Genomic DNA, 288,358 nt, shown 5'->3' on the forward strand with positions numbered 1-288,358 from the left:
CAAGCCAAATTTAACCATGGCCTGTGCACTTCTGGGGCCATCTGGTTAAGAGTCACCAAGCAATCTACAAATGGCTGCCATCCATGCTGGGCTTATAGGTGCCATGAGAGGTCAAGCCAGGAACTGAGGCCAGCTGTCACTAGTGCGGGGTTTAGGGCTGCTCAGCAAGAAGTTCAGTGCACTCTGAGGCCAGATATTGCTTCTTTGGGTTTTGTGAGACTGAGAGATTTTAGGAAAGTCCACTACAGGAGCCAAGATAAGCTACTTATATGGAATAAATCACTGGAGGCAGTTTGGGAGGGCTGGGAAAAGCAGAGTCTCAGGGAATCACCTGGGCAGAGTGACCTGTGTTACCTAGGCTGATGGAAACTCAGATATGGTGACCACCTGAGTCTTCACACTGGGAGAAGGGAGGGCTTAATCAAGGAACAATTGATACTGCCAGCATTTCTGTCCGGGAAAAAGCAGCCCCTCCATCCCTCACCCTGAAGTCTAACAACTCAATGTCTCCCCATATGCTCCTGGCACTCCTCGAGCAGCTGCCATAGCTGGAGCTCACAGTGAATGTGTCCATTAGCAAATAAATCCAGGTATGGACCCTTTAACAAAAGCATCTGCAACTCCCACAGCCCTCTGTTTCACTCAGCCACAATATTTGCTGGTTTTTCACAGCCAGAGGTTGTGGGGACTTCTATTCCAGGCACTGGAACCCTGGAATGAAAAGTCCGGTATGGGGCCGGACCCCTCGCTCCTCAGGAAGGAGAGGGGGCTCTGCACCCAAAATAACCCTCCCGATTTTTGACTGCCACATGCAATTATGGGACCTGCCTGTTTCACATCTATACTCATCCTATCAGTCTCAAAGTGACCTCTTATGTATGTCCTCAATGTATGACTTCTGTTCAGCCAGACCTCAGGTGGCTCAGTGATGTTTGCTCTGTAGTTTCGTTATAATTTTGGTGTACTCACGAGAGATGGTGTGCACAGCATCTACTTTCTACACCAGCAGTCCACAATCATTTTGGCACCAGAGACCATTGCTCCTTCGAGAATCCAGTGCCTGAGAGTATGAGGTAGAGCTGAGGCAGTGATGCTAGTGCTGGGGAGCAGCTGCAAATACGGATGAAGCTTCACTTGCCCACTGCTCACCTCCTGCTGTGTGGCCCAGTTCCTAACAGGCTATGAACTGGTACCAGTCCATGGTTTGGGAACTCCTGTTCTATGCCATTTTAGCCAGTCACTACCTAATTCAACTCTTGAAAAATATCAATTGATGATAAATGTATGGATTTATTTCTGGACTCTCAATTTATTCTATTGATCTATATGTCTATTATTATACCATATAATCTTGACTACTGTAGCTTTGTATTAATTTTCTAAGTCAGGAAGTATGAATTCTCTTTGTACTTCTTTCTTGAGATTATTTTTTCTATTCTGGGTCTCTTGCATTTCTATATGAATTATAGGATTAGTTGTTAATCTGCAAAATAAGCAGGTAAGATTTTTATGAGGATTGCATTGAAACTATCATTTTGGAAAGAATTGCCATTTAAAAAAATTTTAAGACTTCCAATCCATAAAGTTGGGAGATCATTCCATTACTTAGGCCTTCTTTAATTTATTACGATGTTTTATAGTTTTCAGTGTACAGGTCTTACGCTTCCTTTACAAAATTTACTCCTATTTTATTCTTTTTGATCCTCTTTTAAATTGAATCATTTTATTAATTTATTGTTATATTGTTTATTACTAATGTGTAGAAATACAGTTGATGTTTGTATATTTATCCTGTCTCCTATAAATTTCCTGAGCTTCTTTATTAACTCTAATAATTTTTCATAGTTTCCTTTGGATTGTCTATGTACAAAATCATGCAGTCTACAACAAAGATCATTATAATTCTTCCCTCTCAATCTGGAATCCAGATTTCTTTCTTTCTTTCTTTCTTTCTTTCTTTCTTTCTTTCTTTCTTTCTTTCTTTCTTTCTTCCTTTCTTTCTTTCTTTCTTTCTTTTCTTCCTTTTTTCTTTTCTTTTTTTTTTTTTTTTTTTGCCTAATTACCCAGGCTAGAACTTCTAGGATAATGTTTAATAGAAGTAGTGAGAGCACATATCCTTGTTTTTGTTTTTATTTTATGGAAAAGCTTTCAATCTGACACTATTAAGCATACTGCTGGCTTTGTGTTTTCTGCAGATGCTCTTTATCTGGTTAGTAAATTCCCTTCTATTCCTAGTTTTCTCAGTGTTTTTATCATGATTGGGTGTTGAATTTAGTCAAATGCTTTTCATTGTGTCTATTGAGATAATTGTGTACTTTTCTCTTTACTTTATTCTATTAATATATTATATTGATTGATTTTCATATATTGAACCAACCTGGCATTCCTAGGACAAATTGCACTTGATAATGGTATATAACCCTTTTTATATGTTGCTGGATTTGGTTTGCATTTTGTTGAAAAATTTTTGTATTTATATTCATAAAATATATTACTCCATAGTTTTCTTTTTCTTGTGATGCCTTTATTTGATTTTAGTATTAGGGTAATATTGGCCTCATAGAGTGAGCAGAGAAGTGTTTCCTCCTTTTCTTTTTTTGAGGGAGAGGGGATGGCAGTGGTAGAAGTGTTTGTAAAGAATTGGTGTTAATCTTTCTTTAAACAGAAGCTGGAATTCACAAGTGAAATTATATGGGCCTAGCCTTTTCTTTGTGGGAAGTTTTTGATTACTAATTCAAACTATTTGTTATAGATATATTCAGATTTTTTATTTCTTATTGAGTTCGTTTCAGTAATTTGTGTCTCTTAGAATTTGTTCAATTTATCTAGGTTGTCTGACATATTGGCATACAATTATTCATACTGTTCTCATATAATCTTTTATTTCTGTGGTTGGTAGTAATGTCCTTTCTGTGATTACCAATTTTAATTATTTGAGTCTCCTCTGTCTTTTTCTTGTTCAAGATAAACAAAAGTTCATAAATTTTGCTGATCTTTCAAAAAATAAATTTTTGATTTTGTAATTGTCTCTATTGTTTTTCTAGTCTCTATTTCCATTATTTCCACTCTAATACTTATTATTTAATTCATTCTGCTATCTTTGGGTTTAGTTTGATCTTATTTTTCTATTTTCTTGAAAAAAAGGATATTCTAATGAGGTTATTATTTTGAGATCTTTCTTCTTTTAATATACGCATTTACAGCTGTAAATTTTACTCTAAGCACTGCTTTAGCTGCGTTTCATAAGTTTTAGTATGTTGTATCTACATTTTCATTCATTTCAAAGTATTTTGTAATTTCCTTTCTTAATTCTTCTTTCACCCATTGGATATTTAGTAATGTGTTGTTTAATTTCCTCATATATGTGTTTCACAAATGTCTTTTTGCTATTGATTTCTAATTGTATTCCATTATAGTTACAGAACATGTTTTGTGTAATTTTAATCCTTTTAAATTTATTGTGACTTGTTTTATGGCTTGATATATGATCTATCTTGGAGAATGTTCCATGTGAATTTGAGAAGAATGTGTATTCTGTTTTGTTGAATGGAGTATTGTATAAACGAATTAGATCTAGTTGGTTTATAGTGTTGTTCAAATCTTCTCTTTCTTTATTCATCCTTTTCATAGTTTTTCTATCCAATATTGAATGTAAAGTAATGAAGCCTCTAATTGTTGAGTTTCCTATTTCTCCCTTCAATCGTTAGGTTTTGCTACATGTGTTTGGGGGCTCTGTTGTTAGATGCATATATGTTTATAATTCTTATATATTCTTGATGGACTGACCTTTATATCATCTTTTGCCTCAAATAGAAATTTTTGTCTTAAAATCTATCTTGCCTAATACTAGTGTCGCCACTCCAGTTCTCTTCCGATTAGTTTTTGAATGGCATATCTCTTTCTATCTTTTTTACGTAGAACCTATTTGTATCTTTAAATCTAGTCGTGCCTCTTATAGATGCCATATAGTTGAGTCATAGTTTTTATCCATTCACCAATGTCTGCCTCTTAAAGGGAAAGTTTAATCCATTTACATTTAATGTACCTACTAAGGTAAAAATTTAGCCATTGTTTTCTACATAAAAATTTAGGTATTTTCCATCTATTCTTTCATACTGCCTTCTTTCATGCTAAATAGATATTTTTTATTGTGCTTTTTATTACTCCGCTCTTCCTTTTACTTTTTTATTTTCTTAGTGGTTGCCTTGGGGATTATAATTAATACCTTAATTTATAACAATATAGTTCAGATTAATATCAGCTTAATTTCAATAATATACAAAAACTTTCCTCCTACATAGCTCTATTTTCTCAAACCCTTACTATTGTGGTGTTATCGTCATCCAAATTACACCTTCATACATTTTACATCCATCAACACGGATTTGTAATTATTGCTTTATGTAGTTGTCTTCTAAATTCAATAGGAAAAAAAGTTATCAACAAAAACTGCATTTATATTTTTACATTTACCTAAATTGTTACCTTTAGCAGTGCCCTTTATCCCTTTTATGAATTTGAATTACTGTCTAGTGTCCTTTCATTTCAGCTTAAAGAATTCCCTTCAGTATTTCTCGTAGGGAAGATCTAATAACAAATTCCTCCATTTTTTTCTAAATCTGGGAATGTCTTAATTTCTCTTTCATTTTTGAAGAAAAGTTTTGCTAGATATAGAACTGTTTGACAGTCTTTTTTTTTTTTTCAGCACTTGAAGTATATCACCATACTGCTTTCTGGGATCAATGGTTGCTAATGAGCTATGGGTCTTATTAAAATCACTTGTTTGTAATAAGTCACTTTTTTCTTACTGTTTTCAAGGCTCTCTTTGTCTTTAGATTTGAAAGTTTATGGGCTATCTACATGTGAATTTTTTTTTATGCCACTCGAAGTTCTTTAAGTTTTTTGGATATGTAAATTAATGTTTTTCCTGAAATCTGGGATATTTGGGCCATTATTTCTTTATAAGAATAATATTCTTTCTGCCCCTTTCTCTTTTGCTTTTATGGGGCTCCCATTATGTGCATGTTGGTACTTTTGATGGTGTTTCACAATCTCTGAAGTTCTGTTCATTTTTCATCAATCTTTTTTCTTCAGACTAAATAATATCAGTTGACTTATCTCAAATTCTCTGATTCTTCATTTTATTTACTCAAATCTGCTGCTGATCTCATCTAGAGAATTTTTTATTTTACTTATTTTAATTTTCAACTCAGTTTCTATTTGGCTCTTTTTTTTATCATTTCTATCTCTTTGATATTTTTTATTTGGTCAAATGTCTATTCTCATATGTTCTTTAGTTCCTTAAATATATTTAAAATCAATTATTTAAAGTCTCTTGCTAGGAAATCCAACATATGGGGTTCCTCAGATAGTTTCTATTGACTGCTTTTTTACCTGTGTATCAGCTAGACTTTTTTGTTTCTTTGCATATCTCAAAATTTTCTGTTGAAATTGGATATTTTAAATAAGATAGCAACTCCAGAATGCAGATTTTTCCCCTTTTCTGGGATTTTTTTTTTGTTATTGCTCTTTGATGGTGATGATTTAGTGACTTTTCTGAACTAATATTGTTAAGTCTGCATTCTTTGTTGTGTGTGGCCACTGAAATCTCTGTTCAGGTAGCTATTTAGCTAATACTTAAAATTTTCCTTAAATGTCTGGAATCAGTAAATTTCCCAGTCTTTTCTGAGGAATACCATGTGTGTATTTGGGCATCCTTTCAACAGTCAGCCAGGCAGTTTACAGCTCCACCTTAGCCTTTACATTCTGATTTTGCAGAGCCTCAAAATTAGCCAAAAGTGAGAGCTTAGAGTCAAAAGTGAGAACTTAGAGGCCTTTCCAAAGTATACACACATCCTTAGAACATCCACAAACCCACACATGCATGTGACCTTTTAGCTTCCCAGGAATATGTAAGAGCTTTTCAAAGTCTCCTGTGAAAATCTTATTCCCCGGGTTTTCCTTTTAAGCCTTTTGATTATTTCATTGTTTGCCTCAACTGTTAGCCACTGCTTCAGGCAGATGAGATTTCAATATTTGCTTCTCATTTTTTTAACGTTATCCCCCAAGAATATCCCACAAGGAAAAGGTTATTGGCATTAGGTAACCTCTAAGTTAGATCAAATAAAGACATCCCTGCAAGTGGGGCCTTCTGGAGAACCACCAGATAAGTCAAATAATGACAAGTCTCTAGAATGGGGATTTGGAAGAACTTCACCCACATTCTGCCCTCTCCAGTGGCTACCAGGCTGCTGTGAATAATATTGTCAACTGAAGGCCACTGATGCCAATTCACCACCAAGAGTACGCCCCAGTTTGGGGAACAGTGAATGAGGAGATTTTATTTGATGCAAACAGCTCATTTGTAACACACTCTATAGTGTCATATAGTTCAATTATGAAACGGTATGGTTGTGTTGTGAGGTGGCCCTCAGGAGAGACCCCTGTCTGGCTAGACATCCCTGCTCCACTCTAGTCTGGCAGAGCTGTCTTCAGTATTTCAGCTCCAGCCAGGGAAACAGTCTTCAGTCTTCAGTGGAAAGGGAAAGTACATTCTCTGAGCCAGAAGGGAGCTGACTTATGTGGAAAGAAGTCCCTGCTTCTGGTCCCTGAGTGGCCTGTCCTCATTCAAATGAGGACTCCAAATCCTCACAGTTTGATTGGCCTAAAATGCACTGTCCTGAATGGTCAGAATTGAGCTGCTTTGATTGATGAGTGAAGATGCTAATGAGGATATAACCATGCAACTCTGGTTGAACAGCGAAAGTCTCAGTCCTATTGGTTAACATATGATTCCAGGAACATTTTTATTAAGGGTCGACTTAGCAGGAACACAGTGAGAACAGGCAGTTCAGCACAGGCAACAGGCAGTTTAGTGCAGGCTTCTCGAGAAGCATGGCTTGGGTGAGAGGCCCTTGTTCAGCAATGGCTACTAGGCTCTGTTTCTAAATTGGAGCCCAGTTAGCCAACAGGAGTCCTTCTCAACAGGTACATTCATTCTCAAGGTCGACAATATGAATGACATTTTTCTTATTTATTAATTCAATAAAAGTTCATTAATTATTTAAAGAAAATATAATTACAATATAATATGTAATTCATAACATAAGTCTTCTGGTCTCAGGGCTCCCCTCTGTCTGAGGACTTCTTTCAATCCAGTATGGCATGATAAGCTGATATATGTTGCCAGGTAAGATGGCAGCAGAGAACAGAAATGCCAGGCCTGCATGTGAACCCAAACTCCCCTCTTCCTCCCCAAAAACGAAATTGTCAGAAGCGAATGTACTCTCTTATTATCCACATACATCTTGTACTTCTCAAGCCTTTGCTCCTTTTCCCCTCTTCTTCTGTTGCTTGGAATAACTTCCCCTACCTGTGTTTGCCTATCTAAAAATCTGACTGACTTTCAGAATTTCATTCAATTCTTTCTTCCTTTATGAAGCTTCTCTTGATTGACACAAGAACACCTAGCTAGTTAATGGCAGTGCTAGAATTAGAACTTGGTTCTCCTGATAGTTTAGTGTTCTTTATAATGTATCCTTGTTTCTCAATGTTTTTCAGGTGGTGGGCTGCATGAAATTAATGGTATTTTGCAAAAGTCTGAAATATACATTCAAAATTGTTTAATATGCTATGCTTAATCAGGCACTCTCTTACACTACATTCTAGCACAAATCAGATATTAAAACTTAAGAAAATATTGAAATAAAAACACATAATGGAAAATTCTTTTTCTTAAAATCAAGAAAAGGCATTCATTTCTATTTTACAAAACAATTTGGTCCTGCCTAAAGAATACCAGTGTTTTGCAGAACAATTCAAGTCATTGTACCATGTCCCATCCTAAAATTTTACTTTATTCTCCGTGAAAGTTTCTGAGGAACTCTTTACTGAAGCTGAACCTCATCCTGATTTTCAAGAAGATCTGCAGAAAAGGAATTTCTCCATATTTCTCTAAAATAAAGTGGACTCTTTGTAACTGGGCAATGTTTCATTTTGGAGCAATATCTGGATTGATAGCCTAGGACATAGTTCATTCCATTATTCTAAATGTAAACTCTCTTAGTAACTCAAATAGATTCTCTAGTCTGAGGACTGTTTTTCTAAAATGTCTCTTAACACATACACTCAATGTAAACTAAGAAAATCCTGACATGGAGAAGAGAAGCCATTTCTACTTCATATGGCACTAATTAAGGAGCCTGGTGTTGGAAGTTTGGCTCTATCTAGAGCATATATGGATCTCTAGAAGTGTGTGAAATACTCCATTGCCTGTGGTGCTTGGTACCAAGGGAGGTGCCAAAATGTTTGCTGCTTATTCCTAAAAAAAAGTCTGCCTTTCTCACCAAAGGCCCGATAAATCACATATTACCCCCATTGAACTATTAGTATGGCTTAGGCTACTACCAAGCCGAGGAAAAGCAATTTCATGCTCTCCATAGAGGAGACAACGTTAGGCTCCAATTGGAAGAGCTACTGCTTCAGATTCTGGCAGTATTCAGCGGCCGGAGTACAGCTGGCCTTAATCATCAATAAGAGCAGAACAAGAGGAAATGAATCTAAACCTCATCAAGAGAAATCTAGGTTAGACAAAAGGAATAATCTGTGAAGAGTGTTATCAGGATACAATGCCCAGCACTTTGTGTTTGACCAGCACTTTTTAAATTAGTCAACTATCCTCACCAGTGGCTGTGACTAATTAAAACTCATGTCACCATATCCAGAAATGAAAACTAGCTATTGCCACCACCAATTTCAAGAATATATTACTGTGCCTCGGGAACTGATAAAAGGTCTTGTTCAACCCAGAAGTGGTTCCTGAAATATTTCTATACAAAGTAAAAATTTAGGAATTTAGTTTTAAGTAACTACTGAAATGAACTATGTGAGGCAAGCAAACTATAGGAAGATAAATAACTAGAGAGCTTTTTAAAAAGTGGGTTTATTTAAAATTGGATGAAAGCCACATAATTCACTATATATCAAGCCTAAATTTATAAAGATATCTCGACATCATATAACATTATGTGGCAACCAGTTTTTGCAAAATAGTCAAACTTACAAACAGTAATAAGGAATATTTGAATTCAAAAGTGCACATTGTTTTTTTGGTTTAAAATAGTAGAAAATCTCAATCCCTTAAATACAAAGTAATCTCCTATGATCTCTTTAATTTATTATACTTCCTGTGACCAGCGAAAATTTAACTGAATACCTACAATATGCCTATTTTGTGTAAAGCGTTTTTATAAAGAGCTAACTGAAATTTTAACTATAAGGAGAAAAAGGGGGGGGAACCTCTTAAATTTTTAAACTATTTGAAAATTGCATTATACATTTTAGACATAATAATATAATGTAACTAGTTCATATATATTTTTTCCTTCTCACACTAAGTAGGTACATTTTCTCAAACTTATGAGATCTACATAAAACTCATTTTCAAATAATTGTTAAGAGCCTAAGACTTTAAGAACACATAATAAAACTGTGACACTAGTGCACACAACTTCAGCGATATGTACATGCACATGGATATGACACAATTATTCTCCCACCCTACCCCCACTTCTCTCTCCCCGCCATGTCCCTCTTGCCCCACTCGCCCTTGGGAAAGGAAAGTGCCTCCTCCACATCCTCTCCCAGGGTCTCTCCTCAGGCCCATGTCCATGGGGAGAAATGCTGACTCATAGCCTCATGGGTTAGCAGCTCACTTCCCTGGCCCTGCTAAGTGGGACAACAAAGCGGAACAACCCGGTGGGTGTGGAGAATTTGTTGTTAACCTCTCCAGAGGGCTGTGGGAAGAAACACCCCAAAGCCTAAAGTGGCTGGCAGACTGTAGAAGCTACAAGTAAAATCTCAAGCACAGGGTTCAGAATGTTCAGCTGCCACAGGGGAATGACAGAAAAAGAAGAGAAAGAAAAGAGAGGAAATTAAAGGTCAAGAGGACAGACAAGGCAAAGGGAAAAAAATAAAAATAAAAAAAGAAGTGCTTAAGGTGAAGTGGTCAGTGGCCTGCCCACCTTCTCTTGGAGGAGGTCATTTTTCTTTTCCTTGCCCCTTCCCCCAGCTGGAGTCCTCTCTTCAGGATTTATCCCTATGCCTGGGTCTGCCAGTCAGTGAAGTGTCTCCCTACTTTCAGCTGACTAACAAATAATCTTTGGCTAGACACATGCAAACTTGTGTTTATTTGATTGCTCACTAGATTCCCTTTCAAATGCTTTTCATTTTTTCATTCCACAAAAGAAAAAATGTAATGAAAGTGACTTACCCAAGAACATACTTCAAGCTGCTTCTCACCAGCCAGACCCAGGGATAAGCGACTACTCTACCCTGAATACAATCCCACTGATAATAATCTATGATTCTATGTACTTTAGGAGTTTGAGGTCCACAGTTCATCATCCCAGAAATTTAAGCAGCGTTAACAATTAAAGAAAACCTTTTTATTCTCAAAAGCAGTTATACAATTCTACTAGGTTCTGGAATAGGTAAAATTAATCTAATAGGAAAAAAAATCAGGACAATTGTTGCCTTGGGGGTGAGGTGAGGATAGACTGGGAAGGAGAATAAAGGGAACTTTCTGGAATGATAATAATGTTATATATTTAATAGTGGTTTGAGTTACACAGCTGTATGCATTTATCAAAGCTTTTCCAGGGGTATATTAAAGATTTGTGCATTTCACCGTATGTAGATTTTACCTCAAAGGGGAGAAAAAAAGCATAGAAAATATTTAACTCTAGTTAGAGATAATGCATACCGAAGTGTCTAGGAATAAAGTATTTTGATGTCTGCAACTTACTTTGAAATGCATCCAAAAAATATGATGTGTTGATGAATGGATAGAGGGATAAGTAGATAGAGATCTATATGTGATAAAGCAAGTATAGTAAAATTTTAATTAAATCTAAATGATGAGCATATGGTTTGTTCACTATAAAAGTTTTTCAACATTTCTGGAAGTTTGAAAATTATATAATAAAATGGTTTTAAAAGGTATTGACAAGTGTTACCGGGTGTGAGATTTCATATTTTGGGATATCTTTATGGGGACAGATTATATCTGACACTCATATCTATGATATATACATATAATACACTTACTATATGTGTATAAATGCCATAGATACATACATGTAATTTGATTTTATTAAAATGGAGTAATTAAAAAGGCATGTAATTAACGAACAGTAACCAACAGTTTTTATTTTACCTCATGCACGAGCTAACTTTTAACAAGTATAATGGGCACCAACCTCATGAATAGATTTCTAGGGAGTTGTTACATAATGTTATGTGGGATATGAGGTGATAGACAAAGATCCCCTACATCTCCCGTGTATGACATTTTCTTCAACAAAAACATTGCCAACCAATGGTCGTTGACACTAGTTGAACTCCAGTAGGAATCCCCAGTTTGGGGTGTGAAGGAGACTTTATCCAGTGCAAAGAGTGAAACTGATATGGCATGGCTTCCACAGCTCACTTATGAAAAGAACAGCTACCAGGCGACCCTCGGCAGAGGCCCCTCTCCAGCTAGACAGCTCTGCTCTACTCTGGTCCAGCAAAGCTGTCTTCAGTGTATCAGCTCCAGCCAAGGAAACACAATCTTCAGTGGAAAGTGAAAATGTGCTCTCTGAGCCTGAGGTGAACTGATTTATATAGAAAGAAGTCCCCATCCCTGATCCCGGATTGGTCCATCCTCATGCAAATGAGCACTCCAAATCCTCACAGCTTGATTGGTCTAAAATGCACTGTCCTGATTGGTCAGAATGGAGATACTCTGATTCATCGATGAAGATACTAATGAGGATATTGCTGTGCAGCTCTGATTAAACAAAGACAATCTCAGTCCTATTGATTAAAATGTGATTCCAGGAACTTTTTTTACAAGGATTGGCTCAGACAGCAGGAACACAGTACAGACAGCAGGCAATGTAGTGCAGGATTCTCTCTAAAGCATGGCTTGTGTGAGAGGTCCCTGTTCAGCAATGGCTGCTCGGTTCTGTTTCTTTGTTTTATTTTGTTTTTTAATTTTAGTTCAGTTTACCACCAACTTCTAGTAAAGGGATTTTAGGTGATAGAAATATATATCACTTCCAAAAGCTGTTGAAGTAGATGAAGTAGGTAAAATAGAAGTAAATAAAATGAGGGGTTTTTTTTCGTAATTTATGCCCTGCAAATGACAAAAATACAATAATACCTTTTTCTTTAAATACTAGAATGTGAGAGGGGGAAAATAATAAATAAATAAATAAATAAATAAATAAATAAATTTCTACAAAATAAAAATAAAGTAAATTAAAATGTTTAAAAATAAACTGGCATTTAAAAAAATACTAGAATGTAAACAGATGCCCTTTCTTGGAAAACTGTACCCAATTCCCCAATCTGCTCCTCCTCCAAACCCTGGCAAATCTCCTTCACACTTGGGGATAGAGGAGTGCTCAAGCCACCTTGTTTATTCTGTTCTTTGGTATATGCATTCCAAAATCAAAGACACTCAGAAGGCTAGGTCTACAAGGGAAGAAAGACTGAAGCTAACACAGTAAAAAGCAGAAACTAGAGGTGCAGATAAATCTTTCTGATCTTTGATCTTCTTCCTGGTCCTTCCTAAATCCTGGAGTTATTCTTCCAGAGAATTCTGTGAAACATGAGACAACAGTATTATGGCTCTTTAATAAACTTCCCGTTTTTCTAGAATAATATTAAAATGCAACCAATTAATATAATTTCATAAGAAGCTTAGAAAATATATTCCAAGAATAGAAATCTCTGTTGGTTTGGCTTGATTCGAGCACAGAACTTGTAGTATCTAAAGGCAAAGATAAATTTCAAAAAATCTTTCATAAATTTCACTTTTCTCATCCAAGCTTTGATGAAGGTGATGAAGAACAGACAATTTGAGATGGCATACTCTTGCAAGGTCTGGAATGCTGGGGCTCTGAGCTGATCCATATGCTCCAAAAACCTCACAAGCAGATGGTGAGGTATTGATCTTTTTTGAAAACTGGGTGGACTCTGCTCTGGACTCATCCAGATGAGCTCAGTCAGACCCATGAGGTTAATCAAGGTCAGCAATGTAGGAAAGATCAGAACTCACCAGGTAGGATGGGCTTTAAACTGCTTTGATAGCAATAGGTAGTCCTTGAGCTTTAATAAATGTAAGCCTCTCGATCAAAAATATGGAGGTTCATTATGTCAGAATCTAAATGGGGTCATTTTTCAATAACTGTAGAACTGGGAGAAGCAAAAATTCCAGATGTTGAGTGGCCATAGAGCGCCTCCAAAGAAAATTTTCATACTGATGCATTGTTACTTTTACTATTAAAATAAAGCATCCATTTGCAAAAGATTCAAAAAATATAGAAAAATATTTTTAATAGAAGGTAATTAATAACTCAATATCTTAGGATAATCATTATTAATATTTGGCTGTATATCTTTCTAGACATTTTCTAGGCTTATGAAAATAATTGTTCCTATAAAAATGTTTTACTAACACATACTATTTTGTAAACTTAAAATATATTATAAGTACATGTCAGTGATTTTACACCATCAGTTTAATAATGACACATAAAATTCCAGTAAATGGACATACTATCATAATTTATTTAACTGGCTCCCTACTATTGGGTGTTTAAATTATTTCTGTTTTTTGGTTATTATAAAGACCACTGGAATGAACATTCTTATGTGCAACTTCATATTTACTTGTCCAATTAATGTACGGAGGAGGTTAAAAGACCTAAATGTTAAATTAAGTTACATTCAGAGACTGCAATATGCTGATCAGCCCCGCAGCCAGACCGCAAGGAAACCTGCAGAACAAAGGAAGATTTCTGCTGGGATTGCTAACAAACCATTTCCTCACACCATGAAGGGAAAACAAAAAAACAGAGTTTTTAAGTGGCACCCCACACTAAATAACTCATTCATTCCCTATGGCTAAAATCATGGGGAACCTGTGGATCAAAGGCTGAGAACTGCCAGCAGGACTTTCATGCTACATACTCTTATCCTTTCTCACTGTATGCCCATATCAAAGGAAAATAGGTAAACAAAGTTTTTAAGCTGTAATTTACAGAAACTAAGAATGATATATAAACTGGATTCCCTGATTCCGTGACACTCGGGCTTTTTTTTTTTTTTTTTTCTTGTCTTGGTTTTTTGTGTTTGCTTTCTCTTGTTTTGGTTTTTTCTCTTCTCTTCTCTTTCCTTTTGACTCTAATTTTGATGGGTATTTGAATTTTTTCTTGCTCTCAAAGAACCCTCTCTAGGTACAGGCCCACTTGGGGAATTTGCCCTGACTTACATCACAATCATCTCCTTGGGCTAAATACCCAGTACAATTCTTCAGTCAATGAAACTTAAAAAGCTCTTTAATATATGCTGTGTTCCACTTAGTAGAAAGATTTTGTTTGTGGAAATAAGTTTAAAAGATGAAGTTAGATAAATTTACAAATGGTTCTTCCATATTCTTTTCTGCAGCATGCCACCTTATTTTCTAGAATTTCTGGATTTTGTTTGGCTTCTTTTGGTTTCTTGTGGGGACTAGCCATACATTTCAAATCAGAAGTCCAGAGAACAGATGTTTATTTACTCTAACAAGATGCCTCTTCCTGAGGGCAGTCCAGATGTTCTAATAATGGGAAACCATTGGGTAAACTGAAAAACCCTTCCTTCCACCACAATTTGTTTCATGTCTGAATTTCATATGTACAATTATGTGGCAAATGTGCCCAGGAATTACAAAGTCAAATGTATAAGAAAGAAGTGGTCACTTTTGGAGCACTAGGGATGGTGTTATATTCATTCAATACAATCTACACTTGCCTGTATAATGAAGGTGTTAGTAAAGACATCTCAAAGTTTATCTTATCATCTGACACTAAGCAATATTAAATTATATTTGTAAATTAGTTAGGCAAGTAATTTTCTGCTTCAAATTTTACAACTACACCAAGGGCAATGACCCACAGAGAAACAATTTTTACAATCTTCATCAGATAAGGGATTGGCATCAGAGAATTATAGCTATTGCATATTAAAAATACATGAAGATGAAAAGGCTATCAAATGTTGGTCAAATATGCAAACAGACACCTTGAAGGGAAGGATGGAAACATATATGACATGCTGAAATCGTCTCCAATAAAGCAACAGCATCTGGAGAAAACTGGTCCTTGTAGTATGAGTGAGATGCAGAGAGACTATTTTCAAACCTCTTTTTATGGGCTGAATTGTGTCCCTGTAAAATCCATATGTTGAAGTTCTAACCATCAGCACATCAGAATATGACTTTATTTGGAAATAAAGTCATTGCAAATGCAATTAGTTAAGTTAGGATGAAGTCATACTGGAGTGGGAATGGCCCCTAATCCAGTATGACTAGAAGCCATATAAAAAAGGAGAAATTTGGACCCAGTGACAGACATGAATAGAAGAAAGACAATGTAAAGACAGATCGAACTAGCAGAAGCTGACAGAGGAATACAAATTTCTCCCTCACAGCTCTCAGAAAAAGCCAACCCTGCTGACAGTTTGACTGCAGACTTCTGGCCTCCAGTACTGCGAGACAATAAATTTCTGTTGTTCCAAACCACTCAGTTTGTGGCACTTTGTTACACCAGCCCGAGCAAATCTCTCTATGCACCTTCAACACCAGAAAGAAGAAAGATGTGAAACACTAAACAATATTAAAAATCACTTTCCAAAATCCTGCTTCTCTTTTGAGGCATAAAATGTTAAGCTACAGAAATTAAGTCACAGCATCAGCTATTTGAGTAGGGCCCAAAAGAGAAAAATCACCATCATCAGGGGATGAAACAACTTGCTTGCAGAGCTATTAGGTAAAAGAGTTGAGGTTTGCCCCAAGCCTGTTCAAAGATAGTCATTTCACCATACTTCTTTGGCAGGCTTTCACCTCTCTTCTGAGGCCTAGCCCATTTCCCTTTTACTTCTCTTTGGCCCTCAGATACACAGGTCCACATGCCGCCTCTGGACATGGCACCCATTGCAGAATCCTACACAACCCAACCCTCCTCCAGAGAACCATATTTCAAAATGCACATTCCTTTCTCTGCCTTTGCTGCACAAACAAAACTCAGCCTTCAGAATCTGATCTCTGCTAGATTTTCAAAAGAAATTAACATGAATATCTAAAGTACTTTACACAAACGTATGTGTAAGATATACAAATGCCAGAGGACTTTGAAAACCAAAAGATCTCTATTTTTCAGAATGTGTGGGGCAAACAACTTCAGTAAGGTACATTCTGGGTATTTCTTGATGAATTTAGGCAACTTCTCTCACTCCTCTCCCATCCCCTTTTCTCAAAGTCTCTGACTTCTGGCTGAGGGTTAGTAAGGTATTAACCAGGCCCCCGAATACCTTTCTTAGTTACATTCATCCTTTTATCCTTCATTAAAATGCATATGGTCCTAGGAAACACAGTTCTGAGCAATGGGCTTTCCTAATAGCCACTGAGTTGGGAGGAAGAAGGGTCCATACTCGATCAGAGGGTTGAGGACATGCCAGAGAGGAAGGGCAACAAAAGACAAACTATCTAAAAGAACTCAAAATCATCTCACCATTTTGCCAAGCAGAGAGATAAGAATTTTAGTAAGAACTTTGTCTCTCAAGTGCTTTTAGATGTCATGGTAATAGCTTTATTGAGCATTTTCAATGTCTCAGCCACTACCCTGATCAACACTTTTTAGGCATTCACTCATTCCATCTTTGCAACAACCCTAAAAATGGGTGTCATTTATCCCTCTTTTATAAATGAAAAAAACAGAGGCACCAAAGGGCTAAATAATTTGCTTAATAGAGCATGACCACAGTATCCAAAGCCAGGCAGGCTAACCCCACAAGCGCCTGCATTGTTCTATGCACTGAAACCTCATATGTGATGTGGGGTATTATTATTTCAGCAAAAACATACAGTAGTGAATTGAAGCATCTGCTGGCTCAATTGTGATATAGTAAACATTTCCACTTAGATGCCCAAAGCAGACATCAGTAACCCTGACAAGCAAGCTTTCAGAGCCACTAGCCCTGCCTGCAAATCCCAGGGACTCAAGTCCCACTAGAATGATACCTAGGATTGACTATCAGAGCCCTGCCTCTGGAACCCAGTTTAAATAACTAGGCATATCCAAAAAATGACTTTGGCTTGAGGCCTCAAGCTATTCCTTGTGAATCAGATTCCAACTGTGCTTTTTCACTGTATTTCACTGGAGGTGGCTGAGTGGAGCTCTCAACACAGTCACACTTTAATTATGGAGTCAAGAGGCCTCCTTCCCTGCCCACCTCTGGAGCATTCCACAGTGGCAATCCAAACAGCTTGTGTGAGCTATCACACTAAGGGAATTTATTTCCAAACAGAAGAGAAGAAAAAAAATCCCAAACATCTGCTCTCCTTCCAAGATTTAAAAGGCCTTATGCAAGAAATTAAAAATAACAAAACTAAATGTGTGAAATTCTAGTGAGTATAATGCCTCCAATAGTTCGTTTTACCATAAATTTTTAATCTGCCTGTGCTTTTCACTTCAGTAAGGGAAAAGTAAAGTGTATCTGTGCCTGACTATAAAGAAGCTGTGGCTGAATCTAAGAATGGCTCTACCAGACTTCCTATGATTTCAGAATGTATATCTGAGCTTGTAATGGTTTTCAGTTTTATTCCTCAACAATCAGGGCAGCTCTAAGATTTTTGTGCACACTCATGCTTCTCTTACAGAGTGACCCTAAGCAATAAAAAAAAAAAAAACAAAACACAGTACGGTGAAGTGAACACCTTTACCAGGACAGGCCCCATTTGGCATTTTAGGAAGAGACTGAGAGCTGCCCTTGGTGCTCCTCAAGGTTGTGTTCAGCCAAGCCCACCCAGGCCCAAGAGAGAAGAGACTGCTGAGTTCCCCACTTCTAGAGCCCAGCAAGCCTCCTGCATATAAGCCTAGAGTCCACCCAGGAAGGGTACTCCAACAAGCCTAACAAGCTGAAGTGTGCAAGATGCAAAAAGGGACCAGGGAGCACTTCCTAAGAGAAGAGAAGATGTAGGTCACCAAGATAGCGAGCTTGAAAGAGGGGACTGGGGAAAAAGGAAAAAGATTTCAGTGAGAGCATGAAAAGGAGGTAAGGGTGAGGTGTGCTTGCTCTAGTTAAGATGAGTAGTGTGTCTTCTCCCGAAGAAAATATATGTGGCCATGAGTAAATTGGATCAAGTCATAACCTTTGATCCTCTTCTACACCGATCAGGTAAATCAACTCCCTAAATCCATAATGCCTAGGGAATGCTTAGGGAAGACCAGCACAGAAAGAGGGCCCAAAGAAAAGAAGCAATAGTCACCATGTCATCACGTGGGGTCCTCCATCTCCACAAAGACTAACCTAAAGAATAGGTTATTCTGTGGAGACCTGGGTATCACTAGGGGGGATCTGAAGTCCTGAAGCTGCCAAGACAGTATCCCAGGAACAAGAGACAGCGAGACTGCACTTTCAGATGTTCCCTACCTACAACAGATGGACAATAAACAACCTATAGAGATAAGAAAGGTGGAGCTCCTGTGAGTTAGGTGGAGCTCCTGCATGTGAGTTATACTGCGGACTTCTACATTTGATCTGTTTGCTCTCCTCTCTGCTCCTTTGTAGTTGAAGAGCTCTGAAGTCCTTAAAATGAAAAAAAAAAAGGTATTTGCTGATTCATGGAGACAGAAAGTAGAATGGTGTTGCCAAGGGCTGGGAGAAAAGGGGATGAGGAAATGTTTAATCAACATAGTTTCAGTTTTACAAAATGAAAAGAGTTCTGGAGATGGAGGATGGTAATGATTGTACAACATTGTGAATGTACTTAGTGCCACTGAACTGTACATTTAAGCATCGTTATGATGGTAAATTTTATGTTATGTATGTGTGTGTTACCACAATGTTTTAAAAAATTTAAATGGTACTTGATAATCTTTAGGATCAATAAAGAAAAAGAAAGGGTAACCATGTGAATGTGTCCCACTCCGCAGCTAATTTTGAGGAGATCAGAAACCTAGAGGAAAAAGGGAGTGTTAAAAGGAATTGCTAAAAGAAAAAAAGGTAAACTCTATCCCATGAGTGCAGCAGAGAAGGGAAAGAATTTGAGAGGCATGAGAAGCCTCTGAATTGGCCCTGGGGTTTGGTAATAGAAAAGTCTTTGAGTGACATGGAAATAGCGAATTCCTACAGGCCCATCTCACGAAAGGGCCTCTCTGTCACCCTTCATAGTCTTTTCCAAACCACTGCTGTTCTATCTTTCCTTGAGAGCCTCTTCCTTTAAAGCATGTGCTATCCTATAATACCATCCTTTTCCGCCCTCTTCCCAGTGCACCAGAAGGCCTTGGCATCTGGCTCAAAGTCTTTCTGTCTCCTGGACTCCTGCCAGCATCTGGGGAACTTCAGTGCTCATGTCTATGACTTAGCCAATCTGATTGCCTTGGTACTCACCAAGTGCCAGGCACCATATCAGTAACTTTGCATCACCATCAATAACCCTCACAATAAACCTAAAGTTCAGCTATTGTACCATTATTTAGACAGCAGGAGCTGTGAGCCTAAACCATGCTGGTCAGACTCCCAAGTTCATGCTCTCTTCTCTTTACAACACTGCCTCAGAATGCATCTGAAATGTAAACATGAACATCTTGCTCTCTGACCATACACTGGTACCTCTCCCACTAAACCTCTTCCTCTACCTCATCGAGGGTACAACCCCTGAATCCCTGCATTTACTCCTAGTTTATCAACCCATCCTGACACTTCTTCCTTCCAGATCTATTGCCAGGAAAGAAGAAATGCCAGGAAAACCCCTCATGAGACTGCTTCTTTGGCTCAATGCCCATGTAATAAACTCCCTCCCTTTGATCACCAGACTACTGATTAAATTAGTGAAATCCTCTAGGCCTGGAATTATAAGCAATGTTATGATGGTGATGTAAGTGCTGGTTTGAACTTTTAATAAGTGTGTTAGATTGGTTGGAACCAAGTGGAGAGAAAATAGGTGATGGCAGGTGGCAACTGGTAAGAACCATAGCTACTCCCAGTCAGTCTCATAAAAATTAGACCCTCTGCTTCCTCTTGGGGGTCTTGATCTAACAGCAGTACACGTTCTCACCATGATGTCACTGCTGGCATCCACTGAAAGACATGCTGTCTCTCTCTATCCTAAAGACAGTGACTCAGCACTCCATGGGTCCCACAGGTGGCTAGAGAAATTTCTCACTTCCCTTACCTTCCATCAATATATACCCACTACAATGGGACAATAACATGCACCCTTCAATAGGGTCCTCCCTTACTCCTTTTCCAGGACCAAGGTTTGCAGGGGTAGTTGGGGAGTCAATAAAGTAGACTTTTGTAATTTAATGTGAGAGCACACTAATGTCTATGCGTTCTTTGGCTCGTAACAAAAATGTAAAAGAATGTGCAATCGATCTGTAACAAGTTCTGAACACTTGGTCTTCAATAATACAGACAATAATACCTGGTCAATCGCATCAACAACATTTTCATCGTATCTCCATTCTCTTACTCTATTGTTCTGTATTTCTGTCCCCTCTTCCTGAAAATGAGAGGGGACAGAAAATACTCATAATTGTCTCAATTATGAGTATTCTGGTATTATTGGAGACAACTACAAAACCTCATTGATTACCTAAATAATAAATTTAAGAGCTTCATCCTCAGCTCTGCTGTAAATATTCCTCTAGTATACCTCCCTATAACAGGGCTTCCAAAGCTGTTCCATGTTCTTAAAATCCCCTATCCCAACTCTAGTCTCTAACTTCAAAAATAAAAATTAAAAATTAAAAAAAAAACAGTCATCTACAACTTCCAACCCATCCATCTTTCAAGTTTTATTTCCACTCATTTCCCGTGCTTCTTTCTTCCCCCCTCCCCCCCAAAAAATGTGTCCTACTCCTTTCCAGGACCAGTCACTCCGACTGCATTTTGATCCCATCCCTGCTGTCCTCTTTTAGGATATTTCATCATTTCTCAAGCCATCTCCATCCAAACAATCAATCAACAAAACTAACCTTTCCTCAATTCCACATACTCCTCAAACCACCACCTATGGCTGCCCTTCCACTTGCCACCAAGCCTATTTGTGGTTTATGTGCTCCACTGCCTCACCTTCCAAGATTCATTCCTCAGCTTATCATAATTAGCTCCTAAACCTACTCCTATATTAAAGTTCCCCTGGTAACAAATTTCCTATTTGTCAAACCCAGTCTTCAGCTCTCAAGTTATGGCATGGTTATAAGGTGATACGATGTAGGGTTAAAAGCAGAAATACTAAACTTGATGGCCTGGGGACAGTTTGTTTTCTATCAATTACAAATTGTTTGACCTTGAGCTCAGTTGTTCAACCTATCTGCACCTCAGTTTCATTGTCCTTAAAACAGAGAATATACTAATAATAGCTTATAGCATTTAAGGCTTATTAGCTAGCTTAGTAAAGGAAGAGATGCAATCTGAGATAGTGAAAAGCCAAATTGAGAAACAAGAGAAGAGGGATTTAATCCCAGCTATAGAATCTTTGTAATAACAAGATCTCTAGGTCTCATTTTTAAATAGACTGGATGATTATGAAAGTCCTTTCTGGCCCTAAACACTTCTATAATACATTAAACAGTTTGGTACCAATTTAAGAAAATGTACAAATGACTGCTAAATGAACAACTTGTAATAGGGTTTCAGAGAAAGAAGAATACTATAAGCAGGGAACTTGAAGGACGTTGAACTTCAGAGAATCCTAAAAGACAGGGAGGATTTTAACAGATGTAAAAGAGGGGAGGAAGTTTTCTGAGTTTGGAAAGCAACATAAGAAAGGCCTAAAGTGATTTAAGTCACACTGCAAAGACCCCCCTGACAAAAATAACTCACCCATGATCTCCCCATGTTGATGAAGGATGTATACCAAAGTATTAATGGTGGTTGTCTCGAGGCAGTGGTTGTAAGTGACTTTTTTTTTGTAAGTGACTTTTATTACATTTATCCATATTTTCTAAAATGAACATAAATTGTTATTTATAACTAGAAAAAACAAAAGTATATTTAAGGTTTTAAGTGCAGTTAAGGAGGTAGTGACTTCTTAGGCCATTAACAATTACTAGTGGGAGAGATTGCTTGACAGATGGCTAGGACTCAATTTAAGACATAGAGATGCCAGGGACACTGATAGAGCTGTCGCAAGGGGGAATAAAGAGTTTTGGCTATACTCTTTGCCTAGTTCCTAACCTTTTCCCTGAAGCGTATTTTAACCTATAAAAAGCTATTTCATTCTTTTATACTCCCACTTTTACTTCCAGTGCCCTAAGAGATTCGAAGATTTTATTAATAACAAATGATCTCTTTTTAAGTACTGATATATAGTGAGTAATACAACTACTAGTCCTTTTTCAGTGCTCTTTCAGTGACAAGTATCTGTCAGTTATTCCTTACCTCATCCCTTACTCTCAGATTTGTGGCACCTTGGAGTAGTTTATGGAGTTCTGAGGAGTGAAAAGCTAGGCAAGATGACTCATACGGACAAGAATGATGGGGATAATTTATATATATATATATATATATATATATATATATATATATATATATATATATATATATATATTAAGATGTGTTTCTAATTCACTTTGTGCTGTAAATCAGGTTTTCTGCAGCTTTTCACTATTACGGTCTCAGAGAAAAGAAAAAAGTAACTCCTACCTCAGGAACAAGGAAAAAACTTAGAAATGTTTCCTATCAACCAGAGGAGAAATTAAAGAAAACTTTCCCATGACTTCAAAAAGAGACATAAGAAAGAAGATAATTATGTCATGGTTTCTTTGCTTTGGGCCTAAATCTCAAAGTAAGAGTTTGTTTGGTAAAGACTGAGAGAAAAGTCAAAGTAGAGGATTTTCCACCCCCACTTCCTGTTTGGACTCCAAGAGAAAACCTTATCCCAGAACAACTTCTTCACCAATATGGAGTAGTTTCATGAGAGGAAAATGGTATGATAGAAGAAAGAAGGTCTAAGGTAACACCTCAAAGTCTTCCTCACCTCCCATATGGCAAGGAAGGGATGCAAAAATTCCCATGTGCCATATGGAGGGATTCTCGGTGGATTTCCAAGGAGGTTGTCAGGGTAGCAGTGAAAAGACCCTATGGCCGGGGACCATAGAGCAAATCACCCAGTCTGGGAATAAGTGAGACTCCCAGCAGGCCTCAGGAACACATGTTGCACCAGCAAGAGATAAGGTGAGTCGGATCACCTAGGGGAGACCAATCATCAGGGCCCGACTGGAAGGAGAGAGACTCAAGTTCACTGGAAGCAGATACCAGCAAATGGCCAGTGACCTGCAGACATTTGACAGTGCTATGAAGCACAGAGGGCAGCACAAAGGCCTAAATCTCTGCCCAGACCTTAAGGTGATGCTACAGTAACTGTTTAACAGCAGGCTCTCCAGAGGAAAAAAAAAGTCCTAATTTGTAGCATTTAGGGATTTCCATGCGTGAAGACTGCCACCAATGCAGAGTTTGCGCTATCATTGAACCTGGAGTTAGAAAAGATGACATACATAGTAGATACATGTAGATATATAGTATTTCTACTTATAGACACAACAGACACAACTTTAATAGCACAGATAATAGTAAAATGCAGTCAAAATATCAGGAAATGATGAGTTTTGAGTATTACATTTCTTTTCACTATAATTTCGTTGCAAGTTTATAAATTTAATTGATAATAAAGATTGTGTTTAAAAATGGACTTGCATTATTTCTAAAAATTTAATAGTCAGTTCTGATAAGCCAAAGCAAGCCAGCTGGAGCATACCAGTGCTAAAGAACCCCTACCCATTTTCTCCAAACATCGTCTTGGAGCAGTATAGGGGAAATGTAAGGAGCATAAAACTACTGGATCATTTACCCAATACAAATTAATTATCATTGATTGATAAATATAAGCATCCACTACCACTTCCACCACCATCATTTCCAACTGTGAAGGCTCAGGAAAAAAATGAAATCGGTCATGAATAAAAATTAAAGAAACTATGTTTTCTGTGAACATCTGCATTTTAGTGTGTGTCAGCTAGAAATTCTGTGCCAAATAATGCATCCTCCAATGAACATAGCTTATGTGGGTGGGGTTTATTGTTCTCACATAATAAAGTACTTGTAAAGTACTGGCTTGTACTTCACAGTCACGAAATGGCTGCCCCAGCTCCAGGCAAGATGAAGGAGCAAAAAGCCCAGCAGTTTCTCTACCCTTTTGTCGGGAGTATAAAAACTTTCCCAGGAATCTGCCTTTTCTTGCCCCTCCCTACTCCCTTCCTCCCAGTAGACTTCTACTCCTTAAGTCTTACTGGTCAGAATTAGGTTACTCAGCCAGCCCTAGCTGCAAGGAAAGCTGGGAAAAAATATCCTAGTTGGCTTTGGCCAGTAACAATCTACTGCTCCAAATTAGCCACATTGCTAACAATATATGAACCAAATCAGGATTCTAGTAACAAAAAGGACATGGGTAATGGTGAATGGGCAAGTGGGAAGCAAGTCTGGCACAATGTATATAAGTCAATACTTCTAATCACAATTCATATAGCAAAGTGGGAGGACTATTTTAAATGGAGAAGGGCCAGGAGTGGCATTTGTTTGCCAGAGCATAAGATGGAAATGCAAGAAGATCCTAGAATTATCTCTCATATTTTAGGCAGATGTTATTAGGGATGCAAATAGAAGTGAAGCCTGGCAATCTTAGCTTCCTGAGCAGCAATTCCCTCAGACTCCTAGAGGAAGGCATTTCCTTTTAGCCACTTCAAGAGCAGGAACTGGGTAAAGACAATGAAGTCCAATGTTAAAGAGGTTTCCCTGTCAGGAAAAATTAGAGAATAATAGACTCTTGTTGCTTAATCTTGTAGGTTGCTCAGAGCTTTTACCAAGGGACGTGAGTCCCACTTGCTCTTTACTTAGCACACACTTCAGGTGTCATTCCTAAAGCTGGGGGAAGCAGTAGAACTGAGAAGGAAAGTAAAAAGAAAGTCCTTCCTTCCCTGCCTCTGGTGAACCTCTAGACAGGCAAAGGTTAATTAATTGAATGGCTGGGGTTTATTCCTCGGGAAAGGAGCTGAATGACTAAATATTCGTGGATGCTGAGTTGTACAACTCATCAGCAAATGAAGCCTGCCCAACTCTGACTGGGCTTGTAACTGTCATTCGGTCAATCGACTAGTTATAAGAGTCAAACTAGATCCAGGAAAAAGGTAAGTCACAGATGCTCAGGACTGGTGCCAGGGGCGTGGCAGGGGGTGGTGAAAGATTAACTACTAGATAGGAATGAAATGTTAAATTAAAAGTTCCACATCATCTTTTCTGAAATAAAATGTAGGTCCTTTAATTGAATAAGTTGAATAAATGCAAATAGTTTCAAGTAAAAAAAGACCTGACATTCATCTGTCCATGCTACAAAAGTTACACCTGTAAATTAAGTTTATTCTTCTAGTGTAACATATCCAATGCTTTTCCCCTCTCATATAGTATTAACTTGATTAAAGAACATTTACACAATAGCATTTTGAATTTTTGTTTTCTACATTTTTCAAAGTTCTCTCCTTAAAGTCCTGATTTGTCAGAAGAAAAAAAAAGTTGCTGTGTCTTTAAACAAGTGCTCAGGCTTGAAAATGTTAGCTAATTTCATTTTCTTGATAAAGTTTGTCTGTCATCAGAACTGAGTCATACCAAAAGTACTTCTACAAGATTTGACCTTTTACTTAAATCCTACATTGAGATAATATATTTAAAATGGTTATCAATAGGACCTTTGTTTTTAAAAGCACCTTTAAAATAAATCACTTTTTAAAAGCAAAATACTGTTTTCAATTAAGTTCTTTACAGGCAATCAGTTTGAAAGTTATGTTTGCTCTTCTGTTTTCTTTATATATAAATTATGCCCAAGAGTGCCATGATAATAGCACTACACAAATTACATTTTACTTTTGTATTTACTTCTTGTCAATATAAGCTCTACAGATTAATTTGTTTTTAGAGTGCTTTATGACCAATCAGCTCCAGGACTGGAAACAATGCAAGCAGCAACCATTTTTTATTGTTAATAAGAAAAGCGTAGTCCAATTATATGAGGATAATTAATTCTTAATTACTTCTGATGAAGTGGGATTTTTTTTTTGCAGTAGAAAAATTTTACCCAATTCCAAGAGTGTTTTATCATTTAGAAAAGTTTTGGAGATAGACTTTTTGCTGGAGTTCCTGAGCAAAGTGACCTAGGCTTGCCTCCTATATGTTTTAACCACACAATGCTTTTGTCATCAAACTCCTGTTTGTCCCTTAAGTTTCCAATTTTCTCACTTTGATTTGGCCCTCTACCCAACCCTTGTTTGAAGCTCTTTGTTAGTGGAAGATCTTGCATTTCCCTTAATGATTAACTATGAACATCCTAGAGGAGCAAAATTCTGATCAGAGCAAGCACAAGTCTAGAAGGAAAATAATCTAGAAATGAAATAATTTTACATATGTATATTTATTTGATATATAAATTTAACCCAAATCACTATAAAATGAGCTTGCTACTTCTTAAACTGGCTGTGGTAAGTCCAGATTTTTAAAATTGGATCTCATAGGGCATTTGTTGTACTCCTACTCCTTAACCCCTCCCACCATGGCCTGGACAGGGGGCAATGGAAAATGAGCAAGAGTGAGGCCCCAGAGCGCAAAGTGGGGTTGAAAGAGATATTTTTTCCAGATAAGAATTAGAGAAGAGTCAGAGAGTGGAAGAAGCTGAAAATTTTCATCGACTCAAAGGGGCAAGCACAGCCTGGAAAAGAAAGACAAAGGTCGGGTTTGAGATGTTGGTTAGATGGAAGCAAAGAACAGTCCAGGAAAGGGTATGGAACAACTAAGGCACACTTGCACCAGCCACAAAACACACTGAGGAATGGACATGGATGGGAGAGGCGTCAGGTGACCAAGCAGGGGCTCTGATTTGAAGGCATAAGGGACAGCAATAAGAATGACCATCGACTTTAAGTGAAGCTAGTCTTTCTCTTAAGTCTTTCTTTTGGGCCAGTTACTGGACCTAAATCTCTGAGAATGTTTACCACAGAAGGAACACCACTACAGCATATTTTGCCTGTGAGTTAATTGGATTAAGAAAGTTAGGAGTACATCTCCACCCCTCTGAAAAAGGAGCCCCACGCCCGACAGGGATTTCCCTGTGTTGTAGCTCAAAAAACTCCACCAATTGGATAAAGCTCCTGTTGACAGACTTCACGCTCAGTCAAATTTTCAGATGAAGAATGCTGACAATACCAAACCCAAAGAGCATCATATTGAGGTGAGTTAGCTCAAGCAAGCTTCTCTGAGACAACCCAAGTTAGATTCACCTAACAAAAAAAAAACATGGGATTTCTTAAACTATCTTTCAGGCAGAAATTTGGATCTTACTGTTCCTTTTGATGTGGGCAAACCATTTAATGACTTTGCAGAGTGGATATAAGCACCTTCTAGTAAGAAAAAAGGACATTATTTTCAGAGAAAGAGCTATCATATAATTTTCTGACATGAAAGACAGCATATACTCTCAGTTGTTAAATGAAATAGAGGAAAGAAGATCTATGGATTAGTACGACTCTTTGAGAAAAACACTGAAAATAATTTTATTATAACTTTCTCAAGCTTTTCCTTTCACAGAACTCTAAAAATATGATCATATCCATCAAGTAATACCCACATATTTAAATGAAAATTGAATTGTAAATTATATGTTCCGACATTCTTCATGGACACTACAATGGATAAATTTATGTGCCAGCTTGTCTGGGCCAGAGGGTGCCCAGATATTTGGTCAACCATTATCCTGAGTGCATCTGTGAGGGTGTTTCTGGATGACATTAACATTTGAATTGGTAGACTGAGTAAAGCAGGTTGCCCTTGCTACTATGGGTGGGCCCCATCCAGTCAGTTGAAAGTCAGAATAGAAAAAAAGAGCTGAGTAAGAGAGAATTCCTTCTGCTGTATTGCCTTCAAACTGGAACATAAGTTTTCTCCTCCTTCCAAACTTAAACTAAAACATTCGCTCTTACTGGGTCTCAAGCCTGTCAGCCATCAGACTGGGACTATACCATTGGTTTTCCTGAGTCTCCAGTTTGCCAACTCACTTTGAAGATCTTGGGATTTGTTAGCCTCCACAATCACATGAGACAATTTCACCTATACAAGCCTATATATATATATTGGTTCCATTTATTTGGAGAACCCTGAGTGGTGTAAAGGATAAAGATATATCAACTAATCTTAGTTTTCCTTTCCCCAAATCCCCAGCCATATGTCCTGCTCTGACATCAACTTCAAGAATGATTTGGAGTGAATGTCACACCCAGACAAAAAAGGAAGCAGCCACAGCCCCACCCCCCACCTCCACCACACCACCACATTCAGAGCTGTCACATTTAGTTGGGTCTATTTTAATGTCTAAATCCACCACCTTCATTTGGCCTTCTGGAAGCAGGTTGTTTAAAACAACATTATTTCTAAGGAAAGACCAAAAGGTAGGTGAGGAGTATACTTTGGGACCACTGTCTGGTGTATACTGTAACTGTAATTATATACCTTCCCTCATAGTGGCCCTACTGATTTAATGAAAGAGCGAAGGTAGATTGGTCTGGTTTTCAGGTTCTTAGATGACTTGATTTGATTGAACACATCATATCAATGTGAGAGCAAGCAATGTGTCTCAATCCAAGGTCAAAGAGTAAATAAGACCAAAACTTTCATACTGATAAAAAAAATGTTATTCAGCAGAATTTCAGAACAAAGGTAGCTGATGCTTATAAGAAAAACCTCCAGAGCTAGATAGTACATGTTCCAGAAAATTACATACACCAGAGAAGGTCAATGCACGATATGCAAGGGCACAGGATGGGAGAACTACCCAGAAGTTCATTCAAGGCAGAGCAAGAAAGAGATTATCACAGTTTCCCTGAGTAGGAAGCTGATGAGAAGGAAAAATGTGTAAAGGGAATTTTTAGAAAGCTATCTGTATGATTTCACTATGTGAAATTCCTACACTGAAATCCTTTAAAAATAGAAGTTAGAATAAATATTTACTTAAAAAGGTTTGAACCTATAAGGAGGCCCAGAGTTATATGAATTTCATTTTATTTAGACAAAGCCCATCTTAAATTTCAACATCTTTCCCAATTTCCAGGCAATGCAGACCTTTCCTATTTCTATAACAACTTACAATCCACAACTTACAAAAACAATAAAAGGATTGAACTTTGGTGTTTTGGTGTTTACCTTCAGAAATCTTAGCTTATCTTTGTGGCATACAGCATTCTTCAATCAACTCTAAAAAGACCAAACAAATTGGGATGTATCCAACACTTAGGCTTCAGGCATGGCTATATATTTTCTCCGTAATGTCCCAGAACAACAGAAAGGTTACATAGACCCTATGTAGCAAATGTAGAGAAGGCAGCAAATACCACTTCAAACTATATTCTCATAACATAAAAAGACTACAAAACATTAAAAATTAGAAAAGATTTTAAAAGGAATGCAGAATGTCACCAGTCTGTGAATTATCTGTCACAAAAGGCACCATAAAGAGAAGCAAGACCCAATCTTAGGCAGCAGATTGTAAAGTCAATACTTAGAGCTAAAATTACGTATTATCAAAATTACCCTTGAAAATCCCTAAGGAGTGCTCCATGTTGGGGACACAGTCTCTCAGTTCAGTCCAACACATCTAGCTTTCCCTCTGAAGGTGGAAGAGATGACTATGGCTTTTAAGACCAGAGACCTAGCTTCTGTTTAGAAACTATGTGGTAACAATATATTGTACCAATAAATATTAAAATCACATTCAGCAAAATGAAAAGTTCACACCATGAGCAGCACATGGGGACTAAGACAACCAGGGGAACAGTAGGTTCTTTATTATTTCCTGCATGCCCCAAAGCAAACATTCACTGATAGGAGCAAGGAGCAAAATTATCTAAGTATAATTGTATTTGTTGAAGTTAAACATACATTTGATAAGATTCCACTCTATGCAGAAGAAAATGTAATGGGAAAGAAGACACATAAAAGTGGTGGACTTGATACTGCAAGTGAAGACCCGGTGTCACTCACTCTAAATCTGTTTGAATGTTTAGAGTCACTAGCAAATACACTAGCTAAAAATCCAAAAGATCCCAGTTTTTTCCTGAGATTCTCAGTTATTCTAAAGGTGAAGAAAGAAGAAACTGTCTCTAGAATAGGCACTGCCTCGGAAAAGTATAATTTGAGAAAATATCTAAGAAAAGCTACAATCTGTTTTCTACTGACTTAACAGATAACTGTGGCCACATGAAAGCCAGAAATGACAATGGTAACAGACACAACCCATATTCTAAAAACCTAAGAAGCTGAAGAACACGTCCTCGTTCCATAATAAGAGCATGCAATTCATCCAAAGGATGCTAGAATAAGGGGATGTGTATGAACACAGTTAATTTTAAACCCCTGAGCTTAAAAAGCATTAAAATTCTGACTGGGACACTGAACAGTCTCTATAGAAGCCTTTTCATCACCTATGACCATCCCATCTATCCAAGCATCAGGACAGAGCAGCCCAAGATAGAAGTAGGTGTTTCCATCTGCATTTGAGAAGAGTTGTATAGGTATCTGGTTCTAAAGCATCCCCATTCTATGTCCTTTAAGTGTCATCGGCCCAGTCCTGCCTAAGAATGTGATTCCCAGACTAGGCCTTGTCTTTTCCCTGGGGTTAGAGAAGAAAAGACAGAACAACAACAGAACAGTATTGATGAGAGGGCAAGAGATGAAGAATTAATGTCTGAGAGGGTAAACAGAGACAGAGGCTGCCACCAGAGAAGCTGAACTGGGAATAGCACGACTGCCACCCTCTGCTGCATTCATTCATCTATTCATTCAGCAAATACCGACTGAGTGTCTGTTGTGTACACAGCACTTTGTTGAGCATTTCCTATGTTTGACTGTCTTAAAGGGGGATGGTTTTCAATGCCTTTTTTTGATTTAGGCTCACTGCTTCATTGGGTGAGTAAGCATCCGCTTTTCCTTACGGTGGTCATACTTCTTACCCAACCTTCATGAAGAGTCTCCCAGCCCTGGAGGCAATGAAGAAGAAGAGAATTCAGCCACAGTCATAGGCCAGGAGAATTGCCTTGATATGGTCAGCTTCCAAAATCAAAGCAGGAGCTGGGTTCACACAGTGTTCAGTGGTTAAACAGAGCTTTATTTTCACTGCAGTTCCCTGGAGGACATTTTTAGAACAGAAATTTGAGAACCCTTGGATTATTCACTAGAGCTAAAAAAGGAAACCAAGGAGGGTAATTTATTGTATTACAAGAGATTTTCAAGTTCAGAGATCGAGGCAGAGTCTATAAGATCAATTCAAGTTAACATAGAGCAAGGGCTGTATGCGGTGAAGCTGCCTGAGGATCCATTTCATCTTCTGATGGAAGAAAGATGCCTGCAGTCCAGTTTCTACTTCTCAAAAAGATCTTATTCTGCCTGTGGTTAAGCAATTGAAGAGAACGTTGTTCCAAAGCCGCGGAATTCATCTTTTCCTTGATCTAGCAAAATGTACCCATCTGTGACAATGCAGATTTAAATAGTGAGAAAATATAATCATAGACAAGGAAATCCCAGCTACTATTTTCTGAAAGCTATCCTCAAGAATGAGACTAGGTTCTTTACCCTTCTTGACACTATTTATTGCCCATCTCTCTTTTCTGCCAAAAACTATATCTATTAAAAGGGAAAAGATAACAGCAACAGGCTAACATCCTGCTGTACCTATACCTGCATGAGGCAAAGCTGAAACTAGATAATAAATAAGTACCTGGACAAGGATTACAAGCAAAGAAAAGCAAAAAGCAGAAGACGACACCCCTCTCACCTTGGTTAATGTTTTGTTCCAAAAGCACCCCTTCTCAAGCAGTCTGGTTACTTATATCATTAAATGAATGACTAAACCATGCTAAAAACAGAAAGCACAACATAAAATAACATTATTATTATTAAACTGGCTTGAGTCTGATTAGGAAGAATAACGATATGAACACTGAGAAACATGGAACTGCTGATTGCCTAGCTCTAACCTATGGTTTATTTGTCATCTGATTATAGCAGCTCTTAAATTGAATGTGACAACTAACTATTAATGACAGGGAAGAAAAATAAAAATACGCAAGGACTTTGTACTTATTATAGTACGAGTGTCTTTAAGATCTTACTCCCATTTAAGAAGCAAACTGGAAATCACAGGTGATTCATTATGAATATGGTTTATGTAATAGAAATGATATGAATAATCAATCAACCCATTGCTAAAGAAAATGCCTTGACCCTATACTAAAAGATTGGCTAATTAAATGTACACTGATATGTTTTACTTTGACAGATGTGCCTGTATCATTTTCTATGATTCCCCACCTTAACCAACTTCTCATGATTAACCAACCATTAGTTTTGATCACAATATATAAGAAAGCTACTGCTAGAAACAAATCAAAAGAACTATTAAAAGGTATTATGGTTTAAATAGAGAAAACAGATCTGAAATGTAGAAGAAAATGCTTCCCTTTGACTTTTTTTACTACAAGGAAGAGAAGACATATAAAATGTTTTCGGAAACTAATTAGCCAAATCATCAAACACCTAATCACTAATTCAATGAATGACCAATTCACTGAGAAGTCCTCTGACAAATACTTTGACAGGACAATCTATGATAGTGATTTCACTGGGCCAATGCAAGTGTACAGGTAGGGGCAGTAGCAGAAGCAACAGGGACAAGGGCAACAGTAGTTGAGACAAAAACTACTGTTAAAAAAAAAAAACTTGATCATTCTATAGAAAGTGTTTAACATTCTAGATGTGCTCAAGGTTTAGAATGTGAAATATAGACTAAGTTGATATTAAACAGCAGATGACTAATACATCTCCAGAAGAAGAACTACAATGATACCAAGGCAAAAATAAAATACTTTTTTTCAAAATTCAATTCTTCAGCAAATTTATCATTTGGTCAAATGATTACTAGAGAATTAGCTTTGGGTGAGTTGGTCATTCACGAAATGATATTTGGCAATTAATGTTGGCTGAAGTAGTTGGCTTCCAAAGTGAAAGAGGAGAGAGAGCATTCTGTCCTGAACAAAGGAATCACTTAACTCCACATCAGTTCCATGAGGTAAGTGACCAAGTCTGTTTGGTTTGCTGCTGCGCTGCAGCACTTATCTCAGGGCCCAACACACACCAGGCATTCAAAAATTATTTGTTTCATGAATAAGTGTTGAAGATTAATATGGACAATAATATTCTATACATAGTTCTAGACCCAAATAAGGGAGAGCCATGGGTGTTAGTCTATGAATGCTGCACCTGATCCCATCTGAAAGAAGGAACTCACTGAAGACTTCTGAGCAGTCAAGAAACATGACTGAAGTAGGCATAGGAAAATCATTCTGATGACAATTAGGTGAATAGATAAACAAAATGTGATATATACATGCAATGGAATGTTATTTAGCCTTAAAAAGAAATTTTGACACATGCCACAACAAGTATGAACTCCGAAGCAAACTGGTCACAAAAGGTCAAATATATAGTTCCACTTATGTGAGGTACCTAGAGTAGTCAAATTCAGAGAGAGAGTAGAATGGTGGTAGTCAGGAGCCGGGACGGGGGGAATGGAGAGTAATTATTTAATGGGTACAGAGTTTCAGTCTGGGAAGATTAGAAAGCTCTGAAGATAAACAGTGGTGATGGTGCACAACAATATAAATGTACTTAATGCCACTGAACTGTACGCTTTCTACCAAAACTTACCAAATTTTCTAGCAAAACATAAATTTCATATTAGGCATATTTAACCACAACTTTAAAAAGATTTGAAAGAGAGAGAATGGCTAGACTAGGAAACTGCATTTTTCCATATGTCTGGAATAAAGCATTTGAAGTGTGCAAGATTTGAGTTAGAATAGTGAACAGACAGCATTTCATGAGGGGCCAGAAAACACTGATAAAAGAGTTTTGACATGGTACTGATGTTTGAATAATTCTGAATAAAATATTCATAGTTATTCATAGAAAAAAAAAGAGGAGAAACTGGTAACAGGATGATTCAGGAGCCTATTTCATCCCTGCATAAAAATAATCAAAACCAAAAGCAAAAGCACCACAAATGAAGTATAAATGATTCATTGATATATTGGATGGAGGAAGAGGTTAAAAAAAAGAAAATACCAAAGGTTTTAGCCTGGAACTGGAAAAATAATGGTACCGTTAAGAGAAAAGGCATGGCCAGAAGAAGAAAGAGGTTTGCAGGTAAAAATGATGATTTCCCTTTTTGACATGTTAAGCTGGAGATGACATGGAAAAATCAAAATGGGGAATTCTAGTAAGCAGCTGAAGATGTAAGTAAGTGATGAATAAAAGGTAACTAGCTCAATCTACTAAAAGAAGGCTGAGGACATCAGCCTCGTCACATGGTAGCCAGTGAATTAATAAGAGCCTTCAAATAAAAATAATTAGTATGAGTGCAGGAAACAAACTGTCTTCATTGAAAAAGATAGATTACTACCACAGAAACAAGTTATTGAAAAAGTCATGAAATAAAAAATAGTATATACATCCTTTGGTCTAAAATTGAGCACATTCTATTTAGGTGAATTATAATGTCCTACATATTGCATGCTTAAATAATTTTTGAGAAAAGTTTCTTTGGATAGACTAATGGAATCAAAAGAGAAAACTTCAGGATATATAATATCAACTTTTCAGTCCAGTTTTCTGAATCATTCTATCTGACATTTCTTAGTCTAATATCAACATACATTCTATGATGGATTACCAATAGCCTATCCTTTGATGATGATATTATCATTCATTTAGTCATTCAACACATATGTATGGAAAGCTCACTAAAGATATAGGCACAGAATTACAGTGGCAGTAATGCAAAGAGGGATGCCACACAATACATGCTTTGGAAGAGCTCACAGTCTAGAGTGAAAAATAGGGTAGATAAAGCTCTGATTCTGAGCAGTACACTAATACTCTTATCTAGGCTCCTGTTGTAAAAGTCTCCTAAGAAAAAAATGCCCACTTGTAGTGTGTACCTTAGTTTTTAGAAAGACTTGATCATATTATCAATTGACTGCATACCAAACTATTACAATCGTTACATCCTTGATTAACCAATACATATGTAATATTATACTTGTTACTTTAGATGTTTTGGAGGATAGGTGATAGCAGTTAGCAAGAAAGGAAAGAATGAGTCTTCAAGTTACCGAAAAATTCTGAGGCTCCTCTCCACTTAAATACCTAAAAAGTGTTCTTTGATTAACCCAGAATCAATAACACTACACGGTCCCTCCAGCTGGAACTTTTGCTATCTAACATTTCAGTTTGGCATGTTAAAAAGGATCAATTCATTCAGCTACCTAATTATTTCATGAATGTGTCTTTTTCTCTCCAGATATCATGCCAGCTCTTTAAGGACAAGAATTAAGTCTTACTTTCCTTTTGAGGCTCCTAAGAGACTAGAGTGGGTCTTAGTAAATATTTGTTTAATCTAATTAAAATAAATTAATTATGTGCCTTGAAATCCAGTCGGTTACATTATATTGTAGAATCCTGCCAAATTAGTAATTAAACATGCTGTTCTCGGTGAGCACCAAATGATTTCTTTATTTTTATTGTTTTTTAATATCCAAAGTGCCACTTCTCTTTCTCATAGCTAGTTCCTACAACTTTGGAATTTACAGTATTTTCATATTTCCATAATGACACCTGCTGGTAGGAGAAGAATGGATGAACTGCAGGAATTTCATGCATCCAGCTATAGCCAGTCATAATCAAGTCTGAAACACCTAATGTTCCTGAACAGAGCAAATCTTAATGACTCCAGTTACCCAAGTACTAAACTTTGACAAAATAAGTACTATTTCAATGTTATTTTCCAAGCAGAATTAAAACTTATTTCTATAATCTCTGTCCAAAACAAAACCGATATAAATAAGGGTAGTCATTATAAGGGTCTTAAAATTATCAATTCACTTACATTAAATATTTTAATCCATTTTAGAGTCAGCATATAAAATATTATTTAAGAGACCATCATTCTTTTAAAGTCTTTCCATTCTTTTATATAATTAACAGATCATGGTGTAAGTGGCTCAGAAGACAACGAATAGGGCATTTGTCTCAGTGACAACCTACATGTCTTGCTATTTGGAAGTGCAAGGGAAGAAAAGCAGCAAGCCAAAGCACCTCTAAAAATACTGCTGGAAGCTTAGTACAAAGCCCTAGGCCTCCTGTGATTCCTATGATACCCAAATAAAAGACATGGCTGCTATGTTCATCTGTTCTACACTGTAAGCTTCAAGGGGGACAGGATTATGCCTGGCTCACACTCTCAGAGCTCAGCATGTTCCTTGGCACAAAGTAGACATCAATAAATATTTTTAAACAAATGTGTGCGTGGTGTAGGGGGTTGGGGGGAGGAGAGAGAGAGAGAGAGAGAGAGAGAGAGAGAGAGTGTGTGTGTGTGTGTGTGTGTGTGTGTGTGTGTAGTGGCCGAATAGACTAGATTCTGGGTAGATTTTGACCAGACACCAAGATGTAAACCAGATAAGGTGGGTTTACTTTGGCAACACCTGAGTGTTTATTTAACTCAGTAGTTTAGAAAGCAGGACCATTAACCAAGATGGTCTCAAACATAATATGGGTAAGCTGCAGGCACCCAGGTTTCTTAAGCAATTAGGAGGTAGATATATAACTCATTATGACATATATTACACAGACTTTCTTATTTATCTGACAATTCTTTTTCATTAGAAATCAGTTATGTGTGCCAGCAACAAGGAACAGGTAGTCTTAGAACACGTTTTCTTTCTAGGTGCCTTCAGGTGAGAGTCCACACTGGTCTCCACTCAGCTGGCAGTCTACTTGAGATTGTTTTCTCTACAAGTATCCCAGTTTCTCGGACTTCCACGGACTTGCTTCAGTTTGATTTTTTTCACATACAGAAGAAAAAGCTTATAGGCAAAGTATGTGAAGTAGACTGTTTCTGATTCCCTATTTCAAAAACATTCTTCTTCCAAAACAGCAGTGTAAGGGAGATAATTATCAAGCTTATTAATCAAAAGTTGCTTTTTACTTTCAAAACTAAGAACCCTTTGGGCACTTTAAAATTTGTTGTATTCAGCCCTGCTGTATATAAAATATAAACCAACTAGATAAATATTATAAATACCTACTATGTACTAGTCCTCATAGGCACTGAGGAAAAAAAGTATTTTTGGATTTAATTCTCAAAGAAAAGGGTTCATTGTCCAGCATCCCGGGCAGTAGCCTCATCTACTATGAGGACTAACTCACAACCTGATAGCAAGACAGTATTTAGCTTTATCAGTTCCCACCCCCACCTTGCAGAGACTCTCTGGATGCATATGGCTAAGGCAAACATATCGAGAAGATTGTGCTGTTGCAGGGTACTATGGCTTATTAGGACACCCCATTAATGTCAAACCATAGTTCCCAGATTCATACATGTCATGAGAATCCACACCTGGCTTGGCACTTTGCTCATCATCAATATTTTTTGATAGATAGATGAAGCTGTGTGCAAAAATTGCAGTGATTCAGAAAAATTTAATCCTTGGGGCATAGCAAATAAGCGTGTGTGTGTGTGTGTGTGTGTGTGTGTGTGTGTAGTGACAGACACACTGAATTGAAACTTTTGTCCCAATACTCTATACAGCTGATAAAAGCACTTCATTATTTGCTTTATACCCAGAGAAAAAACCATTGTGATTCATTTTGTCTAGGGCTTTTTAAAGACAAGAATCAAGGGGAAACCCCAACTCTCTTTTTCATACCATTATATCAAAATGCATTTTGAAAGACAAAATATTTCCTCACATGGGTCTCTGACCTAAGATAAACCTGTGAACCATTTGAGAAAGGTTGAGGATAAAAGAAAATTAATATATGTTGAGTGCTTATCACATGCCAAGCACTATGCTAAGTGCTCCTTTAAGTCTCACAAGAATCCTGTGAAGTATTATCCAAACCGTACAGTTGAAGAAACTGAAGTTCAGAGAGGCTAAGAAGCTTGCTAAAGCCACACAGCTCATAGATGGCAGAAACAAGGTTTCTCCTTCCATGATAGCATGCTATTACCCTCTACACAGGTACCCAGCTGCTACTGAACATGTCCACGTGAGAGTACAGATACGGAATGGGGCAGATTTGGCTTTATGGGGCCTGAGGCTTATGCAAATTTTATATCTCTCTAAAAGGAAAATAAAATACAAAATTTGATACAAAAATGAATACTTTTGGAGAATAAGTAAAGAAATTATACAAATTATAAATTTTTAAAAAGATGACAAATATCACAAATATTCTTTCAATTTACTCTTTTGGCTTTCAATAAGGATATATCCTTCCTGTCGTATCTGAATTTTAGTAGAAACAATAATTCTGAAAAAATAACATACAAAATTAACCTGAAATTAAGGCATATATAAAAACAATTCAAATGTTCCGACATTGCATTGAGCCACATAAGTGAATAATTGGTTCTTCTCACACTACATACTATGATTTATTGATGAATATATGTGAGAGTTTTGTCATCAGAACACAATTCTCTTGCTTTAGTAGCAATTTTGCACATTTGTTCCTCTGAAATTACCAAGCTTTGTTGGGGCAAGACACAAAGGATACAATAAGACAAGATCCAGAATGAGATGTAGGAAACATGCAATTTTTCACATGGACATGCTTGTTGTACTGCCTATAGGCTGTGCCCTATGAACATAAGAATTCTGATAGAATCTATACCGTGCTGTTCACATGAAAAAAAAAACATATAGTACATTTATAAATGTATACTTGGCATTACTGAGCATATTCCTGATAGGAGAAAATATATTTGGCTAGGAATCAATCTTTTCACAACATTACGTTTGCTGAAGGTAAGAATTTTCGATGGTTAAGCTTCACAAACATTGTTTCAAACCTTTTTTTATTCTCCACTACCCCTTACTTCCAGTGATGAGTACCTCAGGACTGGCTTCTATCCTTAAGACTTCTGGCCCTCGCCTTTGCTCACCGTCCATGCTGGATGAGTCATCCAGTGAGTGGCAGTATTCCTAGAAGCCATTCCTCAGATAGTCACAAAAGGGACTGCAAGCTACATGGGTTCCCTATTCAACTTCCTCTTCGCCAGATCCAAAATATACCCATCACTCAGATGCCAACTGACAAACAATGATGGAGAAGGAGTCAAGGTGGAAAGAAGTGGTCTTGAGTGATTGCATTTAAAACATCTTGCTTTTGCAAAATTTAGAAACACACATGATCATGTGAAACCTGGTAGCATCCCTTGCAGAACCGTCATGAGATTGCCAAGGATGGCCACTGATGTGGAATAGATCATGTTATAGGAAAAAAAGAATTGGAAGAGAAGCAATGCTAGGACCTAGAAGACATTTGATGAGCCTAACAAGGTCTATAAGTGCCCCTATCTATCAGACAACACTTGGTTCAAAGCAGACACAGAGTTAAGTACAAAAAGTAAAGATCTAGCAATCATCTGTTGTGATTATTTTAATGACCCACAGTCACCCAGTGAAACTGAGAGTCTCCCCCAAAGTCACCTCCACAAGCCACTTTAAAAAAAAAAAAAAAAAAAAAAGCTTTAGAGACCAATACAGTATAGTTCAATGACTAAGATTAGCCTTTTGATCTTTTTTTCCCTAGGGTGATAGTTTCTCATCTTCCTCACAGGCATATAATGGGCCACTTTGTAGAAAAACTAGCAGTATTATTGTTCTATATATTATTTTTAAGAGCCTGATATAGATTGGAAGGTTGTTGGGTTTTTTCCCCCTCTTATCAGCTCATCGAAGATTATATGTCAAGTTTCAGGTAAAGCACATTGGTTTTTGCCATGGATTGAAAAAGTCAATATGAGGTCTACGGCAATGCTACCCTGAGCAAGCCAGATCCTGTCTGATCTTGAAAGCCAAGCAGGGTCGAGCCTGGTTTAGTATTTGCCACCTAGGAAGACCAGGTGCTGTTTTCTATTGTAAAAAAATTTAAAAATAAGGGATTGTAAGATGACAAGTTCCTTATAATCTGTGAGGTCAACCAAGGGTTGCGTCCCCTAAAAAAAAAAAAAAAAAGAAAGAAAAAAAAAACGGAAAAAAAAAAGAAAAGAAAAAATCAATATGATTCCTCACACACACACAAGAAAAACCAGTATGAGTTTCCTTTATTCCATCGGATATTGCCTATAGAGTTGATCCTTCAAAGGGAAATAGCCATTAATTTCAACTCTAAAGGACACACAAAATTGACCCCAGGACTTGAGGACCTTATTTATACGTTTTATATAAATAACTGCATCTTTCCACTCCTATTGCTACCTGAATTGGGTGAGATGGGCCAGGGAGATTAAGAATGTCTCTCTTACCAGACACAGATTCTATAAACAAATCCCACAATCTTGCAGCCCTCTCTCATGTCCCCTAAGTCCAAACGCATAACACAGCTTTTCTGACAATTGTGAGGCTGAAAAAAAAAACAAGGCCTTGCCACACTTGCTTAGGACTCTAAAACAAAATCATATCACAGATTCTCTTGTCATAATACTGGTTCACAAAAGAAATGAAACACAAAATTTAGTTGCTGGCTATAGGGTGCCAGGAACTTTCATTCATGCTTCATACATACTCTTTTGAGGTCAATACCATTATCCATATCTTATAGATAAGGGAACTGAGGTTCACAGAGATTAAGACATTTTCCCCAAGATCTGGAAGCTGGAAAGGAACAGAAACAATATTCAAATAGAAGACATCTGATATCTTATGAAGTGGTACTTACAGCGTAAACTGGGGAGACCATGGGCTTTGGGATTAGCTCCTAGCTCTGCACATAAAAACAGTGTGCCCTAAGACAGATGATGGTGCCTCTTTCCTCATCATAAAATAGAGGTAAGAATAGTACTCAGCTCAGAGATACTACAAACATTGAATGAGTCACAGATGTCAAAAGCCAGCACTTAAAAGATACTCAGTAATTTTTATAACTTTCCCTTCCTCTCAAGCTTCTCAGAGGCAGAGCCACATCTTTTTTTCTTATCTGGCACACACTAAACCCTTAGCAAATATCTGTGGAAATTAACCCTGTAATGTTCAGTCCTTTTGGTGACAGATGACATGGTATTTTCCAAAGCAACACAGGCAGCTTTATGCCCAAAATATTAAAATCTTCATTTCAAAAGATTGATGAAACACCTTACATAATAATGCAAATAAATAGGAAATGGGTGGGAAAGTATTTTGCAAATTATTAAACCACCAGTTCCAGCATCTTTTAAAAAAAAATATTTTAAGCCAGTGAAATGCAAGGAAAACAATAATCAAGTTATCAAAGAAGCATTCTGAGCAGCATCATACATCTATGATGGGCATGTAAGGCTAGTGGGCCAGGATTATATCTGATCCAGTTAAGCCCAGCTTCTAGGATTCTGAATCAGCTACTTAGACACTAACCTACATGCATGAATACTGACTGAAGGCAGTCCCTAGCCCTAAATGAAGGCTACTAGTACAAGAAATAGGGTTTGGCCTACAAATACAATTTTGGCAAGAGCTGATTCACTTCTCTCCATTTCCACTTCCAACACCCTAGTCTAAGCCATCGTTATCTCTAGCCTGGAGTTCCTCAATAGCTTCTCCCACTGATATCTTCTTCCTGTCTCTTTCATCCATTCTCACACTACAGCCAGAGAGAACTTTTAAAAACAAAATCAGACCATGTCAGTATCCTGTCTCCCACAGTTCTTAGAATCAAAACTAAACTCCTAATGGCCTGGAAGGCCTAATGGTATCTGGCTTCTGCTTACCTAAAGAGTGAATGAGTGATCGAATAAGAGAGATATAGGAATTCATTACCTACCTAGGATGAAACCCAAAATGTCTTGCATAAGACAGGTGACTCTTATTGCTTTCACTTAACTTTTATGGAGTCTTGAGCACACTGGGAATGTGTATAGAACAACAAAGGTAATTCAACCTCTTTACTTCAAGAGCTATATTCCAGGAGGTGGTTTGTCAGCCACAGAAGCAAGGGAAAGATCTTGCTTTGTAACACTTCTTTCATTCTCTGTTTTCTTCTTCAAACTTAGACGGAGAGAATGGTGTGTACAGAGCCGTGAACAGTTGTGAAAAAAGAAACTAGAAATGCTAAGAAGAAGTAGATACACTGCCAGGAGAAAAGGAGAGAGAAAAATTGGTAAAATAATAAGGAATAAAACAGGGAGGTCAGAGAAGGGAAGACACAATGAAGAAGAAAGGGGGACTCCATATATGGCTCATCACCTCTCCCTGCCTGAAACAGCCATTTGACTGGGACTCATTTGGAAAACCATAAATCAAGGTGAGTTGCTGTGACCTTGGACAGACCTGTGACCATCAAAGAATGGACTGTATGCAATAGCTAGAAGAGTACATAAGTACTCAACTCTCTGGGTAGCTACATAGAAGACAAGAACTATAGTTGGTTAATATCACACCATTACTGATTTCACCTCCAGTTTTTAAAATGGTTTTCCCATCACTTGCCAAATAACCACAGACATTGACTGTACAAGAGCAACACTGCATGAGTAAAGAATAAGAAATGAGTAAGTCTTCCATTCTCCCTTTCCCCTTTCTCACAGGATTTTGGAGTCATCAACCACTAAAGTAAGAGAAGCAGACTATAGGTATTTCACCTCTTTAAATAATCCCAAAGTTTCTTCTTTTTCTAACTACTAGATCGTTGTAAGTATATTTGTTATATACTACCTTATCTCATTATCCAATTACTTCAAGAATGCCTTGTCTCTCTTAATAAGTTATAAGTTCCTTGAGGGTAAAAACCATGTATTCCCTCTTTCACATGTATCTCCTGCAGCCTTTAGCACAGTGTCAGAAACACAGCAAGCATTTAAGAAAACTCATTGCATTAAATATGATTCGGTTTTTTATTACCCTCAAAAATCCTGTCTCGAGGGCATGAAAATTTACAGCCTCACATTAAAAAAGAAACTGAGAAAAAAATCTCAGCTAAAATGTCAACAATAATTTCAATAAATCAATGCATTCAGCTTTTTCATCTATATAGCTGGTCTACCACAGCAAAAACCACCCTGATAACTCATAATGTGAGCGGTACTAATAATAGTTTGTCCCATTGCCATGTAAACTAAACACTGAGGAGCTAGCTCATCAATAGATGTGCTGGAAATGCTGATCTAATTCTAAAAATATCACTTCCTTTTCTCTTCAAGAGGCAATTTTTCCAGTTTAACACAAATATGCAACAAGAATACTGAGACCCATCAAGTCTTTCCAGAACTCTTGTAGATTCATTAGCTGTTTGCCCCAAGTTCTTCTCACATTTGTGAAGACTGAACTGAGTTGTCATTTCCATTGCTAATCTACTAAATTCTCAAAAATGCAGCAGAATCTGAAGTTATGGTTATCACATCTTCCCTTTGGAATCATGGCAGGAATCATGAAATGATAGATTTCTTTCTTGAGTCTGAACTTGGCCTCAGAACTTCTCTTGACCCAGCACCCAGCCCAAGCAGCCTCAATCAAGCATAGTGAAAATAGTGACACCTAAAACTTCTTTACAGGAGTTACTCCATTGTTTCAATCATCCCCACCCCCCAATAAAGCTATCTTCTAGGATGTTTAGCTAAGCCAAGCTGCCAAAGTTCCAAGCTAAGTGCCTACGCCTGGCTGTGCTTCCAGAGATGTTATTATGTTCTCAGGATTTTTCTTCCTCCAACTTCCTTCTCTGTTAACAACTGAATGTCTTTTGTCTTACTCCTCCTGGACTCATCTTCCTCAGTTCCACTGATAACTGTTTAGCTAGCCTCACAAACTCACCTTAATCAACGTGCTAATCCTCTGAAGGAACATATTTGAATGTTAATTGACTAGAAGAGAGAACTGGGAGCCTGAGAGAGAAACTGCTCCCTGTCTGTATCACCTTCCTTTTCTCCTTGAGTGCCCACTCAGCAACTCTTTTCAAATCTGTCCCTGCCCTGGGTTTTTTCTAGAGCCATTGCAGCAAGCCAATTTAATTACCATAAACGAACAGAAACCACAAAACTCCGGAAAATTCCCAAGAAAAGCTAAGGTAGTTGAAAAAGGAAGTGCCAAATTTTTGCAGGCCTTTGGGCACATGCGAACTAGAAGAATTTGCTAGGACTTTCCCTTCCCCATGACCGTCACCACCAAAATTTAAAATCCTGCCTCTGTAAGCATTAACCTGGTACCTTCCAGAAGCTGAATAAATTAACTATCTAATACTATTTAGGTTAAGTGGTTTAATGTTTTCACCAGATCTGAACAGGCCTAGACAACAAGGACTAGGTGAGAATGAGTGTGTATCTTCATTTCTTTCATGAGCCCTATTCTCTGTGGACTGGTTGTTTCTAAAAATACACACAAAAAGTTTTAACTGCATGAGTAATTTTTGTTTTGTGGTGTATTATTCACTTTCAATCATGCAACTCAAAAATGACTTACTGGATTACAAGAGTATAGTATAAAGTTTCTAATACAATTCAATGGCCCTTAAGTAAAAACATGAACACCATCAACTGCAGTCATCCTGTGCAATGGCAGAAAACTGTCAAGCCCAATTATGTGACAATGCGAGAGAACTGTTTAGACAGCTCCTTGCCAAGCCTTTCCATTGCTCATACAGTAGAGGATGCTTATGACCAAAACTCTAATGACATTAAATCAGTTTTCTGATTATTAAACATGCTTTTCAAGTTAGTTCAACATAGCATTCTCTTTCCTAGTACATATACTAGGATAAAAATTACAATAGTTATTCCTAAGATGAAGATCACAGAAGTCACTTGCCAGTCAATATTTGTGCATTCCAGGTGAAGCTAGAGAAAATTCTTAAGGCAAATTCACTACTGAAGAGTGATTTGATAATGCAAAATACATGAGACACATAACCTCCACCTCCCAGTTGTGGGTCCTGTTTTATTAAGTGTTATTTACTTCTTGGTATACTTTTTCAATTATAATCCTGAGAATATAATAGGTTTTAGAAAACTATTAGATTAACATTAGGTATATAGTAAGTGACCAAAAAAAAAGTTTGATGAATGAATAAATGAATGAATATATTCCAATTAATGTAGAAAATTTAGAACCATAACACATAAACCATATCTCACTTGCTTCAAAAATACTGCTACTAGTCTACTTGTTAATTACTCTCCTTAAGGCAATTTCTCTTTATAAAAGGTTTTAAGGTATTTATTTTCCCAGCAATGAATTAAATGCTAGTTAAGCATCTGCACATCTCTACCATTTAGATATAGCATGTTTTTCTCCCCAGTTCATAGATCTCATAAAAGGCAGAGGTTGTATAATCCTGCCACTGTTAAGTCATTGGCAAAGATAAAACTCATGAGCTTCTTGTTTTTTTATCTCACATTCTGCTTCCTAGCCCAACCAGGTTTCATAATGAATATTTACATCAGCTGGTGCCTCAAATACTTTATTTTTAAAAACAAATGATTTGACCAATATCACTATGATTCAGAAACGTTTTTCTTCCTGTTGGTCTCTGCCATGTAGTTCAATTAGATGTCTTCTCACTTTTTCACAAGTAGCCTGTTTTTGTAAAGGTTTGAAAAACTTTGAAAAAGAACTATAAAACGTTTTCACTGTCAATAGAAAAATAAATGGATTGCTTGAGCCAGACACAGCTCCCCGTAGAGCTAACCTTTTGATCCTGGAATCCTTTCATGCACTTAAGTCTTCTCTAGAGTCAATGGGAGTGTTGTGTATGCAAGGGCAGCAGGATCAAGTTCAGTCTCTTCTTTAGTACTCTGTAGCCAAGTGGGATAGCCAGCTGAATCTGGTTTAGTTTAAAAAAAAAAAAAAACTTTCCTGATGCTTTGAAGTTTTTTGGGCAGTGTAATAATATCAGGATTTGTAGGAGGTTATTTTGCATAATCCTTAATAAGATATTCTTATGGCTTCAAAAAGTTAGTGGGATAAGAGAAGCAAGAACCTCCAGTACTCATACAAAGTATTGTTTTAGAGTTCTGTGTAGAAATAACCCAAAGCACATTTCAGGAAGATGTATAATTATAGGACTATCCAGGCAGGAATGCCTGATAGGTAGATTTCTACCCTGTTTTTAAAAGAAAGAGATCTGATGTAATATCCCTCAAAAAACGTATCCACAGAAAAAGTAGAATGGTGTTTGCCAGGAGCTGGGGGAAGGGAGGAATGGGGAGTTGTTTAATGGGTACAGAGTTTCAGTTTTGCAAGATGAAAAGAGGTCTGGAGATGGATGGTGTCAGTGACTGCACAACGACATGAATGTACTTAATGCCACTGGCCTATACACTCAAAAATAGTTAAAATGATGAATTGTACATTATATATATTTAACCGTGATTTTAAATATATATAAAACTAAAAAGTTTAAAGTATCCAAATGCTTACACTAGTCTGCATAAGCAAAATTTTCACTCTGTTAACTGGACAATTTCTGCATGGTTTGCATTCATTTGTTCATTTTTTTCCCTTAAAATGAATACAAACTACTCTAAGGAACACAAAGAAGCTTCTGGAGGATTCTACTATTTGTAAATGGATTTAGTATCTCTGTGACTAATCCAACCATTTGAATTAAAACAAAGCACTCTTTACTTTAAAATCCTTATCATCCTAACCGCACAAATACTCACAATGAGGCCAGAGGACTGAGCAAGGTGACTCTGCACTGCCAAGTGGAAAAGGAGACTAGAGAAGAAGTACAGGGGCATGTCACAGAAGTCATACATCTCTCCACTGGAAGCCAGTTCACTTTATTATTACCAAGAAACTATATTTCATTTTCTGGTATTTTGACCTGTATATTAAAATTTAAACTAACACAACTTTCTGTTTATAAAAATAAGCATTTTATTATCATTTTGTGGAAGGGTATCAAAACCCCGATGATTTACTCATACTGGGAATCCAGCAGCAACTTAGGTCTAGAAAACAAAATGACTTCAATAAATAAGTGATGGTCCCAACACTGAATGTGAGGTTACGGATGACTTTCTCTCTAGTTAAATACACAAATACACACACACACACACACACACACACACACACACACACACACGAAGCATATGAAGCTAAAACAAAAGAAAGAGGAGTACTGTACTTAGCAGTTGGAAACAAAGTGTCATTTTAATATACATGAATAATTAACTAATTTTCCCCACTTTGTAGAATCCAGATGTTGGGTAACCTAATCTTTGCTTCAAACAGTGATTGCTTCTGTAACACATCTTTTAAAATTTTAGTATTGGTCCTCAAACAAAAAGACACTGAATTAAGAGGTAAAATCTCCAAATTTTCTACTTTGTTATTTCTGACAAATGAGATCTATGGCTCCACATGTTCACTTATCAGATACTCAACTGAAGGAATTATTTTGTTACCTATTCGGGGTATATTTTAGGATTACAAAATTAAATGACTTCGGCAGGATAAAACAAGTAGCCGGTGTTCAAGAGAAAACCATCAGGCAATAGGCAATGTATAATGGCCAATAAATATGCAGAGATATTTGGCTTTGTAATGTAATCAATGCAAATTAAACCAGTACGACATTTTTTTTTCTATCAGAATGGCAAATTCCAAAAAATGACAACAATGAGAATGTAGGGAAGAATCTGTGGAACAGATACCTTCATGTATTGTTGATACAAGTGTATATTGGTACAACTTGAGTATAAATTTAACAACTCGGCAACTTTATCACTGTTAAACTGTTAGATATTTGTACTTTTTGATCCAGCAATTCTACTTCTAAGAAGTTTCTTTAAACAGATCGTTGTACCAGTGAACAAAAAAAGATGCAAAAAGATATACACTGCAATGTTATTTACAATAGTGAAAAATAGTGAAAAATTACTTAACTAGAAGACTAGTTAAGTAAATCATTGTTCATTCGTTCATCAGTTATTGATTGAAGGCCTAATGAGTACCAGACAGTATTCTATACTAATATACAAAGTGCATCAATTAAAATAATGATACAGAACTATAGTTATTAGTATGGGAAAAGGTTACAAGACAGTCTGTGTAGTATTACCTCATTTATGTAAAAGTGTGTGTATTTACATATATATATGAATATATATACATTGAGAGACATCTGTAATGACAATCACCAATGTGTTATCATATTACCAGTGGTTATCTCTAGGACTCTTTTGTTGTTAATCTCTATACTTTTCTACATTGTTTAAATATTTCTTCAACAAAACCATATCACTTTTATAATAAAAAAATACTAGGGGTATATTCATTCTGAAGGGATAAAAAGAGAACCATTGGTACAATTTAATCACATTAATGTGTAGAAGAAAATACCAGACAGCCACAGAATTCCAGAAATCTAGTTGCAGTTCTAAGAAGACACAAAGTTGAGGTAAATAGGGATGAAGCACAACAGTTTCATAGAACTCGAGTGCACAATGCAGCTGAATACTTTACTAAACTAGAAATCCAGGCCAGCAAAGTCCCCAGAGACAGCAAAGCCTAAAAACTAATAACAATAAACATATTATACACAAGGCTTTTATAGAACTTGGATGTTTGTGTTGAATTGTTGGTCCTTTAACAGTTTATAATGTTGCTTTTTAACCCCGTGTCATTACTTTTTCCTTTAAAAATGATTTGCCATGAACCCGCCCATCCCTTTAATCTTACAAGAGAGTTTTTAGTCTGAGCTAATGAGAAATGTATATATTGGTTTAAAAGTTAAAATAATCTGGGCTTTATCTGTTTTATGATTATCTAAGACAAAGTAACAAGTACATATCAATAGCACAATCATCCAAATTAATTCCTTTTTCTGCCATAATGAGTAGAATCTACAGGATGTGCATCATAAAGACAAAGAGAGAAACTATAACACAGAATGATATACCAGAATTCATTCTCTCATGAATCTACTGCATCTAAATACATCATACAAATAGCTAGCCAACCTGAGTAAGAGAACAGAAATATATAACCATATCAGATCTTTTAACTGTAAGGAATGAACATTCACATATATTTTTTTGTTAAATACATGGAACAATTACTTAAAAATCTGGGTTTCCATTATGAAAAGTATAATAATTTTTGTCATGTTGTTGTTTACTCTTTCTGGGTTACTTTACGTTTTAATACCTTGTACTATGTATGCACCATAAAACATTAGCTTTTTGAAACCATTATAGAACTTCTGTTCCAGGTCCTTAAGATGAAGTCAAGACCTAGTAAGCAAACACCTTGCTTTCACGGTTTTTACAACAAAAATTGAAAAAGAAACTTGAAGACATTTGGTTCAGTCAAACAGAACAAACAAAAAAGTTTGGTAGCTTTTTTTAGGCCAACTTTGAGTTCTGAACAAGTTCTCTTGACCACACAGAAGTCTTAAGAATAAGTGTGCGGAGGAGAAAAAAAATGGTGTACATGATAGAGGCTTTGTTCAACCCTCTTGCAACCAAATCAAAGCTGTGACATAAACGCGGGGCAAACAGCAAGCAAAGTCACCTGGGACCTAGATGAATAGAAGCACTACAACTAGGGAGAGAAATAAGAAATCATTCTGCAATGGTAGATGGTATGAAGGGGGCGAAGACGCAAGTCTGCCTAGGCCCTAAAGACTGAGTGGGACAGAGGCTGTGGCAGCAACAGCGGTGGTCAGCAGCTGCAGATGCCTTTTAACTGAGACGTGTGAGGAGAGGACTTTTACAGTGATGGACTCAGTCGCTCTGAGCACTAGTGCCAGGTTTGCTGCACAGGGGAAACCAGGAACTTTCAGAGGGACACCGAGTTGTCAGAGTGAGGGCCAGAGTCTAGGATCTCTCCTGGATAGAAGTGCTGGCAGTATCCATTGTTCCTCTGTTGAGACCTTCCCCCTTCCAATGTGCAGATGCAGTGCTGCCATAGCCATGATGTCATCAAACTGTGTAACAGAGATTGCTCCACCCAGAGGATTCCCTGAAACTCCACCTCTCCCAACTTGTGGCCCCACCCAAACTATATCCAGGTGTGTCCTCGGTGAGTCCAGTACTCCTTGCTGAGCTGACTCCAAGACTCACGCTGGTGGCAGCTGACCACAGTTTCTGGCAGGGCCTCTTGAGGCAACTATAAGCAAAGCATCTGTGGATTGCTTGCCGAATCTTAACAGGTAGCCCTGGAGGAGCACAGGCTGGAGCTAACCTTGGCCTGCAACTGAACCCCTCTCAGGACTGTGCCACTGGACACCTATTATACAAAGTCATGGTAATAAGACCAAGAGACTTAGGAGCTTCACTAGTACATAGAAACAGACACAGAAAGGCAGTCAGAATGGGAAGACAAAGAAGCAGAAACAATATAAGAGAATAGAACAGAGATCCATGAATAATGCAGTCAAGAAATCTAACAGATATAGAGTTCAAAATTTGGTTATAAAGATGCTCAATGAACTTGAAGGAAGAGTAGATGAACTCAGTGACAACTTTAACAAAAAGATGAAAAACATAAAAATGGAAACTGAAATTATAAAATAGAACTAGTCAGATATGAAGAACACATCTGAGATGAAGAGTATATTAGAGGGAATCAACAGAATGGATAAAGAAGATCGAACCGCTGATATAGAGGATGGCTTAGCCAAAGACATGCAATCAGAATGGCAAAAAAAAATAAGCCAAGACTATTATAATGATTTAAGAAACCTATGGGACACAATTAAATGTAAAAATATCCATGTCATAGGGGTACCTGAAGGAAACCAAGAAGTTGAAGAGCTATTTGAAGAAATAATAATGGAAAACTTCCCTAACCTGGTCAGGGAAATAGATGGGAGGCTCAGAGAGTCTCAAGAAAGATGAACCCAAAGAGACCCTCACCAAGATGCATTATAATTAAAATGCCAAAGGTTAACTACAAAGAGAGAATGTTAAAAGCAACAAGAGAAAAGCAGTTAGTTACCTTCAAGAGAGCACCCATAATACTGTCAGCTGATTTCTCAAAAGAAACTATGCAGGACAGAAAGGCTTGGCATAAAATATTCGACATGATGAACAGCCAGGATCTATAACCAAGAACACTTTTTTTTAGCGAAGCTATCATTTAGAGTCAAAGGACCAATAAAGAGCTTCCCAGACAAAAATAAGCTAAAGGAATTTATCACCACCAAGCCAGTATTACAGGAAATGTTGGAGAGACTTCTTTAAGAAGAAAAAACATGTATCAAAAACATGAATAAAGAATGGCAACAACTACATTCCTATCAATAAGTACTTCAAATGGAAAAAAAATTAAGTGCTCCAACCAAAAAACAGAGTGGCTAAATAGATAAGAAAACAAGACTCCCTATGTATGTTGCCTACAAGAGACTCACTTCAGATTAAAAGACACACAGAGACTAAAAGGAAGGGATGAAAACAGATATTGCCTTGATGAATCTAGAGGGTATTGCACTGAATGAAATAAGTCAGATAAAGAGAAATATCACATGATTTCACATACATGTGGAATCTAAAGAACAAAATAAACAACAACAAAAATGGAAATAAACTCCTAGATACAGAGAATATTTTGAGGGCTACTAGATGGGCAGGGGTTGGGGGGGATGCGAAAATGAGCAAAGGGATTAAGAAGTACAAATGGATAGTTATAAAATAAACATGGAGATATAAATATAGCATAAGGAAAATAGTTAATGAAGTTAAAATAAATATTTAAGGGGGAAGAGGGGTACTAGATTTAATGGGGTGATCACTCTGAGTTATATAGATTTCTAATCACTATGCTGTACAACTGAAACTAATATGTTATTGTATAACAACTATAATTGAAAAAAACTCATTGAATTGTACAAAGTAAATATGAGCAACTATCTATTGTATTTCAATAAGCGGGGGGGCGGGGGGAGTAAGCTACCAGCACATATTAAGATTTTAGTGGTAGAAAAACAATGTTATACCATAAATGAATAAAAAAATGAGTTTAAAAAAAAAAGAACAAGTATGTGCATGAACATGTATAGAACTCTATCATGGACACATAAGATGCATCAAACAATCTAGCTTTGCTCCTTTCAAAATTGTTTCAAGGAATCAGGATAGCCTGTCAGTAGTTTTTTAAAAGATGAAAACATATCCTGCAACATATGACCTTTCTGATTAGCGAGAGGGTACTGCAGACCTGACCCATGCCATTGTTAGCAATGCTGAGAGATTTATTGATTTAACTGAGTTACCTGTGCCAGAAACATCAAGCTCTCTCTGGTTTCTCTCCCTTACTTCCTCATTTGTTATATTCTTTAGATGAAAAGTCCAATTTCAAGCAGTCTGTTGGCATTCCTAAGAATAGATCAGGTTTTATAGACTTAAATATATTGCAAGAACAAAGACAATTTAGGAAGCCCTAAGATTATAAGACTGACCCATTAATTTTTTGTATGTTTAACAACTTAATATGAACAGGTCCAGTTACTCCTATTGAGAAAGGAAAAAGGTAAGAGTTCAGGTTTCTGGGCTTTACATTAATAGTTCAAAGCTTGACAGCAGGGTGGGAGACTGAGTGCAAGTCCCCTCTTTGCCTGCCAAAGCACGTCCTCACTGCGGTTGCTTCTTTATGAATCTTTGTTAATGGAGCATTAAAGGAAATGACTAAAAAAGAAAGAATACACCATGTTCATAAGTTTGATGCTGCATAGTAAAATGTTACTTTCATTTTCTTTAATGACATTTTTGTAGAGTGATGTCAAAAGTAAAGTTTAAAACACAGTTTTAACCTCACAATGTCTTAAAATAGTTGAAAGAAAAATCTCTAGGCTGAAAAATACAGTAGCATAATCTTTCTTCTTAATTGTTCAGAAACAAAAGGTTTACATTTACATTAGTATGTGTGTTTCCATAATCAGTATTGAATCAGTCCCTCCTGGTGGTTCTATTACAATAATCATGTTTGAAGCAACCAGGAATATTTCCTTAGCCAACATTTAAATTTTTAGTACTTAAAATGGAGTAAATATTATCAAATCTCTTAGGTTGTATCTAAATGATAAAATAAATTTAAATAAAAATGGAAAAGTTCAATTCGGTAGCAAATATTGTACAAAGAGCTTATTTAACAAAAACAACACACTAGGTTGTTTTTAACGTGATTTTACTTAAATTCTTGTGGTAATATTTATAATGATATATTGACTATTGATGTGGCAATACAATTTTGAGATTAATAAGGCTACAAAAATTCATCTATTTTGTTCAAAATAAATGGTGCAAGATTCTATCCATGTCTACAATCCACATAGTTTATTAATAAGAACTAAATGGAACACTACGCTTCTTCAGGGACATATATTTCTGTATCTCAAAAGCTTAAAGGAAGTTTTCATGAACACATAGAATCTGTATTGTTGAGTAAAAATGTATTTGAAGCCTTAATAAAAGGAAGAAAAAAATTATGATGGCCCTTCACACTTCACAGACCTTACTCTTATTCACTCAAAATTCTTTGAAGGGGCCATGTGTATGTTTTAGCCTGTGATAAGGCTGTAATCTTTACCTCCTTCGCACCCTTGCCCCATTCATTACTTCCCACCAAATAACAATTAGATACCAAGAGCCTGTGGCAAAGCAAACACTGGCTCAGCATTTGCTAAAACAATTGAAGGCATGAACTAACCTGGCACTTCTCCATACCTTGTCAAGCTGAGGTCCAGTTGGCTTGGTGTAGATGCCAAGGACCAGCAAAGGGCTTCTACGGATCACCTGGTTGATTCTCCAGTGGCTTAGACAACGCTCCACCTTCCTAAATCATTTCTTCCACATCAGTTTCTGTCTTATTGCCAAACATCTCCAGCAAAACAGATTCCACAGTAACCATTCTGATGCTTAACAAACCTCCTCTCTAAATCCAACCTCACTCCCTCCTGCCGAAGTTAAAGACCTTTTCCTTCTGTTTTCTTCTCAGCAGCAAGGAAAACAGCTGGTCACCAGTTTCTATATAATATCCCTTCATAGTCTTAAAAAGTTTTTTTAAACCACTCACCAGTTTCTCTCTTCCAAGCTGAATAATTCTAGCTCCTTGACCTACATAAGTACTATTTTTCCAACCTTTTGATGATTTTTTTCCCCTTTCCTCTGTATTCTCTTCTCGCTCTAATGTATGTAATAGCCCTATACTACTGAAAATGAAATCTGAGATGCAGAGGCAGACTGGAGAGGGAGGTTTGAGCATTGCTACACAGGGTCTAGGGATTGCAAGGTGGGGTGACAGAAAATTGGAGAAAGATATACTGGAGCTGAATTTATAAAGCCAATATAGTCTTGGAAATGTAAGTCTTAGTCATTCTAAATTTTCCACAATTCCTTGCAGAGTCATTGTATTTTTAAGACTAGCACTGGATAACGTTACATTCAGCCGCAAGTTTTGTGAATGTCAGTCTTACCCAGCACTTGGAAAATGTGTCGTCCAAGGCACCTTCAGTACAATTTGAGACAATAAAACAGCTAGATGATATCAGTGGGCTCATAAATATGCAAATTTCCGGTAACTCATTAGCTAATAAAAGCTGAACGCAAATGTTACAATCACATACCAAGACACATAGTTTGACTCTATCCCAATTTTTCATCAAGACACAGAGTTTAATCAATGCCTGAGGTAAACATTTCTTGTCCTGAGATGGTCAGATGTGCTGTGCAATTTGATCTAAATCTCAGGTGGCAGAAGGTACTGAAAATGTCAAGGTGTTTCTTAGAACACCCTAGGATCCTATGCTTCAAAAAATGTGCCCCAGACTGCACACCAAGAGTTTTCTTTACAATTATTTTCTTCCAATTTTTATTAAATAAGAATCCAAGAATAAATGCATTCAGATGCATGAAGTTACTTTTTACTTTTGATTATGACAGGATACTTTTAAAAAGAAGAAAGAAAAATGGTTTTCTCAAAATTAAAGATGAAACCTTCTCTACTTTGTGGTCTTGATAAGGTTAAATACTGATTAGATACACTTTGGCAAGATGCCATTTCTATCATGCCAATTTTGACAAAGACAAAGCGGGGTGCTTTACAAGTTCTTATTTCTCAAGTACCACATTCTGCCTCATAACTTTTTTTTTCTTAAGGCAAAATTTTCTCCAAAAATATATGTGGTTCAGTTTTTATTTCCCAACTGGTCATATTCTAGTCTTAAGGATCAAGGGAGAGTATCTTAATAATTATATGCATGTTCCTGCATATATCTGTGCATTGTGTATGTGAAAGTATATTTGAAATGTGTCTTTAATTTACCATCCTATTGTGTGGACAAGTTGGTTTTCACTGACTGAAAAGATATTGAGCTACTTATCAAAAGCAAATTGCTGCCATCTGTAAAGTAAATGACTAAAGATATTAGTACTATAACGAAATTCAGAAATCAAGATTGATGAGGAGGGGGATACTTTTAAAATGCAAAATTTGCTTTCCCCGCCCTCACCCCACCCCCATCCAACCTTTGCATAGTGAAAGAAGGTTCAGGCAGCAATAACTTCAAAGATAGGCCCTTGCTTCCTGCTGTGAAGCCAAAGGTGAAATTCTTGACAGGCTGGGCATTTATATTGTGATGCAAAATACAGGGTGCCAAATGTAGAGTGGGCTCGTTTTAAGTGTATCTTAGAGCCTGACTCCCCTGACACCTACCACTGTAAATTTAAGTGGGTCGCACAGGACCTGGCATATCGTCATAGTCAATACATATTTGTTGAATAAACAAGTGAATAAAAAAGGTCATAGATTTTAGATCTTGCCTTATTGGTACCAACATTTTGGTATAGCAGAAGAAAGTCAGGCAAGGAGGAACAGAAGGCCTATCTGTATGACATAAACCAAATTTGGTGGTCAGGTATTCTTTTTATCCAGTTGTATTTTGACCACCTGCTTTCATGAAGAATCACAGAATGTTAGGACACTAAACTGAATCGCTCGGTTATACTGCTGTTTATTAGATGCTTGTATTGTCATGACTGACATTGCTTGCCCAGAGTAATCCTGGCAATTAATTAATTCAGGGCCAGGACTCAAATGCAAGCATCCTGGCTTAGGGTTGAACCTGCTTCCCATTACACCACAATCTCAATTTCGTTGCGACTACGTATTGCAACATTCCACTGTCATAAACTGGACTCCACAGTGGAGTGCTATATTAAAATGGTGTTGGCTATATTTCAGAACATCGCCTATTCAAGAGCTCTCATTCCTAGGAAAAAGGCTTAACAATAACTGCAGTGTATTTCCAGAGTGACAAATCTAAAGATCAGTAAAAACATTCAACTAAAATGTAACACAGGATTTTCTATCATGATTGAATAAAACCGTGCTTTGCTCTTAATTTCACAGTTGACTAAAATTAAAGTGCTAAAGTATATTATTCAATGCAGATAAAATATGATTGCCTTTATTGTTACATACTTAAGAAAAAGCTTTGAACCTTGGTTATTTTAAACTCCAATGTAATTAAATTGCCATTCATTACACTGAATCTCCATTTGGTCCCCTTTTCTTCTTCCAACAATGACCCTTCTCCTTGGATAAGGGGCCCAATCCACCAATCTTGGGCTCTCTTCCCCTCTCCCACAAATGAAGATTTTTAGACACTCGATCAAATCAGACTGTAATTACTGGAATATAAATGATAATATCATTTAAGAGATTATTATTCTCAAAGGATTTTATATTTTAATAGCAGAGGGAATCTAAGCCAGCCAGTTTCAAAATTTAAAGGAAGAAATATATAAATTATTGATTTATGAGTTAATCATACTAAATAAAAATAGAAGTATATTATAGTTAAACTTAAAATTTCCAAGAATCCTTTACAAAAACTCACTAGAGGAATAAAGATGATCAAGGTTCCAGAGTATCTGAATTACTTTTTTACCCTATACTTCTAAAGGAATGACCTGAACTAAAAATTTAGGTAAAAATTGGCGAGGCAAGGATGAAAATTGCGCCTTAAAGTTGACTGGTTAAGAGATGGAAAAGGGAAAGACCGAGCTTTTCATACGTGGTTTGAAAGACTATAAACCAGGATGAACTTTCTGTAGTAAAGCCGGTAATTCTTACCAAAAGGCACATGTATATAGCATTTGACTATATACATTTTACATCCAGGATTTATCTTAGTAAAATAATCAAAGTCGTACCCAAAGATTTGGATATGAAATATTTATGCGACATTTTTAAAAGCAAAATAAAATCATTTCATATCAACTGCAATGTCCAACAAGAAGAGATTAAATAAATGTGGGTACCCACAGATCGCATCACTGTGAAGCCACTATGGTGAGGGAAATTCTTGCTGCATACAATGACTAGAAAATACCCATCTCGTGATGTTGCCTGAAAAATCAGAAAGTATAAAGTGGCATGAGTGAATAAATCATACTTTTAAAAAAAATAGCCATAAGAATATAGACCAAGCTTAACTGGAGCTATCTCTAAATAATATGACTAAGAGTGAGTTGGCAGAATGTAGAAACAGAGAAAACTTAATTTTCTGCTTTATAAAACTAGTTATTACCTACATCGTTATACCTAGTAGGTATCTGTTTAATAGTTTAAAAACAAAAAGTAAAAAGCTTTAAAAAATGATGTTTCAGAATAAGGACATGGAAAGTAACTCACAATGTTTTCTCAAGTGAGAAAGAAAAACAAGATACAAAATAGTACAAATAATATGACCTCAACTTTGTAAAAATCACATAAGGCATAGAATATAAGAGAAATACAAAGATCCAAAAGAAATGAAAACATCAAAATATTACTGGTTAGTTCTAAGTGGTGAAATTAAAATTAAAAATTTTTTTAATTTATAAATGTCCTGCTCTGAACTTAGATTACTAGCATAACAGAGAAAAACAAATATTATTCTTAATATTTTTAAAATTTTAAACTGTTTTTCAGTAATTTAATGGTATTGCTTTTCTAATCTAATACTTAACACCTCTGCCAACATTTACATTCATTTTAAACGTTAAGCAGTGTTACTCTGAAGCTTGAGACTCAAATTTCAACAGATGAGTATCCTTTTAGCTATGATGTGCATGCTCTACTAAAGAATTAAAATGTTAAATAAAAGAAGGGAGCTAAAGTAGCTGATCAACACAGCTGACGAAACTGAGGTCTAAAAAGTTAAAATGGTTTTATAAAAGCTCAAATCTTTTCATTTCACAGAAGAACTCAGATGCGAAACAATTCTCCCAGTCCAGTATTTTTCCATGACACAATGCTGCAATGTTTTCAATGAGAATCATTGAAACTACAACAAAAATAGTACTTTAAGAAATGTACAATAAAATGGCAAATGGACAAACTTTGTATGTAGCTTCATGGAGAATTGTTAAAATACCAATTTCCACTCTCAAAATGCCATTGGCCTTTCTGATCTAGAGAAATGATTAGGTTTGACCTAAAAGAATATTTTTAAAAACTTTGTTTTTATTTTAATAATAATGCAATTCAAAGCTTAAATAAAAACATCTGGTTTCACTTTCTTTACTGATTATGATAGCTAGAGATTCTAAGACATCAAGCATGACTCTGTCACTTGTTTTGATATGCAAATATATTTCTTGGCTTGAGTGTAAATCTTATACTTTCAATTGTGCCCCTTGTAGCTAATTATTTTTTATATTCCCTCTTTGCTCCAAAAAAAAAAGATGCCTGAATTATAGTTAGTCATTAATAAATGCATCCTTCCTGCAAAATGTCTCCAGGAGCAATTACCTCCAAAAAAGTAGACCTTAATTAATTAGAATCTAGATCACTGGGATAATTGCCAATTCTGCTTTTTTCCACCCTTCCCCAAAGGTTATGACCCAAACCCAAGGATAAAAGGCCAAATAGGGGGAGGAGGGACCAGGGAAGGGGCAACCACATGGTAGAGGGATCAATTTCTACAGCAGCTATAAAGCAGATTCATTTATTATGAGCCAGGTACTGTGCTAAGTGATATTCAAAGATTACCAGAGTCAAATGTGAAAGCTGTGAGTTGTTCCCCATGGGATCAGACCCCCAGATTTATTCTCACACTGCTTGGCTCACCAAACACCGTCTACACATACACACTCAAAACAAACCAAAACATCCATAGCTCTCAGCCCTCTCATTAATCAAATAAGATTGATATAACAGAGTATTAGACACTTTCCCCCTTGCTAATGCTTTGGTTCTGTGTATCTCAAAGCCAAACAGGTAATTCTGGATCTTAAACATAAACTACTTTGGGACTTGGTGCAGCACATCCTGATACTTCAAAGGGCTTAGGTCTACCGTTTCCTCACCGGGTATCTTCTCCTCATAGGGATCTGTGCATATGTTCACTGACATTTGTAAGGTATCAGAGTGTAGCTGTATATTCACTCATGTCAGGCAACATGACATTTCAAACCATGGAGGACTGGGAGGCCTCTCGCCCTCAGTTTCTACTTCACCAAACCTAGATATAAAGTTGACAATTCCATCTGAACCAGAAAGAGACATTGAAGAGAGAATCCAGGTAACGGGGTACAAAAATAACCTTTCCACAGTCAAGTAACATAATCTAACTTTAAAATATTTCTATATTTGAGATAGAGGAGGCAAAATCCAGAATATTCTTTAATTTATTTAAGCAAGCAGAGACTAAATCAATGCAGAGAAGAAATACCCCCCAAATAGCAATTAATTACTGCTTAACGTTTTTAATAGAAATAAGTAAACTAGCCAGTTCATATAGCTAGAATTCTTGAAAATGTGTTCTAGAACATACTTTTATGAGATGAGGGCAAATGAACAGCATTCAAACTGGCAGCAGGATATTCGAATGGGCAACTGCCTGGTCACAACATTAAATTTGTATCTATTAAACCCAATCCCCACACTTTCATGTCCAGTGCTGCATATTAACGATTGTTGTTTATAACCTATTGAAGTTCACAGTAGTAACTGTAAGGTCCTAAAATACCTAAATAAATCAACTAGATTAAATTCTATTTAGTATAGTCATACTAATCACTATATCTCATATCTTTCTTCATGTTTTAATTAATTGTAAACTGGTAAGCCACACGTGATAATGCAGTCCAATTAGCCCAATCCTGAACTTTAAAACCACACCTATTTTACTTACCACAAATACAAGTAAAGCAGAAAAAGAGGCAGAACCACACTGACCATCCAGGAAGCAATAAATGCTCCATTGTCTCATCATTTGATGTTATATATTAAATTATGTAAATATGTCCAAGATTTCAAATCTCTAAATAGTCATAAAGTATTTTCCAAGTGCAGAAATCAAGTTGGTTTCTCTCACTCTAGCTTCCTGAAAATTCTGACCACTGCCCTCCACTGCACATAGATGTTCTCCATTTGGGACACTGCAGGGTGAAGGGGAGAAAGAAAGAAAGAGAAGTTGCATATCTTCTGAAATTGGAAAGAGGAATTAAGTTCTGAAAAAGAGAAAGAGAATGACATTTTTTCTTAATTCAAGTATTGAGTAAATATTGTTGTTTAATTACTTTTTGAAAGATACACTAGATCTTCTTCGCCACTTATTTCTTTATTTAACTTATAAGAAGTGAACCTATAATGTAATCATACTTGTTCCACATGTAAAAACACTTTGCTCCTCACACCTGAAAACACCCCTCCCTGCTACCTCACCACAGGAAAATCATAGCTTGAGTGATAGGGCCTTACCTCATGTCCTTAAATACCAAGTATCCTAAATGTTAAAATGAGGACCTAACACTGCTGAACTGGGAAAAACACGAAGTGGAAATTTATCCCCCTTGGAAAAATAAGTAAAATATATGTTAAGGAAATGGGTAATTCAGGGAACTAGAGTATTTAAATAAATTCCCAGATGTTTGTGCTGCAGTCTGAACTTTTTAAAAAGGAAATAGTTTTTCATTACTTCATGAATCCTTCCTCATTGTGAAGATGATTTCAAAGCCCTCAGCATTCAAAAGAGAAAGCCTGTTCTCAGACTTGTCAGATTCCCACTGTGTCTCAGGCACCATGAATGTTCTAAGAACCCATGAAAAATGCTCAGGCATGAAAAACATGTCCAATTTTGACCTCTCAACCCTTGAGGCTGTTTTTATGCAATTCATTATTAAGATAGATTTATGAAGCTCAGAAAAATCACATTTCATAATTCCCCAATCAATATTTCAAAACAACTAGCCAACAGTCATTTTAACATTAATGACACGGATAAGATGGCCATAAATCCCCACACCCTTCCTAGACATCACACACCTTTACTGGGAAGCTCTACCTGTGCCAGTGCCAGTGAATGTGATCAAAAATCAGGCAGAAAACGTCTGAATGTGCACACTCAGCTTCATGATTTTCACTCAAAAAAAAAAAATTCTCAAACAATTTTCACCCAATTTGGCTTGCCTTTCTTGCCTGTAAATTTCAATACTGCCAAGCTACAAGTTAAAGATTCTGCCAGTTTCTCAATTCTGTAAGCAAAGAAAAGAAAGTCAGTGTACTTTTCCTAAACAGGTAAAGTGTGTGTATGTATATACATTGAGTTCACCCATGGTTATAGCAGTATCCTATAACAACATATGGAACTCATTCAAAATTTCCAAAATAACACACATATACACATGCATTCTTTGTATACAGATCATCATTTTTAAAAAATGTCAAACCCAGATTGAACTGAGAGGGTCTAGGAGAGATAGTGTTTGCTATTATCCACAGTCATTATTGCTGTACTTTAGGCAGAACAAGTTACCATCTTTCTAGACCTTTATTCTAATGTGACTCATATCACAAATGTGGTCAAGTGACTAGTTTCAGCCTCCACACAAATAAATTTAACTTCTAGAAAAGTCCCCAAAGCAATTATAACCAAAGACAGACTCAGTTCAGAAGTGGTGGCGGTCATGGCAGCAGAGGTTCTTCTAGGGTAACGTCTCATTTAGACCCAAGGATGAGGCTCTGAACTCAAGAAGGAAACATGCAGAGTGCCCCGTGGGCATTAAGAGCAGCAGCCACGGAGCTAGCTAAACAACCTTCCTCAGATTTTGCTGCTTAAGACAAGTTTTTTTTTTTTTTTTTTTTTTTTTGCTTTTTGAGTCCCTCTCCTTTGGCAATCAATGGCTTGTTCTCTTTATCTGTAGAAAAATGAAATGTTGAGATATATTTTTAATTGTAAATTCTGGAAAATAGCTACAATAGCTAGGCCTTTAATACCCTCTCTTGCTTCCCAAAGCTAGGAAAGTGGTGTGCTCACTGTCAAATAACTAATGCTGACCATAAAGAGCCAGAATGTCATTGCAGATGAAAAGTGGACCTCTGTCATGGGAAACAACACCTCGAATATGTTGGCAGAAGTCTACCTCTGCACAAACATTCCAGAAAGCAATTGGCCATAAGTGTCAAAAGCCTTTAAAAATTCATATAACATAAATACTGAGACACAGATACACACACAAAGATTAAAGCATACTCAATGTCCCACTATTTATAATAGTGAAAAAATGAAAAATACCCATTTGACAATAAGAAGATCTATTTGTCAAAACATGGTACATTCCTCCATAGGTTATGATGTAGAAATTTAAAAATCATGTTAAAGAACAATATTTAATAACATAGGAAATACTCATGTACATCATTTAGTGATACAAGTTAAAAACATTAGGGTGGGATCCTAATTTGGATAAAAAATACTACTGTATAAAGATGTGACTAGAGTGATAGATACCAGTATCAGCATTATCTCAGGAAAAGTAATTTTATTTCCCTCTTTGTGATTTACTATATTTTCCAAAATTTCTATAATAAAAATATATTATTGTTGTAATCGGGTAAAAACTAAATATTTCTAAAATTAATCATGTATAATTTTTACAAAGGAATGGTTTCCTTACTTCCTTTTTACTCTATCCTACCACCTACCCCCAAAAAGCAACCTGAATTTGTCCAGTTTTCCTTATTTCTACTGGGTTCTTTTCCTGATTAAGTCAAGTAGAAATAGTCCTTGAAGAAATGGGACAATAAAAGCTTTATAACTTCACATTCAAATAAGGCAACTAAAGACCATGAGTGGCTAAGAGAATTTGGTGATGAAAATGAGTCACTAAATAAATTATTTACCTTAGTCTTTATGGCTAAAAATATTAGCAGGATTTTTGTTCCTCAATTATATTTTAAAGCAGAAATGATGGCATTTCACTCATTTATTCATTCATTGTCTTAGTTGGTATGAACTACTATAACCGAATACCACGGACTGGGTTACTGATAAACAACAGAAATTTATTTCTCACAGTTTTGGAGACTGGGAAGTTCAAGATCCTGATACCAGCAAATTCAGAATGTGGTGAAGATCCACTTCCTGATTCATGGACAGAAAGAAGTCTTTTCACTGTATCCTTATATGGCGGAAGAGGCAAAGGAGCTCTCTGGACTCTCTTTTATAAAGGCACTAATACCATTCGTGAGGGTTCCACCCTCATAATCTATCACCTCCCAAAGACCCCACCTCCAAAACACCACCGTACTGGGGATTAGGATTCAACATATGAATTTGGGGGCGTGAGGAGGTATAAACATTCAGTCCACTGCAGTCATCAAATACTGTGCACCTGTTATGTGCCTACATGGTGCCGGGCCTGGAATATAAAAAAGGCAAGCCTAGTCCCCAGCCCAAGCACCTCACAGGCTTCACGGTGGTCTTCAGTGCACCCACCTCTGCTTCATCCACCCTCTTTTCAACCACAGCAGTTCTTTTTTATATGTCAGCTTTTTATTCAAGTTTCATATGAATAAAAGATTCTTTAGCTTAAAAAAAGAAAAGAGAATGTTTGGAACTCTATGCTCAACTCTTACTTAAATAACTAAATGCTCTGGAATTGAGTGGCATCCACTTAAAGTTTTAAATGGACTCATGTATTAGCCTAAATGTTCTCCCACTCTATATAATGCAACAATTTATGTCATTTATATCTGCTTTGAAGATTTCCCGTCAGTTTTTTTCATCCCTTAGCATACCAAATTCCCTAAGTGTGCTTGGATTCTTAACTTCTGCTGGTAGAGTATATAACCACATCCCTGTCCACACCTTCAAAAGCTCTTTTTCCAAAATTCTAGTCTAGACAGGCTTCATAAGAACTATTGGGGAACTTGTTCAAAATGGAGAGTCAGGCTCCACTTCCAGAAAATCTGACTCTGAAAGAGTGAAGTGGAATTCTGTTTTTAGCAAGCCACCCAGATGTCTTTTAGCTTAACAAATACTTGTAAGAGACAAAGCTTCTGGCCTGGGAGAGGGAAACTCAGAATGTTGTTAGATCTCAAGAGACCTTGAGCATCTATTATGGTACTCTTTTATAATTTCCCTGTTTATATGTCTCCTACGCCCACTTTTGGATAAGGAATTTGCCCTAATTTCTGTATCTACGGGCTCAGTGCAATTCTACTGTGTCCGACAAATATTTGGTGTTAATTAATAAAACAAAAGACAACAATAATTTATCAAATTCTGCCTATCGAATTCATTTTCTTCCCATCAATAAATTATTAAAATAAGCCTTAGGACTAATATGCTTTTTCTCCTGTAAGATTAAATTAAGCTAAACTATTAGGAACAGCTTTTTTTTTTTAACTTTTTACACTGCTTTTGTGTTTTAAGAATGCTCCATGAGTTAAACAGGATAAGAATCGCTATACAGCTGTTTAGTTGAGGAAAGAGGCCAAGGAGATATAAAAGGACTAGCAAGTACTCACAATTTTTACTATTTGCATATTTGAGGATGCAGTGTAGCATAGTGAAAAAGCAGTCTTTACTGCTGGGTTTGAATTGGAGCTCTGCCATTTACTAGCTGTGTGATCTCGAACAAATTGTGTAAATTTTCTGAGCCTCTCTTTTTTGTGCCTGTACTATATATACAGGGACAGACAGCAGGCTTGTTTGAAGGATTAAATGAGTCTAGGAGAGTATCTGGCATATAGTAGGAGCTGAGCAAATGTTGTTTTCCTTTCTTTCTTCCTGATAAACTCTCCACAGCAAGGACTCATTGTCTTTTGATCAATGTTATATCCTCAGCACGCAGCACAGTACCTGACAGGTAGTATGTGCTCAATAGATATTTATTGAATTGAGTGATTATTGTAATCCTAGAATTTAAAAAAATATTTTCCTTTTACCTATCAAATGTTATCTGTAAAATTATATTACCATAATCCCTCCCCTAATCACAAACTCCAGGTGGCCTACATACTAATGACAAGCCATCTTTAGTCAAAACTCAGGGAAAGTGACCTAAAGCCTACAAATTAGAAGGCAAACATTGATATTTACATTTAAATGTAAGACTATACACACATATCTCTATATAGTAAAACAAAACTTGTTGAAATTATGGATAACTTTTTTCCTTTGGGTTTATTTTCTAGAACATATATAATAAACATGTAGTGGTTATTATTATTAAGAACTAACATATAAGCATCTTGTTATTTTGAAAATTTTCTAGTAACTAAAAGGTGGTAAAGAGAAATTAGTCACTTTGTGCGAATCCGATTTGTATAAAACATTCCTGATGTTCTACTTATTATGATCTCTTAATTTTTATACTGGCAACCCTAAAATATAATTTATAGGGATACTCTAAGTTTAACCAGCCCTATTTTTTTCCACAGGAACTTAAAGTCCTCAAATATGAATTATCTTAATATGATTTTCCTTTTTAGGATCATCACCCTGTGGATTGGGAAGAGATGCCATGAGAAGACTGAAGAGAACACAGACTCAGAATCAGGTAGCTCTACCACTTACCCACCAACTGACCTTGCATAAACTCATTGAGCCTCAGTTTCCTAATCTAAAAAATGGTCATAAAAACCACTTCATGGAGTTGTTATGAAGCTTTGAAAAGACAATATATGTGAAGTGCCTATGAAATATAGCAGGCACTCACTGAATTATTCCCTCCTGCCCTACTGACAATGCTACAAAGGGATTTGGTAGCTCCCATTTAAAAGTTTTAATTTTAAAAGCAGTATCACATCTAGGTATTTTCATAATTAACAACTGCGATATCAAAGTAACTTTTTAAAGCCTAGTTAGTTGCAAGGCCTTTCTTTTGTCTCTCTAGAGCTGTTATTAGCTTATAGCAGTCCTGTGTGAAGGCTGCAACATTTCCAAAGAGGATAAGGGCTGTGTCAACCACAAAGCTTTCTCTTTTTGATGAATGTTCTCTCAGATTTCCCCATGGGACTTCCCAGAGCTACACCCTGAGCTAAAGTTCTACCCCAATAACCTGGTTTTCTGAAAGTTTAAAGCCTGCCCTGTCTGCTACCCTTTCAATTCTAGGGATGTTGAACATCTTATATTTAGTTCGCTGTATCTTCCACCAGATCGTAAACTCCGTGAGGACAGGAGAGAGTGTCTTCTTCACTATCTAAGGTTTAATATCAAGTACAATTCTCCAATTACAATATTTTCACAATTTTATGCTAGATGGGTTCTCTTAAAATTAGTTTTTAGGTTGTTTTTTCCTTCGAGATCTGAATTCTTAACCATGTAGGTAGAACAGGGATAGTCTTATTTTATTTATCTATAAGTGCCTCAGTGGGTGGTGGCACAGAAATAGCAGCCTTCTAAATAAAATGAAAGTAAATCCTTCAAATCTTAACACCAGAAGGAAAACCTAGGGGACATCTCATCTACTGCAGCGCGGTAGCCCTCTCTGCTTCATTTCCTGTCCTCCCACCATGAAGGCTCCATAATGTACTGCTCACCCTTTAATCTCCCCTCCTGGGTCCAAGCTGATCACTGGAGGCTGTCTCTCTACTCCTTTGCCCTGTCCTCTCCCCTCTATGTTCCAGAGGTGTTGAACTTCTTGTAAATAACCCTAAATGCCATGCTCATGTCACCATACTTTAATTGCCAGTTTTTTGTTTTTCTCTATGAAGAAAATTGGACTGCAAGCTCTGTGAGGACAGAAACTGACTTATTCACTATCCTATTCCTGTGCCTGGCATACAGAAGGCTCTCAATAAATACCTGCTATCTGAATGACTCCCTTTTCAAAAACACTTGACTAAAGAGTAAACAGAAAACAAATAGGAAAGAACCATAAAACATAAGAAACTCTGCCAGGATAATACAGATTTCCAATCCTAGCTTGCTCTCTGGTAGCTCAGGCCTTGTCCCATCCACTTTAGATTGGGCATATCCACCCTGTCTTCTAAATAAAGGCAGTAAAACTCCCAGCCTTCTTTTTCACAGGGAGAGAGCTCTTCTAACCACCCTCAGCCACCAGCACATACTCAGGTCCTGTTTCACCGGCCTTTACATGCACTCCCTCTCAAGTCTGCCAGGTAGGCCTCTCAACTCCCTTTGAGACTAGTCCTGCAAGGAAGCCCACCTCCCCAGCAAAATGCAGGATCTCCCCCTGAAGGCCCAGGAGTGCCAGCAACGTGCAAGTCTCAAGAAAGAGGAACATACCCGAATAGGGGTTAAATCCTTCACAGGCCTGTAACACCTTTTGTTGATGTGACCAGCTCACTTAAGGGAAAGAAGACAGTTCCAAATTCACTTCTACAATCAAAAATATCGACAGGATCTTAAGAAAGCAGTCAGCCTGAGTTCACTGATTACTGATTGGGGAAACTCGTGTAATTCTTTTTGGTGGAAGAAGAAACCTGATTCTGGGCTAACCGCTTGCCAGGAGCTACTGGGGCCTGGAAATACCCTTGTGAATTCTCTGTGTCTAGGCCGGTGCCTGGGGGTTCCCTGCCATTAGGCCCTCTGCGAAGGCTCTCTCTGAGAGCTAGGTCGGCCTCAGCTGGACAACCCGTGGCCCACTGTGTCCAGCACCCTGGAGACCGACGCCGTTGCGCCGCCTTAGCTGGAAGAGCAGCCGGGGCGCTCAGGCCAGGCCCAGCTTCGCTTCTCAGGGCTATCAGCATCCTGCACCCCTCACCGCGGCTGTTTCCGCTGACTGGCGGAGACATGCACTATCCACGAGGAGAACAGAACGGAGAGCTCCTGCCCGTCCCTTCTCCCTGCCCCATCAGACTTGCCTGCGCCACGAAGCTCGAAAAGCGATTCCCCCTGCGCGCCCCTCGCTCCAGGCCAAACCTGGAAGCGTCTCTAACTTCGCTGCTGCGCCAGAGTCCGAGTGGGCTGCCCTCGGCCGCTGCTCCCTGTCCCCCTGGCTCGGCGCGCGACGCCGTCCTCGTTGCCCCAATGAAGTGTGCCCCTCGGTGCGAGGCCCGGTGGGACACCAGGGGTCTTGGGAGCCGCGGCCCGCCACGAGCCCTGGACATCCAGATGAGAGAACCCTGGAGTTATTCCCGGGCGGCGGGAATGGGGTGGAGGATGCGGGCTCACTCCAAGTCTCGCTTTGTAAAAATAATAACATGGTAAGGGCGCACTGATGCCAGGCCTCCACCAAAGGCAAGCGAGTGATTTCGCGAGCCCTTCAGGAGTGGCGTCCAATTTGCGCAAAGTAGAGCAATCCCTAACTTTTGCGCTCCGGGAAGGATTTTGAACGGGTGCGGGGCTGAGCCCCAGATAGCAATCCCGAGCCGGACTTGGATTTTGTTTTTGTCAATTTTGCCGGCGCTCCATGGCTCTGAACTTACTGTGACCCCCGCACGTCGCCTTGGGCTCTGCGCGAGCTGGAACCAGTGCAGGACTCAGAAGGATTCACACTCGCACCCGGGGCTCGCAGACCACTGGAGTGAAGGGCAGGGAAATATTTGTCTATGTTCATGTATAGTGTATTTTCCTAGAACGAGCTAAAAGACCTCAAAAGAGCAAAGTCCTGGCCCGAAGCCACGACGGCGCCCCTCGGTCTCTCCATAGGTTACCCGAAGGGCACTTATCCGTGGAGAAAATATTGGCGCCCTCAGTTTTCCTCATGCCCGGCGCGGCAACCCTGGGTGTCGCGCTCAAGACGCGCGCACTGTGCCCACGCTCGCCCGCCCACTGAGAAGGTGCCACTGCTTCCGCGCTCACCGCACAAGGCAGCCGGGCTCCAGGAGGCTGAGACCTGAGGCGGCAGCGGCCGAGGTCACCTGCCGTGACCAGCCTCGTCACTTAAGAGGAAAAGCAAAAGGGCTACGCAGAACATTTATTAAATTCTTAACAATTTGAGGCAGGAAAACCTGTAAGCAGAGGCGAACTTGCGGGAATTCTCTTATTTAAAGAACTGTGCACAGTTACCAGGAAATTCACTACTACTTGACTGTTTACACCCAGAGAATGGGTCCCAAGAAAAGGCGCCCGGACCAGGTGACCTGCGGGATCCGCAAAGCCGCTCCCGGCGCCTCTCTTCTACAGAGACTCTGCAACCAGGGCAGGAGGCGCAGGCAGGTGGGTTTTCTCCACCCGTGAGTGCTACAATCTCATTCTCTATTTTCTCATTTTATTTTTTAAAAGAAAAAACAATGAACACAGCTCTCAAAAGTGGATAGCTGAACAGTGCCCAGATAAAATTTGCGCTATGAAGAATATTAAGGTTGAGAGAGATCGGTTTGTGGGTGAAGGTTGCGCTAGCAGAAACGCGGGAAGTGAGCAGAAGCCCACAATTTTCGTTTTTACTGTAGAGATCGGTAAACGAAATCAAATGGTAATAGCTGCCTCTTACAGCCACTGAAAAGTTTGAAATAATTTAATGTGTTTCGGATTTATATGTGTGTAATCACCATACTTTTTATTTTGTCTAGCTATTTCCATTAAGTTTTAATAAGCCATTAAAGTTCCCTGGATACATTTTGTGAGATTTTTTTTTTAAGTGAGTGGAGATTACATGAACCAGAAGCAAAATTTGAGCATAATTTCCTTAGCCACTGGGAAGTCTGTATCCTCTGCCAAACTATCCAAAAATGGGAAAAAGAAATGCAGAGAGGGAGACTAAATATTCATTGAGTACCTACTATGTGTAGGCACCCTGATAGGGCTAGCTGTACACATTTTATTTCATATTAATAACTTTATCAATAAGAACTCTTTTGTAAAAGACCGAAACTTCCTTCTTCTACATCCGGATTTCAGATAGATAGCGTCCATAACTTTATTTTATTCTCAAGAATTTCGTTTTTATTACTTCCTTCTTCGAAGTGACATAATTGCTAGGGTTAATGGTGAGATCGGTTTTGGTTAGCTGATTATATTTAGTATAAATCCCGCCTGGGGGGAAAAAAAGTGAAGGTGAGCCAGCACATGCTGAATTCCTCCTCTTTAGGTCCTTATAAAAATAAAGACATCCCGAACGGCTCGAGAAGAGAAGGAACTTGTAACTTGGAAGAGAGCAACGTCACTGAACGCTATGTGAAAGAAAAGAACATTTCCATCGCTGTGGATCACAGGAACCGAAAACATGACCCGTTTTGTGAGGGCTATGCAAACACTGTGGCTTATAGTGACTATTGATAAAGACTAGAGGTAACATGTGTTACAATGCGTACGATGGAATTGAGTACCCGGAGCTTTAAAAAAAAAGAATGAGAAAGGAGTTGATAACCAGATGACGTGAGAAAGGAGAGGAGTCCAATACACCCAGGAGCTCCGACAGGCAGGTAAATCATTAAAAATTCAGTTCCTGCAACTAATGAAAAAAACAATTTCTGAAGTCCAGGGGAAATGGTTCTCTGACGCAAGTCTGATGGTGAGTCTATTTGTCGTGTTTCTTTTCCGGATTATCAAAAAAGTTATTTCGAGATTCAGCCAAATGTTTTGACTGGGAGACCAAAACCGGGACAAAGCGTTTCCTGCTCTAACGCCCGGGCCGCGGCGGGGCCCAGCGCCGAGCGCGCCCGGAGCCGCGCACTTCCAGCTGGGGGCTGCGCAGAAAGGACGTTCCCAGCCGCCCTGGGAGAAGCGAGCCTGAGATCAGTCGGCGGGGGCTGCTCGCGTTTCACGTGGGGCCTGAACTTAAGCCTTTCTTTGAATACACTCCTTTAGCTTTCTTCTGGAAGGGGAAATGGGCGCAGTAACTCAAGTCACTTGACAAACTCGGTAATTCTGGGAAGTTCTAAACTGAGTTTTCCTCGTTCCCTGAGTCCCTTTCTATCTGCTTTACTAGGGCCACAGGGCTGCTTGCTGAGCGGGTGCCCTTTTAGATGATTTTTTTTTTCCCACGTACACTAGAGAAGCGCGGCCGCCTGCTCCGAAGGCAACTTGGCTACTTCAGCATCTTGGGCTCGGCGTGGCGGACCGCCCGCCCCTCCGCGCCCGCCCAGCCCCGCTCGCGGAGAGAGCCGGAGGGGGAGTATCTCTCCCCGGGCCAGAGCTCGGTGCCAGGGCGCTCTCCTGACATAACCCCGTCCGGGGGCCCAGGACTTGCACTAACTGTTGCCTTGGCCCCTCTCCCCGGCGCTGCGGGCCCCAAACCCATTCCTGCCGGCTTCGTCCTTGCAACCGGCCCCAACAGCAAGAACTCTCGCCTCACACCTCCTTTTGGTCCCCTCTTTCCCAGCCCTTTCCGGGATCCCACACCCCCCACCCCCACCCCACTACTCCCGCCTGTCGGGGCCAATCCTGGAACCACGCCTCACGCCCACCACGCCGCGCCATTTTAACCCCTTAGAGGTTTCCGCAGCAGAGGGGGCGGAAAACAGAAAGTCCATCCTCTTCACCTCAGCCTCCCCCAACCCCACCCGCCTGGGTCCACGCCTAAAGTGGCCAGGAGGGGATTGTGAAATAACCCAGTGGTGGGCGGGAGTGGAGGAACACACTACCTCCGGACTCTTTAAACTTTGGCAAAGTCTGGAGAACACTTGTGCTCCCCCAGATCAGTTTTTTTCGCCTCGCGGCAAGCGTGGGGTCTCCGAGTTTCTTGGCACTAATGCGCAGAGCTTCTCCTTTTCCCCAGCCCCTTTAAGGACATCTGATCTTCAGCCTAAAACTTTCTCCTCTGGTCTAAAAGCACCGTCAGCCGCCAAGAGCGACCCCAGGCGAGACCGAGAAAGGAGAGCGCTGGTGTGGGGTTAACCCAAACCAGGGCGCCCTGAGGTTGGCTGAGGCCCTGCGGGTCCAGGCTTCGTGCGCTGTTTGCAGGCGGCAGCCCCCGGGGATCCGCGCAGGGCATGTTGCCGCGCCTGAAACAGGCGTTCCCTTTTCCAGATCATATTCCCTATAAAATCTAAAGCCAGTTGCATCGCTTGGGCAGGTTCCCACTTCACCGTGAAAAGCACAGATTCGTTTCCAAACTGGACTCCAACTCGAGGTTTCTGGTGCGGGTTCTAGTGGTGTGGCGAGATAGGGCTTTCGATGACTCAAGGGACTGCCCGGGCAGATAACGTTTAGAAACTTAAGTCTGAACCTAGCCCGGGCAAAGTATCATTTGCGAATGCGAAGGTTAAAAAAAAAAAAAATGCAGAAAAAAGACAACTACGGGCTTTTGAAGCCGCGCGTGTAATTTTTTGTTTAAGTGGGTGGAGAATAAAAGACTAGCTACATAATTATAGACGCTCAGTTAAGCAAGATAACCCGATGGAACCTCTTTTTCACAAAATTAAGTTACAAGAGGAAAAATGCAAGAAAGTGAGAACAGTGGCCACATATGAAACCAAAAGGCGAGCATGGCGAAAGCGGGCATTTTTATAATCTTACGACAAAAACAGCTTTTGCTGAGTATTTTTTAAATGAATAGTAGTCTCTTTCCAATAGGAATACCCAAAGGGTCTACTTCACCTGCAGCATTTCTCTCATCATTGTATAAAGAAATTTAGGTGGAGCGAGACGTCCATTTTACAGAACATTCTGGTATTTGCAGTTGTGGTGAAAAAGGTAGGATAAAAACGAACAAAACTACTCTGGAATTGACTACTGCTTATTACCGGCAAAATGTTACCAGGAAACCAAGACCGCCTTCTCAAGGTTCGCCTAAGCGAACTCAATTTTGCATCTTTTAAAATTAAAGCCGTTTTTCAGTCCTGGTGGAATAAATAGCCAGTGAGATAGGCTCTAAGCAACGCCAAAAAACAAAAAACAAAACACCGGGCGGGGGTAGCAAACAAGTACACAATTACAAGTCTCCGTATTTAAAAAGCAAAAGGGTGCAGTGCGAACGCGCCTCTGAACAGCAGAGGTCCAACAGCTGTGGGTGCGCGGTGCATTAGGGGCCAGTGAGAGAAAGTTCACACCCAACTTACTCTCACGAAAAAACTTTCCACATTCGACTCATTTAGGGTCAAATGATTTTCTAACACTTGCCAAACACAAGATATTGCTACAACAAAGGTGCCATTTAATAGAATAAAACCAGCTGTTTATTAGGGTAAGATGGGGGCTTTCGGGCGTTTGGCTCCATGAATGTACTGGAGTGTCAGAGCGATCATCTCGCAGGCCAATGCTCCAATGTTGGTTCACTGCAGGGTAGGGTAAGGGGAGGAAGGGCTCCTTTTAGCTGATCCGACTGGGACTGGCTGCCATTCCTGAAGGGTGGTGTTGAGTGGGTTAGTTGCACCTCCTGAAGACATTCTCATGCCTTGTCTTACTTAACTGAAAAACCCTGCGGCCTTGGTAAGGCCGCCCACACGGGCCGCGCCTTGTCCAAATCTGCGCAGGCTTCCTTTGTTCCCGCAGTGACAACCACAAGGGAGGCAGGGGGCAGAGGATGTCACCGAAGTTTCCTGAAGTTTTTATAGTTCTTAGAACTCTAGTTTTTGATGGCAGGCAGGGTGCTTATCCAACCTCAGTGGAGCAACAATTCCGTGGGCCTCTTGTCCCCGGCGGCCTCTGCGCGCCCTCGCTACGCTCTGGCTCGCCCGGAATCCGCCGCTGGGGACCAAACCTAGCTCTCGCGCCACACTCCTTTGCCTCTGCGTCCCCTCTGCAGGGTCCCAGTCAGTCTCGAATTTCAACTCAAGACCCAGGCCAAACTTTCCCTTTGGGCTGCTATATTATCATACACGCTCGATTTTCCCCAGGGGGCGGAGGAGCGACGGGGCTTCTGGCAGCTCCCGGGCGCCCTCCGGGGACCACCCGGACCCAGTTTCCGCGCGGCTGTGGGGCCTACCCCCGCCTCCGGACCCCAGATGTTGGCCTCCCACGGCCCGGCTCAGGGAAGCCGCTGCGGCTGATGCGCCCCGGGTGCTTTCGTTTTGCTTTCGCTCTCTCCTCTCCGCAGCTGGGAAGATTGCGGAAGAAAAAAGTGGGGGGGGGGCGGGGGAGGAGGGGAGTGAAAAGCGCGTGTCCTGACAAAAAAGTGGCAGGGACAACGCGATTCAGCCGGAAGCAGGGTTGGGGCGGGGGGTGGTGAAGAGGATGGCTAAGGCTGAGGCCTGGGCACCCCTGTTCTTTGCAGGGGCAGGAAGGGCCAAGAGGCCTTGGCTTGTTTTCATGAAAGAAGTGTGCTTTTGATCCAACAAAATTGGCGCAGAATCGAATTTGCCTACTTACGAGGGCAATGTCTTTCAAACACAGAGGACAAAGCAAAGTAGAAAGGCTGGAAGAAGGGTGACGGGGCCTTTTACTACACTGTTAAGAAACTGAGAGAGAAAGCGCAGGAGCCGAGAAAGTAAGACCCGATCCCGCACCAGGCTCCGAGCAACATCAAGTGTGAGGGGACCAATGCGCCCCGTCCAGTTTGGGGCGGGTCCATTCAGCTCAGCGCTTTGGAACTCAGCAACGACCGCGCAGGTTCCTTTACTAAATCTCGCTTCCCTACTAATGGCAAGTGAAGGACACGTTGCTAAACTAACTGAACGGCTTCAGGGCCTAAGGTCTCCCCGCTTGGGGCGGAGAGGGGGGATGTCCAAACCTGGAAAGGTTTCTCAGATAAACTTATTGCCGCCCGGTGTGGCCCATGCAAAAGTTCCTAATTTTGGACGAGCCCAGTGCCCGGTGAGAAGCGAGGCTGGTGGACGCGGGTCCATGTAGAGTTCCGCTCTCTTTCCCTAGCCTGCATTGGGCCCGAACGTTGGTGAGAGCACGAGGACAGTCTCTCGAAACTCCTCAGAAAATAACATAACCCTTCCAGATTGTTTACCACACTGTCCAGCTGTCCGGAAAGGTCGGACACGTTTCCTGCACTCGTCCCAGTTCAGCTGGGCTTTCCCTCACCCATGATCCGATGGGCTAAATTATTTTATTCCAACTCTGGAAAGTTTAACTGAGATCTAAATAAACAGCTTAGGGAATAGACTCGAGGCTGCGAAGGTTAATTACACTCAAACTAGCAACTTGCACTTGGTTTTGTTATAAGGCCTTCCTCTCGTATTTACACCCTCCTTGTTTACATCGAGCTCAGGCACTGAAGCGTTAGGCCGGCAGGGAGCTCAGTTTCACTTCGGGGGTATGGCGGGGCCTATCATTTCGTCATCAGGTTTTGAAGGAAAGTTGGAATGTTTTTATCAGATTTAACTTACAGTAACTCCTCAAACACTAAATTCCCGCCACTGCGGCTCAGGTTTGCAAACTTCTTGGCCCCTAACTGTCGGAGAAGCGGTAAGGGCTCGCGCAAGGCCTCGCTGCACCTGCGGAGGAGGGAGAGCGTCTCTGCGCGTCTTGGAACGCCTCACCGCGCTTCCCGCGCCCCGCCGGCCAGCCCGCCAGCCGCTGCGACCCACCCCCGCATCTTCCAGTCCCCCACCTTCATGCAAACGTGCGGGGACCAGGGGAGACTGGCATCCCAACGCCTGGGAAAGCCACCGCGCCAGGGACAAGTCCGGCCCCTGGCTCCCAGGCGAGGCCCGAACGCGCGCACACACTGCAACCGGGGCGGTGGCGCTCCCAAAGCGGGAGGGGCGGAAGAGGGCGGAAGCGCGGAACGCTAGCGAGCACTCCCTTGAGCCGCGGACCCAGGGGTCTCCGCCTGGTGGCTAGGGCGAGGGTGTCCACGCTGCATGTGACGCCTGGGCCGCGGCCGGAGCCCACTAGCTGAGCGCACTGCTGAACAAGACAGCCGCCGCGGCCACAGAACCTGGCGGGCGGCGCAGAGCCCCAGGGAGCTCGTTTTCCTGGGCGGGCACGTGACGGGGTTGGCAGCGCTCAGGCCCGGGCTGGGAGGCGGGGGAAGCGGCGAGCAAGAGGCCGGGGGCGGGCGGGCGACTAGCGCGCTGTGTACTTAGGTCGTGTGCTGGGGCTTTTCTCTCCCAGGAGCCGGCGGTGGGAGGGGGAGGGGCCACCGCTCCGCCTTCTCCTTTTCGCAATGTTGACGCAATCTATAAATAGTGGAACAAAAGGACCAACTTCCTCGGAGCTTTGCTGAAACTGCACAAAAAATCGAGCTGGGGGGTTCCCTGGTCCCTGGCGATGGGGCGGGGAGCGCGGCGCCAGGGGAGGGGGCGGGCGCGGCGGCGCGGGCCCTGCCGAGGGGGGACACCTGGCTGAGGGCACAGCTGCTGCCGCGCCGCTCCGCGCGAACCCAGGGCTCCCGTCCCTGCGCGGGCTCGAGAGCTCGCCCAGACCAGGGGTCTTCCTCCGCCGTTGACAGGTCAGTCCGTACCGCCCCTTTCTACACTGGGGTTTCCCCCCCCACCCCCAAGCCTCTACTTTTAGAAGGGAATTGAAGGAAAAAATAGAAGGAGGCGCAGCAGTGACAGCCACCAAATCTGCAAACCCAGGAGTCCACGGCGGGGTGGCCGAGAGGGTTCAAGGAGGCGGTCCGTGCCTGACTCCCTGTAGTACGGCCAGTGCCCGCACCGCGGCCGGAGGAAAGCAGGCAGGGCTAGCGTGCGCCGCCCAGGCGGCAGGGAGAGCGGGGGCGGGAGTACCGCGGAGGCGCGGGCCGCCGGCCCGGGGTCGAGGGCGGGCCCCAACTGCCGCTCCCGCCTGGGGGCCGACCCCTGGCGGAGACAAGCCCGGGACCGGAGGACACTGAGCGCGCCTCGCCCCCTCGGAACTTGGACTTGGCGTCTCCGCCTCGTCTTACAGCTGCTGCTGTAACGAGGCTGAGCAGAGACGCGCTTTCGCCGCACGCCGCCGCGCAACCTGGCTCCGGTGCCCACGCACCCAGCGCGCTGGGAATTGGGGAGCTAGAAGAAGACAGGGGGCACGCTGCTCCAAGAGCCCGAAATCCGAGCGCGAGCGCCCGCCGCGCCGCCGTGGCGGTTACACCGGGCGCGGGGGAGGGGGCGGAGCTGGCGCTGTTGACAGCGGTACTGGAGCAGGGAGGGCGAAAGTTGGGGGAGAGGTGGGAGTCAGGGGTGGGGGAGGGAGCGCGCGCGCGCGCGGGACTCGGTGGGGAGGGAGGGCTGGCGTCACGTGACAGGCAGACGCCCCCGCTACAGGCTGACAGTAGCAATGACGTCACCGTCCCCTGACTGCAGGGGGTGGCACTTCCGTTCCCTCCCCCATCTCTGCTCCCAACACCCCAATACCCGCGACGCTGCCATTTCGAAGTGTGGAAGTGGACTGAGGGTAGAGAGGGATTTTCCTAAGAGCCCTAGACCTTGATTGCCTCCCCAAGCTCCCCGGGATCCCGGGCTTGGGACCAGAACCGGAGCCACGGCTACAAGCTCCTGACGCGCCCCATTGTGTGAGCGGGCGGCGCAGGGCGGAGGCTGGTGCCGGCCCCCCGCGGCTCCTAGCTCGGGAGGGGTCGGGGCCGGCCGCGAGCAGTCAAGGCCAAGTCTGGCCGCGTCCCAAGAGCGCCGTACGCGCGCCGAAGGTCCGACACTCTCGACTCTTGGCTGGGAATCGGCGGCCTTGCCCGCGTTTCCGGGGCGCCTGGTGGTCGGGCATCCGCTCAGCAGAGCGGACCTACGGTTTAGCGCCGTGGGTATGTGATAGGAGTCTGTCACTGCTCCAGGGGACGCGATTCCAGCAGTCGTTATAAGCTATTCGGGGAAACTCGGGGTTTTAGTGACTCAGCGCGGTGAGCGCTATTTATAAGTTGATGCGTTACTAGCAAGGAAATATACTTCGCTCAGATCCGTCGGTCCAAGGAAGGCAAAGAGGTGCGTTAGAAGCAACAATTAAAAGAACTTTTTTGAAAGAAAAAAAATTTGATTTAGAAATTGCTGTAAGACATTGGCAGGTTTCACGAGCAGACTAGTCAACACGGTTTATCTCAAAAGGTCTGAACCTCTTCCAGGGTAGATGGTGGGTAGGTAGTGTTGCATGAACCAGGAACAGTAATTCAGATGAGTGACCCAGCAGGCTTCCAAGTAGACTGCAGAATATCAGAACTACCTTCTTTATTAATTACATGATTTGTTAAATACATAACACCATGCGTTGGCTAGGTATACAATAAAACTAGATGATGTTGAAAATCCCTATATAATATTCTGTTAACAGGAAGGTGTGTGGGGGATTTATTATCAAAAATCTTCTGGCAACTATAAATTATGTTTACCGCCCAATTTCTCCCTCCCAACAAAGCGCTACAAAAATGTATATTACAGCCTGAGGTTCTTCTACAGTGTATAAGTGCTGCACAATTATCAATCATTGCTAGTTTTACAGGCTTTATTTTATGGTTTTATTTTCTTTTCTCTCATCCCTACCCAGTTTGGAAATCCAAGAGGTAGATACTAAGAGAAAGAACAATTGCTGAGCTGGCTTCAGGGAAGCAAGAGTTCACACCTCACCTTGCCTGCACAATTTTTTTGTAGTAGCGTGACCTGAAGTGTTTCTTAAAAGAAAGAAGGTGGTTTCTTGGATGGCAAAAATTAGGCCAGCTAAGAAGAAAGGAAAGGTTTTTCAAGCTGAGAAGCAAACCATCATGTATAAAGGCTTGCACTGCAGAACTAATGTGACATTAAGTATGAGTGTGACCTAAGAAGAGTGAAGAGATGGATGAGAAGAAAGCTGGTAGGATGGTAGGAAGCTGGTAGGATGAGGATGGCCAGGTCATGCAGGGCTTTGTACCCTATGATGGGAGTTTAGAATTGAGCCTGAGATCTATAAGTTTTTAACCTTTCAGGGTACACATGTCCTTTTGAAAATCTATGGAAAGCAATGTGGTCTCCAGAAAAAAAAAAAAATTACACCTACAGCTAGACCCATACTATAATTTTACATACAATATCAAAGGGTCTACTCTGCTTTGTGAGTGAATGACTATTGGGCCTCAGGATTAAAACCTATAGGAAAGGGAGAACCATGAAAAGATATTTTTAGTGGAAAAGCACAGTCAAGTGTGAAGATTGCAGGTCTTTGAAAAGATTACACTGGTTGGAGCCTGGAAATGGAATGTAAAACAGCTTGTGATCTAAATAAGAATTGACTAGGACCACTGTTGTATACCTATGGGGAGTAGGGATAGAAAGAAGAGGTGTTCAAGGAAAATAAAAGGGAATGGGAAACTGACTGGCTGTGTGGGGCAAGAGCAAGACCACGTTTCTGGTCTGGGGTGTGGACTGGGCAGAGCTGGGCCTCAGGTCCAGAAGGAGGAACTCTTGTTTTGTCCCTGTGGAATCTGAGCTATCAGTGAACTATCCCAGGAGGGTTGGAAGGAAGGTCTGGCTCTTTGGAGTCACTAAAATGTAGGTAGTAACTAAAGCCACATGAGTGGATAAGTGGACCAGAAAGTGTTATGTGAAAAGGGTTCTAAGAAGGGGGGAACCCTAGGTACCCACTCACATTTAGGGAAAGGGAAGGAGCCAGAGGAACCTTTGAAGGACAGTGATGTGTGACTAAAGACAGAGTGGTGTCCCTAGTTTATAACTTGAATAACTCCTGCTTCCTTGATAAGGAATGAAAACATGTTGCTGGCTTGGTCCCTTTATAAGATTGAAAAGGCTGTGTACCCTTTCAGTGAAAAAGCACCTTTCAAAAGATTCTAATTCAGAAGGGAGATGTCAGAAAATCTTGCTTTTTCTCTCTTTTGAAACTAGGGATACCTAGGGGAGAAGAAAAGAAGTGGAAGGAATCAAGCTTGCTCTTTCTTTTCCGTGTTCAGTCACTAAGCCTTCAAGGAAAAGAAGTCTGGACAGACTAGGTCCCCATGATAGTGTTTTTTTGTTCCTAATGGTACTTCAAAATCATACTTTATTGCCAACACTTAGTACTGACCAATGCTAAGATTTCAGTCTGGCTAAGGAAACAAGGAAAAGGGAAAGTGTTTTTCTTTTGCTTCCTCCATCTCCTGCCTACTTGTTACAGCTAACCTGGGCTAGATACTTAGTGGAAGGAAGGACTCAAACCACCCCAGAACTTAGTGGTTTCAAACAACAGCAACATTGCTTTACTCATGAATGTGCAGTTTGGGTAGGGTTCTGTAGGGACACCTTGTTTCTAATCTATTTAGTGTCAGCTGGGGCAGCTCAGAGGCTAGAGGCTTGCATCATCTGAATGCTTCTTCACTTGCATGTTTAGCAATAGAACTTACAGAAGACCGGGACCTTGGCTGGGACTGTCAGCCAGTACACCTACGCTTTGCTTGGCCTCTCCTTGTGGTCTGGGCTTCCTTACAACAGGGTTGCTGGGTTCCAGGGTCCCACGACTGAGAGCCAGATGAAGCTGTATCGCCTTTTTATGACCTGATTTGGAAGTCATTCAGCATAATTTCCATCAGATTCTATTCACTAGAGGCAACTCATTAATGCCATACATATTCTAGAAAGGGGTATTAGACTACCTTTTAATGGGAGGAGTGTTAAAGAATTTGCAGTGTGTTTAAAATCACCACACATATTAACTTCAGATAAATTTATAAAATATCGTATATTTAAAATATTTAAACATAAGAAACCAAATAAGCATCTTTTTTGATATTAGAATAATATATAAAAACCCAAATATTTCATTGTTACAGCAAAGCTAATCCTGAGCCAACCTGAGTAGGAGTTTGTCTCATAAAATTCTTTCTTCTCCCTTATGCCCATTCCTTCCTTCCTCTCCAGGTCAGGCCTCCTGAACACAGAGGCTTCTCTCTCCCAAGTTAGGTAGGACCCCCACAGTAGCTATACCTCCAGGGCAATGCTCAGGTCCTAAAAGTTTTTGCTGTTCCCTCCTTGAATTGTTCCTGACTTTGGACCTCACTAGGTCATTAGCAAGGCCATTACTTATATGACTTTAATTCTCAGTGTTAAAAAGCAAAATGCTATGGAGATTATTCCAATAAGTAATTTTATAATGCAGTCATGTTACATAATTAGAACTGACATTTCTTAAAATGGACTATTATGTTTTTAGATGTTAGGATCTTGACTTGGACTTGTTTATTCATAAAAAATAATTCCAAAAGTGTGGTTGAGATTTTAGGCATTTGAAAGGATTTGCAAATTTCCTTAAAGATGATATAACACTTATTACAATACAAAATTTAAATGACTGTTTTCCCACTTTTACAATGCACATTACATTATTTTTCTTTAAAATCAATACACATAGTTATTTAGTGGATAAAGAGGCTCAAGAGTTCTCTAAGGAACTGAAAATACTACCCTTCCTTGAGTAATCAAGATTAAATAATCTTTTCTTACAAACTAGTATCTTTTTAAATTCTCCTAGAGCTGAGATATTATATATATCTTTGATGTTCTTTTAGACTTCCTTTATGACTTAGAGATAGAAGTGCTTAGGCCATTTTAACAATTCATTCTCTCCCAAAGACTGTCTAATACCTCTATATAGTTTACTGATTTTACGTAATTATTTATAGTTAGATTGAGTCAAAATCACACTGTGAATTCATACTGTAGAATACAGTACGTCTAGATAGTGAGCAAATGTACATTTATGAACATTTTATTCTTTACGTGTATTAACGGTTTTTGAAGTGGAATGCTGTTTAAAAACAAAATCAAGTATATCTTTGCAAAGATTCTCATTAGCATTAATAAATACACTTAACACAGTATTCACATTAAACTAATGGACTTTATTATCGGGCTGAAACTGTTCCTGATTCTCTGACTTCACAGCTACCATGGAGGCAGCCCAAAGGAGCTTAAGTAAACACTTAAATTACGTAATGCAGCTCTGAAGGAGGAACAACCCCATGCAAACTGTGCCGTATAGTTTTACAGACGTTATTTTTCCGTATGCCAGAATGCTTATTACCCTATCTCTAGAATGACTTCATGGTAATGATAACATAAAGGAAAATTGGAAGTGAGCCAGTCTGTTTCTAAGTATCTTGATGAATGAAGGCAGGGTTGAGGAAATTATTTAAAAGTAGTTATCTAGTGAATTTTTTTCTTAACCTTATAAACTAAGCATTTAGAATAATTTTAAAAAGTACTATAGTGAAAATGGCACAATAACTAATAAAGTCAATAGGATTTCAATAAAGAACCAAGTTCAATAAATAAAATATGATATTGCTTGTTGATAGCAACTATGCCCTGCCTACTACAGGAAGAACTAAATACAATCTTACTTTTTATTAGGTAAAATAATTTGGGTTCTTCTTTACGTTTTTTCACTTTTCCATTTGTTCAAAATATAATTTATTTTAAAAGAAATATTGTCAAAGCCAATAAAAAATACATTTCTTCAACATCTGGGCAAGGCTCTATGTTAAACATCATGGAGATGACAAAGAATTATAAGTCCTTGAGGCAATAAAATTATTAATATGGTTATATGAGCAGAAATTCAACTTTTACCAAGTTGAATTAGAGTCTCCCCATCAGATTGACAAAGATTAAAAATACTAATATGCTAATAACTAGTGTTGCTAAGAGTAATGAAATTTACAATCTCTAGTAATACTGTATTACCTTTCAGGGGTCTAAAAAATGCCCAAATCTTTGATACAGTAGTTCTACTTCCAGGAACCAATCCTAAGAAAATAATCAAATACAAAGTTAAAGATTTATTTATATTCACTACAGCATTCTACAGGGGAATCAATCTAAATATCCAACAGTAAAGGAGTGTTTAAATAAACTGTAGTACATTAATCTAATGGAATGTTATGTAACCACTAAAAATTTAATGCCACAGAAAAATATTTAATGTACAGTTAAAATTTTTAGGTTATAGAATTATTTCTCATTTATTTAAAAATACATTTATTTATATGCATAGAAAAAGAGTGGGGGAAAATATACCAAAGTGTGTTATGGGATTATTGTAATTTTTACTTTTTTCATATTTTCTAAAATAAGTACATATTATTTTAACAGTCAGGAAAAAAACATGAAAATTAAAAGCTTTCCTCCCAAATATGTAAATCACTTGCCATATATTTACATTCCTACAACACAAAGATACTGAATAAAGTAACAACATATTAGTTACTTTTTATAAGTACTTTTTCATTTTGTAAACTTATAACAACATCTGCCAGTAAGTAATTTCTGCTTTCTAAACTTAGAGTATAGGCAAGTACAGAGTATTATGTGAAGGGTATAATTTGAGGGGTATACTTCAATGGCAAAGTTGATTTGGAGAAAATTTGGTAGAGTCGAAATCCAACTGTAAAGCTACTGTAATGACTGGATCTATAAGTTTTATAATAGCATTTTAAATTATTTTTATTTTTAATTATGGTAAAAACAACATAATTTACCATCTTAATCATTTTAAAATGAACAGTTCAGTATTGTTAAATATATTCACACTGTTGTGTAAAATAGTATTTTAAGGATAATATCTTTATTGGTTTCATAAAAGCAATGGACGTTCATTTTTCGATATTCGAACAATATAAAAATTACAGGAAAGTTTTAAATCTCCACAGATCCAAGATTTCCTCATCAATATTAAATGAATTTCATGGTAGGCATATTTCTATGCATTTATACAAATAAGATAATCTTATTTAAAATGAGAACATGTATACTACTTTTAAATAAACAGTATTAACTTTTTGAATTTGGTAGAAGTAGGATCAGCTGGAGGAATTGCTGAACTTTTAGTAAAATGTTTCTTAGCCACAAGCAATCTTATTTCCTAAAATATCCAAACTTTAAAAACTTATAAGAGTTTGAAGACTTTATCTGTATGTTTCAAATATAGAAATGTGACTAGATTCTGATATGAAAAAAAATGTATTTTTATTGGATATGTCATTTTCTTTAAAAAATCAAGGTATTAATGTTTATTTCTGTTTTGTAACCCTAATTCCTTTGGTCTTTTGGTCTTTTGGTCTTTATCTGTATTTTAAAATCTATAATATGACTTGACTATACAAATCCTAGTTATTAATTTTGATTAATCACTTAGTTACCTGCCCTTCTCTAAGTAGTTTTTCTTTTTCTTTTCTTTTTTTTTTCCTACATGGACTCATGGATGCCATTTGACTTTTTCATTAATTCTTGAATGACACTTAGATATACTACTTGGGGGTCATGCTGGCTTTGCCTTAAAACTGGGCAGATATTTTTCCTTTGTTTTCTGCCTTTGAATATTGCTTAGAGGAAGTCTAAAGCCAGCATGATTTCCTCCCTCTTTAAGTTATTTAGTTTTCTGTCCTGAGATCTGAAAAGTTTTTCCTTCTTATGATTAATAGCTTAACCATGATATGCCTCAATATTGAATATTATGTGTTCATTTTTCTTTGGATATTTTATACCACAAATTCAGTTCTTTCATTAGTTTGTGGAAATTCTCTTCTATTACATTGTAAAGTGCTTTTTCTTATCCATTTGTCACAACATGTACTCAGGCAGATGAATCAAGAATTGTCTTTGTCTCAGTTACATATTATCTTCTTTGCAATTACTTTGGTATTCTGCATTCACTGCAATTTATTTATCAAATTCATTTGTCAACTGAATTTACTGAGTGCCAGCACCAGTAGTAAATAAGATCACATCCCTGCGTTTTAAAAGCTATGAAGCTTTTAGTTGAGGATAGGGGAGGAAGAAATAAACAAATTTATAATGTCAAGTAGTAGTAATAGGAAACCCAAGTAAGGAATTGGCAGGGTGGGGAAAGGAACCGCACATTTTAGATAGAGCAGTGAGAGCGGGCCTCTCTGTAATGACACTTAAGAAGAGACCTGAATGAAGTGAGGCAGTGAACGAAAAGACCTAGGCAATCCAGATGTAGAGAAAAGCAAGAACAAAGAAAGGTGGTATGTCCAAGACAGAATGATAAGAGCCAAACAAGTGACTGGAAGGTGGCAAGAGATGAGACTAAAGAATTGGATAGGGTAGGTCACAAAAGGGGTTGTAGGCCCTAGGAAGGGTTTTGAATTTTGTTTCACATGTGATGAGAAGCAGGGAAATGGTATATGCTTTAGAGGAGTCAGTCACTCTGGCTGCTACTAAGTATTTCAACAGCAATAAATTGAATATAGTAGTTCCCCTTGTCTGCAGGGGATATGTTCCAAGAACCCCAGTGGATGCCTGAAATCACAGATGGTACTGAACCCTATGTATACTGTTTTTTCCTATACATACATACCTATGATAAAGTTTAATTTATAAATTAGGCACAGTAAGTGATTAACAATAATGAAAAAGAAGTTATAACAATATCCTGTAATAAAAGTTATGTGAATGTGGTTTCTTTCAAAATACTGTATTGTACTCACCTTTCTTGTGAGGATGTGAGATGATACAATGCCTATGTGATGAGATGAAGTGAGGTGAATGTTATGTAGGCATTGTGACATAGCATTAGGCTATTATTATAAGGGTTACTTGAACACGAGCACTTTTGATACCCCAACAGTCGATCTGATCAACAAGATGGCTGCTAGCGTACAGGCAGGGAGCATATACAGAGTGGATATGCTGAACAAAGGGACGATTCATGCTGCGGGCAAGACAGAGCAGGATGGCGTGAGATTTCATCATCCTACTCAACATCATGCAATTTAAAATATATGAGTAGTTTAGTTCTGGAATTTTTCATTTAATATTTTCAGACCACAGTTGACTGTGGTAACTCAAAGCATTGAAAGCAAACGGGCTAAGAAGGGGCTAGTGCATAAAGAATTAGTCAGATAGATGTTATCGAACTGAATGAGGAAAAGGGAGTACTCAGATAATAGAATAACTTAGGGAAAGATCTACTACCCTTAGTACTGGATAAACACAGGGAAGACTTGAAGTTATTAGAACCCAGAAGCTATGAGGAAAGATTCAGCAGAGCTGGAACCCTGACCTCAGAGGAGGGGGTGCTGCCCATTTGCTGCTGGTATATCTGAGAGGGTATGTTGGAACTAGTTATAGGAAAGTGAAAATAGATGAAATTTAGAGCTAACCGTAGCTTCAGGATGAAGGTCCATAACTGGGGCAGTGCTGACAAGCGCAGAAAACCAACGAGGAGCAAGTTCCTGTTCTCTCTTCTTGACTCTTAGTCTTTCTCTAATACTCCTATTGCCATCCTGTAGCAGGGGTTGACCTGGCAAAGTAGAAATGAGGTTGCCCAGTCCTCGTTCCACATCACAAAGCAGAGTATAGGTTTATTGCTCAAGATAACAGCTTAATAACTGATACAAAGAGGAATTAAGGATGATTTCTAGGTTTTTGCCTTGAGCAACTGGATGAAAATAATGTAACTTAGTGACATGGAGGAGACTTGGATAGAAGTAAATTGAAGTGAAGAAGAAAATTAAGAGATTTGTTTTGAATGTGTTAACTCTGAGATTCTTACTAGAGATCTAAGAAGAGCCCCGGGGCAGAAGGTTGGATATGAGTTTGGTGCTCAATAGAGATATCAAGGATAGACTACAAATGTTAGGAGCCCTGAGAACCTAGACAGGATTTAGAACCAGAAAAAATGGATGAGATGACCGAGAGAAAAATGAATGTTGATGGTGAATTAAAAAAAGAGTGACGGAATAAGCCTGGGGGTCCTAAACATTTGGGGAGAGTAAAACGATGTGGCAAGAAGGTTACTGTAATCTCAAGAGCAGTTAAAGTGGAGCTATGGAGACAATAATTCTAAGTGGGATGTATTGAATAGATAATGTAAAGTGAGGAAGCGGAAACTGCAAGTATAGACAGTCTTTGCAAAGTTCTGTTATAAAGCGGAGCAGAAAAATGGGCTCCTACTCACCATGCAAGTAGAGGGGGATATCTAGGGTGATGGTATTTTGAGGATGGGAAATATTACAGTATGTTTACTGATTTGTATAATCCAGTAGAGAGGGAGAAATTGAGGGAATAATCACAGGAACGTAGTCCTTGACTATACAAGATGATAGGATCTGAGGCATAAGTAGAGGGACTTGCCTTAGATAAGAACAGGGACAAGCTGGTCCTTCATAAAGGAAGGGAGGGTATATGAGTAGAGATGAAAGCAGGTTTGTGGATACAGTGTGGGAAACATTAGTTTCTCTTGTGACAACTTCTATGTATTGATGAAACAAGAGTTTGAAGTGAGGTGAAGAGAGATGTGGAAGATTTGAAATGAGGTACAGGGAGATATGGGAGATTTATGAGAGATGAGGCATGATCATCTTGGAGAATGGAAAATGAGTTGACTAGGGCAATGTGCTGGGGTTGTCAGTGTTTCCTTTTGGTGAGAATTCAATTTCCAGCTATGTCTATTCCATTTCTTGCTGTCCCAAATTATTTATTTTGAAATAATAGTATTATTTTGGCCTTCTTTTGCTTAGCTTGTGGACATTTGCTTTTTATGGCTATTTCCAGTAATGTTATTAAAGAAGTTTTGACTGTTCTTTGTTTTACCCATTTTGTAAAGTGTTTGGGGAGGAAGATTTCATGGTCTGCCTCGACTCCTCATCTTTATCTGAAAGTCTAGAATGATGTTTTTAAATAAACTGCGCTTCACATTTTTTCAGTTTACCCTATATATAGGAATATAAAGGCAAGAAGTCAAAGTAACATTATATATTATTATAATAATGATCATTTACTGTGTTAGGCATTTTACATACATGATCTCTAAAACTTATAACTACCCTACAAGGTAAGTCTTGTTGACAGTTATTTCCACAAGAAACCTTTTTTACTGGTGATGCCAGATTACAGAATATTACCTGAAGCTCACAGCTGGCCAAAATAAACAAGGTAAGAACAAATTTTTTTCTTTTGTGTTTGTAAAAACTTAGCACTTAAGAGACTGTTCTTTTTGAAGTACAAAATAGTAGTTTGCAAAAATCCACTACACAAATTAATGGCAATTTTGTGGACAGCTTTTTGACACCATTACATTCTTATTGGGACAGTTACTAACTGACAGATTCAAGGAACTTGGTAAATTAATTGAGGCATTGCTTCTCTAACCATCTCCATCAGCCACCAACAATGTACACTATGTCAAAATAATTAGTAAATTATACTAAATCATTATAACTTTATAAGTTACAGGATATGGATCAGTGTTTGTTTTGAAAACTCCATTATTTGGATTTATATAATATCAAACTTTTCTTTTGGTCAACAATATACTCATGTGATGATACTGAAAACATATCATTGGGACATAAACACCTATCTATAACAAGTAATGGATTTCTTTTACTGATTATAAAAGTAGTATATGTAAGTAAAGAAAATTTTGAAAATGTTAAAATATTTTTAAAATGAGAACAAGAAAAAATAACCAATAATTCCTTTATTTAGAGGCAGATGACTATTGCAGTTCACATATTTCCATGCAGTTTTTGAAGCTTATGAAGTTTAAACTGCTTTTGTATACTGCCTTTTTTCATAACAATTTATCAGAAATGCTTCCTCAACTTATTTAAAATTCTTCAAAACATTTTCAATGACTGCATAATGTTCCTTGTATGGAGTACTTTTTCCTTAAGTGGTCATTTAAGTTATTTTCTTTACTTGTTGCTATAAACTTTTTTATGCACAAATCTTTTCTAACATTTCAGATTATTTCCTAAATTAAGACAAACTCCTAGAAATGGTGTATAAGGCCAACATTTTAAACTCCATTTGGTAAAATTTTGCTATAAAAACATAAATATCTCTTTTAATTCCCTACATACTTTTATATTTAAATTAAATTAACAAAGATTTATGTGCTCTACCTTGTTTTTGTTTGGTTTGGTTTGGTCTTTATATCTTGCCTTTACGAGAAAATCTGCTCTTTAAAATATTTACCTCTTTTTGTCAGGTTTGAAACTTACACTTAAAGTAAATATAAGTTCAAATGTACACTTATTATCAGCCTAATGCTTCCATTTTTCAAGGTATCACCATCTTTTTTTTCCTATTTCCAAACATGCTCACACAACGATATTGCCTCCTGACTCATTATCAGTTTAATCTCACATATATGCCACTGATTCATGGTATAAGTGTATACATTCATCTGTAAATGAAAATATAAAATAAAATTACAGGCTAAGATCATTCCCAAACTTAGCAAGTCTGGAACGAGAGTTTTTAAGGGTGTCTAAATTAATATTATAAAACCATTCAATTGTGTGCTAGAGTGAAATGCAGAACGTAGAGCAGATTCACCCAATTCTAAAATGAATTTATTGGTGATTAAATTACAAACTTGGGAAAACCTCCAGAAGAAATCTAGTCAAAATAAATAAAGGATTGCTGAATTTTAGTAGCTATTGTTTATTCACTTACCTATTGAATTTATTGAAATACTTATTGAACATCTTTTATGGGTCAGACACTTGCTAGGCACTGGAGTCAACAATAACAACAACAAAACACAGGTTTCCCCACCTGGAAGATACGTTCTAGTAGAAGAGACAAAAGAAAATAAATAAAATAGTTATAAGTTGTAATCTAGTCATTTACATTACTCAATATTATTTGAGATAAAGAAATGATTTGGGCTCTCCCCCATAATTTTTAAAGTTGTACCGAGTAAGAAGAAAGTTAAAGATATAGAATTATTAGGAAATATAGATGAGCTCTACGAATACTTTATGACTCATCATCCCTTTGTGCCCTATACCCACCTCCTCTTAAAAAAAAGGATAAACTAGGATAAAGTTCATACTCTTTGGCCCAACCTTCCGTACTCCCTTCTCCCTGGTTTCAGTTACCAGGGGCCAACCATGATCCAAAAAGCATTACATGGAAGATTCCAGAAATAAATAATTCATAAATTTTAAATTGCATGCCATTCTGAGTAGCATGGGTAAATCTTGTGCTATCCAGCTCCATGCCACCTGGGATGTGAATCATCCCTTTGTCCAGTGTATCCACATGTATATATGCTATAGGCCCATTAGTCACTTAGTAGCCATCTCCATTGTCAGATCAACTGTCATGGTAAGCAGAGCTTGTCTTCAAGTAACCCTTATTTTACTTATTAATGGCCCCCAAGCTCAAGAGTAGTGATACTGGCAATTTAGATGTGCCTTTGAGAAGCCATAAGGCGCTTCCTTAAAGTAAAAAGGCATGTATGTATAAGAAAAACATAGTATATATAGGGTTCAGTACAATCCAAGGTTTCAGGCGTCCACTCGGGGGCTTAAAACATACCCCCATGGATAAGGGGGAACTGTAATCTGGTCTGACCCAACCTCAAGTGTAGCATGTTGTAGTAGAAGGTACAATGTGCCAAATTTGGGGACTAAGGAAACCAGGTTTCAGCAAATGGCAATGCTGGGATTGAGACCTTAGATGAGACATTTAATTTTCTGGAGTGTCGGCTCCCTTTGCAAAATTATGAATTTTGAATCCCTTCAACCTTTAAAATTTACTGTCTATGCATCTCTCTTTAAAACATTTTTTCCATTATGCTCCTCTTCATTCTGGGAGTGGGGAGGAAATGGTATGAAGAAGAGTACAGAGGTTGGAAAGACTAAGATCGATTCCTGTTTGATAGAAATAAAGAATTATAGTCTATAATGACCATTTTCTCATATTATTGAATATTTTGAAAACATGTTTCTAATATCTGCCTATCATTCCAACATATGGATATGCCAAAATTTATTTATCCATACCTCATTTTAAAGATTGTTTCCCAATTTCTGCAATTGTGTAAAGGTATTTTAGAATCCATACTTCTCTGCTATTACTTAAAATACTATTGCAGGTTTTCTCTTCTGTCTTGTTCCTTTCATGGAAAAAAAAAGTTAGGTGATTTCTTCTGCTGTCTACTCCAACCTACACATGGCTTTCTCTTAACATAAACTCCACTCTGGACAATATTACATAGCCTGTCCTTCCTCCTTTCTAAAACAGTATCATCCTTGAATGAGGTCCATATTTCTGCAGCTCTCTTGCAGCAAAAGAATGTACATTAAAGCCAATTCCATGCCTGTAATAAGTTTGGATGATGTACATTTTAGTTTTAACCAAAACTGAAATCCATGAAATCAGAATCCCACCAGCAGACAGATAGGTAAAGATTCATTTCTGTCAACTATACCCAAAGTGTGATTTAGCACTAAGCCATATATATATATTACTTAGTTAACTGTGACAAGGATAATTATGACTTTGGTGATTTTTTCCATGACCCTGAACTTGGTATACTATTAACCATTATTACATTGAAACATTACAGCATAAAAATACAATCAAGAGAAGTAAAATTTAAGGTTTTAATTGTTAAATTCAGTCAACAACTAAATAAATAATCCACTACTTAGTTTTTTACCTTTTTTTGGTAACATGGTATATTATTTTAATAGATAGCACATCCTGCATTAGCTTTGGTACATCTCTACTCAATGAGTAAAGAAATCAAAGAAGTGACACACTGCTTTAAAATTACTCTAAAAAAAAAATCCTGAATGAGTTAAAAATCTTTCAACTTGAAAGATTTTTTGTTTGGAAGAAGAGTAGAACCTCTGTTATGCCTCTTTGATTGTGAATTGTAAGTTAAAATCTTTGCAAAAAACTTCAGGTTACTATGAAGCATCTCCATAGTATCAATTTGGAATCCAAAGGAACATTCACATTAACAGTTATTTCTACCAATAGCTATAGACATTGTAGTCATACATAGAATTCTAGTGAAAGGAACTTTGAAGTCATATAACACAAATCTCATTCACAGATGAGGAAAAGTGAAGCCCAGAAAAGTTTTTATTACTCATAGCAGTTAAGTTGGCAGGGGTGGGCGTGGGGGACGGGCACGGAGAGTCGGGGTTCTCCTAACATTCTCTTTTGGCCTAAGGCATGCCAGGCTATATAGTTTATAAGAAGAGTATGTAGCTAACACTATCCAATCCAAGAAAGATGTCTGATTTGATCCTAAATATACATTTTCCCTTTAAGATTCTTGTTGGATGATCCATTCCACCTTAATCTATTACTACAGACACAAAAAAATAAGTGCTTTTAATACATATTGATGCTTGTATGCAATAAAACCCAAGTTGGAGTTAGTTTGGCAGAGCATGGTACACCTCCTGGGTGACCTTTATGTCTATCCCATATGTATCCATACCTGTAGCCACTTAACTGTGCTTCAGGAAATACCTTTTACATACATTATGACCTGTAGTTGTGCATCAGAGGGATGCTGCATATGTGTTGTATATTGAATTAATTAGTGCAGGCTAATTGCCATAACAGGTCAACCCCAAAATGTAGAATGACTCAAATTTGTTTCTTGTTAAAATAAAAAAGTAGTTCAATACTTAGTTTCCAAGGTCTTTCAGTACCTAGGCTTTCAGTACCAAATTCCAAGGTCTCCCTGGGGATCTTCTCTATTTCAGTCTGTAGGCAGGGGAGTTTTTTAGATGAGGGGACTCAAAGTAGTGCTTATAATTCCCATTCTCATTCTGTTGCCTGTAACTTAGTCACATGCCCATACCTAACTGCAAAGGAGGCTGGGAATAAGTTTATATGTACGGCCAAGAAAGTGAGAACATGGTTTGATGACTAGGTAGCAGTCATTGCTCATTTAGGTGCTTCTCTCTCTCTCCTCCCCCCCACACACAAATTCTGAACTATTCCAAAATAATTTCACATAATTATGCTTCAAATATAACAAGATAATAGTGACAGAAAGGGGCTTTTATTTAAGAATTCACTTCTACCCTTTCCCTCCTTCAGGAGAATTGTTAATGAATACAATGCAATAGTCAACTGAAACCTCAAAATGAGGAAAAAAGCAATTTTTGCAAGCATCACCTTTACATATACATATAAACCTTTACATATAAACACACACACACACACACACACACACACACACACACACATGAAGGGGGTTTGGCTTGGTTTTCTTATTCCATCAACTAGTCAGATTCAGAAATAAGATTCATGTCTGGTTGTTTGTTTTAGGGGCACAAAGCCATCAAGCTCCCTTTTAACTACACTATTAGTAAATGATGTTTGAAAAATATTCAACTTTTTACATGACAAATATAGTAATTCCACAAAGGAAGGCAACAGTAAGTATAGTGGCTTTTTTCCCCTCTTAGGTAAGTTGTCATTTTAATCCTCAAACTGTTCTCAATTATACTGTTTTTAATAGAAACACTGCATGGTTGCACTTCTGAAATCATAAACAGGAAGAATGATATGTAAATGTCAGTAAGACTAAAACTTAATTCTATAGTTTGATGTTTTCTTCCCTTCACATTTTCATGTTAATGTCTGATTTTGTGTGTATTTAGAATGACTACAGGAAGGCAAGTAGTAATATTACCCTTTTCTTTGGCAACCCACACACTTTGAGGTATGGGGGAAATATGAGGAATAGCCTAAATGTTGTACACTTTCATGGAAGAGGCAACAGAGATGACCTAGAAAAGACCTGCTATTTATTTGGCATTATTAGAAACTGCTTTAATGTGTAGGTTGCCCAACTTTATTTTTGCCAGATGATAGTGTGCTTTTGTTGTCACATCTAAGAAATCACTCTCTACTCAGTCACAAAAATTTTCTTATGTTTTCTTTTAGAAGTTGTAATTTTAGGTTTTACATTTAGGCCAGAGAGTGAATGGCTTTAGTTATTTGAAAATCATATGCTTTTTACAGTCTAATTCTGACACCTCAGCCATTCCTTGAATATGTTCCACTATATTAATTCCTTCATGAAACAACTAAGGAATAGCTTAAGTACTTCAAAAACCTAGGATATTATCTCTGGTCCTTCTCTATGAAGAAATTAAGGTTTTAATAGTTAATAATATTTCTATGTAACACTATTTCATTGTGTCTGATACATAGGCATTTCTATGGAGAGTCCAAGAAAAGGTTCAAATTGACCAGTCCAGAGCTTGCATATTCTATTAATTATTTCTGGAGGAATGTTACCAACATATAGATGTTTCTGTAAATTTAAAATGTTTTTCTTTAGGAAGCTGTTTTTCTTGACTGGTCTTGAAACTAAACACTGAAGGAACAATTCTACTTTGTTTCAATATATGAGTGAAATAGCAAATGTTAGAAACTGTTTATCTAAACTGAAAAGTGTGGGACACACTGATCCAGAGAATACATCTAAAAGGAGGTAGCCGATCTATCTATTGAGTGCCTTTCAGCAGCACATGAGGCATATACCACATTTAACATTTGAGGCATTATCTTTTAGTTGAAAATTCAACATACATAGAAAAGCTGTGGAAGTATGTAAAAAGTAACATAACAAATGTAACAAACTGCAAACTATAAGTAATTGCTAAGGGAGGGGGGTGAAGCAATTTAAAACTAGATTGATAATGGATAGGAGTTTACTGGAATAGGCAAATCTCATGTAGAATTTTTTTAAAATAGTAATGAGTTTGGATTACCATAGAGAAAAAATAATCATTCATTCATCAAATATTTATTTAGTGCTTACTATGTGCTAGGCACTATTCAAAGCCCGAGAGATAAAGCAATATACAACTATTGCAGAGCAGGAACAGGCAGTTCATCTCCCAGGCATGACATCTGATAGTACACAGAACATAAGAGAGTAGAGAAAAATGAAATAGAAAAGAAAATAACTTGTAAATGGGCTTAAATTGACAGGCTTAAATGCTCGGATGTTTCTAAACAGGATAAAGATATTTGGTGTGACTTGAATTCCTTTCATCACTACAGTCAGAACAGACTGCTTTCCTAGCCTCCTAGTAACTTAATAATGACCAGTATAACAAACAAGTACTGCACACTTATAGATTCCCAGCTGAGGTATGTGGTGAGCGAAAAGGGAAAGAATGGCTAGCAAGAGTTGAATTGTATGTCTCCTTTTATCTTTCCAAAGGTTATTATCATATATTCTTGGTCTCTTCCTAGCAACTATCTTCCTTTCAGTATTTGTCTTAAGTTGTGAATTAATTCCTGAAGGTTCTGTTCCTCTTAGCTTCTAGGTTAGAATCACTGAAAGGAAAGGAGACCCATTTGAATTCCCTTTTTAAAGTTAACCAGGTTTTCCTTATTCACCCAGCAACACTTCTCTACAAAGTGTTTGATGAAAAAAAAAATGTATTTTATGTTCTGTATAATCTGGAAGGAGAGGGGATAAGACTGCGTAGGCGCCAGGGAGAATATCAAGAAGCTGTGGGATACAATGCAATATAATACAAAACAAAACAAAATGATGTAATACAAATTTGACATTAAAGAGCTTGGATTAAATGAGCATTTTAAGAATGAAAAGGGACATATGTGAAGTACATCATAAAGAAGTAATTATAAGAAGTGACAAGTTTAACAGCTGTTTACTTATGACAAGGGAAAAACGTGAGGAAATGAACCTGAGCGTAAGCTTGTAGGTCTAAAAACATTGTTGTCATAACAATAGCCAAAAAATTGGAAGAAGCTTAAAGGAAAAAAAAAATGAACTTAATGTCAGATCTAAGTGGGATGTCACTAGAACATAGAGGTCTCAAGCTTTCTTCATAAGCTCTTGGGCTTATTGATGGCCATGTGAAAGTCATCATGTAGAAATTGGTTGAAACACTATGAACTAATGAGGGAATGAAGTGAAGAAGATCAAATGGCTGTATATGAACTTCGATTGTAAAATGAATTTCAGAGCAATTTCAAAGGAGGTGATCTAGCTTTGGAACTCTTTCCTTCAGGTCCTTTATTAAACATTCTCTTCATTTTGGCTGACCCTTTAGTACGTGAGAATAACAACTGAATGAATAATATTGAAAGATTTAGTTTTTCTGGATTATCTCACTCAATGTTCTGAATTTTTAATTGAATATGCTCCTAGCCAGCTTATACAAATTATGTGCCTTAAGATAAAACACACAAAATAAACACCTGCAACTTTTCTTTGATCAATGTACTTTTGTATAAAGGCTATGGCTTCAAAAAGCATAGAATATAAAAAGACATATTAACATAGGCCATCCGAACTATTTAGCTCTTAAATACAGAGTTTGCTTTAATGTAAAACTGTCAGGGTCAATATGCATTTCTATCCTCAAAGCAAATCTTGGCTATGGAACTATGTAAATAGAAAGCCACCTTTAAAGAGGATTTGATTTTAGAATGTGCTATCCTACATGTTTCTTTAAATAGGAAAAGATCAAGTTTGATAATCTCTGAACTAATTTTTTGGAATCTGGGTTATCTAATATGGCTTTGGATTCCTATATTCCTTTAAAGTATCTGCATAGTAGCTAGCAATGAAACATTTATTCAGTATGTTGGACATTGTATTAAGTGCTCAAATATTTGTTATTTTATTCAGTATTCACAACAATTCTATGAGGTATTACTAACCCATTTCACAGATGGGCAGAACTGAGACCCAATTTAAGTTATGTCTTCAAGGTAACATAGCTGGTAAGTAGGCAGAGCCAGGATTTGAGTCCAGATCTGATTCCGATGATACTTTTCTTACCATATTTTCCCTCCAAAAGTCACCTAAAAGCAATTTTATTATATAAGTTTTATGTCGATTGAACTGTATCCAATAGTGGAATAATTTTTCAGAAACTGAGAAATGTTTCTGTGTTTTCCTCCTCTCTTGACTATAACCAAGAAAATCCATTTGAGGTAATTTTGATCACATTTCATATCTTCCAGACTAGTAACCATAATTAAAACACACACATGAGAGGAAAATTTCTAAGAAAAGTGAAAAATTTCCTCCAGTTCAGTTTTAGAGATGTAAGACATACCTTTTAATTCTACTTATAGAAGTATAGAAATAAGTTATTAGCTTTATTATTAGCCCAAAAAGATCCTCCAAAGTCACATCTTCAATTTCTTAAGTTTCAAAAATATATAGCAATACTATGAATATTGCAAACGGAATTGCATCAAAACAAAGCAACAAATAATTTTGAGCTCATAGTTGCCTGCTGGTGCTATGTATGCTCTAATCTATACTCAAAAAACATACCAGACAACATATTGAGTGGTAAAGGTGTGTGAGGAAAGTGGATAACACAGACTGAGCTATTAGTTATCAGTAATATTATAGCATCTATCAGTCCCTCTATTTAACTACAAATGTAAATAGAGGTGATTGAGTGTAGAATATATATTTTAGAGTAAAATGAATTTGAGATTATCATGAGAACAAACCAGTGAGCATATTATCCCTAAGGGTTTCCCATGCCTCTTTATAATCCCTCCCTCCTCACAGCTCTCTTCCTCAGGCAACCACTGATCTGCATTTTATCCTTATAGATTAGTTTGTATTTTCTAGAATATTATATATGTGGAGTCATATGGTATGTTCTTAACTTTTTGTCTATCTTCACTCAGAATACTAGATTCATCCATGTTGTTGCATGTAACAATAGTTCATTCCTTTTTATTGCTGAGTAGTCCACTGTATAAATATATCACAATTTATCCATTCATTTGTTGATAATCATTTATTTCTAATTTGAGACTGTTAAAAATAAAGCTGCTATGAACATGTACAGATCTTTATAGGAACATGCTTTCTTTTCTTGGGAAAATACCTAGCATAGAAAGGCTAGATCATATGTTGGTATATGTTTAACTTTTTAAGAAATCCCTGAATTATCTTCCAAACTGATTGTATCATTTCACATTCCTACAAGGAGTGTTTTAGAGTTCCAATTCATCCACGTCCTCAACACCACTTTTGATTTTAGCTGATCTAAGAGATGTGTATACATTTTTTTATATACAGATGTCTAGCTGTTCCATCATGGTTTTTTGTTTGTTTGTTTCCCTAAAGACTAATGAGATTAATAAAGCTGAGCACCTTTTCATATGCGTATTTGCTGCCCAGGTATCTTCTTAGCGAAGTGACTACTCAAGTCTTTTGTCCACTTTTTATTTGAGATTTTTGTTTTCTTATTATTGAGTTTTGAGAGTTTTTGTTACTTTCTCAATATAAATCATTTATTAGACTCTTTGAAAATATTTCTCCCAGTCTGTGGTTTGTCCTTTCTTTTAGCAATGCTTTTGAAGAACAGAAGTTTATAAAATTTGAGTAAGTCTAGTCTGTCAATTTGTTCATTTATAAATTGTGCTTTTGGTATCACATCTAAGAAATCACTCTCTAACTTAGTCACAAAAATTTTCTTATGTTTTCTTTAGAAGTTGTAATTTTAGGTTTTACATTTAGGTCTATAACCAATTTAGAGTTAATATTTGCACATGGTATAAGAATCAAAGTCCATATTTTTTATATAGATATGTAGCACTATGTACTGAAAATATCTACTGCATTGAATTATCTTTGCACTTTGTCAAAAATCTGTTATCCTTATACATGTGGGTCTATTTCTGGACTCTGCTTTCTGTTGCATTGATCTATTTGTCTATTTTTATACTAATACCACTCTTGATTACTGCAGATTTATAATAAGGCTTGAAATCAGGTTGTGTCAGCCCTCCAACTTTGATCTTTTGTCAAAGTTAGTTATTTTGGCTAGTCTAGATTTTTGCACTTCTATACGAATTTTAGAAACTGCTTGTCAATTTTTTAAAATCCTATTGGGATTTTAATTTGGGCTGTGTTGAACCTACAGACCAATTTAGGGAGAGCTGACATCTTAATAATATGAATCCATGAGTCAGGTAAATCTCTCCAATTATTTAAGTTGTCTTTAATTCCTTTTGGCAGTATTTGCAGTTTTCAGTGTACAGATCTTTCATACCTTTTGTCAGATTGATTCCTAAGTATTTCATATTTTTATGCTATTGTAAATGCTATATATATTTTTTTGCATTTTCATATCCAGTTTGTTGCTAGAATGTAGAAATATAAATGACTGCTGTATTTATTTACCATGTATCCTGCAATCTTACTAAATTTACTTGTCTGTTTTAGTAGCTTTTTATAGATACCACCAAGTGGAATGGATAGATGGTTATGTGAGTTTTACCTCTTCCTTTCCAATCTGAATGTGTTTTATTTCTCTTTTTGTTTGATTATATTGGTCAGAACCTACAATGTTGAATAAAAGTGGTAAAAACAGACATTTTCGTGCTCCTTATCTTAAGGGGAAATCATACAGTCTTTCACTGTAGGTATGAGGATATCTGCAGGTTTTTGTAGATGTCCATTGTCAGGATGAAGAAGTACCCTTCCATTCCTAGTTTGATGAGAGTTTTTAAAATCAGGAATGAATATTGGATTTTGTCACGGTTTTCTTCATCTATTGAGATGATCAGTTTTTCTTTTTTAATATGAGTTACAATGATTAATTTTTAAATGTTAAATCAAGTATTCTTGGGAAAACCCCTACCCAATAATATTGTCCTTCCTATATATTGTTGGATTTGATTTGATAAAATTTTGTTTAGAATTTCTACATTTCTGTTCATGAGAGAAACTAGTCTGAGTTTTTGTTTGTTTGTTTGTTTAATAATGTCTTTATGTGGTTTGGGTATCAGGGTAATGCTGGCTTCAAATAACAAGTTGGAAAATATTCCTATCTCTTCACTTTTCTGGAAAAGTTTATGTATAATAGATATTATTTTTCCCCTAATCGTTTGGAAGGATTTACCAGTGAAGCCCTATGAATCAGAAGTGGGAATGGTCTAAATCACTAATTCCATTTTTAAAAAACATATATGACTATTCAGGTTATCTCTTTCTTTTTGAGTGAGCTTTGGTAGTTTATATCTTTCAAGGAATCTGGCTATTTCATCTAAGTTGTTGAATTTTTTGGCCTAAAGTTGTTCATAATATTTTCTTATTGTCCTTCAGATATGTGTAGAATTTGTAATTATGTCACCTCTCATTCCTGATATTGATCTTCCTGATATGTGCCTCTTAAATTTTTTTTTCCTGACCAGTCTGGCTAAAGGTTTATCAATTTTACTAATCTCAAAGAACTAGGTTTTGATTACATAGATATTCTCAAGTGATTTTTGTTTTCCATTTTACTGATCATCTCTTCGATCTTTATTTCTCTTGCTTCTCTGAGTTTAATTAGTTTTTCTTTACTAGTATCTTAAAGTGAAGTTGAAGTCATTGATTTGAGACTGTGTATTTTCCAATACAAGCATTTGATTTATACAAAACTTGATATGTTGTATTTTTATTTTCCTTCAGTTCAATATACTTTCTATTTCACTTTTGAGTCTTTCTTTATCAATGGGTTATACAGAAGCATGTTGTTTTGTTTCCAAATATTTATTTCCTTTGCATGACTTGAATCCTTTAAAATGTGTTGAGACATGTTTTATGGCCTAAAACAGAAGTCAGCAAATTTTTTCTGTAAGTAAAGCATCAGATAGTAAACTGTTTTAAGCTTTGTGGGTCACATACAGTCTCCAGCACATATTTTCTTTTTTTTTTTGGTGGTGGTGGGGGGTATTCTTTCAAACTGTGAAAACCATTCTTAGTTTATAGGGTATACAAAACCAATCTATATTTGGCCCCAGGGCCATTGTTTGCTGACCCCTAGCCTAGAATATGGTTTCTCTGGGTAAATGTTTCACATAGAATTTAAAGAGAGTGTGTATTCTACTTTTGTTAGTGGAGTGTTCTACAAAAGTCAGTTAGGTAATATTGATGGATAGCGCTATTTGAGTTTACAATATTCTTGGTAAGTTTCAACTTGTTCTAGCAATTATTGAAGGTGAGATCTTGAAATCTCTGTTTCCTTCTCACAGTTCTATCAGTTTTTACTTCATATACTTTGAAGCTCTGTTATTTGGATTATAACATTTCAGATTATATCATTAACTATCCCCTTTATTAATATGAAATGGACTACTTTATTCCTGATAATAGTCTTTGCTCTCAAATCTAATTTATTTTGTGTTAAAATAGCCACATCAGCATTCTTTTGACTAGTCTTAGCATCAGCATAGTATATTTTTTCCATCCTCTTATTCTTAATGTTTTCGTATTTGCATGTAAAAGTGTGTTGGACCTTGCCTTCCATCCAATATGACAATCCCTGCCTTTTAATTAGGATTTTTTAGATCATTTACAATTAAGGTTATTATAGATATGATTAGATTTATGTTTGTCATTTTGCTATTTTCTATTTGTTGCATCTGTTCTAAGTGTTCCATCGGTTCCTTTTTTCTTTTTGCTGCTTTCTTTTAGATTGAGTACATTTTTGTGATTCCATTTCTTCTCCTTTGTTGGCTTATTAACTATAACTGTTTTGTTATTCTACTGGTTGCTTTAGGATTTATAGTCTACATCTTCAAATTAATCAGTCTTTATGCTTTTGTTGTCATATATTTTACTTATGCATGTTATAATCACACACACAATACACGTATTATTTTTAAGCAATTGATTATCTTTAAAAGAGGATTAAATAGAATAAAACTCTTTCACATTTACCCATGTAATTACCTTTTATAATGCTTACTATTTCTTTGTGTAAATATATATTTCCATCTGGTATCATTTGCCTTTCGCCTGAAAAACTTTCTTTAACATTTCTTGTAATGCAATGTGTGGTGATATTGAATTTTCACTCTGAATTTTCAGTCTCTGTGACACTGTCAAGTTCAAAGTACATAAACATCAATTAATCTATTCCCTGCCATATACTACTATAAATAGCCTTGGCTAAAGAGTAGAAGTGAAAACAGAAAAGGAACATATTATACAACTATGGAATAACCTAGAACCTCTGAAAGTCCAGCTTGGAGTAGGGGGACCTTGTGGTATGGCAGCATTTAAAAGTGACTGCATAAACATGGGACATCTTCTCAGATATCAATTTCATGAGATTTTTTTTTAATTTTTAAGCATTATATTTATATTAAACGTATGACTATTATGGTATGTAACATTAAACTTAAGACAAAACATGAAAGTAGGAAATTCTAGCTTTGAGACCAAGCTTCTAGGCAATTATTCATCCTTCTCTGCTATTAATTACACTTTTGTGAAAGAGTTTGAGGAGTGACCTTGATGATTACACATGATTTATTAAAATGTCTCCTGAAATTGAACGCTATCAGCAAATACAGATTATTCATAAAGGTTATTTAATTAGAATATACATTTCTGAACTGACCACTATATCCTGTTATTTAACTCATAAATTCCCTCTTATTGTGCTTATGAAAAATGTACTTGACTCCAAGTTCTTAAAACACCCATCATTATTCCTGTGAAGAACTTTTACTTACCCAGTTCTCACTCTTGTTGCCATTAGCATGCCTGCATCACTCAGTACTTAAAACACTGTCCAATTTTCTGATTCCAATCCAGGATAGAATGCAAAAGCAAATAAACAAACCCATTAGAGATAGGCCTAAAAGATAATGAACTTGCTCTGAAGGCCTTATCAAAAAATCCACTTCTAAGATTGCATCCTAACCAAATAAGGCAAAATTTAACTATTAGATTATTCCTTCACCAATAGAAAAAAATTGGTTGCAATCAACATAAATACCCAAATAAAAAACTGCTTAAATTACAGTACACCCTTATATTCTATAATAGAATACATATTTGATCACTAAAGTATATTACAGCTGAATATTTATTGCTACAAATAATACATATTGCTCATTTGTATTTGCTTATAATAAGAAAATCCCGAAGTTTTCAGAAATACTTAATGTGAATAAATACCTGTTCAAAATGATGAGGTCATTATTTGTGTATTCTTTAATTCAACAAATATTTGTAGCATTAACGAAGACACTGTCCTTACCCTTGTGACTCTTAATTTGTAAGAAGGAAAAATCAACAATCAAAAATCTTGGAAAATTTTTACTCCTTTCTTTCATTCTCATTACATAATTGCCAATCATTCCTTCCTTTATTCATTGAGGACTTTGGCATTTGGCTTTCAGTATGTATCTCCCTGCCACCTGTGTGTCAATATGACAACCCATCCAACAACCATTAATTCTACTCTGCCAGCTTACAGTCACTTCATTCAGCAATCCATGCCCAGGGCCAGACCCTCAACCTTTCTGATCACCAGAAAATTGTTCCATAGCCTTAGACACCACAACTTATCATTCTAGTTTTTCTTCACTCCATTACTTCTTAAACACCTGCTTTCTTACCTTTTTTTAAACTTCCATTCCTCAAGTATTCCCTTTCCTTTCAAACCACAATCTCCCACATAGCTTCATAGCTTTTCTTATCCACGCTAGATTCCCAGATGTATCAGTCTCTCCTGCTAATAACCTTGCCCCCTAGTTAAGTCCCTGTCCCATTCCTTAGAGCATATATTTTATTACCATCCTAATTCAATTCAAACTTGCTACTTCACCTATGCCCTTCTCTCTCTTATATCTCCTTTATCAGAAAAAAATTCAAAACTATCAGCTATATACCTCCCTCACCTCTTGCTCCACATTTGCAAGTTATACAATTATCTTCACCTCCTTCCTTCTAATTGCAGAGGAAGAAATCTCCTTTCTCTTTTTCCAAGTCAATTCCTTTCTGTGCACCCTTGATCCCATATTCCTAGAGAATCTTGCTTTACCTTTATCTCCCCTCTTTTTAATCCCTCCTCTCTGCTGACTCCCCACATTTTAAATACTCGTTACTCTAGAATCTCCTATTCAATTCTGTAACCCCTTCCAAAAATTATCATCTTTATTTCTGTTTTTAAAAAGAAATGAAGAGCCTCGAAATAATATAAATCTATTGTAACCTTTCTCAATTTTCATATACCGTTCAAGCTAACACAAACAGCATTCTGCCACCATCGATCCATTGAAAGTGTTCTGGCAAATATTAATTACGACAAAATTGCCAAATCCCATATCTTTTTCAATTTACTTGACCCGTCTTTATTTTCTGATACTTCTAATTTCTTTCCTCCTGAAACCTCTCCCCTATTGGCGTCTCTGACACTGAGCACTCTTGGTGCTGCTTTCCATCCCTCTGCTATTTCTTTTCAGGTCTTTTGCTGCCTCTTTCCCTGCCCATTCAGTAATGTCGATTCTCATTTCCTCTCACTGTATTCAGTCTCTATGAGTAATGGCATCCATTATCCCTTTAATTTCAACTACCACCTATTTAGTCATGTCTACTTCAAGCCAAGGCCTTTCTCCTAAGTCACAGATGCATATGTTGAACTCCCTACTGAACTCTCTACATGGATATCCCATTGGCATTTAATCTTCCATATTCAAATATGTCCTCATTGAGCTTCTCATCTCCTTCCCCTTTCTCAGTTTTCTATCCCATACTTTTACACACACACACACACACACACACACACCCTCCCTCTCTCCCTGAAGCCCTGTTCTTTCTCTATTTGTCTCTGTCCCAATTAATTATCTGACCATTGTACTCTACAACAGTGGTCCCCAACCTTTTGGGTGCTAGGGACTGGTGCTCCTATGAAAATCTAATGCCTGATGATCTGAGGTGGACCTGAGGAAGTGATGCTAGCACCAGAGGGAGCTGCAAATACAGATGAAGCTTTGCTTGCTTGCCCACCGCTCACCTCCTGCTGTGCGGCCTAGTTCCTAACAGGTCAGGACTAGTACGGGTCTGCTGCTCTGGGGTTGGGGATTCCCCGCTTTACAACCAAGCCAAGGACTAGGGAATTATTCTAGACTTCTCTCTCATTTCTATCCCAACCATCACTTCCTTAGTCCAAAATCTCATTTCCCACCATGACTGTAAAACCACATAAAAGACATTTCCATTTATTTAAAAAATAATAATAATAATGTATGTTTTACAACATTCCCCCTAGTATTGAAATTATGAAATGACAACCATGTTACCTTATTAACAAACCATGAAGGTTTACATGGAAACATATATATCTTGCACTATTCCCAGAGATCAGAAACCTTGTTTGTACCCCCGTCCCTGATAATGTTTAGCAAACAGCAGTTGTTGGTTATCTGTTCACTTTTAAATAAAGTAAACATGGCATGTTTAAACATATCCATAATAATTATTAAGCTTCATGTTAACTCAATACATAATAGGATTCATATTAATCTTATATAACAAAACATAATTTTTACACCTTGTTACTTCACCAGATTTTCTTTAAAACTCATACCACACACACATACCTATACACATACACCACATCTAGGAATCAGATTCCCTATAAACTGAGCTTCCTTTCACTCCTATCCCACTGTCACAGATAATACTTAATCCATCTGTGCTCCATCAGTTTCTACCTATTCTTCGCCACAAAATGATGAGTTAATGCGCCCTTCTGGCCACCCTTACAGTAAAAGTAGTGTCACCGACATGGGTCAGAGGGATCCCAAGGCCTTCCTACTTTGTTCTCTGATTTCTGAAAGATAGACTCTCTAGTCCATAAGATATAAACTGCAGTTTTCCTGAAGAAGAACAGCAAAATACAGTATTCAATACTACTAAATGAATGAAATTCAATAATGCTAACATACAAAAGAGAAATATAGAGCCTTCCTTTGTCAATGGGGAAGGAGGGAGGAAAGCGGTATATTGTTAAGGGGCCTTCAGAAGCGATGCCTTCCAATCGTTCCTGATTTTTTAAAAATTTTCTTTAATGCATATTTTATAATTTGGGCAGGAGGATGTTCAAAAGCAAGTCCACAGGTCTAGTTTTAAGGGCAAATAAAAGCGATGTACAAAGTATTTTTATAGCAAGTAATTTAGTAGAAGCCTTGAATTTTAGAATAATTGACAGCTGTGTGTACTAATATTTTTTACTTCTAAAGAATTAAACTTTAGGAATTTCAGTTTTATATAAAAATAAAGGTACATGGGGGATCATTATAATTAACTATATGCTACAAGAATTTCTTATCAGGAAAAGGCTTTGTATCTCTCATACTGTATTAGTAGTCTTGCACTTTATACTATCATGAGTTCATAGGGTCAAAAGTTAACAGTATGGGGTCATCAAGTAAATTAAATGTTAACAGCAAAAATTAAAGGACTTAAATTAAAAACATAGGGCCTGATCCTATGATGAAGAAAAGTAAGGAAAAAGTGTTCCCACAAGAGCTGTAAACTGTTCACCTATTTAAAATAAATTACTTCTTCAGAGCTGCCTTAAAAAGTTAATTTGTTTTTAACATGTAAGCATTTCTTTGCCAAAAGAGAATGTGCTATATTTTACTCTTTTATTTCCCTATAGATTCATTCTACAAGAAAGACTTTTCCACATTTTAAGTATAGAAATGTAGTTCTCAAATATCATAGAAAATTGGTTATATATCCTCAGTCATATCTTCTAAAAACCAGAGGGTTTTGACTTTTGTTTACTAAAATTAAGTAAGAAATGAATTGTTAATAGATTCTTGGTTCTTTCTCTCTGTTGTAAAGTTTACTTTATTTAAACCCTTCAATTTTCTTTTGATAAAGGGCCAAGAATATGATCTATTTCTATTTACAGTCCTTTTTATTATCTAAAATTGTACTCCAAATACAAACATTTTATTGGCTAGGACAAAAGTTAACCAACCTTTGGTATATTTCAGACCATATATGGCATACAATTTATCATTCTGGGAGTCATGTTTTGAGATAGCCCTATTAAACTGAAGAATAACCAGAAGAAGGAAGCCAAGATAGTAAGGGTTTAAAATCATAAAGCTGTTAAAGAAACCAAAAGGATATTGAGGGGGTGGGGATTCAGTTGTCTTCTAGTTGAAGATAATAGATGTCATATTTAAAGGGTTATCACATGTAGGTGGGAGTGAGCTGTAGGGGGCATTTGGACAAAGGTGGCAGTTACAAAGAGTCATGTTTTGAATATTAAGAGTCTGATTCTAAGCCCAAATAGGTTAAATTTCCTTCATTAAGCTCTTATGAAATTTATATTATTTTTAAAATAATGTTTCAAAAACATTGTATTTAATATTTCATCTAAGGCCGGCATTGTCATACTAATTTTTTAGGTAACTGAAAATTCAGTAGATAACTGAAATATATGAATTTATCTATTTCCAGGAATCTTTATTGATAAAGGGATGGAAGAGTTTATACTTTCTCAGTAAATATTAACCATTATTAATTGTAAAGGAATTTTAATTCAGTTCCATAATCCGCGGCCAAGAATTTGGAAGCAAAATGATTCTTTATATAGGGAAAAAACCTTATACCTCCATAATCTTAACAAAATCAGAGTTGAAAATGCAATACATATATGAATCTGTTCTAACCACTTCCAGATATTGGGGTTCTAAACTATGCAAAGTAAATTTCCCAAAAGAGAAGTACATTTCCTGATACATGTATAAATTTTAATTTTATCCCATGTAACTAATATTGGCATACTTTAAAAATCACATATGGGGGGCGGCGGGGAAACTTACTTGTAGTTTCTCTTTGCCTTATATGATTTTTAAAGGGTCATCCAAAATATTTATGATAATAAAGTACTTAAGTTGATCTTTCATTAAAAGAATCTACCCAACTGCAAACAAACAGTATATTCTCTTAAAATGATACCTAATTAACTAACATAGTTATGAACCATTTAAGTAACCTCTGAGGAGGAAGTTATCATTGTTTTTTAATGTATCAATTAGCTACAGGGAAAAGAAACTATCAAAATTACTTGATAGAACAAAGATATAGTCAATATCTAAAATAAACTGTAAGTTTGCACTTTTAAAAAGGAATGTAGACCAGTGAATTCATAGGAAACATATCACATTCTTACCAACAAATTTCAATAAATGTTGTATAGGTTTATGATTTCAGTGGTAGACTGCTGTATCTAATTAAAAACTTGTTGTCCATCTTGAGCTCTGACAGACCTAAAAAAGATAAAAGTACTTTTTATGAATTTATTAAACAAAAAAAGTATAGAAAAATAACTAGACTTGGTGTGTGTGTGTGTGTATGTGTGTGTGTGTGTGTGTGTGTGTGTGTGTGTGTGTGTGTGTACATATATATACTTACCATGGTTAGAAGTTTAATTTGAAACTTTCAGGTAAATATTAAATTTGAAAATTGGAAACTCATAGAAAATAAATAGCTATGGATCCAGGACACAGATTAGAAACATTTGTAAACCAGCCGTTATTAAACCTTGTCCTCTTTGCCTTTATTATAATTCTTCTAGTTTAGTAGTAGTTATAATATTTTTGGAGGGTGAAAATCCTAAGCATAGCTATTTATAGCACAGTGTTTTAAATATATGATAATAAACAAGTACAAAACAGCCTTAAAACATAATACCTTGTTCATAATAGATATTCAGTAAATATCAGTTTATCAGTTAGAAAATAGCAAATAGCCTTCATATTCAACACAGAACAAATATTTACCATTTTATATTCTTCACAATTTTTTTTTTTTAGGTGAGGCAACCCTTGGTTGACCTCACAGATTGCAAGGACCTCGTCAACTTACAGTCCTTTATTTGTATTTTTATGCCTACAGCACCTGGTCTTCCCAGATAGTCTTCCATCCAAGTACTAACCAGGCCCAACCCTGCTTAGCTTCCAAGATCAGACAGGATCAGGCTTGTTCAGAGTGGCATGGCCATAGGCTATTCTTCACAATTTTAACCCACAGATAATAAGAATATGTAGACCATAATACAATAAGACAAGTGATTCTCACATATGTTCAGGTGGCAGAGCAATTGGTGATCCTGTCTCCCTCTGCTGAGTACCATTCATTCCCATTAAATATTTATCAATGTCAATAGCTATGCTAAAGACACAGGACAAAAACAGACATAATCCTGGCTATCAGGAAACTTTCAAAATCAGGATATATATCTATATATGTATGTATACATATATATTCACTACCTCAGCCACACATCAACACAGACAAAAAGTCCATTTATGTGAATATTAGTTCCTATTCCTACTGTAACATATTACCCTAAAATTAGTGACTTAAAACAACAGAAATTTATCATCTTACAGTTATGGAAGTGAGAAGTCTAAAATGGGTCTCGGTTGGGCTAATCAAAATTTGGGCAGAGCTGCATTCCTTCCTGGAGGCTCTAGGGAAGAACTTGTTATCTTGCTTTTCTAGCTTCTAGGGGATGTCCTCATTCCTTGGCTTATGGCCCCCTCCTATCTTCAAAACCAGTAATAACTGGTTGAGTCTTTTTCACATCTTATGGCTCTGACGTTGTCTTTTCTGCTTCCCTCTTCCACTTTTAGAAGAACCTTGTAATTACAAAGGGCCTACTCAGATAATCTGGGATAATCTACTTTTATTTAAGGTATCTGAGTAGAAACCTTAATTTTACCTGCAACCCTTGCCATTTAACATAACATGTTCACAGATCCTGGAGGTTAGGACATGGACATCTTTGGGAGGACCATTATTCTGGTACCATATGTATATAAATAATTTTTCCTCTATTTTTCTTCAGGATGTTCATCAACCATCCATGTCTGAAATTATGCAAACTGTTCACATATGTGCATGATTCTAGAGAAAGGGTCTCTAGACCCTAAAACTTTCAACAAATTCTCAAAGTTTCAGAATCACTGGACTAGCTCATAGAACACCAGTATTACCTAGAAGTATAGTTTGGTGACATCAACAATTCCAAATTTTAGATTTTTTTTTTTTAACATGTATATTTTTAACTTTGATCAGAAAACCTTGATGTGGGTTGAAAGCTTTTTAAGTATTTTTTTCCTCTGTGTGTTTTTAGTAGTTGTAATCATGCTCATTATTTCTTTATACCTTGCACTTATAAACATTTATCCACATTGGTATGCATCATTTTGTGATGATGATAACAGTAAATGCAGTAGACATTCCACAATCTACTCAATAATCTTTCTACTATTAGACAGTTCATTCTCCTACCCCTTCTTTTTTTTTCTATTGTATTTAATACTGGAATGAGGATCTTTTTTCCATATTTTGGATTTATTTCACCTAGACTAGATTCCTGAAATTGGAATTTCTGGCAGAAAAGATGTGACTATTTCTACCTTTTCTATATATTGCTAAATTACTTTCCAAAAGGGCTGTTTTAATTTACATTCCCACCAGCCTTTACTTCCTTGTACCATCAACATGAGAACAGTTTTCTTTTTTAATGTCTCTTGCATTTTCTAATCTGTTCTCCAGTACCCTTGTTAAAGTGAATTTCTAATAGATAAATCTGATCATTTTACTCATTGGTTTAAGATTTTTCAATTATATCAATATAAAAGTGACATGTAAGGCCCTTCATGGTTTAGCCTCTATCTACTTGGTCAGGCTAACCTTTCTCACTTCATCCAAAGGCACCTAGGTAATAAATCACATTAAATACCTGAATTTTCTTGAACCTCCCTGTTTTCTCACATTCCAGTGATTCTGCTTTAAATGCTCTGCATGGCCTATTTCTAATCTTTTACACCGGGATAATTCCAATCCTTTAAAAGCTCTACCAAGGTATTCTTCAAGAGAGTTCTACAAAGCTATCCTTCAAGACACAGCTCAGTTGTAACCTCCTCCTAAAAAACTTTCCTGAAACACCTGTATCTAGCTTGAGTTAAATGTTCCTCCTCTATATTTATAAAATTATAATTTCTTTAAAAAATTTGTTTCTTTCATTAGACTTTCAGCTTCTTGCTAACAGAGACTACATATTTTTCATCCAATTCTGCTAAGGTAAATGTTTGATTAATTATGTGTGCCAGTACATATCAAACCCATCAAAACATACCTGCATTTGGGGAGCTTGTATTCCCACATCTGGGAAATCTTCTAATACATAAGCAAATAAGTGAAAAAGTCTATTAGGAAAGTTATATGCATAAAAATGTTCAGTTCAGAATTATTTATAATAGCAAATTATTGGAAACAACCTATATACCAGCAACAGATGCATAGTAGAATCTGCTAAATGATATGTAGTAGAGCGATTTGGAATGAAGGTTGTAAAATGATATAGTAACTTAGACACTTATGACATGTAAGTTGAAAAAAACAAAACAATTTCGCACTACAACCCAATAAAATTAGATACACAGACATTGACTAAAAGGGAACATGAAAATTGTATGAGTTGTTTGTGCGGACTATGATTTCATTGCCTTTGTTCAGAACTTTATAAACATTGCTATGACATCTTCTCAAGTATAATTATAAGAAAAATAACTTAAAATTAAACCCATGCCATTAACATCTATGTATATGTTGGTATATGCCTATTTATGTGTGCGTATACACGCATACACACACACATTTCCTAGTTCTGCCTCTGAAAGGTCCAAGAAGTAGAGACACAGCAGTAGCAATGAGCACCTCCAGCCTTGGTCTCTAATATTGTTCTGCACTAACAAGAAACAGGGTTCCATAGAGAGAAGCAAATTCCAGGGATGGGGCAGGGTAAGGACAAGATAAACATGGAACATCTTATTATATTACAAAGTAAGGAGTGCTCGAAAAAAAATTATGTAGGCATGTCACAAAGACCCAGGAACCAGACTCAAGGTGGTCCCTCTAGCTAAATCTGGGACAATTTGAACACCAAAATAATTTAATATAGACTTAAATATTTAGAGATGAAAGGTCATGATGTATGTAACCTACCTTCAAGTGGTTCAGAAAACAGTTGTACAAAATATACATATATGTAGATAGAAAGTACATATGAAAACAAAATACAGAAGTGGAAAAACATAGGAGTTTATAAGTTAATGGCAGATAATAAAAGAAACAAACAAACAAATAAATAAATAATAGGGGAGAAGAGAGGACTCTTTGCCATAGAATGCTGTGGGCCAAGTGGTTGGTAAATGTGGAAGGAGTACCAGATTTGATTGAATCCTTTTGGAACCATCATGGTAAAATTATATCAGCAATAACGATGCTGAATTTAAATGAGAATTTTGATGAAGAGCAGGATATATCTTCAAATGTCTCCCACAAATTTCTTATTAATTGCCAGGAAGAAAAAAAGTACAGTAACTATACAGTGGAAATGCAAGCCATATATGGACCAGGTGATCAAATGAAATCAATGAAAAATAGATGGATGTCATATGCTTCCAGAAGTGATACCTTGAGAGGGACTTGCGCAGGAGTCCAGTTGAGAATACATAACCTCAATCTAATCATGAGGAAACAGCAAACAAAAACAAAATAAATATTCTATTAAAAGGGAGGTGAGGAATTGGGGGAGGGGGTGTCATTTTATGAACATTACAGATGTCTGACCAATGTACTGGATACTTGAAACTAATTTAGATACATAAATTTATTTTTTAAAAAAACAGGAGGTAGGTGGACAAGCTGCATTCTTCAAAGATGTCAAGGTAATTAAATATTTTTTTAAAAGGCTGTGGACATGTTCTAAAGTAAAGGATGTTAAAGAGTCAGGACAATTAAATGTAGTACCTGACTCTAGACTGGATCCCATCCTGGAGAGGGAAATGATACAAGGACTAACCTACAAAACTGGAATACGGATAGCAGATTAAAGTATTTCAGTGTAAATCTTTGAAGTTGATAGGAAATACGCTCTCAAGCATTTAGGAGTGAAGGGCCAAAATGTGTGTAACTTCAAATGGCTCAGGAAAAAAATCGTATCTAAAGATAGTAAATGTTAAGAGAGACACTGTGCATAAGAGCAAGCAAATGATATGAGTGTTCTTTGAACTATTTTTATTTTCCAAATTTTTTGTAAATTTGAAATTATTTCCAAATTAAAACACTTTTTAAAATTAAGTCCACCTCAGAAAAGACCAATAGGAAAATAAAAGGTACCCGTCTAAGTAAACTGTTTTTAAAACATTCAATAGTACATATTAAGTTTTCGAGATACTGTTCAAAATGTTTTTCTTCAAGAGTCTTCATCCTTTCTTAAAAGATAACAGACCCATAACTTTCACAATTTTACCTAAAATAAGTTAATATGTTGAAGCCAACATTCTATCAGTTGTAGCTTATTCATTAGAAATAGGAGAGAAAAAACAAGCATTGACAGTACAAGGCCTATGTTGTCCACACTACACATATTTACTATTCATTAGCTGATGATTGCATTTCAGTTTCCAAGTAAAACCTTATATTTGAAATAATGACTTCAGTTCTACTCTTACAACAAGTAAGGAGGAGTATGCAGAGACAAACTGGGTTGGTGAAAGGGGGTGGGGAGAAAGGATGATGAACCCTTCACTGTATCGAGATGAAAGAAAGCTGAAAACTGCCCTATTTTAGTACTCAAATAATTGAATTTTCTTTTCATAAAGTACATCACTTTGTAGAGTATTAAAATATAGGAAAGGTATTCTTACTTTTTTTTTTTTATCTATGAATTTGATGGTCTGAAGTAAAAGCCCTTTTTTCTTTTTTCTTTTAAAATTCAACTCAGGAGTTTACACCCTCTTGTGGTCAAACATAAAATTCTTCCTTCTCAAAACACCATTTTTTCCAATTGGGCTTCTTGTTCAGGTATAGGAACCATGTTACTTGATTTTGTTTTCTCCCATTTTCGTGAAGTGAAAAGATTTAATGAAGGATTTGGGGTTTATTAAATATTTTAAACAAAACAGTACTTAAATCTAAAAGTAACCTCCATATAAACTTTAGTCTGTGCAAAATAAAATAATTGCACCCACTTCATTAGTTATTTATAAGGATTTAAGGGGAAATGCATATATACATGCTGAGCACAGTACCTGACACATAGTAGGTACTCAGTGTTATTATTTGTCAACATCATAAATTTTTTATAGTCACTCTCTTGACAGACTCTAGTAAACGAGGGCTAAATCAAAAATTTACCAATTCATTAAGTTCAATACCAATCTTGCAAATAAGTTCCCCATATATATCACTCATCCAGACTTCCCCTAGCTAATTCTTCTGACAGGTACATTATGTTTTTTAAAAAATACAAATAATATGTAATTATCTCTGGAAGGAAGAAATTTGGATAGTTTTTACTTTATAATTTTAGACTGGCCTGATTTTTTTCTTTAACTGTAATAATTAGGAAAAAAAAACAATAAAACCATTCCATTTCCATGTTACTCTTGTGGAATGGTAAAACACACTACCATTCTTATTCAACTGACAGAAGTCATTACCCATATTTGGCAAAATCTTATGTCAGCATGATTTATCATTTTAAGAGATTCTTGAACATGACACTATCGTTTGATTTTTAAAACACTCTTAAAGAAGCCATTTTAAAAGATAACTGTTAAAGACTGTTATCTAATATTTACTAATATGCCAAGCACTGTTCAAATGCCTTTAATATATTAGCTCATTTACAACCTTACAACAACCCACTGAGATACTAGCATTACTTCTTTTACATAAATTCAACGTGAGAAAAAGTAACTCATGTAAGACCACAGCTAGTAAGTAGCAGAGTTAAGATTAAAATGAAGAGAGTTTGATTCCACAGTCCACCCAATCTGTGCACAAAAGTAGGAAACAGATATAAGACACACATACTACTCAGCCATGTTACTTCTTATCTCAAATTATTAAAATCTGTTTCAATAGTGCAAATTATGCCGGCCTTCTCCCATTTCCTTACTTCTTAGTGCTTGAGGCACTTTCATATCCATTGTCTAATTTAACCCTCACAGTGATATATGTTTTCATATACTTAAACAGTTATGGTTCTTCACAAGTTGTTTTGCAACAGAAACTTGGGGGAGGGGAGGGATATAGCAATACCCCTACTTTCAAAATGTTGGATTCTTTAGAAATTTCATTATACCTTGGAATCAGGGAAAAAGCAACCAGTCAAAAATATTCTTAAAATGTAATCATTTAGGATCAGTAGCATTTAGGATCAGTTATCTTAACTAGCCTAGTAGCAGGTAGAATAACTCTCCCAAGCAAATGAGGTTTTTAAAGTGTTAAAATATTGACAACTTTATCATCATTTATTGCCCTATCATAGCGCCCCGTTTTAAAAGGTGAACACGAATTTGCCTAGGGCTTGTGCTTACTAGTTGTAAACCTTTGGAGTGAATTTGTTAATCTGAGCTTCGGGTGTTCTCGTGTGTAAAATGATAATACGGTGCGTCGCACAACAGAAATCCTTCTTTGCTAGATTCAGTTCACTTAACGCCCTTTTTTTTTTTTTTTTAATAGCCATGACACCCAAAGCCTGCCCTTTCACCCATTCACCTCTCCCAAACCGAAAGAATTTTTAAGGACAAATAGGATGGTGAGAGAAGCTGGATTCGATTAAGGAGACTTCTCAACAGGCAGCCCAGGACCGGGAAGGACTCCAGAAAATTGATTTCTTCAGGCAGGCGCGCGCGCGCACACACGCACACACACAAGTCGAGCAGGGGAAACCACGCCTCCTGTGTGTGCTCAGGTTGAATCGCACTGGAAGGAAAAGGGAAAAAGGCTCAGGCTCCAGAATCTGACAAATGCAGACTCATCCACATGCTTGTTACCTGTGCTGCTTTAGGGAAATATACCTAAATCTATGACCCTTGGTTTCCTGGTCTGCAAACTGAGAATAATAATAGTACCTACCTCATGAAGTTGCTGTGATGCTTAAGTGTGATAAATCCTGCAAAGCGTTGACATGCAGCAAGAGCTGTGCACACAGGCAGGGCTGTTTTAAGTACAATACACATAGTCTCGGAGACACGTTCCGTTGCTGTGAGTTTAGACACTAGCAATAAGACGTTTTTCTTTTCGCTTAAGCTGCACCCTTGTTTTCCTCGAACACTAGACTAAATGCCTATGAACTGATAACGTCATCTGTGGACCCTCGGGCCCACATTCCACACCGACCCTCCACCTCCGCGGCTGAGTAAAGGAGCTGCACGCACGCGCAAGAAAAAGAGGTAGGATTGCCACCAAAGGAAGCGATGGGAGAGCGGCGAACAACGATAATTCTGCGCATGTGCACTGCGCGGAGTTGGGGGGGGGGAGTAGGAGTTGCGCGTGCGCAAAAGTGTTGGGAAAGCCCAAGGGGGGTTGGAGGCGGTATTGACAGCTGTGAAGGCAGCCCGCGTTCCCGGCATGCCCCGGGGCGGCGGGGTTGGCTCTAACGAATTTGAATGAGGAGCCTCAGCGCTTTCGGCGCCATTTTCGAGTGATGCCTGATCTCATCAATCTAGCGGGTGAGGCGGGATAACCTGTCCGAGAGTATATCGCTACTAGGACTCCACCGAAAAAATCACTAAAAAAATCGCCAAAAATTACTTCGAGCAAAAGGCAATCAGCGGAGTTTCGCCAGGGTTGGCGCAGTCGGTAAGACCTTGAAGTAACCGAGCGGGACTCGGGAGGTGGTTGTAGGACCGGCAGGCGGTGGGGGGTGCAGAGAGTGGGCACTGGGTACGCCCTCATTTTAATTGCTAAAAATGCAAGGAGATAAGGTTGGGGGTAATAGGGTGTCAGCGAGCTGGCAGCTGCGGGCAGAATGTGGCGGGAGCACGGAGATACGGGAACGTGGGGGGAGGGGAGTTGCAGTTTGAGCGGGACGCAGACGGCCTGCAGCGGAGCAGCCGCCGCCCAGCGGATCTGTCAGCGGGACCCCCTGCCCGGGGACCCAGACGAGGCGAGGCGGGGCTCCGCAGGTTGCAGCTCCTTGACAGGAGGAGGGGGACGAACACCCCCTCCCCCATTGCGGAGCCGAGCGTTCTTCCATCGCAATTTACCCAGCCGGTTGACGGTCGTCTTCTCGTGATAAAAAGTTAAGATAGGCGGAAAATTGAGGACCCGGAGGAGCGGGTACCTCCTGTCTGTCAGTCGTGCGGGACCCAACCCTGTATATTGTCGTCTGACGCTAAAGCGTTAGGTGCCCGAGGAAAGTGAGTTTCACAAGGCCGACCTCCGGCTCTGAGCGCCTCGGTCCGGGCCGGGGTAGCACTGACCGGGTCTGGTTTTGCCAATTTGGGCCAGATGGGGCGGGGGCAGTCTCTTGCGGTTTTAGTGGGCTCCCAGGAAAGATGCTGGGCTTTCGCTTTTTTGCTTGGGATTTTTGTCATTTGCTTTCCTGGTGTTGTCCTTGGGGGGAGGGGGGAGGTGTTATTGGGTGAGATGAAAGATGAGGCTTCAAGTACGCGATTTCCTTCTTTGCGATTTCCTCCGAGTCGCACTTTTCTTAAAATTTTTCCTTCTCCAGTCTTTGAAACGTGTCGCAAGGAAAAGAAGCAATCTGTGAAACAGTATTGATGTTCTCCTCCCGAAAAGTCCTTACCCGGACAACTTAGTGGTAGTTTTGCAATCCCCACCTTTTCTTGGGAACTCTCTTGACTTTGAGGCAGAGGGAATAGGACTGTTGTCTTTTCCTTTAGTGATTATTTTGTTGTTGTTGTTGTTTTAGCTCGCAGTTTCTACCAATTCTCACTCGACAACTCTTGAGAGATATAAGCCAGTGATGGCTTTAAGTAATACTTTATAGATAATGACCTTTATAAAAATTTCTCACTAAAGATATATTGAATCTGGAATCCTTTTTCTACCCCGAAGGCGCCGCTAGATTAACCCTTTGCTGGCGTGATGGTTTGCGGGTGGGGTACACGGTTCTGGGTTGCGAATATGCAGGAGATGGTTTTTGCAACAGCTATTCAATTGTTCCGCAAAGAGGAATAACGCTTCCAGAGAACCGCAATCACACACTCTTCAGGACGCCTGCCTGAAGAGTTTTCCCTCTGGAATTGATGTAACGATTGATTGGTCTCTTATTTCTATAAAGACTGGGGGACCCGCCCTCACTAAGAATCTTTCCCCGATGAGAATAAGAAAGCGCAAAGTGATGTTTTTCAAATTCTGTGTAACGGAGCTCCCAAAACACCGGACTTGTTATCCCCTGATTGGCTGGAAGGAAGCGGGACTGGGGGGTTTGAATGTTAAACACTAGATTATAATTCTCGACTTTACGAAAATTTGTATTTTTAGAAAACCACGGAAATAGCTACAAACGTTAAGACGAGGAGTCAAAAAAAAAAAGCTGGTGTTTAACATTTTTTCAGAAAGAACCTTCGAGTGTTTCTGAAATATATATTAAAAGTAAAACTGAGGAGGCAATTTTCGCAAAGTCGTAATTCTGCTGGATAAAATTGCAATACTTTTATATATTTGCCCTGTTCTCTGTTGGATAAAAACTGAGTTAGGCATTTAGGGTTTTGATTCCTTTGACACAAATTTTTCATTTTAAACTACATATATTTAGATGCAGATTATGAGAATTTTGATGAAAAGAAACTTATTTTTTTTGATGTTTAGAAAGCTTTTACACATTTTTCATAAAAATTGATATATTTTAAAGACTTTTCACATCTAATTTAGAATATATTGGTTTTACTAATTCAGCTAATGCAGTGGACTTAAAACTTTTTTTACAAGAAATTTATGTTGCTTAACACAGTACAACAGGTAAGTATGCACAGGTGCGTATATATGATTTCATTCCTTTGCTAAATTCATTATGAAGAAATATATTTCATACAACAATATGGCGTGTTGTGTTTTATTTGGTTGATTATAAGTAGATTTTTTTTCTTGAGACAGCCGTCAGTACATTTCTGTTTATTGCCAAGCTTGTCATTTCGTTTAGTTGCATCTTGATAAAAGGTAGGTGTGGTTTTCAAAGAAAATCAGCAAACTCACAGATAAACAGGATAGCTGTAGATGCTTTTTAAAAGTTTTTTAAAATTTAATAGAAATTTATGTGCTTTTATGAGTAGAGGTTGAAATTTTGAAACAGGAGTTTGTATTCTCACATTAGGTCAAATATGCATTGTTAGGAAATATTCAAATGAAAAAATCCTATGACTTTCATAAATCTTTGCAGGACTGTAAATATAATTTGTATTAATAAGTAGAATAGCGGAGTTTAGAAATTGTATTATTTTGTGTTGTCTTTATAACAAGAATTGTAACTGCTGAACCTGTGTTCATTACCTTTTTTCAAAGTTGTTTTATTTTCAATCTCATTAAAATTTCATTTGAAAGTACCAATTCTCTGTAATATTTGATTTGATGAAATTGTAGAAGACCCCATCTCAATTTTAAATGTAATTTCTCCTATATATCAGAACTAGTGGGTTTTGCTTTTTTTACTATTATTTTGTTTTTTTCTTTTTTTGTTTTAGTTTTCATGTAAATTATTATATGATTTGGAGAATTTTGAGGGCGGAGTGGAGGAAGGCTTTTAAATTCCACAAGGCTGGTTAAATTTACCATACCTTTTTAGCACTTTGGTTTATGAGGTTTTTTTGTTTGGGGGTAATGGCCGAAGGATTGTTTTGCTTAATAAGTCATTTTTATAAGAAGTGAAGGATTCCTTTTTTTAAAATACTACACTTAAAGCTTGAGAGTACACTAGCACCTAAATAAAATCCACAGCATTCAAATATTTTTCTTTTTTTATGTGATGCTAAATAAGAGGAAGATTTTGGGTTTAGATTTGTGGGCATATAGGTTTTAGTTCCAACAGATGCGTATGATTATTTTATTTTGTATATTATCCATATTTCTCTGCAGAAATTGATAATTCTAATTTATTTTCTATTGTAAGGGCTAGAAAAGTCATATTACACCACAGGAAAACAATAGTAGGGAAAGGTGTTGCTACAGTAGCTCAACTCTTTTTAAAGTCATATTTACATATTATGGGGGAGAAGGATCTAGAGAAGTATCAGTCTTCCTAGTAGCATTGATTTTATTTGTTTGCCCTTCGTACTGTTTTTAAAAATCGTGGTAAAAGTGCAGTTTTAGATTTTGTTTTAATGCTGTCAACTTGTTTTAGTTGTACATATACAAATTGTAGCCTCAGTTGTTTCCATGTAATACTATTTTTTCTTATCAGATTAATATCACTTTTAATGTTTATTATGAACTGGAGCTAAGGATGACAGTTTCAAAATAACTTTTTGTATTTTGGATTCCTTATTTCATCAGACTTTGTATACTACATATTTTTTGTTTTTGTTTTGTAAAGACATATTTTTATTCATTTATTTATTGGTGTGTAGTAACAATTCAGAATGTAACAAAGTACTTCAATCCAAAAATAGTCGATTGAGTTTACATAAAGAAAAAAAAGCCCAGAAGACTATATAGATATATTTTCTACATGATACATAAGCTTTCTTCAATTAATCAAACAATATAAATTTACACACTATTTTGAATTTTTATTCTACAGAAACTTGTCTCATTTTAAAAAATAACTGACCTAAAATTGGCTTTTGTCTGTTAATTCTTTTGTTTAATGAAGCTTAATGATCCTCACATTTATTTTATTTTAACCCTTTTTTAGAAGAAACAGGTTATTGGTCTGATTATAATTAGATAACACAACTTAGAAAGAATTGTCTTATTAAAATATTAGCGAATATACAATTTTGTTCTTTTTCTTTTTTTTTTTTAATTCGGCTACTTAGAAACTGTGTGTCAGGCAACTAATTTTGGCATGTAATTAGAATTCAAACTGACTTGCTGAAATTTGGTAGCCCCTCTCTTAAGACCAAACAGAATCAGTAATAAACTACCACTTTCTTTCAAATAAGTGTTGAAAATGAGATGAAGCCATTTTGCATTTAACTTTTACAAGTGACAGCATTAGAGCTTAAAAGTTGTGACTTTCTTATTATAAGAGTCATGTCAGTTTTAGAATATCACAATGCATGTTTATATATTTGTCTGATTATTTGCATGTACAAATGACTAGAGCCTTCCTATAAGTAGTGCTTTTTGGTAGGGAAACGATTTCCTTTTCCCTTTTTTTTCCCTCTTGCCTGTCTTAGAGATGCTTTAAAATATCTTTCTTTTAGGAAAATAAGTTTCAAATATTAGAATTAATATTAAGTATATGCAAATTTTATTCTTAATATTTCTTATCAAATTATGACAAGTTTAATATACTTTTGCTTAATCCTGTCTTATTTCACTAGAGAATCTTTGCATAGGAGAGACTTGTCATGGATTCTATTTTTTGTAATAGATTTCAGTTGTACTATTTCAAGGGTTTTTTTACATTTTTATCACTTAGTTTAGTATTTGTCTTGTATTTGAACTTCTTTTATCCTATTATCTAGTATCTTTTGTTTTTCTACTATTTAAAAACTTAACATTTGGCATGGAGTAATATTGATGTCTACTGTTTTCCTTCTGTTAACTTTAACGTTAAGATACCTTAATTTTCAGAGTGCTCACGTATATAAAATTTTGTATCCGTTGAGGAAGACAATAGAAATGATTTAAATTTTTTTAAATGTCATGGTATTTGTATTGGTGTTTGTGGGGGGGGGTGGTTTTTGCCATTAAACAATCAAATATTTGGCAGCACAAGAATAAAGGATTATTTGGTTTTCATTTCTCTACCTGAGCTATTTTAAATAAAAGTGAAAAACTCAGTATTATGGTTCACACGTGTATTACAAGTCTTTGGTAATTTAACAAGTTAATATTTTTATACAGTTGATTGCTGCTAAATCATTAAGATTTAGGTGAAAAATGAAAAAGCAACTCACATACATTGGGTTACACCACCTCTACTTGGAAACATTTAAAAACCCATTGGCCCGCTAGTCACCATCCCCCATTTATTACTTATATTTTCATTTGTTTAAAGAGTAAGTTCTAAATTTTCTTCTGTTAGAATTGTGATGTCTTAAAATATTTGGAAATATCAATATTGCTCAGGCATGACAAAAGATGAAAATTGAAAATGGTAATTTCTGTTATTAAACATTTGATAATTTGAGGAGAAAGGAATTTAAAAATCTGTCTCCATCCCTTGAGTAATTTTTAAACTGTATGGATTTTATGAGTTGTAGAAGCACAAACTATATCTCCAGTATTTTCCTTATGAGTCCCCTTTACCAGTTCTCTTAACACCTACTTAGATACACACACACAGTTTTGAAAATGAATGCTCTCAAGAGAAATTAAATCAGAAAACTATTAATCTGGTTTGTTCAAAGAGGCTTTGAATGATAAAGCATATCACAGGTGTTTCTAATCAAGTTATTTTTATTTAAATAACATTATTTTCAAGTTAGTGGGGGTTTTTTGAACACAGGCAAAATTGAGGTCATTCTGAAGACCTTACCTCTGTTCAGGGATCCACTGTAGAACTGCAGGAGGTGGAAATCTGTTGAGTGTCTTCATGCTATAATACATGACATTTTTATTGCAGGTTTTAACCTTTAGGACAGAGCCAATTCTGGAGAAGTTAACTTCTTTGATTGAACACTCACATAATGCGTTGGAACATGATAGGAGATTAAGGTATACTAATGAATTTTAAAAGTATGAAATTTTACATCTTGTAATTAGGCTAGACAGTTGGTTAAGATAGAACTTTTAGGTGTGCTAAAAAAGTAAAAATTTATTAATACACAGAAATCATCCTGTGAAGTGCCGTGGTTGAGTGCTCTTGCTTATTAAAACTTAAGATTTTCGAAATATAGTTGATGTTCTCATCACCTTGCATTAGGTCAAACTCCAACTGAATTTATTCTAAAAATAAGCATATATAGTGGTTTTTTATTTCTCCTCTTAAGGTTATTACAGTGTTATATGTAAAAAAAATTAAATAGTGGACTTTTCATCTTATGAAATGGAAGATTTGAATCATGAAATTTGGTGCTTGGCTATGTGACAAGAATATTGGTAGGTAGAGCCTATAAAATTAGATAAGATTAATGAGACTATTTGAGGGGAATTTAAAGTATCCCAAGTAGTATCCTAACCAAAAGTGGCAAATTGGTTGAAACTGAAAAACCCACTTTCATAACCAGAAACTAATATCTTACTGATAAGTACTCTGAATAAAATATTTAAATTGTTCATATCAAAAGTTGCAAACTCTTTAAAAATAAATTGTGAATACCAAATTTTCTAGTGACATTGTTTTTTTCCTCCAGAATACCTTATAACAACCACTCTAATAGCATAATTTCTTTGATTTTTATAGTTTGGATTGAAAATTTCAGGTACTCAGCTAATAAAATTCTTGATTGTTTTCAAAGTGGTAATCTGATATAATGAAAATGAACTTATCGAACAGTATTACTAAATTTTACTTGATTAATTTTTGCATAGTAAAGTATTAACCACATGATAAAATGTTATCCATATTTTTGAAACTATTTGCTAGATAAAGTGAGGTTTAGTAAAATATACTATAACTTTTTCTTTAAATATTTTTCACCTGAAAATATTTATTTTATTAAGATATTGGGAATTACAAAGGTTTGTTTTCATAACAAAGTTGTAATTTAGTCTTAAGAGGTGCAATTATTATTGTGGTCACAGAATTGCTTTTATTTTTAAACAATGTTAAGTTTTTTTTTTTTTAAGAAAATTCTCAGATGCATGTTTAAGAATGTTTGAAAATTAAGATAATATATCAAAATCCTAAACTAATATTGGATGTTTCTGTGTTAGTACATATTAGGTAGATAATCCAGGAATGTAGATCCATTAACACTTATGGTTAAATAAAATGTTAAAAATAGAAATCAGTTTAATATAAGGATAAAGTTCAGGTATTGGTATCATTATACTGTAAGGTATCTGAGATAAATTAGAATGTCTCTTCATAACGTTAATTTGTGAATTTTATGAAAAACAGCTTAGTTTGAATAGGATGAAAATATAATATTCTCACCTTTAATATAACCAGTGTTTTCCAGATTAGAGAACATTAAGATGAAAAGTAAAAAGTACGGTTTCTGAGTGTCTGAAACTAAAATCCAGGTCCAATTTATCACTTTCAAGCCAGATATTTTCATACACAGCTTAAAAGAACTAAATGGGTTGAAGAGAGGCAGCTTTTGAGTTTATAGTGCAAAGACATAATCCAGAGTTGTTCCTCATTTAGAAAGTTTATGATTTGTATTCTTTGAAGTTGTCGAAACTTATTGTTTGGACACAAATACTTAGCATCATAAAATTGTCCTCTCTATAGCTACATACTGGCTTAAAAACTTCCAAAGTTTGAGCTTAGTAAATAATTTAATATCTAAAAGACTCAGTGCACTTGTATGTGGTCGGTTCTTACAGGGTAAGAAACTTTAACCTAATTTGTAGTATGTGTTATTTTAGGAGACAGATTAATAAGGGCTTTTACTGCAAAAATGTGATTGGCTATCTTTTTACTACCTTTCAAGGGTAGTTTTGTAAGGATTTTGGCTATTAAATTCGCATACCTGATTATTTCTAGCTAAGTCTAAAAATAAATATATATATTTCATTATATCAGAATTTGGGGGAAAGGATTTATTGAGTTATCTTTTTTTCAGTGATAAATTTATATCTTGTTTGTGCAATATTTATATTTTTGGTTAAATACATTTTCAGGGTTAAATAACATTCATTTTCAGGAGAAATTCTTAACTATTTCTAAAATACAGTTATACTGCCAGTGTTCCTATTTTATTGAAATAGTTATCCTTAGGAGTTAAGAATATTTGGATAAACTACAGTAGAGGTAATTTAACATATCTATGTATGAGAGGACTTGAAATTAGTTCTCATTGATGTACAATGCCAATTTATAAGGACAACTTATATCTTAAGCAATTCGTTAGCTATAACAACTTTAATATTTTATAGTGTTGCTGAGGTATCATTAAAAAGTAAATACAATTATCATGATAAAAGTTTTTATATGTTCGAAGAAATTTTGTACTTTTTTTTTACTAGCAAATACATTTTTAATCTATTTCTATTTTTTTCAAATAAGACCTATTGCATCAGTTATATTTTCTGATAAGCATTTTCAAAAGTTAATGTGAGGATATAAATTTTTTATTAAATAGTATTCTGAAGTAGAATTTCAGTTCTCAGCACCACAAACCACACTTTAGATATTTTATTAACATATGATTTGCCTTAGTTTTACTTTCCTATTTTCGTGGTTAGAGTCACTTGAAAGAGAAACATGCAGCCTGTTTTACATGTAGCTGCTAAGACTGATTAATCTACTGGTTAATAGTTTATTAACTATTTTTTAAGTTTAGAACTTAGTTTTTACAAATCCTTTGATATTTGCTGTTAGTTTTTTATTATATAGTTTTCATACTAAATACATACATATGATTTTATTATCCTGTGATCCTCAGAATTATTTTTTATTTTTACTATTAGCATTATTTGTTTCTTATTGAGCTGCTCAGCAGAAAAATTATTTTTTCAGTTTCGATAAAAGATTGGCTTTTTTTTAAAAAATATCTTAATTTTAAATATTGCTATATTTTATACTTTTAATAAAGCTCAAACCTAGCCTTGACCTGGTATTATTTAATTTTATCAGCCAATTCTAGCATTTTAAAAATTGATAAATTTCCTAAGTTTCCTAACTTTTAAAATATTTTTCAGAATCAAAAATTGGTGTTAAAAGAGAATTGCATTTAAATTTAAAGTTGTAAGTTCATAAATAGCATCCCATTTAAAGATAATTTGTTAGAACAGTTTCTATTTCTGACGCATCAATTGATATTATGTACTAAGTTTTTAACTTCATATTACACATTTAACATAAGTAAATTACCTGTGGAAATTTTTTTAATAGATGCAGTTGTTGTAAAATCTCATTACTTTGTTAATAGTGTCTGATGTCAAACATATGGTGGTGATTAGACATGTAGAACCTGGGAGCCTGGAGCTTTATATCAGCAAAATATAATTTCATTTCTTGATTCAAGTTTAGATACTTTTTTATTTTCCAGGAAATTAGTTAGGAAAAATACTCTATAAATTTACTGTGAACTTGGATAGAACTCTTCTGAGAATTTGTGTAATTGAGCAGTTAAATCTAAACGGAGCTGAGGATCATTATACATGTCATTAATTTTCTTTCTTAGGTATATTATAGGTTCCCTTTCTAATCAAAACACCATTTTGTCTTTCCTTCTCTCTCATCTCACTTTTTAAAGAAAAAATTCCTGCTTAAGTAAGTCTGCTGTTTATTACTGTAAGCAGACCTGATAGGTAAGTTGGGCTGAACCATTTTTTTTTTTTTTCCTGTGTTCTATATGCTTTTCTCACTTTGCTGCTTCAGCAGCAGCAACAGTGAATAAACAAGTATCACCACAGCCCTTGTTCTTCTCCCTTACAGCTGGGAGCAGGGCCTGGGAGATTGCTGCTTCTTGTCAGCTGTTGTACATAATAGCATCAAATATGCAATAATGGTGGCCAAAGGAGCCTGCACCCACAAGCCTTTATAGATCAGGTGGGAAGGGCCCAACTGTCAGTGTAACCCATGTATAGTATAATGAGTAATTCTTTGACAAAAAGGTGTTTTCTTCCCAAAGTAGCATAAAGAGAACAGAAAATACTTACAGTTCTTAGACTCATTATTTTTTACTGTTTACTCTGGTTCTAGTTAATGTAATTTTTATTCAGTTAATTTTACAGAACTGAATAGAAACATCTTGCTTTTGGAAGTTTGAATGTTATGTTTCATGTTTTTCACTTTTAAGCTGGTAGACTGGAAAAAATTAATAATTAGTTACTGATAACACAAGTTAGGTAATATATTGAGAAAAGAAAAGTTGACTATGGCCACACAGTAGTGTTTCTTTTACTTTCGGCCATATTCTGAGCCCAAATTATCTTTCTTACAGCCAGTCTAGACAAGGCCAAATACTTATTGATTTCACTGTAACTAAAGAGAACAGCACCCTGTACTACATAGTATTGCATATAACTAAATGCAAAACATGTTGCAGGTAGAAACTCATAAGTCTTTACTTTTACTCACTATTAAAATAATGTCATGTCTAGAAAGTTAAGATTATTCTAAATCTTTTGAAAACAGGACTTTATAATTTCAAATAGTATAGAAGAGTTTTTTGATTTTACAATTTAAGTTTGTACAGATTTGCATAACCTAAATATTTACATATTTTCCTCCTCTTTGGTATCTAAATAATTCCAATTGGTTGTAATTATAGGAAAGTAAGTAATGGATTTCTAAAGTTCTAATTTCATTTGTACCATTCTTGCCGGAAACGACAACTGATATTTTATTTTAGTGTATGAGCCTAATGTCCTGATTTAAAGTCCAACATATGCAATAGCATTCTTTTAAAAAAGATATCTATAGTTTTTCCCTGGTCATCTTTATCAAAATCACAACTAATCACTCCCACTGTTAATATTTTCCCTTATAGTAAACTTGGAACATTAGTTCTCAGCTATTATTATCAAAAAGAGCTTTGTCGTAGTATGTGTTCAGTTATCTGAAATAATTAATGAGCCCACAACCTGGTTTAGTATTGTGAAGTCAAACATACTCAACCATAAATTGAGGTTACTTTTTTTTGTTTCTAATATTCTGAAATATTTTCTTTAATATGTTGATGTAATTTAACAAATAACATATTAATGACTGTTAACCTATCCTTAATCAAAAAGTGAGTTACATAAACCTTTACATTGCAAACACCTTGTTTTTAGTCTAATTACTGTGTAAAATGTCTGGGGACCACCTGTGTCAGAATAACCTAGAATAAAACATTTTTCCAGACCTGCTGAATCAGAATCTGGAGCTGCGGCTCAGGAATTTGTATTTTTTATAGACTGTGAATTTTTTTTTTTGAGAAGTGCCACATGTAAGAAGCACTGCCCAAAGTGAAATGAAAGAGGCTTCTTCACAGCAATAAACCATTTCCATTTTATGCTTCCCGCCCCACTTTGGTCATTGTAAATAAGCTCAATAACTAATTTTGAATTTCGTCATTTCTACCACATTAGTCCTAGATTAATTCTTGGTATTTCTTCAGTTACATGAGGAAAATGTGTATTATGAGAGCTTTATTTTTGTGCAAGTACCTGGGTCCAAATTTTAGTCTGTTCTATTTGTTTAGATATTTAGTATACCTATACTTGATCCCTTAAGAATTTTTTAAAGTTTCATCTAGATAGTAGCTATTTTTCTTAAAAGTACTTCCAAATATTGGGAAAATCCAAATAAGGCAACCTTTTTTATGCTGCTTATGGGAGCATTTGACAAAATTCTAGTAAAGTTGAAGATACACGTAGACTTGAACCCACCAGGTCCGTTCCTAGACATTCTAGATAAACTTATACGTGTGATAAAATCTTGTTTATTTTTACTTTTAATAGGAAAAACTGGAAAACAACGTAAATGTTAAGCAACAGGAGAATGGCAAATTGTGACAGTCATGTTATGAACTGTTCGTTATACTGCTATTTAAGTGAGAGCTATGTGTATTATGGATGAATGACGAAAATAAGCTGCAAAAGGTTATAAACTATGACATTTATATAAAATACATATGTGGTGTGATAACATTTATATAAAGTAATAGTGTAAAAGTATGCATAGGAAATAAATACTAAATTCAGTATTGTGATTGTACCTCAGGGGAAAGGGGAATGCCAGGATATGTATAAAAGAGACTCAACTATATGTGTAGCCTTTTTTCTTAAAAAAATAATAAATTAACAAAGTAAGGATGGCAGAATATTAGAATTCAATATAGGTGGATTAGAGGGCCGGGGTAGGATGTGGGGATTCATTTGGTATTCTCTTGGTTTTTCTGTGGATTTGAAATATTTATTTTTTTCAAATATATGAAAAAAATGTGCTGTCCTTTTCTTGGTGAAGATATTTCTACAATAAGATGTACGCTAGGAATGCTCCTATAAGAGTATAGATGGATAGATTTATTCAATTTTTCTATTCTGTGACTTGTAATAGTAATAAGTGCTTAACCATTAGTTGGCATAAGAACTTCAATTTATATGTCCCACAGAAATCAAACATTCTAACCAACTTAAGTTTCTAGAATATTTTTAAATTATTTTATTTTTAAAGATATGTTGTAATGTCCTCTTTTGCATACTAGCTTATAATCCTTCCTACTCTTAGAAGGACAACAATGAAAACATTTTCTCTTATCACTACTCTTTCATTATTCTTTAATTCAGGCAGTTTCACAATTATATTTTCTCGTGGCCATAGAGCATAGCATTATTTTCAGAAATTTCTTTATACATTTTACTCCACCTTAAGCTTTGTACTTATACTGTTTTATAATAGAATTCTTAAAACTGGAAAATATATAGATTTTTAGATTTTGCAGTAGCATACATGTATGTGTGTGTATGTCATGGAGAGGGAGAGAAGAAAGGAGAGATAGATAGATTGTGGTTAGTCTTCAGGTGTGATTTTAAATTTATCTTAAGATATTTGCTATTATATGATGTTCTCCAGAAGCTCAGTATGCTTTAAATTAGACATTGAAGTATGAGTTTTAATTATACTTAACATATTAAACTTTTGAACTTCAAGAAGGTAATAGTAATAGAAAAGTGAATTTTAAAAACTAATGGTAATTCTCTGGACTGAAATATATAAATGCTGCTGCTGTGTTTTATAATATGTGATTATCAACCTCTGTTGAATTTTGTAATTCATATAATGTGATCAAATTTTTAAAGTCTTCATTTTAATCTTTTTTCTAGGTTTAATAATAAGGAAATGAAGACCATAATATAACAGCCCCCTACTAAATTTCAGCAGTTCTTACCGTGTAAGTACTAACTCGCAGTCCCCCACCATTGCTATAAAAAGTTACTATTTGATGTCATGTTTTGCTTTATTTCTGAACTTTTTTCTACCATCCTAAATTACAGCTTTCTAACCTCCCCTTACCTCCAATATCCTGAAGTTTGGTATTAATTTAATCCAATTTAGGGCAAGAATAATGAATGCCATTGCTTTAGGTAACTTTTCTATTAGAGTATTTTATGGCTAGACTCTAAATCTCTAAATCTGAGAATCACAATTTTTAATCCTTTTCTTTGAAAGGAATTTACAAATAAGTAATGGTCTTATCATTATTTAGGTTCATTGAAAGTTTTTTATGGTTTATATATTAGAAGTATCTTCTCCACTTGAGAAGTAGTTTTTCCATGATTTTTTATTTTTAATGTTTTGCTAGGGTTACACTTCAGACTTCTTTGTGAAGTCATTAAAATTTAGCTGTTAAAAATCAGGAGGTGGGAAAAACAGGAAAGCAGTCCCTTTTCCTTCCTTTAACATATGCACATGCACACATCTTTTCTTAGAATAAGAAACGTTTTTACCCAGATCCATTTAACTTTTGAGCAACTAATAAATTCTAAGGGAATAATTCTAACAGGTTAGCTGAAATTAATATCCTACCCCTAGAAAAACTCTCAAATCTAGGTCATGATAAATTAATAAGGTACTTATTTCCCTAAAAGTATTTAAGACCCTATACCAAAAAGATTCATTTCTATCTATTGCTTGAATTAATTCTGCATCTCTAAATAAGAGAAACTGAAGTACAGCTTTTTCTGTTCTTGATGTCGAGGGATGGCCCTGTTTAAATGAAAACTAGTACTTCACATGTTTTTCTTACAGTATCTCATACCATTGCATTAGTGACTCAGTAAATAATGTATGTGTGTCAAGGAGTGACCTTAATACCATAGATGATTAGCCATTGAACTCAAGTAATTTTTAGGGTAGAAATCAATTAAATATTACAAATTTTTAATAATGAGTCAGTTTGAAGAGTAGTAGCCAAATGCCAAAGGTCACTTCTTTTTCTAATTTTTTCCCTTTATATTTTTGTCTCCAGAAAACTAGAATGGAAACATTTGCAAATCCCCAAAGAATCCTATATAATCCAGGCTTGGGTTTCCTAATTGGTCCCTTGGAAGCCAGCTCAGCCTTTCTTCAACTTAACTCTTAGAAAAAGCAGTCTTTTCAACTCGTATTGCACTCTTACTGTATAGTGGAGGGCAGTCCACTTTTCAACAAGAAATAGGAATCATTTAACTTCTAACAGATTTATAAGCACAGATAATGTCATATTCTTAACCTCATTTCATCTTTATATATTTCTAAGCAAATGCCTTTCTTGGCTACTCTCCAGCATCTTTTAAACATAGGTTATTTGCAATATTTCATAGTTAGAATGCTTTCTGTTTGTTCTAGGTAGTGTGCTTAGCATTTCCTTTAATGTAAGATACTAAAGTGGTAATGTTTCCAATTAAACAATACCCAGAAAAATAGCTACGTAGTGACAATAATCAGTGATTCTGTATGATTGTGTATTACCTCTTTTATTTTTTTGTTTGTTTAATAGCATTATTTTTTTAAGATAGAGATTTTTTTAAGTTATTCACTTGTGTAGATGTTCCAGAAGTTGTGGAATGTTGGTGTTCCATATATTTGATATTATCAGAATTAAAGAATGACAGGGCTTTGGGCCCATTTTTACAAATTGACTAAAGAGATAAAATATTTTTCAAGTTTATCAGTTTAAAGCTCAAATTTTTGTTGCTTAACATAAAACATTCAGCCTTATTTCTTTTCTTTTTTCCAATTTTTTCTTTTTTGAGCTATGTTTTGATTTTTTTCTCATTGTATGTTGGGGTACCTATACTTAAGTTATGTAATTCTGTTATGCGAATTTAAAATAACTATATCACTTGGTGCTAAGTAAAATATCTTTAGTTGTATTGTCAGCAGTTAAGATAATTGTTTCGATCTTAAGACATTGACTTTATAATGAGGAAACAGAAGATAAAGCAGAAAATTCACCATTCAGTGCTATCAGTGTTTGTAGTCCCTTAAAAAAAGTGATAGAAAATGTTACTTTGTGAATCAAGAGACTTATTAAATTTGTGTGCTCTCAAGAGCTAGGCTAGTAAAAAGAAATGACAAAAATTATTTCTCTGAGTGATTTTCAAAAGTTCTTAGAAATATTACTAAGTTAGCAATAGCATAGTAATATCATGTAATTATACCATTTTAGAAAATATTGTCAGTTCTTGAATTATAAATAATGTAAATGTGAGACTGAAAGTACACCAGATAAAATAAGAATATTGTAATCAGGGCAGTAAGTAATCAATATGGCAAATGATATAAAATCTGTTGTGTTCTCAGTAAAAATGTAATGCTTCTGGTATGCGTCACTAGATACAACTGAGTTTTTCTATTTTTTAATTTATTTGTCATGGAAATTTGTGTAAATTACTGTCTGCCTATGCCAATCATGAGGAAATTTTAATTGTCTTGAATAACTTTACAATATAAATATTACTGGGAGAAAGGTGCGCCAAAAGAGAAAAAACAAATTGCTCTTTCGGCACATGGATTAGTAGTAAAAGCTCTTATAATCCAAAGCACAAAGATTTATAAGGGGGCTTGGGCCATATATTTAAATTATATAATTCTTTTGTATAGGCTTTGCAAACTTTACTGATAGGATCAATTGATATTAATTTAGTTACTATATCAAATCTAGGCTCTTAAAGCTGTATATTCTATAATTTCTTAACAGGAAGTTTATAATACACTCCAACTGTTTTTCTTTGTTCAAATAACTATTTTGATACAAGTATTTAACAGAATGGTTGAGTTAAATACAAGCTTTTATGTTTAAGACAAGGCTGTTTCTGCTCTCAACATTATTGAAGCCATAAAATTTGAATTTTGGTGCCAAAATTATGGAATGGGGATGGATTTATTGTTTTCTCACCCAGAATAACTTCTCAGTTCAAGAAGGATAATTCAAAGAATAGTTTCTTATTTATGAATATTATGAATAATTTCTACTTATTTAGAAAATGAAAATAAGACAAAATTTAATAGCATGCACTTCGATTTAAATAGGAAATAAACATACGAATTTAATGAACTTTTGTATAACAGGAATTGCAAGTTCTAAGCATAAATATAGTAGTTGACATCCCCAGTCTTGCCCTTTGTCACTACTTATTTGTTTGAAATATTTGAGTTTTCAGTTATCTCCTTGTAAAAACAAATGAATGCAGAATTGAAATGATTATATATCTCGATATCAACAATCACCTGACTTTTTGCCTAGACTGTCAGTTTCACTCTTCCTATTATATTAAATAAATAAATTCATTTAAATTTTATTTCAATTATATATTTCTTAATTTGGCTCTAAGGTTTTTTTTTTTTTTTTTTATCCCCCTAGTATTTGGTGTCCTATAGTCCAAACTTAATTTTTCTAAAATTCAGTTGTGAATATTAGAATTAGAACCATAATAAACTTTTTCCTTACTGTTATAAGTTACATTTATATCAGTAATGATTGATATAAAATAAAATTCTCATAGGAGAGCAGGTTTTACTTTAGTATATAACTTCATCCTTTGGCCCTAGATATAGCTTCTAAAAATAGTTTACATTTTTCTCCAGGCCAACCATATCCAAGTCCTTCCACTGGTTTCCATAGTGTGAATTTTAGCCATTAGTATCTTAGATATCCCTTTGGATCTGCTACACTTTGTCAGTATATCTTTTAGAATACTGTATATAGAACTGAACCCAGTGTAGCTTGAGCTACAAAATATAGTGCATCTCTTATGAATAATACTTCTATTAATGCAGCCTAATTCCACAAACTTTTCTTTGTCATAAACACTGTTGGATTATGTTGAATTGCAGCCCAATGAAACAGTGACTTTGTCAGAAGTGTGTTTCAAATTTTATAAATTTAGATTCAGCAGGAATTTATTGGATACCTCTTTACTACTAGATGTACTCATAAAAGTTTAAAATTGTACAGTTTTAACAATGGGGTTATGAAGTAGACATTAATAGGCCCATTTTACAATGAGGAAACTGAGGCTATGTGTGCTGAAATAACATCCAAGATCAGGATTCCATCATGGATTTTCTGGCTTCAAATTTACTGTTCTTTATCATACTGTCTTGATAAATTATTTCTGCTCCTTACTGATAAATTTAAAAATGCAAAAATTGACCAGTGAAATCTATTGCACTCAAGATGATTTTAAAGCTTAGGAGATATACCTAAAAATTTTTAATTTTTTTATTAAATACAATGACACCTTATGTAAGTTAGTGAACTGAAATTAGAGCAGTGTAACATTAAGTAAATATGACTAAAAAATGTTCATTGAAACAAAATTAGAGTCACAAACCATTTACTTGTATAAATTTATATTTTTTATTCTATTTTAAAATTTTTGTTAAACTTATTTAATATGGAAAGGAAACTAAGCTGTTTACTCAGATTCGTGTTTAAGTTGACTTCCTAAGCAAGACATTTATTTATTTTGTTAATGACTTTTTTTCTTAAAAGGTCATAAGAATGAGAAGTTGACATATGTATACATATATGTATATCAAGCCAGTAGAGATAATTAAGAGCTCACAGGCGAGAATATAAACCACCAGATTAGGAACTAAGGCTATTACATAAAAATAAATGACAAGAACTGAATAGTTTCATTTTCTGATTTTTTTTTTTTAATATCTTGCGGGGGGAAGGCCCATGCTTGCAACTGGCCTTTAGGGCTCTTTTTATATCCAGTTAGGGGAAGTGGCTTTTCTTTTAGTCAGTAAACTTAGAAGCAGAGATTTAAGGGATAGAAGCACTAGGATATTGCAAGTGGACAAAAATAGTGGAGTAGAGAAATGGCATGGACCATACCAGGAATCATTACTTCATAGCTAGACCAGTTTGAATGGATGATAGGTATGAAATAATGAAACCAAATAATCTGCTTAGCACAGTACTCAATACCGAAAATAGTTCTCTGTATTCAGAAGTTCTTATGAAAAGACAAGTAACCATAATTTGAATTAGATTTTTGTTTCTGCTTTGAGCCCTCCGCCAAGCATGGCAGTCACCCTATCTTAGTCTCTATCAACCTGGTTAACTTGGGTTGCCCCACTCTAGTGATTCCATAAAACCCTGTTCCACCCAACTCGTAGGCCCACCCAAGCTACTTCTGGTGGATTTTCCATATAAATGGCCTATCTTGGCTCATGATGTGGACTTTCCTAATCTCTCTCAAAGGTTCACAAAAACCTAAACAGGCAGCATCTGGCCTCTGTTTTCCCGGCACCTCTTGCTGAGCAGCCTCAAGCCTAACACTAGCGGCAGCCGGCCTCAGTTTGCAGCTTGGCCTCAAGGCACATCCAAGCCCAGGATAGGTGGCAACCATTTGCAGATTGCTTGGTGGTTCAAGTCAGGTGGCCCCAGACAGGGCATAGGCTGCAGCTAAACTTGGCCTACAGCAGGGTCCCTTCCAGTAGGCCTCAGCCTGCACACCTAGGGCCACATTCAAGGACGACATACCCAAAGGGCAGACTGAGCAGGCACCAGAGCCCTGCTAAGCAAATCCTGTTCCGTAGGGTCAGCCCCTGTACCACAGCTCTTCTGCTGTAGTTGCTAGCCATTCCTCAGAACTAATCGCCCTGAGGGTGAATCCCTCCCATTGACGTCCAGACAGCAACCAAGGCTCAACTATAATGGAACGGGAGAGCACACACAACCCATGAAAGGGACAGACTTGAAGCACTCAGGTCACCAGGGAGACTGCACCACTGGGCCCCACAGGACACCTACTACATAAGACCACTATGCTAAGACTGTGAGACCTAGCAGCTTTACCTAATACATAGAAACAAACACAGGGAGGCAGCCTAAATGAGGAGGCAAAGAAACATGCCTCAAATTGAAGAACAGAACAAAGCTCCAGAAAAAGAACTAAACAAAATAGAGACAAGCAATCTTCCAGATGCAGAGTTCAAAACACTGCTTATAAGGATACTCTTATGGGAAGAGTAGATAAACTCGGTGAGAACTTTAACAAAGAGAAAGAAAACATGTAAAATGGAGATAGAAAACATAAAGAACCAGTCAGAAATGAAGAATACAATAACTAAAATGATGAATACATTATGAGCAGATGAGATGAAGCAGATAATCGAATCAGAGATTTAGAAGATAAGGTAGCAGAAACACCCAATCAGATCAGCAAAAAGAGAAAAGAATTAAAAAAACTGACGATAGTTTCAGGATCCTTTGGGACATGAGGTGTACCAACATTTGCATCATAGGGTATCAGAAGGAAAAGAGAGACTAAGGAATTGAAAACCTATATGAAGAAATAATGATACAAACTTTCCTAAGCTGGCAAAGGAAATAGACATACAGCTCCAGGAAGCTCAGAGGGTCCCAAACAAGATGAACCCAAAGAGGTCCACGCTAAGACACACACCATTAAAATGACAAACATTAAGGACAAAGATTTTTAAAAGCATTAAGAGAAAAGCAGTTATCTACAAAGGCACTTCCATAAGATTGTCAGATGATGTTTCAACAAAATATGCAGGCTGGAAGGGATTGGTAGGAAATATTCAAAGTGATAAAAAGCAAGGACCACTAAGATTATTCTACCCAGCAAAGCAGTCATTTAGAATTGAAGGACACATAAGCTTCCCTGACAAGAAAAGGCTAAAGGAGTTCACTACAAAGCCAGTACTACAGGAAATGTTTGAGGGACTTCTTTAAGAAGAATAAAAAAACATAAAAAAATGTGAATGATAAAATGGCAATAACTATATATCTATCAATAATTATCTTAAATGTAAATGGATAAATGCTGCAGTCAAAAGATAGGATGGTTGAATGGATAAGAAAGCAAGACCCTTACCTATGCCGTCTATAGGAAACTCCCTTCAGATCCAAGGACACACAGACTGAAAGTAAAGGGATGAAAAAAGATGCTATTTGAAAATAGAAACAAACAGAAAAACTGGGGTAGTAATACTTATTCCAGACACAATAGACTTTAAAGCAAAAGGTTATAATGAGACAGAGAAGGACCCAGTTATCCAACTAATGGGTATTTACCTGAAAAAACCCAAACATTACTTCAAAGGGACATGAGAATCTCTATGTTCTCAGCATTTACAGTAGTCAAGACATGGAAGCTCCTGGGTGCCCACCAATGGATGAATGGATAAAGGTACATATATACAATGGAATATTACTCAGCCGACATTTAAAAAGTGACATTTTGCCCTCTGCAACAAGGATTGGCCTAGAGGTTATTGTGTCTGAGTGGAGTAAGTCAAACAAAAACAGACAAGTGACATGTGGACTCTAAAGAACAAAATAAACTCGTAGATATAGAGAGAACATTTTGATGGTTGCCATATTGGAAGGGGTGTTAAGAGAATGGGTAAAAAGGGGGAAGGAATTAAGAAGTACAAAATGGTAGTTATAAAATAGTTATGGAGATGTAAAGTACAGTGTAAGGAATGTAGTCAGTAAGGTAATAACTATGATGTTAGATGGGTACTATATCAGGATGATCACTTTGTAAGTTATGTAAATGTCTAATCACTGTGTTGTACACTTGAAACTAATATAAAACCATATACCAACTAATCAAAAATTTAAAAAATTATTTTTAAAATCCAAAATATAAATGTTTAGCTTCTAGTGTTTAACTTTGTATATAAGGAAGCTGTTGTTAAAGAATCTAATAATAAAATGATAACATATTTGGGTGCACTTGTATATAGCTTGACTTTTCTGGGATAAACTGTCTAAATTTAAATTCACTTTACACACAGTTTCTAAGTAATCGTTCATTTCTCTATCAGAAAAAAATCAAAGGAGTATAGAAACAGTATAACTTTAGATCTATTTAAACTCAAAGAGTAGGTTTTTTTGAATTATATCTGAATCTTATTTCATTGCACGCCTTATCTCAAAACTGAATTTAAATGTATCCTCTCTAGTTAGTATAATATTTTTTTTAAAGCGTTTGTGTCAGAAAGACAGAAGTTAAAGAAAAGCAAGTTTTAATCTGTTGCCTGTGAATTTTATATATTTGGACATTTCATAAAATTTTCAATTTCTTAATAAGGTTATGAAAAAATTACTATTTTCAGTGAATTGTCATGCTATTTAATTAGACCCCATAATTTAGGCCTTTGCTTAAAAAATGACTAAAATTTTCTCCAAGTACATAACATTGTATGACTTAAATACTCTTCCACTGTCCTGAGCAGGAATGGTCAGTCTACGACCCAGGGGCTATATACAGCAGCTTCTTAGTGGTTTATGTGCAGAATTTGAAGCATACTTGAAGAAAGTTATTGCTATAATAAATTGTGTTGATGCCAGATTAAAAGTAAAATTAAGATATTTGAAAAATCTAAAGTAACATAACACATAAAGAATATATTTAATCAAGCAGAGTTGCAGAAATATTTTCAGGCCATGTATTAGCATCTGACTATCCCTATCATGTGATAGTGGAAATAGTCTGTAGATTCAAAGAAATACTGAGTTTAAAAATAACTTCTTGAAGGTATAATTTGAAACCTACTTTTGGAGCCCCAAAGTAGAAGATCATTATAAGTGGAAAGGAAAAATCAAACTTCACCAGACTGGGAGATTACCGTTGCTGTTGACCTCATATGATCTTATATGCGTAAAACCCTTGATTCCATACATACAAAAAGAACAATTTATAGCTAATAAGCAAATTCAGCAGAGTTGCAGGATATAATATCAACACTCAAAAATCAGTTGCATTTCTATGCACTAACAATGAACAATCCAAAAAGGAAATTCAGAAAGCAGTTCTGTTTACAGTAACATCAAAAGGAATAAAATGCTTATGAATAAAATTAACCAAGATGGTGAAAGACTTCTATACTGCAAACTATAAGACATTGCTAAAAGAAATTAAAACACAAATAAGTGGAAAGACATATGGAAAGATACCCCACATTTATGTATTGGGTGTCTTAATATTGTTAAGATGAAAATACTGCCCAAAGTGATCTACAGATTCAATATAATCTCCATCAAAATCCCACTGACGTTTTTGTGGAAATAGAAAAACTCATCCTAAAATTCATGTGGAATTTCAGGGGACATGAAATAGCCAAAACAAGATTGAAGAAGAACAAAGTTGGAGATATGACACTTCCTGGTTTCAAAACTTTAAATACAAAGCTATAGTAATCAAAGAAAGCTTTATGACATTGGACTTGGCAATGATTTCTTGGATATAACACCAAAAGCACAGGCAACAACAAACAAAAAGGTAAATTGGACTTCATCAAAATGTAAAACTTTTGTGCTTCAAAGGACACTATCAACAGTGAAAAGGCAGCCTATGGGAGAAAGTATTTGAAAATTACATGATAAAGGATTAATATCCAGAATATGCGAAGAATTCTTATAACTCCACAAAAGCCCAGTTAAACAATGAACAAAGGACTTGAATATGTACATTTCTCCAAAGAAGGTACAGAAATTGCCAATAAACACAAGAAAAGATGCTCAACATCACTAATTCAGGATATGAAAATTAAAACCACAATGAAGTACCACTTCACACTCATTAGGATGGCTAGTATCAAATAAGAAAATGTTGGCAAAGATGTGGAGAAATTAAAACCCTTATGCATTGCTGATGGAAATGTAAAAAGGTACAGCTACTACAGAGAACATTTTGGCAGTTCCTCAAAAAATTAAAAATAGAATTACCATGTAATTCAGTAATACTACTTTTGGGTATATGATTCCATTTATATTAGATACCTAGAATAAGCATATTCATAGAGATAGGAAGTATAATGGTGGTGTCCAGGGGCAGTGGGGATGAGGGAATGGGCATTAATATTTAACTGGTACAATTTAAATTGATATAGATAAAAAGGTCTGGAGATGGAGGGTGGTGGTAGTTCTGCAATGTGAATGGACTTAATGCCATAGACTACACTTTAAAATGGTAACATTCATATTAGGTGTGTTTAACCACAATTTTAAGAAATAAAATAATAATGAAGATATTCTTACTATGAATTTTTCTTAAGTTTTTTAAAACTATTTGCATTTTACAGTATTCACATTATTTCAAGAATGGTACATTGGCTCAGTTTATATAGACTTAGCAAAAAGGAAGGATGGAATTGGTATGACCCACTGATTTCTTCTTGATTTTTGGAATAATCATTCATTCGATTTTGAAATAGTCATTTAATGTACACGTCCCCTGTGTGGGGGCAAAGAACAGTGTGTATTCCTGAAAAATTATTTGTTTCATGGTTTTGTATCTTACCTAAATTATTTTAAATTCTTTCTGGGAAGGGATTCTGTCTGGTACATTAGTGTAACAACTGGGACAGTGGCTGGCACATAGTAGGTATTCAGTAAAATACTTGTTAAATAAAAAATATGTGTATAAATTGTGTATATTTGAAAATGTCATGTTTACACTTTTGTCTGTAAAGCGGGTGTGGTTTTTGTCTGGAAAGTGGATTTGAGAAGGGAGGGTAGCCTAAAGGACAGTTTCTTGATATAATTGATAAGTACAAGTAAGTATTATGTGTTTCTTACGTCATTGCAAACATTTACTATGGTTACATATTGAAAATTATTCAGAAACTTAAAAGAGTAATATGTGAAACAGGTTGCTCGGATGAGATTAGTTACATATATTTTTCAATAATGGAGAAAATTCACAAAAAATTAATGTGGAATATATGACAGTTGCACTTTGTATAAACAACTAGATATTAGAAGGGATGGACAAATTTCAGTGCAATCACCTTATTCTGTAATAGAAGTGTGGTACCTTTAGCATAGCCATTTTAATGGTGAGAAAACTGTGACAGAAGAGGTTGTCAGGGCTTGAGATAGAGTGGTAGCAGTTTTCTGGTGTCTTATAGGGAAGTAATTTCGTTCCTAAATTTGAGTGGAAACTATTTAGGAGTGTACTTCCTTTCCTGGTAAAGAGTAGAGACAGGTAGGGAATAAGAAAATCAAGAACCACAGAATTGCTGTTTTTTTTTTCTTACCTCTGGATATAAAGTTAACTCATCGTTCCAAGGCTTCATATTCCAGAATTACCTAAGTAAAGCGATATCCATCTTTGACAGAATAACTGTAATAGGGAGATAAATGTTGAGGTTAAAATAACATTTAGGTTTTTTAAACATAAATTAAGAAAAAATTGGTTTGCTTGTGGAGTCTTTTGTGTATTTTTACTTTACTTAGTATTAAAATATTTCATGTGACTTCTAGTCTTTTTCTTTAAAAGTATATTTTCAGTTTGCTATCTTGAGTTTATTGAAACTGAGCTCTTGTATGTCATTTCTTATTTTTCCCTTGACATGAAGTCCTCCCTACTTAACGAAGATGTCTTTTGAAAGATGTGTTTCAAGGAATGAAGTGCTGTTTGTAATTTATGCTTTTGCCAAGGTAAAGATCAAATTTTATTAATTTACTTTTTATAAAAAAAGGAAAAATAATTTCATATATTACATTCAAAAATGTAACTATTATTAAGTTAAAACAGGAAAAATGCTTTTCTTTCCCTCATATTATATATCTTTGTGTTCCTAACCTGTGACATTGTGCTTGGCATGTAGTAGGCTTGCTTTAAATTTTTGATATAGAAATGAATTGTATTATCCCACCTAAAAGCTTCTAAGAAATAATTAACTGCATACATGTCAATGTTAGAATCTTTAAACATACGAGTTTTATAATGGATTTATTCTTTTAAAAGAAAAATTTTTTTTTATTTTTAGGTACTAATGTGTGTTTAAAAAAATAAAACCTTGGAGTAAAGTAGCAGCACATAATGGTTTGTGGGTTTTGAAAAGGTGCAGGCCATATTGTGCTGCCTCAAAAATACAAGGATCTGATCTTCTGAAGGAAATTTATTTCTTTTCATTCGTAGCTGTTATGATAGTGATGTCAGCAGTGCCTTAGCAGCACGTAAATATTGGCGTTAAGATTTTTAAATTATCTCCAGTATTAACTGTGCTGCTGAAGTAAGGTTGACCATATTCTACAGTCATATTAATATTATTAATGTACTTTCAGTCTTATTGGTAATGTATTTTCAGTATTATTGATATCTTATGTTTGGTATGATTCAGTAAAAAAGGCCTAACTTTTCAGATGTATTGTGTATATTGAATAATATAATTGCTATTTAATTGTATTGAATGCCATCAAGAGTTTATTGAAAGAGTTTATACAACATCAAATAAATTTATTTTAACGTACACTTATACTCAAGGTAAATATTTAGATATTTATGGTTAAACAGAAATAACTTGTTTTCCATTTTACTAGTAAAATAAAATTAATTTGCTTATCTCACAGATAAATGTATGTAATAAAATGTACATTTTGAATAGAATTTAGAAGACTAGTAATGTGTATAAATATTTCCTTATAAGGGAAGGGGCAAAGTATCAAAAATTGTGAATTAAATTTCTGAAATCCTGGGTCTCAGAGTACACAATCATAATTTTAAAGGTAGGATCTTAACAGATGACTAACCTATTCCTAGGGTAGCTCAGGAAACAAACGCAAATTAAGTAATTTGCTGTACACAACAGATTAGGACCTTAATCCTATGCCTTCTAACTATACTCACATATTTTTTTTCTTGTTTTTATTAAAATGATTTAAATTCTTAGCTGAAGATTTTTGTTTGACAAGTTGAAAATATGACGGCCTTGTTTGTTTTTTTATATTCTACTATTTTCAGAGTAAGGCTAAAAGTTATTGTAATTATTGACTTTATAGATGCAGCAGTCAAAATTTTTAATTTAAAATGTGAATAAAAATATTTACATTCTATTTTTTATTTGGTGTTTTATTAAAAAAATTTATTTGGTGTTTGATTTAAATTTATTAAATCAAACTAAAAATTGATGTTCAGGATAGGACGATTTTGTAGTGTTTCATGCTTCTGGTCTTATTTCTTGCAAGTAATATCTTACTCTTTTCTGTTGTAACCAAGCAGAAAATCTACAAAAGAAAAGCAGTTTCTTAACAAATTATTTCCCATTATAATTGTCTATTTTAGAAACCCTAAGAGTATACTCAATGTATACTCTTTTAAGGAATTGTATTCAAAGATCATCCGTTTGAATTCCAAACTGAAGGTAAAGAAAATATAAGACAAAGCTCTCTTTTAAAAACAATCTCACTTTTTTACTAGCACTTTTTTCCACCCCCAAAATAAAGAAGCAGTACACCCACCATATAGCTAAAATCAAATGCCAACTCTTACATGGAAATAACATTGCCTGGTGCTTTTAAAAATCGTTCATTAAGCTCTTAACCTGTTTCCTTTATTTCATATCACCTGTTTTATGAAAGACTGTAATAAATACATGATAATTTTTGGTTCCACTAAAAATATTCTGAGAACTAGCATGTAAATGCTTAGAAATAGTTATTTGAATGAATTACATAATTTGTCCAATTTTTTCCCGAACAACCCAGGAGTTCAACTTTTTGTTTTGTTCTTGTTTTCCTAAATTTATTTGAAGTCAGATTTTATAAAATTATGTTTGGTCTAATCTGCCTTCTAAATGACAGAGAGAAAACTCGAATTTTACATTTACTAGGTGAATCTTTATACTTTGGTTCTCCAGGTACAAAGAAGAACCATTATAGCTAAATAAAAACTTTTTTTGTTTTAAACCTGAGAATGGATTAAAGAAAAATTGAAATATTGGGAGAGTAAGAAAATATGTTGTATTGATGTTTATCATAATAGTATGCAGCTTCTTTCTAGTCTCTTATTAGAGAACAGGAAATAGCCTGTCAGTACCTAAAGAAACACAATTATGTCACTCAGAGAGACTGGAAGTTTTATTTGTAAGAGTTAATATATTTTTATCTTTGTGTAATTTCGGAAACTATAAACAACAAATAGTAAAATAAAACAACCTTAATTTAGCCGTTTATTTTGCAAGGAAGTAGTTATATATGGGTATATATTGTTATCACGTTTTCTGTCTTTGGGAAAAATATCCTACCGTTTCATTCAGGTTTCCTTTTAAGTTGATGCCAAATAATTCCAATATTGAGCATCTTAAATCTGCTACTGGGAGTATGGATTGAGTTTGGAGCTAACTCAGGACTGCAAGCAAGTATCCAAGAGACAGAGGAATATTTTATTAGCTCACCAGTTCAATTTGCATCCTTTATTCAAATGCAAACCTCTTAAGATTACACATATTCATATAGTAGATTTGAAAATTTGGCCATAGACTATATTTTATACTTAATAGTAAACATATTCTTCAATTAATATATTCTTTTGGTTGTTATAGAATTATAGGTGTTTTAGGCCACTATCATTAATACATGCTCAGATTAGCCATAATTGGATTAAGATTATACTTTCAGAAACCAAGATCTCTTAACGTATTTGTTTATTTATTTAGAAGTTGACATTCTAAATCAATTTTTTTTTTCCATTTACAGGTGGATATTTCTATCCCTTATTCATGGGGGAAAAAATTTAAGTGTTGTATCTCACTATTAACAAAAATTAAGATCCTAGACTTTTGAGGTAGATTTGGCTCCAGTAAGTATTTAGACACATTATTTGCATATTTAGAAGAGGGAAGAGGAAAAAGACCATCAGTACATTTTCAGCTAAAAAAAACTTATTTTCTTACCTCTTATCAAGAGAAATTTTAGTTTCTGTTTCATTACTAATATTACGTGAGCCTTTTTAATACAGAATTAATTCCTCCATTAGAAATTTAAGAGTTAATGTTCTTTATTTATAAAATATATCCCATAAATTTCTGATGTCTTTTTTTTTTTTTTTTGATTACATGCAATGAAAGAAATATTGGCAAAATAAATAGGTTCAAAACTTTTATGTTAAAATTATTGTACTAGATGACAAATGAGTTGTCGGGGTTTTTTTTCTTTATTATACCGAAATTCAACATTTATAATTTCTATTTGGGTTTGTCGATTATTAATCCATAGAATTTATGCAAAATCTTCATGAGTAATACACACAGATTAACTTATTAATGAGCACAGGTCCTCCTTAATTCTTTGGGACTCCGAAGAATCTGATATTTATTTTCTTGTGATTAGACTTTTTCGTGTTGTGAAAAAATGTAAATTCCTTGGAGAATCTTGTTATTATATTTATCTTATACTGTAGGGTTAGATTTTGTTTGAGAAACTGCTGAGAAAAAAAATTTTAAGACACTTTTATACTAAATATTCCTTTAGTTAATTTGGTATTAAGGTATTATCTATATCTTTGTTTTATAATTTAACCACTTAGTATGGCTTTTTCTGTTAAAGAATATTTTTAGAAATATTTACTTGCTTCTGTGTCTCATTATTTTATAATTTTTGGAAATGCTTATATTTATAGAAGTAACGTTTTTCAAGGATATAAGTTTTTATAGTCCCACTAAAACTTTTTTCCTCTGGATTTAATGCATATGATAGTAAACTATAGGGTAACCTTTTTTTTTTTTAACACCTACAGCACCTGGTATTTCTAGGTGGTCTCCCATCTAAGTACTAACCAGGTTCAACCTTGCTTAGCTTCTGAGATCGGGTGCATTCTGGGTGGCATGGCTGTAGACTATAGGGTAACTTTTTAATTAAGTTTCCATTTGACCAGTTAAAAATACCATTTTAGCCTGAAGCAATGAAATAGAGTATATGTTGTATAGTAGTAAACATTAAGAAGGTTTAAGTACATAATTTTTGAAGAGAATTTGTAAATTCTAACATGATCTGCAGATTTTTGTATTTATTTGTTTTTTATTTTCATGAATGTATTTTCTGGCAGTGTGAAAATGTTAATATTTTAAAAGGAGCATTAAAATATTTTTTGAAACATACAGAAATAAAGGTACAAATTTATTCTACTGTGTAGGTACTGAGGATCAGCACTGAACAAAACATAAATTCCAACCCTCCTGGAGCTTACAATCTTAGGAGTGAGGTGTAGGTAACAGGATAGACAGAAAGCTGATAGGCACTATATGTGGCATGTCAGAAGATGAAAAGTTCTATAGAAGAAAATAAAGCAAGGGATGTGGAAGAGATGGTATAAAAGTGTTGTAAGGCAGAAGAGGTATGTTTTTAAATTTGATCAGAAAATCCTCAGAGATGACATTTGAATAAAGACGTAAAAAACAATAATGGTTCAAGCCATTAGGTGTTAGAGAGGAACTTTTCAGACAGATGATACAGCACTACAAAGACCTTGAGACTGAAGCATTTTTGGTATGGTTAAGGAATAACAAAGAGGTCTAGGTAGCTATGATCAGTTATACAGAAGGGAGAATCGTTGCTCATAGAATCCAAGAGTTTATAGGGGCCACATCTTATGGCTATCTAAGCTTTTAGCTAAATCTACAGATTTAGTTTTTCATTACTTCAAGAGAATTTTGACAGTTGCATGTGCTTCAGCCTACTTGACCTTTGTATATAGAACAGAATATTTCCATGAATCAAACTCAAGGTTAGAAGCTCAATTTGAGACCATTTAGAATATATACAATGTTTAAATGATCAGTTAATAGGTATATGTGTGATGATCGGGTTTTCACAAATTTTGCTTCAATGGCTCTGAAATTGTTTTCTACTCGAGCAGTTTAGTCAAAGCTAGTGGCTCCAAGAGACACTCCAAAATTGTTCATGTTTATCATTTACCCAAACAAACCACAGTATCTTTGACGCCTCCATTCTTGGAATTGCTTCCATAGTTAAGTACTTTATTATTTCTCACTTATTCCTATTCTGTAGCATTTTGCCTGAGTTCTTTGACTGTAATTGTTTAATCTGCTACAGTATATCCTACTAATTTAAACTTCCTAAAACTGCTTTTTATTGGATAAAATTCAAACTCCTTATGTGCCTCATGATTTTGCCCCAGTCTTTTCTTAACTTTTTACATTTTTCTTCAAGTGGACCAGTCCTGATACATCCTTTTTTTTTTTTAATCTCCATGCCTTTATGGCATTTTACATCACAATTCTCCTACAGCTAATTTCTATACTTTTTTTTTTTTTTTTAAATATTCAGGCTAAACCTCTCATGTGTGCCTCTTTAATTTAATACACTGGGGAACATAACACATTTATCATTAATTGCACCTCATTTATTCATATATCCTAACCTTTTAAATGTATTAGCAATATGAATAAAAATTGAAAATTTAAGAAACAAAACAAAGAGGTAGACTAAGATATCCAGAACTTAAAAACACCAGCCTAAATATCAGGTCCTAAAGCTCAAGTATTAATTTTATGTTAAACAAGTGATAACGGTTTAATTTTTTTCCTGTCATATAAAAAGCTGTATATCACGTAGAGTGTAGACCAGCCATAATATATTTCTAAGATTTTAGCACATTAAAAAATGAATTATCTGTTTCAGTTTTTTAATATTGTAAAAGCAATTATTAAATGTACTCTTAAGTAATCCATGTGTTTATTGTTCTCAGTAAAAAATTTGAAGAGTTTTTTATTGTCAAACAATGAAAGGCTGATTAAATAACATGATGAATGGAATACCATTCAGCTATTTAGAATAATGTAATTATATTTAATGAGCTAGAACATCATTAAGTGAAAAAGGTTACCAAATAGACTAATTAGAAGAATACATTTGCTAAACTGTTGTTATGGTATGAGATAAATCTCATTAGGGTGAGGGGGAAGTACAATAATAAATAAGCATGTATGATTTATGTGAATGGGGGAAAGTTTGTTTTTTTTTGAGGAGAGTGAAATCCTAGAAATATAATTATGTGTAATCACCCCTTTTGGAGATCTATAAAAGGAAATAATACTGGGTTCAGGAACTTTAGAAGTAGTAATGAAGGAGTAACTTCATGGGAAGAACTGAACAGATAATTTCAAAATTTACATCATTTCAAAAATCAGATCATTTTAAAATCAGCTTTAGGGAAGCAGTGTATTCTTAAAGGAGTATTGAAAAGGAATTCAAGAATTAACTTTTGAATTTGTTGAGAGGTTTTGCTGTTATTTCCTCAGTCTGCCAGTCCCCAAAACCTCAAAAGATAAGTATAAGAAATGGAGAAATAGATAAATCTTTAAATTTTGAAGCTATATAATAAACTATGTAAAGAAAAACCTGAATTGTTGTATAGTTATAATCAGATCTAAAAAGGATTTTCTATTTAAAAAGTTTGTTTTTATTTTTTCTAGCATAAAAGTAATATATACACACAGAAATCTTGAAAAAGGCAAAAAATTTCCATTTGAAAAATCAGAGTTTTACCACCAAATGGCAACTACTATTGTTAGCTTTACATTATTATTCCCTTCTAGTTACATAGTTGGATTAGAAAATTTATTTCTTAATTCAATTTGTAACTATGCCAAGGATTAGAAAGCATCTCCCTCTAGAAAAGAGATGGAGTATGCTCTGGCTCAAATTTTTTCTTTACATTTATCTAAACTATACCTGAAAAATACCACTAATTTTATAATTTGTTTCATAACATTTTACTGTAAGACTGCTTAATTTTTTTCTTCTAGATACTTTAGTAAATTTCAGCATACAGGAAGATGCATCTTGTTTACCTTGTGGCTTCCTCTGCCATACTTGGATGTACCTTTCCATAGTGTGGGAAGCATTCTGAGGCAAGGAAAGTCATTGAAGGATTTTAAACAGGAGAGTAAGAAAAATAACTACTGAAGTGTGTGTACTGCTCAAGATTTGCTTAAAGAGAAATCTAAGATCAGTATATTAAGAGTTTGTTCTTTTGTACCCCAGTAGCACATCAAATTTATCAAAAAGCTGAGCTATTCTAAAATTAAGAAATTCACATTTGATATTCAAAAAACATTTACTAGTAATTATGGACATTTCAGTTCAAACATGGTATGGTTATCAAAATGTAAACATGACATATATAAATTCATAGTGTGTGACCTGTCACAGTGACCCATTTAGAATGTAAGCAAAAATGATATGTCTTAACCTATTTTTCTCACATGCTAATATTTTATAATTTAAAACTCTTACAGTAGTTTAATTTAGAATGGCAAGTTTAGGATCCAAAAGCAACTTGGCTAATAGAATAAAACTATTGTTTGGGATTCTGAAAATCTGACACTGAGGGGCAAGGTATTTGTAACCAAAATAGACCTATAATACAGATTTCAAGTTAAGATGCTATTATGGCACTTTTGTCAGCATTTTAGTGAGTATTGCATCCTTTGAAAAAATAGGAGAAATACCCAAAAGTAAAGCCTCGAGTCTATAATAGTTATTGTACTACTTTTGAATTAGTAATTCTTAGATGTGTATACGTCTAAAACTCAAGGAATTTGGAGCTTTAAAAATGGTTAATTTTTTTCTAGAAAGTTTTACATAGTTATACTCTAGGAAAAATTTGTGATGATTTTACAATACTTCCTATATTAAAATAAATTCCTAAAAAGAATATAGTGAAGGATTTCTTTTTTCTCTTATTTTAAACAATACCAAATGGATGGCCAAATTAGATAATTTAGAATTTTAAAAGTTGCACAAATTTCAAAACTAGCATGAAAATTCTTCATTTATTCAGGTTCATTGCTTATTCTATGCTAATAAACATTTGTTCTGCCAGACTATTGTTCATTGGAAGTCTGTGTGTGTATGGCTCATGTCAGGCCACGTGTAGAGTATGGGTGTGGACTAACGAAAGCATTTCATAGAACTGAAAAAATATGAGGTGTTCATGTGTCATAAAGAGTGATTGGAAAGATATTGAAAAGCTTGATTGAATAAAGACAATAGTGGTGAGACTTGTTTATTCTCTATTGCACTGGATGGGAAAACTAGGGAGATTGAGTTTCAGGGATTTAAATACGAACTCTTAAAACAAGAGCTTTCTACTAGCCAAGGACCTTAAAAGTAACAAGGAAGAAAGTAAGATTTAGATATTTGAAATGAAGAAAATACATTAGTTTGAATAAATCCTTGCCTTTAAAATATAAGGGCATTTGTGCTAGCAAAATACATTTGACTAAAGGAAATTACAGGGAAACCTCTGGACCTTTTGTTTTAGGACAGTTTTCCTGAAAATAACTTTTAACAGAACTGACAGTATCTAAAGAAAATACTCTAAGAAGTTCAAGATCAAGGTTTACAGAAGCATATGTCACATCTGACAACTATGAAATAATGAAAATGTTAACATTTTCATTAAGTACTAGAGTTAGATAATTTTTGAATAATAAAAGCTTTATAAGTTGGCATTTGTTTTCAAGGAGGGTTACTTTTTGAAGGCTCTTAGACGAACCAATATATAACTGGATCGAGTTTTGATTTTCTCAAAACTTCAAAGGAGAATTAAGTTGAAGGATTTGGATAAACTAACAGGAAGGAATCAATTCTAAAGAAATTTTTAATCATAAGTTTTAAGAAGACAAAGGTTATAGTGTCAATGGGGTGTTCTTTGATGTTTATATTCTAGAGTGCTTGGATGTTAATAAGACTCCAAGATCATAGCTTGAGAATAGCATTACCACTTTGAATTCTCTTGCTGTAGCTAAAATAGGAAAATTCAGTTTCAGTTGGAGCTTTTCTCATCAGACACAAGTAGGTGCTCAGCTGTTTATTAAATGGAGTGTTCCCAAGATCATTCTTATTCCGAAATTGGCAGTGGATCTAGTTGATTCTGGGCATGAGATATGCAAGAAATAATCATTCCGTATGTCTTTACCAATTTTGAGCCCAAGTCATTGTTGAGACTTGATTAAACAATGTTATGTCTTGACAGAAAATAATTTTTGACATCTTTTTATGCAGGCTTCTTAGTTTTTACAGTTCAAGTACTTTTCAGACTAACCTGGCTCTCTTCCACGTTATGTGAGATTCTTGATATAAAAGAATTATAAATGCAATAATGAATATCAGCCCCGACACATGTGTTGTTTATCCCTCTGAGAAATAGGCCAGTAAATTTCTATTGTTTATTTTGAGTGGTTTAGTGAAAAGCACTCATTAATCAAAACATTTTAATATCTACTGCATAGGATTGTTGATTTTCTTTTTAAGTATATTGAAACCACTTTAGATGCTGCTGTTAATGACAAATAATAAATAACATTGATTGTTTAATCCTTTGCCAGAAATTTTACATTTAATAACCCATTACTCGTAACCACCTTATGAGGGAGGTATATCATCCTCAGAGGTAAAGAAACAGTCGCAGGGAAAAATAGCATACCTGATGTCACATACCTAAGTGAGGCAGTCAAGATTTGAGCTCATATGATTTGTGGAGCTCATGCTCTTAGTCTATAGCCTCTGTCCTAAAGCTAATGAGATAAAGAAGACAAAATTAACATATTAAGCCATAAAATGTTCAAAATGATAGTGATACCTCCCAAAGAATGTCAAAGATAGGTTACTAGGTGGTAGTACTATACCAGGTACAAATTACCTTCTCAGATATTCCATGATGGTATCACTGTCCTTCTGCAGAGAGGCATGCTCTTAGAAGTGTGTTTCAGTTAACACAACATGGGTGTTTATATGTGCATGTCCTCTGTATGTATGTGGGGTCTGTGGATATACATGCAGATATATGAATTTGGTCAGCTCTTAATGTGATAGTCGCCCCCTGAGAAAACTGCCCCTGTCTAACAGTGTAGAGTAAGTCTACACAATCTATAATATAGGTCACACTTAGTTTTATTGTTAAGGCATTAAAGCATCATACATCACTGTCATCTCATTTAAGCACACTCTCACAAAGCTCATCTAAGAGAAAATAGACCTTTCGTAACTAAGGCTGCAAACCACATCTAAATTGTAAATTTATTTTGGAGATTATCTCAAGCTATGATATATACCATCGTTTTAGTACTTCATATCAATTTAAAGAATTGAACTTAATAACTTCATTCTTAGAGCAAATCCAGGCAGTATAGCAAATTCTCCACCTTCAGAAATATTCTAAGGTATTACCTCAGAAGGGGAGCATCCTTCCACCTCCTCACACAGAGAAAATAACTCCCTTTTTTGTACCAATAGTTTTATTGCTTATATTAAATCTTTCTTTCCTTTTTTTTTTAATTTATTTTTTTATGGTGACATTCGTTAACAAAATCCAGTAAGTTTCAGCTATACACTTTAACAGTAAGGCATATATATATTTACACTGTGTATTCACCTCCCATAGTTAGATTTCCTTCCGTCACCACATATTTGACTCCCTTTACTCCTTCTGTCTCCCCCCTCCTACCCCCCTACTTTCTGGTAACCACTAGTCCATTGTCCATGTCCCTGAGTCTCTCCTGTTTGTTTATTGCTTTTAGGTTTATATCCCACGTATAAGTGATATGTGATTTTTAACTTTTCTGCTAGCTTATTTCACTTTGCAGGATTATCTCAAGGTCCATCCATGTTGTTGCAAAGGGAAGAATTTATCTCTTCTTATGGCTGAGTAATATTCCATTGTATACATGTACCACAGCTTCTTTAGCTAATCATCTATCGTAGGACACTTTGGTTGCTTCCATGTTCTGGCCACTGTGAATAAAATGCTGCTATGAATATCGGTGTGCAGGTATCTTTTCGGATATGGGTTTTCAAGTCTTTGGGGTAAATACCCAGTAGAGGGATTGCTGGATCATATGGTAGATCAAATCTTAGTATTTTTAAGGAACCTCCATTCTGTTTTCCACGGTAGCTGTACCAGTTTGCAGTCCTACCAGCTGCGTGTGAGGATTCCTTTTTCTCTGCATCCTCTCTAATTATGTTATATCTTATTGTGATTATTTTCTTCCTTATTTTTCTACTATTAGCCTGTTAGCCTAATAGGCTTGAGCTGAGACACTGTATCTTAGCTCATTTCATGACTAATGTAGTTGATATCACATAGCACTCAATAATGTTAGTTCTCTTCCTTATAGAATACATTAATACCAGTTTTGATTTGGCTATTCAAAACAACTGACTGGTCAGATAGCCAGAAATTGGATCTTTTCAGAATTCTCCTAGGCTCAAATAAGTCAAATCTGTTCATAAATGATCTCTGTCATAATTACACTGAAGGATCAGAAGTAATGAGAAATGAAATAATATTTACTAGATAATATAAGGTTTTGTATGTGAAATGAGTCTTTGTAAGGGCTCCTTCTCATGGAAATGGTGTACTAGTTAAGGATAAAGAATGTACTGGTTAAGGAATAAATTTCACAGATTTTATTTTATCTCGGGTAACAAAAACAAATTTTACAACAAGTCTGATGGAAGTCTTAAGAAAAATTATCTCTAATAGACAAATGGATTCTGAGAAGTTACAAAAATAACACTATGGAAGTCAAAAATTAACTTTACAAATATCTCATAATTCAGTTCAGGGTTTTTAAAAGTAAGTACTTTTAAAAGGGTTAAAATTAATGGCTTTTTTTGGTTTCATTCATTTATTATTCAACTTTTTTGGCACCACGGACCGGTGCTCCTATGAGAATCTTAATACCTGATGATCTGAGATAGAGCTGAGGCAGTGATGCTAGCGCTGAGGGAGCTGCTGCAAATACAGATGAAAATTCACTCGCTCAACCGCTGCTCATTTCCCGCTGTGCAGCCTGTTTCCTAATAGGCCACAGATCGTTCTGTGGCCTGGGGGTAGGGGACCCCTGATCTGATTGATCCTGCAGTTGATTACGTAGGACAGCTTTAAAATCCAAGCCAGCCTTACTTAGACGAATGAATTCATATTCGCTTGTATGTAAGAATCCAACCAGAACAGCTATTATTACCTCTCTGTTTCTACTTCATCAAAAAATAGTTTTGCATCTTTCCCACTGAGCTCATAGGGTGTGACCTCTGGTACTGCATTTGTATTTTCTTGCTGATCCCGCTGAGTCTGAACTCTGCCTGTCTGCCTGAAACCACAGTACCTGACCTCTAGATCCTACCTCCCTAAATCCATGGCATTCAGATGGTTTTACCAGTATGAGGAAATCATCTTGCTTCTTGGCTCTACATTTGTTTGGGGGACCGAAGGGTATTCCCAAATGAACTGAATCTCTAGCTTTAATATCCTTGCTGTGTGTAGCCTCTTAGATCAGTTTCGTGTTTTGGTTTCTGTTGCTCTTCAAAGTCAATTCTTCCCAAATAAGGCATGACTTGCTTGTCAGTAAAATACTGGGGTGTTTTATAGTCAACATATGTATTCCTTGATAGTTTATCTGATATGTCTGCTATAAAATTATTTTTGTTTTTAGGAGTTTTCATAAAGTTAACTATTCACTGCCAAATAATACTCATTACCCACATTTTTAGACAAGGGAAAAAAAACTAAGATTGCATTAGAATAGGATTTTGACATTAGGATTCTAAAATCCAACACATGGCACAGTGCTAACAGTTACCTTTAGTTAGATAAGTGCTCCATAGAATTTATCTAGAGACCTGTGAAAGGAAGCATGAGAATGATGAAATCATAACCTCATCTTCCATCCACACCTTCATAATTATTAGACCTAAAGATGTTGGAAATCTTTTTGGCTAAGTTTACTCTTCATCTTGTTTCGTTTGCTATCTTAATATGATAATCTTTTTATATGAGAGCATGCTGTTTAAATTTTTATAATTTTAACATGGGTACAGTGTATAATTTTAGAGTTTGTAGTATCTGATGTTAAGTAACAATTTCCTTACAGATATATAAAGACATTAAAATCAAACTAAAATATATGTGACCCTTAGCAGATACCTAATAAACATTTAGTATTGAATGAATGAATGAATATCCAATTTACTTAATGTGGTGGTTTTAAAAGGTAAGTCGGAATTTTTAGAATTCTGTTATCAGAAGCAGTCGTATCATTTTAAAACCTTCTTTATGTCTTCAAAGTGTTTACTTTTAACATTCAGTATTTTATATTTAATTTCTTAAAGTTGAAAGTCCTCATAGAAACAGTAAAATGAATTTTTTAGATTAAATATAGACTATGCTTTTGGTTATTTGCTCCTGTGGTTATTTGCTTTAATAAAGAAAGGCACATCTAAAGAAATGCTTAGAATTAAGATTCATTCAAGAATTCATACAAGAATTGAGAATGTAAAGAAACAAGTAAGTAATATAAATTAGAAGTAAAAATGTTCATTAGATTCATTTGACGATTACATACATTGAGAATCTATAAATTCTTTTTTTTTGTCCTCATTTTTAAGCCTGAGACAATGAAACTTCCAACTCTTCATTCTCATGCAGTAATGTGTGTACAGCTGTTCATTCATTTAACAAGTCACTTTGTTCAGATGCACTTCCCTGAGATACAAGTCTCTTCAGTGTGAACAATATACATTTTATTAAGATAACATTGAGCATGTAAGAGAAGCTAAATCCAGAAGCTTTCCCACTGGTTAGAAGACCATGAAATGAAGCAAAACAAAAGGTTATAATTCAGTAAAATAAAATTAGTATTTGTGAATATTATGCTAAATAAATGTTTAGGTAGCTTGGTTACTCTGCTAGAAGAATGACAGTTTAAATAGAAGCTTAAACTGTTCCTATCCCAGAAAAGTTAAGTGTGGTAATATTCAAATACTTAAAAGTTGGCTCTGCTATTAGTCATTTGTGTGACCTTAACCAAGCTGCTTTCTCTTCAAGCCTTAGTTTTAAATTGTAAGTAAGAGGTTGAACTTGGTTGTCTTACCCCAAATTTTAATAAGCCTACAACAGAGTTGGCCTTCATTATATTCAATTTGTAAATAATTTTGTACACTGACTCATAAAAGCAAAGGGAACGTTTAAATCTTGTAGATTAACACCTTGACTCTATGAGACACAACAAAAAAACAATCCCATAAACAGATAAAGAGGGGCACTCACTGTAAATGACTAATAAAAAATTTTTAAAGGTTTATCAGATAAAGCATTTAATTGAACTAATGGGACAACATGGGGCACTAAATGATTTAATTAGCTGAAGTTTAGACTTCTCAAGCATTTCAATATGTTTTCTTAGAGTATGCTGAATATTAAATGTTATGAGTAAGGATCTTATTAAGTTGTAGAAGTATCATATGATAAAGTTATATAATAATAGCTGTAGAAGTTTTAAGAATTGTGTTCAATGTGTTTTAAGCCATATAACCCAAAGCGTGTTTGATTAGTTTTTCTTAAAATTGACTTATTTCTTTTTAAACTGAAGTTCAAGAGACTTAAGGTTAATTACAGATTCAATTTTAAGAATTTCATTTTCCTTTAAGCAAAATTTCATTTTATTTGAAACTCAACACAATTATATTTATGATTTGACAACACACTTGAAAGATGTACACTCTAAAGGATTCGAATTACAAACCTGTTGGTTGTGATCAAGGCCATGTATTTGTAGTCTCTACTATTGCCAGAAATTGGATCAGAAGAGACTGTATTATCAAGAATGGCTACTGGTTTTGATCATGATCATGTTATATACATGGGGTATAGTTGGACAGTTACTCACGCAAATCTAATTTTGAATAGTGAAAATCTGAGGTGATAATTTGAGCTTTCAAATTCTGTAAATGAGAGAATATAATTATTTCATCTAAAGTTATTAAAATACTACCTTGAAATGTCTTAAAATTTTTCTGTTTGCATTTGTAAGTTTGGATTTGTAATTTTTTATTAAGGGCCTATTCTATGCCTCATAATTCACTATAATCTAAAAAAGAGGTCTCTGTCAACAAAGAACTTCGGGCCTAGCTGGAAACATACCAACACACAAGAAACAACTAGAGACTAGTGGAATGTAAAGTCTGTCTTGCTGACTTGAAGTGCAGTAGGAACATAAAGGAAATGTGGACTTAGACTCATCAGAGAAGACTTCTTAGAGGAGATGGAAGATGAGCTGGGCTTAAAGAAGGAATGAATTCAGTGAAGTGAAGGAATGAAGACTTTCAAGTGCAGAATACATGGACTAAGGCATCATCAGGTGGGAAGGAGTAAAGTAGATATAGTAGATTGAAAGCAAAGCCTTGTATTGAGGAATAGGTAGGAAAATGATTGTAACCATGTTTGAAATTGTTTTCCTTTACATAAGGTGTCCTAATTTCTAATAGAAGAAAACGAGTATTCGGATTGCCAAGCCCTTCGAGAGCCAAGGTGTGATGATCCGAAGAAGAAACACAACTTGTAAGAAATATTGGAAGGAAATCTAGGCCTAAATTAGACAAATTTACCCTAAACATTAGGGGGTTTACAGCTTTTAACTCAGCAAATCAAGTGAAAACTCTTGAGAGGAAAGGGTTGCATAGCATATTTCTACTGTCATATTTCTACTGTTGGGATCTTTTTTTACCCTAGTAAGATTGACCTTTCTTCTATGGGAATGATTGCCAGTAAATAACCAAAGTCATATTAAGCCACATAGAAATACTCCTTTCCAGACCTCTAATTTGCATCCAAACCTTAGCTCAAATTATTTACTCCTAGAATGACCTCTTCGTTCATTTTTAACTGTTTAAATCTTAAACTATCTAACCCCTGCATGAAATTGCCCTAGTTCATTTTCCTCTTCAGCCAGAAATCCCATTTCTCCTTTGTACTTCTGTACCTAACAATAATTAATACATCCTGCCTATGGGCAGGGGCTATCATTTTTTATTGTGTACTCTGCAAGCCTAATATTAATATAGCAGGTACTTGATAAATGAGAGTTGATTGCTGAAAATCAGCAGTAAGCCTTTATGGTAATATAATCTGGATAGGCTAAATACCAGCTAGATATAATATCTAGGCTCTTTCTTGGTAATTTAAGAATTCTCCACCTTTTACTACTTATCAGGGTTCCTCTTATTTTCTGCTGTGTATTTACATTCGTCCCTCAAAGTTTAGCTACCTTGCAGTGTCCTTTAAAATTTTTTTAAAAGTCGAAACTATAGGTGGGGGAATGAATAGTTGGAAGGCCTATGAAATTTTAATATCCCTTTTTGAGGGCCATTTAGATGATCTAACTGATCATCTAAAGCTTTCCAACAAAGTATAGTTTGTTTTTTGTTGGCTTTTGTGTGTTTGAGGGGATAGAAGATAGTAGTAGAATGAAAAGTCCTTGCATTAAAAAATACTTTTCAAGAAACATCATTACCATAATCACAAAAATGTATTGAGTATCTGCTGTAGTTCTTTAAATTGATTCTGAAGAAAGTGATATGCTTCTAAATCCCTCTGTTTATTGGAGCTATCTTATTGAGTGGAATAGGTTTCCTTATAAACTTTCTTGGACAATTTTATAAGAGACTCAGTCACACCAAAAGGCTTTAAGAAATCGAAGAAGGCAAAATTGTGGATCAATTATGCAACATTTGTTTTCTGCTAGGACATTTAACTCAATGTGATAAGCATTTATTTTATGTGCCCTAAGAGCTTTTATGTAAAATCTGTAGGACATGTCTGTTTTCCGGAGTCTATATATAAACTACATATTTTAAGTCTTGCTGCCGTTGGGTTTGCTTTAGCTTTGAGAGTAGTTGACATGTTTGTTACACTAAACATTTAGTCAAAAGTCAGAAATTCAACCAGCAATTAAATAGTGGTTCCTAAGGTGAAGCAGTTTCTTCTCTATATTGATTTGCTTTATGATCTGTTTTCTAGGCGTGTATTTTGACACCACCAGTACCCCCACCCCACCCCTAAAAAAAGGTGAGAACTGACTATATCATGGGTACCTAGAACACATGGAGAAAGGACTGAGACTGGAAGCTGCAAGCAGACATTGTATGGCGCAGAGTACCTGACAGCAGCCCTATGTAAAGGGCAATAAATGCCACATGAGATGACCCCCTCAACACAAAACTGTAAGTAACTTTGGAAAATTAGAGGGGGATTAGAAAATTGTCTCTGATGACTCAATAAAAAAAAATTTTTTTTAAGTTATTGGACCGCTGCCTAGAAAACCAATTAGAGGACTTTAGTCTTGATATAGCAAGAAATATGGAGCCAATATAGCCTCTTGAAACAAAATAGTGGAAGTTGAGAAAGTAATTGGATTTTTGGAAATTAAATGTGGCAAAACTATATATAGGATCTAGAAATAAAGTCTAGTGGCAAGCAAACTGGGCATGTGACTACTGTAGTAATCTAGGAGTGAAGAAATCCTGAACAGAATAGTGGCAATGAGAATGGAGATGAAAGAATAAATTTATTTCAAAAGAAGAAATTATAGAACATCATGATTTGTAATATTGAATTTAAGATATGTAAGCATTCCATTTGAAATACTTTGATTAAAGTTCACTTAATATACAGAACTGGCATTCTGTGTAAATGGCTGAACAGGTATATTTGTCACTATCCACATAAAGCTGATAAGGGTATACAATCTAAATGCAGCTCATCAATAAGGACAGCAGGACCCTTTTCAAAAGAAATACATAAACACATGTTTATGTAAATAAATTTGATTAGGTATATAATCTTAAACATTTCCAAAATTGAATTAAAACTCTCCCTTTTATCTCAAGCTTGGCCTGTGAGAAAATCCTTACATTTGTATGGTTGTGAGGGTCGTTGACTAAAATGTGTTGATATTCTTGAAACTTACATTTACTCTTATTAATAAAACAAACTTTCCCAGTATTAGATTAAGGAAATGAAATAGAGAATTTAAAGTCCAAATAATTCAATCAGTTAAAACCTTGTAAAATTGACATGGCTTTAATATCTCAAATGGAAAGGCAAGTAATTGAATTGTGGGAAATGTGCTGGTCTCGTTTTGAGAAACAGTACAGCACAAAGACCTGGCATTCTGGCTGAAGAGCTGTAATAATAAACAGAAATGTGAAAACCAGGAAGACAAGTTTTCCAAGAGTGCAACTGTGGCATTTCAAAGGAGATATAACAAGAAATTCCAGAAGGTAGCCAAAAATAGGTTTAGATAACTGAGATTCCTTATTTGAATACTTATTTTTGATGGAGACGCACAGTTAAGAGGAAACGAAGGTTCTACAAGGTCTGAAACTTCTTCTCACCCTAGATGGGGTTTGCTTCTGAGGAAAAGTATTAGCCAAAAAAAATCTAATAGGAATTCAGTACTGCTTAAATTGTAACCAGGAGTTTAAAAAGTAACTGAAGCAAAAAAAATTTAATTAATTGAAAGCAAATATTTTGGTTTTCTAGGAGCTAACTCTTGTTTTGTAGGATTCCTATTTAGAAAGTCAAAGTATCTTGCATTGTTTACCTAGTTATTACTTGCCATAAAAAAATAGCCACACATCATTAGACAGAAATACCATATTATTCTGCATCTTTATTTTTTAATATGTTCTATTTTAATGATATGTACGGAAACCTAAAATGTTAATCTGCACTTCCAAATAGCCTTCTTAAAATCCAGTAATAAGTCTTCTGGATATACTAGAATCTTTCAGACCATTTTACCACAATCCTTGAACCATTTGATTAATCCAAGTTCAGTGAATGTACTACTTCAAGCCAGGTTATTCAGAACTGGGAACATTTCATTTTCTATATTTCCATCCTAGTTACATCTGACTCACATGCCTGGCCTACTGACTTCTGTCTTTTCATGACTCCTAAATTATGGAGGTAAGTCAAGATTTAATATTGATTATAGTCATGTAACATTCATTCTGAACTTGTATTCCCTTAAAGTTCCTTTAATTACTAAGCACTCTTGTAGCATTGCATTTTTATTAACAAATTATGTATATTCCAATTTTTGATGTAACTTTCAACTAGTTTTTCTACATCTATATTTTCATCTCATTTTTTAATCACCCAAGTAAATGTCTAGTAGAAAACTACTATGATTTTTTTTTTCTGTTGTCTTTAATCAGCATTCAGACTCTGATCTGAAATATCCTCATCCATCTTTGAATCTACTGTAATTCTTATTTTCTAAGTGCCTGTTCACTGAGACTATAGCTTTCGAAATTTTTCAGTACAGTTCAGTTGAGACTATTAGATATCCAGCACTACAGGGGATTGTAAAGAACAGTATAAAGCACAGTCCCAGCCCTCATGGAACCTCAAATAATGCAGCCAGACTTTCTTGGGGACTTGAGAACCCAAAGAAATTCAAATTCTTACCAGAATATGAAATGATAGAGAGTAACATGAAATAGAAACACTTGGTATTTTGTATTTTACTCAACTGATAGAGTAAAAAGGCACTTTAAAACAATAATTTCTATATTTGAGGTGTTGGTGTAAAATCTGAAGGTGCAGAATGCTGCCTACCTAAAAGCTCTGTAGTTAGACGAGTCTTAGGCCCATTTTGGTTTTGGAACAAAGTCCTCATTTTTGCTGCAGGTTGTTGCTTTTTCATTGTGCCATGCTTAATATTCATTTCCTATTCACCATGTAAGGCGTTAGTTTTTTATCCATTTAAAGACTTTTATGGTTAGATCTAATCATTTAGGTAAATATTAAGGTATTTTCTAAGCTAAATAGTTATGAGGTGATGAGTTTTCTTGGTGAAATTTGTGCATAACTTTTCATCTCTAGCAGGTCTAACAAGGCCTAATAATTCTCGAGGTGTAGTCCTCTGGCAAAGCTGATAGATAATTATGTTTTTTAAAACACTAAGTTTGATGGCACATTTTTCTCTTTCATGGATTCTTTGGCTCCAGAAAGGTAATAAAATTTCCTAAATTAAAAAAAAAATTTCCTCTTAGTGGTTTATACATTGTTAAACTTGATGTAACAGAGTCAACTTCCCCAGCATAGAGGAAAAATAACAGAATATAGAAGATTTACAGAGCTCTTAGCAAGTCTTTATTATCCCAGCAAGGTCTCTGGTGATACGAACATTTCTATTCTTTATGATAGAGAACAATATAAAAACTTATAAAGCAAAGCTGAAGTTTGTCAGATGTAAACAGTATATAAGACAAATTAGAAACAACTATGATTCCCTAAACCATATATTTCTCAAACTGCTTTCCCTTGACTGTTCTATATTACTTAGGGCTCCTGATTTCAGATATGTTTTTAAAGCAGCCTAAATTAATTCCAACTTTACCAATACCTAAGAACTCTTTCTAATTATGACTTGTATATTAAATCCAAGAGTATTCAACATTAGACCTCCTTTTCAGAAAATCTTTGTAGGGGGAACTTCCAGTTGTTTATAAAGTAAATTATTGAGATTTAAGAATAAGCTAAAATTTCAGTGCCTTATCAGAAGTGAAACTGGGGGTGATGGAAAGAAGCTGAATTAAACATTAGAGAAGTGCAAGAATAGGGGAGGCCCAACTATTGATGGTACCATTAAGACTGATAGAACCTTACTGTGTCATTGTGATGATTCATGCTTGTGTATATGAGGTATATATTATTTGATGAACAAAGTTTTCAGCATGGTTGGCCAAGATAAACTTCTGCCATTATTTTCTTCAAATTAAATTGACAAACCAGTTCATTGAATTAAGTGGTGCCTGTATGAAAATGTTAGTCTTGTTTTTCTAAACCAGACCAGAGTTTTTAATTTGCCTGCGGTGCCTCTAACATGTTTTCTTCAAACTACATTTGCCTGCCTCCCTTTTTAAACAAGACTCAGTTTTTTGCGTGTCTTCACATCCCAGTTACAATGTCCCATTTATTTTGGAGTGAACACCAGAGGCTTACTGAGACAATCTTGACAGATGTGTCTCCAGATAAGATAATCTCTAAAATATTTACTAAAATAAGCAACCTAATCACTTTGAAAGTACACTTCCCCTATTATGAATATTTTTAATTGTGGCAATGTATCTCCTTCTGAAAACCTCTGCATTGTGAAATCATGGCTTTTGAGACACTATTTAAGAAAAGGCTTAAGTTATTTTAATTTAAAACCATTGTCAATAGTTATGAATTATATTTGTAGTAAGCTCTAAGAGGAAAGGCATTGTTTTATTCCCTTGCAGTATCTCCAATGTCTAGAGTTGTATTTGGCACACAGTAGATGTCAATAAATATTTATTGAATGAATGACTGTTATGTATGCTTCCATATGTAATATGTTTCTTTTAGCTTATAAAAAAGAACATTTCTCATCTCAAAGTAGTTTTCTGAAAAAGCGAATGACTAAGAACACATTAAAAGTAGTTTAAACATTTCCTGTTTTATTCCTTGCCAACCCATAGTTACAGTATTTTTGTTTCAGTATTTTTTAACCAGTTACCAGTTTTTAATGATCTCACCAGCAAAGTACTGTACAAAATTAAAGTGTTACATATATGCCAACTATACCCAACTAGTTAAATCACATAGATGCCAAAAACTTAGCAGCATAGAAATATTGTACCCTACAATATAATGCTAGCAAGGGAAACAAACTGAACACATCATCCCCCAAATTAGGATGACACACCAAAACAGCTAAGTTGCCTTTTCCACAGAAAGGAGAGGAGGAGTGTCACCCAAAACAAAACTCTTATTCTTAGGGCTTTTTGTCTTATTTGGGTCATTATTTTCGATTGCTAACCTTAACATTACTAATCTTAAAGTATTTTGCACTTTTACATTATACATAACCTTTTGAGGTAGTTAGGAAATTTTTTTTTTTTCAATTCTTCCCTACAACCTAATATACAAATCTTTAGTTACTAGAAATTTCTGGAATGTATTCTGTTAGGTGGGAGTTTCACAGGAAGGGGGATAGAGTAAAATTTGTGTACGAGATAACGTACTGTGCCATAACTATGCCCCTTACCTTGACATACCTCATACATACACTATCTTTCAGGTACAGCTGTTCTTCCTTTTTTTAATAGATAATATATCTACATGGCCTAGTGAAAAGTAAGTTTTCCTCCCACACCTAAACCCCACTCCCCCAGTTTTCTCTCCACAGGTGACCAGTATCTTTGCTGAAAATTCCATGCATATATAAGAAAATGAGTGTATTTTTTTTTTAAATGGAAACTGTAAAATGGAAATATCTTTTTCCACTTTATATATTGTTCTGCCCCTTGCTTTTTTCCACTTAAAAATATTTGACAATCCTTATCAGTTTGTAAACTGCTGCCTCATTTTTAGTATTTCATTGTATGAACCCTAATTTACCCATTCCCTATTGATCAACTTTATTTCTAATCTTTTGCTATTATGATGATTGACATACTCACTTGAATGTGAGCTCCCTGAGAATAAAGGTTTTTTCTTACTCATTTTTTAATCTTGAAAACTTATTATAATATACATCAAATATTCAGTAGATGTTTTTAAATGAATTAATTATACTTCTTTAAATGGTGCTTAGCTGCTTCCACTCAATGGTTTTCACCTTACTATGTACCTGTTACTCTTTGACTTAATGATTCCTCTTGTAGATGTTTATCCTAGTGTTTAATTTAAAATGACACATATATAACAATAATTCCTACAAGAGGAACCACTAAGTCAAAGTGTGTGGTTATTTTAAATGTTAATAGAGGTTATTTATTTTCACCAAACGTAGGTACTAATTAGTAATAAACATTATTCCTCTCGTTAATTGTTTGGCACAGTGCTTTACACATAGTAATGTTAACACTATTGAATGTATCGAGCTCACAACAAAAGTGAGAAAAATTTGTTTCTATGAAAGCAGATAAGTCTAGGAGAGAAAAGGGCTGATTAATATTCCTGGAAGAGAAGGAAAACAAGGTCTCACAGAAGAGGTGCAATTGAAAGGGGGTCACCCATCTTCTTCATCTTCATCATCATCATCATCATCATCATCATCATCACTAATAATTACTGTGCCAGAAAATGTACACAATCCCCTTTAATCCTCATATATCTTATAAAGGAGATATATTTATTATCCCCATTTGATAGATGGAGTTGAGGCACAAATAGGTTAAATGACTTGCCCAAGTCACATAGTAAGTGACTAGGTTGGGATAAGAAATCAAGCAGTATGATTCCAGAACCTGTTCTCGAAAGCAGAAGAAGTATGTGCCAAAGCACCATGTGCACAGTGTTGTTCAGAAAGCAGCAAGCAGTTAGTGTGGCTTAAGCGTTGTTGCCCACAGATGGTATGGTAGGAGACAAGGCCAAAAAGTAGGCTGAGTACATATTTGACTAACGTTTCTCCTAAATATGGAACCTCCATATGAGAAAATGACAATTTCCTTTTACTCTAAGAGAACAAAAAAACCTCATTTCTTTTTCTGAGATTGCTCTGGCATGATAGTAGCCTCTGGTTTCACTGCTTTGTTCATGCTGAGAGCTTCAGGCCTTTTTATCCCTTCAAAGCTATAGCATTCGGTTTTGTCTTCAGATATTGTTCTAGTGCTGACCAGATGGAAGCCTTCTGTTAATAAAGTGTCAATCAGTAAGCCGAGGACATTAGTTCCGTTGGCCAATTTTCGGTTATCAGGTTTTATAGATACATACCTAGGACACACAAAAAATGTTTAATTGTAAAGCATCCCTTTAATAATTAACAAAACTAAACACATAAATTTAATTTATAACTTCAAATAAAGGCATCATACCATTTTTGATCAGATATTTTTTTGACTTCATTTATAAATCCAAATCAGTAATTTTAGGCTGATAATACATAGAGACCTTGCTTTGATTTCCAAAGTCATTTTTATTCTACATTTAAGAATACAATCAACATTGATGAATTTTCATTGAGAAACTAGTTTCTGGAGCAAACAATTTGATCAAACAATTAAATTAGCTTAATTTTTATATAATTTAACTATTTTGAAATTTTGTTTTAAATTTACTAAATAGTTTTAATTGATTCAGTCGTTCTAATAAACATTTTATACATTTACAATTTCCCCCCTAGATCTGATTTTACCCATTAGTGGCACTGATATTACAAATTTTCTTTTGTGACTGTCCTTTCAAATATTTGTTTTCAGGTGAAATTTTGCAGATATAAAATGTCAATAAGACTTTATTGTCAATTTTTACTCAGTAAGTGTGTTGAAGAGCGAAACATAGGGTGGTCAAAGTCTCTGGAGGTGAAATGACAAAACTTTCTATTTCCTGGGAAACTCAATAGAACAATTCATATAATTCAAGAAAAATATATCTGAACTTTTCAGATTGGCTATTTAGCTTTAATAATGTCAACATAACATAGTCACATAGATATAACTATCTTACTCTTTCATCTACCATCAAGGATATTTTTATGTCTTTGTGTCCTCCTACCATTTGTCTATGAGATATGAAGAAGCAGCTAATTTAAATTAGTTCCAGGCAGCAACCTAAACTATCTGCAGTTTTATGGGGTAAAAAGAGCCTTTGAGACATCCCTAGCCTTCTTTTAATTATAATTGAAATAGAGTAGTTTATTGTAGCTCACATTTAGAAGCTCACCGTAGATGAAAAAGGCTGTAATAACATGTAAGAATTATAGCTCTACAAAGTACCCACCAAAATATTTGATACAGCAAATTTTTAACCTTAGTAAATCATTTCAACTACCCCCAAGCCCCAGATCTTGATTGTATAAGCCTAGAAACATTTTTCAAAGAGAAAAAGTGTTATAGAACATCTCACAAAATTAAGATACAAATAGTACATAGTTGGTGATAACAAAGTGGAATGTACTTGCAGGAAGTCACTGAGCCAGAGTACTTAATTCCACATTAGCCAAATTGAGAAATGAAAGATTTTAAGGCACAAGAAAAGGAAAGAAGAAACCAATGAGAAAATAAGAAATCAAGACGTATTTTAAAACTTGAAAGGCAACTATTCTTTTCCACTTGAGTGAGTTTAAAAAGGAAAAGTGAGATAGACTAAAGGCTACCAAAGAGACTAAATCCTGTGACTATAACTTGACCTTGATACTGTTACCACATCTGCAGGATACAAATCAAGTATTTCTAGCATTGTGAACTCAAGAAATAACTGAACAACCTGCTAGGTTAAGAAGACCTCAAAGTAGTAATTCATATAAATGGAACATACCAAACAATAGAGTGATCCACCAGATTCCTAGGAGCCATTCACACTTACTCCTCCACCTTCCACGTTTAAAAGACATTTCAATGGACAGATTCAGTCTAGGGCATGAACAAGAAATCAAAATGACTGCTAGATAGGCAGTCATCTAAGGTGGATCTTTTAAGGCCAGAGGTGTCATCCGGTCACCTGAAATCCCAATGATGTCCCCTTCTTCAAGTTATCAATCTCTACTTTGAAATTGGCACTATATATAGAAAAAAAAATCACAAACACTTCTGGGATGGAAAAAATTCTGAACTTCAACAGAAAACAATACTGTTTGGGGATAAAAAAATTAATTTTAAAAATAGCTTCTGGTTTTGGTTATCTATTTTAGAAGTTTAAATACCATTCTCACATTAAAACTTTTTGTAGTATTTATAAAACACAAACACGTTAATAACAAAGGAGAAACCACTTGGCACTGTGTACACACACGAGAATATCCCAATTTGAGATTCTAATCTTGTTTTACAATTATTTTCTCCAAATGTGTAGTTTCTAAAGAGCATTTTTAACATTTCCAGGGTATGTTTTTTATCTTGCATGTTTCTTCTTAAAATCAGTAACACCATTTTTTCTTAGGTTTCTAACTTTTTAAAAAGGGACCCCCAAAGATCTTAACTACTCAAATTTTTAAAAAACAAAAACTGGTAATTTCCTGTTTTTGTTAATGCCCTACCAATGAAAAGGAAGTCATGCATAGAGCTCTGAGGTAAAGATAGCTTCTTAGTTTTCTTCACAATCAGCCTATTAATTTAACTGGCTCTCTTTTCCCAAAATGACATTTCAACCTTTTTGGAAGGGCAGAAAATTATAAGTATAAAAACTTAATAATTAGCATACTGCCCAGAGTTCTCCAATTGGTAAGCAAGAACAAGGGCTATGTTGTGGGAATGATTAACACTGGTTGGTCCTGAAGGCTACTTCTGAAGAAAATATCCCAAAATATGCCTTTCTACCTTTACCCCCCAAAAAGTAATTTTATTTGAAATACTATAAGAACATATGTAGACTTTCCTTTTCCTCCTGAAAATTAAAACCAGCTTTCATAGATAGTAAAATAATGGCGGGACAACATTAAGATAGAGTGGAAATCAGCCTTACGGTCCAGCCAAGAACAATAGGAGACAGTGAATAATTGACTCAGGAGCAACTCTCCTTAACATACTGACAGCCTATCCTAATATTTTGAGTTGTCTAAAAGTACTAGTTATAAAAGGATACCAAATTTGCCATAGAATATATCTGCCTTAATGGTGTTTAAAAATAAAATGGGATGGAGAAAAATCACTAGTCAAATCAAGTAGCCTGAAAGAACAAATAGAGTGTAAAGAAATCAGGACAAATGACTGAGCCTTTACTATATGCCAGCCACTAACAGAATCTCAGGGAAGTGGGGGTAGGGACTTTCATTCCTAAACCAAATTCATTAGCAATGTTCCATAGTCTATAAAATTATTTCCTCCCAGTTTTCCCTGCAGTCTTGGTTTATTCTTATTGTCCCACATAATAACAATACCCTCTTTCACTCTGAAAAGTATCCTAGTTTAGACAATAATTATCTGGTCATTCTACCCAACTCTTATTGATTACTTCAAAACATTATTTTCAGTCATTGGTTTTTCCAAGAAAAAGCTCAGGCATGAAAAACTTAAGTGTTGAGAGGTAACATCAAGAACTGGTAAAGAGAGATGTTTCTAAGTACAAAATACCTGACTCCAGTTTGGTTATCTGTAGTGCTGTCAGAGCCACACTGGAAAACCAGGTCATGGTAAGAAGGTCTTTGTGGAGGCAGTGGAGGTAAGGTCCTCTGAGGAGGGGAAAAGTTGTTAGTCCAGGTAGGTGCTGAAGGTTGCTCTATAAACACTGTAATCCTCCCAGTTAGCATCTCAATTGTTTTGCTGCAAGAGCTAAACACCTTGAAAAAAGCTTGAGTGTTTCTGCTTAGGAAATATACTTCCACAAGAGCAGGTCTTGGCTGTAGCAAGTGTTCTTGGTTTAAGAGATGGACCAGAGGATCAAGTTCATAGAAAAGAGCCTCTCTCTGAAGCCTAAGATAGTCTGAAAAGTCAGTGGGTAATAAAAGTTGTTGAGTTCTCAAAAAATCTAAGATGAAACTAAATAAAACACCATTTCTGTCCACAAAAATCTGGCCACCAACCATCTTGAATTCTTGGTCTCTGCCATCTAACATTCTTGCCAACCGAGAGGCAGGAAACTGCTTTATGGTTGAAAACCTTGTTGTAAATATCTTCCCTCCTACATTCAAAGTGACCAGTTCCTGACTACTCATTTTCTTGCTTCAAACTAGTGGCTACAAACCATCAGCCAGACTTAGGAACTTGTACAGTTTAACTATAACCATAAATGTTGCTAGTTATATATGATGAGTAAGTAGGAGGGAAAAAAAACAGAGACCTAGATTCCCAGGTAACCACTAAAGCAAATAGTGTATCCATAGCTGTGTTTGCAAATTCGAGTTGCTGGGGAACTTTCAATATACAAAATGGAAAAGCAACAGATGAGGAACTGGATAGTTTAAGGAAAACTGCCAATATATCTAAGGATAGGTGTCAAATAGATCGCTTTCCTGTATTCCATAAAAAAATTATCCATGAAAACCTACTGTAAATTTATATTTAAAAAAATACTGAGAAAAGATCTCTTATCTACTGTGAGTCTTCATGGCAGATTTACAGAGAAATATTGCCATGATTTCTTCTGATCCCTTTAGCAATTTTAATCATGTATTGCCAGGGATGAGAGCCATTACTTCAACTAGCAGCTTAATGTGACTTCTCCTAACTAGAATGAGTCTTTTGTACCTAATCTAGTTGCCATCTTTTTTCTCCTATACCAGCAGCTTGTGTTGTCTGTCTCCTTTCAACCAAATTTAAGGACTCGGGTAAAGACACTCTGGGTTTTCAAAGAAATGTCTTGTTCCATGACAGAAATAAGGTAGTCTAGAGAGCAGGTTAAGCTTAGGTCATTTTTATTTTCATCTTAATTCTAAGGTAGGTGAGAAAATTAAATATTTTTATTCTTTATCCCATGTGAGCAGACGGGACAGCATTGTTTAGCAATTACTTTGCACTTTACAATAGTTGATACATTGTATCATATATTGTCAAATTAGTCTTACTGCTCTTAAATTCTTTAAGCAAGTGGATTGGTTTGGTTGAACAGCTGTCATACTTTGGGAGGATAACACAACACTTAGCTGCCAGTAAAAAGAAAGCTTTCCCATTTCCCTTTCTTATGTGTTAGATATATTTTTTGTCAACCTATGCCTTTGCTTACACAGCCATCTAAGTTTTACAGTTTCACCAAATCCCTTTGGTGATAAATTTACAAGGCGTATGGAGAAAAAGGGAAGCTGAAATCTCCACTCTCTTTAAAATGTACACTTATCCAAAGAAAAGGTCAGTTTTTATTTACATGAGATTTACATTTTAACAAAAATGGGAGAGCAGCCCTTTGTAGAAAAATCTGGAAATCTAATCCATCTATATATTTTCCTTTTTCTAAAGAATGTTCACTCTCAAAGTTGCTTTACAAAGGTCTTTAGTACATGCTTAAATGAACAATCACTATTACATTACCCCATCAATACAATCTTAGATTGTGTGCTCTCTCACCGCCCCCTTTCGATGTAACATAAATGCAACCAGTATTGGGGGTAGGATGCTTATTTCAAAAGCACTCTTTAAAAGGGAAAGACCTAGGACTGTACTGTTAAATTTCACTTTTATCTTTATGCCACCTAATTTGAACATTTGTAAGACATTATTTTTGGAGGAAAATATCTGACTGGACTCTTTGACCAAATCTGAACTGCCACTCTGTTCTCTTAACAAATGTCTAACAAAAGACAGATATTCTTGAAACAGATTTTATAATAGTTTATATTTGCAAATAAATTCTGCCACATTATTCAACACCACCAAAGTAAAATTCTTGAATCTTTCACTGAAGAAGAAAAACCCATCTGTCACCTGTTTCCAGTAAAAAACTGATTGTTCTATAAAATCAGGTGATTTAATCAGATAGGAACTGAAGTGTGAAAGATGGTCTTTCCAGGTTGAGAATCCATCATATAAGGACCATTCTAGGAATATAGTAGGACCAAAGAAAATGAGAAGGCCAAGCAGAATGACTACCACAAATAACTGATAAAAGCTCCAAGAAAACTTGCTAATGAATGTGCCAGTATCTTGAGGCAAAGAAAGTTTATCCACATCCACTAGTTTTATGTCTTCCCACTGACTAGTATCAAAGTTCTTCATTAAAGGGCTTGTGGGCAAATTAGAGGGAGGTAAGGGAGTTTCCTTGATCACTTTTATTTTCTCCCTGAATTCCTGCATTTGTTGCAGAAATATGATAGGTTCTGACACGTCTTTGAAGGCCTCAGCAATGTTAAAGGCCATCCGTTGTTCCTGCAAGATGGTGTTGAGTTTGTTGATCTCTGGGTCATAGGCTTGCATAACTGCAAGTTTCATGGTCTCAAAATCAGACAGGATTTCATTCTTCTTTTGATCTAAGGTGTGTTGTAACTTCTCAAAAAATTCCTTCACTTTATCTGAATCTTTACTCAGTAGTTGTAGAGATTTCCTTTTGCTAGTTTCCAAGGTATCCAGGCGAGAAAGAGCATCTCCCCGTCGCCAGGTCTCAAAGCTCTGGAAGAGGGACTCAAAGGCATCCCTTTCCTGAGCGTAGGCATCTTCAATAGAACAGAAGACATGCCTGGTGTGATCACCACGAGTAGCACATATCCCACAAATCAACTGCATATCAGTCAGGCAGAAAATGTTGAGAGGCTGCCCCAAGTGTCCTTTGCATACTGGCATTTTGGGAGAGATCTTGATCTTATTATACTTCTCCACAATTCCCTTCAGAGAGTAATTAACCTGCAGGCTATTGACTCCAGAAGCTGAAGTTTCCTTTCGGCAGGTGGGGCACTTGAATGGAGATGATCTCCACAGTGAATTCCGCACATTTCCCTCTAAGATCCCTTCTAAGCATTTTTTGCAAAAGTTGTGTGAGCAAGGCAAAACTCGAGGATCATCAAACAGACTGCAACAAATTGGGCATGTAAGATCTTCTTCAAGCAGCTCCATTTCATCCTACCATAGAGAAATAAACATTTTATTTTATTCCAATAATACCCTCCATTTGGACTACTGTAATAATTAGAAAAAATTATGTTCATAAACATTAAAAATGATCTTTCACTAAAATAACAAGACAAAAGAAGTAAGTAAGAAATTTGGGAAGGGAATGCACACCAAAGCAGATTTAATCTGCTGGGACTAGAACATGCTCTTTATTAGCAGGGCTCCCTGTACACAAGGCCTTTGTGTGGGCTTCCCAACAACAGTCTTTGGCTGAGACAGGGTTAGGACCAGGACAACTGCAAGTTGAGCCAGCAGGAGGACCCAATTGTTTTAAAACAGAAAGCTGACTACTAGCTGTCAGAAACAAAGCTACTCAGTGTCTGAATAGAATGAACTCTTTAGTCGGGGCCCACAATTATAAAATGTATACTATTTAAAAGAAAGCACAGAAATATAAATCCAAGCAAGTACTCTCATGCAGACTTTTGCTAAAAATTGGCATTTCTATTTCAAAGGCAAAATTACAATTATTAAAATCATAGGTAAAAATGAGAGTTGCAATTCATTCTTCCCTAGAAAATTTTAAAAAAAAATTTTTAACCCCCAGAACAGTAATCAAAGCCATTTATAGTATGTAGAACATCAGTTCTCAAAATGTGGTGAGCAGAAACCTGGGTGTCCCTAAGACTCTTTCAGGGCATCCTTGAGGTTAATACTATTTTCATAATAATACTGAGATTATTTGCTCTTAACATCGTGCTGACCATTGACTGTAAAAGCAATGGTGAGAAACACTGCTGGAGCCTTAGGAATCAAACAAGACAATAAATATATAGTACCAAACTATACTACTGGTCTATATTCTTCACCACCTCACACCAACGTTGGGTGTGGGAGTAGCCAGTGTCATTTGAGAATGTTCTTGATGAAGCAGTAAAAATTACTCATTTTATTAAATCGCAATCCTTGTGTGACAAAATGTGAAGTAAACACAGCATTTCTGCTGCATACCAACAGATAACTGTCTGGAGGAAAAGCAGTGTTGCAAACTGAACCAACTGCTTTTTTCATGCAACACCATTTTTACTTGAAAGAACAAAGACAAACTATGGCTATTCAGATTTAAGTATTTGGCAGACATTTTCTTGAAAATGAACAAAATGAGCCCAACACTTCAAGGGGAAAAAACAATGACAGTATTTCTTGCCAATGATAAAATTTGAGTGTTTGAGTGAAAAAGAATTTTGGAAAACATATTTGCCACTTAAGTTGATAGCTTCTCATTAATTAAGAGGTTTTTCTAAAGAAATAAGTGGCGATATTAATGAATGTGAGGTATTTTTTTTAGGAAAGAGATTACTAGATAATGAAATATATCAAGATTTCATTATCTTGATAATGAAATTATCAAGATAATGAAATCTTGAACCAATTAGTTCACTGTTATCTACATAACAGTGAACTAATTGGTTCAAATCACCAATGTTATTATAAATCTTGAATGTGTAAAAAGATCAAAAGACAAATGTGTTCAAATATGATTTCAGATTCCATACTGCAGCTAACCTTTAAGAAACTACCACTTGTTGGGTTTTGGTATCGTATCAAAGAAGATCACAATTATAAGAAAACTAAGAGGCAGATAAAGGACCCCAGATATCTTCTATTAAATAGTAATTCATTAAAGAGATCTATAAATATATAAAGCAGTGGCGCTCTTCTCACAAATGTTTTGAAAAAGTTTTTCACAAATTATTTAACAATAGGTTTATCACTATTTTAATCTTAAATCTTTGTTTTATAATATGGTAAATATTTACTATACTGTACACATGTAAATAAAAGCTCTTGGGATCCTGTCTTTAAAAGTGTAAAGGAGTCTGAGATCAAAATATTTGAGATCCCTGAACTAGAGAATAATACTTCTCAATTCGAATTTATTATTTTAAAATGTACATTTTAAAACTTCCATGCATAAAGTTTTAAAACCATCAATAGTGCTAAATATGTCCTCATTCAGTTTACTTAGGAGTGTGTGATACATATGTCACATTACTACTAAAGTAATAAAATAGAATCTATAGGCCATTTTACAATAAATAAAATTTTAACATTAATTTTAAGAGCCACAATTGGAACTATAATTTTGAAGATAAATAGTATTTAAAGGATTAGGTAAGCCTGCAGGGCTAATTTATGGTTTTATATTAAGTTGTGAGAAATATATATATATAAATGTGTAGAATTAAAGATTATTCTGTCAAATTTAGTGTCATAATGACAAAATGCGATGAGATGATTTTTCTTACATCTTTTGTGACGTAAGAAATCATATAGCCTTTGAAAAGCACTGGGAAGAGAATGGCTATGAAGATTTGTACTAAGTCATAAAGCCATTATAAAACAGACTCTAGAACACACAAGGAAAACTTTCGCTGGTCCTCCATTCCTAGTTCTAATTCCATACTTTATCACCTCCACTGGTATCACTATTCATCTATTCTATGCTAAGGCTAGATTATGGTAGGCAGTAGAAAATAGCAAGGGCAGCATTCAATAAAGTAAATCTAATCTACTCATCCTTGCAAATTTCCAGAGAATCTTATCCAAGCATGTTAATAAATAAAAAAACAAAGGATACCAAGTGGTTGAGATGAGGGGAAAAAGGGAACTCAAGGCAAAGAGAATCTTTGAAGAAAACTGAGGAGACTGCAATAGGGGCCAAGAATTTAAAGGCAATCAAGTATGATCAAAAAGGAAATGTCACATACAGGAAATTTTAAAACATAAAGTCATTCCAAAGCCATAGTCTACTAATAGATCTTATAATGAATGAGAGGGGAGAAAATGACTATTTGGAAAGCCCCTTTATTACAAATTGCATCAAAATCATGATCAATCCTATTATTCCATTTTTAATAGTATAATTTACAAATTTTGGTTTGTAATTTAATGATTCTTACTTTCATTCATTTTAAAAGCTAAACACTTTTATTTTCTCTTCTTCACTTAGCTTTACGCTGAAATCTATGACAAAACTTAATGTGACCATAGCTGACTTGTAAAGAAAATTGAGACATAATATCCTAATCAAAGGAACCATGGCAAGTTTGTTGCCTCAAAAGTTTTAAAGGAAAACACAGTAAGATTCTTAGACTCACTGCATGACCATTGTGCTTCACGATAAAGGAATTTATAGATCCTTTTCTTAAAGTGTGGCTAACACATGAAAGTCTGAAGAAATCAATAAAGCTTAGTTCTTCGAAGAAACTAAAGTACGTAGCTCCTTTTGAGGGGCTAATTTTTCCCAGTATTGAAGTCAAGAAACTGAACAAAATTATTGTTCAGTCATAAAATTTCACCTTAGCCAATGTCAAATTAAGTGTATAAAGGCAAATAAGTTTTCCAAGATTCATTTCTTCCTTCGAATGTCTTTCTGAATATCAATAAAGCCGTTTTTGAAGCACAGAAATCCATTTTCCCACCAATTAAACATTTCCCCAAGTTTTATATCAACAAAGACGAACATATACCTTATTGTCTACCACCTTTCTGGTTTTCATCCTCATTTTCCTGATGTATTTATATTTTTAAGTTACATAAATAAAATTCAGTCTTTTTGGTATACAGTTCTATAGGTTTTGACAAATGCAGAGTTGAATAACATCACAGATATAGTTTTAAGCAAAAGTGCAAGGCAGCTGCACTCAAGGGAAAGCTACAAAACTACTTTACATATATAGCAAATGAAACCAAAACACAACCACCAGAATATTAAAAATGGAAAGCCAATACTTACAAAGGAGTCATAAAATAGAAGTAACAGCTAATCTGTGTATTATAGTTTTCCCTCCTAGAAGTCCTTTATTTTTAAACGACACTCAAAATGATTTTAATGCAAAAGGTGCTCATTCATTCTTAAGCGAAAGTTAATTTTAATAAAAACCTATTTCACTGAAACTTTCCTGTTAAACCTTTGAATTTCATTTGTTGACAGCAATACAGAGTTGTTCAAAATATTATCCATGATTTCTTTCCAAATCCCATTAGAGAACAAAAAGAAAAGCCAATGTCTACTTTGTATCTTAAGAGATTTAAACCAAATTTCCATCCTGCTTTGAGGCATCTTTGAATTCAGGAATTTCAAAGTTCCATTCAAATACCTGACAAGTAACTAAGATAGCAAATATTTGAAAATCACCTCACTGACAAAACTAACTTATGCAAATCTCTACTAAACTGAGAGCCATCAATCTTCTCTTGGAACAATGCTTAAAATAGAAAGGATCACCTTTTTTTTAAATCAGTTCCTCTCAGCACACTACTCTTATTTTCAAGTAGCATACAGTATTCTATTTTAGTATGAGATCCAGTAATAATGCTTTCTTGAAACTTAGTAAGGGTCCAGGTGACTACTGAATCTGGGTAAGAATATTTATCATCTTTTTTGAAAATTTTCACAAGTTAATTTAAAAAAACTAAAAACGGTACCCAATTATAAAAAAACCGTAATGAGCTAAAAAAGTAAAACTCCAGAAATATTAACTAAATATGATTAGCTTCACAAAGAGCTCAACCTGATATAGTATTATCTTTTATAAAAATTGTATTATTGGTTATCTGTGGATCCAGGCCTGTTAGGAGACTGACATACTTGACCTTTGACAAAACACATGTGCAACTGTTTTGAAAGGCATTTAATAATATATAAAAATTATTTACAAAGTTTTAAAGCACTCTATATTAATGTGCAATTATACTTCTGGCTTTTACAGATTGTTCCATAACATACATAATCAAAACAGGACAAAGTGGGATTAAGATTTCCAATATCTCAAAAAAGGAATATTAAAATATGGCACATGTAGTGTCTGAAATAGCTTATCTAGTTGTTATGTGGCTCTTGTAAACACAAAAGTTATCTATGTTTCTATATAGGACAATAGTAACTTAGCTTTTCTGTCATCTTAGAATGAGTAGTAGTTACAACTTCCAAGATACTTCTAGTAAGATTCCTGATAAGTAGGGCAAAATGAAGCCAAATACAGAAGTCCAACAGCTTGGAAGGCCCACCTACTCAGAAAGTTCACAGAGTATTTAGACAAAGGTGACAATCTCAAAAATAAAAACCAGGTCATTATCTAACTAGTCGAGACTACTCAGAAAAAAAATGTGCTTTTTTCCTTTTTCTCTTTTCTGTACCACTATTTCACTTTTTTTCCTATTCTTTTAATTCATCTTTCCCCTACTGTTTCAATGCATACAATCTTCTGATTTCCTCTTATTCTTTCCTTATATCCCACCCTCCTCATCTTTCTTTCCCTTTAGACTTTCCCCTGTGTCTCTTAATAATCACCCAAGATATTATTCTGTAATCCTGTAAGTCTGCAGCATTAAGTCAGTAGGGTTTACAATGCCAGTTGATCAGCTATCCCTATCCCATTTATGTACAACTACTGAGAAATCTAGGTGGATTCCAGATGGTGTTGAATCCCATCCTCTCCCACCCAGATGAAATAAATTTGAATAAAAGAGTATCTGAATTTGAGAGAAACATAGATAGACTAAATTATTCTCCTAGTCTGGTACCAACTACGCCCAGATATTATCTTTTACCTGTTAAGAGTTCAAGTTAAGTCAGAACTACTGACATCTGCAAAGGTTTAATGAACCAGAAATGTCTGGTTTCTCTTACCCCGAATAAATGGAAATGGGCTTAAATAAAGGTGGCAAATTCTTATCCCTAAAACAAATTATCTTTACAACCATAATCTTGGCAATCATTGACCTAAATTATTATCACCAACAGATTGGAATATATTTAAAGTTTCTATCATTTAACTCTGTATTTAAGGTTAATTCCAGTTTTCAGAAAGGACTGCCAAAGTCTAGCATTCGGTAGCTAACTAGCTAGATTTGCCTAGCTGAGATTATTTACATAGTATGTAATACTGTGCCAAGTGAAAATAGGCAATTAATAGAGAACCAGTAAGTACTACCTATCAACTAGTAAGAGATGACTATTGGAAATTAATTGGTATGAACAAAGTTCTGTTTGCTTAATGTAGATTATATACATCTTATTCCAAGTAAACCTAACCTTCAGAATGTCAAGTAGAAAGCTAATGCTCAATTTTAAGCAATTTTTCAGTTGGCTATAATATACTATGTTGGCATTTCTTGCTCATATTGGATACTGCAAATATGCAGGGGGGAAAAGGAAAAAAACCTCCGGGAGTTTTAAAAGGGGAGCCAGGTTATTGCCAAGCAGGATAGGATATACTTGTGCTTATATGCCATAGGAAGGACAATAATTTAAACTGTCAGCAAAAATTTTCAATTCAACTTTTCCTTAAAAATGTATGTACCTACATCTACAATGGAACTGAATTAAAAACTTCACATTGTGGGAATTTGCTTAATAGAAGGCTTAACTGGAATATAACTATTCTGTACATCAGGACACTCACATTTGGTTAACTATAATGAGAGGTGAGCATAGCACTCCACTCTTCTAATACCATTCTAGTATCTAGAGTCCCAAGCCAAGGTAATGACAATAGCAGTGTCCTTCATAACAAAAATGGATAATCCAATGTTCCAATGACGTACAGAGAATATAAGCCAAAGGTCAATTCCTACCCTAAATTCAGAAATATAACATATTCACAAAGATAATTACTTTAAAAAGTATGATAAATGCCTAATAAAAAGGACACAGAAAGTTGACACCATACTGAAGTTGGAGAGGTTATCCATGCAATAACCTTTTTTTCTTAAATTGTAAAAGTAATCTGATACAAAATGCAGAAAATACAGGGGAAAAAAAAAAAACTCTTCAATTACATCAGCTAGGAATGACCACTATTACTTTGGTGTATTTCTTCCAATCTCGCGTTTGCGCACACAAAAATTTTAATTAAACTGGTGGCATAACACAATTTTGTATCCACATTTTTTCATGAATTTTATCATATGCATTTCTCCTAAATATATCCTTCTAAAACATGACAATATATCTTATGAATAGGCTTTTTTTTTGGGGGGGGGCATTATAATATTAAATGAAAACCTTGTAGAAAAGTCTTGGTCCACAGCTCTGATTATTTCCTTAGATGATTCCTTTAGGTTTATTATTTTTAGGTGGGTCTAAAGTAGGAACATTTTTAAGGCTCCTGAAAAGACTGCCAATATTCCCTCTAGAAAGGGTATACCACTTTATGAACTCTAACTGATAATATACCTATGAGTGCCCCACCTCTCCAGGCAGTTCCTGACCTTACAATAGAACCGTACATTTATAGAGTTTAATTTAATCAATAACAAGGCACACTTTACCATACCTATCCAAATTTAAAATATAATACGGTGAAAGGCAGTTAATATCAGCATGTGTCTATTACCAATACATATAGGAAATATATGGCAATAAAAGTTATGGGGAAGGAATAAAACAGAAATACTGAGCTTAAAAAGATCTTAAAGTTCATCTAGCTAAACACCTAACTTTGTAAGTGAAAAACTGAGGGCCCCCAATGTGGAGACTTCTCAAATCATACACAGCAACTGGGCACAGGACCTGAGTTTCCCAATTCTTAAACCTTCGCACTATCCAGAATTTAGTATCCTCATGAATAAAATGGAGCTTAACCATAGGCCTTTTAAATCCCTTCACAAAGTCTATGGTTTTTATAGTTTAGCTTGTAACAGGCTTTCAAGTGAGGAGAAAGAACATTGAACCTGCTTCTGAATACCTAGGTTCAATCACTAGTTTTACTTTTCATACTATGATGATTTTTACGGTACCTACATAATGTTCTTGGAAAGACTAAGTAACGTGTGACAATCTTATAAACTGCTAAATTTTATAAATTTAAGGTGGTTTAAGTACATATGAGTACAAACACTGAAAGCTAAATACATATAGTGTTATGTTAGAGCATGAGTGCATTGACCAAGAAAGGTCCTGAAAGCAAGGTGGACTCTTTTGGACTATAATTTCAAGGGAGGGCAAAGCAAGTATTACATAGGCTAGCAGGTACAAAGCAATTTCATGAAAATGGTTATATCTGAACAAAAGATGTTGCAGAAGTAAGGCCAGGTAACCAACCTATCATAAATGTAGAAAATCAAGAATAATCTGGTGTTATGGAAGGACTTACCAAGGAGGTTCAAGCTTAGTACATCAGCTCCTGTAAAAAAGGTGGTATTTTTAGAGAAAGGAGAGCCTGAAGAAATTTATCTTCTCATTGTGCAAGACAGAAGTATAACCAATTTAACAGTTCCATCAAGTTCTGGAGTGGCTATGTAAATGAAATTCTAGTTTCAAAATATCTATTACATAGAAAACTCAAGCCCTTGTTAAACAAGCTCAAGAAACAAGGCACAGGAGAAGGGGGGGAAACGCTCTTACAAAAAAAGATGCTGCTGAAACCTCTCTTTTCCTTTGCAATATAAATCTTAGTTTATAATAACATTTCAGGTAACTGTCACCTAAAGAATTTCCAAGTCTGGGTTCTGATTTTCTGAGTGTACAAAATATGAAGAAAACAAAGATCACCCATGAGGGTGGGAACACATAGTCTAATTCTGAAGGGTTCTGAGCTTAAAGAAATTGGGTGACCCCTTTTATTTAAAAAAAAAAAAAAAATTGTAGGGTAAAGTGTTGCAGTTTACCTCTGTCCTCTGCAAGCAGGTGTATTCGTCAGGGTTACTATTTCCCAGAGCAAAGGAATCAGGATTTGGGATTTGGTTTTTTCCTCCACGTTGTGACTGACAAACGAGGCTACTGCAAAGAAAGAACAAAGAAGAGGGTTATTATGCATTAACTTGCACAGGATCCTTATTCTTAACGCATTTTTCAGTTGTCCCCCACGAAGCCAGCCTGCTAGGACTTGATAAAAAGGAAAGCATGGGAGAGGTTGGAGATCTCTGAACCTAGGAGCTTCTCGGTCAGCGCGCCCTCCGCGGGGCCAGGCGGCCTCCCCAGGGTTCAGTACCTGGGGGTCGTCGCGTGCTGACTTCTGGTTCATGGTCGCCTTTTCTTTTCTAGGCGATGCCGAGGCTCTGGCAATGGCGCCGAGCATGCTCTGTGGCGGAGCTGGTTTTCCGGAGCAGACATGCTGCCCTGGCCTGGCAGACACCCACCCGCCAGCCGCTCCTCCCCACGCCCTGCCCCGGGGCCCCGCCGGTTCCCGCGGGGATGCTGGAACTGGAGCTCAGAGCGCGCTCCACGCCAGCCCCTTACCCACGCGGGTCCCAGCTCCGTCGGGGCCAGTCCTCACCCTCACCGCAGGCTCCAGGACCAGCCCGGCGGCCGGTCAGACCTCCCGCTCAGACCTCCCGCCGCGGAAGGGACCCAGCCCGGAACCGCGCGGCCGCCGCTCCTCCCGCCGCGGGCGCCGCGCGTTTCTTGCTCAGCATGGCTGGGCCCCGCCTCGCCCGCCCGCCCTGCCCGCCCTGCCCGGCACCTGATCCGCCTCCGCAGCCGGGCGGAGCCTTTGTTCCGCCTCCCGGGTCTCGCCTTCCCCGGGAGTGGGGTGGGTGAGGGGAGGCGGGAGTCCTTCCGGCACTTCCAACCGCCACCGCCCGTGCCGCCCCCGAGGGAGGGAGGGTGCGGGCGGCTCCCTCGTCTCCCTTCCAGAGAGCTGCGCGCGACCCGAGGCGCGGCGCCGGGAGGCGGACGGCGAGCGGGCTTGGCCCCGACGCAGCGCGCGCGCCAGGAGGCGGTGCCGTCTCCAGTGGAGCCACCCGGGAAGGAAACCGGCCCGCGACAAGATGGTTGGGTTTGGATTGTTGTACTTTTTTTTTTGTTCGTTGCATTTTTAGGAACAAAAAAAAAAGCCCAACCCTTCACACCACTTCATCTGCATCTCTCAGCACCCGAAGCTTGGCTACATCGGTTTGGGGAGACCGAGACCACTGTATATCCTGCACCCCACAGCCGGGATGGGTGGGACGAGCACTCGTGTTGGAACCAATGCCTGGTCTCCAGCTAGAGCACAACCAAAACAGGTTAACTGTCCATCTCCCCCTGCCCCCCTCCCCCGCGACCGGCCCCAACCTCGCACCTGTATCTTTTCAGGCTTTAGGCTAAACACTAGTAGCCCAATTCTGAGATTTTCTTTTAGGAAAAACACCATTGCTCTTTCCTTCAGAGAGAAGGAAGAAATTAAAAGTGCTTTAAATTATCTGCCGCTAACAGTTTTTCAGTCAGCCGCTAACCTGACTCACTAGTCTGATGTCCAGCCGCTTTGTCTATCGAACACATTAAACACCAATGAGCCGCTCTAAGAAGGACATGAAGGAATGGCTCCTCCAAATTTTACAGTCTTAGGGGAAGCGAAGCACGAATAGAATTAACAATATGCCCTGAGGTTGAGTTAGCCCAGGTGGGGAAATGTGGGCTTTAGAAGTAGGATTTGGGGGAAAGGTATTCGAGGCCAACCATGTACAGTACTTGGGCCCCCAGTAACTAATACATGCTTAGCTCAAACCCCATAAAAAAGCACCTCCTCACTTCCTTCTAAGATGTCCAGTGTCTAGCCATGCCCAGGGTCCCTTCAACCCTATTCTGTATGTCCCTTAAACCGAATTTTGCCTTTGTAAAACTTCCTATATTAATGTCATTTAGTCTTCATAAGACCACTGCAGATGGAAATTATCTTGTAGATGAGGAAACAGATGAAGTAATTTTTCCAAGATAAAAAACAAGAGGCAATGCTGAGACTCTAAAGTCAGATTCCAGGTATACGTCCTTTCAGTAGCATGGTAACTATCAGTGTCAGTGAAAACTGCACACCAGTCTCTTACTAAATTAGTGTTACTTTAAAAAAAAAAAAAAAAGCCTGACTTATAGAAACATTTTAAATACCCTAATATTAAAATGCTACAAGAGCAGAAAGGTTATTAACTCGTAAATCACAATTTATCCTTAATGTAATTGCATAATACATATGTTTATAGTTAGATTTGGTTGGTGGTAGATACTAATTAATAAACTTCTGCCCAACTAAATGTAAAACACTGGTTAAATATGCATAGAAACCCCTAGACTTAAAAAAAAATTGAGAACATTCTATATTAAATTCTCTTAAGCATAGAAAAATAGGGATGGAAGAATAGCCCCTCTCTCCTGTGATCCTAATAAAACAGCAATCAGGGAATCACCACAAATGGTTTAAAACGAAAAGAGAGTAACCTCCAGATTAAAACCTGCATATGCATCTATATCCTTCCTGGAAAAGCACAATGTAACTAGATCCTGTTAAAGAACACTGAGGGATTGTCAAACTTCTTTCACCCTGGAATTTCCTTCTATTGACTGGTCTTCAATTAAGTAAAGATTGGAATTCATATGTCAGCACAGCAATAAGACTATGGAAATACCTTGTTTCTTTTGTGATAAGTATTTTATAGGTAGAATTTCATATACATATACATATATATTATTGTATTGATTTATTTCATGCAGTCGTTTTTGTCCTGAGCCTTGACAAAGGTGAAAACTGTCAGCCTTCCTTCTACCTACCAAGACATGTGATCAGATGTTCCATAACAAAAGGGACAGTGCCAAATTTGTTAACACTGAAATGTAAATTGTCAGAGTGGGGAACATTTAATAAGTAAGCCTGGAGCAATTGTGCACAGGAGGGGGATGCTGCTAAGCCGCCTCAGATACACTGGAACATTTTTTATTCTGTCCTCCCCTTCCCCTTAGCTGCCAAAGCATGATTGCAAGACCCAACATTCCCCAAGGAGAACTCCGGGCAATATGAGGCACTGACATTGCAAGTTGTAGCAAAAAATACCCAGGCTTGAGAATCAGTTCCACATCCACATTCTAACTCTGCTGCTTAGTTTGTCCAAGTTACTTAGTATCCCAAAGCCTCAATTTTCTCTTCTGTAAAATGGGGATCATGATTCATTTGATTATGGTGATTAGATAATATATAAAGTCACCAACATTGTCTGACCCATAGGAGGTGCTTAATAAATGGTTGCTATTTTACATGAAACACGAAAACCATGCTAGTTTTGATTACAGCTGCCTTGGATTTGCAAATTTGAGGTTCCCATGGTTATCCTAAACAGAGCTACACTGCCTATACAGTAGAGAATGCTAGTACTATAATTTCTGCTTTTTCACACACACACACTCACACACCAGAGTGGCCTTTTAAAAAGCATATCTCCTTCCACTTCTATACCTCCTTCCCTGTGCTGAAAGAAAGGAGAGAAAAAGGAAAAAACACACTGAATGAAAGGAAGACTGCAGTTTTTTAAAAAGCTCTAGCATTTCAGAGATATTGAATATCCAAAATATTCCATTAAAAGGAAAAAAAAAATCTACCTGTAGAAATACATTTACCATGAAATACAGAAACTTACCAAAGACTTGATGAAGTTAAAGGAAGTAGTCCCCGGTTTGAAGAAAATCCCAGATTCTATATATTTAGGCTGTACAGTAAAGATTGTGTATTAAATGGAGCAAATGCAAGATCAGTTAGCTTTGGAAGAGAAAGATATTTAAGCACCAGTAAACTTGGCCTTTAGTTGTTACTTCTGTAGATAAAAAGAAAAATTTTAAGAATAAAATGTCAAAAGTAATTAAGATGTTACTAGTATATGCTTATAATTATATATTGAGGATTGTGCTAGGCACCAAGGCACTAATCAAGGAATTTCCCATTTGGTTGAAGAGACAAGTCTTAAAAACATGAACTAGGTCAGTAACAGTACATAATAGGAGCTATTTAAGAACCAACATGAGTGGGGAAGACAAGAGCAAAGGAAGGCATCGGAAGCATCAGGGAAGATTTCACAAGGGAGGTGGGCGTCAAACAGGGCCTTTAAAGATCAGGGGCTTGAAGATGAGAACAAGGAAAGCCACTGGGTGAGGAACACAAGCTTAGGGCAAGAATGAGCAGGAATGAACTTCCCTGATGCTAAATTCAGAGCATGGTCTGGTTTGAAAATCAAGTCTGAGGCCAAATTTTGGAATGTTCTGAATGTCAGAAGAAAGTTGTGTTTTATTCTGTAAGAAATGGGAAGTCACTGAATAATTATGTACATGGTACCAACAAGATAAATGCAGAATTTTAGGAAGGTTAATCTGATAATGGATCCAAGATTTAAGGAAAAAGATTTCCTTTATTTTAATACTTTTAAGACTTCTTACAGAAAATTATAGTTTTTAAAAATGCAATAATGTGTATAAAAGTACAGCCTATGTGATTAAGTCCTACCGAAACTTTAACATCAAATATATTGTTTGTGAAGTTCTCAATTTGTAAATAAAATGCAATGTTGAGAGACTTAACCATGGCAAATATTCTCCTAAAATCCTCCAAGAAGAAATTATATGTATATATGTATTCATATAACAATCATATATATATAATTTATGTTAGAATAATGATCTTAACTATTATATGACTAAAGTTAATATGTTGCTTAGCTATGTTTTAGAGTATGCCTCACTAGTGCTTTAAAAATCATTACTCTGTTCTGATATTTTAACAATAATTAATTACATTCGATTATGTTAATAAAATGTTTTTCTATATTTCTCATGTAATTTTATTCTTGATGAAGAGCAACTTTATGAGAGCCTTAAATGATTCATTCAGCTAAAGACTAATAAATACATTTACAGTAGTTTAAGATAACTAATTTATAGTCTATTTTGGAATCTTGAGTTCACTAATAATGTGGGGGTTTTTTATCTTGAAAAATGTCAGTTATGATAAAATCATAATTTTGATTTAGAAAACTACTTTCATCCTGTTTTATGGGACATTTTTAAGAATATTTTCTTCCACAAATAAGGGTACAACTGGGGTCTAGGATATGCAGTTTTCAGGACCTGGTAGACTCTCGTTCCTTCAGCACACTCTCTGTATCTTAAAGGCAATAAGTGTATCACACAGAACTTTGGTTCTTTCTGAAGACTTAGATTTATCAGATACCTACCTATCCAGCATTGCCCAAGACATACATGTTTCACATTTTTTAACATGAGCCCAGTTGAATCACTGTGATATCAAAGCATGTGGTAATAAATGCCTTGTCAAAAAATGTATTTTTCTTATAATGGTTTTGTGGTTTATAACACCATGCTCATTGTTCCTAGAATATGGCTGGATCTCCAGGAGCTTGAGCTAGAGCTAAAAGCAGCCCACACCCCTCCCAGTCAGGCAAAAGACACAGATAATTCAGAAGATGCACGAGACTCATTATGCAATCAGCAGAGTTCAGGCATTTTATGAAGGTCGTTGACCTCCATGTTGTGAAATTCAGTTCTCATTTTCCTTGAGGAAAATGAGTATATAATTATATCCTGAGTATATAATTATAAGCATATGCTAATAACATCTTAATTACTTTTGACATTTTACTTTATTCTTAACAATTTTTCTTTTCATCAAAGGAGGAGGCACTCGTTGCCTTCTCCTTAAAAAGATCCTTTTTCCCTGGCCTTTAGTCATACCATGCTCACTCCTGCCTTTTCTTTTTCCAACTCAGGGGGATCCTCTTCTACCCAGCATTTAAATTCTGAAATTCTTGAACACTCAGTTTTAGGACACTCACAGGATTTCAACTATCATTTAATAACTCTCACATTCCCTGTAAAGCATGGATCACAAACTGACAGGCTATAGTGACGCCATTTTTAAATGATCAAAACTGTTTGAATCTAAATGCTTTAGCAGAGGCATGCTCCTCCTTCCTCTCCCTCAATTCTTCCTCTCTGTGGGCATTTGAGTTAGCCCTTGTGTTGCCCAAGGCTCATGCTCCTTCCAGCTTCAGGGTTCCCACCCCAGTAGTTCCTTCTCTCCCTAATGCACTCCCTCATCTGCCATCGAACCCACCTCCCATCCCCACCCTCGACCACAGCACAATTGGCACTTTCCAAGCTGTTTTAGACCAAGGATAGATCTCTCTTAATCATCTCATACTGTCCTATACTCTTCTACTGCACACACTGCACTTTGTAACTATGTATTTGTTTGTGTAATTATTTGAATAATGTATGTCTCCCCACATAGCTGTAAACGCCATAAGAGCACACTTGTATGTGTTTTCTCATCACTGCACTCCCAGCACCTAACCCAGTGATTACGAACTTTTTTCATAAATGTCTTAGGGAAGTAAGATTTCCTTTTTTTTCAAAGATCATCAATATATTTCAAACTTCTAAAAATTAGCTGTTGAGACCAAATGAATGGTAATGTACTATGAATTTTATTCACTTAAAATATAGGCACTTCAGTTTATTTTATTTTATCAAAACAATATCTTTCCCCATTTGTTTGCAAAGCAGTTTTTCCAGACTCCTCCTATAGTTCATGCAGATGTCAGTAGTCTTTACTCTTTCACAATGTAGCTTTTCTTCTACAATCAGGATAATTTTTTGAATAGTCTATCAGAGAATTCTTTTTAAAAATTGAGAACCTTCTTTCTAAGCATAAAAATTAATGTGCCATAAAAACTTAATGATGTGACTAAGAATGTAAAATTTTTATGTTAAAAACACAATGCAGTCACAATAGTATATAACTATTAAAAAAGAAAAATCTGTTTGTATTGACAATGAAATACATATAAGATACAGTAAGTGAAAAATCAGGTTAAAAACGATATGTATACGCTGATTCCAACTTTGAAAAGAAATGTAACTGGTAGGATACAGATAGGAAAAAATATTTGAAGGAATATTCACCAAATTGTCAACTTGAGAGGATGAAATTTGGGAAATTTTCAGCATCTGCTTTATATTATTATAAATTTTTGTATTTTTACATTGAGCATCCATTGCTTTTATAATGTATAAAGAAGAAAAGAGATAAATTTGTAAAAGAAAACAAACTCAATTAGGACAAATATATGCAATACATATAACTATGTTACCAACTCTTCCTAAGGAATAACAAGGCAAACACCAAGATAGAAAAATGTAGGCCAAGAATATGAAAAGCAGGACACACACACATACACACATACACACAAAATGATCAACAAGCATGATAACCAAAGAAATGCCAAGCAAAACATTGATACAGTCTTTTTTAGTTCATTAAATTGGCAGATATTTAAAACATTATAATGACCAGTAGGCCAGCATTGAGTGGTACTTGGTGTCTTGTTTGCTGCTAGAAACCAACATGGATACAACCTTTTGGAGATAGTCTGGTAATTTGTATAAGACACTGAAAATACATATACTTAATTCAATTTCTAGAAATGTATCCTAGGAAAATAATAATAAGCACTACAATTTAATACAAAGTATATTTGTTAAAGAGCTATCAGGGGAAAATTAGAACTATCCTAATTATCCATCATCAAAAGGATATAAGTTAAGTGAATCTTGGTACATTCGTAAGAAAGAATAATATGTAGCCATTTAAAAATCACATTTTAGAAGACTAACAACTTGAAAAAAGTCACAATCTTTTATTAAGTGAAAAAAAGCACACTTCAAAACAGTATCGGCAGCATGCTGCTGTTTATCTGTGTGTATGTATACATATGCACATATTAAAAAGATCACCACATTAACGATTGTTATCCATAAATAGTTAAAGTGTGAATGACTTTGATTTTGTCTCGATTCTTTGCTGGAATTTTCAAAGTTTCTATAATGGTTATATAATGTATTACTTTTATAATAATTTTAAAAGTGCTTTTAAAAGTTCCTGGCCTATGCTTTGGAAATAAGTTTGGCAGTTACTCTAAAAACAAAATATAGAATTACTGTATGATCTAGAAAATCTACTCCTAGACATATACCCAATAAAATTAAAAGCACATGCTCACATGATAATTTGTACATGAATGTTCATAGCAGCATTATTCCAAATAGAAAAAAAAAAGGAAAAAAACCCAGATGTCCATCAACTGATTGATGGATAAGCAAAATGTAGTGTATACATAAAATAGAATATTATTCAGCCATAAAGGGAAATGAAATGCTGATTCATGCTACAATCTGAATAAATCTTGAATATGCTTAGTGAAAGGAGCCTAGAAAAAGGCAACTTATATTGTATGATTCTATTAGGATAGATTGTCCAAAATAAGCAAAAACAATATAAACAAAAAGTTGATTAATGGTTTCCAGGGATTGGGAAGAGGGAAGAATGATGGGTGACTATTAATGGGTACAGGGTTACCTTGGGATTGATAAAAAATTCTAGAATTAAATGGTGATGCTTGCATAACCTTGCGAATATACTAAAACCCACTAAATTGTACACTTTTTAAAGTGTGAATTTTATGGTAGATAAATTATATCTCAATTTTTTAATGCAGAAAAAAGTCTATGGCCTATAAAATTTTCCTGGAAAAGAATAGCATTTTTAAAGTATACAGTACTTCATAAATATAACCCGCAGTGTGGTAACTGCTGTGATAGACAAAGGGAACATAAAGGAAAAACATCTAATAGTACCTAGGGGTGAGAATAAGGGTTCCTTTAAAGCAGAGATTCTCGAATTGAGACTAATACATAAAAATAACCTTTATTAATACACTTAAAAATAATACTATCCATTTTATCAGTCAGTTCTCTCAGCAATGATATCTTCTATAATTATAGGACATTATCAAAACCAGGAAACTGGTATTGGCACAATAAAACTAGACTACAGACATTAGTCAGGTTTTACCACTTTTTCCAGGTACTTATTTAAAAAAAAAAAAAAATGAAAAGACAATATAACAACAATATTAAAATTTTTTAAATAAATGATTAGAACTACCTGTAATTTCACTAGAGAACCAGTCTGATTACCTTATACAGAAATATATTAAATTTTTATTCTGAAATAGCTTAAATATACAAAAAAATGGTAACATAAAACAGTCATATACCCACATTATCTTCATGTATGTTTTTACACTTTTACCACATATGTAAATATTTATGAAAATATATAGCATTATTTTGGAAGTTCGAAATCTTATTTAAAATTGTCAGAATACACAAGAATATATGTTTTTAAATATTAATGTCTCTGTCATAGTAGCATGCTGTCAACTGCTAGTTGGGGAGGAAACTTTCCACACTCTGCCCACCTTCCCCAGGACGGGACTATCATAGAGGTCAGACCTGAGACTCTAGAGAAGCCCTGCCTAGATTGGAATCCAGAATAATCTATTCATTAGCAGTATAAAATTAGACAAATCACTTATTTGCTCTGGTCCTCAGTTTCCTCATATGAAAACTAAAGGTAATAACAGTCATTTGAGTTTAAATTAAGATTATGCATGAGAAGCACAAGGTACACTCTTCTAGGTACTGAAGCACAGTACCTAGAAGTGCTCAGTGGGTGTTTATCACCATCATCATCATCTTCATTATTGCAGATGTGAACCCAGATGTCACTCTCTCTTCTTAAAATGAATCAACAGAGTTGGGCATGCAACCAAGGCCAACTCAGAGTAGGGGAGGCTAACATGTTTTCTTTCCTCTCCCAGTGATGTACTAATAAATAGCTAACATTCAGCTTTGGTCAAGGGATGGGGATGGGGAGCCATGCTTTGTAGTGTTTACCAATTTTCGTGGTGTAAATCCTCCCACCAGGGCTGATTGCAAGCTATCAACTTGAGTTCGCTGAATGCAGAGTTGGGAAGGGATGATCAGAATCAGCTCTCTCAAGCCAGTCAGTAGGAACCTGCTCCAGCTCACCTGAGAGAATCTCTCTTCTTTTTTACTGCCTCTTTGTTCGCTGCTGACACCATTGGCAGAACAAGCATACCAATCTGATGTGCTTCTGCAGATGTAAGAGTCTATTTGTGCCTGGAAGAATGAGGAAGTCTTTAGTCCTGAAGCCCAAAGTAGTGCTGAGGCTCAGCTTACCAGAGTACTCATAGCAAATGGCACTTCAATTCTCATTTGCTAGTGTTCCCTATATGTCTCTTTCCCTTGGGGGATCTTGGATGTAAACATGGATGTGACGACTATAGTCTAGGTAGGAGTCTTTTACCTTTGGACCATGTGACCATATGCCTTTTTAAGGCCGATAGTACCTCAGCTATTTTTAACACGTAGCATTTTAAGTTGCACTATTTCTACTTAAGATATTAATCATTTCAGCATCTTTCCACAGTCTTTTATAATGTTACTTTTTGATGGCTGCATAATTCCATGAACACACCTAAGTGTAAGGTGTGTATAAAAGAAAAAAGAACCAGGGGGCAAAAACTGGGAAAAGTGGCATAAATATAAGAAAATAATAAGAATTTCAAGAACTGAATATAGTCTTAACTGTTAACAAGAAAATCAAATGAGACCTGAAAAATGACCACTGACTTCCAATTAGGTTGCTAATGGTTTTAGGAAGAAAAAGATTATCTCTGTACTGGGAGCAGAGGTAGGTACGGGAAGTGGTGGGGTTAACATCGAGTGTTGACTACATGCCAGGGACTGTCAGATGCTTTTCTCACATTGCTTCATTTAGAAGTTACAGTAGAGAAACTGAGTTTTGGAGTGGTTCATTTACCTGCCCACGGCCACATGGGGTAGGTCACCCCAGCCAGCCTTCATCCCACTGCAGTGAAGAGTACATGAGAATTAAGGCATTAGAGACAAGAAGTATGAACGATTCCTTCTGGAAGCATGATGGGGAAAAAAAGAGCAAGTGTAAAAGCTAAATAAAATACATGGATGTGGAATCACTGCTCTTACAATAAAAATAAGGCTCAATTCCTCCAAGGCTAAAACTGAAAACCAGCCGCGGGTAACTGCAGGGCCAGAAGCAGAGAGACCACCAAGAACCTAGACTCTGTCATGGAAATGCATCTTTCTTTGGGAATCTCACCCCAATTATCTTTGTTCCATCAGACGTCCTCAGACCCTTTCTTCCTTTCATTTCTGAGGTCCAAGCATGAGATGACAAAAAACATTTCTTAATGTTCTATGATACATTCAAGTCAAAGCCAGAGAGTTTAAACTACTTTTCTCAAGGCAAGGGCAACGTTCGCTAACCTTGCTAGCTCATAGAAACTACCCCAGATGCTAGTTTAAATATACAGAGTATCAAGAGATTTAAATTCAGGTCTAGACTGGGGGCTTGGGAATGGGTATTTTAAAGTAATGCCAGTTATCCTTAAATTCCTGCAAGTTCAAGTGTCACTGCGCTGGCAAGTAACAAAGAGAAAAAAACACAGTAGCATAAATTCATATAGTCTGGATCACAAGAAAAGGCCTACTTGTGACCATGCCGGCACCTTCGCCTTGCCCCTGTGGGTCTGATGGCACCTTGGTACATGCTGCTGTTTTAATCTCCAGCCCAGTCTGGGCCCAACAGACAGAGGGGCATCTGCCAAATTATAAAGTGGCAGGGGAGGAGGGGAAAAGGGCTGCTTCGATTCTTAATATGCTTCAAAAACTGGATTATTAGTTCCTAACTAGCACACCAATACAGAAAAGGCCTGCTCTGCCTCCTCGCAGCAGGGAGCTGTCTCCTACCAGCCCCTCAGTCTCGCCGGGAGTTAGTCTTAGAGAGTGTGACCATACGTCCAGGTTTTCTTCCAGAGTGCTGACCTATTCCGAAGAGCCCAAAGACCTCTTCGGTTTGGTGTCCCCTTTCATTCTCAAAAAGGCCCCAGTTTGGATGATAAATTATGTAGGCACATGTCTATGAGAAGAGCTAGGAGGAAAAAAAAAAAAACACAAGTGCACAAAACGGAGAAGTCTGCCAGGACTTTACATAATGAGTTCCATTTATCAAGCAAATCACTCCGTGACCCCACACACATCATTTCAATTAATCCTTGCAGCAACCCCGCGAGCTTCGGAAACATGAATTCTGCAGACGAGGAGAGTAACAGGGTTAAATGTCTTGACCAGGGTCATCCAACTATAAGGAGCAGAACTGGATGCAAACACCCACCTACGTGACCCCACCTTTTGCTCTTAAAGGGGACTGCCTGCCTCCCCAGGGCGTATGGACACCTCACCCACCAACTTCTGACTGTTAAAAAACAGAACTTTACCAGGAAGTTCGGTTGGTTTTGACACTAAAGGAATACCCTCAATATTCATATTTTTATCTTACATTCGAACATAGAAATCTGTTTCTGCAGCTGTGTGTATAATTCAGCTCTTGTTTCTGTAACCTAATTTGAAAGAACATTTCCAAAAGAAGCAACCAAGTCTACAAAAGCACACTTTGACTCAAATGGATCCAACCTATTCACAAATGAAAAATAACATTGAGGAATAAGATTTGCATCACAAGTGTGGCTGCTCCAAGTCATCCCAATTGAAATTAAAAATTGAAGTGTACACAGAAAATGAATGGTTCAAAATCTTTTGCTTTATATTTATATAACTTCATCTTCAAAACCAGAAAAGGTGGCAAAGTTGGAGCCTTTGCTTTCATCACCAGATTGTCTGCAGTTTTGGGTTTTTTTTTTTTTCTTTTTTAAAACAATAGGTAATTTTTTTAATTTTTAATTCTAAAAGCACTCTCTTAATGCATTCTCTTCAGGGGAAAAAAATCACACAGAAGGCTTAAATGGCCTTTGATCAACCCCCCAATCTCAGATCTGTACACTGTTACTGGTTTGTTTTTGGTCCTTCTATTTTTTTTATCCAGGAAATTATTTTTCCACCTTCTTTCTTTTCCAGTAAAGCTTCTAACACAGAAGTACTTTCCCTTCTTCTCCTAAAACTCCATCATAGGGAAACTACTAAAATCCACCTTTATGGAGCTTACATTCTAGTAGTAGATCCAGAATATAAACATATGAATGAATGGAGCATAATTTCAGGTGGCAATAAATGCCATGAAAAAATTAAACAGGTCATGAGACAGAGACTGCCTTTGATCTAGGTGATCAGAGAAAACCTCCCTTAGGATACATTAAGGCAGGGAGCCGAGTATAGTCAGGGAACAAGGCATGCAAAGATGTGACGAGAACAGCAAGTGCAAAGGCCCTGAGCAGAAACAAACTTCGAGTGTTGGAGAAACAACAAAAAGCCTAGTGAACTGAAAACAGTGCCGGAGAGAGAATGGTGGCACAGGACGCGTCCCGCCATTCAACGTCACTGCCTGTCTTCCTGTTCCTGTAGTACCCCAACTCTGAAATTTCTTCCGCTCCGCTGGATACTGTGGTCTGCTGTTTTACTGCCTTCCGGTTGTTTTTCTCCTCCCTCATGTCCTTGCTTTTCTCCTTAACCAGCACGGATCCAAGGTCCAGTATCGTAATCACTCCCCTGCATAACCACTCAACTCCATTTAGCCTCAAACCATTTTTCTTTTTCTAAACCTCCAACATTTCCTCCCAGTCCTCACTGTTCATTGATGAACTACCCCTTTCACTGAGAAAATAGAAGGAGGCAACAGAGGACATCCACAAGCTCTTCTACCACGCCTACCCAGCACCTGCACAGTGCCCACATCCTGCCGACCCTCTGTCACTAGGGCCGAAGCCTCCCTGCAGGTCCACAAACTCCGTTGCCTCTAGCCTTCTATAGTGGTTTCATTCTTTCCCCTTCATCAGTCTCATCAGCAAAAGAAATTGCTGCGATTTCTTCCATTTTAATCAAGTCTTCTCACGACCGCACTTGCCCCTCGAGCCGCTGCCGCACTTTTCTGATACTCTTTCTAACACGACCACTCTTACTTGCTGTCCTCATTTCCTCTGGCCTCGCCCCTGCCATCTCCTCTGAACCCTCTCCTGCCAGGCTTTGTATCACCATCCCACTGAAACTGCCTCAGCTGCTCAATCTTTCACCTTGGTAAGCCCAGTGGTTAGCTCTCTATCCTTGTTTACTAGACCTATGAGCGGCTTCTCTTCCTCGTCTGCCACTGTTCTGGCCGGGCCCCATTATTGCTGCTGTCCTTGGAACAGGTCTCCCTGCAGTCACGCTCGCCCTTCTACACAGTGTCATCACTGCCCTGCCCATAGTCCTCCCCTGGCTGCCCACCCGCTCTGCAGTGGACAGGGGAGGGACCTACATGCTCCTGCGTAGTGTGCTCTCTCCCTGCCACCTCCGGGCCCTCGCTGCCCTCCACTCACTCCCCTCCCTTACTCTCTCTGCTCCGGACATGTCCGCCTCCTTACTGCTCCCCAAGCATGCCAAGCACACCTCCCACCTGAAAGCTCTGCACTTGCTGTTCCTTCATCCTAGAATATTCTTCCTCCAGAATCTGTTTGACTCACTCCTTCCTCTCCTTTAGGTTTCTGCTCCAACGTCACCATCTCAGGAAGACCTTCCTGTCATCCACTAGGCTGTCCCAGTGACCCCTTCGCTGCCACTCTGCACTCCTTGGTCTCCTTTTCCAATTCCTTTTTTCTCCATAGCACTTGTCTGCATCTGACATCCCCCATATTTCTTTGACTATTGTCTTCTCCCACTAGAATGTAAGCTCTGTGCAGTAACAATGTGCCCAGTATCTAGAAGAGTGCCTGGCACCTAGTAGGCCCTCCATAAATATTTGTTGAGTGAATGAAGAGTTTGCAAGCAGAGCAAGAGCATGTAGTAAGGCCTTGTAAGTTCTGGTAAAGAATTTGGATCTCGTTTTAGATATGAAAGGGAGTCATTGGAGAGCGCATGGTCTGACTTAGGGTTTGTAAAGCCACTCTGGCTGTTGTGTGCAGGGAAGATTGTACTGGGAGCAAAAGCGGCATGGGGGGCGGGCAGTTGGAAGCTAATGCAATATCTAAGCAAGAAAGATAATGAGGACTTGCGTTAGGGCAGGACGAAGGTCAGATCTGGGGATATACTTTGGAGATACCGCTGACAGAACTTGTTAATGAATTGGATGAGGGGTTTGAGAGAAATACAGGAATTGAGGATAATCTCTAGGTTGTTGGCCTCGATATTTAATCTTTCTGAGCCTGTATCCTGTTCTGTAAAATGGGGACAATTAGAGCATGTCCCTGGTGGGATCGCTGGGAGGCAGAGTGGACAGGCTGCCAAGTGCTCGCAGTGGTGGGCGCACAAACCTTCAGTGAATGTCAGCTCTGGTTACCGCCCCAAAGATATCTGGGTTTCTTTGCTTCCTCGGTAAACAATACGACAGGAAAATAAAAACATTTTGGTAGAGCATACGCTTCCCCCCTAAGGGACAGACTTTCACTCTATTTAATAGAATATTTAACACTAGTGCTGGAACCCTTTACTTGCACACAGATACATAAAAGGATTCCTCGAATTTCAAAAGAATTACGAGCCTCTTCAAAGGAATTACAAACACTACTTTCAGCAGTGTTTGTCCATTTAATATTTAGCAGGAGTAACTAAATGCAGAAATTACAAACCTCTGCTGATTAAAAATCAATCAAAATATAAGAAAGAGTACATCTGAAATAATGAAGTTTTAAACAGGTATTTACTGCATTTTAATACACCAGGAGCTAAAATACCACACTGTCCAGTTCATTACAGGACACCTGGCAACTCTATTTGTCAGTGTTTAACTCAGCTTTCTGCAAAGCCGACATCCAGCTCTTTTTGGTTGCCTTGGCCTGACCTCATTTCCCTCTGGAAAACTGTTTTAAACTTAGTACAGATAACATTCTGCCTCTATTACAATTAGCTTCTTCTCTCAATGGGTCACCTGGTTTGGCCAATGCTTGTGTTGGTAACAGGCTATCTTCTTTCAAAACCTCCCAATTGTGGCCTCCAGCCAGCATGTGGAAAGTGGCCCGTGGGGAATTTGGGGGCTGCCTCGGGCCCTGCAGGGACTTTCCTGCTAGCATCTTTTCTGCCTCACCAGATCGCCCATATTATTGGTGATCTGAGCCTCACCCAACTGAAGACCAGCCATTCTGCTTCCCAGCTCCCAAGCACCTTGGGAGGTTGGTTAGGAGTCTGTGGATCTAAGCTTCTTTTCCCTCCTCACCCCATAATTGAACTCCTCCTTAAATGCTTTTACTACCTGGGGAACCTATATTTGCACTACAGCTTGAGGAATCTCCTCCCAGAGAACCCGCGCATCGTTGTCTGCTCCGTGTCTGTCCAGTGCTCAGCGCTCTCCCTTCTGAAGCCTAGGAGAGACCCTGGCTTCTGAAAGAGGGGTCTAGGGACCAGCAGCCTCACCATTTGGGAAATACAGAATCAGGAGACGGTATTCTGGACCCGGACCGTTGAGTCAGAACCAGAGTTTTAACGAGATCCCCAGGTGATTCCCACGCATCTACAAGTTTGAAAACCAGAAGAGTGCTCATGTCCCTCCCTGCTATTGGCTAGGGGAAATTCTTATAAGCTGTGCTGTTTAAGCAACCCTCAGCCTACTTCATGGTCACCACGTTTCAAAGACTGCTGAGCCTCTGCGTTCGGACGCCCTTTATGCCCTGTCCTCTCATAGCCCACGCCTCTTTGATATGGACTCCAGTCGCTGCTAGGAGGCCCCGCCCACTCCTCCGCTCAGGTGAGGCTCCCGGGGCATTTCCTCAAGGGCCACTTTTTTGCTTTTCTCCCAAGTAGGCCTATGATACCAACCCAAACGCTGCCTCTCCTGCATCTCTTGGAACTGCTCTGACCTGTCTAGTGACAGCCCCTGAGAGCTGGGCCCGACTGTCCCCCCAGCCCTCGTTCTCAGCCAGGATCTGACTGACCTTTCACAGGGCCAGGGAGCCCGTTTTCCCACACTTACCCTGACGTGGAGACTTCCCACGCTGCACGCTGTACGGACACTCTATCCTTGTTCCTCTTTCCCGCCAGCCACTCCCTCCAGCCCTAACAGAAAGGCAGAATACAAGCAATGGCTGCCTTCGGGTGGAGACGCCCAGAGAAGGGGGAGGGGAATGCTGGTCGAGAACCAGCCTTGGCGAGGCTTGCCCCTCGGAAACACGAGTGCAGGAGGGCAGGTTCGCTTAAAATGCTCCAAGCACTTGAGTCTTTGAAGGTTTGGGAATTTTACTCTGCGGGTGCTGTCTCTAAGTTTTCCAAAATGGGATGGTGGCAAGTGGGGAATGTCAGATAACTTTTGTGGAAGGTGGAAACTAGAGCTTCACCTGGAACGTCAGGCTTTTTGGCTCTCCACCTGGTGGTCAGGTTCATTAACCACACGTTCTTTCTCATACTTTCATCATATATTACACAATTGATTTCCCCCAAAAAAATTATATTAAAAGCTGATTTCCAACCCTTTAAAAAGTCCCCTTATAATGTTATTCTTATTCATTATTAAAATAGTGTTTTTCCAAATTTTTATTATATTACATAATTATGGTACTTTTTATGTAGCAAGCACTGAATCCTTAAAATAACTTAATGAAACAGGTACTGTTATTAACCTCATTTATAGATGAAATTAAATCATAGAGAGTTTAAGTAACTTGCTCAAGGCTATACAGCTAATAAGTGACAGAACCAAAATTCAAACCCAATCTGTGTGGTCCATGTGCTTAACCAGTAGGCTACGCTGCCTCTCTACAGAGCCTGAAAAAGTAAATATATATGTTTATATATAGTATATAATACACATGATGTATTATACATAAATATTACATATTTCATAAATGTATATTATACACATATGCAAATATGTATGACAATGTGAAAGAGAGATAGAAGGATTCTAGGTACAATTTTTCCAAATGGCCACCTATCAACATGTTTTCAGCACATGCCTAAAGCCTAATTTTGAGAGAAGTATAATTTTTATGTAAAATATCCTCTTGAATCTAGAGGACTAGTTTCATAAACCTCAGCTTCCTCGTCTGAGAAATGAGGGAGCTGGATTAGAGAAACTGGTTCGTCAAGCGAGTGTAAGGAGCCTTCCAACTTTAAAATTATTAAAATTTCCTGGAAGTCTAACCAGGTAACTCCGTCGGAGACGTCATGGCTTAGTATTGTTTAACGCTGAGCTGTTCTTGTGCCTTTTGGACTAAACAGAACGCGGGTTTCTTCTCTACAACTAGTGAGGTCCTAATGCGTGTGTTCAGGTTTAAGTTTAAATTTTTAAAGTCTCTGGCCTCCAAGTTCACGGAAAAGGTAATACTCAAGTAAACAAGATAGGGGGTGGCGGGTGAAGGAAACAAGTTCTGTCTGCTGATGCAAGTGAGCCGTCTGCCGGCCGGTGAAGGTAATCCACCCTCGTTAAGGGCCCTCTCCACTCCTGAGGTATAGCACAAACTTTTGCCCTTCCCCTTCTCCTGCAGCCTTCCGACTAGGCAAGATCTGTTAAGCAGTATCTGCTCCGGGCTGGGGATCAAAGATAAAGAAAAGCATCGCAACCTTGAAGTTTGCGACATTATATTGGGGCACACTCAAATCTGATTATTATAACACAACTTGAGAGGTGTGTCAGTGTGCCTCACATCTCAAGCTTGCAACCACAAGTTGCACATAAGATCCCAAATCAAATAGCACAGTTAGGAGAGGCAGACGATGATTCACTCTAATATTTTTTTCTGCACAGAGATGACCTGCACAGGAACAACATGGCTAACTAGTGCTTCCTGGGAGACCCAAGCTACCTGGGAGTAGCCCTGAGAGTCACTCTCCAGATGGGCCCAGGAGGGGCTGCAGAGAAGGGTCAAGATTTAACAGGGAAAGGGTGAAGGGGCCAGGAAGATATCTATGCATTTTAATATCAAGTGAATAAGTAACAAGTGCGTTTAAAACATACAGCCAAGACCTCTGACGCTTTTAGTAACAAGACTGTAGTTTATCTTCCTAACTAGATTTTGTTGGATTTTATTTTGTTTAATCGAATATTATCTATTCATTTTTTTTCAAACTAGGCCAGTAGGTTCAATTTCTAAAATACAGAAATTCTATCCGCTTCTCTTAAATCTAATCAGATTCTGGACACAACTGGCAACTCGGTGTGCCTTTTAGTTAAGTCTTGGTCTCCTCTAGCAATGATTTTCTTTCACTTTAGAGAAAGTTCTGCTGGTAACAAATCAGCTACACAAGCCAAGAGGAAAAAGAACTTGAAGGAAGAGGAAGAGCACATTTTCCTTAATTTCTTTTCAAAATGTATGAGGGGAGAAAATAAAGGAAGTGAAGAAATATGCTACTTAGCACAGAATCACTCTGGACAAATTTCTCAGAACCATAGATTAAAGAAACAGCCTCCATAGCCACAAAAGGTGGATGTAATTACAAAAGTGGACCTTTGACGAATCTCTAAAACAGTTTCTACAGAGGGTGCAGCTCGGAAAAATCTATGTGAAGGAAGAAGAAAGGAAAGGCAAAACTGGAACTTTGAGAGAGTAGAGAAAAAGCAAAAAATGAGAAGGAAGAAAGTAGTTTGGGGAAGCAGAGAGGAATAAGGAGTATGGGCAGCCATGGGGCACGAGTTGCACCATGGTGAACATCTTATATTTACGATTAAATTTAAGAACAAAGCAGGTAGAAGAAAGTAGAACTTCAGTGTTCTTACCCCCACCCTCGAGGGTAAATATGTGAAAATGCAGGCAATACAGATGTGCATAAGGTAAAAAATGAAAGTCTCTATTCCCATCCCAGCCCTCACAAATACATACATACCCACTAACAGAAGTGAGAGAGGTGCAGGTGAGGGTGCAGATGGGAGGCCCCGCACACCTAAGATGAGCATCCACACTCTGATCTGCTGAAGGCCAGCCCAGGACACTTGTGGTTTCGACCCAAGTATTCAGCCAATGGCTTAACAGAAAGCCCATAGACAGGCTTCCTGCCCCAATAGGCCTCACCTAATTCTCAGTGAATAGGAGACCTATTGTCAAAAGCAACAACAAAAAACACCACCTCCCTATTATATTTGATTGGAAAAAAGAAAACATGTTTTTATGCATGCCCGAAATGTGAAGAATGTACGTGAAGCAGTTTGGACCTAGCACACAAAGCTTTGTGAAGCACACCTAGGGAAAGCATGTAAAACAATTATATAAATGTCGCTCTAACAACCCAGCTCAGCTGACATGTGGTGGTAAAAGCTGATGAGAAGTTTTGCCCTGTTATTTCCCTTCTGTATCTCTCTTATCTATCCTAATTCACTAGGCAGGGAGAGGGAAGCGGGGTATGGATAGAGGGGAGTGGCTGGTAGTCTTCTGCCTAATGATAAACGTGTTGAATTTCCACAGATATGTTAGAATTTCACACATCTTGTAGAGAGTTTTAGACAGTATTTTCTCATATAGAAAATAATCTTGAAGAATAGTTAACATGTAGCACTTTACCTATTGTATAAATAATAACAGTTATGTAATAAGCATTGGATAATAAATATTTGTGAGTAATAATAGACTTCTTTCAATTATAACAAGTGCTAATGTATTTATTATTAACAATCTTTATATAATAATTCTTTATAAATTATTAAAGTATCATTTTAGCTTTTAACCAGAATATCCAATAGGTTTAGCAAGGTAAAGACTATACAGTCCTCTTTATATCTCCCGTATTGTATCTTTGTAAAGTTAGTTTGTTAATTGTTTGGTTTACACCCTACTTTTGTTTCACAAGAGATTTAAGATTGCCCAGTGCCTTGTACATCAGAAATGCTAAGTGGCATTCAACCGATAGGCTATATATGTGCATACATATAGACTGTGTACCAATTAGAGCAGTTATAATGTTAGAGAAATATATTTAAATAATACTAAATACAAAAACTTCTGGTAACTGAAAGTTTTTACACACACACACTACATAAAACTTAAAAACTTCTGTACAACAAGGAAAACCATCAACAGAGTGACCAGGGAGACTATGGAATGAAAGAAAATATTTGCAACCATATATCTGATAAGCGGTTAAGATCCGGAATATATAAAGTACTCCTACAGTGTAACAGCAAAAATCTCTTAATAAAAAATAGGCAAATGGCGTAAATGATAGAGGCTCTGTTCCTCCCTCTGGCAACCAAATCAAAGTTGTGAAGGAGACAAGAAATAAGCAGCAAGGAGAAATCACCTGGGATCTAGATGAACGAGCCATATAACTAAAAAGAAATCCAAGAAGTCACCCTGCAATGGCAGAAGGTAGGACGGGGCGAGGATGCGAGGCTGCCCTGACCGAATAGCTGAGCAAGACAGAGGCTGCAGCAGTGGCAGACGCCTCTTAAAGGGGCTGCGTCTGAGCAGATTTTTATGGTGACAGACCTGCTTACTCTGAGCACCAGTACCAATTCAGCTGCTCTGAGGGGACACCAGGGACTTACAGGGAGACATTGTCAGAGTGAGGGTGTAGGCGAGACTCTCCCTGTACAGAAGTGCTAGTGGTATCCATTGTTCCCTGTTGAGCCCTCCCCCTCCCACTGCACGAACAGAGCACTGCCATAGTCGCGACGTCATCAAACTGGATAACAGAGGTCACTCTGCCCAGAGGATTTCCTGAAACTCCACCTCCCCCAACTAGTGGCCCCACCCAAGCCACATCGAGGTATATCCTCAGCGAATCAGGTGCTCCTTGCTCAGCTGCACCTAGACTCACACTGGAGCTAGCTGGCCTCAGTTTCTGGTGTGTCTTTTTGAGGCAACTATAAGTACAGTGTCTGTGGGAACTACTATAAAGGATTTGTCAGTCAATATCCCGAAAACATAATTTCCACCATGACTGAATGCATCTTTTGGGACTGAAAAACAAATGATCTCTCTCATGTGTACGAGAAATATTGAGAGGCACTGAGATGGGGGTCCTCACAGATCCAAGCCTGCTGCTGTCACTCTCTAGATGTTTAATCATGGACAGCCACTGAGCTTCTGAAATCTATTTGTAAGTGGAGATACTTCCCCTCACAGGATCGGTGGGAGGACTGGGGAGAAGGCCTCTGGAGCAATGTGCTTAGCAGTCCTAAAAAGTGGTGATAGTGATTCACCTCTTCAGACTCTGGCCACTCACAACACACTTAATCTTGCATATGTCCTGAATAGCTTTGTCCAAATTGTCTGGGAAAGGGGATTTTTCTTTCCTAATTCCATGACATTAGTTAGGTATCAGAAACCTCTCTATTCCCTCAATTGGATGTGAGTTATTTTCTGCATTAAAACAAAGTGATGAATTAAGTGGAAAAAGATGACTCTACTTTCTTTTCCCCATCTTTATTGAAATACAATATAGTTTAATGAGTTTTTTTTAAATTATAGTTGGCATACATAATATACTAGTTTCAGTTGTACAGCAGTGATCAGAGATCCACATAACTCATAAAGTGATCACCTCACTAAATCTAGTACCTTTCTCCTCCCTTACATATTTATTACATTATTAACCATCTTCCTCATGCTATACTCTACATCTCCATGTCTATTCTGCAACTATCCATTTGTACCTCTTAATCCCTTTGCCTTTTTTTATCCTCCCAACCTCCCTCTCATCTGGTATCCTTCAAAATGTTCTCTGTATCTATGAGTTTATTTCTGCTTTTTTATTTGTTGTTGTTGATTTTGTTCTTTATATTCCATACGTATGTGAAATCATGCGATATTTCTTTCTCTATCTGACCCATTTCATTCAGCGCAGTACCCTCGAGGTCCTTCAAGGGAATATCTTTTTCCATTCCCTTCCTTTTAGCCTGTGTGCGCCTTTTAAGCTGAAGTGAGTCTCTTGTAGGCAGCATATGTAGGGGAATTGTTTTCTTAACCTTTCAGCCACTCTATCTTTTGGTTGGAGCACTTAATTCTTTTCCATTGAGGTACTTGTTGATAGGAATGTAATTGTTACCATTCTTTATTCCTGTTTTTCTTCTTAAAGAAGTCCCTAAAACATTTCCTATAAAACTGGCTTAGTGTTGATAAATTCCCTTTGCTTATTTTTGTCTGGGAAGCTTTTTATCTGTCCTTTGACTTTAAATGATAGATTTGCTGGATAAAGTATTCTTGGTTGTAGATCCTGGGTCATCATCCTGTCGAATATTTTTTGCCAATCCCTTCTGTCCTGCATAGTTTCTTTTGAGAAATCATCTGCCAGTTTTATGGCTGCTCCCTTGTAGGTAACTAACTGCTTTTCTCTTGCTGCTTTTAATATGTTCTCTTTGTAGCTAACTTTAATTATGATGTATCTTGGTGTGGGCCTCTTTGGATCCCTGGTTTTTGAAACTCTCTGAACTTCCTGGGGTTGTGTGTCTATTTCCTTTGCCAAATGAGGAAAGTTTTCCATCATTGTTTCTTCAAATAGTTGTTCAACATCTTGTTTCCCTTAGGTACCCCAATGACACGGATATTTTTACCTTTAATAGTGTCCCATAGTCTCCTTAGATTATTATTATAGTCTTGGCTTCTTTTATCTTGCCATTCTGATTGAATGCCCCTGGCTTCTCCATCCTCTATATAGTTCATTTGATCCTTTTCTTTATTCACTTTGTTTATTCCTTTGTTTATTCCATTTAATATACTTCTCATCTCAGATAATGTGTTCTTTATTTCTGACTGGTTCCCTTTTATAATTTCCATTTCCATTTTTATGTTTTTTTATCTCTTTGCTGAAGTTCTCACTGAATTTATCTACACTTCCCAAAAGTTCATTGAGCATCTTTATAACCATTGTTTAGAAACCTGCATCTGTTAGATTGCTTGACTCCATTATTTCTGGATCTCTGTTCTGTTCTCTCATATGGTTTCTGCTTCTTTGTCTTCCCATTTTGGCTACCTTTTCATGTCTGTTTCTATGTACTAAGCAAAGCTCCTAAGTCTCCCGGTCTTATTAGTGTGGATTGGTGAAGTAGGTGTTCCATATCATAGTCCTGAGATTTCAGCTTCAGGACAAATTTAGCCCAAGCCTGTGGCCCTCCAGAGCCACCTGTTAAGATTCAGCAAACAATCTATAGAAGCTGTGCTTATAGTTGCCTCAAAAGGCCGCACCAGAAACCAAGGCCAGCTGGCTCCAGTGTGAGCCTAGGCACTACTCAGCAAGGAGCACGACTCGGTGAGGAAACACTTGGATGTGGCTTGGGTGGGGTCATGAGTTAGGGGAGGCAGGATTTCAGGAAATCCTCTGGGCAGAGTGACCTCTGTTATCCAGTTTGATGTCGTCTTGGCTATGGCGGAGCTGCATCTGCACACTGGGACGGGGGAGGGCTCAGCACAAGAACATTGGATTCCCCGAGTACTTCTGTATAGAGCGAGCCTCACCTCACTTTCGGCCCTCACTCCAACAACTCAGTGTCCCTCTATAAGTCCCTATTGCCCCCTGCGCAGCCTAACCAGCACTGTTGCTGAGAGCCAGCAGGTCCATCACCTTGAGTGTCTGCTTGCGGACATGGCCCCTTTAAAAAGCGGCTGCCGCTGCCACTGCCACAGCCTCTGTTGCACTCAGCCTCGCATCCTCACCCCGACCTACCTTCTGCAGTTGCAGGGTGATTTCTTGGATTTCTCCCTAGATGTATGGCTTGTTCATCTAGCTCCCAGGCGCTTTTCTTTGCTGTTTACTCCTCGTTTCCATCACAACTTTGATTTGGTCACCAGAGGGATGAACAGAGCCTCTACCATCTGCGTCATTTTTTTCTCCCTGATGACTCTACATTTTTGCTTTGTTTTCAAGGAGTTTCCCCATTTTCTCATAACAAGAGTTCATTAAAATAACCAGAAGACAAATGGCATCAAATTAATCCAAATGTAAGTCAAACGAACTTCTGTTACCTGTTTTTATTCCATCGTAGTTGAGGAGTGCAGTGTTTAAACTGCCAGCAAACCAAAAAAAAAAAAAAAAAAAAAATCACATGCTTCTCCTGATGCCCAAGTGCCTTTTGTGATGCCACATGTGGTGATCAAGACTATCGGTACTTGGTAACACTGCCTATGTGGCTTAACCAAAGTAATGGTTACACAAACCAAGTTGAACAGGAAACCCCACAGTGGGGTGACCAGTGCTCCTCAGGGTTATATTTTCGTACATGGGAAAATTGGGCCATATAATGTCTCTCTATTGGGCTGGGGGTTGCTTTCTGGCCCAACTATTGCACTGTGTAGGTCAGCAGGTCAGTCCTAACTCCCCTGTGTGGATGGTAATGGATTATAGGTTTGCTTTGGACCTCATCCTGGTTGTCTGAAACAGACCTACTGGTCCCCTTTTGGACTTACTTATATTAGGCTGAATCTGTGCCCTTTTCGGGGAGGGGTATGATTGAGGTAAAGACTGCAAGGTGGCCTCATCCTGCTGCTTGGCATCTTGTTGATAGTAGTTTTGATTAAATGATAATAAGATAAATTAAATAAATTTGCTTCCAGTCTCTGTGATCAGATTAATCAGAGTGGCTAATGTAGTGGCATACTCATGCAAAAAATCAAGTTCATCCAAAAATGTGTTATTGTGGGCTAAGGGATGGATTGTTGAGAGGCAATCTGCTGTAGGCCCTGCATGGTTCTACTGAGTATGCCATGAATGCAAAGACTTGACCATTCTTTACCGAAGCCATTTTTTCAAATTGTGTTTGTAGCAAGCAACCTTGAAGAATGGGGTAGTGTCTCCCCCAGATGAAAGGCAGACTGGCTCCATGTTTCTTTTCAGGCCACCACTTCCTCAGGCTGTCGTCATGGGCCCATTGCATCATCTTCGCCATATTTGCAGGGCATGAGGAACCAACACAAAGGAGCATGAAACTCTGAATATTTCTTTTGCTGTAAGCAATAAAGTCCTTTGTCTCTGACTTAGAAATCTTGTGTCTTCTGCAAAGGATCTGAACAGACATTACTCCAAAGAAGATATACAAATAGCCAATATGCACATGAAAAGATGTTTAACATCATTGGTCATTAAAGCAATGAAAATCAAAGCTACAATGATATTCTAATTCACACCTACCAGGACAGTTACTAAGAATTCAGTTTGCATGCTACTTTCTAGGTTTTAGATGAAGTATAATAACAATATATTTATTTTAGGGGCTTTATTCATTTGTTGTTTTTATAAATATTTACAGAGCGCTGATAAATTCAAAACTTATAAAATGGAACTTTCTTATTTTTCTGAAAATTGGGGGAAATTCAAGGATCTTCTTAACATTTCATTCTACTCTTTCCCAACTCTTTACATATCATTTTTTAAATTAATTATTTTATTTTAAATTCTTTAATGTCACCACATTTTTGAACCTTTTTACATCATATACCTTCTCCCCTCTCCCCTATCCTCTGGTAACTGTTAGTCTGTTGTATTGTCCATGAGTCTCTATTTGTTCTGTTCCTTTGTTGCTTTTAGGTTTACATCCCACATATAAGTGATATCATGTGGTTTTCAGCTTTTTCTATCTGGCTTATTTTGTGTAGCATGATTATCTCAAGGTCCATCCATATTGTTGCATTACATGGCAGTATTTCATCTCTTCTTATGGCTGAGTAATATTCCATTGTATATATGTACCACTGCTTCTTTAGCCAATCATCTATCGTAGGACCCTTTGATTGCTTCCATGTCCTGGCCACTGCGAATAATGTTGCTATGAACATTGGTGTGAAAGTATCTTTTTGGATATGGGTTTTCAAGTCTTTGGGGTAAATACCCAGTAGAGGAATTGCTGGATCATATGGTAGATCAAGTCTTAGTTTTTTGAGAAACCTCCAGAAACTGTTTTCCATAGTGGCTGTACCAATTTGTAGTCCCACCAGAAGTTTATGAGGGTTCCTTTTTCTCCTCATCCTCTTCAACACTTGTTATTGCTTGTCCTGTTGATAACAGCTATTCTAACAGATGCAAGATGGTATCTCATTGTGGTTTTGAATTGCATTTCCCTAATAGCTAGTGATGTTGAGCATCTTTTTGTATATTTGTTGGCCATTTGTATGTCTTCTTGGGAGAAGTTTATGTTCAAGTCCTCTGCCCATTTTTTGATTAGATCATTTCTTTGTTGTTGTTGTTGTTGTTATTGAGTTATATGAATTCCTTGTATATTTTCGATATTAGGCCCTTATTGGAGGCATTGCTTGCAAATATATTTTCCCATTTGGATGGTTGTCTCTTTACCTTGTTGATGGTTTCTTTAGCTGAGCAGAAGCTTTTTTAGTTTGATGTAGTCCCATTCATTTATTTTAGCTTTTACTTCCCTTGCCTGGGAGGTCAAATTCATAAAATCCTCTTTAAGTCCAAGGTCCTTGAGTTTCGTCCCTATATTTTCTTCTATGCATTTTATTGTTTCAGGTCTTATATTCAGGTCCTTTATCCATTTTGAATTAATTTTGGTGTGTGGTGATAGATAACAGTCTAGTTTCATTCTTTTGCAGGTGGCTTTCCAGTAATCCCAGCACCATTTATTGAAGAGGCTTTCCTTTTTCCTCTGTATGTTTTTGGCTTTTTCTGTCCAAAATTATTTGCCCATCTAAATATAGTTTTACTTCTGAACTCTCGAATCTGTTCCGCTGGTCCGTGTGTCTGTTTTTCTGCCAATACCATGCCATTTTGATTACTGTTGCTTCGTAGTATAATTTGAAGTCAGGCAGAGTGATGCCTCCAGCCTCATTCTTTTTTCTCACGATGGCTTTGGCAATGGGGTCTTTTGTGCTTCCATACGAATCTGGTGATTTTTTGTTTCTATATCTTTAAAAAATGCTGATGGGATTTTGTTGGTAATTGCATTAAATCTGTATAATGTTTTAGGTGTTATCGTAATTTACTATGTTGACTCTTCCAATCCAAGAACATGGAATATCTTTCCATTTCTTCGTATCTTCTTCGATTTCTTTTAGTAAGGTCTTATGGTTTTCATTATATGGGTCTTTCACATGTTTTGTTAAATTTATTCCTAGGTATTTTATTCTTTTTGTTGCAATTGCAAAAGGAATCATTTTTCCACTTTTTTCCCCTGACACTTCATTATTAGAGTATAGGAATGCTATGGATTTTTGAACGTTGATTTTGTATCCAGAGATTTTACTGTGTGTGCTTATTGTTTTAGTAGTGTTCTTGTGGAGTCTTTAGGGTTTTCTATTTAGAGAATCATGTCATCTGCGAATAGTGACAGTTTGACTTCTTCATTTCCTATTAGGATGCCTTTTATGTCTTTCTCTTGCCTGATTGCACTTGCAAGGACCTCCAATGTTATACTGAATAACAGTGGAGATAGTGGACAGCCTTGCCTTATTCCTGATCTTAGAGGAAAGAGTTTTAGTTTTTCACCATTAAGTATGATATTAGCTGAGGGTTTGTCACATGTGGCTTTTATTATGTTAAGGTACTCTCCTTCTATACCAATTTTATTAAGTGTTTTGGTCATAAATGGATGCTGTATCTTGTCAAAGGCTTTTTCTGCATCTATTGGTATGATCATATGATTCTCATTTTTCAATTTATGTAGTGTATCACATTAATTGATTTGTGTATGTTGAACCATCCCTGTGCTGATGGTATGAAGCCCACTTGGTCATGGCATATAATCTTTTCAATATGTTGCTGTATTTGGTTTGCCAGCACCTTATTTAGGATTTTTGCATCTGTGTTTATGAGAGATAGTGGTCTGCAGTTTTCTTTTTTTGTGTTATTTTTACCAGGTTTTGGTATCAGGATAGTATTGGCCTCATAAAATGAGTTGGGAAGTATTGCCTCTTCTTCGATAATTTGGAAGAGTTTGAGTAGAATAGGTATTGAATCTTCTTCGAATGTGTGGTGGAATTCACTGGTGAAGCCATCTGGTCCTGGACTTTTACTTTTTGGTAGGTTTTTGTTGATTGTTTCAATTTCCATACTGCTGATCGGTCTATTTAGATTTTCCAGTTCTTGATTCATTCTAGGAAGGTTGTATCTTTCTAAGTACTGGTCCATTTCTTCTAGGTTATTAAATTTGGTATTATGTCCTTTTTCATACTATTCTTGCATGATCCTTTGTATTTCTGTGGTGTCTGTCATAACTTCCCCTCTTTCATCTCTGATTTTGTTTATTTGTGTCCTTTCTCTTTTTTCTTTAGTGAGTCTAGCCAGAGGTTTGTCAATTTTATTAACCTTCTCAAAGAATGAGCTCCTTGTTGCATTTATTTTTTCCATTGTTTGTTTGTTTTCAATTTCATTTATTTCTGCTCTAATTTTGATTATTTCTTTTCTTCTGATGACTTTGGGCTTCATTTGGTCTTCCTTTTCTAGTTTTTAAATATGAAGTGTTAGGTTGTTTATTTGGGCTCATTCTTGTTTTTTGAGATAGGCCTGTACTGATATGATCTTTTCTCTTATTACCACTTTTGCCAAGTCCCAAAAGTTTGATATGTTGTACTATCATTATCATTTGTTTTTATGTATCTCTTGGTCTCTCTCTCTACTTTTCTGTGACCCAGTTATTCTTCAGTAGCATGTTGTTTAATCTCCATGTACTTGTGATTCTTCCCACTTTCTTTTTACAATTGATCTCCAGATTCCAAGCATTACGATCAGAGAATATGGTTGGTATGATTTCAACCCTCTTCTATTTGTTGAGGCTATCTCTGTGTCCCAGTATGTGGTCAATCCTTGAGAATGTTCCTTGTGTTCTAGAGAAGAATATATAAATAGCTGTTTTGGGATGAAGGGCTCTGTAAATGTCAATTATGTCCAGTTGGTTTAATGTGTCAGTTAAGGATGTTATTTCCTTATTGACTTTCTGTTTGGATGATCTTTCCATATCCGACAATGAGGTATTTAGGCCCCCTACTATGATAGTGTTTTGGTCTGTTTCTCCCTTTAGTTCTGTTAGTAATTACTTTCCACATTTTGGGGCTCCTCAATTGGGAGCACAGATATTAATAAGTGTTATGTCTTCTTGGTACATGATTCCCTTTATCATCATGAAGTGACCCTCAGCATCTTTCTTTACCTTTTATATTTTGAAGTCTATTTCATCTGCCATTAGTACTGCCTCTCCCACTTTCCTCTGAATGCCATTTGCTTGAAACATCATTTTCCACCCTTTTGCTCTGAGTCTTCATTTGTCTTTGGAACTGAAATGTGTCTCTTGTTGGCAGCATATGGTTGGGTTTTGTTTTTTTGATCTAATCTACAACTCTGCCTTTTTATCAGTGAGTTCATCCCAGTGTTTCCATTGCTTCCTTGTCCTTGTGTTTCTGATTGTGTGTGTGTGTGTGTGTGTGTGTGTGTGTGTGTCTTTTTTTTGGTTGGCTTTTGTGGGTTTTTCCTCTGATCCTTCTTGTTGTTTGTTATTTATTTCGGTTCTGAATCTTTGCATGTGGTTACCATTATGAATATGTAGAAGACATATACACACACGTATATATATCGTAGTCCATTTTCTTCTGCGTGTGCCTTATCTCCAATCCTCTTTGCAAATTTAGATCTTTGATTCCTCCCCTTTTCAGTCATTGTTGTATCAGTTTGTCTCTATGTATGTTGAACATTTATTACTATCTTGCTCTAGCAAATCTCATCTTTTTGTTTAAGCTTATAATGCCTGGTTCTTAGTTAGGGTTGCACTCATCTGCTTCTATCTGCCTGCTAGTTGCTTTACTCCTAGTTACGTTTTTTTTTGTTTTGTTTTGTTTTTCATTTTGTTTTAGCTGAGGTGACCCCTTTTAGTATTTCCTGTAATGCAGGCCTCATAATAGATAATTCCCTCAATTTTTGTACATCTGGAAAGGTCTTTATTTCTCCTTCAAATCTAGAGGAAAGCTTTGCTGGATATATTATTCTTAATAGTAGTTCCTTTCATTCAATAGTTTGAATATTTGATTCCACTCCTTTCTGGCTTGTAAGGTTTGTGCTGAGAAATCTGGCGATAATTTAATGGGGTTTTCTTTATAGGCTACCATCTTCTTTTCCCTGGCTGCCCTAGAATTATGACTTTGTCATTGATTTTTGATAATTTTAATACAATGTGTTCTGGTGAAGGTATATTTGCGTTGAGATAACTGGGTGTTCTGTTGACTTCTTGAATTCCAAGCTCCAGCTCATTCCTTAGATTTGGAAAATTTTCATCAACTATTTGTCTGAAAATGCTTTCTAGTCTCTGCTCCTTTTCCTCCCCTTCGAGAATGCCCATTATTTTTGTTTCCTTTCCTGATGCTATCAGCTAGTTCTTGTATTTCTGTTTCATTATTTTTCATTCTTCGGTTTCTCTCTTCTTCTTTCTGAGTATTTCTAGATTTCTCTCTTTGATGTCACTGAGCCTTTCCTCCATTTTGTCAACTCTATTTCCCAAGCTTGCTATTTCATTTTTCACCTCTTGCAGTGTGTTCTTCATCTCCAGAAGTTCTATTTGCTTATTTTAGCGAGTTTCAATCTCCTTGCTAAAAAACTCATTCTGCTCATCTAGTTGTTTTTTCAATTCCTAAAGTTGTTGATGTTAATCATTTTGGATCTCACTGAGTTTTTTCAGAAGTACCATCCTGAATTCTCTGTCATTTAAGTCACATATTTCTATGTTTTTAAGCTTATTTTATGGAGATTTTTCTCTTTCCTTCTGAGCTGCCTTGTCACCTTGGTTGTTCATGGTGTTTAATGAACTATTTCTCTGCCTGGGCATTAATGGAAGTTAATTCTACATTTTTTCCAGAAAGAAGATTTCTTACGTAAAGGTCTCTCTTGGCTTGCTGCAAAGAAGGCGTTTTTCTGTTGGTTGCCAGTAGGTGGCATCTAAGCCTCTTAGATTCCTGCTTCGTATAAAGTCTTAGTAATGCCCTTTTTCCTAATAGATATTCAATTATGCTCGCTACCCTCAGTCTTCATCCCTGTCAGTGTTAGCGACAGTTTTGGTAGCATTTGCTCAGATTCCCCCAGGGCTCTGCGGTATTCGGTCTCAGAGGATATGGGAAGAGGGGTCCTCTGGGGATTAGGGGCTACCACTCAGCCTTACAGTTTTGTAACTGCAGCTGGTAAAAATCAACTGTTATTTTTCTGCTGTCCTCGCTTCTGTGCCATCCCTGTTTCTCTGCTGTCCTGCTTCTCTGCTTTCTGCACTGATGACTGGGCCCTATGGCCTGCCACATGGAGCTCAGAACTCTCCCAGGGAGGGCTGTTCAGGGAACTTGCTGCACCTTCTTCTCTCTCCCTCCTCCTACAGGGAGCTCCAGCAGCTGTGAGAGGCAGCTTCTTTATTACTCCCAGTCCACTGCCTGAAACCCAGGGTTCAGACCTGTGGTAGTTCTTATGTGCAGATCCCACACTCAGAGGTGCTGGTGTGCAGTTTGGGTGTTTTTTGTTGAGTTTTAGATATTCAACTTATTGTTGTTTCAAGGGGAGAGATCCGGGGATGTCTTTCACTCTGCCATGTTGCTGACATCACTCCTGCATCTCATTTTATAGAATGTATTAATTAAGTCCTTGGTATGACTGAGGTCAACAATTAAATGTTAGACATGACACCTACAAACACAAAGTTTAAAAAAGGAAATATGTAATAATTTTTAAAGAATTCAGTTAAAAGTTTGGAATAAGCAAAATAAGAAGAAAAAGTTTTTCAACATATGCAGTTGTTAGCAGGTCCATTTCCCTACACTGACATTCTCTTAGCCATACCATATCTCTGGAGCCTCTCTTTGTTTGGTATTTCAAAGTTATTTACTTCACAGTGTGTGCTGTTTTTGTTTGGGGTTTTCCTCTTAGCAATTTTCAAATATTGCAGAATTTTATAAACTTTCACCAACAATTTAGAGTGACCTCACATTCCCTGTGACTTGGTGTACTAGTGGCCTACTAGTTGTGCCCAGAACTACACTAGCCCTACCCAGAACCACATCATAGACACACATGTTTTATAACAGGTCTTTCTCAACATGAGAATCAAGCTTCTGATAAAACCTGCATTTGGAATATTCATGTGCAGGACCATTACTGAGAAAATAGGTTTGGGGGGATTATAAAACCTTATGAAAAACTATAAATATTTTTACATTCACAAAAATAAAATGATAGGCACTAAGTGACATTATACATATCTTAAATTAGTAGCATTGGGTACATTTTAACCTAATTTTCTTCCTTGTTACATTTCAGGATCTTCCTCAAATTTTCAGTAAGATACTTATAAATTTAGTTGTTTACAGCTATTACGTATACCAAGAAGTATTTTTTTGTCTGTCTGAGCCTTCTACAAATGTGCATTCCCTTCTGATACCATAATTTGGAGATGGTGACTTCTCGCTCCTTGGACCTACTGCAGTCCCAAGATAGAATCACTGGAATGTTTGAGATGCTTTGGGAAACTTCTATTTGAAATATTTGGCACAGATGAGTGTTTTCCAATCTCCCTTTCATAATATCATGTTTTGTAGCCTTATCTCTGGCCACAGAAACTTTGTACAAAGCACTTACTATCAGCACCTCGAAGACAAATAACAGGTGTAAGTACCCTCCTACTACTAGACAGCGGTGTGGATCCAAGGACTACTTTCCCTCACCTTTTTTTATTTCTTTTGGGAATGTAAAACCTACTTCCATATCACCCTTTGTGTTTCCTTTTTATTTTATCCTCAATATCTCTTTTTCCTAAGTATCGTAGTGCAGTACTTAGAATCTAAATTGGTGAGGAAAAGGTATTTGGAAGGACACCAAGACACTCACATTGAGTAAAAGAACTTGAGGATGATGAGGGATTACAAAATGCCTCTGAGATTATGACAGCCTGCTTTCTCTTCCACGGGAGGGAAGATTAAGGTACAGTCCTCCCAGGTCGAAAGTTTTTGGCAAATCACATTTTTTAAGGGGATCTTATTTATAGAGCACATGCTATTGGATTTTTTCCCTTCATTTTTAATATTAAAAAGTTTACTTAATCCTCCATTATTTCTATTTTTCTGTACCTTTATCAAATTCCCTTTATCCCCCCATCTCATCTTCTCTTTCTTTCCTAATGCCAGATCAATGCGTTTTCCAAATCTCCAAACTTGCTTAACTGTTTTAGCAATTGAAAGTGCAAAATACCCTTTTCTTTGGGTCATTTAGAGACACCCTATGAAGGATACCCCTGCAAAATGTTCAGTGGTACAGCTAACAGAACAGAGCTGTTACAGTAGAAGGTTCTCAGTGTAATTTTTCTTCCTTTTCCCTTTCCCCTTCCTCTTCCCCTTCCCTTTCTCCCCTCCTTTTCCTTCTCCTTTTTCTTCTTCTTCTTCCTCCTCCTCTTCTTCTTCTTCTTCTTCCTCCTCTTCTTCTTCTTCTTCTTCTTCTTCTTCTTCTTCTTCTTCTTCTTCTTCTTCTTCTTCTTCCTCTTTATTATTATTATTATTACTATTATTATTATTTAAATGTCAACTTCAGAGGTAAGAGGAGAGAAAGAAACATAAAAATTAGGAATTTATTCTTAAATGTAGCAGTTTAGGGAGGCAGTGTGCATATTGGCTAGGAACACAGACAATAGAGCCAGACTGCCCAGGTTTGAATGCAGTGTCATCTCTTATTGACTGTGTGACTTTGAGCACCTATTTTTTTTTTTATCTTGTCTTTACCTCAGCTTCCTCAATTGCAAAGTAGAGGTTGTTTTGCCTCATGGGGTTGTTGCAAGGATTAGTTTATAAAAATCACTTAGAACAGTACCTGGCAATAGTAAGTACTATAGAAATGTCAGTTATGCTCACTTAAAATTATAATAATGAATAGATTGAGAACACAGAAACATTTTTAGTTTTTATAAATATGAGGTTTTGGTAATGTTTCTGATTTTTAAAAGATCACAAACGTGGTTTGAATTACCACCCCCCCCCCAAAAAAAAAGGTTTGGCTTAATAACTGATTAAGGAGTTTTTAAGAAAGAAACCATTTGTATGACCCAGTAAGTACAGTGTAAAGTTCACTAACAGGAGATGTCTGGCTGGGATAGAAACTATTAAAGAAAATCCTGAGCATGATGTCAACTTGGAAACACATGCTTTACATTATTGTCCTATCAGTTTTCAAGTTCCTGGAATATGTCACTGAAGCAGGCAGACCCTTTTTTCCTTTTTTTTTAAGTAGTCATTTTCTGTTATTGCATTTGACTTAGATAAACGACCTTCTAACTATTGGGAAACTTTTTGTAGGCTTTGTGATCATTATTTAAAGTGACAGCTGTGAAAGACTGTCAAAATACCTTTAGCACTGTGCTTTCAAAAAGAAAAGATAATTCCTTTGAAAACAATAATGGAAGGATAATAGAATCCCAGATATGAGAAGGAATAAGGTCTGCAAGCTCATGGATGGCATTCATCTGCCGAGACAGGGAAGTCCATTTCAGGAGCTAACCGGTTTTGCTTGCTTCATAGTGCTGAGTACACTTAAGTTGCTCCAATGAGGGCAAAGCGCACTGGGCAATGCTCCAGCAGATTACTTTTTAGCCAGGAAAGACTATGGCAATTCTGCCTCTACTTAATGGACAGTTCACAGCCATCTAATAGTCTGGTTTTTCATTGAAGATGTGACTAACTTAAATTTATATATATATATCACATATGCCCTACTTTAAATAATATTTCTGAACAAATATTTTACCTTGTAACAATTTATTGTCTATACGTGAGTTATAGAGGCTTGTAACCAACATGGAGATTAATGAACCATACAAAAATAAAGTGGAAATCTGCATTTTGAACCATGAGCACATTTAAGAGGGCTGTAGCATTAATTACAAGAGTCCAATGTTAAGATTTTGAGAGGCAGCAAGATCTGAGCAAACACAAGTTTAGGAGTCATACTGCCGGCATTTGAATCCTACCTTGTTTATTTTCTAGTCATCTGAGGCTACACAAGTTATTTAATCCCTCTAAGTTGATTTATTCATCAATAAAATGGGGACAATATCCACTCTGAAACATTTCAAGAATCCAATTCGATACATATGTGAAAGAGTGCCTACCTCACCCGACAGAAAAATTTTCTCTCCAACATTCCATTCAACTTTCCCCTCTCTCCCAATAGAAGCAACAACAACAACAACAACAACAACAACAACAAAACTGGAACACTAACACTTCTCTGAATAATAGTCAAAAACTTCAGTAAAAAAAAAATTCCATGTGTAAAGTACTTTATAGGCAGTGAGGGGTGTCTAGTCTCAAAGTACAAAACTTGGAGGTCTTCCTAAGTATTGAAATGAAACCACACCATTTGTCAAGACAGCAAAGAGACCCAAGCCCCTGAAAAAAAATTACCTTATTCTATGGAGAAAAATCCTTCATAAAGGATATTCGTACCCAGGTAACTAAAAAGTTAAACATAGGAACCAATTACATATTAAGTGAGAGTTTCGTGTCCGGGTTCCCTGGACCTGAACCCTGGGAAAGAAAGCCTTCAGGATGAAAACCTTGTATTTGGGAACATAGGTTTGAGCCAGGTTAATTCTAGAGGTCATCCCAGACCATCTCCGGACGCCAAGTGGTGTCTTAAGATGTTAATCCACCAGGGACGGATGATTAATTAGGCGCAGAGATGACAGGGGACCGCCACAGGAGCCTCTTTCATCAAAGCAAAAAAGGAACAAGCACTAGAAACTGAGGGCTTCCCTTGGGAACCTGGCAGCCTTCCCGCTCCCTCCAGGGTTCCCTTCACACTCCTTGGAACCCAGTACACGAAGAGGGTGAGCTTGGAAGGGACTGGTTAAGAAGCACCTTGCCGCCCCTTCCTGGCAGTCCCCTCTCGTGGTGGCCTCCTGGGCGCCCCGGACCGCGCGGCATCAAAGGCCACGGATTGCGTATCTCCACACCTAAAATGCTCCAGGGCCGACTTAGACCCCTGGGTGCAATCACTAACAGGTAGTATTCCCGGGGCCTGTGTGTCTATATAGGATTTGAGGAAATTTTTCAGAAACCAGCCACGGTAGAGGTAAGGAGGCTCTCAGCCGAGGCAAAGTTCTCCCAACTTGGGCGCACGGTGGGGGAGGGGTATCTCGGGGCTCTTTTTTTTTTATCAAATCCTTCACCTGATTTGCTTATGTCAATTTAACCCTGAAGATAATGTAGAGGTGGGAGAGGCACAGGTTTTAAAAAAGACTCCGAAGAGCCTTGAGTGTGCAGAGGCGGCAGACATCCTCGCGCATCCGTCAGTATCCGCATGCTTACGCTAGGCCGCCGAAAGGGAAAACGACAGCGGACGCAGGCGCACACCGCCCCGCCCGGCCGTCACGCCCTTCGCCCCGCCCCCCGCCGGCCCCGCCCCGCCCCAAGCCCCGCCCCGCCCCGCCCGCGCAGCTCCAGCGCTTCGGCCCAAGCCGGCTTCACCGCCGTCTGCCCTGCGCCCTCCGGTCCTAGGGCGTCGCTGTACTGGCCTTTGCGCTCCACACTGACTTCTCAAGAGCCTGGGCGGGTGCGGGAGGCCGTGTCGCCGCGGTCTAAGGGCGACAGGCGGCAGCCGCGGAGACGCTGGTCCCTGCGTGATGGCTGCCTCGGTGTTCTGCTGCCTTCGCTGCTGCAGGGACGGTGGGACGGGGCACATTCCTCTGAAGGAGATGCCGGCGGTGCAGCTGGACACGCAGCACATGGGTAAGGGCCCTCCCTTCCCCAGACCCAACGGCCCACCCGGGGTCGGGCGCCGCGCAGGTCGGGGACAGTGTGGGGTCGGAAGGACCGTACGCGGCCCTGCGCCACCGGGCACCGCCCCCCGCTCCTCCCCCAGCGATGCTGCGGTGACCGGGTTTGGTCTCGCGGATCTCCTTCAGACGCCTGCCGACTCACTTCGGCCGGGTTCTGCGTTCAAGGCTAGCAACCCTGTCTACCCCTGTCGCCGGGAGATGGGTATGAGGACCTACCCATTTTCACAGAAATCTCCGCGGAGCTGCTGCCTCCTCTGACTCTTCAGATGGCCCCAGGCGAGGGACGCGGGGAGTGCTCTGTTGCTCCTCCTACAGTGCCCTCCTGTCGAGCGCCAGTCAAAACCTGCATATTTTCAGAGTGCTTTAGGTCTGATTCCCTCTCCTACCTTGACAGTCAGTTTTCTCTTTAGCCCATCATTTATAGGTTGGAGCTTGTTTTATTGGAAGTGATTTTTCTCTTGCCTTCTAAAGTCAAAACAAGGCAAATTGCAGAAGCTTAAAGTCGCATCTCAGGTCACAACCTGCCATTTCAGCTAAAACCTCCTATTGCCCTGACTCTTCCTTAGTCACAGATAAAGGTGTAATTCCATCTGACTGGTCTCTTCCCAACAGGTCAGACTTTACAAAATAAAACAGCACTTTGCTCCTTTGCATCTGTGTTTTTTCCTCCCAATTTCAAATGGGCATGTAACTTCTAACATTCTTCCTCTCCCCTCTGTAGCCTCTTTCGCAACCTTATTATTTCTGCTCTTTGACTTTTCCCATATAGTTCCGTGCTTCTGGAGTATGGTTAGAAGGAGAGATTTCCCACTATAATTATTTTGGTTAGAGTAACTGTCTTTTTATGTATTATTCTATTTTAAATATACTTATGCATTTTCGATTTTTCCCACATCTCTCATTGGCTAATGGACAATTCATTGAAATAACAAAGGCAGTTCTTAATATTTATAGCAAAAACCTCTCCTGCCCAGATTCTTTATAATTATGGAACACTCTGCCCATTATATTTTTATATTTCTATAACATGTACTAAACCATAAATGTGATAAAAATATGCCACTTTATATATGAGTATTTTTACTTCTTGGATTTCCCAAGTGTAATACAGAACCTTAAAAAAAATGTGTGTATCTATATCTTTAAATGATTTCTTATCCATCATCATTTAGAGACAGATACGTTCAAATCCTGTAATTTCCCACAGAAAATGTTTCCTTTTCATTTATGTATCACTCAGCTGATATATATGGAGCAACTATCAGGTGGCAGGCATTGTTTTAGGTGCTGGGAACTCACCTAAAGGACAACCATATGTAGTTTCTGGAGATTGTGATCAGCTGATTCTTTTTACCTACTGCCAAAGTCCCGATTTACTGCAGTTTGCTTTTTCAAACATTCTTTTTCTATGATCTGTTGTCCATGAAGAGTTGGTCAGTTGTATTCATTCTACTATGTTATTCTTGAAGGCTGGCTTCCATGATACTTAGAGCAGCTCCCTGGGCTTCCTCAATCAGGTCCGACAAGAATGAGAGAGTGTCTTTATCTCTTCATTCTCTGCAAAAGTCCTGAGACTATCTCTAATTATAGTGGCTTAGGTCATATAACCATTTTTCACTCAATCATTGTGGCCAAGAAATGTGGAATGCACTGACTGAGTTAACCTAGGTCAAAGCTGTACCCCAGAAGCTAGAGACTGAGTCAGCTTCTGTAGGACTATTTTGATCTCCAGAGGAAGTCTTTTGGGAAAGGGAAACAGATGCTACATGTCCACTACAGAGTGCTTAGCAGAGCATATTTATTCATGCATTCCTATATTGGTTATTTGCTGAGTGTCTGCTAGATGCCTAGCACTGCATGGTCTTTGCCATCAAGGAGGAGCTGGGCCCTCGATACTTTCTAGTGGAAATTGCCGGAGGTATATTTTGTAGCCAGATATAAATTACTTATAAAGGTACTTTCTTGGAATTTGAGGTTTAACATTTATAATGAGAAAAAATGGATGTTAATGAATTTTTAATAATCATGTAATAGGATCTTAGTTGGACATTATTTAAGTGTGATAGTGTCTGAAAATTTAGAATTGTGATGGATTCTGAAAAGTTTACATTTTCTATGTATTTGTCCCAGATAATTTTTGTTTAAATATGAATTTATAGTGAGTTAATAAGAGATACCTTTTATTATTATCCTCTTGTTTTATTTAACCCCCTGGGAAGATGTCCCATACAGTTCTGTTAGCCATCTCTGCTTGGCTTGTACATTTATTACCAGGGAAATGGTAATACTGGCCACAGATCTTGGGAGTCACATGCCCTAGTGTTACAGGATGTTTGATGCATATTAGAATTATATTAAGTCTCTTCATGTTCTCTGATGTAAATTCTTTTCTAAATCAAGATTGAAAAAGAATAGGTATTGGCATCACAGTATCAACAATGTTTTTTCTTACTGTCGTCTATCAAACGTTATTTTGAGCTAAACTAAAAATTTCCATGATAATAAAGAGCTTTTAATGACTCTAAAACCTTGTTCATGTATTTGCAATATGATTGATGGTAGCTATCTTATAAACATTTTTAAGATCCTAAAGTTAGCCTTTTTCAGTGTCAGCTATTTCAAGAACGAAGATGTATGCTTCTTTCTATATTCCAGGTATTCTTCAGTTCTTACTTGACTAATAAACTAGCATAGTACCTTGTACCTACAAGAGATGCAGCCAGTTTTTAGGAAATTGTTTTAATTCACTTGGATTGAATTGAAAATTGTACTAATTTATCAATGTTTCTATGTGTTTATGTTTTTATTTAAGTTAAGTGTTTTATGAAATCATCAAATTGATTTATTGGCTAAATATTAAAGAAAGTCTGTTTCTATCTTAAAAGTATTTTAAATATTCAGTATAATACAGGTGGTACAGTTTATTGGAAACTGCCAAATTAAACAAGATTTCTAGCTACAAATGAATATTAAATATAAATATTATCTCCGGGAAAATAGTGAAGTAAGAATTTAAATACTTTATCACTATTTCTGTATTTTAAAGTACATGTAGTGTTCCTGTTTTTTATGGACCACAAGTTATAAGTGCAACAAATTAACCTTGACTATTGGATAAGAAAATACAAAACTTTACACAGTGTCTGCATTTTTTGTTTAGGAACAGATGTTGTCATTGTAAAAAATGGAAGAAGAATATGTGGAACAGGAGGTTGTTTAGCCAGTGCACCTTTACATCAAAACAAAAGCTACTTTGAATTCAAAATCCAGTCCACAGGTTGGTATAATGTTACTTTACTATTAAAAGTCCTAATTGTTCTGAATATTAGAAGTAATTTTCAATATTAAAAAAAAGTTAATGAGGCAATAAAAAAGCACCAAGCTCTTACCTAGAAGACATTTTCTTCCACATATTGTGTGATTCTGGTTTAATAGTTTAAATATAGTTAAATTAGGTTCAGTTTTCTCATGTATAAAATGGGATTATAGGAGCTACCCTTCCTGCCTCATGTGACCTGTATTTATGAAAGTGTTTTAAAGGCAGGACATCCTAACATTATTATCAACATAATTGATTATTAATGGCAGCTAGATGCACCATTTTGTTTGAGCATATAAGGTATAGATTCTCGCTATTTTATCTTAGGTTAAGATCAATCTTAGGATCCTAAGGTTTTCTCTCCTCAAGGTACCCTGATTCAGTGTTATCTCAAGTAACCTGCAGACTTAGAAATCTAATAGAAGTCTAAAGTCTGTGCTTCTCTTTAAAACTTTATGAAATTTCATGAATTGTATAACAATCCTACCTGAGTATTATAACAGTTAACAGTTAACTTGTGGGAGCATCGAATATGGGGACATTTTTTTAAAGCTTTATTATGAAGAACCTTTTAGTGAAATATAGCATGAGTAACAGAGGTACCAAATAGGAAAACTAGCGTAGAATAAATCAATCCTACTCTAACCCAACTGTCTTGATGATATAAAACCTTCTTCTGGGGGTTGTTTTCTAATTAGTTTTAAATACTGATTTTCTTAAGTGTATGAAATAAATATAAACTGCCCTCCATTCCATTCTTTTATATGTTAACTCACTGGCTGCAGAACATCTTTGGTCACTGTAATCTTCTGAAGTATAACATACTCTTTCTCAAGAGAAGCAAATAGTTTCTTGAGCCTTAAATCTAACACAAATTTTTATGGATTTTCTGTAAAGAAAATGATATTCCTAATGATATCAGCAGGATAACGCACTGTTGGAGTTTGTAGCATTGATCTCTAAATGAAAGCTTGAGGGAGTTGTGCAAGTGTATCACAGCCTGCACAGTTTTTTAGGAGTAAAGAGACTATAACCCTTTATAGAACTGTTGTCCTGTGACATTAATTATATTACCTCTTGTCACCCTTAAAATTGTCCCAATTCGGAAGATAAATTATGTAGTCAAATTATTTAGAAGGACACAGCAAAGTTTAAATGTACAGCTTTTTAATCGTCTCACTCAATCCAGAAAGATTGGTTGACAGCATGGCCTTCAAATCTTCCATTTATAGAATTTGATTTTGCTTAAAATGGAGAAGGAAACTGTTTGAGACAAAATCCAGAGATTTAAGTATTCTGTTTGACTGGTTCAGAGAAGGGCTGCTTGTTTTAAAAGTCAGCTTAGGCCAAAAGGGTTTAAATTCATTGACTTAAGATATTAGATAAGAAAATAATTTTACATTTTATTAATAATTTTCTCTTCTCCATGATATTGCCTGGGTTATATATTATTTATCACATATTATAGATGCAAAAACTAAAGACAGTAATTTTCCACTTTTTAGAGGTAGTGCTAGAAATAGAACCCTAGGCTACTTAAATTCATTGTGTACCTTTTTAAAAATCATTTTTAGAGAAGAAGAATAATGAACATGGCTAGTATTTTAAAAGTATTTACTCTGTGCTTTACTTACTCATTTTTTTTGAGTACTTACACCATTCCAAGTGCTTTATTTGAATTATCTTGTTTTATCTTATAACAGCCTTGCGAGATAAGTAGTGTTAGAATCCACAGTTCAGAGGTGAGGAAGCAGAGAAGTTAGATAACTTACCCAAGATGATAAAACTATGTCAGGATTTAGACCTAGGCATGCAACTCCAGGGCCCACTTATCTACTAGGCTGTCCTCTGTTTGTAGAGAACAAAGGATAATTTGCGAACTGCTTTTAAAGATTTTTTTTTTTTAAAGATTAGCAAAAAATAGTTCATGTTATTTTTAGGAATATTATTATGTTTTTAGGAATCTGGGGTATTGGCGTTGCAACTCAGAAAGTTAACTTGAATCAGATTCCTCTTGGCCGAGATGTGCACAGTCTGGTGATGAGAAATGATGGAGCTCTGTACCACAACAACGAGGAGAAAAACAGGCTGCCAGCGAACAGCCTTCCACAGGAGGGGGACGTGGTGGTGAGTTTCCTTATGGTCTTCCACTGTAAACGATTAAATTCGAACTGCTTTTGGTATACATAGTTTTGTCTGGGAGTTTGTAGTTTGAATTCTAAAGCATGGGGGTTGGATCTAATGAGGTCATACATCTTCCAAAGAGAGCACTTGGTGTAGGTGCTGCCAGCCTACCTTCCTCCTAGAGCTGCTGCTGGCACGGATGTCACTGTGAGCCCGTGTTTTCAATCAAAAGAAGTAATGATGGGTTGGCTGCTGATCAGCATGTCCTGCTTCTCTCACATCAGAGAAATTCTGGCCCACAAATTTTAAGGTTTGGTACCCTAAATTAGAAAATAGTAGGTGTTTTTGCAGCTGGAGATCTCTTAGAGAAAGTTTTGACATTTATTACTTAATTTGTTATGAACTTCATTAAAGAATTACAGCATTTTATCAGGAGTGTTAGTCCTCAGTAAGCTTAATCTTATTAAACTTACTTCACTTTCAGAACTCTTCAAAGAAATGGACTCAAAATCCTAAGGCTTTACCAAAGCCACACACTATTGTAATTATGGTCCAAATATCTGTTTTTATCTTTTCCAGATACTTCCTCTCATACGGTATTATCTAAGAAGCTTATACACTGAGTTCAGGCTATTGATAGAGAACAATTCTATCAATAGTGTTGTTTTCTAAAATTGACAGAAAAGGAGACAAAAGGCATAAACTATTTTTAAAATCTGCTTTTCCCTCCTCTTCTTTTTGAATAGTTGTTTGTGTAGTTGTAGATCATTGCCAGATGTCTGTAATATGGAGCACCATTATTGAAATGGTTGTCTTGAAAGAGAATCTTGAAGTCAAATTGATGCTGTCAACCTGTTTACACTAAAAAAATTAAATTCAAATGTAAGATAGGATAATCAGTAACAAATGTTTTTCTTTGTTTATGTACTGAACTTCTGTGCATTATTTTTGCTTAGGAATTTCATTCATTGAGATGACTGATACCACAAATTGACAGATTTAAGAATGTCATTTTTAGTCTGTCAGCATTATTCAATTAGACTTCAAGTTTCATGACCATTTGATAAAAGGGGGACTGAAAAATCAAGAAAAGTAAAACATCACCCTACCACATTAACTTTATCTTTTTAGTTCAAACACTTGAGAACAAATTTCACCAAATTTCTGGCAGTGGCACCGGAAAAGTAGAATGGATTCTCAAATGTGTAGAATTTCAGTCATATACCATTTTTTGAGGCAAAATCAAGAAAAATAAGCTTTCAACATCTAACAAAATGATTATATTCATATAATAATATAATAATCATATAGCTTTCTCAGCACTAGGAAAGCATACATGAGACAGCTTACGCTTATTTTTTCCTTCTATAAATAGTTTTGAAAAGTGCAAATTACATTCTAAAATAGCATTTTTTAGTTTAATTTCAGAGAAGTTTGATAAACATTCTACACAATAATAGCAAATACTTCTCTAGCCTATATTATGGGATAAGCACTGTTTTACATACCTGTCAAGGATTAAATTGTTTAATCCTCATAGTGACCATATGAAATAGTATTATTTTCATCATTTTACAGATTAGGAGAAGTAACTTGTATGGGGGTGATCCCAGGGTTATAATATAGACAGTCCAATTTCAGAGTTTCTTCATTAAATCTGCAGTTATTGACAAATACGGCATTATGTCAGAATCAAACCTAGTTTCTAGATCATATAAAAAGACAGATCAAGTTAGAAAATACTTGGACTGAATGATGCTAATGAGGGATGAGTATTCTCATATTCTTCACTTCTTTCTTTGGTATTGGGATTTTGCTGTTGGTGGCTTGGGTTTAAAATATGCTTATTTGCAGTAGGTTATGCTGCCACCAGGTGGTGAAGTGTGCTTGGATTACAACCTATTCATTGGAACTGCTAGATTCCTGTAGTCCTGTTTTTTATGTAATTTATAAGTTTTTGATTTTTAAATGAAAACATACCTCTTCATTAAAAAAGCTAATCCCAGCCATCAGTTAGCTAAACTGAAATGAAGTAAAGGCAATCTTTATCTTACTCGGTGTTCCTTAAATTTTCAATTGTTGTTTAACCTGGCTTTGCTAAGATTTGAAGAGAATATTTTATAGCACTTAATACATTAACTTATCTGAGCCTTTGCTGTCTTAACTGAAAAGTGAGAGAGTTAAGACTAAACCCTGTGTAAGATCCTTTTGCTACCTCTAAAAAGCTTTTAAGTTGATATAATTTATAAACAAATCCTTGAGGTGGTTGCTTCTTGGTCTGTGATGACTTCTCTACTGGGAAATTGCTGCTGTCTGTTCTTAATTCTTCTGAAGAAAGCTCTTTGTGTCATCAGTCAGTAACTATAAAATAAAGTTTTAAAGGAAGTTTTAAAAGTTTAAAATTACATGGTAATTAGGAATAAGTATTCCAAAACTATACTGTGTAGGTTTAAATCTCAGCTCTGCCACTTCCTAGTCATGTAGCCTTAGGTATAAATTATTTAACCTCTTTATGCTTTAGCTACCACATCTGTAAAATGGAGACAGTAAGAATACCTATATCTTATTGTGAGGAATAAATGAGTAAATATGAAATGCCTAGATTGTGCTTGGTGCATATTATAGGGTAAGTGTTTTCCAGTATTCTAATAATAATAATTGTTGTTATTAATTGTGGTTTTCATATCATTAATAATGTACAAAGTAATAGTTTTCATTCTATTCTTTTAAAAATATTTTGAGCTGTTGTTTTTCTATTTTTCTGCTTGATACTAATTACAATTAACAGTTGATCCTTGAATAACGCCGGGGTTAGGGACACCGACCCCCTGCACAATCGAAAATCCACATATAACTTTTGACTCCCCCAAAATTTAGTTGTCTCTCGGTGTCTGCAGGGGATTGGTTCCAGGACTGCCCATGGATTCCCAGATTTGTGGTTGCTCAAGTGCCCTGTGTACAATGGCAGAGATCAGTGAATAGTTGGCCCTCTGTGCCCCTGACCAGGGATCAAAAGTTGCACCAGTGTTTGTTGGAAAAAACTGCATGTGAGTGACCTGTGCAGTTCAAACTGTGTGGTTCTAGGGTCAACTGTATATTTGGCTGTAAGCACTAGTTTTACTTTGGTAATATACTTGACATATTTGAAACCATGGTAAAGAAAAACAGAAATGTATGGTTTCTTTTTGGAGACAAGTTGTATAAAGACACGTCTTCACAACTTGAAAACAGTGACAGGCAGTAAGCCCTAACAGTGAAAACGTCATTGTTTCCCACTCACTTCAGATCAAATCCTAATATAGAAGTAGCGTTTCTGTATGAATTTAAAAGGTCTCTTTTGTTCACAGTATGCACTAGTTATATCATCTTAAATATTCAAAATATAAACTCCAGATTCTCTAAATATAATATTAGATTTTAAACTGATATCATTCGTTTTACCTCTAATATGGATTCTTGGGATTTTACCTCCCTTTCCCCCACATAATCACCACCCATTGTTTTTTGCTCAGTTCAAATAGAATTATTCCAAATTGGAAACCCTTAATGAAAGCTGTTGTGACCCTTTATTTGGTTTTTTGTCTTTCCATGCTTCATGGTCAGTGCTTTCTGACTATTCAAGTTTTTATGAAATGTTGATATTTTTACCATTTTTAATACTTTCTTTTGTTCCTAGGGTATTACATATGACCATGTAGAATTAAATGTATATTTGAATGGAAAAAACATGCATTGTCCGGCATCAGGTATACGAGGGACAGTATATCCAGTCGTTTATGGTAAGCTAAAATATTTCTAAATATTATTAGATATATGTTAACTTTTGCTTGATATTTTTATTAACTTTAGAGCTATCACTCAGAAGTCTGGACAAGTCATTATAAGGACTATTTTTTATAGGGATGGTACTGTTAGGATATCACAGTCCTAATGTGCAGGACTAAGGAAGGTTTTTTTTTTTCTCAGTAAAAGGTGTGTAAGTACCATAGTTTCTGTACACGTGTGTCCTTAAGAGATAACCCTATACCACTCGAATACTTTAATTTTTATTATGGAAAATTTCAAACATGTTTAGAAATAAAGATAATATATGATGCACCCTGATATACCCATCACCTGCCTTCAAACAGTTATCAACTTATAGCCAGTCAGGTTTCATCTCCCAACACTCTTCTTTACCTCCCTTCCTTGGATTATTTTGAGGCAAGTGCCAAATATTATATTATTTTACTCATAAATATTTTACATGTATCCCTAAAAAATAAGATAGCTCTCTTTAAAAAATAAATCCAGAATGCCTTTATCACTCTATTCTGCTCTATATTTTGTTATCAGCTTTAAATCAACAGGTGTGTGATTCTTCTGCCTATGGTTTTATAGTTCTAAAAGTATTTGCTCATTTAACTACTTGATTTAAGTTCTTAGATTGGAGCCATAATAAAAAACTAGTTGTTAGCTTTTGTATTGATTTACTAGAAAATTAGCAATGTTAGCAAAGACAGATTGGGATGTCAGGAAAGTAGACAATAACAAATATAAATATTTAGTAATATGGTAATAACAACTAATGCCTGTGCTTTCCTTTTCATATAAGGTTTTTATTAGTCTCTTTTCTCCTAAAAAAATACTTTTAAATGATTTTACCTTCTGTGTCTTTGTATGTAAAAGTATATTTTTAAATTTGATTTAGGTTAGTTTCCTTCTTGGGCAAGCCTAAAAGCAGTTCCTTTATTTACTGAAATAAATGGAAATGTAGCTTAATTTTCAAACTAGTTTAGCCTGAGAAATGATATAAATGTCAGTAGAATCACTAAGTTATACAAATGAGGAACAAATAAAATTATTACTCTAAATCTTTTCTTTGCTTCAGCATTTTTAATGTAATAAAGTTATAGATAGTAAACTATGGTAAAGTATATTTTATAAATTGGAATTGATAAATCTGTCCAATTAAACCAAATATTTTAATAGTCCGATACTATCATAGATAAAAATAAAACAGGTTTCCTTACTCTTTGTGTACTCCATCCCATCCCTAATCTTAAATCAATCAGGCCACTCATTTTGTTCTTACACTCAACCTATGGAGAGAAAAAACAGTATAACACTGAAGAAAAGTGTCATTACAAGGTTATGACTTCTGGCGTGATCTAAAATGTCAATATTTTTTGGCAATTCCTTTACATCTCTAAACACTCCAGACAACTGCGCGTCTTGAATCCTCTGCTCATTCTCTGCAGACAGTCTTGCCCTCTACTTTATAAAGAAACAGCCCATCAGGAGTGAATACTTCCTTCCCTTCTTTATTCCCCTGAAGTTTTTCCGAGTGACTCCAGGCTTGCCTCCTTTCCACTCCGTCTAAGAGAAGTGGTACCCTTCATGGTCAAAAACTCGGTCCGTAGTCTGGGTTTCAAACTCCCCAACTGTGAGACTTCACTTTGTCAGTTATTTCATCTATATCTCATGTCATCAACCTCTCTCTTCAATGCCTGTAAACATTCTGAGTCATTCTCAACTGAAAAACCCTCCCTTAAACTCGTACCCTTGACCAGCCCTGTTTTCCCTTCTCTGTGTGGCTTCCTTTCATTCATTTGTCCTTCAGCCCGATTTGGCCGTCTTTACCACCACTGCACTGAAACCACCCTTGTTAAAATCACTAGTGACTTCAAGAATGTCAAATCCAGTACTTAACTTTTTCCTGTGTTTATTTTAAAATACAAAATATTTAGTAATGTTCATTAAATATATATGTGCAGTTTAACAAATAGCTGTAAAGTGAACACTCATGTCATTGGCACAATAAAGATAAGATTTATCACCCCTAAAAGTTTCCTTCTGCTCTCTCATAATCCTTCCTGCTCACCTCTCCCTACCCCAGCCAGGCAACCACTGATCTGCTTTCTTTCACTACAGATTATCTTGCATTTTTAGAGTATTCTGTAAGCAGAATCACAGAGTTTGTATTTTTTTTTTTTGTCTAGGCTCTTTTATTCAGCATAATTATTTTAAGATTCATCCATGTCATAGTATGTATCAATAAATCAGTCACTTCTTTTGCCAGGTAGTAGAGTTCATTGTGCGGGTGTATCACAATTTTTGTTTCCCTTCACCCGTTTATGAATATTTAGGTTGTTTCTATATGGGAGCCATTAAAATAAAGCTGTCACACACATTTTTGTATAAGTCTGTGTGGATATATGTATTAATTTCTCTCAGGTAAATGCTGGTAAAACATGTAAATGCTGAATAAGAGTCTAGTTAACAGTATTTTTGTCAGTGTTGGCTTATTGGATTTGATACTCTACTCTAGTTATGTAAGGTGTTACTACTAGGGACATGGTATCATTTTTGCAACTTCTTGTGAATCTATAATTTTTCAAAATGAAACTAAAAAAGGTAATACATTTTAATTGTATAAAATTTAGAAAATACAGGTTGGCAAATAAGGAAAAATGCAAATTACCCATAGTCACACCATTTAGAAATAATTCTTAATACTATTTTGATGTATATCCTTTCAAGGTCTTGATATATAGGTTTTGTTTTTCATTGTGGCTGTTTTTACCCATTAGGTTCATGTTTTGTAACCTTGACAGTAAATGTGTTTATGCTTCTTACCTATTGATATTATGGAAACAGTTTATTTTATAATTATTTGTAACAAATTAAAGTGTTTGCTTCTAATTTATTTTCTTTCTTTTTCTATCTCTAGTTGATGACAGTGCAATTTTGGATTGCCAGTTCAGTGAATTTTATCATACTCCTCCACCCGGTTTTGAAAAAATATTATTTGAACAGCAGATCTTCTGAATGCATTTGTTTTTGAAACTTGTATTTGTAGTTAAAAGTGTTTACCATTTAATAAAGCTTTACCTGACCTGTAGATGAAAATATATTCTTACAAATATGCTTGCTAATGTCGTTTAAGGAACCAGTGTATTCAATATACCACCTGGAAATTGTGATTTAAAGTATTTATGTTTTGTGATATGAAATCAGCATTTGGGGCAGGTTATTTAATTCTTATTTAAATAAATATAACTATGGGTTTGATTATCAGTATTAAGTAGAAATATGTATATAGATATTTGAAAGGGACTCTTTCTTACATAAAATATTTGTTTTGGTGGAAATGTAGAGTTGGGTGGGTTTTTGTTATTCTGAAGTTTAAGTCTCATTAACTTTTTTAAGTCTTATACAGTCCAATAATTTTGTGTCTCAAAGTCCTTTTTTATATAGAATATAACAAAGTGACAGAATTTTTATTATTGGCATTTTCATTTTCAGCAATTTATTGTAAAATGTACCACTTATCTTTAAATTTCTTTTTTTATTTGTATGTCATTGCTTTTGATTTTCTTTGTGAAAGGCGCTGAACATTTTAGTAATTGTTAGAGTATTTTGTTGAGGACCATTATGCTGTGTTACTTCAATATCAGAGTAAGTAGCGGTTGATTGGTGATGTAGTGTACACTGGCAGACACTTAGAATGGTATGATGCTTTAAACTTAAATGTAAATGAGATTATTCTTTTAAGAACTTTTATTTAAATGTGTGTTTTTCTGTAAGGAATAATAAAATAATAGTACTTAAGGAATATTCACTACTGTATTAAATATATGTTCTTTCTGTTCTGTTAATTATATAGGAAATTCACTTCACCCTTGATTATTTCAAGAGTTTAGAGATAAGTGAATTCTCACCATGACCCTGAGCCTTTGCCTAATTTTCAGTAAGAATCCCTGTCCTTTAGTTTACACCATACTAACTGAAACTAATTTCTGTACACATCTTCGGTACAGTCTCCTTTTCAAATGAACAAGCCAAAGATGGTCACATTTCACTCCTTTATCAACAAGGGAGCAGTATGTTGTACTAGAAGAAGATGTACTTTGGAATAGGAGATCTGAATTAGTTTTGCCACCTAATCCCATTATCCCCTCAGGACCTGAGGCCAGGTTCCCCATTTATAAAAGAGAGAAGCATACTTATTTAAGATTTTACAGCTAGGTAAATAAGGTAATATATGTAAAACATCTTAATCATCATAGGCACTTAATAAATGTAGCTTCCCTGTTGACTGTAAAGCAGTGGTTTTCATAGTTGGTCCTGAGGCTGGCAGCATCAGCATCACCTGGGAACTTGTTAGACAAGGACATTCTCAGGCCCACCCCAGTCCCACTGAATCAGAAATTCTGGGGGTAGCACCCAGGAATGGGCATTTGAATAAGCCCTTCAGGGGATTCTAATACATGCTAAAGTTTGAGAATCACTGCTCAAGAGAGAATTATTTAATAATGATTGCCAACTATAAATTTCCAAACATTTAACACAGACTATTTTTTAACCTGCAGGCAAAAGAATTCTACCCAATATTTATTCATTGCTTATTTGGTAGACAGAAACATGACAATGTACTTTGAAAACATATACTTGAGTAACATTTATTTACATAAATCTCAAATTTTACCTATGAAGATACATCGACTTGAGCTAACTATATTATTTATGCATTTTTGTCTGACTTTGTCTCCTAGTAATTTTAATTCATAGAGAACATGCTCAATTGGGAAAGTAAATTAAAATGACCACTGTTTGCTGTCTTTATAATGTTATCTACCTCTTAGTTATTTTTTTAAAAGCCAACCTTTTTTTTTAATCATCATATTCTTTTCTCAAGACTATCTTTTCTGCCTCTAATCCTACAGAATAGGCACAGTACCAGAAGGGATATATTAGTTATATCCATGGCTGCAGTTAGATGAAGTCTAGATGTGTTTGTAATCTGCTGGTGTCTAATTACCTCCCCAAAACCTATAACCTCAGTCTAAACTTAAGAAAAACATCAGACAAATTCCAGGGGCATCCTGAAAAATACCTGGGCAGTAGTCCTCCAAACTGTCAAGGTCATCAAAAACAAGGAAATCAGAGAAACTGTCACACCCAAGAGAAACCCGAGGGGCCATGACAAGTAGATGTGGTGTGGGATTCAGGAGCAGAGAAAGGACATTAAGTAAGAACTAAGGAAATCCAAATAAACTATGGACTTCAGTTACTAATAATGTATCAATATTCACTGATTAATTATTAACAGAATGTACCATACTAATTTAAGATGTAACAGGAGAGACTGGGAGAGGGGATATCTGGGAACTCTGTACTACCTTCTCAATTTTTCTGTAAACTGTTCTTAAAAATAGTTGTTTAAAAAATTACACTGAGCTAGGAGAAATTAAAAAATAAAGCCTCTCATGAAGCCAATAGAATATTAGTATATATGCATAGCTTAAATATTTAATGATCGCTAAATATAAGCATAGATGGGACATAAAACTTACTTGTATTTTAAAAGACAAAGACCTGCATTTGTTCTTGGCTGAAGAGAACACCGTCCACTGTCTTGTTTCTGAATATTGCAAAAATCTGTTCACTCTAGTGTAGTTATTCATACTCAGACTGAAAATAACTTATTATGCATGTTATTTCAGTGATTCAACATTGCAAGGGATTTGTAATGTTAGATATGTGAAACAATGAAAATCTTACCAGTTTACATATTAAAATCCAGAAAAAGAGAATTTGACTGTTAACTGCCTTCATCTTATCAGTTAAGATTATTTGAATATACTTCCAAATTAGATTACAAACATAAGAATGACAAAATATAATTTAAGGTTTTTATAAATCATTAACAAAAACATGCATAATATTGTTGCTCACATCTCTTTTACTACTGTATGTTTACTTAATATAAGTCTGGATATGGACAGCAAAAGCACATCTAGAAGTGTGAGTGAAATCTTTGGCAAATCTCGATAAAATATGTTAAACTTGTTTTAGATAATGCAAAAACACTAGATATGATTTGTGAGAAGAAACTGCAATCAAAACTGAAATTTCTCTGTACACAGATATATCCAAGCATAGTACTCAAAAATGGAATATAATCAACAACCACATATCAATTTGCATTATTTATGCAACCTGGTAGGGAAATACTGTTGGGGGCTGTTAATATGAATAACTATTGCTTTCCCATTTACTGGATATGAGACTCCCTTTTAACATGCTCTTTTAAAATAACTGGGACCAAGTTATTAAAATAGTGTGTAGAAACAATAATGTTAGCTATAATTAGCAAGATAAATGGATCACACCATCCATACAAGAATTCTTAGAAATTTAAAGGAAAAATTATCTCAGTATTGGATGCCATGTGTAATCTGTAGTTACATAGGAATCATTACAATGTAGTCATTCACAATTGAATCGTCTGTATGTTGTGTTTCATAAACACTTAAGATAGTCCCTGACTGGAAGGAACTCTGCTACTTGTAACTTATTCATAAGTATGGCTCTAGGATATCCAAGATATGTTGGTAAATGAAAAAAAGTAAATTTTTAAATATTTGTATGTATAACATGACCTATTTGAAAAAAACAACAGAAACAAGCCTTATGTATAGGAAAACATTATATATACCCAAGTATATCTACCTTGTGAAGTTTACAGTTTTACATTTATCTAATAAATTTCATTCAAGTTTATTGTTTATATTGTTTGGGGAATAAAAAATAATTTTAAAAAATAAGAGGAAAGACTGATTCTGAAGGAAGCCCTGTATACTAGAGAATGGTAAATTTTACATCCATACATAAAAATAGAAAAAGCTGCAGTAGAATCACAGTTCAATTACTAAATTACATGATACCTGTGTTTCATAAAAATTTATTTGAAAGGATTCAGAAACTTCAGTTGATACCAGTACCAGTGTACACATGGTCCTCAACTCAGGGAAGTAATAGTGCTAGCGAAGCCACGTGGAGGGGACCAGTTCTAGTAGACACTGAACTTTAGAAAGAACAATGATAAACCAGCAGAGGCTACTAGGCTGCTGAGGGGCTGCTTAATCCATAAATGAATGAATAATCCTTAAAGGCACTGGGAATGTTAGAAGAAAATATTCAATCCACTGAGCTATGGGATCCAAAATGACTTATGAAATGCTAATTATTATTAGAAAGAGACTAGAAATATAGCTACCAAAATCTATAGATTCAATGGGTGTGATTCTCACTAATGTATTTCAGAAAAGATAATCATAGATGTATTTCAGATATCTGACTGTTCATTGCTGGAGAAAAAAAAATGAGTGGTTTTTTTTTTTCTGTTGTCCTGGAGGCAGAATTATTGGATGGTACAAGGAAGCAGATTTCAGTTTAAGATGAGAAGGAACTTTCCTATTATTAGTTCACTGATAAAATTGCCACCTTGCGAAGAGATGAACTTCTGGTCCCTGGAATTGTTCTAACAGTTGTTTTAAAATGTGGGTTTTATTATTATTCAGGTACGGTGAGCCAACAGTTCAGGAGATGACTGCCATTGAAAAAAGTAGTCTGTTAAACAGTTCCCAAGAGAAGAGGACATACATACCACACAGGAACACACAGGTAAGCACTGGAGTCAGTCGGGAGGAAAGAGGAGCAAGGGGAAGCAGAAGGCACGAGCATGAGCCTTGTGGCTTCCATGGTCAAGGCAGAATAAGCATACTTAGGGTTGGCGAGTTTGAATAATTTCAGCAGACTCTGGGGTAGAGAGGCTGTCCCTAGCTATCTGATACCTGACTCTGGGATGATGAACAGGACAATACTGACCTGGAGTTTGAGAGCCTGATAGAGGGGGTGGGAGCTATGGTTTGATTGGTTTGCAAATGAAAGACAGGCTCCTGCAGCAAGTTGTTTGCTGACTCCAGGAATCAGATAACTCCATGTGTGTCAGTTCCTCCCACATCCATGAGACCCCAGAAGCCAGAGTGTCAAGAATACAGAAACCAAGAAAATATAATTAATACACAGGCTAGATGACCATCCTAGATATCTTGTAAATATGGTTCTTGCTTAGTTAGAGGCTGAACTAGATGTTTTCTAAAACTCTGTGATTCCGATTCATTCATTCAGACTGTTGCCAACTCTCCAAACAAAGTAAATTGAAAACAAAGAAATGGGAGATGTAGGATCTCCAGGGATCTATACTAGGATTTGTCATATTAAAAGTGGTGTTAATTCTGGAAAAGGGACATGATATTCAAGTAAAGTAGGAATATAGTGCTAGCTCAACAGGGTAAACTAGACTTCTCACACCTTGTCGTGAGTAGACAGAAGTGACTTAAAAATGATGAACAAGAAACTGAGATTTGGGGATAAATAGTCAAAACTGTGAATATGATGGTCTCCTAGGTATTATTTAAGCTCAGAAAGGGATCTTTATAGGTACCAGTCCAGTATGTAGTCACAATCAAAAGTATCTATAAAATGCTAATATTAAGAAGAGTTTTGAAAATTAAGCAGATAATCTGATCAATCATTATAAGAAACAAGACACAAAACTTGTCTCTCCTTACCTACATATAGTTTGCTTATTGCATTTCAGGTGAAAAGGTGAGTTGAAGAAATCCCGAGAAAGAATAGCAAGTGACCAAGAGAAGGCAGGCCATTAGACATGGAGGTATTTCAGTCTGAAAGTCAAGCTTGAAAAATAACATTATCCAAATCTATAAAATAATGGTGAGTATGATGGGTAGGGTGAACTTGGAATTTATCAAATTCCTGAATGCTAATAATTAAGGCAGCAACCCTCAAAACTTAAAAAAGGAAATATTTAGAGCTGTGTTATTTTCATGCTGTGTAAGAAATAGGATTGTTCTACCCAGAGGTGGTATAGGAAGACAAAGTTTTGAAACTGAATTAATTCATGAACAAGAAGGCATCCTGGAGAACATCTGTCCAAATCCTTATTTCATACGTGGGGAAAGTGGCCCAAAAGAGATTAGGTCTCTTGGCCAAGGTGACATTGTTAGCAAAATCCAGGTAATTCACATTAATTAATAAATATAAGTACTTACTCTGTTGGGTACTGTATAAAGGCTTCTACCCTGGCGTGTGATTAGATAAATTCATTAACAATTTCTAAAGGTTTCTAAAGGGTTTTTAATGGAAGCTAGAAATTTAGGAATATATCCTTTTTAACATTGACAGCATGAAAGACAGTTTAGCAGTCCTACAAAACATATCCTCAAAAAACTGTTGGAGACAGAACAAAGGCCAGAAGAGACCATTAGACAGATTTACATTTGATTACCCTTATTTAGTGACTGGTACCTGTTGAGGTGCCAGAAATGATGAAATAAATATCTATCTTTTGGATTATCTATGTGACAACTCTCCATTGTCACAAACAGACAGCAGTTAATCTCTGTGGCATGTGCAGACATGGAGGTGTGGCATCCAAGACAGGTAGTGAGAAAACTCGTTTTTTGGGCCTTACATTATATTCTCATAATGAGATTGGACGATGTACACTGAGGCTTGGAAAATTCACAAACTTTAATGAAGTTTACTATAGCCTATCTTTTGTAGTTGGAGTTCCAGAATTTTTCTCTAGATCCTGTTCCATTAAACTCATCTTTAGAAAATGTTCATTATTTGCTGGATTTTACAAATTCAGACTTTATGAAGAGTCAATCTCTGAAACTTCTTTATTTTTATTTTTGGGACACTTTAAAGCAAATATAATAATATAAATTAAATTACAGGAAAAATGTCTCAACTCATCACAAGAACAATTTTCCAACATTTTAGAAGCATATATCTTTCTATAGGCAACTGTCACACTAATTATAAAACTGTACCTACGTATTTGATAGGGATCTTGAAAAGTGAAATTGGCATACTTAATTAACATAACTTAAGTATATGCATAGCTATTCTCAGAAATGATGGTAGAAACAGTAAACTCTTGAAAACTCAACATCGTAGAGTACATTTTCTTTTTGATTCTTTTGGAAGGACTGAACTTTTTTCATTCAACAAATATTTCTTGGCATCTACTGTGTGCCAAGCACAAGGCTGGGCTAGAGATGCCAAGATGGATAAGACAGTCTTTGGCTTCGAGGAGGCATGTGGCCATGCTCATGATTGCCTGACACTTTGGCTCCACCAGCAATAACAACAGGATATTGACAGGCTTGTCTTTTCTAGCATCTCAGTGAAAATATTTCATGGCAACGGGAGACTAGAATTCTTCAGATTTTTTGTTGTTATACACCTTCATTTGGGGGATTTGGGTTGTTAAAGAATATTTAATTTGAAGAACTCTCTTGTTCTTTTGTGGAATTAAATTTTTGAGAGCAATGATTCAGAAGTCTTTGTGCCATTAAAAAAATAAAAACAAAACAGGAAAAATAAAGATTTAAAACCATGAAGGGCAGCTTTATACAAGCACAATTGTTTGAGTAATTATTGCAAAAACTACCTTTGCTTTTATTATTTAAATTGAGTAATTGCTTGAATCATCTTTACATATTGATTGTTTAAAAATGACTGCCTGTTCTGGTCTGATAGATACAGCTTGGAATAAAAGTAGATCTAATCTGGGGGAGGAAAAACAATGGCATAGATGATAGAGGCTCTGTTCATCCCTCTGGCAACCAAATCAAAGTTGTGACAGAAACAAGAAGCAAGCAGTAAGGAAAAATCGCCTGGGGTCTAGACGAACAGGTCATACAACTAGGAATAAATCCAAGAAATCACCCTACAACGGCAGAAGGTAGAACAGGGCGAGGACGTGGGGCTGCCCAGTCTCAGGTGGCTGGCTGACTGAGATGGAGGCTGAGGCAGCGGCAGATGCCTCTTAAAGGGGCCGTGTCCACGAGCAGATTTTCGCGGTGACGGACCTGCTTGCTCTGAGCACCAGTGCCGATTAGGCTGCATGGAAAGGGCACCAGGGACTTACAGGGAGAAATTGTCCAAGTAAGAGCTGAGGCAAAACTCGCTCTGTATAGACAGAAGTACCAACAGTATCCATTGTTCCCTGTCGAGCCTACCCCCAACCCCCTCAGGACACAGCACCTCCACAGCTGTGATGTCTGTCATCAAACTAGATAAAAGAGGTCACTCTGCCCAGAGTATTCCCTGAAACCCCGCCTCTCCCAACTTGCGGTTCCACCTAAGCCACATCCAGGTGTATCCTCAGCGAGTCAGGTGCTCTTTGCTGAGCAGCGCCTAGACTCATGCTGGAGGCAGCTGGCCTTGGTTTCAGGTGTGGCTTTTTGATGTAACTATAAGCACAACATCTTTGGATTGCTTGCTGAATCTTAACAGGAAGGATAGAGGCTTGGGCTAAATTTGGCCTGCAGCCGAACCTCTCTCAGGACTGTGCCACTGGACACCTACTTTACAAATCCACATTAATAAGACCGGGAGACAGAAGCTTTGCTTAGTACATAGAAACAGACATTGAAAGGCAGCCAAAATGGGAAGACAAAGAAGCAGAAACCATATGAGAGAACAGAACAGAGATCCAGATATAATGGAGTTAGGTAATCTAACAGATGCAGAGTTCAAAATACCAGTTATAAAGATGCTCAATGAACTTTCGGGAAATGTAGATAAATTCAGTGAGATAAAAAAACATAAAAATGGAAATGGAAATTATAAAAGGGAACCAGTCTGAAATGAAGAACACATTATCTGAGATGAGAGACGTATATTAAATGGAATAAACGAAGTGAATAAAGAAGAGAATCAAATGACCTATATAGAGGATGAGAAAGCCAAGGACACTCAATCAGAATAGCAAGGAAAAAGATGCCAAGGCTATAAAAATAATTTAAGGAGCATATTGGACACTATTAAGGGTCCAAATATCCATCTGATCGGCGTACCTAAAGGAAAACAATATGTTGAACAGCTATTTGAAGAAATAATGATGGAAAACTTTCCTAACCTGGTGAAGGAAATGGACATAAAGCCCCAGGAAGCTCAGAGAGTCCCCAAAACCAGGAACCCAAAGAGGCCCAAACCAAGACATATCATAATTAAAATGCCAAAGGTTAACCACAAGGAAAGAATATGAAAAGCGGATAGTTACCTATAAAGGAATGTCTATAAGACTGGCAGCTGATTTCTCAAAAGAAATTATGTAGGACAGAAGGGCTTGGCACAAAATATTCGACAGGATGAAGACCCAGGATGTACAACCAAGAATACTTTATCCAGCAAAGCTATCATTTAGAGTCGAAGGACAGATAAAGAACTTCCCAGACAAAAATAAGCTAAGGGAATTTATCATCACCAAGCCAGTATTACAGGAAATGTTGGAGGGACTTCTTTAAGAAGAACAAACATATATCAAAACCAGTAATAAAGAATGGTAACATTGCATTCCTATCAACAAATACCTCAATGGAAAAGAATTAAGTGCTCCAAATAAAAGATAGAGTAGAGGAGTGCATAAGAAAACAAGACCCCTACATGTTGCCTATAAGAGACTCACTTCAGATTAAAAGACACACACAGACTAAAAAGGAAGGAGATGGAAAAAAAATAGTGCTTTGATGGACCTAGAAGGTATTTAAGTCAGACATAGAAAGATAAACACTATATGATTTCACTTGCATGCAGAATCTAAGGAATAAAAAGAACAAACTAATCAAAAACAGATTCACAAATATAGTGGACAATTTGAAGACAGAGATAGGGGAGGGGTTTGGGGGACTGGGAGAATGGGGTGGAGGGTTAAATTAGTAGCTAATGGATGGTCACAGGGATGGGGAGCATGGCATAGGGAATGCAGTTAGCATTAATATGTTGGTTAGGTGGAGGGTCAGGGGAGGGAGGGAGCAATTGGAGGGATTGTTTTACAAAGTATATAGATGTCTAACCAATGTACTGTATACTTGAAACTAATTAAAATAAATCAATTAAAAAATAGATTTAATCTGTCATTACAAATGTATTTCAATCTATTTTTAATGGCCATCAAAAAATTAGCTATTTAGGATTCTAAGGTGATCTGTAGTTTAGCTTTTCCTCTGATCTATAGCTGGTCAACACAGCATTTCCCAAAATGTGTCCCAGAGAACACCAATTCTAGAGGATGTTAGTAGATGTTATACAAAAACTGTTCAAGGGCCAACTACTTTAGGAGATACTATGTCTATTTACTACAGGACTTCAGAAACTTGGTGACAAAGAGGAGCTAGAGTGTGCAACATCACCTAACCATTCAATCAAAGTACTTTTTTTTTTTATCAGGAACATGCTGCTGTGCAATACTTTGGCAAATACTTATCTAGTATATTCGGGTTATCTGAGAAAATAATTTGAAGTTTGTTGTAGGCATAAATACTATAACTTACTTCTGCACTTCAGAGAAACCACAGATAAAACACAAATAAACAGACTGAGCATTAACTATGCGCCAGGCACTGTTCTAAGAACTTCACATGCATTCGCTCATTTAACATTCAGAACAGCCTTAAGGGGTAGGTATAATTACCCCCACTTTATAGGTGCAGAAACTGTACAAGTTCTTATGGCCAAGAGGTGGCAGAATGAGGATTCAAACCCACACTTGTTAATCAGTCTACTCTATGGCATTTCAAGTGTTAGTTATAGGTCTAACTATCTCTGTCTAACCTTGCACCAGTGTTAACCGAGTTAATTATTGTCACTTTATAGAATGTTTTTGTGTCCTGTAGGGCCCTGTACTTTTCTTTTCCTAGATTCTGATAGTTATTTTCACAAGTTTATTTTTCCATAAAATAATTTGTCAAGTTCCAAAAATTGAATAAAATTCTTTTGAAATTTTGATTGCAATTGTGTTAAGATTCTAAACTAATCTGAAAAGAATTGATGTTTTAGGATATTCAATCTTCCCTCCAGGAATCTAATCTTTCAGTCTTCTTTTAATTTTGGGTCTTCTTTTATTTCTCAGGCAGTTTTATAATTCTCTTCAAGAGCATTTTAACCGACTTGAACTTTCTTTAGAGATGAACCTTTGGGGGAGGGGTCTCCCTTCCAAAACTACCTCAGTCCTTCCATAATGCTGGCCCCTGCCTTCGGCTCCTCTCCTCACCCCATAACCTAGCCCCTGACCTGTACTTTCTCTTCTCTACTCTTTCACAGATTTTCAAAGTCTTATTCTACTATTTGACGCTTATACCTTGTTTATGCTGCTGCCGCTATCCGCAGAAATCCTCCAGCAAGGTCAGACCACTTTCGCCTCCATCAATGTATCATCTTGAGCAAACTCCATTCCTCCTTTGTCTTCCATTTCCATCCGCATTTCACAGCATTACTACCCCACTCCCAGCTCAAGTTTTACTTTTGTCAGAAGCTGCTCCCACTCACACCTGGCGCTACCCATCACCTTTGAGGTTTCCTCTCCCACTTCCTTCTCTTACCAAATAAGACAACAGCTGCATCCCCAGCTCTCCCCCATGAAGTCCCACTAATGGGATTATGAAATTGGTTTTATAAAAGAAAACGATAACTTTGAACATACATAAAGCTCACGGGGTGCTTTTAGCAAGGCAGGAAGAAAAGTTGTGGCAAAGCAGCAGAATTAAGAAAGTGGTCCGCTTGTACAGGTATCCAGAAGTTGCTTGTTCACAATTCAGGAAGGGCCTACCTCACTGATATGTTATCAGAACATTATCATTTTACTTAAATAAGTAAGGATGGTTTTATTTGATTGTTTTAGGGTAGTTCTGGAGATTTCTGTTAAATCCATAACTAATAAAATTTTTTTCTCCAATAAAATCCTTCTCTCACTTGACAGTTAAATCAAGTGAACTAAATAAAGGATAGTAACAGCAGTATTTCCGGCTTCTCCCTTGTCTATCTGTATGTAAGAATGCAATCACTAATTGATATTTATCAAGCGCCCACTAATTATTGAGTGGGCTGAACTTTGCAAGGATTTAAAAAGAGACATGTGACCCCTATCCTTCGAAAACTGACATTTGTGGTTTGTAGAGGTGGGACAGAGAGTTCCTAAACAGTTCTCTCAACCTCTGTGCTGAGCAAAGACCCAGCTCCAGAGAGTGCATGAAAGGGAAGCTTTTCATTCAGGCTTTCACAGGGAAACAAGAAAACCCCAAGAAAAGGTTCCCTTAGTCAGCGCGACTGTCCATTTTCTTCACTGAGTCATAGCCTTGATGAATGGAAACCAAATAATCATTTTACCATCTGTGTAAAGAGCACAGGAGCCCAGACTGGAAATGAGGGAGTGAGGCCTTTAGTTTGTCTCACTCACAAGGAAGAAGTGTGGACACTTTAGCATCTTTACATACCTGCTATTTCAAGTTTCCTAAAATAAACCTCTTCAGGGACAGGTTTATTACATACTCTATTCAATTCTCTATTCACTATTAAGGCAATAAATCTTAACTCAGTAAACTCAAGCAGCTTAATCTTACTCAGAAAAAAAAAAAAGAAAAATGTTTATACTGATGGTTCAGGATGCATTGGTGTAGAAGGAGGAAGAATGTGGCATTTTTACTAATGATGTATAACTCCAGGTATGTCCCTAGAAGGAAGGCCTAAAATTTTACTGTCTTCTTAGTTGGTTCTAGTGACTGAGCCACCATCATCTCTCCCCCAGACCACTGCAGTGGCCCCCTGACTGGACACCACACTTGTTCCTGCCCTGTGAGTGAGCAAATGAATATCTGATATGTCTCTTAAGCCCTCTGCTCGATCTGTTGACTATAATAGGTGTTTGGCTCAATCTGATTAAGAAAAACAAACATGATTCTGGTTATTAACCGGAAGGAAACATTTTCACGAATTGATGTCAGTTGGCAAGCTGTTGCTGAGCCTCTCATCTGGAAGTGTCGGGAGCCTGGCCGGCTGGGTACATAGGTAGCTTGAAAGAAGTGATGTTCTCTGCCTCTAAGTAGCTTACAGAGTCACTGAGATTAGAGATTTGAAAAGAAGTTTTTATGATGTGATGGTACAAAGTGTAATGGGGATGGGATACAGTAGGGGGCAACTACCTTTTCCTTTCTTGGGGTTGGGGATGAATAGAACTGGGTTTTGAGAAATAAGCAAGGGTGGCTTAGCCTCATTAGGGAACATTCCAAAGAGAGGAGACAATGTGCACAGGCTCTGGGCCTGGTCAGGGAACACTGAGCCCCGAGAGCGGAAGCCAGAAGGTTGGCTAAGGCTGGCAGGAAAGGGTCTCACACACCAGGCTAAGGAATTACCCTTCATCCTGTAGGTGAGAAGGAGCCAAAGGAGGGTTTTACACAGGGGAGATTGAATAACTCCAGCAGGAATGTGGATGAGGGTTTGAATAGGGAGAGAGTAGAGGCAGGGAGACCAATGGGAGGCTGCGGCCAAGGTCCAGGAGAGGTTGAAGCTCTGAGTCAATGCCTACCACCAGCTTTATTAATTTGCCAAAAGGTTTATTCTCCATAGCTTTTAAGAACACTCTCAGTTAATGAAAAGGGTGTTAGAAAAGAAGAAAAAAAAACCTCAGAGACTCAATTAAATGTCCTAGTTTGTGAAGTGCACTTACGTTCTCTAATGACTGTCAGAGTTCAGGCTGGACTTTGAGCTTGCTCTTTTAGTGCTGAGTGTACCAGGAAAGGGATCGTTATTCTTAGATGTGCTGTTGGAGACTGCGAGTTGTCTCACAACATCTGCTCTGTTTTCTTTAGTAACAGAATCTTTGATTTTTAGCGAACTACATAGCTATGGGGAATAATGGCAATATTTCTCATTTACAGCCAGATAAGATTGTGTTACTAAGTTCTTCCAGCCCATGGGATGTATGCAACAGCAGTGCATATAATTTCAGGAAGTAAACTTGAGGGCGAGATGTGTGCCTTCTTTCTACCTCCCCCCTAGTGATGTTTGGAATGAGAGGGTAATGGCTAGAGCCCCAGCAGTTACTTTAAACCATGAAGCGATTTTAGGATGTTATATAGAGCAGAGCAACAAAATAGAACATTTCTTAGTCCCTGTCACCATGGAGCTACCATATCAGCCCTGGACTGCTCACTGCCAGACCTGCACATTAGAGAAAATAAATTTCTCTACTGTATAAGCCATTTTATTTTGCAATCGAGCCTAATCCTAAGTGATATGGTATGAAACTTGAAAAGGAAGCTAGAAGATAAGCTTCATAACAGCACTTTTCAAACTCGAATTATCTCAAAATCCTTAGTGACTTAACCTTGAAAAGCTTGATAATTACTTATTTATTTATGTAGTCTGGAAACACTATCTCGATTTGGGAAAGAAAAAAAAATAGTGAAGATGACCAACTTCACACAACTTTTAGATTATTGTTGTTTCACCACAATGCCCAGGAATCTACCACTCTATGGAGTGGCCTGGAAATGACCACAAGGGATTCATAGGTGGGTCTCATTTCTGCCAGGACAACACTGTCGCCCACTCTCCGAGTGGTCCCCTCGGGCATCCTGGGTGCAGATTAGGTTGGTCCGTAAGTGAACGTGCTGCTGTTCGCTCTTCTGACATGGGGAGGGGAGGGAATTCATCATCAGGCAAAGAGTAAAATCCTGTGACTGAGGATAGGAAAGCCACACTCCTGTAATAAACTCAAGTGAAAATACATTTACATAAAAGTCGATGACATTATAGAAAATTTAAAACATAAAGAACATTGTCATAAGTAAATTCTCAAGTAGTTTAAAAGAGCAGTACAAAATCTGAAATACAGAATCATAGAATGTCAAAGAAAACTGGGACACAGATAATGTCTTACCAAAAGAAGATAGTTGTTGCTATTTTTTAATACAGCACTGATTTTATTCTGATTATCAAATGTTATATAATTAGCCATGAGAGAAATGCAAACTGAAAACACAATGAAATACCACTTCATAACCACTAGAATGGCTATAAGTAATAAAAAAATAGGTAATAACAAGTGTTGATGAAGACATGGAGAAAGATATGAAGAAAGAGAAACCCTCATACATGGGTGGTAAGAATGTAAAATAGTACCTTGCTTTGGAAAATTATGGCAGCTCCTCAAAATGTTAACACAGAGTTAATATATGACCCAGCAATTCCACTTCTAGGTATAGACTCAGAAGAATGAAAAGATGTGCACACAAAAACTTGTATATGAATGTCTATAGCAGCATTATTCGTAATAGCCAAAAAGTGGAAACAACCCAAAGCTCTACGTGTTAGTCAGCTCAGGCTGCTCTAACAGATTACCACAGACTGGGCGGCTTAAACCAGACATTAATTTCTCACAGTTCTGGAGGCTGGGAAGTCCAAGGTCAGAGTGCCAGGATGTTTGGGTTCCCGTGAGGACCCTCCGCCTGGTTGGCCATCCTTTCATGTCTCTTCTTGTGAGGGCATTAATCCCATCAGAGGGCCCCACCCTCATGCCATAATTACCTTCCAAAGGCTTCGCCTCTTAACATCATCATATTGGCGTTCGCCACAGATGACTTCGTGATGGAGGGGAAAAGGACACAAGCATTCAGTCCATAGCGGTCCATAAACTGATGAATGAATAAATAAAATAAAATACAGTATATTTATACAGTAGAATATTATTGGGCAACAATAATATTATTGTTAATATTAATATTCTACATGCTCCAATATGAATGAATCTTGAAAACATTATGCTAAATGAAAGAAGTCATTAGTCATAAAGGACCACATATCGTATAATTCAATTATATGAAAAATCCAGAACAGGTAAATCTATGCTAAATATCCTAAAATTGACTGTGGTGGTGGTTGCACAACTCTGTAAATAGACTAAAAACCATTGATCCATATTACTTAAATGAGTGAAATACATGGTATATGAATTAGCTCTCAATAAGCTGTTATCAAAAAAGGCAAAAAATGTTACATATGAACCATAGAAAGAGAGAAAATATAAGTAAAACTAATGTAGCCTTTTTCATTAATCTGTAGTATGAAACAATCCACCTCTTACTTCTCCAGATGATCACTCAATCCCCTTTGAGACCATGCTTCCCACCGAAACGCCTGGCTTTAAGCATGCAGAGAGGCAGTCCTTCCCAGTGCCAGGAGAGAGGCAAGCCTCAGGTCACTGCTCCCTTGTGCTCTTGTTCCTGAGGCTGGATCTATGGAGTTACAGGTCTTGGGGAGGAAGACCACAGAAGTAAAGTGCCATTTTCATTCCATCATTTCATAGGTACATACTATCAACATCACTTATCACTGTTGATGTTGACCTTGATCACCTGGCTGAAGTCATGTTTGTCAGGTTTCTCCACTGTAAATTTACTCTTTTCCCACTTTCCATACTGTACTCTTTAGAAGGAAGTTACTATGCACAGCCCACACTTAAAGAATGGGGAGTTATGCTTCATCTCTTAGATGACAGAGTATCTACACAATATATTTGTAATTCTTCTGCATGAGAGACTTGTTCATTCTCCCTGCATTAGTCAGGGTTCTCCAGAGAAACAGAATCAACAGGATAGATGATAGATAGATGATGATAGATGATAGGTAGGTAGGTAGGTAGGTAGATAGATAGATAGATAGATAGATAGATAGATAGATAGATAGATAGATAGATATAGATAATGAAGAATTGATAATTATGGAGGTTGGCAAGTCTCAAGGTCTGTAGGGTGAATTGGCAAGATGAAGACCCAAGAGAACTGATGATATAGTTCTATTCTGAGTCTGAAGGCCCAAAGGCCTGAGAACAAGGATGAGCCAATGTTTCAGCTTGAGTCTGAAGTCAAGAAAAAAGTCTATGTCACAGTTTAAAGGCCATTAAACAGGAAGAGTTCTCTCTTAGTTGGAGGAAGTAGAATCTTTTTTTCTATTCAGTCTTTCAATTGATTAGATGAATCCCACCTGCATGAGGGAAGGCACTCTGCTTTATTCTGTCTACCAATTTAAATGTTAATCTCACCCAAAAACACCCTCATAGAAACATCTAGAATAAAATTTAACCAAATATTGGGACACGTCATAGCCCAGTCAAGTTGACACACATCTTGTAAATATGGCGCCCATACACATCTCCTTAAACCATACTTAACTCCAAGTAAAGATAATAACAAAGTCATGATTCCACCTAACATGATACAACTATCTTGCATACAGCCAAAAATGCACTAATCCCTGACCCAGAGGAGGAGATAAAGTCCATAAGTGATGTTTACTCTTCTCTTTGATATCTCCTAACTTAAATACTCATGACAATGACAGTCCTTGTTTCTGTAACTGGTCACATGGTTATAGCTGTTCATATCTTCTTCTACTACCCATCTTGTATTCCCTTTGCCTTCAGCAAGCACCTCAGCTTGTCATGGTTCTTTACCTGATGGAGTGACACAAACCTTCATTCCTGAAGGATCTGGGCCATTAGTCCTGCTTAGATTTGGTTGTTGTTTTCCATTGACCTTAATTGTAAGACATGGTAATACTAAGAGATATCCCGAGGGATGTCCCGTATTCCAGACACTCTCTTCCTTATCTTCATTATGGAGTCCAATTTCCTCTTGGTAATCAGGATCAATCACCCCAGGAAGCACAGTAACTCTCTTCTTTGCCTGTTCACTCAGAGGCATGAGGAGCTCACAGTGGCTGGCAGCAGGCTTTATTTTTAGTTCAATGGACTCACTGTTGTTTCTCCTGGTGGAGCATTCCTTCCTGCAGAAGTAGGAATTTTAGGCCAGAAAAGCATAGATATGAGAACAGGAAGCAAAAACTCTGCTAGTGGGTCACTAGGGGTAATAGTGAGCAGTGCCACTCCCGTTTTCACCTGTTGGTTCCTGGACTCATAGATCCTGGACTCATAAATCCGTATGTTGAATGCTGATTCAAAGCATATACACCTTTCTGGAGAACCTTGTCCCAGCCCTGAAAGATATCTCCAGTTAGCTCATACTGTAACTGAGCCTTCAAAAGGTCATTCTGCCATTCTATCAAGTCAGATGCTTCAGGATAGTGGAGAACATAGTAAGACTAGTGAATTCTATAAACATGGGCCCGTTGCTGTACTTCATTTGCTGAGAAGTGCGTTCCTTGATCAGAAGCAATGATATGTAGAATACCATGATGGTGGAGAAGGCTTTCTGTAAGTCCATGGTTTGTAGTTCTGGCAGAAGCATTGCATTTAAGGAAAGCAGGTCCATATCCAGAATAAGTATCTATTCCAATAAAAGCAAAGCACTGCTCCATTGAGGGCTCAGTGTTGGCCTCTGCTGCTGGCAGACTGAGTGCTCAGCGATGGCTATAGCTAGGTCAGCCTTGATGAGTAGAAGCCCATACCTAACCTCCTCCCTGCCACCATCGCCATTTTGTTCAAGAGCCCTCTAGGTGATGACAGAGTCTCTCTCTGAAGAAAGAGGCTGACCGATATCCATAGAATGAGTCATCCTATTCACTTGATTATCAAAATCCTCTTCTCAGGTCACCTTTTAGTGAGTATTTACATAGGACACAAATATCTTCATGTTTTTTGCTCATTCAGAGAGTTATTTGCTCATTCCCTTCCTCAAATTTCCTTGTCACCAATTTTCCAATTATTTTCCTTCCAAGTCCCTGACCATCAGCCAAAACATTGGGCACAGCCCATGAATTGGTACATAACCACACATCTGGTCATTTCTCCTTCCAAGAAAAGCAAACTACCAGGTGCATTGCCTGAATTTATGCCCACCTGGAGGGCTCTCCTTCACCACTGCCCTCAAGGATGTCCCAGGGGGTTTTGGTGCTTTGCTGTCCACATTCAGGTGGTGCCTGCATATTGTGCACAACCCCCTATAAACCAGGCCCAGGTCTTCTTTTCCTCTGCCATCTGATTGTGACTTACCATGAGATCATAGGCACTGGCTTGGGGAGAGAAGATAGTGTAGCAGGAGTGGGGACCAACAGCATTTGGGCTGCTTCTTTGTGTAACAGACTGGGGCCTTCAGGGCTTACTCAGACCTAATTCCATACATACCACTTCCATTTGATAATGGAGGGCTGCTGTGCACACCTAGCTCTATGGCTTAGTGGGTCATACAACACCCAGTTTATGATGGGAAGTTCAGGTTGCCTATTAATTTGATGGCCTGTAATTAAGTATCCTGTCTTTATCAGGGCCCAGCAATAGGCCAACAGCTGTTTTTCAAAAGGAAAGCAGTTATCCCCAGATGATGACAGAGTTCTGCTCCAAAATCCTAAGACCCAGAGCTGCAATTCACCTGTAGAGACCTATCCAAAACTCTAAACAATGTCCCTATCTGCTAAGGACACTTCAAGCACCATTAGACCTGCTGGATCATATGGCCTCAAAAGCGAGCTGCTTATGTAACAGTCTAGACTTGTTGCAGAACCATCTCCTGTTCCGGGCCCCACTCAAAACTAGCAGCGTTTTGGGTCACTGGGTATGGGCTGGAGTAATATACTCATGCAAAGAATATCTTGCTTCCCAAATCCAAAGTGGCGCCTAAGGCATTTTGGTCATAGGAGAGGACAGTTGCAATTTAAGCAGCAGGGAGTTATGCTCCATCTCCTGGAGGACAAGTATCACATAACTTACCTGAAATTTTTCAGCCCAAGAGATTTGTCTTCCCCCTTTTATATATGTATTCAATCATTTATATCAGTATGGACCCATGGATGTTTATTTATATTTTGGGTTATAATCCAATATTACTTGATTAATTTTGTTGCTCAAGTTTTTCCAGCTTTGGCCATTGAGACCAGTGCTTTATAAAGCTTCTTCCGTGATTCCAATGTACAGCTAAGAATGAGAACCGCTGCTTTAAGTAAAACATTGTTTAGAATTATACTACCATGAAAGCACTGATTTCTGTTAAGTTAGGACAGATGCAAACTGAAAGTAAAAAAGGACCACAGACGGAGTCATACGTGCCTGCAGATTCTAATCCATGCCCACAAAGGGCAGTTAATTGGGGGTTTCTCCCATTCCCCTAATGATGCTGAGCAGACTTTCATATGTTTGTTTTTTTTAAAGGTTTATTTTCAAATCTTTTGCCTATTTTTATTGACTTGTTTTTCTTCTTATTATTGGGTTGTAAGAATACTTTATATATTCTGGGTATAAATCCTTTGTCTGATAGATGTGTTATGAATATTTTCTCCCAGCCTATGGTTTACCTTTTTATTTTCTTTACTGTGACTTTCAAATAATGAATGTTTTGAAATTTGATGAAGTCCAACTTATCAACTTTCTTTAGTGGCTTATTCTGTGTTCTATCTGAGAAAACTTTCCTACTCTAGGATTAAAAGATTTTCTCTCATTTTTTTTTAGAAGTTTTATAATTTTAGATTTTACATTTAGATCTGTCATCCATTTTAGATTAGCTTTTGCTTATGGTCCGAGGTAAGGGGCTGTATTAGTTTCTTAAGGCTACCTTAACAAAGTACCATGGACCCAATGGCTTAAAATAACAGAAATTTATTGTCTCATGGTTCTGGAGATTGGAATTCCAAGATCGAGGTGTTGGCAAAGCCAATCTCTTTCCAAAGGCTCTAAGAGAGAATTCTTTTTGGCTCTTCTAGCTTCCGGTGACTCTGGACAATCCTCGGTGTTCCTTGGCTTATAGATGCATCACTCCAACCTCTGCTCCACCATCACATGGTGTTCTCCCTGAGTCTATAACTTTATCCAGGCATCTTCTTATAAAGACACCAGTCACTTTGAATTAGGAGCCCATCCTATTCCAGTCTGAGCTCATCTTAACTTGACCAATTACATCCGCAATGCCTTTATTTCCAAAAAAGGACCCTGTTCTAAGGTAGGGGGTTAGGATTTCAATATATCTTTTTAGGGGGACATAATTCAACCCATAACAGGGTCAGGTTCATTAAAAAAAAATTTTTTTTTCTGTGTATCAGCCAGCGTCTAATCAGTAGACTGAAACCACATAGTAATTTTAATAGGAAAGTTTGATGTGAATAATTATTAACTATACCAGGGATTGGAAGAACAGCAGATTGGCTTGTAAGAGGTAAAAAAAGAACCTCAAAGAATATAGGAGTAAGAGATATAGAGATTAGTCACTAACCCTAGGGCTTAGATAAATTACCAAAGAAGAAGTCCCTCTTCCAAGGCTGTAATCCAGGCCATGCAGGTGTGGCCATTGCTGCCTAGATGATAGAGAAGTTTGCTGGGGTGTTGTGTTAGTGGGACTCACTGGTTATAGGCAATTTGGGGTACCAGAGTAAGCTTTACACAGGAAGGCACTCTGTTTTGCAATTTGCCCAAAGCTGCTCCCTGGGATGTTCAGGAAAGCAATTCACAGAGAGGTGCCATGCTGGCATCATTCTGCTGTAAATGTGCATCATTCTGTGTGTCATATACCGCTTACAATTGGGGGCTCCTGGCCCCTGTGTACTGTAGGAGCCCAGCCTGACAGAAGCAACCCTTACTGCAAAAGCCTAGTAAGAAAAGCACATTGGATCCTGGAAACAAAACCCCTCCCTCCTCCAGTGTCCCTGCAGTATCCTGTACTGGCAACACTTAGCATCATGTCAGCAGGCAAAGGAGAAATATGTACAGGACCCATCTCCATTACCGTGTGGCAGGCAATGAAATATGGATTTAGAGCTGAGAGACAGTACATTGATAACAGACAAAGCCTACCTCTTTAGCTACTCAACTTCCATATATATCCTTTTACACACATTGCAACTTCTGTAGAATAGCAAAGCAACTTAAATTTCTACTTAACAAGACGCAGGGCATTCTTACGAGTGAAGGAATTTTCACTCTTTCCCCCAAATTAAAACAGTCAAGGTCCAAGCAGTTACTGTATCCATCACTGGTTATATTAATTAATCTTCAAATTTATCAAAATTCTATTTACTATTATGCTATCCTAAAGACTAAGTTATAAAGTTAAACTTCAATAACCTATATATAAAATAAAAAGTTGGAAGAAGAAAGATGGAGAAAATGGTTGGCATGTACAAATAAAAACATACATATGATGAGCAAAGAGAAAGTATGCAAAGCTATACAGGCCTCATTTCTTCAATTGACTGTGAGGCCATAATTGATATCTATGGCTTCTCTCTTTAACTACTTATTCTGTTTTTCCTACAGTCAGAGCCTCAGCTAGTGGGGTTCTTTACTTGGTGGAATAACCCAAACTTTCATTCCCAAAAGGACTAGTAGTCAATTACTTTGTATTTTGATTGTTTGTTTGTTTGTTTGTTTGTTTGTTTCTATGGTTTCCATTAACCCTTAATGTTGGGCATGAAAATACTAAAGCCATCCCAGAAATCCCTCTAGGTTCCAGACATAGTTCTCCTTGTCCTCAGTTTGTAGCAACAACTTAGTTGCCCCTTGGTAACCAAGATTAATCACTCCAGCCAATGGAGTAAGTCTCTTTCTGCCTGTGGGTTTAATGGCATAAAGAACCCAAAATGACCAGGCAGAAGTCTCACCTTCCAGTTTAACTAAATCACTGTCATTCCCCCTGGTGGAAAGATTTCCTCTTTGGGGACTAAAACCCCAAAACCAGCATAGCTCAAGGTTATCAGAATGAGAAGCAAAATTTAACAGTAAGTGAATTATTGAATACAATAATAACAAAAGTCTCTCCCATGATTCTGGACCCATGTGTTTTAGTTATGTGGGGGGCAGCAAGGTACTTCCTCAAGGGAGACCAGCCTCCTCTTTAATCAAGGGTCTTATGGTCTGTGAAGTAACTTAGGTCTAGAAACTGGGAAAGCAGCTGTGACTACCCACAGTGGTGACTCAACTCAGGTTTTTAGCTACCAAACCTAGAGTTTTTCCTTCTTTTTTTCCCTTTATTATTATTATTATTACTTTATAATTTTTTTATAGTGACATTGGATGAGTTTTTCCTTCTTATATTGATCAAGCAACACTGTAGTGGACTGCTGATCTATTTCTTCTTAGCGACACCGTGGTGAGTTAACCACCATCAAAGAGCTGAGGCCAAGGCATTTTGGTTACCACAACACATACGTCCGCTTTTGTCTTTGGTGCTTCAGTGCTGCCACTATCTCTGCCACTTCGAGTCCCATCATTCCCACTGAAATTCGAGAGACCATGTCAATGGTGGTGTCTTCTATCTGGCCTATCTAGGAGTCCAGTTACAGAGCTCTCCTTTGAGAGAGCTTGCAGGGGCTCCTCTCATACATGCATTTCTCGATGCTTCAGTGAGGGAGATGCGTTCTGGGCCTGGGCCTGGGACATAAGTGGTGGAAGGACTGAACAACGACATGGCAAGAGTGGTAAAGAAATGTCTTGTACCGTCTCCTGGGCTCTGTTTACAGTCAAGTAATTTTTCCCCCCAATAATATGGACTGTTTAAATAGTTAAGAGCTTGACAGAAGTCTACAGAAAGATATTAGTGTATTTCGTGAATCAAAGCCTCAGGATGGCAGAAACCAGGGAAGTCTCTGGGTTTTTTCAGTTACATTTATTTGTGGTTCTTCTTTTTAGGATTCTGCTATCATTATAACACATCGCTCATCTTTAGTCTTGGATCTCTTCGTTCCTATTCGGTGGGGTGCGATGGGGTAACACACTGATTTTTTTTTCCCTCTTGTTTTATCAACATTCTTGAAGCCTCTACTGATCAAAGCCAAATTCAGTTTTTGCTCCTTGATAGGCATACTTTTAACTGGCCTAGTTAGCAAGTATTTTAAAGAGCAAAAACTTTTTCTATCAACTTGCACAAATGCATCTGACATCATGGTTTTAAACTGGAAAAAGTGCTTGGGAATTGCACAATGGTATGTAGAAACCTGAACTGGCTGTACTCACAAGGAAAAATATGCCATTTATCTAAGCATAGTAAATACTTCAGACTTTATTTTTCAAAGTAGGAATGTTTCATGTAAATAATAGCAGTGACTATCCCTATAGCAAAATTTCTAAGCATGGGAAGAAATCAAATTTTTCTAAAGAACATTTGCTCAGTAATGTCTTTGCCTTTTTATTTACAGGGCAGAAGAGGGAAGAAATGTGAAAAACATACTTATACTACCTCCTCTTTTGTCATATCCTATCTAAACATGGAGAAAAAATATATATTGTATACTAAAATTCAAGACTAATGCCATATTGCTAAAGCTGTCAAGTGTTTCAAATTCTCAGTGTGACCATTCAGTGCTCCTTGATTGGCAAATTTCTTCTCTCTGGGCATGGGTGTCCTTGAAACTTCTCAGATCCCTATGTCAGCAGTACTTCTGAACAACACGCTAGCCAGGATTTTAAAGGAGAATTTAAACTGCTCTCCTATGGTCAAATAAAACAAACTGTTTTCTGTTAACTCTACTTTTCCTTTTGCTTACAGAATGTGGGCTCCATGAGGTGCCTGAAATATATTATTTTTATTATTGTTTTATTATTTTTATTTTTTAAAATAATGTTTTATTTTTTAATTATAGTTAGCATACAATATTATCTTAGTTTCAGGTGTATAGCATAGTGATTAGACACTTATATAACTTACACAGTGAAAACCGTGATAAGTCTAGTACCCACCTGACACCTTATATAGTTATTACAATATTATTGACTATATTCCCCATGATGTACCTTACATCCCTGTGACTATTTTTATAACCGTCAATTTGTACATCTTATTCTCGTCCCCTTTTTCACCCACCCCCCAACCTCCTCCTATCTGGCAACCACCAAAATGTTCTCTGTATCTATGTGTTTGTTTCTGTTTTATTTGTTTGTTTTGTTTTTTAGATTTTGCTCTTTTTATGGCTGAGTAATATTCCATTGCATGTATGCACCATCTCTTCTTTATTCATTCATGCACTGATGGGCACTTAGGTTGTTTGCGAATCTTGGCCATTGTAATCAATGCTGCAACGAACATAGGGATGTATATGTTTTTTGAATTAGTAACTTGAGTTTCTTTGAATGAATACCCAGAAGTGGAATTGCTGGGTCTTTTTTTTTTTTTTTGTCTCTTGTTACAGTCTTTGTTTTAGTCTATTTTGTCTAATATAAGTATTGCTACCCAGCCTTTTTTTCTTTTCCTTTTACACAAAATATCTTTTTTCATCCCTTTATCAGTCTGTGTGTGTCTTTAAATCTGAAATGAGACTCTTTGAGATAGCATACGTATGTGTCTTGTTTTCTTCGTCATTCAGCTACCCTATGTCTTTTGGTTGGAACATTTAACTCACTTACATTCAAAGTAATTATTGATAAATGTGCAGTTATTGCCATTTATTATTCATATTTTTTATCATTTTTTCTTATTCTTCTTAAAGAAATTCTTTCAACATTTCCTGTAATACCAGTTTGTTGTTGAACTCCTTTAGCCTCTTCTTGTCTGAGAAGTTCATTATCTCTCCTTCAATTCTAAATGACAGCCTTGCTGAGTAGATTAATTTTGGTTGTAGGTCCTTGCTTTTCATCACTTTGAAAATTTTGTGCTAGTCCCTTCTGGCCTGCAAATTTTCTGTTGAGGAATGAGCTGACAGTCTTATAGGAGCTCCATTGTGGGTAACTAACTGCTTTACTCTTGCCGCTTTTAAAATTCTCTCTTTGTCTTTAACATTTGCCATTTTAATTATGATGTGTCTTGGTGTGGACCTCTTTGGGTTTATCTTGTTTGGGATTCTCTGCACTTCCTGGGCTTGTCTGTCTATTTCTTTCACCAGGTTAGGAAAGTTTTCAGTTATTATTTCTTCAAATAGGTTTTCAATTCCTTGCTCTCTCTCTTCCTTTTGATTCCCCCATGATGCAAATCTTGTTATGCTTGTTGTTATCCCAGAGGCTCCTTAAAACTGTCCTCATTTTTTTAATCCTTTTTTCTTGTCGCTGTTCTAATTGGGTGTTTTCTGCTACCTTGTCTTCCAAATTGATGATTTGATCTGCTTCACCGAATCTACTTTTGATTCCTTCTAAGGTATTCTTTATTTCAGTTTTGTATTCTTCATTTCCAACTGGTTATTTTTTATGTTTTCTATCTCCATTTCGATGTTTTCTATCTCTTTGTTGAAGTACTTACTGAGTTCATCTACTCTTCCCCTAAGTTCATTAAGTGTTTCTAACCAGTATTTTGAACTCTGTTTCTGATAGATTACTTGTCTCTCTTTTGTTTAGTTCTCTTTCTGGAGTTCTATTCTGTTCTTTCATTTGGGGCATGTTTCTTTGTGTCCAATTTTGGCTGCCTTCCTGTATGAGGTAGGGCTGCTATGTATCCCAGCCTTGATAACCTGGCATTATGTAGTATGTGTCCTGTGGGGCTCAGTAATGTAGTCTCCCTGGTCACCTGAGCTGGGTGCTCCAGATGTGTCCCTTGTGTGAGTTGTGTGTGCCCTTCTGTTGTCGTTGAGACTTGGTTGCTGTTTGCATGTCAGTGGGAGAGATAGACCCTTTGGCTGTTCAGCTGTGAGAACTAGCTATGACTACAGTGGAGGAGCTGTCTTGCAGGGGATGACCCTATGGAGTTGGATTCACTTTAGCAGGGCTTTGGTGCCTGCTCTGTCTGCCCTTTGGGTGTGTCTTTTTTTGATGTAGTTGAGTGATGCTCAGATGTGGTCTGATGCTGGCCATTGGGTGTATTGGTTCTGGAGCCTTTTTGGAGAGGCTTTGGTGTAGGCCAAGGTCAGCTGCTGCTCTTTCCCTCCAAGGGCCACCTGGTGTGAACTACAAAGTGATCTGCAGATGATTACCACTTGTGCTAGTCTTGGGACCACTTAGCAAGAGGTATGGGGCATGCAGAGACCAGACAAAGCTTTTCTGGGCTTTGCGAACCTTTGAGAGATTTTAGGAAAGTTCACAGCATGAGCCAAGATAGGCCATTTTTATAGAAAAGTCACTGGAAGCATCTTAGGTGGGCTCAAAAGTTGTGTAGGGATCACTGGGGCAGGGCAGTGTTAACCAGATTGATGGAGACTCATATGGCACCCGCCTGTGTCTGCACGTTGCGTACGGGGAAAACTCAACAAAAGAACAATGGCTTCTACCAGCACAGCTGTCTGGGAGAAAGCTGCCCCTCCAGCCTTTGCTTTGAAACCAGAAAATTTAGTTCCTTTCCATATGTCCCTGGTGCTTTTCAAGCTGCTGTCCCAGCCTTGGAGCTCAGAGCAGGTGAGTCTGTCAGTGAGTAAGTCCATGCGCTGGCTCTTTAAGAGGAATGCTTGGGTCGCCAGAAGCCCTCTGTCTCACTCAGCCACAGTCCCCACTGGTTTTCAAAGCCAGAAGTTATGGAGACTTCTCGTTCCAGTACTGGAACCCTGGACTAGAGAACCTGGTGTGGGGCTGGGACCCCTCACTCCTCAGGGTTGGGGGACCTCTGCAGTCAAGATAACCCTCTTGATTTTTAACCACCACACATGAGTGTGGGACAAGCCTATTTTGGCTTCTCTTCCCCTACCACCAATCTCTTCATGGCTTTTTTCATATCTCCTTAGATATAGGACTTTCATTCAGCTAAACTTCATGTGATTCTCAATGATAATTCTTCTATAGTTTATTTGTAATTTTGATGAGGTCATAGGAGAAGGTGAGCACAGCATTTACCTACTCTACCACCTTGACCAGAAGTTGAAACATATTGTTTTTAAAACTGAAAAGCAGCTCCATCATTTCAAAAATAGATAGTAGGTGCTGAGGAAAACATAACCAAAACATTACATTCTGACCCATGGGCAGCGAGGGTTCCATTTTCCTGCTATAATCCCTGATTAATACTAATTTTCTCAGGTTGTGATTTCTTGTTTTTTGGCAATCACTTCCTGCCTAAGGTATTTGCTAGCTTTACATCTCTAAGAAGGTCCCAGCAACTTATACTCTTCTTTTTTATAGAAAATAATTTTTTTCTTTTTCTCACCTACTGAGCTAATTCCATTTGAACTCAATGAACTTTCAGTCCCTGGATTACTGTATTCTAACCAACTGAGCTCTCTAACTAAATTTGCAAACTAACTCCTGAACAAGCCAGACCTACATTCTTGATCTAAATTGGTAGCCACACTGCTAATCATAGAGCTAGTTTGGAAAAAATGACTCTAACTTCTGGATGCTTGTGAAAATTGAAGTGAGCCAGACACCATTTTGTAGAATCATAAATCAGTCTGGACAAGCCCAACTATTTTGAGGAGTTGGTAGCCTCAGATACACAGGAATGGATTAGGATTAATCATGATCATGTTTATGACATCTTTTCCTTAATTGTCCATAAGTGTCCTCTTCCAGTAGATATGATTATGTTGATACAGCTATAAACATAGATAAGCGCTCATGAACTCACTATCTAAACAAAAAACTAAGACCTTGACAATAACCTACACCTAACCATAGGATGGGTGGGTCACCTCTCCCATCCTACCCTTCTGTGTTTCCCACTCAAGCTGAATTCCACCTTAACCATTTTCCTGCTTTCCTTTTTAGGTAGTTTAATCGCATCTACTTATATTCATAAAACAGTAATATTTTTATCTTACTCATTTTTAGCTTTGTTTAAAAAGTTATCATGCGGGAGTGGCTCCATAATGTAGTGGTTAGCATGTCTGCTTTACACGCAGAGGGTCCTGGTTTTGCACCCCAGGTGGAGTCACAGACCATACCCTGGGTGCGCCAGGCCCCGGGTGCACACAACGAGTGTGTGGGAGGGGACTCCCTGCCTTCAGAGATCCAGTTAAGGGAAAACAGCAACATCCATAGGTCAGGGATGGAAGTGTGGGGGGAATTAAAGAAGGGGAAAAAATAAATAAATAAAAGGTTATTATGTTCTATGTAACCTTTTGGGATTTACTTCTCTTTTATTGCTAAGAATTATCCATATTTTTGTGTTGCTATAGTTAATTTATTTCGATTGCTGAATGATATTTCATCGTGTGAATCTACTACAATTTATTCTCTCTTCTATAGCTAAACTTTTGGGATTTTTGCAAAGTTTTGCTCTTGTGAACAAAAATACTATGCAATTTCTGATACAGGTACTTACTGTACACATGAAATCATTTCTGTTGAGTCTACACCTTGGTGTAGAATTGTTGGGTCATTAGGTATAAGTATTAGTTTCATAGGACTGCTGTAACAAATTATCATACACTGGGTGGATTAAAGTAAGAGAAGTTTATTCTGTCAAAGTTCTAGAGGATAGAAATCCAACACTGAGGTGTCATTAGGGTTGGTTCCCACTGGAGGCTTTGAGGAAAAGTTTGTTTCATGCTTCTCTCTGCTTCTGATGATTGCCAGCCACTTTTAACATTCCTTGGTTTGAAGACATATCACCCAAATCTCTGCCTCCATCTTTACACAGCCTTCTCTTCCATGTCTTTCTGTCTGTCTTCTCTTCTCATAAAAACATCAGTCATTGGATTTAAGACCCTGCTCCAGTGTGATGTCATATTAACTTAGCTAATTATATCTGCAAAGTGCAAATAAGTTTCTAGGAGTTAGAACTTCAATATACCTTTTTGGGGGAAAGAATTTAACCCATAACAATATATAAATGTCCAAATTTCAGAGAAAATGCCAAATTTTTTTAAAAGTAGTTATGTAAATTTGTACTCCTACTAGCATTAAATAAGACTTGGTATTATCCGACTATTTAAATTTTTACCATCTGAATGAGTATAAAATTGTATGTAATTGCAGCCTGGATTTATAGTTCCCAATTACATTCACTACCTCTTCATAGGTTTATTGGCTATGTGTTTCCTCTTCTGTGAAAACATTGTTCTTTTTTTCTGTTGGGCTATTTATGCTTCTTCTTCTTTTTTTTCTTTTTGCTAATTTGTAGGATTACAGAGTGATACCAATTCAGTTTTATGTATTTTGAATATCATTCATGTTTAACTTTTCACTTTCTCTAAGGTAAATTTGATAAACAAAAGTTCTTAATTTTATATACGTAGTAATATTTATCAATCTTTTTTTTTTTACAATCAACATTTTTGTGTCTTCTTTAAAACAGTTTTTCCCACCCCCAAAGTCTAAATTGTGTTGGAATCTCTCATTAAGATGATGAACCTATCCAATTCTGCATCATTTTACCATTTTTTTCTTCATAAATTTTGAAATCTTTTGTTTATTAAGTGCATATATGCTATGTATCTTCTTTTTGTCTTTAAGTCCATTTTATGTAGTATTACTGTAGATAAGTCAGCTTTATTTTGATTAGTCTTTTGCTGATATATCAGGTTCCATTTAATACAACTTTTGTATTTCCTTATGTTACTGTTTGGGCGATCTAAAATTCATCGTTGCCTCAGTGGCACTGAGGGGTTCTCAATTTTTTCAGCCAATGCAGTAAAGAATTACAGATCAGTGACATTTATGAAAAGTAAGATTTATTGAAAGTACATTTCAAGAAAGAAATAGGCTATGCCAAAGAAGGCTGTAGCCTAGTAGAAGTGGAGAGGTCTGTATTAGTCCATAATCAGAGGTTATAAGGGTGGTGCTAGATGATTGGCATTTGCAGTCATTTTAATTGACATTTAGCTTTTATATAACTCTTTGCTTACTATGCATGTGGTTACCCAGAATTCAGTCTGTTATAATTAGATTCATGAACTTCTGGACATATGCATGATATTATAATGATGGTGGTATAAAGAAGCTCAGTTTGCAGGAAGGTTAGTGTTATACTAGCTGTGCAGGCACTTGTGACTGGACCAAACCAACAGCTCTTTTATAGTTTTTTACTCCTTTGTGCCTCAGGATATAGAGATAATTTATTATCAAAAAAATGAGTGTTTTAGGGAGATCCTAAAGGATGTCTTTGGGAGGGGCCTTCATTCCCCAGTCACTTATGTCTACCTAACTACCTAACACACTTTAAGTATGTCCCTTATTAACAACACATTTTTGAAAAATCCACTTAGTCAATCTTTGTCTTTAACTAATGAACTTAGTTTGTCTATATTTATTGTGAATTATTTATAGACTTGGACTTGTTTCTGTGATCTTAATTTTTTTATGTCTAACCTACTTTTTCTTTATTGTTAACTTTTTCTTTAAACTAATAGCTGTATTTTCCCCTAAGTAGGAAGAAACCTTTATTATACATTCATATCTCTTCATCTCTCCCCAAACCAACATCATGTTATTACCTACACTTTCATGCCGGCTTATTGTGGGTAATGTATTCTGTAGTCATAGCTATTCTCTTAGTCAAATAAAATTGACCAATGTACTTGATCATTTTTACTTCACACATCTCTTGTTACATCTACTAGATTTGCTCTCCCCTTATTTAAGCCCTTTGTCCAAAGCAATTTCAGTGTAGTCTTTCTGTGATACATTTTCTAAGGACTTCTATTCATGAGAATATTTTTTACTATGACCTTGTTTTTGAGGCAGTCTAGACATAGGATAAATGCTGGTTCTAATTTCTTTTCTTTCAATGCTTTGAAAATACCACTGCATTTTCTTGAATCAATTGTTGCTATTTAAAAATCTGATGTCAACATGACTTCTGTCCTCTTTTGTGATCTTTTCTTTCTCTTTACAGTCTTTTTCTCTGTTTCTTTGAAATTTTTAATTTTATCATAAAATGTCCTGGTGTGGACTTTTTAACTTATCTCTCTTCTATACCCCTTTAAATCTTTCATCTTTTTATAATTACAGAAAATTATTTCAGTTTTTCTTTAAGCATTTCTTTTTCTTCATTTTTATTTTTCCTCTTTTTCTAAGAATCTTATTACATACACGGCAGTCCTTCTACTTGAACCACCGAAATAACTTAGCCTTTTCTTTATATTTTATATATTTTTGTTCTTTCCTTCTTCCTTCTGAAAGATTTCTCCTCCTGGTCTTCCAAGTTGCTAATTTGCTCTATTATTTATCCATCTGAGGTGTTCATTTCAACTATTAAATTTTTTCATACCTAAAATTTCTTATTGTTTTGTTTTCTTGTTCTTGTTTATAGTGTCATTATATTTTTAACTCTTTTTTATGTTTATTAGGCCAGTGTCAAATTATCAAGTCATTTGTTTTCATATGTGTACTTGGATTTTATAATCTCATATGTGATTTTTCATTTCAGAGTTATGCTTCTCAAATTTCTTGTTAGACTTGTGAATTCTTTTTCCCCTAGAGATATATACTCCTCTGTCTAGTAAACATTTACAGGAAGTCCTAATTAGTCATTTTCAGTCAGCCCTAATTAGCCCAGAGGGTGAGGATGGATCAGCCACAAGTGAGAAAAGAAGCCAGGAAATCCACGGTCATTTGTTCCATGCCTCACAAAACAGTGAAGTCAGCACTTCACTCGTTGTCTTCTAGGGATGTTCAACATGAAAAAGAGACCCTCTTGGACTATATTTGCCAGCCCTGGGGGTGTGGAAGAGAAGGGGTTACCCAAAGTTAGCCCTCACCTCAAGCACAACTATTAAATCTAAAGTGGTGGATCTGATTTGATGCCTTTGTTTACTGTCATTGGGAGGCAAATTCCTGGCAGATTCTCTATCATTGGGCACTATTTGTGCTAACATTCTCCTTCAGTGAGTAGCAGAAACTCTCTTTTGTCCAGAAATATTTCTTTTTCAAGAATTTTCCAATTCCCAATCCCATCTCTTTGCATTTCTTCCTCTGTGATTTTCTCTCCTTTACTTCTTCAGACCTGTATTAAGGTCTACCGTGGGTCAGGCAATGTGCTAGTTCCTAATTCTACAGATGTGAGGAGCAAATGTGCTTAAAGAATCTTAAAAAATGGAGCAGGAATGTGGCCAAAGTTGAGACACTAAAGACATATTCGGCCTCCCTTTCCTGGCAGCAAAGCAAGTGGAGAGTGCTGCCTTTCTCTGACGTGGAGCCCAGAAACAATGATGGAAAGGCACTCTAGGACAGTGGTTCTAAACTTGGCTGCTCCTAAAGCCGGCTGAGGAGCTTTTTAAAATTCTAATGTCCAAATACACATTGTGTCAATTAAATAATAATCCATGGGAGTGTAACCCAGGCATCAATATATTTTTTGGTATTGGTTTCAGGTATGTAACACAATGAGCAGATATTTATATAATTTGCAAAGTAATCCTCCTGATTACTCTAGCACCCATCTGGCACTACATATAGCTGTTATAATATTATTGATTATATTCCCTATGCTGTACTCTCCATCCCACCCACACTCCAACTTCCCTTCCCCCTACAATCACCAGTTTGTTCTCTGTATCTGTGAGTCTGTTTTCATTTTGTTTTTTAGTGTATTTTGTTCTTTAGATTCTACATATAAATGAAATCGTATAGTATTTGTCATTCTCTGTCTGACTAATTTCACCGAGTCTATCTGTGTGGTTGCAAATGGTATGATTTCATTTTCTATGGCTGAGTAATATACTATTGTACATATGTACCATAACTTATTCTTTTTTTAATCAATTAATTAATTTTTTAATGGTGACATTGGTTAACAAAATCCAATAAGTTTCATCTGTACACTTCAACAGTAGGGCATATATAGGTTTACACAGTGTTAGATTTCTTTCTGTCGCCACATATTTGACCCCCTTTACCCTGGCTACCTCCTCCCTCCCTCCATCCTCTGGGTACCATTAGTCTATAGTCTATGTCCATGAGTCTCTTGTTTGTTCGTTCTATTCATTTGTTGCTTTTAGGTTTATATCCCACATATAAGTGATACCATGTGATTTTCAACTTTTTCTATCTGACTTATTTCGCTTAGCCTGATTATCTCAGGGTCCATCCATGTTGTGGCAAATAGCAGTATTTCATCTCTTCTTATGGCTGAATAAAATTTTATTGTATATATGTATCACGGCTTCTTTACCCAATCATCTATTGTAGGACACTTTGGTTGCTTCCATGTCCTGGCCATTGTGAATAATGCTGCTATGAACATCGGTGTGCAAGTATCTTTTCAGATGATATGGGTTTTCGTCTTAGAGGGAAATACTCAGTAGAAGGATTGTTGAGTCATATGGTAGATCATACTTTTTTGAGGACTCTCCATACTGTTTCCATAGTGGCTGTATCATTTGCAGTCCCACCAGCAGTGTATGAGGGTTCCTTTTTCTCTGCATCCTCTTCAACATTTGTTATCACTCGTCCTGTTAATTATAGCTATTCTAACAGGCATAAGATGGTATCTCATTGTTGTTTTGATTTACATTTCCCTAATTGCCAGCAACGTTGAGCATCTTTTCAAATACTTTTGGCCATTTGTATGTCCTCTAGGGAGAAGTGTCTGTTCAGGTTTTCGGCCCATTTTTTGATTGGCTCATTTGTTTTTTGTTGTTGTTGTTACCAAGTTGTATGAGTTCTTTGTATATTTTGGACATTAGGCCCTTATCAGAGGTGTTGCTTGCAAATATATTTTCTGATTCGGATGGTTGTGTCTTTACTTTGTTGACAGTTCTTTTGCTGAGCGGAAGCATTTTAGTTTGATGTAGTCCCATTCATTTATTTTAGCTTTTACTTCTCTTTCTTCGGAGGTCAAATTCATAAAATCTTCTTTAAGTCAGAGGTTTTTGAGTTTAGTTTCTATGTTTCCTTCTATGCTTTTTATTGTTTCAGGTCTTATATCCTGGTCCTCAATCCATTTTGAGTTAATGTTGTTGCATGGTGACAGACAACAATCTAGTTTCATTCTTTTGCAGGTGGCTTTCCAGTTTTCCCAGCACCATTTATTGAAAAGGCTTTCCTTTCTCCACTGTATGTTTTTGGATTTTGTCAAAAATTATTTGCCTGTATAAATATGGGTTTACTTCTAAACTTTCGATTCTGTTTCACTGGTCTATGTGTCTGTTTTGCTGCCAATACTATGCTGTTTTAATTACTGCCACTTTGTAGTATAATTTGAAGTCAGGCAGAGTGATGCCTCCAGCCTCGTTCTTTATTCTCAGGATGGCTTTAGCAATTCAGGATCTTTTTGGCTTCCATACAAATCTGATGATTTTTTGTTCTATTTCTTTAAAAATGCTAATGGGTTTTTGATGAGATTTGCTTAAATCTGTATAATGCTTTAGGTAATGTGGTTATTTTAACTATGTTGATTCTTACAATCCAAGAACATGGAATTTCTTTCCATTTCTTTGTATCTTCTTCGATTTCTTCTAATAAGGTCTTGTAGTTTTCATTATATAGGTCCTTCACATGTTTTCTTAAATTTATTCCTAGGTATTTTATTCTTTTTGTTGCAATTGCAAAAGGAATAATTTTTTCCACTTCTTTTTCTGACACTTCATTATAAGAATATACGAACGCTATGGATTTCTGAACATTGATTTTGTATCCAGAAACTTTACTGTATTTGCTTATTATTTCTAGTAGTGTTCTTGTGGAATCTTTAGGGTTTTCCATATAGAGAATCATGTCATCTGCAAATAGTGGCAGTTTGAATTCTTCATTTCTTATTTAGATGCCTTTTATATCTTTCTCTTGCCTAATTGCACTCTCTAGGACATCCAATGTTATATCGAATAACAGTGGCAATAGTGGACAGCCTTGCCTTATTCCTGATCTTAGAGGAAAGGTTTTTAGTTTTTCACCATTAAGTATAATGTTGGCTGAGGGTTTGTTGGATATGGCTTTTATTATATTAAGATACTCTCCTTCTATACTGATTTTGTTAAGTGTTTTGATCATAAATGGATGCTATATCTTGTCGAAGGCTTTTTCTGCATCTATTGGTATGATCATATGATTCTTATTTTTTAATTTGTTTATGTGGTGTATCACATTAATCGATTTGTGTATGTTGAATCATCCCTGTACCTGTGGGATGAAGCCCACTTGGTCATGGTGTATAATCTTTTAAATATGTTGCTGTATTTGGTTTGCCAGCACCTTATTTAGGGTTTTTGCATCTGTGTTCATGAGACATATTGGTCTGTAGTTTTCTTTTTTTGTGTTATCTTTGCAAGGTTTTGGTATCAGGGTGATATTGGCCTCATTAAATGAGTTGGGAAGTATTGCCTCCTCTTTGATTTTTTGGAAGAGTTTGAGGAGAATAGGTATTAAATCTTCTTTGAATGTTTGGTAGAATTCACTGATGAAGCCATCTGGTCCTGGGCTTCTACTCTTTGGTAGGTTTTTGATGATTGTTTCAATTTCCATACTGCTGATTTGTCTATTTAGATTTTCCAGTTCTTGATTCAGTCTAGGAAGGTTGTATTTTTCTAAGTACTGGTCCATTTCTTCTAGGTTATTAAATTTGGTGTTATATACTTTTTCCTAGTATTCTTGTATGATCCTTTGTATTTTTCCAGTATCTGTTGTAATTCTCCACTCTTTCATCCCTGATTTTGTTTATATGTGTCCTTTCTCTTTTTTCTTTAGTGAGTCTAGCCAGGAGTTTGTCAATTTTATTAACCTTCTCAAAGAATCAACTCTCTGTTGCATTTATTTTTTCTATTTTTTTTTGTTTTCAATTTCATTTATTTCTGCTCTAATTTTGATTATTTCTTTCCTTCTGAAGACATTAGACTTCAATTGTTCTTCCTTTTCTAGTTGCTTAAGATGAAATGTTAGATTGTTTTTAGGGCTTGTTTTTGGTTTTGGAGATAGGGCTGTAATGATAAGAGCTTTCCTCTTATGACTGCTTTTGCCATGTCTCAAAAGTTTTGATATGTTGTACTATCATTACCATTCATTTCTATGTATTTCTTCTCTCTTTTTATTTCTTCTGTGACCCAGTTATTCTTCAGTAGCATGTTGTTTAATCTCCAGGTATTTGTGGTTCTCCCTTTACAGTTGATCTCCTGGTTCAAGGCATTATGATCAGAGAATATGGTTGGTATGATTTCAACCCTCTTCTATTTGTTGAGGATATCTCTGTGTCCCAGTATGTGGTAAATCCTTGAGATGTTCCATGTGCACTAGAGAAGAATGTATAAGCAGCTGTTTTGGGATGAAAGGCTCTGTAACTGTTAATTACATCCAATTGGTCTAATGTGTCATTTAAGAATGTTATTGCCTTATTGATATTCTATTTGGATGATCATTTCATAACTGACAGTGGGTATTTAGTGTTTTGGTCTGTTTCTCCCTTTAGTTCTGTTAGTAATTGCATTATATATTTTGGGGCTCCCTGATTGGGAGCACAGATATTAATAAGTGTTATGTCTTCTTGGTGCATGATTTCATTTATCATTATGAAGTGTCCCTCCGTATCTTTCTTTACTTTTTATATTTTGAAGTCTGTTTCATCCGATATTAGTACTGCTACTCCCACTTTTCTCTGAATGCCATTTATTGAAATACCATTTTTCACCCTTTCACTTTGAGTTTTTATTTGTCTTTGTAACTGAGATGTGTCTCTTGGAGGCAGCATATGGTTGGGTTTTGTTTTTTGATCCAATCTGCAACTCTATGCCTTTTTATTGGTGAGTTCAGTCCATTTATATTTAGAGAGATTATTGCAATATGAGATCTTCTTATAGCCATTTTATCTTTTGCTTTCTGGTAACTTGGTGTTTCCATTGCTTCTTTGTCCTTGTGTTTCTGTTTTCTTTATTTTGGTTGGTTTTTGTGGGTTTTCCCTCTAGTCCTTCTTGTTTTGTGTTATATACTTTGGTCTCTGGTTACCATTACACATATGTAAAGGATAGTTATATATATACAGTCATCCATTTTCTTCTGCATGTACCTCATCTCCATTCTCCTTTGCGAATTTGGATCTTTGAATCCTCCTGTTTTCAGTCATTATTGTCTCAATTTGTCCCTATGTATGGTGAATGTTCATTACTATCTTGCTATAGCAAATCTCTTTTTATTTTAAGCTTATAATGCCCTGTTCTTAGTAAGGGTTGCACTCCTCTGCTTCTGTCTGCCTGATAGTCGCCTTATTCCTAATTATTTTATTTTATTTTATTTTATTTTATTTTATTTTATTTTATTTTATTTTATTTTATTTTATTTTATATCATTTTGTTTTAGGTGAGCTGAAGTCTTTCAGTATTTCCTGTAATACAGGCCTCATAGTGGATAATTCCCTTAATTTTTGTATGTCTGGAAAGGTCTTTATTTCTCTTTCATATTTAAAGGAGAGCTTAGCTGGATACATTATTCTTGGCTGGTATTTCCTTTCACTTAATATTTTGAATATTTGATTCCACTCTTACTTGTAAGGTTTGTGCTGAGAAGTCTGACAATAATCTTTTTATAGGTTACCATCTTCTTTTCCCTGGCTGCCTTGAGAATTCTGTCTTTGTCATTGATTTTTTTTGATAATTTTAATACAATGTGTCTTGTTGAAGGCCTTTTTGGGTTGAGATAACTGAGTGTTCTGTTGACTTCTTGAATTCCAAGCTCCAGCTCATTTCTAAGATTTGGGAAATTCTCATCAATATTTGCCTGAAAATGCTTTCTAGTCCCTGTTCCTTTTCCTCCACTTTGAGAATGACCATTAGTCTTATGTTTCCTCTTCTGATGGTATCAGCTAGTTCTTGTATTTCTTTTTCATTATTTTCATTCTTCGGTTTCTCTCTTCTTTCTTCTTATTTATTTCTATATTTCTGTCTTTGTTTTCAATGATCCTTTCCTCCATTTGGTTGACTCTATTTCCCAGGCTTGTTATTTCATTTTTCACCTTTTTCAGTGTGTTCTTCATCTCCAGCAGTTCTATTTGGTTCTTTTTGAGGGTTTCAATCTCCTTGCTAAAGAAGTTATTCTGCTCATCTAGTTGTTTTTTAAACTCCTGAAATTGTGGCTATGAATCATTTTAGATCTCATTGAGTTTTTTCAGAAGCACCATCCCGAATTCTCTGTCATTTAAGTCACTTATTTTTATATCTGTAAGCTTATTTTCTGGAGATTTTTCACTTTTTTTCTGAGATGCCTTGTCACCTTGGTTGTTCATGGTGTTTAACGGACTATTTGTCTGCCTCGACGTTAATGGAAGTGTATCTGCTTTTCCAGAAAGAAGATTTATTATACAAAGGTCTCTCTTTAGTCTGTTGCAAAGAAGGTGCTTTTCTTTTGGTTTGCAGCAGGCAGTGTCTAAGCCTCTTGGATCCTTGCTTTGTATAAAGCCTTAATAATGTGTTTCCTCCCCACCCCCTTATAGATGTAAATCACACTTGCTACCCTCAGTCTCAGTCACTGTCAGTGTAGCAACATTTTCAGTAGTGTTTGCTCAGATTCCCCTGGGGCTCCATGGTGTTCAGTCTTGGAAGATAGTGGGGGAGTGGCTCTCTGGGTTGTGGGGTGAGGGCTGCGGCTTAGCCTCAGTTTTGCAACTACAGCTGCTAAAAATCAACTGTTGTTTCTTTGCTGTCCCTGCTTCTCTACTTTCTTCCCTGATGACTGGGCCCTGCCGCCGGCTGTGTGTAGCTCACTGCTTTCCCAGGCAGGGCTGTTCAGGAAACTCATCACACCTTCTCTCTTCCTCCCTCCTTCTACAGGAAGCTCCAGCATCTGCGATAGGTAGTTTCTTTGTTTCTCCCAGTCCACCACCCAACACCCAGGGTTCTAACCTGTGGTAGCTCTTATGTGCAGATCCCATGCTCAGACGTGCTGGTGTGCAGTTTGTGTGTTTTTAGTTGAATTTTGGATGTTTAGCTTATTGTTGTTTCAAGGCGAGAGATCTGGGGACATCTCTCACTTCACTATATTTCTCCAAACTTCCCATAACTTCTTTAGCCATTGTCTATTGATGGGCATTTAAGTTGCTTCCATGCATTTGCTGCTGTGAACACAGGGATGCATAGATCTTTATAAACTAATATTTTTGTTTGTTTGTTTTCTTTGGATAAATACTTGGAAGTGCAATTGCTAAGTCAAAAGTTAGTTCTATTTTTTATTTTCTGAGGAACCTCCAAACTGTTTTCCATAGTTGCTATACCCATTTGCAATTCCACCAACAGTATACAAAGATGACCTTTTTCCATATCTTCTCCAAAACTTATTTTTTGATTTATTGATGATAGCCATTTTGACAGGCATGAGATGATATCTCATTGTGGTTTTAATTTCAGGTATCAATATTTTTAAAAAGTTCATCAGGTTTATCCAAGTTGAGAATCACTGCTTGAACATACAGGCAAGTACCAGGCTTAGAATCCAAAATTCTGGGTTATTATGGGTTGAATTATGTCCCCCAAAGTCATAGGTTGAGATTCTAACTCCCAGTATTTCAGAAAATGACTTTGTTTTGAGATAGGCTCCATACAGAGAAAATGAAGTCAAAATGAGACCATTAGAGTGGGCCTTAATCTAATATGACTGATGTCCCAATAAAAAGGGAAAATTTGGAGACAGACATGCATACAGAGAAAATACAGCCATCTAAAAGCTAGGAAGAGGCCTTTTGAGCCACACTTCTCTTGCTCAGGCCTGCTTCTACGTCTGGAAGTGTACTTTCCCTTCTAATAAAGCTTTTCTTTTCTCCTGTCAAATAATGAATGAATGAATGAATGAATAGATAAATAAATAAATGAATGAAAACTAAGAAGAAAGGCCTGAACTAAATTCTTTCCTCACATCCCTTAGGAGGAACCAATCCCACAAACACCTTATTGCAGACTTCTAGCCTCTAGAATTATAAGACAATACATTTCTCTCGTTTAAGTCACCGAGTTCTTTTTTTTCCTCCTACTTCCCCCACTCCACTGTCAGGGCTTCAAAGCCTTCCTTCCTTCCTTAACGTGGTCTCAGCTTCACCCTCATAGCAGGAGCCAATGTAGGGGAACAAGAGAGATAACAAGTACGTGTGGGAATCTGGGGAACTCATTTATGTATGAATCAAGAGAAAACTTGATTTCACGAACCCCCATGGTATTCTAATCACATTTCAAGAGAAACAAAATTATAAATGATGGCTCCATATTGGAATGAATACTCCTGTTCCACTATTAGACCAATGCTTATGAGCTGGCCAGGAACCTAATTACCCTTTAGAATGTTGTTTGTATGAAAACAATGCCTTCATAAGTTCCCATTGGGCAATGTATAAACAAGACTTTCAGACACAAGCTCTTCTAATATGAGGACTACCAGAGTGATGAAAATCTATATGCAGTTATTTATTAGCAGAAACTTCGAAATATACATTTTATACACTAAGAATGACTGTTTAGTAAAGAATTCAAAGCAAAGGGAAAATAATATTAGTTGGGAAAAACAAGAAGAAGCCATAGGTCATTTCCAGTTCTAAAATACAGGCCTAGTCGGTGGCCACAGAACAGGGCGGAAGCCAGGCCAGTCGCAGGCTGGGTGTGAATAGGACAAATGACATTCCAACAGGCGGTAGTTGCAACCTTTCTTTATGCTGGAATGTGACTCTTTTTAATCTTCTGTCTACCTTTATTCCTCCTCAGAGATGGTAGAAGATTTTTTTATTTAATATCTGGGGTAAAACTGCAACTTTCTGGAACAAGGCTTTCCTTGCTATGACAGTCCTACTGATTATCCTGTTTCTAGATGCTGCGAGAGAAGCAAGGAAATATTTCTCTCCTCCCGCCACTGAAATGAGCTGGTGCCCACGAATATGCACAGATGAAACATTTTCAGCCTCAAAGAAATCTTTATATTTCTGCGTTTTTCGTAATTTATTTATTTATTTTTGGCTGGTGTTGAGATGTCTGGCTACACTTATTACTCAGCTGACAAAAACTGTCAAACAAAGGCGTACTTAAAACTCAAGCAGAAAATACTAACAAGGCTGCCAAACGACTCATGAAAGAGAATGAAAAGCTAAAATGGCTCTTGGAAAGCTGTAACAAGGAATAGGAGCACATTTTGGAAGCAGAAAATTAAAAACTGGAAGAATACCAGAAAAAAAACTGAAAAACTAAATTAAAGAAGACTTCAGCTGCCCTTTCTAAGGCACAAAATGACACGATGGCAATAAAGATGCAGTCACAGAGCTATACAAAAGGATACGACTGACTCATAAAAGAACACTCAGAACTTTGGGATTGTTTACAGAAAGGCAACAAGAAAGGGCTGTGAACTCTGTGAAGGAAGATTGTGATACACCATGTCAAGATGATAAATTTGTTATCATGTTAACCTCTAAAAAAATTTAAAATTCAATTCATAAAGATGTACTATGACCAGCCAATATTTTTTTAATGCCATACATGAGCTGTCATAATGGCATTATCACAATATTTGATGATGTTTCACATATATTGTAAAGTCTGTTTTTCAAGTCTTAAGTAAAATATAAGCATGGTAAACAACTTATTTAGATATTGATAGGAACATTGGTGTACGGTGGCTATTTACCAATTAAAAGAAAAATTCATTAGCCAGATTACTTCCAAAATTAGATTTTTAAGTTGCATGTAATGATTAATAGCCATAAAAGCTTTGATGATTTTCCATTAAAAAAAATAACCTGTTAAATCAGATGATGGTAATGATTCTGTATTTGAATATAATATCCAATATCAGTAAATTTGTTCATAGAGAGATTAAATAAGGATAAATGATCAGCATTTGCCGTTACAGTTTTAAGGAAAAGTCAGAAAAAGCAAAAAATAAAAATGACGGCCTTAGTTTTTTTCTTAAGTCTGGTGATACTATAGTTTACTCTCATAAGGCAGCTATATCGATAATTATATATTTGTTTCTGTGCTTCCGCACCTTTGGAATGTTTTTGTTGACATTTGTGTTAAAAGCACATAATTAGGAAGCATTCTACCTTTAAAAGTTCATTTAGTTACGGAGCTTACATTTATTTGTATTACTGTCACAGCAGTGAACTGAAATTGTTTTACAACAATGTAGAATTCTTGACTCAGAAAGTTAATGTACAACACATCCCAAAAGCAAGTGTTTCTCATTGCTGTGAGAGTTACAAATTATGCAGATATTACCTCAAATATACATACACTGGTGTCATAGTTTCTCTAAGATGTTTCTGTATTCTGAAAGCTAAATATGAAATACTATTTTTTCCATTCAAAAAATAAGATAAAATAAAATTCAAGCCTAAAGGAAGATGACAAATTTGGCCCTGAACTACTGAGTAGCTAAGGAAGCAAAGGAAGTAATTCACTAGTTACATGATTTCTGAAATTTTGTTTTGGCCTGATTTCTCAGAGAAAAGCCCAGTTTTTCCTAGTACTACAGGCTGAGAAAAATGTCTCCCATGGATCCTTGGCAGAGGACTCCATGTCATGTAGTCATCTAACATAAAAACACTTAGTGGGAACTATCCAAGTCCTTGATCTACATTGTTGCCTTCACACCTCAGAAATACTCTATGTGGCTCTTCTGGGATGAAAAACTGAAGCTCAGAGAAGTTCAATAGCTTTAAGCCACCCGCTTTGGGGTATTTTGTTATGGCAGTCCTAGCAAACTAATACACATCCTGATGGAGCCATGTTTTAATTATGCGCAAATAACTTCTCTTAAAATGCTTTAATTGCCTTGTCAGAAACACAGAAGATAAACTCTTGCTCAGAGGGTTGCTGAGAAAGTTAAAAAGTAAGTGAAAACCCTGCACAGAGATTAGAACACAGTAGGTGCTGGGTAAAAATTCGTTTAATCTGAGTCTTGTTTCTTTGAATAAACCAAGTCACTTTCTGGGGTTGCTGACTGTCGTCAGTTTGGCAGTCTCGAGATGCAGTCTATTACCAACAGGATTCGTTCTAGGCCTCCGAAAAAGGGAGTTAAAGAGTTTGTCCTCCCTTGGTGGCCCCTGCCACCCCTTGGTCGCCCTTTCCCACCCTGCGCATTGGCCTAGGGCATCGGGAAACTTTTTATTCAGCCCTGTTCCTGATCTCCACCTAAAGGGAGCACGTTGTCTCCGCAACCCGCCCTAGACACACCGTGCCCGGCAAGGGTACACAGAACGTGGTTTGGAGGCCAGGTGAAGGGGTTGCCTCTAGCTGTCCTCCTTCTGCCTTCCCCATCCCGCCGTTGACCTGCCAGTGCTTCGCTGACTTGCCCTGGTGTCCAGTGTGGTACATCACTTACTCTAGGAAAGATCTAGCTAGCAGTCCTGTTCTTTCTCACAGATGAGGGAATGAGGCTCAGAGAGGTTAAGTAACTGACTGAGAGTCATACAGATAGTGCGATGGAACCAAACTCTGCCTGATTCCAAAAGCAGCAAAACACCTTTGTGGCCAGAAGGAGCCCCAAGGGTCCAACCCTCCAGGGAGGGGCCAAGTGGCTGGCAGACCTAGTCAGGGGCCCAGCTAAAGACCCTGAGGGGAAGAGAAACAAAACAGGCTTTATTAATTCTTTCTTTTCTCCTGGGAACCTGCTGCTGCTACTTGCATCTACTGGTGATTATTTTTACTACCCCGACTAATTCAGAAAGCGAAGATGTTGAGAATTAATTCTTCTTTCTTTTCTCCTCTATCACTCAGGAAGGTTGATTTTCACAGCCCCGCCCTAAGAGTATTGAGGACAGTTTAGGAGCAAGTGTTGTTTACTCCCTCTCCATTGAGGGAATCAGGACACAGGGAAAAACAACCATGGAAACTACTTGTCATTGACTGCTGATATCTGCCTCTGGGCAATGGCAGTTTTTCCTCCAAGACTTAGCCTTCTGCGCCAGAAAAACCAACCCATGTCAATTTGATGTTCTGTCACTGCATTTGTCCTCTTGAGTCCTACCGTCCAGGTGATATTCTCCATCTCGTTTTTGCAATCATCCATTCACCCACCCATCCGTCCTGCAACAGTTTAGAGGCCACAGCGGGAAGCATGTAAAGGCGTGCCTGGCCTGGTGTCTGCCCTGGCTGGGTGTCTGTCCACATGACCTCGTGATGCAGCAGAGATGCGGTAGTGCTCATGGGAGAACAGACACCAAGAGCATACACAGAAAACACTCTTTAATGAAGGCCATGCTCATGCAAAAGATACCAATTCTTTCCGGAGTTTTTGCTCTTTGGTTTTGTGCCAGTTCTTTTTAAGAGGAGAGGAGCGGTTAGAGGAACAACGGGGAGCCTGGGATTCTGGTGCTTTCTGTTGCGCGAACCACTCCTGAGCCTGTGGACAGGGCTCCTGGTTTTTGCACTTGTAAAACAAGGAACATGGGCTTCTTTCTGGCTCTTGCCGGTCTCTTGTGTCGCAAGTTGGTGTCATCAACTGCAGCAGCCTCTCTCCTGGCCACTCCAAATTTCGCAAGGCATAATGCTGTCCATGCACAAGACAAACTGTATTGAGACCCCTGGAAAAGAGACCCCAGCTTGGAGACAGCATCCCTGCCCCCACCTTTATTCTATAGGTTAGAGGACATAGCGGGCCTGCCTGCCTCTGAGACCCCCCTGGAACCCTTTGCTCTCCTAACTATCAGAGAGCCATGGGATGACATTGTCACACCAGGTCCCACAGGGGCAAGAGCAGCTTTCCCGCAGGAATGCATCTCCAATCTCACTCTGGGAACTAGTGTGGAATGGGGTTCTTATCCACAACTTTACTTTCCAGCCAAGTTTTCCAGAACATATCTGCTCTGTTCCATGGACAGAACCAAACTCCTTATCTTGACCTAAACGTTGGCTCCTCCTCTATTCTTCCCATTCCGGCACACAGTACTCCCATGGGTCCTTTTCCTTCTCCCAGAAACCTGGCACCTTGCAATACCTCACCTACACATCCCGTTACTCTGTCTGACCTTCTTCCACGAGATAGAGCTTCATCCACTCCCTCTCGGCTACCCTAATCCAAACCATCTTCTCCTGTCTGACTTTAACTTGCACCAATCATTGGGAAGTTTGTTGAACTCAGATTTCAGGACCCAAACCCCAGAGTTTTTGATTCAGTATGTCTGCAACAGGGCCTGAAGTGTGCACTTCTAACAAATTCTCAGTGATGCTGAAGCTGCTGGTCGGGGTCCACACTTTGGCATCATCTGGTCTAAATAACTATAATAGCCCGATAATACCCTGCACCTCCCTCCAACCCACTCTCTGCATAGCTATCAGAGAAATCTGACAACAAAATCTCACTTGGATCATGTAACTTCTTTGCCCTCTCGGTTCAGGATTCTAAAACAAAACACCACAGATTGGGTGGCTCATAAATGACAGAAACTTATTTCTCACAGTTTTCAAGGCTGGTAAGTTCGAGATCAAGGTGCTAGTATCATGTGTTCAAGATCGGGGTCTGGCTGGGACCTGTTTCAGGGTTCATGGATGGCTCTCTTTTCCCTGTGTCCTTGCCTGGTGGAAGGGGCAAGGGAGTGCTCTCAGGCTCCTTTAGAAGGGCATTAATCCCATTAATGGGGCTCCACCCTCAACCTGAGGGCGTACCAAAGCTCCTGCCTCCAAATACTATCACATTTGGGAGTAGATTTTAACATATGAATTGGAGGAGATGACAAACATTCAGTCTATAACACTTGCCTAAAACCCTTCATGTCACATTATTAAATGTCACGTCATTAAAAATACTTCCTTATAACTATCACTAACTCATTGGCTCTTTCTTCAGCCTCAATTAAACCCAACTATTCCTACTCCATCCCTGTACCCAAGCGGGAGAGAAGAACAGGGTGAATGTCTTCACTCTAACTGATGGCCGCAAACCTCAAAGGTCCCTATTCACTGCCCACAAATCCTACATCCCTTCCCACTTAAGAGGTGGTCTAGAACAATAGCACAGGTACTGCCAGGGAGTTTGTTGAAAATGCAGACGCACAGACTGCACCCAGACCTACAATCCGGATCAGTACTTGAACAAATGTCCCCAGGTGATTCATTTCCACTTTAAAAGTTCACAAGCACTGCCCTGTGCTTTGTTTTCTGAATTGCCAGAAGTTCATTCCTCATCTTTTTCTTTCCCCTCACACCTTCTGGACCCCTGTGGTCCATCGCTCAGCCTCAAGCTCCATTGAGAATCCAGCAGTAGACACACCCAACTCCCCGTCTTCCATCACGTCTTCGACCCACTTCCATCTGTGCCGCGTCCCATCAGCTCTCCTGTCACACTGGGAGAACCTCTGCTGGAGGCCGTTTCCTTTCTTTAACTTCTGAATTTCACCCCTCCCTCGCTCTGAATCCCTGAATCATGAGCTGCTCCGTGGCTACAGGGAATGCTCTAGTCCCATCTGAAAAGGATCTCCCCAATCCCACGTCCTGCTCCTACTGCCCACTTCTCGGCTTCCCAGCAAACTCCTGCGCCCTCTTTCCTCCGATATTCTCCTGGCTCACTTCCGTGCTTCATTTGGCTCTTTGCTCAAATGTCACTTCAGCACAGAGGCCTTCTCTGACCACCCTTTATAAAACAGCACCCACATATGCACATTTTTTGTCTTTATCTTTTCAACACATCACCGCCTGATGATGTGCCTGTCTGTCCACACTGGAATGTCAGCTCCGGGGAGCAGGGTCTTATCCTATTTTGTTTACGGCCATGTCCCTAGGTCCTGGCAGTTACTCTTGTTGCATAGGTGACTAGGAGCTAGTGCGGAATGCCACATACCGGGAAGAGACACAAGGCTACCAAAAAGGTTCTGGAAGAGCCAGACCTCAGAGACCCCTACATGTGATGAAAGGTGATGGGACAAATAATAGTGTTTTTTTTTTTTCTCTTTTCATTACTTTCTTAATCAGGGTTCATTTGTTGCGAGGATACAAAAACACTTATCTTCAGTGAAAAAAGAGGGACATGGTTCTTATAAGAGCAAGGAAGATCTTGCTGAAACCCATGGCGGAAGTTCAGAAGGGTCTCATAGGCATTGGAAGGTCTCCTGATGGTTTCCAGAGATTCCCCATTCCCTGTACTCTTGCCCTGATGTGTGTGGGGTTTGACCTGTGTGTAGCCAATAGGATTGTGGGAACAATGATGTGTGGCTTCCGAACTTAGGTCATAAAAGACACTGCGGCTTCTACCTTGCTTTCTCTCGGATCACTTGTACAATTCCCATGTTATGCCCAAAAAGAAGGGTCATACACCCTCCTTCCTTTTTCTCTCCTTTCAGTGTACTGCTGAGACAGAGTGGACCATGTAGATCAGGGGTCCCCAACCCCCAGGCCATGGACCGGTACCAGCTGTGGCCTGTTAGGAATTGGGCCACACAGTGGGAAAGAACAAAGCTTCACCTGTATTTGCAGCTGCTCCCCAGCACTAGCATCAATGCCTGAGCTCCACCTCAGATTATCAGGCATTAGAAGCTCATAGGAGTACTGGTCCCTGGTGCAAAAATGTTGAAAACCACTGATATAGATGGTGGTAACAGCCCAGGATGGTGGGCCACATTTCAACTTTGGAGAGTCCTAGGCACTTTTGCCTTTTTGGGCTCCTTCCTCCATTAAAAAGCATTGATATAATGGCAAATATAATTCAGGCTGGGTTTAGTTTTATATATTCACTATTATTATATTCATTTTTCTGATTCTAAATGAAATTAAAATCAAAACACATGAGCCTCTAAAAATATCACTGGCTCTACCTAGGCACTGGGCCTGCTGCACCTAATGGGTGAGCCAGCCCTGGACAGTGGAACAGTCCGAGAGAAGAGCCAGAGTGCTGCGAAACGCCCCACCAGACAGGACCCTCCCATGAAGAAAATAACATCTGCCCTTTTTAAAGTCACTATTATTTCAGTTCTGTCTTACACTCATATGAACTTTCATGTCTGTATTACTACATTAGATCATTGAACCCAGTTCCCGGAGGCCCAGGAGGCTCCCTCAAGGAGGTGACATCATGAGGATGTAGAAGAATTGGCCTAGTGAATGGGAGAGGGTGGAGGAGGGCATTTCAGGGAAGAAAACAGCTTGAACAAAGGCTGAGAGAAGACAAAGAGAGAAGAACTAAAAGGACATCCATTATGGGTGGAGTTTAGGATGCAAGGGTGTGTATGTGGGAGAGGAGAGGAGAGGAGGGCAGAGGAGGGGAGAGTGCTGGGTCCTTTGATCTGTGCTTGGGACCATCCCTGGTGTTTGGACACATCCTCTGACTTCTTTAACTCCAGTGGCTACTGGAGCCAGCAGGACAGGAATGAGTACATCTTGCAAAAATGAAACTGTATCTATTAAACAATAACTTCCCATTCTCCTCTCCCCCCAGTTCCTGTCATCCATCATTCTACTTTCTGTCTCAATGATTTTGAATCTCTAAGTAGCTCATATTAGTGGAATCATCTGCTATTTGTCCTTTTCTGATTGGTTATTTCACTTAGCATAATGTCTTCAAGGTTCATCCATGTTGTAGCATATTATAAAATTCCTGCCTTTTAAAGCCTAAATGATATTGCAAAGTGTGTGTGTGTGCTCGCGCGTGTGTGTGTGTGTATACACACACACACACACATGTGCACACATACACAACATTTTGCTCATACAGTCATTTATCCAATGGACTTTTGGGTTACTTCCACATTTTAGCTACAGTGAATCACAGTGTCATGAACAAGCATGTACAAATAATCTCTCTTTAAAACTCTACTTTCAATCCTTTTGGAAATATACCCAGAAGTGGAATTGCTGGGTCATAGGTAATTCTATTCTTAACTTTTTGAAGAACCTCTATACTCTTTTCCATGGGAGCTGTATCATTTTACACTTCTACCAACAGTGCATAAGGGTTCCAACTATTCCACATCCTCTTCAACACTTATTTTGTTTTTCTTAATTATAGCCATCCTAGTGAGTGTGAATGGTCATTTCATTGAGTTTTTTAAAATCATAAGTGATGTACAAATTATATTAGTTTAGGTATACAAAATAGTGATTCAACATTTACATATCTTATGATGCAATCACCATATAAGTCTAGTAACAACCTGTCACTATACAAAGTAAGTACAATATTACTGACTATATCCCCTATGGTGTACATTACACCCTCATGTCTTGTGTTTTTAATAAATGAAAGTCTGTACCTCTTATTTCCCTTTTTCACCCATTCTCCAACCCCCACCCCTCTGGCATCCATTAGTTTGTTCTCTGTATCTATGATCTGTTCTGTTTTGTTTTGTCTGTTCCTTTATTTTGCTTTTTCAGATTCCACATATAAGTGAGATCATACAGTATTTATCTTTCTCTATCTAATTTATTTCACTTAGCATAATATATTTTAGGTTCATCCATGTTTCTACAAATGGCAAGATTACATTCTTTTTGCTGCTGAGTAATATTTCATTGTATGAATAAATATACCAAATATTCTTCATTTATCCATTGATGGGCACCTAGGTTGCTTCCATATCTTGGCTATGGTAAATAATAAACATAGGGGTGTATAGATTTTTTCAAATTAGATAAATATCCAGAAGTAGAATTGTTGGTTATTATGGTATTTCTATTTCTAATTCTTTGAGAAAACTCAGTAACTCCTAGAAGAAAACATAAGCAGCAAATTCTTTGACATCGGTCTTAAAAATATCATTTTGAATCTATTTCCCTGGGGAATGGCAACAAAAAATAAATAAACAAGTGGGACCACCTCAAACTAAAAAGCTTTTGCACAAATAAAATATCAACAAAACAAAAAGACAATCTATTGAATGAGAGAAGATATTGCAAATGATATATCTGATAAGGGGTTAATATTCAAACTATATAAAGAACTCACTCAACCAAGCATCAGAAAAACCCAAACAACCCAATTAAAAAATGTGCAGAGAGATGGTGAGTCAAGATGGCGGACTAGGTAAAAGCAGGGTTTCCTGCCTCTCAGGTCCACATTAAAATTACAACCAAATTATAAAATAATCAACGTGAAGAATCACATGAAGTCTAGCTGATCTTACAACGTATGTTGCATAATATAAAGAAGGAGTTGCATCAAAACTGATGAAAGGGGCAAAGTCACGAACTGGGCTGGCCCCATGCCCACGGGTGGTGATGGAGCACTGGGAGGCATGGTGAGGCTGCAGAGGTCCCCCTGAAGGAGACAGGAGTCCTAGCCCCATTTGGGGTCTCCCCAGCCCAGAGAAGTGGAATTCCCCAAAAATCTAACTGTTAAAATCAGAGGGGATTCTGGCCATCCTGGTGAGATGGAAGGAGACTGAAATCCCAGATGCTCCTTTAAAGGACCCACACACAGTTTCTCTCACCTGCAGAAACTCAGGGCACCAGTGGTGGGACAAGGCTCGGGCAAGGTTCACACGGGAAAAGGCTGCATTACCTGGCACCAGAACGAGGGCTGGACAGGAAGCTGCCATCGTGCTTTAGAGGGGGTGATGGGGAGCCCTACAAGGACTTACAGACCAGCGCCAGCTTGCCTATACAGATCCCTACCCCCACAACAGCCAATTCTGAAGCGGCACTGGCCCGAGGAGATCCACCCACCCTATCCAACCCATAGACTGCCTGCAGTGACTGCCCCACCCTGACCCTTTCCTGAGTGGAACTTTCCGCATAGGCAGCCGACCTCAGCTAGCCCTGTGAGTGCATGTTGGGGACAGTTTCAGGAAGATCACTGCTGCCAACATGAGCTCGGGCGGATCACAGAGATCTTAGGGCCAGTCCCAGTCAGCAGCTGGTCTTGCTGTGATCTGTGACTTGTAGGAACGTGTGAGTGGACATAGAAGCTACAGCAAGACTAAGGATGTATTGGCCTGACGGACATTGTCTTCATGAGACCCCACTCCACCCAACCCGCAAACTGCTGTGATTGCCTATTGACAGGAGACTGCCCCGACCCTGCCCCTTTGGGGTCCAGCATTCTGCACAGGCAACAAACTTTGTCTAGTGCAGAGAGTGCCTTTCGGGGAAATCAGTTGCAAGCAGACCACTGCTGCTGCACAAGCTGCGATATCACTTAGAGGGATTGCAGAGGTCTGTGGGACCACCCCAGACAGCAGTTGGTCTCACTGTGATCTATGACTACAGTGGGAATGTGTGGACACAGAAATTACAGCAAAACTGAGGCTGTATTGGCTGATGGTCCTTGTCTTCCTGAGATCCTGCCCAATCCAATCCACAAAGTGCCGGTGGCTCATTGATAGGCAGCTGGCCCTGCCCTGCCCCTATCCAGGGTGGCTCATTCTCCTCAGGCAATAGACCTCAGCTAGTGCAGTGAGCAAATTTCAGGTAAAACAATGATGGGCAGACCACTGCTGCCAGTATAGTATACAATATTGCTTGGGCAGATCACAGGGGTTTGTGGGTCTATCCCATATAGCAGCAGGTCTTGCAGTGATAAGTGACTTTTATGGGAACCCGTGGTCCCAGAGCTGGCAGCAAATTTGGTGCTGTATAGATCTGATGGCTCTGTGCCTCACTGAGATGCCTCCCACCTAACTCACGAATTACCTCTGGCAACCCAGTTCCATCCGGTGCTTTCCCTGGGACACGAATTTGACAACAAATGACAGCACTCAGTTTGTGCGGCCCACACAAAGCCTGTGCATCTGGGAGAAGTTTTCAGTGGCGGGCCACAAACCCATGCCCACAAGCTTCAGTAATTCTTGAACATATCTTAGGTATTTGAAGGCCCAAGGTGGGCAGCAGCTGGCCTTGCTGTGATCTGAGACTTATGCAGGGAGCCACATATATGGCGCTGGCATGTAAACTAACACTTCAGGGGCAGGGGGAAATCTGCTTAATATATCCAGGTGACACTGAACACATATATCACCCAGAGGATCTTTCAGTTGCAGAGTTTTACGGGCAACTGACAGACACCCTCAGGCCTTGAGGAACATTGGTTCTTCCTCTAAACTTCCCCAGGCCTTGTCCTGGGGGTAAGTGGACTACAGCCTACAGCACTATCTCTTCCACTTACCTATAGATCCAGTAGAGGCAACAACCATCTGTGTATTGCTTTGTAGCTCTCACCAAGTAGCCCTGAGCAATCAAAGGCAGTGGCTGACTTTGGCCTACTAGGGCCACAAAACCAACACACCTGGAGGTTGGCACTAGACCACAACAGAGCAACTACTGACTAGTTCCATAAGTGGTACACACAAAGGTTGATCTCAACAAGTACCCAAGCCTGTTAGAGCTAATCCCACTCAGTGAAGTCAGCTCCCACACAGCAATCATACCATGTGGGTGCAGCCAGTTAATATAGTCAGTCAGCCAAGAGTTAATGCCATCCACTGATGTACTAACACCAATAAAGGCTTAGCTACAACAGAATATTACACACAACCCACACAAAGGTCATGTCTAGAGCCCCTGGCATAGTTGATTAGGGAGAGTGTGCCACTGGGCCACACAGGACACCTTCCACATAAGGCCATCTGGTCAGGGCTGAGAGGTGAAACAAATCTTTCTAACATGTAAAAATGAACACAGAGAGGCCAATAAAATGAGAAAACAAAGAAACATTCCACAAATGAAACAACAGAAGAAAACTCCAGAAAATAAGCTAAATGAAATGAAGCCAAGCAACCTACCAAAGACAGATTTCAAAATAATGATTTTAAGGGTTCTCAATGAGCATAGGGAGAGAATGGATGAGATCAATGAGAACTTCAGCAGAGAGATAGTAAGCATAAAAAGGGACATGGAAACCATAAAAAAGTACCAGCCAGAAATAAAGAATACAATAACTGAAATGAAGAATTACTGGAAGGATTGAATAGTAGATTGGACAAAGGAGAAGACTGAATCAGTGAACTAGAATACAAGGTAGCAGAAAATGCCTAATTGGAACAGCAAAAAGAAAAAAAGAATTTTTTTAAAAATGAGGATAGTTTAGGAGACCGCTGGGTAGAGTATTCACAGTTGTAGATTCTGGTTGTCCCCCTCCCCCCCCAATAACTTTGAATATTTCTTGCCAATACCATCTGGCCTGTAAAGTTTTTGTTGAAAAATCAGCAGATATTCTCATGCGGGTACCCTTGTAAGAAACTAGCTGTCTTTCTCTTCTGCTTTTAAGATTCTCTTTGTCTTTGACCTTTGGCATTTTAATTATGAATGTGTCTCGGTGTGGGTCTGCTTAAATTTCTTTTGTTTGGGACTCTGTGCTTCCTGGATTTGTAAGTCTAATTCTTTTGCCAGGTTAGGGAAGTTTTCTGTCATCATTTATTGAAATAGGTTCTCGATCCCTTGCTCTCTCTCTTCTCCTTCTGGTACCCCTGTGATGCAGATATTGTTATTCATGATGTTGGCCCAGAGGTGTCCTAAACTATCCTCATTCCATTTCATTTAGCTTATTTTCTGGAGTTTTCTTCTGTTGTTTCATTTGTGGAATGTTTCTTTGTTTTCTCATTTTATTGGCCTCTCTGTGTTCATTTTTACATGTTAGAAAGATTTGTTTCACCTCTCAGCCCTGACCAGATGGCCTTATGTGGAAGGTGTCCTGTGTGGCCCAGTGGCACACCCTCCCTAATCAACTATGCCAGGGGCTCTAGACATGACCTTTGTGTGGGTTGTGTGTAATATTCTGTTGTAGCTAAGCCTTTATTAGTGTTAGTAGGCAAGCAACCTACCAAAGACAGATTTCTTAATAATGGTTTTAAGGATTCTCAATGAACTTAGGGAGAGAATGGATGAGATCAATGAGAACCTCGGCAGAGTGATAGTAAGCATAAAAAAGGATGTGGAAACCATAAAGAAGAACCAGACAGAAATAAAAATACAATAACTGTAATGAAGACAGACAGGTCGAAGCTTAAGAAATTCATCACCAATGAGCCAGAATTACAAGAAATGTTAAAGGAATTCCTGTAAGGCGGGGCGGGGGGGGGGAGAGAGAGAGAGAGAGAAAGAGAGATATGAATAAATATGAATAATAAAATGTCAGTAACTATCAATAATCACTTAATCACTTCAAATGTAAGCGAACTAAATGCTCCAATCAAAAGACATAGGGTAGCTGAATGGATAAGAAAGCAAGTCCCTTGCGAATACTGTCTACGAAAGATCCATTTCAGATCAAATGACCATCAGAGAGTGAAAGTAAAGAGATGAAAAAAGATATTTCATGCAAATGGAATGAGAAAAAAGCCAGAGTAGCAATACTTTTATCAGACAAAATAGAGTTTAAAACAAAGGCTATAATAAGAGACAAAGAAGGGCATTACATAATGATAAAAGGATCAACACATCAAGAGAGCATAACCCTAGTAAACATATACACACCAACATAGGAGCACCTATATATATATAAAGCATTTATTGATTGGCATAAAAGGAGAGATCAACTGTAATACACTCATAGCAGAGGATTTTAACACCCCATTGACGCCAATGGACAGATCTTCCAGACAGAAAATCAACAGGGAAACAGAAGTCTTAAAACACAATCACTAGACCAGATAGATTAATTGACATTTTCAGAGTGTTTCACCCTAAAGTAGCAGAATATACATTCTTCTCAAGTGCACCTCGAACATTTTCCAGAATAGACCACATGTTAGGACACAAAACAAGTCTCTATAAATTTAAGAAGATTGAAAGCATATCAAGTGTCTTCTCCAACCACAATAGTACGAAACTAGAAATCAACTACAAGAAAAAAACGAAAAATACACAAACACATGGAGGGTATAACATGCTACCAAACAATAAATGGGTTAACAATGAGATCAAGGAAGAAATCAAAAGATACCTAGAGACAAATGAAAATGAAAACACAATGACTCAAAATCTATGAGACACTATTAAAGCAGTCCTAAGAGGGAAATTTATAGTAATGCAGGCTTACCTCAAGAAACAAGAAAAATCTCAAATAAACAATTTAAACTTACACTTAAAAGAACTACAATTAGAACAGCGAACAAAGCCAAAAGTGAGTAGAAAGAAGAAAATAATAAAGATCAGAGCAGAAGTAAACAAAATAGAGTCTAGAAAAACAATATAAAAGATTAATAAAACCAAGATCTGGTCCTTTGAAAGAATAAACAAAATTGGTAAACCCATAACCAGACTTATCAAGGAAAAAAGAGAGTGGACTCAAATGAATAAAACCAGAAATGAGAGAGGAGAGTAACTATGGACTTCACAGGAATACAAAGGATCATAAGAAAATATTATGAGCAATTATATGCCAATGAATTGGACAATCTGGAAAAAATGGGTACATTCCTAGAAATATACAATGTGCTGTGACTAAGTCAAAAAGAAACAGAAAATCTGAACAGACCGATTACCACCAACAAAATCAAATAGTAATCAAAAACCTCTCCAAAAACAAAAGTCTTGTGCCAGATGGCTTTATAGATTAATTTTACCAAACATTCAAAGAAGAATTACCCCATTCTTCTAAAAGTATTTCAAAAAATTCAAGAGGGAAGGCTCTCTAATTTCTTTCATGCGGCCACCATTACAATGATTCCAAAACTAGAGAAAGACATTACAAAAAAAGAAAATTATAGGCTAATATCCCTTATGAACATGGATGCAAAAATCCTTTGACAAAATATTAGCAAACTGAATTCAACAATACATTAAAAATATCATATACCATCATCAAGTTGAATTTATTTTGGGGATATAAAGTTGGTACAATACCCACAAATCAATTAATATGAAATATCACATTAACAAATTGAAAGATAAAAATCATATGTTCATATCAATAGAGGCAGATAAAGCATTCAACAAAATTCAGCATCTATTTATAAGAACTCTCAGCAAAGTAGGAATAGAGAGAACATACCCCGACATACTGAAGGTCATATATGACACACCTACAGCTAACATCATACTCAATGGGGAAAGGCTAAAAGCATTTTCCTTAAGATCAGGAACAAGATAAGGATGTCACTTTCTGTTTAACATTGTATTGGAAGTCCTAGCCACAGCAATCGGACAAGAAAGAGAAAGAAAAGTTTTCCAATTGGAGAGAAAAACTTAAAACTCTCATTATTTGCAGATGACAAGATACTATATAGAGAGAACCCTAAAGATTCCACCAAAAAACTGTCAGAACTAATCAATGAATCCAGCAAAGTAGCATGATATAAAATTAATATTCAGAAATCAGTTATATTTCTATACACCAATGATAAACTTTCAAAAAGAAAAATTAATTTAAAAAATCCTATTTACAATTGCATCAAAAACAATAAAATACCTAGAAATTTAATTAACCAAGGAGGTAAAAGATCTGTTCTTAGAAAATTATAAGTCATTGAAAAAAAGAAATTGAAGATGATACAAATAAATAGAAGCATATACAGTGCTCATGGGTAGGAATAATCAATATCATTAAAAGGTCCATACTACCCAAAGCAATCTACAGATTCAATGCAATCACTATCAAAATACTGATGGCATTTTTCAGAGAACTAGAACAAATAATCCTAAAATTAAATAGAATCGTAAGAGATCCCTGATAGCCACGGCAAACTTGAGAAAGAAGAACAAAATTGGAGGGATTACACTACCTGATATCAAACTATACTACAAGACTACAGTAATCAAAACAGCATGGTACTGGCATAAAAATAGACACATACAATAATGAAACAGAATAGAGAGCCCAGAAATAAATCCACGTCTATACACTCATTTAATATATGACAAAGGAGGCAAGAATATACAATGGGGTAAAGACAGTCTCTTCAATAAATGACGATGGGAAAATTGGACAGATACATTAAAAAAATGAAACGACTACTTTCTTACACCATATACAAGAATAAACTCAAAAGCGATTAAAGATTTAAATTTAAGACCCCACACCATAAAAGTTCTAGAAGAAAGCATAGGCAGTAATCTCTCTGATAGTGCTACTAGTAATTTCTTTTTGGATGTATCTTCTCAGGCAAGGGAAACAAGGGAAAAAATAAATAAATGGAACTACATCAAACTAATAAGGTTTTGTTCAGCAAAGGAAACCATCAACAAAATGGAAGACAACCTACTGAATGAGAGAAGATGTTCACTTATGATACACCTGACAAGGGGTTAATATCAAAAATGTACAAGGAACTCATATGACACATACACACACAAAAAATCTAATTAGAAAATGAGCAGAAGACCAGAATAGATATTTCTCCAAAGAGGACATACAGATGGCCAATAGACATATGAAAAGATGCTCAGAGAAATGAAAATTAAAACCACAGTGAGATATCACCTGACACCTGTCAGAACAGCTCTCATCAATAAATCAAAGAATAACAAATATTGGTCAGGATATGGAGAAAAGGGAACCCTCATACACAGTTAATGGGATTGCAAATTGGTACAGCCACTATGGGAAACAGTCTAGAGGTTCCTCAAAAACATAAAAACAGATTTACCTTTTGCCCAGCAATTGCATTTATGAGTATTTATCCAAAGAAAACCAAAACAATAATTTATAAAGATCTCTGCATCCCTGTGTTCATGGCAGCACTACTTATAATAGCTAAGATATGGATGGAACCTAA

At 36.9% G+C, this 288,358-nt stretch overlaps 4 protein-coding genes, 1 long non-coding RNA gene and 2 pseudogenes across 32 annotated transcripts; 3 read left to right on the plus strand and 4 right to left on the minus strand.

The window, feature by feature from the left end:
• The first annotated feature begins 76,257 nt into the window (after nt 1-76,257).
• Nucleotides 76,258-183,125, plus strand: LOC107510012 (WAS/WASL-interacting protein family member 1-like). 17 transcript variants are annotated; one of them, XM_036228543.1, is made up of 8 exons: nt 115,976-122,331; nt 125,985-126,039; nt 128,179-128,319; nt 129,544-129,611; nt 141,056-141,137; nt 156,342-158,504; nt 160,191-160,254; nt 180,784-183,123. In XM_036228543.1, exons 6-8 carry the CDS (start codon nt 158,471-158,473, stop codon nt 181,727-181,729), a joined length of 1,044 nt encoding a protein of 347 aa, XP_036084436.1. In that variant the 5' UTR covers nt 115,976-122,331; nt 125,985-126,039; nt 128,179-128,319; nt 129,544-129,611; nt 141,056-141,137; nt 156,342-158,470; the 3' UTR covers nt 181,730-183,123. The 17 variants fall into 17 exon arrangements, with proteins under 17 accessions (XP_036084439.1, XP_036084438.1, XP_036084436.1 ...); XM_036228542.1 differs by lacking the exons at nt 125,985-126,039; nt 128,179-128,319 and having other exon boundaries at nt 156,342-156,643; nt 156,752-156,843; nt 158,302-158,504; XM_036228540.1 differs by having other exon boundaries at nt 115,976-116,343; nt 122,240-122,331; nt 125,985-128,319.
• On the minus strand, nt 97,984-115,720 carry LOC118609353. Its single transcript, XR_004953322.1, has 2 exons — nt 115,618-115,720; nt 97,984-107,945 (listed from the first exon to the last, which is right to left on the minus strand). It is a non-coding gene; the product is annotated as an uncharacterized LOC118609353 (long non-coding RNA).
• Nucleotides 108,565-108,683, minus strand: LOC118609433 (annotated as a pseudogene).
• On the minus strand, nt 162,757-169,473 carry KCNRG (potassium channel regulator). The gene is made up of 2 exons (XM_016143101.2): nt 168,330-169,473; nt 162,757-165,036 (listed from the first exon to the last, which is right to left on the minus strand). The coding sequence occupies exons 1-2, from the start codon at nt 168,908-168,910 to the stop codon at nt 164,799-164,801; spliced, it is 819 nt and encodes a 272-aa protein (XP_015998587.2). The 5' UTR covers nt 168,911-169,473; the 3' UTR covers nt 162,757-164,798.
• Nucleotides 170,496-218,261, minus strand: TRIM13 (tripartite motif containing 13). Of its 12 annotated transcripts, none has more exons than XM_036228534.1 (4): nt 218,243-218,258; nt 180,408-180,519; nt 179,894-179,923; nt 170,496-171,740 (listed from the first exon to the last, which is right to left on the minus strand). In XM_036228534.1, the coding sequence occupies exon 4, from the start codon at nt 171,732-171,734 to the stop codon at nt 170,511-170,513; it is 1,224 nt and encodes a 407-aa protein (XP_036084427.1). In that variant the 5' UTR covers nt 171,735-171,740; nt 179,894-179,923; nt 180,408-180,519; nt 218,243-218,258; the 3' UTR covers nt 170,496-170,510. The 12 variants fall into 12 exon arrangements, with proteins under 12 accessions (XP_036084427.1, XP_015998575.1, XP_015998582.1 ...); XM_016143089.2 differs by lacking the exons at nt 179,894-179,923; nt 218,243-218,258 and adding exons at nt 190,426-190,536; nt 197,348-198,059; XM_016143096.2 differs by lacking the exon at nt 218,243-218,258 and adding an exon at nt 197,348-198,057.
• On the plus strand, nt 217,731-231,099 carry SPRYD7 (SPRY domain containing 7). The gene is made up of 5 exons (XM_016143102.2): nt 217,731-217,976; nt 221,187-221,303; nt 223,306-223,472; nt 227,146-227,248; nt 230,182-231,099. The coding sequence occupies exons 1-5, from the start codon at nt 217,871-217,873 to the stop codon at nt 230,277-230,279; spliced, it is 591 nt and encodes a 196-aa protein (XP_015998588.1). The 5' UTR covers nt 217,731-217,870; the 3' UTR covers nt 230,280-231,099.
• Nucleotides 231,100-271,404: 40,305 nt separating this feature from the next.
• On the plus strand, nt 271,405-272,127 carry LOC107509999 (annotated as a pseudogene).
• The last annotated feature ends 16,231 nt before the right edge of the window (nt 272,128-288,358 follow it).

Source organism: Rousettus aegyptiacus, unplaced genomic scaffold (genome assembly GCF_014176215.1).
Source record: "Rousettus aegyptiacus isolate mRouAeg1 unplaced genomic scaffold, mRouAeg1.p scaffold_m13_p_11, whole genome shotgun sequence".
Taxonomy (NCBI): Eukaryota; Metazoa; Chordata; class Mammalia; order Chiroptera; family Pteropodidae; genus Rousettus; species Rousettus aegyptiacus.

Coding starts and splice junctions, on each gene's coding strand:
- LOC107510012 (XM_036228546.1), top strand. CDS start 158,471: ATGCCACATGAGATGACCCCCTCAACACAAAACT. Junction 158,505..160,190: donor GACCCCCTCAACACAAAACT/GTAAGTAACTTT, acceptor TTTCCATCCTAG/TTACATCTGACTCACATGCC. Junction 160,255..180,783: donor ATGACTCCTAAATTATGGAG/GTAAGTCAAGAT, acceptor TTTCTTTTCTAG/GCGATGCCGAGGCTCTGGCA.
- KCNRG (XM_016143101.2), bottom strand. CDS start 168,910: ATGAGTAGTCAGGAACTGGTCACTTTGAATGTAGGAGGGAAGATATTT. Junction 165,037..168,329: donor GATAACCAAACTGGAGTCAG/GTATTTTGTACT, acceptor TGTGTGTCCTAG/GTATGTATCTATAAAACCTG.
- TRIM13 (XM_016143089.2), bottom strand. CDS start 190,493: ATGCTTGTTCTGCCAATGGTGTCAGCAGCGAACAAAGAGGCAGTAAAA. Junction 180,520..190,425: donor AAGAAGAGAGATTCTCTCAG/GTGAGCTGGAGC, acceptor CTTTCTTTGCAG/TAGCCTCGTTTGTCAGTCAC. Junction 171,741..180,407: donor CCTGCTTGCAGAGGACAGAG/GTAAACTGCAAC, acceptor TCTCTATGGTAG/GATGAAATGGAGCTGCTTGA.
- SPRYD7 (XM_016143102.2), top strand. CDS start 217,871: ATGGCTGCCTCGGTGTTCTGCTGCCTTCGCTGCTGCAGGGACGGTGGG. Junction 217,977..221,186: donor GCTGGACACGCAGCACATGG/GTAAGGGCCCTC, acceptor TTTTTTGTTTAG/GAACAGATGTTGTCATTGTA. Junction 223,473..227,145: donor CACAGGAGGGGGACGTGGTG/GTGAGTTTCCTT, acceptor TTTTGTTCCTAG/GGTATTACATATGACCATGT.